The 221112-nt window shown below is 40.9% G+C and overlaps 9 protein-coding genes across 20 annotated transcripts; 4 read left to right on the forward strand and 5 right to left on the reverse strand.

The window, feature by feature from the left end:
* Positions 1-1318: 1318 nt before the first annotated feature.
* On the reverse strand, positions 1319-20265 carry LOC119726447. The gene is made up of 13 exons (XM_038198104.1): positions 20025-20265; positions 18216-18287; positions 16431-16532; positions 15668-15778; positions 14126-14284; positions 13541-13738; positions 12939-13034; positions 12588-12689; positions 6968-7093; positions 5825-5929; positions 4174-4278; positions 3285-3380; positions 1319-2624 (listed from the first exon to the last, which is right to left on the reverse strand). Exons 1-13 carry the CDS (start codon positions 20143-20145, stop codon positions 2467-2469), a joined length of 1551 nt encoding a protein of 516 aa, XP_038054032.1. The 5' UTR covers positions 20146-20265; the 3' UTR covers positions 1319-2466.
* Positions 20266-48976: 28711 nt separating this feature from the next.
* On the forward strand, positions 48977-66079 carry LOC119726314. Its single transcript, XM_038197970.1, has 17 exons — positions 48977-49538; positions 52845-53174; positions 53320-53592; positions 53892-54026; positions 54303-54560; positions 55769-55881; positions 56321-56537; positions 56957-57076; positions 57377-57510; positions 58855-59001; positions 59377-59743; positions 60675-60877; positions 61930-62082; positions 63182-63306; positions 64056-64339; positions 64583-64649; positions 64772-66079. Exons 1-17 carry the CDS (start codon positions 48977-48979, stop codon positions 65289-65291), a joined length of 4008 nt encoding a protein of 1335 aa, XP_038053898.1. The 3' UTR covers positions 65292-66079.
* Positions 66080-68944: 2865 nt separating this feature from the next.
* Positions 68945-78666, forward strand: LOC119726448 (lysine-specific demethylase RSBN1L-like). Of its 2 annotated transcripts, none has more exons than XM_038198105.1 (5): positions 68945-69420; positions 71315-72206; positions 72628-72801; positions 73815-73920; positions 75726-78666. In XM_038198105.1, exons 1-5 carry the CDS (start codon positions 68979-68981, stop codon positions 76071-76073), a joined length of 1962 nt encoding a protein of 653 aa, XP_038054033.1. In that variant the 5' UTR covers positions 68945-68978; the 3' UTR covers positions 76074-78666. The 2 variants fall into 2 exon arrangements, with proteins under 2 accessions (XP_038054033.1, XP_038054034.1); XM_038198106.1 differs by having other exon boundaries at positions 68945-69339.
* Positions 78667-83995: 5329 nt separating this feature from the next.
* On the forward strand, positions 83996-152425 carry LOC119726449 (acetyl-CoA carboxylase-like). 4 transcript variants are annotated; one of them, XM_038198107.1, is made up of 52 exons: positions 83996-84140; positions 87067-87456; positions 90248-90328; positions 91534-91693; positions 93242-93380; positions 94068-94259; positions 95526-95734; positions 96723-96886; positions 97523-97679; positions 99520-99693; positions 101111-101202; positions 101851-101920; positions 102642-102805; positions 105420-105570; positions 106582-106685; positions 107557-107784; positions 108691-108885; positions 109753-109843; positions 110599-110754; positions 116785-116973; positions 118703-118803; positions 119352-119565; positions 120257-120484; positions 121028-121117; positions 121477-121595; positions 123009-123032; positions 126595-126723; positions 127516-127597; positions 127701-127814; positions 128787-128885; positions 129548-129685; positions 130881-131048; positions 131420-131580; positions 132510-132618; positions 133052-133207; positions 134105-134170; positions 135996-136070; positions 136461-136592; positions 137816-137953; positions 139385-139505; positions 139755-139852; positions 140341-140595; positions 141643-141763; positions 142458-142554; positions 143267-143363; positions 144019-144154; positions 144669-144846; positions 145488-145633; positions 146669-146790; positions 150227-150397; positions 151451-151590; positions 152273-152425. In XM_038198107.1, exons 2-52 carry the CDS (start codon positions 87161-87163, stop codon positions 152397-152399), a joined length of 7164 nt encoding a protein of 2387 aa, XP_038054035.1. In that variant the 5' UTR covers positions 83996-84140; positions 87067-87160; the 3' UTR covers positions 152400-152425. The 4 variants fall into 4 exon arrangements, with proteins under 4 accessions (XP_038054035.1, XP_038054038.1, XP_038054036.1 ...); XM_038198108.1 differs by lacking the exon at positions 83996-84140 and adding an exon at positions 86895-86911; XM_038198110.1 differs by lacking the exon at positions 90248-90328.
* Positions 152426-153855: 1430 nt separating this feature from the next.
* Positions 153856-156532, reverse strand: LOC119726451 (histone-lysine N-methyltransferase SETMAR-like). Of its 5 annotated transcripts, none has more exons than XM_038198116.1 (2): positions 156320-156532; positions 153856-155397 (listed from the first exon to the last, which is right to left on the reverse strand). In XM_038198116.1, exons 1-2 carry the CDS (start codon positions 156383-156385, stop codon positions 154639-154641), a joined length of 825 nt encoding a protein of 274 aa, XP_038054044.1. In that variant the 5' UTR covers positions 156386-156532; the 3' UTR covers positions 153856-154638. The 5 variants fall into 5 exon arrangements, with proteins under 5 accessions (XP_038054044.1, XP_038054045.1, XP_038054047.1 ...); XM_038198117.1 differs by lacking the exon at positions 156320-156532 and adding an exon at positions 156000-156137; XM_038198119.1 differs by lacking the exon at positions 156320-156532 and adding an exon at positions 155952-156020.
* Positions 156038-168464, forward strand: LOC119726450 (protein SET-like). 4 transcript variants are annotated; one of them, XM_038198112.1, is made up of 7 exons: positions 156038-156193; positions 158681-159038; positions 159773-159962; positions 160549-160703; positions 162383-162486; positions 163216-163340; positions 164360-168104. In XM_038198112.1, the coding sequence occupies exons 2-7, from the start codon at positions 158721-158723 to the stop codon at positions 164452-164454; spliced, it is 987 nt and encodes a 328-aa protein (XP_038054040.1). In that variant the 5' UTR covers positions 156038-156193; positions 158681-158720; the 3' UTR covers positions 164455-168104. The 4 variants fall into 4 exon arrangements, with proteins under 4 accessions (XP_038054040.1, XP_038054043.1, XP_038054041.1 ...); XM_038198115.1 differs by having other exon boundaries at positions 156114-156193; positions 158699-159038; XM_038198113.1 differs by lacking the exon at positions 156038-156193 and adding an exon at positions 156574-156596 and having other exon boundaries at positions 164360-168464.
* Positions 168465-173563: 5099 nt separating this feature from the next.
* Positions 173564-192585, reverse strand: LOC119726315 (adhesion G-protein coupled receptor G4-like). Its single transcript, XM_038197971.1, has 18 exons — positions 192462-192585; positions 191548-191664; positions 190669-190791; positions 189960-190232; positions 188493-188627; positions 187412-187672; positions 186432-186544; positions 185695-185914; positions 184036-184155; positions 183251-183372; positions 182124-182270; positions 179925-180306; positions 179259-179461; positions 177466-177618; positions 176868-176992; positions 174750-175033; positions 174245-174311; positions 173564-174155 (listed from the first exon to the last, which is right to left on the reverse strand). Exons 1-18 carry the CDS (start codon positions 192583-192585, stop codon positions 173627-173629), a joined length of 3498 nt encoding a protein of 1165 aa, XP_038053899.1. The 3' UTR covers positions 173564-173626.
* A 230-nt stretch (positions 192586-192815) lies between these two features.
* Positions 192816-199258, reverse strand: LOC119726316 (hepatitis A virus cellular receptor 1-like; the record flags this gene model as incomplete). Its single annotated transcript, XM_038197972.1, has 5 exons — positions 192816-192823; positions 193690-194242; positions 196568-196636; positions 197855-197920; positions 198989-199258. Coding segments are annotated over 5 exons (966 nt in total), but the record flags the coding sequence as incomplete, so codon positions are not given.
* Positions 199259-206416: 7158 nt separating this feature from the next.
* Positions 206417-206986, reverse strand: LOC119726317 (soluble scavenger receptor cysteine-rich domain-containing protein SSC5D-like; the record flags this gene model as incomplete). The annotated part of the gene is made up of 2 exons (XM_038197974.1): positions 206417-206692; positions 206939-206986. Coding segments are annotated over 2 exons (324 nt in total), but the record flags the coding sequence as incomplete, so codon positions are not given.
* Between the last annotated feature and the right edge of the window lie 14126 nt (positions 206987-221112).

Raw genomic sequence — 221112 nt, forward strand, 5'->3', positions numbered from 1 at the left:
ATCCCCGGTGTCCTTTTGCTTGGATGCCGTTTGAGGAACTGAATTGACATACATTTCAGCTATTTTCGGTACAACTATTAGGTACCTAAACGCTCACTATTTCAGTTTCTGCAGAAAGTATGATTATGTACTGAAGATATAATTACTCATTACCCAATGACTTAACTTAGCACGTTCCCTCTAAAAACGAAATTGTTTGATCTCAAAGAAGATGTAACACCCACGCTTATGCACACGCTTGATGACATTGCTGTCTTCCCGTATATTTTATTAACGTAATGGAAATACCGTTACAATGGAGGACGATTTAAAGGGTATAAAAACAACTGAACACACAGGATAATACACAATTCCAATAGGAAATTTTAAAGACTATGGTGGCAGCAAACACACTGGTCTTTTTTTATTGGGTGCGTTCGTTTAGCTCACCCGGGTCGCCACGGGTTAGCCCCGTGTCGTACGTTCGATTAGCTCTGACATCATTTTCGGGGCTCATCTGGGTCAGCCATGCAGGGAGAACCTGCTTGTGAGCAGGCGCGGTTCTACGGGGGGGGGGGGGGGGGTAGGGGGGGCTGTAGCCCCCCCCCCCCCCAACATTTTGTCTAGCCCCCCCCCCAAATAAATTCCATAAAAAAAATTGCATTAGCAAAAAGAAAGATTGTGATGTACATGCGAACGGTCTCCCCCTAAAGAAGAAATAGCCGTGACAAGGGTGCATTAGTTAATATAGTGTGAATGATTTTAGGATTTTATTGGCGCTCCCCATTGAAAATATGGCATGAGCCCCCCCCCCCCCCCCCCCCCCCCCCCCTGTTGATTTTCGGAGGCCTAAGTGTCTGAAAAAAAATAACCAGTCAACATTTCAGCACGCCTCCCTGAAAAAAATTCTGGATCCACCGTGCTAGCCACCCAAAAATATTGGTTCTAGAACCGCGCCTGCTTGTGAGCAGAGTCACTGATGGAAGTACGTCACCCGCATGCGCTGTTCATCCCTAGAAACGGACAAATATGGCGGCCGGACGGCGGAAATGTCAAGTGGACAAAAAAAAATCAACTTTATTTGAAGTCTACAGGTAATCAATTATTAAGTTCATTGTGACTTGAGAGGCTATAATTCCAGCCTAACGTATTTGTTTTGAGTCCTGCAACTGACTAAAAAGTAAATCTCAAACAAAGACCCAGCACGAAACGGGCGTTTTGTCGGCGGGCGTTTTGTTCGCTCGTACCCCCCCCCCCCCCCCGCCCTGCAAAAAAGGACGCTGAGAAAGGCTGATGAGCTTCACAGAATCTTGTGAAGGAAGTGGGGGTGGCATTCTGGGTAATTTATCATGACCTATGTATAAAGACATCTGGCTGCAGCTGTTAAAGACCGCAGTTAGCCTATGCACGCAAATGCTATCCGAACATTTTCTCACAGAAATGCAAACATTCCATACCGGATGTGATTTATTTTTCATTGCGGACCATATGGACAAAGTTTGAGAGCCTGAGCACGTGACGGGAATGGAAAATTTACAAAACAGATAATTTTTACAGATTGTCCCACATTTATGCTTTTCAACGAAAAAAAACCCACATGAATTGGAATAAAAGGGTTATGATTCAGTCTTAACGGCCGTTTAACTTGCCTTGCAGGGTCGTGGCCATGATGACTTGCAGGTCACATGTCACGCAAAATCTATCCAATCAGAGCGTTAATTCATCAGCCTGTCCCAGCATCCTGTTTGCAGGGCGGGGCCGGGGGTACGAGCGAATGGTTACGGCGGTGGCTAATGGACATCTTGTGAGGATCGTGATGGCCCGCGGTTGAGCGTTCGATTAGCCCGGCTGTCGTGGCTAACCGTCTGCCTTTACCCATTGAGGAATGCTTTACCCGAGTCGATCCGGATGAGCTACGCGAACGCACACTTTGTTTGCGTCATTTTGAACATGCGCACATTAGCTTAAACGTGACCGATGTGTTTTCTGTGTTTGTTAATGGGCCAGTTTGAAGGCTTACTGTCCTAAAAAGTTGTTAGCAGATAACATATGCTGAAGGATGATTTTTATATATAGAATGATTCAGAAGATTTTGAATCGCTGATTAATAAATCTATTTTTGGTAAGCAGAAACATGAAAAAGTAACCTGCATTATATTCTTTCTTTGGGAGACCATCGATTTGCTTTGTTTAACATGATTTGAAAAGCAGATTTGAGCATGAAATTCGCTTTTCATGTTATTCACCAAAATTGATTCTTTAATCCCATTGTTTCTTTCGTGTTGTTTTTTATTGTTAAAATGATATGGAGACTGCGAAATATTTTTGTAATGATTGAGCACACACCATGCAAATTCTCAGAGGGCAAATCTCTTATAAAATAAATAAATTTAAAAAACATGCATTTTGACATCAGCATGACAGACAATTTTTTTTTTAAATAGCAAACATCATCTGATGAATTTTCAGTTAAAGCTGGGCAGCAAATTACGAATCCAACAATCGAGCCGAATTTTGGAGCGCGTAGCCTGGATAGACGTAGGACGAAGCGCGACCTTTGACCGTTGCTAAGGGTCCCGTGAAACGCCCTCTGCTGGTCTGACCTTTGGCTATGTCGTAGGAGTTGGGAGCTGGATGGGCTGTTTCTGAAGACAAAAAAACGTCTTCTGTAGTACTGAGATTTAATGTTGGCTCATTGGTATATTGGTCAGATTGCATGAAGAACTGATGTGTGTCCTAAGTTTGGCGGCAGAGTTCATTGAGGGCGCCATAATGGATCACCGTGGCTAGGAACACGGTAGCTTAGTGCACGCAACTGTTGGCCAGCGTTTATCTCCGGTTTCCTAGGCATGAAACGACTGAGAATATTTCTATCTCCCCTGGATGGGATACCAGTCCATCTCAGGTTGCTTCCCAGTTAATGCCGGTACCATTTATAGTCATGGGTGAAGACAGCCAAGTGAGGGTGAAGTGGTTTGCCTAAGGACACATATTTCCAGCAGCTGAATTCGAACCCCTGACCCTCTGATCGTGAGTCACAAACCCTAACCACTAAAGGCCACAAGCCCCTTAATGGTGGCCAAGTGATAAAACGACCGCAACACAAATCCTGGTTATTAGATCATTAGCTGTTTACAGAAAACACTGCCGACCAAACTGAAGTGTCTCAGCAAAAGTCAAGAGAACTGATCAGTGGTCCCCAGTTATAGGCCTATGCGTGATGTAGCATTTTGACTGGTAGCCTTTTCTTTCTCCAAGCAAAATAAATGTACTTATAGCATCTCCACAATGCGATCGGCGCTTACTTGAACGGGCGTCCCAGCGTTTACTCATGCTGTGCTTGGGCCCGTCATTGGTGTCTATCGGAGGATTGTACACGGTAGGGCCTGGATTTTCATTCTCTGGAAAAGATGAGATAAAAAATATCAGATAAGTATAATAAGTATTTTCAAATTTAAAAAAATGTAAAGGTTGGCGCAGTGGTTATACTTTCCTCACCTGCCACTGCCGTGAACAGGGTACGATTTCTGCCCAGACCACATGTGGATTGGGTTTTCACTCCTATGCCTGGTTCCGTGTGTTTTACCCAGAATATTCTTCTGGGGTTTTCATCCCACCTCAAAAAACTGTAATTTCTCATTGTCTTCTCTCTACAGTTTTCTTCGGGATTTCTATCTATAGAGTGCCTAGGGCACTTTTGAGGAATCATTGGTTTTATTACCAGAAAGAAATGAAATGAATCAAACTCGTCACACTTTCTGTAAAGCAACAATGATCAGTGCTCGCTTGTACCATAACGACAAAAAAATAAGCAGCCTACATCGCGAAGAATGTATGCAAAACCCATATGATAACTACAGCAGCATGTGATTCTGAGCAAAAGCTGTAGCATGTTTTCATACGTTGTCTGTTTTTTTCATTTTTTTTTCATGTTTGTCGATTTATTCTTAAAAAAAAAAGAAAACCTTCAAAATGGTCAAGAAACTGTCCACTGACTTGATCAAATACGTAGTTTGCGATGGATCTGCACTAAAGATTGGTTTTAGCAACCACCAACCAGGGATGTTCCTTAAGTTTATTCGAGGTCATTTCAATGCTTCAGACCCAACATCTTGAAGTTATTTACATCTGATTTGATTATAGGCGGCTAAATTACATTTTAATCTCGTATTTAGAAACACAAACTGCACTCACTGTGTGGCGGATAGCACCGCTTGGCCATGGAGAACTCTGGCGCCTTTTTACCGTCAGGCCGGTGACTGACCCGGATGTGGTAATGGTTCGCTCCCGGTACATCATCTGCGGAGTCAACGCGAGCATTATTTCCGGATTGGTTGAGGTCGTGTTAAAACTGTTATTAATGCAATATGCGTGACTCTCAGATTAAGCTGAGGAAATTTGCTAAAGAGATGACATTTTTGCATTTTTTTTAAAATTTGTGTTTAATAAGATGCACATTTGGTAAACTCATGGTTACCGGTATAGGCCTAAACAAAATTGAATTGGACATGATGCGTCTTAACGGTGATTTTGAAATTGACGTTTTGGAAGTATGCCGTCTGCATCTCTGAAAACTGTTCCGTGAGAAAAATACAGTTAATACCATCAGAAACTTTGTACGATGGTTTTAGTTTCTGAATATTCTACGTTTTTGGGGACATCACTGAAAAATTGCCTGGGTAAATTTAACCCAAGAAAGGGTGAAAACCAATTGTTTGGGTTAAGATTTCTGTTAAAATCAACTAAAAGTTGTAGTCATACAAGACCAAATTAAATTTGGTCCTGTATGACCACAAGTTTTGGTTGAATTTAACAGAAATTATAACCCAAACAATTGGGTATAGAACAACCCAAGTTTGGGTAGTTGCAGTTTTCACCCTTTCTTGGGTTAAATTAACCCAGGCAATTTGTCAGATACCAATTCGATGAAGTCCATGGAATAGCCGCTTCCACACAAGCGTCTATGTTATTCGCGCAGATTCGGCGATTAATTATGCAAAAGGAGGCTGCGTCTTGACCTCTAGATTTTGACCATTCAGCGGGCGTAGTCTATCGGGTCTTCAGTAAGTACCCGTTGTTGTATTACAAAAACATGGCAGCCAATTGACCAATCAACAGCTAAGGCCGAATTTCTGCTCGAGATGACGTCACAATATTTCTAAAATCGACTCCGATTGGTTGGCGCGAGGGGTGGCATAAAATGTGCATTCTTGGATATATCGGACGTTCACAGTGTGGCTCTGCACAACATCTGATCCTCAGATTTTAAAGGGAAAATACAACATTTGTAAACATCAAAAAATAAAACTACCAAATCATTTTGAACTGTTAGTGAATGACAGTGCAAAGCATCCTGTAAAATCATGGCACCTACTACACTGTCATTTTCAAGAAAAGTGGTATTTTTGTATCAATTTCCAACGCTGGTCGGCCGACCAGCGTTGGAAAAAAAACTGGCTTTTTTTTCAAATACTGGCCCCAATTGACCATCGCACTTGTTTGCAATCGATTACACACCTACGAACGGGTACAAGCCAGCTAGACTGGTTCCCTGACCTTACAATTCCCCAATGTATGTAAACTGCTCTGTTTCTTCTTATATGGAGTCAGGGAACCACACTACAGGAAAATGATTGTTTTTCTTGGTTTTTATAGCATTTTCGAACCCAAAACCTCAAAAAAGTCAGTGTAACTATATTTGCTATATATTTCCAACCCCCCAATTCCATCCATTTCTGAAAATTACAGCAAAAGCAAATGATGTATATTTCCTTTAATAGGGCACGATCGATAAATAATTTTACATAAATCTAAACATTAAAGGCAAATTATTTATGTTACTTACTTGTCTTTGGCTTGGGTCTTGACCCCATAGAGAATGCTGGGTAATCGTTGTCTGTGAACTTCCTGGGACTATGATAGGTTCCTGGACCAGGTGTAGTATCCGGTGCTACGAGTGAAACAAGGAATGCTGGGTAACTGTTGAATGTGAACCGAGGGCACCATATAGGTACACTAACCGAGTTAAAATTGCCGAGTCCGAATCGCTAAATTTTACGACTACTGATTCGGTTTTTGCAATGACAAGCTAGTGCGAATATGGCGTGCTGTGGTCCAATGGTTACGGTGTTCGATTTGTGTGCCGTGGTACTTGAGTTCGAATCCTGACCGTGGAACACGGTGCTTGTGCTCTTGAGCAAGGTACTTTACCATTACTGCTTTGTCCTTCGGATGGGACGTAAAGCCGTAGGTCCTGTGTGTTGTGTAATGCACGTTAAAGAACCCAGTAACACTTATCGCTAAGAGAAGGGGTTTGCGCCGGTGTTTTTAGGAGTGGCTGTAATATGCGCCGCAATACCTTGTCAATCCTTATAAGGTGCTATATAATGGGTCTCATATTCTCATATACTTTATTTACCCTTCTTTGAAAATAGACAAAATTTAAAGCTCCTTGAGTACCAAATTGTTGGTAGATACGTGCGCTATATAAGACTCCGTTATTGCGAATATCCATTGCCACTGCGTGGGCCAAAGGCCCGTTTCAGACACAGCCTGTATGCTTCTTTGGCACTAAATAAACGCAAAGAACGCTGGGTAATTATCTGTGAACGAATTTGCTTGGTGGCCGGTGCTGATGCCCGTGCACATAACACCGGACACTTAATATACTTTAAAACCTAGGTGTATAGGCCTACATTAATTGTCGACTGGGAATGATGATGGAGAAGTCCTGAAACTTTCTTGACGTATGAAAATGGGAAAGACACAAAACTCTACCATAATTATCAGTGCACGGCACTTGTTATAAGCAGACGATATCTATTGTTCTCTATCACTTCCCAAAAGAATGTTTCACTACAGGTGATTCGTATTCGTTATTTGGCACGTATAGTCGTCAACAATCAATAAACAGACTTTTCATATCCAAGCTGCTTCATCTAAAGTTTACAACAGAACTAGGCCGTTGGGTAGCTTTTTGGTTACTTACCGTGAGCTGGATATTTCAGGATATCCGGAAAGCACGGTTTGCAGAATTTCCTGCAGGAAAACGTGGACGATTTGGGCAGCGTGGCGTCAGTGGGCTTGTAGTGGGCCGGGCTCGGCCACGTCTTCACTTTGGACAGAACGAAACATGGTATGACAATAATGACCGGAACGCAGCGAATATAAATTCATAGACAACTCAGATTATTATTGATTGAATCGAAAGTTCAACTTAATTGTCATTTCAAACATTGCAATTCTTAGAGTATATAGTGATAGGCCTATATAAACTCGTACGTGTACTCAGCTGAATGTGTTGCTTTAGTTCATTTTAAAGAAAATAAACTCATGTCTTCTAACTTTATAGAGTTATGTCCCAGGAACAGTGTCGTGGATTCGAACTATAGCAAAACAGTAGTGGAGGTAGTCTTCTTAGTACGGTTTGACCTTGGGCATAGAAATATGTAAAGGTCACATAAATATGTAAATATGGAAATATGTAAATATAAATATGAATTAATGAAGTTATGAAATTCTGGGCACAGTTTGACCTAATGAATGGATGGGATGAATAGGGAATAGGTGTGGGTATAAGGAACCGGGTACAGTTTGACCAATTCTATGGGAAAGATTGCATAAGGTATGGAAAAAAAAATATATATATATTTTTATGGTACATTTGGATCTTAGCCCGAATATGAGTTTCATACGTTAGTCCCTGTGAACGACCAGCTGGTCGGATCTTTAATCCCCCAACAATAGACGGGAGAGGGCGCGTGCCAAGTCAGCGCACTAGTATTGTTACGAAGTTAATCCGATCGATACAAAAAGTAATTGGATTTCCGAACGCTCGACAGCAGAAAGCAGCGATAGATGGCAAAAATGAATGTTGCGTTGATCAGACTGAAACGAGTACGATTGTCTATTTGAAGACTTATTTTAAAGTCATTTTTATTGGGTTTATGGGTATTGTGCACGTTGCGTTTTCCAAGGTATAAACAAACACTCACCGCAGCATACTTGCAGGGTACAACCTGTGTCGGCCATGGGGGTATATGATAAATCCACGATCCATAATCCATGCGTCTGTACGGAGACCGGTGGTCGATCACCCCTCGATGATCGCACCGATCCTGGAGCAAATAAATAACTCCGTCCGTGCGCCTATATTCCTCTTGTTAATCGATACAATACCAATGGCACTCTTCTACACTGCCACCAGAATCATCCAAGTAAAAATATTTGTCTGTGCGCGGTGATCGTAGAAAAGGGAAGGTTTTGGCATCAGCCAGAGCAAATGCTAGTACACATGCACACTACTGTATACATTACGGCCATCCGATCAGATAGCGCTCAAGTTTTCTTAATCCGTGACGGCTAAATTATCGATTAGGCTCTATAGTCTGCAGATGCGCGTACAATAAGGAATGGATTCAGTGGTTTAAAGCCATAACAAAACGTGCGGGCATATGTGGTTTTTCAAGGAAACTATGGCCTGGACAGTGCCCGATTGAGCGTATCGGAATAACACAACCATCCTTGTGCATTTTGTAATATTTCGTACTAGAACGACCCCAAAACCAAGCAAAAGCCTATCCATAGTTAAAAATTCAATCGTAACGTGCTCGTCTTTTTGCGGACGTGTGAGAAACCACTCGGGGGGGGGGGGGGGTGTTGAGGGGGTGGGGGGATTGGCGTTCGACGGGAAAAATGGTGCCCCTTTAACGCTGTCTGTATAGGAATGCACCGAACCCTAGTTGTACCTCCGTGCCGGATTTGTTTACAAAATCGAGGATGACTGGGTTTTATCTACGACCATTTTACGGGGGTTATTTAGAGGGCGTGTTCAAGCAATAATTTTATGACTGAGGGTAGGCTTTTCCAATTGATAAGACAACACAAACAAAGAAAAATACAACTGCAGAAAGTACATACGATATGACATTATTGCTTTATTGACGTCATTTTTCAGTAAAACATCATTCTACTCTTTTCCGTGCTCATCCTGCTCTTTTCCCTGCTCATCCTGCTCTTTACCCTGCTCATCCTGCTCTTTTCCCTGCTCATCCTGCTCTTTACCCTGCTCATCCTGCTCTTTTCCCTGCTCATCCTGCTCTTTACCCTGCTCATCCTGCTCTTTTCCCTGCTCATCCTGCTCTTTTCCCTGCTCATCCTGCTCTTTTCCCTGCTCATCCTGCTCTTTACCATGCTCATCCTGCTCTTTACCCTGCTCATCCTGCTCTTTTCCCTGCTCATCCTGCTCTTTACCCTGCTCATCCTGCTCTTTACCCTACTCATCCTGCTCTTTTCCCTGCTCATCCTGCTCTTTACCCTGCTCATCCTGCTCTTTACCCTGCTCATCCTGCTCTTTACCCTGCTCATCCTGCTCTTTACCCTGCTCATCCTGCTCTTTACCCTGCTCATCCTGCTCTTTACCCTGCTCATCCTGCTCTTTTCCCTGCTCATCCTGCTCTTTACCCTGCTCATCCTGCTCTTTACCCTGCTCATCCTGCTCTTTTCCCTGCTCATCCTGCTCTTTTCCCTGCTCATCCTGCTCTTTACCCTGCTCATCCTGCTCTTTACCCTGCTCATCCTGCTCTTTACCCTGCTCATCCTGCTCTTTACCCTGCTCATCCTGCTCTTTTCCCTGCTCATCCTACTCTATAGGATGAGCAGGGAAAAGAGCAGGATGAGCAGGGTAAAGAGCAGGATGAGCAGGGTAAGAGCAGGATGAGCAGGGTAAAGAGCAGGATGAGCAGGGTAAAGAGCAGGATGAGCAGGGTAAAGAGCAGGATGAGCAGGGAAAAGAGCAGGATGAGCAGGGTAAAGAGCAGGATGAGCAGGGTAAAGAGCAGGATGAGCAGGGTAAAGAGCAGGATGAGCAGGGAAAAGAGCAGGATGAGCAGGGTAAAGAGCAGGATGAGCAGGGTAAAGAGCAGGATGAGCAGGGTAAAGAGCAGGATGAGCAGGGTAAAGAGCAGGATGAGCAGGGTAAAGAGCAGGATGAGCAGGGTAAAGAGCAGGATGAGCAGGGAAAAGAGCAGGATGAGTAGGGTAAAGAGCAGGATGAGCAGGGTAAAGAGCAGGATGAGCAGGGTAAAGAGCAGGATGAGCAGGGTAAAGAGCAGGATGAGCAGGGTAAAGAGCAGGATGAGCAGGGAAAAGAGCAGGATGAGCAGGGAAAAGAGCAGGATGAGCAGGGAAAAGAGCAGGATGAGCAAAGTAAAGAGCAGGATGAGCAGGGAAAAGAGCAGGATGAGCAGGGTAAAGAGCAGGATGAGCAGGGAAAAGAGCAGGATGAGCAGGGTAAAGAGCAGGATGAGCAGGGAAAAGAGCAGGATGAGCACAGAAAAGAGTAGAATGATGTTTTACTGAAAAATGACGTCAATAAAGCAATAATGTCATATCGTATGTACTTTCTGCAGTTGTATTTTTCTTTGTTTGTGTTGTCTTATCAATTGGAAAAGCCTACCCTCAGTCATAAAATTATTGCTTGAACACGCCCTCTAAATAACCCCCGTAAAATGGTCGTAGATAAAACCCAGTCATCCTCGATTTTGTAAACAAATCCGGCACGGAGGTACAACTAGGGTTCGGTGCATTCCTATACAGACAGCGTTAAAGGGGCACCATTTTTCCCGTCGAACGCCAATCCCCCCACCCCCTCAACACCCCCCCCCCCCGAGTGGTTTCTCACACGTCCGCAAAAAGACGAACACGTTACGATCGAATGTTTAACTATGGATAGGCTTTTGCTTGGTTTTGGGGTCGTTCTAGTACGAAATATTACAAAATGCACAAGGATGGTTGTGTTATTCCGATACGCTCAATCGGGCACTGTCCAGGCCATAGTTCCCTTGAAAAACCACATATGCCCGCACGTTTTGTTATGGCTTTAAACCACTGAATCCATTCCTTATTGTACGCGCATCTGCAGACTATAGAGCCTAATCGATAATTTAGCCGTCACGGATTAAGAAAACTTGAGCGCTATCTGATCGGATGGCCGTAATGTATACAGTAGTGTGCATGTGTACTAGCATTTGCTCTGGCTGATGCCAAAACCTTCCCTTTTCTACGATCACCGCGCACAGACAAATATTTTTACTTGGATGATTCTGGTGGCAGTGTAGAAGAGTGCCATTGGTATTGTATCGATTAACAAGAGGAATATAGGCGCACGGACGGAGTTATTTATTTGCTCCAGGATCGGTGCGATCATCGAGGGGTGATCGACCACCGGTCTCCGTACAGACGCATGGATTATGGATCGTGGATTTATCATATACCCCCATGGCCGACACAGGTTGTACCCTGCAAGTATGCTGCGGTGAGTGTTTGTTTATACCTTGGAAAACGCAACATGCACAATACCCATAAACCCAATAAAAATGACTTTAAAATAAGTCTTCAAATAGACAATCGTACTCGTTTCAGTCTGATCAACGCAACATTCATTTTTGCCATCTATCGCTGCTTTCTGCTGTCGAGCGTTCGGAAATCCAATTACTTTTTGTATCGATCGGATTAACTTCGTAACAATACTAGTGCGCTGACTTGGCACGCGCCCTCTCCCGTCTATTGTTGGGGGATTAAAGATCCGACCAGCTGGTCGTTCACAGGGACTAACGTATGAAACTCATATTCGGGCTAAGATCCAAATGTACCATAAAAATATATATATATATTTTTTTCCATACCTTATGCAATCTTTCCCATAGAATTGGTCAAACTGTACCCGGTTCCTTATACCCACACCTATTCCCTATTCATCCCATCCATTCATTAGGTCAAACTGTGCCCAGAATTTCATAACTTCATTAATTCATATTTATATTTACATATTTCCATATTTACATATTTATGTGACCTTTACATATTTCTATGCCCAAGGTCAAACCGTACTAAGAAGACTACCTCCACTACTCAAAACCACAATATTTACGTTTTTTACGATATTTAAATCGGTCAAAAAGCCTTCAAAATAAACTCATGTCTTCTAACTTTATAGAGACATGTCCCAAGAACGACCGTTTTTGTAATGAAGTTCTGCATGTAGCACTTTCAAAATCTAGGATATGAAATTCCAATTATTTTTTTTTTTAGTACAAGATTCATTCCAACCACTCATGTACTGTTCAAGTTACGGGATTTTAAAGTTTTGTCCACAGATAACAAAAAGTAAGTTCATTCAGCAAAACGAAAACGATTCACACGTATCCCTATGTGAATTGTTTTCGTTTTTGTGATCCGTGGACTGAACTTCAAAACAGTGTTTGTGTTTAAAATTTAAAAACTTGAAAAGTACATCAGTGATTTGAATGATTCTTGCACTAAAAGAAAGCTTAGTAATTTGGCTTTTATATCCTAGATTTTGAAATTGCTACATGCATAACTTCATTACAAAAATGGCCATGCTATTTGGGTTTCCTTGTTTTGGTTTTTTTATTACTCACCCTGTATTGTCTAATAATAAATGGGATTAAACAAAAATGCGAATGGTGATAATACATTGGTGTTCGTTTATTAAATAAAGGTGGATCGTGTGTTTAATTAATCAAGCATAGATTAATTTTAAGTCGAAGTTTATATGAGGGACAGCTTTGATAACTCAATTTACTCACACGTGGGTGAAAACGGTCGATAAGTCACAGAAGCAACGGGGGCGTCAGAGTATCGCAACGGGTCCCTGAGAATGTACGTGTTGGGACTGGGTACCCAATACTCTAGGTTAGAAAGAGAATCATTCAGATAATCAAACGGTTATTGTTACAAGGTAAAACAAAGTTTCATGTAAAGTAGTGAAGGTTTACGGTGACACCATGTGGAAAATCTCTTTTGAGAAGAAGTGTGGTTCTAAAAAGAACCGGTTGGTTGTAAAAACTCGAAGTTACATGACACATGCTCTGATCGTCCAATTACTCATTTTGAACTTCAAATATCTGCAAGACTAAATGACACAACATTGATCTTACTCTGTTGTAGGGGCTGGCGGCTTCTGATTCCCATGGCTACCCCTTTGCCCATTGTGGTGCCCACATCGTACACGTTTGGCGCTGGGTAGTCCGTCACTTGATATATGACAGAAAGCAGAAATAGCTTCAAGTAATTAGGGTCTACGTCCTTTTCTCAAACAAATCTTGCATTATTTCAAGATCCACAGTAATCGAAAGGGCATCAATAAGGTTGAGGAATTTTAAAATAAACTTAAATTGTTGTTTGTTCTCTCAAATGTAAGCCTTTGTTCTCTAAAATCAAGCCCTAACTAAGAACTAACAATTTAGGGCCTCGTTTTCTGACTTGGTTTCAAACACTACTTTGTCTTTCGGAAATTCGGAGCGGTAGGGCACTAAAGGTCACCGAACGAAAGGCCTGTCCCCGAGCCCCTTTTTTCGCCCAATGCGCTTCCCAACTCCCTTGATGCCACCGGTTCCAATGTGGGAGTCTTCGACACTTCACAACATTGTTTTGCGCCATACACCTCGTACCCAGGGTTTGCTTGCAATCTCGAGACAATAAGTAGCGTAGCGTACTACTCGACGCCATATGAGGACGAGGGTGCATGCGTACAACCCACCTTGCTGCCACTTCGCTGGCAGCCGCTTCGACAGCGAGTGCGCTGGTCCCTGCTGTCCCTCCTGTATGGTATATCCAGCGGGTCCGGGACCCAAAGTCTTATTGCATATTTTACGGTTGATGCCAAAGGATTTGTGAATCTGGTCGTTAAGGGCGTGTGACTCTGGGTGGTAGTGACTGGATCCTGGGGTCTGGACACCTGTCACACAATTGCAAAATATTAATGAGGCCATTTTTTTTAATGCAATGCATTTCGCGTTCACTTCAAAACGAAAACAATGTGGCTGCAGGTTCGCAGTGCTTGCGGTAATGCCAGCCTATCAAATCGTTTTTGTTTCAGCCCACTGAGGTTCACTGTCAGGTCACCTAGTCCATGAGATTCTCATGCGACAAAAGAGGGCGATATATAGCCTAGACACAACGACGTTCTTTGAACTGTCAAGTTGAAATTTTAATTTGTTTGACTGATGTCGACAGTCGACGTTTCCGAGTGTGCATAAAAAAACCTGAACAATTGGGTTTTTTGGGCGATATTTGGTGAGATGTATGTTAATTTTGTTTACTGGTTTGCACTTGTATAACTGACCGTGCGTGTCGACTGGTTGGACGAGGCTGTTGGGGTGTCCCACGTTGACACCGTCCAGATGACGAGACGCAACGCTGATACGTGGCGCGTGCTTGCCGGTGTCGGTGTGGGTGACTCGATAGCCGGCCGGACCGGGACTGCATGTCAGGTGGTGGGAGGCTACAAGACAATCCACGACATTAGGGACACACGACGAAGACAAGTTTATTAGGTCAGTGTGAGTACGGGTGCGACCGTAGCTCAATGTCATGGAGGTGCCAAACAGGCAAATAGTGCTCAGCAAATCTGATTAGTGGGTCGTTGATTACGTCATTGAATTTTTCGTCCCTACGACCCAGCCGCACCATCAAAATTGAAGTTCTTTTGCACTTCAAAATAGAAGTTCTATTCCACTATCAACGGTTATACGTTTGGTGGCTCTGACGAGGATTTTTTTCAGGTGTTGTATAAAACAAATAATGAATGTTTCACATTTGTGCAAATGTGTGCAATGGAAAGAATAACTTCATTCGGTGACAGATGGAATGGTCCATCCCATCTGTCACCTCATAAAATCATTCTTACCATTGCACTCATAAACATTCATTAATTGTATATTCATAAATACCTCAGACAGTTTAGCCATTCCTATTGGTCGAGAGCCCGTCACGTGGCCGGTATTAAACGGATGATAAAGACATGGCTAGCTGGTCTTAAACACTTTTCCAGTGTCACAATAAAATGTGGACTCCTAAAAATCCAGTGCCTCTTATCGTTTCATTGGTTGAACGTTCACAATCCTCACGTAGGCATGCGCAACACTACCAGGGAGTTAGAATTTTATAGTTCTAAATTCAAAACGCAACGCGCCAGGTGCGTTCTGCGCGACATCGCATAGAACATGATACGCGCGCGTCAATCTCCATAAAAGGGTTGTTTTCATCTTACTCGCCAGCTGAACACTCCATTATTTTGCAGGAGGGATGATTCAAAAAGCATAAAGTGAATTTGTTGAACAAAATCGGGATGTTTTGAACGAATTATATGATTTTTTTTTACCGAAAAGGTATTTATGAATGGGAATAAATATGTACTCCGTCGGTATTTATCACTCTGTTTAATACCACTTAGAGTCTGGGTGCTGATAATTACCCTCGCCTCCGGCTCGGGTAATTATCAGCACCCAGACTCTAAGTGGTATTAAACAGAGTGATAAAAACCTCCGGAGCACACATTTATTCCCTTATTAATCCACGTTTAGCAAATTTGCCTCTTGGAAGTGTTTTGATGACTTATTTGGTTGATGGTACTTGTGACGATGGCGTTGAGGTGTGCATATAGTGATAGCTTTGGTGATACTATGGTGACACAATGGAGGTCACAGTGGTGATACACGGTATTATGGTCATTTGGCCTGGAGAATTGTGATGATAATGATAATGGGTGAGTTCAGACCATGGTGATAAGGATTGTGAGTGGTGATGTTGAGTTAGTACGGTGGTGAATGCAACGTTATGATGGTGGTGAGGATGGGGTTGATGTGGGTGATCATGCGTGACTCACGTGTCGTGCCGTGAGGACAAGTCTTCCCTTTGTCTTTCAGAGTTTTCTTCTTGTCTTTCCAGATCAGGTCTCCCAGCGTATCATAGTCTGCCGCACCGGGTATGGGAGGAGCTAAGTACAAAACAAACACATAAGTTTCATGAATAATTCATATTGTTAACACACAAGCTGCTACATTACAAGATATCTGTAACGTAATGGCAAGTATTTAGCGTGACTCTCTTGGAATTTTTTTTTTTAGAATTAAGTACAACATTCAACTGACAATTTTGATATGGACCCATTGGTTCTGCTCGATGCAAGGAGGATAAGCATTTGGGCGTCGCCATCCCAATAAACCTTTATCATGGGGCAGCCATCTTGTATTTCTACCATTCAAAGCAATGTAACCAATCTGTAGCTGGAAGGTAAAATAGTCAGTCCCATTTATCAATATGTAAAGTTGTATTACTACTGTCAATGAGTCTACAGGGGACATGACAAAGACAGCGGCATCGTGATGAAGGTCTATAGAGAGAACTGCATAGTTTTTCACGGTATACCCGCCGCCGCGTGGAATCGAAGGAAAGGGGGCTGTTCATCATCTGACACATGGGGCGCTGTTCATCTCGAACGGGACTAGAATCAACATGATACTCAGTGTAACTACATATAACTACACGACTTTGCAGGAAAAAAATCGTCACGACTCATAGATAGGTGTGAAGGCAAAATTATGGTCGTACCTGTTTTACTTTAACGATTAATGAAAATCATCGCCCACCTTTCACTTGCTTGGTTCGTCCAACGATGGAGAATTGTGGTCTTGTCCTACGGGTCAGGTCGATCTTGGGATCATAATCAGCTGGACCCGGAAGAGGTATCGCTGGGTGAGAGGGAAAATTTATTTGATTTGATTTTAAAGAAGGAATGATTCAATTTAATGCTGATCAGGAAGTCATATAAGAAAAAATGTGCTCCCGTTAATAATGACAGGGGAGTCAGGTTGGCGTGGGGGTACTTTCCTTGCCTTCCACCGCTGTGACCCGGATTCGAATCCCGCCCGGGCCAATATGTGGATTGGGTTTTCGGTCCCTACCTGATTCCGTGGGTTTAACCTAGAATATCATTCTGGGTTTTTCCTCCCACCTCTAAAACTGTAATTTCTTTTCAATGCCTTCTCTCCACAGGTTTCTCAGGCTTTCGCACTACAGTGCCTAGGGCGCTTTGGAGGAATCCTTGATTTAATTACAACAATTAAAAGTTTAATGATAAATGTGACTCAGCATTAATTATCTATGAACACACTGTTCTGTTCCCTAAAATCCTTACTTTATTTGTTTATTTCTTTTTGCCTTATTTCGTGCCAATAAAACCATTAAGTTCGATCATTCAACTTATTGAATGGCTGCTAACAAACAAGAACACATCTGGAAAGCATTGAAATAAATCTTGGTATTGAAATCGAAATTGAAAACTTGTTCCAATGAAATTCGCAAGCCACATCAAGACACAAATGTCACTGCGGATAGTGTCTTACAGCAGGAAAAGGAAACGTGTGTAACCAACCGAATTCGCAAGCTGCGATTCATTTGATTACTTACAAAGTTTTAAATGGTTTTAAGTAACTTGTAAAGTCCTCTTAGAAATGTACGAATGCCTACTGCCCTTCCAGAAGCTCTCCTTATTTCGGAACAGGAATTTTTGTTGGCATTGTTAAGGCAAACAAGTGAAATGCCTGTGCTTAGTTGAGCGTTAGAGGGTGGTGCAACGCGAAATTCAAGACAGTCGTTCTGCACATGCCGTCCTGACAAACGGATCAATGTAGAGTGCTGTTCTTCATTTGTTCTCTGCGTTTCCTGAGTTCAGCCACATTGTTTTTCTTGCATTACATCTGTTGTTACTTTGCTACATTTACGAAGCCTCGCCTAGGTGTATCTGGCTTCGGAAGGCCCCTTTTCGTGCAGAAGTACCTTTTGGTGAGCTCAATTTCAAAACCCATTTTCTAATGTAATTTGGTATGTTTTAGTGAATATATTGACATTCCTGATTAATTGTAGCCAAAATTAGACATTATTTACTCCAGAAATTTCAAAATACCACGGTCAAAACCTATTCACGGTTTCACGTGTAAAGGGGACACAGAATTAATGTTCTGCTATTTGTGTGATAAGTCATGACCAGAACAGTGTGCATGTAGTGTGTTTTATTTAAAATGTATTTTTGGGGGTCTTACAAAGAATAAAACATAATTGTTTTATCATGAAAATAACTTGAAAAGACCTTAACAAACTATTCTGTGCATGATTGCATGTTGGGGACACCATTTGGTTCCCATATACGTAAAACCTAGTCAATGGCCAAAACTTTAAAATTTCCGATTTCGGTGTAACCCATGATATAAGAGACAATGAAAATCGGCAAGTTCAAAATTAGCTTCAACCGTGATAAAAGGACGAAAGTAGAAATCTAGCTAGGAGCTCGAAAGTAGACATTTCGAAGTAAGAAACTGGACGAACATGTCACCAATTAATACAAATTGCCAGTGTCGATTTTAATCTCTGCTTACCGAGTTGTGTCAGCGGCTTGCCGTCTTTGGGAACGATGTACTCCCCCATGGCTGTCCGGCGTGTAACGGGACCTGTATTATCGAAACACGGGGAAACATGCTACTGAATTTCAGTGCGAATTGAGTTTTAAAAGAAATTGAATTTCAAACATTTGAAAGGGAAGCATTAAGATTTTACTGTCGCACTGCCACTGTGCTGCATACACAAATGACATTTTGTGGTGCAGATCGTATACAAAATCTCATAGGCACGTATTCCGTTTTAGGGTCTGCGTGTAGTTTGAAGACGCGGCATATAAATGTTCCGTAAAATATCGACGACGGTTCTTGATGTTGAGCTTAATTATAATTCAATTCAATTCAATTCAACTAGACATTTATTTCCATGTACAGCTAATACACGATAGATAACGATTGATTATAATCATACAAAAATGCACTCCAACATGGAAAATTACATAAGAGACCTAAAAAAAGTAGAGGTGATGCTGATATGGAGGCATATTCAGAAGACCCAGGCCAATATCAAATCAGACTGTCGGCCTGTCGCAAAACCCCAATTTCATATATTGAGCGTTATATGCGAGTTTTCTACGTTTTGATCCCTTCCTATAAGATCGAGCGATGCAAGAAGTTGAGTACTTATACATGTAGTAAAATGAATTGGAGTTGTAGAGTGTAGGGCCCTGTTCCCTATAAGGGAACAAACACCCACGCTTAGGTTATTGGACTAACAAAACTAGTATAGCGACATTATAACCAAGACGTTTGCCGTAGGTAGAGGAAAAGCTGTTATTTTTTTTGGGGGGGAGGGAAATGTTTAGGTTAAGCGACGATGAAGACGACAAAGCGCAACACGAAAATAAAAGATGGCGATCACCTCGACGCATAGCAAACACGCAAATCCGCATTGATTCGCATGGCACCAAGCGTAAAAACGTGCGAAAATCGCATTTTCGCAAGATCTATTCAAAATAATGGGCTATGCTTGGTATTAAGAGCAGTCTACTTTAGGCTGAAAAAGTCATTTTGGAATGATAAAAACACCCTTGACTCTAATTTAATGTTTAACACTAACTTCAAACATCCATTCCTATAATAGTAATACCCACGGTACTAGAAAAAATCTTTGTTAATGATAGTAGAACCTCATTGTCCAAAAAAGTGTTGTCCAACGTGGCACTCAATATTGGAATAGTCTGGATGACTCTTCTAAAATCGTCATCCACTCTCTCTATTTTTGCTAGAAAACTGAAAACTCAATTTTTAATTGCATACAAAAGCAATGTAATAACGGCCTTGATTACTGTCTTACACCTGTGTCCTTTCATGTATGTATGTCTGTCAGTCTTGTCTGTCTGTCCATAGGCTGGGGAACAAAAGCTGATGCTTGACCCCAGACCTAGTTGTTGCCATTTAGTTAACGTTCACTATTTATAAATATATCTCTGTACATATATTGTCAATTTGATTATGTAACATTATAACATTATGTATCATCCTTTATGGCAGCATTGTAATAAATGTAGGCTAATTATACTAAAGGGGCCCTTTATCAAACTAAAGAGGGCCCTACACAGCGGCGACTGCACAATCCCCAACTGAATTTTCTATGAAATAAATAGTAACAGGTCTACTGTAATTGTGATAAACGGAAACCGACTCATGCATGGTTTTCAAAACCTTGGTTACTTTCCACTCCTTGTCTAGATTGATAAACTGTATAGTCTCCTGTGTTTTGGGGTAACTCACTTTACAAACAACTACCTAAGCATCTCCCTACACTTATCATGCTTATGAACATTTTACCTGCGTCATGAAGTCTGCTTCCGTCCTCCGTTTGTTCTTCCGTCCCCTCGTCATCTCTCTCTTCATTTGGTTGACCCCGCCCATCTCTACCTCGGAGAAATAATTCTTTTATCGTTTCCATTATACCTTGATAGAAAAAAAATCAAACTAAACAAGGCATTTTATTATATTTTTGGGGGGTTAAGTTTCACAAGTCACCCATACATATGCCTACATTTACTACTGTACCGTGGCTTTTAAATGTGTTATTTTCACTGTGCAGTGCGCCTAGTATTCGAGGTTTCCATTAAGCGCGTCGACGCCGCGCCGCCATTAGAAACGCGTGCGTTTGAAACAAATACAGGAATCTCAGACATTTCATGATCATCAATGATTTTTGGTAGACTAAACACGCCACACATGCATTTATACAGCCGTAGATGGTGTGCAGCCAACGTCTTTGTACATTTATTATACATTTGTTATACACCATTCTGCGGTTTGATACATTACTCATTCATAAAAACGACTGCACTCCTAAGTTGCTCTAGTGGCTTATTTCCAGACCACTGACTGCCCCACTCACAAATATTTCCTTGCCCCCCCCCCATTGCCCCCCCCCCATTTTTTTTTTTTTCAGAGTCCTGCTCATTATACATTTTACTAATAAAAACCATGGTAACGGTAAACGGTAAATGGTAACGGCTACGGGGTCTATATGGTATCGATTATGGCGGATATCTGTGGTTCAGTGTAGCATTGAGGGGCATATGAAATTATGCACTGAACAGTTTACACCATAGTAATATTCACCCCTGTCTGGAAATAGATACGTCGACTTTATCATGCACAAGTTAAAGATAGAGAGTGAGTCATCGGTTCTGTGGACATATTTCGGGCCAATGAAAGCATTGTAAACATTGGTACTTTGGTAAACAAAACACACCACACATGCATTGATTTTGTACAGCCGTAGGTAGTGTGCAGCCAACGTTTTGTATGTTGTCTGAGTATATGGAGATCAATGATTGCCACCTTTTCGCACTGCACGCAATTCACTGTTTGCTAAACGCGATATTCATAGTAACAAAAACCATGGTAACGGTAAACAGTTGCTACGGGATCTATATGGTATAGGGCATATGAAAGTATGCACTTAACAGTTTACATCATAGTTATTCACCCCTGTCTGGAAATAGAAACGCCCACTTTATTATGCGATGATACGCGTCCACAGTGCTACGCGTCCATATTTTCATTGTTATATCTGCAGTGTGGAATATAGACGATAATAAATTGGTGAACACAACAATAGATGTACTTCCTTATTGTTTTCCTCATCTTGCAAATACCGAACTACCATTCGACAGGGAAGGAGACATGGCAGACAGCAACAATTTTAGGCATGAGGGTAACTGGTATACCTCGGCGAATATCAAAGACTTTGAAGACAAAGTATGCTCGGGTGATAGGCTACAGTTTGACTGCCGCACATTACTAGGAAGAGGATACACACGCTGGGGTATATACGTCGGTGAATACAAAGGAATGAAACATGCTGTCATCTACTTCGATAGATTCTGGAAGATTGGGCCGAAGATACGAGCTGATACGATTGGGAAGATTCTTGGCGGTTCTGGCAAGGCGAGGATCAACAACTCAACAGACAAAGAAATACAACCTTTGGATCCTGACATTATCACTAAAAAAGCGAAGAAAATGCACCGTGGCGTAACGCCAATTGAGCGCGGGCTCTTCGTTAGTGATTTCGCGAATCATTGTCGATACAACAAACCCTGCAGTGACCAAGTTTTCGTAAAAAGTGGCCATTTTACGGTTGTTAGTGTGCGGTACACCTCTGCGAATATCGCAGACTTGGAATGCGACGTTCGCCTCGGTGATCGGCTTGAGTTTCTGCGCGCCGGCGGTGTGTACGCACACTGGGGTATATACGTAGGTGAATACGAAGGGATGAAACACGCTGTCATCCATTTCGGTATATTCGAGGGAGGGTCGGAATTCAGCGTAATGAAGACAGCAGGCAGTCCATCCCTCGCCAGTCAAAAGCCCGAGATTCTAGCTGACACGATTAAGGATATTCTCGGCGGTTCAGGCAAGGTGAGGATCAACAACTCAAGAGACAGTAGAGTAGAGCCTTTGGATTCCAACGTCATCATTGAAGTGGCCAAGAAAATGCACCAGGACAAAATGCAGATTGACTACAATCTTTTCAGGAATAACTGCGAGCATTTTGTGAATCTTTGTCGATATGACCGTCCCATCAGTGATCAACTTTTGGGAGCCACAGACGCTGCGAGCGTGGCACTGTTTGCCGTATTTTGCGGTGGGAACATGGTGTGCCCGCCTGTCGCGATTGCGGCTGCGTGGGGATTATGCATTGGTTAGTATATATATACAAAATATATTATGCAATATATTAAAAATATGAGGTAATCAAACTTTGGCATATTTCTTTTCTGGACAGACTGTTTCGTACCGTAAAAATGATTAATATGAAATGATTAATATGAATATATACCTAAAGAGGGGTTTCTTGTTTCTTTTCAAGGTGAATACAGTTTCATTTTTGGGGGGGTCAAAATTACCTTTCTTAGGACTATTTCCCGGGTTATTCGAGCTGAGACATACAGGGCCGGTGAGTCAAACGACAGTGACTTTGTTTTATGATTTTCTCATGTATAGGTTTCCCCAGTTATTTAAACGTATATCAGTATATATCAAATTGCCTCGGCAGATCCCGTAATTTCGTTCCAGTCAAGATCAATTCGCAACTTTAATCTGCATAATGGATGTTTTTTTAGGTCCAATAAAATTCAATGCAATTCTTGTAATTTGGTCAATTCGTCTCATGTGGCGATTGGCGTTGTATAGAAAAGGCAATTATGTTGTCATTCAGTGTTAGCGCTTTGGTCATTTAAACAGTGTATTTTTACATCTCTTAGCCCATGAGGGCTAAGCCCACACATTTCTGGGTATTTCTGCATTTTCTTGTCCCTCGTCTATGAGACTCGATCCTGCCAAAAAAAACACAATGTTATGCCTCAAGCTTTGCTGTAACTGGTACAATTATCTGGAGAAATTTACATGTGCAGTTGAGCCTGACTTCACTAGTCTCATTCAAATCTGAACTATGTAAAACGTTCAGTCACTAATAATATTTCTGCAAATAGTTATTTAGCTGTTTCAGTGTACACACCGAAACAGCTCTTGTTTTCGTTAAGATTTTTTAGCTGTTTCGGTGACACACCGAAACAGCTCTTGTTTTCGTTAACATTTTTTTTTTTTTTTTTGGCTTTTCCGCAAAAAGCGGAAAAGCCTTTCTTTTTTTTCTCATTTTTGGCTTTTCCGCAAAGTTGCGGAAAAGCCTTTGTTTTTGTTCTCATTTTTTTTTTTTTTTTTGGCTTTTTCGCAATTTTGCGAAAAAGCCTTTGTTTTTGTTCTCATTTTTTTTGGCTTTTCCGCAAAATGCGGAAAAGCCTTTGTTTTTGTTCTCATTTTTTTTAGCTGTTTCGGTGTACACACCGAAACAGCTCTTGTTTTCGTTAAGATTTTTTTTTTTTTTTTTTTTTTTTTTTCTTATTTGTCCACTTTTCTCCATAGGTTTTGTACACGCTTTTCTTCTACCAATCCACTTTGGCACTTTCGTAAACCCGATCGACTTCAGACTTGGTACATACTTAGACCACTACCCACAGATGGTCCTAGAAGAAAATTGTGATCATGACGTCATCAGGTGTCGGGTTACGTCACATTAAAGATGCATTTTTCCCCATATGTTTTGTACACGTTTTAAAACACTCCACTTTGGGCACTTTCGTAAATCTGATCAACTTCAGACTTGGTACATACTAAACTCACCACCAACAGATGCTCCTAGAAGAAATTCGTGATCATGACGTCATCAGGTGTCAAGTTACGTCACATTAAAGATGCATTTTTCCCCATATGTTTTGTACACATTTTAAAATACTCCACTTTGGGCACTTTCGTAAATCTGATTGACTTCAGACTTGGTACATACTTAATACACTACTCACAGATGGTCCTACAACAATGTTGTGATCATGGCGTTATCAGGTGTCAAGTTACGTCACATTAAAGATGCATTTTTCCTCATATGTTTTGTACACATTTTACAACACTCCACTTTGGGCCCTTTCGTAAATCTGATCGACTTCATACTTGGTACATACTAAAATCACCACCAACAGATGCTCCTAGAAGAAATTCGTGATCGTACAATCATCAGGTGTCAAGTTACATCACATTAAAGAAGCATTTTCCTTATTTGTTTTGTACATATTTTAAAATACTCCACGTTGGGTACTTTCGTAAATCTGATTGACTTCCGACTTGGTACATACCGGTACTTAGACCACCACCCACAGATGTAACTAGAAGAAATTCGTGATCGTACAGTCATCAGGTGTCAGGTTACGTCACATCAAAGATGCCTTTCAACAAAGGTTTTGTACATGTAAATGTTTTTCTTCAAACCACACACTTTGGCACTTTCATGTGTCTGATTGACTTTACACTTGGCAGACACTTAGACCAGCAGCCAAAGATGGTCCTGATGATTTTCGTAACATTGACGTCATCATGTGTCACGTGACATCATATTAAATGTGCATTTTTCAAATCGCTATAACTTCTGAAGTACAATTCCGATTGGGTGGAAACTTGGTATGCACATACACAGGAATGTGTTAGAGATGAAAGTTGAAGTGACGTCACCACATGTCATATAACGTCCATTAAAGGGGCATATTTTTTCTATTAAAGGTCTATATCTATATGTTCGATTTGGCTGTACGTAACTTGATAATGTCCTGTGTTATAGATAACATTTAAAGTGACGTCATCAAGTGTTCATCATATGCACAGAGTATTTCAAATATCCGAAACAGCTTGTGTTTGTCCACAAACACATTTCTAGTTTCTTCTTTTTTTTTTTTTTCTTCTCCTTTTTCAGACTTTTTCTCCATAGGTTTAACACACGTTTCTTCTACCAATCCACTTTGCCACTTTTTTTAAATCCGATTGATTTCAGACTTAGTACATACTTAGACCACCACCCACAGATGGTCCTAGAAGAAATTTGTGATTGTGACGTCATTAGGTGTCAGGTTACGTCACATTAAAGATGCATTTTTGCCCATATGTTTGTACACGTTTTAAAACACTCCAGTTTGGCATCTTCGTAAATCCGATCGACTTTAAACTGAATTCATACTTAGACCACCACCCACAGATGGTCCTAGATGAAATTCGTGATCGTGACGTCATCAAGAGTCAGGTTACGTCACATTAAAGATGCATTTTTCCCCATAGGGTTTGTACATGTTTTAAAACGCTCCATTTCGGCACTTTCGTAAATGTGATCGACTTTATACTTGGTACACACTTAGACCATCACCCGCAAATGGTCCTTGAAGATATTTGTGATCGTGACGTCATCAGGTGTCACGTTACTTCACATTAAAGATGCACATTTTCCCCATAGGTTTTGTACACGTTTTAAAACGCTCCACTTTGGCACTTTCGTAAATTTGATCGACTTTATACTTGGTACACACTGAGATTACTACCCATAGATGGTCCTAAAAGAAATTCGTCATCGTGGCGTCATGAGGTGTCAGGTTACATCACATTAAAGATGCATTGTTTTCCTACTGGTTTTATACACGTTTTTCTTCAAACTGAACTGCGGAAGTACAAGTCTGATTGGGTTAAAACTTGGTATGCATATTCACATGGATGTTTTATAAATGGAAATTGAAGTGGCATCATCATCAAATGTCATGTAAAGTCCCTTGAAGGGGCAATTTATTCTTTTATAGGTCTGTATCTACAGAACTAAAAAGTTCGATTTGGTTGTAACTTGACATGTACATAATAGATGACATTTATAGTGACGTCACTGATTGTTCATCACGTGCTCAGAGTATTTCGAATATTCGAAACAGCTTGTGTTTGTCCACAAACACATTTCTAGTTGTTGTTTTTTTCTCCTTTTTCAGACTTTTTCCCATAGGTTTAACACACGTTTCTTCTGGCAGTCCACTTTGCCACTTTTATAAATCCGATTGATTTCAGACTTGGTACATACTGAGACCACCACCCACAGATGGTCCTTGAAGAAATTTGTGATCGTGACGTCATCAGGTGTCAGGTTACGTCACATTAAAGATGCATTTTTCCCCATATGTTTGGTACACGTTTTAAAACACTCCAGTTTGGTATCTTCGTAAATCCGATCGACTTTAAACTTAATTTATAATTAGACTACCACCCACAAATGGTCCTAGAAGAAATTCGTGATCGTGACGTCATCAAGAGTCAGGTTACGTCACATTAAAGATGCTTATTTCCCCATAGGGTTTGTACATGTATTAAAACGCTCCATTTTGGCACTTTCGTAAATCTGATCGACGTTACACTTGGTACACACTTAGACCATCACCCACAAATGGTCCTTGAAGAAATTTGTGATCATGACGTCATCAGGTGTCACGTTACTTCACATTAAAGATGCACATTTTCCCCATAGGTTTTGTACACGTTTTAAAACGCTTCACTTTTTGGCACTTTCGTAAATTTGATCGACTTTATACTTAAGAAATTCGTGATCGTACCAATGCCGAGATGGGTTATAGATGAAAATTCATGTGATGTCATCATCAAATGTCACGTGACGTCCCTTAAAGGGGCATTTTGTTCTTTATAGGCCTCTATTTACAGACCTATACGTTCGATTTGGTTATAACTTGACATGTACGTATAATGTGCTGTTATATATGACAGTTTTAGTGACATCACTGATTGTTCATCACGTGCACAGATTATTTCGAATATCCGAAACAGCTTGGGTTTGTCCACAAACACATTTCTAGTTTCTTTTTAGCTGTTTCGGTAACACACCGAAACAGCTCTTGTTTTCGTTAAGATTTTTTTTTTTCTTTTTTCTTTTTTTTTTCTTTTTTTTTTTACCCCCCCCTCCTTTTTCAGACTTTTTCTCCATAGGTTTAACACACGTTTCTTCTACCACTCCACTTTGCCACTTTTTGAAATCCGATTGATTTCAAACTTGGTACATACTTAGACCACCACCCACAGATGGTCCTAGAAGAAATTTGTGATCGTGACGTCATCAGGTGTCAGGTTACATCACATTAAAGATGCATTTTTCCCCATATGTTTTGTACACGTTTTAAAACACTCCAGTTTGGCATCTTCGTAAATCCGATCGACTTTAAACTTAATTCATACTTAGACCACCACCCACAGATGGTTCTAGACGAAATTCGTGATCGTGACGTCATCAAGTGTCAGGTTACGTCACATTAAAGATGCATTTTTCCCCATAGGGTTTGTACATGTATTAAAACGCTCCATTTCGGCATCTTCGTAAATCCGATCGACGTTACACTTGGTACACACTTAGACCATCACCCACAGATGGTTCTTGAAGAAATTCGTGATCGTGACGTCATCAGGTGTCACGTTACTTCACATTATAGATGCACATTTTCCCTATATGTTTTGTACACGTTTTAAAACACTCCACCTAGGCACCTTCATAAATGCGATCGACCTCAGACTTAATACATACTTAGACCACCACCCACAGATGGTCCATTGTGATCATGGCGTCATCAGGTGTTGGGTTACGTCACATTAAAGATGCGTTTTTCCCCATATGTTTTGTACACATTTTAAAACACTCCACTTTGGCACCTTCGTAAATCCGATCGACCTCAGTCTTGATACATACTTCGACCACCACCCACAGATGGTCCTAGAAAAAATTCGTGATCGTGACGTCATCAGGTGTTTGGTTACATCACATTAAAGATGCATTTTTCCCCATAGGGTTTGTACACGTTTTTAAAACACTCTACTATGGCACTTTTGTAAATTATGCGATCGACGTTAGACCTGGTACACACTTAGACTACCACCCACAGATGGTCCTAGAAGAAATTTGTGATCGTACCAATGCCAAGATGGGTTATAGACAAATTCATGTGATGTCATCATCAAATGTCATGTGACGTCCCTTAAAGGGGCATTTTGTTCTTTATAGGCCTATATTTACAGACCTACATGTTCGATTTGGTTATAACTTGACATGTACATATAATGTGCTGTTATAGATGACATTTTTAGTGACGTCACTGATTGTTCATGACGTGCACAGAGTATTTCGAATATCCGAAACAGCTTGTGTTTGTCCACAAACTCATCTCTAGTTTTTTTTCTTCTCCTTTTTAAGACTTTTTCTCCATAGGTTTAACACACGTTTCTTCTACCAATCCACTTTGCCACTTTTTGAAATCCGATTGATTTCAGACTTGGTACATACTTAGACCACCACCCACAGATGGTCCTAGAAGAAATTTGTGATCGTGACGTCATCAGGTGTCAGGTTACGTCACATTAAAGATGCATTTTTCCCCATATGTTTTGTACACGTTTTAAAACACTCCAGTTTGGCATCTTCTTAAATCCGATCGACTTTAAACTTAATTCATAATTAGACCACCACCCACAGATGGTCCTAGAAGAAATTCGTGATCGTGACGTCATCAAGAGTCAGGTTACGTCACATTAAAGATGCATTTTTCCCCATAGGGTTTGTACATGTTTTAAAACGCTCCACTTTTTGGCACTTTCGTAAATCTGATCGACGTTACACTTGGTACACACTTAGACCATCACCCACAGATGGTCCAAGAGGAAATTCGTGATTGTGACGTCATCAGGTGTCACGTTACTTCACATTAAAGATGCACATTTTCCCCATAGGTTTTGTACACGTTTTAAAACGCTCCACTTTTTGGCACTTTCGTAAATTTGATCGACTTTATACTTGGTACACACTTAGACCACCACCCACAGATGTTCCAAGAAGAAATTTGTGATCGTGGCGTCATCAGGTGTTGGATTACGTCACATTTAAGATGCGTTTTTCCCCATATGTTTTGTACACGTTTTAAAACACTCCACTTTGGCACCTTCGTTAATCCGATTGACCTCATTCTTGATACATACTTAGACCACCACCCACAGATGGTCCTAGAAGAAATTCGTGATCGTGACGTCATCAGGTGTTTGGTTACATCACATTAAAGATGCATTTTTCCCCATAGGGTTTGTACACGTTTTATAACGCTCTACTTTGGCACTTTTGTAAATTATGCGATCGACGTTAGACCTGGTACACACTTAGACTACCACCCACAGATAATCCTAGAAGAAATTCGTTATCGTACCAATGCCGAGATGGGTTATAGATGAAAATTCATGTGATGTCATCATCAAATGTCATATGACGTCCCTTAAAGGGGCATTTTGTTCTTTATAGGCCTATATTTACAGACCTATACGTTCGATTTGGTTATAACTTGACATGTACGTATAATGTGCTGTTATAGATGACAGTTTTAGTGACGTCACTGATTGTTCATCACGTGCACAGAGTATTTCGAATATCCGAAACAGCTTGTGTTTGTCCACAAACACATTTCTAGTGAGCTGTTTCGGTAACACACCGAAACAGCTCTTGTTTTCGTTAAGATTTTTTTTTTTCTTTTTCTTTTTTTTTTTTTTTTTTTTTTACCCCCCCCCCTCCTTTTTCAGACTTTTTCTCCATAGGTTTAACACACGTTTCTTCTACCACTCCACTTTGCCACTTTTTGAAATCCGATTGATTTCAAACTTGGTACATACTTAGACCACCAAATTGGTGATCGTGACGTCATCAGGTGTCAGGTTACATCACATTAAAGATGCATTTTTCCCCATATGTTTTGTACACGTTTTAAAACACTCCAGTTTGGCATCTTCGTAAATCCGATCGACCTCAGTCTTGATACATACTTCGACCACCACCCACAGATGGTCCTAGAAGAAATTCGTGATCGTGACGTCATCAGGTGTTTGGTTACATCACATTTAAGATGCATTTTTCCCCATAGGGTTTGTACACGTTTTAAAAACACTCTACTATGGCACTTTTGTAAATTATGCGATCGACGTTAGACCTGGTACACACTTAGACTACCACCCACAGATGGTCCTAGAAGAAATTTGTGATCGTACCAATGCCAAGATGGGTTATAGACAAATTCATGTGATGTCATCATCAAATGTCATGTGACGTCCCTTAAAGGGGCATTTTGTTCTTTATAGGCCTATATTTACAGACCTACATGTTCGATTTGGTTATAACTTGACATGTACATATAATGTGCTGTTATAGATGACATTTTTAGTGACGTCACTGATTGTTCATGACGTGCACAGAGTATTTCGAATATCCGAAACAGCTTGTGTTTGTCCACAAACTCATCTCTAGTTTTTTTTCTTCTCCTTTTTAAGACTTTTTCTCCATAGGTTTAACACACGTTTCTTCTACCAATCCACTTTGCCACTTTTTGAAATCCGATTGATTTCAGACTTGGTACATACTTAGACCACCACCCACAGATGGTCCTAGAAGAAATTCGTGACCGTGACGTCATCAGGTGTCGGGTTACGTCACATTAAAGATGCATTTTCCCATATGTTTTGTACACGATTTAAAACACTCCACTTTGTCCTCTTCGTGAATCCGATCGACCTCAGACTTGATACATACTTAGATCACCACCCACAAATGGTTCTAGAAGAAATTCGTGACCGTGACGTCATCAGGTGTCGGGTTACGTCACATTAAAGATGCATTTTTCCCCATATGTTTTGTACACGTTTTAAAACACTCCACTTTGGCCTCTTCGTAAATTCGATCGACCTCAGACTTGATACATACTTAGACCACCACCCACAGATGGTCCTAGAAGAAATTCGTGACCGTGACATCATCAGGTGTTGGGTTACGTCACCTTAAAGATGCATTTTTCCCATAGGGTTTGTACACGTTTTAAAACACTCCACTTTGGCACTTTCGTAAATTCGATGTACTTTACACTTGGCACACACTTAGACCATCACCCACAGATAGTCGAAGAAGAAATTTCTGATCAAGACGTCATCAGGTGTTGGGTTACGTCACATTAAAGATGCATTTTTCCTCATAGGGTTTGTACACTTTTTAAAACATTCTACTTTGGCACTTTCGTAAATCTCATCGACGTCAGACTTCGTACACACTTAGACTACCACCCACAGATGGTCCTAGAAGAAATTCGTGATCGTGACATCATCAGGTCTAAGGTTACTTCACATTAAAGATGCATTTTTCCCCATAGGTTTTGTACACGTTTTTTTAATTCATACTTTGGCACAATATATATGTCTGATTGACGTTTCTCTCGGCAGATGACATTCGAAGTGACTTCATCAAGTGTTCATCACGTGCACAGAGTATTTCAAATATCCGAAACAGCTTGTGTTTGTCCACAAACACATTTCTAGTTGTCATATGTTTTGTACACGTTTTTCTTCTACCCATACACTTTGGCATTTTCGTAAATGCCATCGACTTCAGACTTGGCACACTCTTAGACCACCACCCACAGATGGTCCTAGAAGAAAGTCGTGATCGTGACGTCATCAGGTGTCGGGTTACGTCATATTAAAGATGCACTTTTCCCCATATGTTTTGTACACGTTTTAAAACACTCCACTTTGGGCTCTTTCGTAAATCAGATCAACTTCAGACTTGGCACATACTAAAATCACAACCAACAGATGCTCCTAGAAGAAATTCGTGATCGTACAGTCATCAGGTGTCAAGTTACATCACATTAAAGAAGCATTTGTCCCCATTTGTTTTGTACACATTTTAAAATACTCCACTTTGGGCACTTTCGTAAATCTGATTGACTTCAAACTTCATACATGTACTTAGACCACTACCCACAGATGGAACTAAAAGAAATTTGTGATCGTACAGTCATCAGGTGTCAGGCTACGTCACATCAAAGATGCATTTTCAACAAAGGTTTTGTACATGCACGTGTTTCTTCAAACCACTCACTTTGGCACTTTCATATGTCTGATTGACTTTACACTTGGCAGACACTTAGACCAGCAGCCAAAGATGGTCCTGATGATTTTCGTAACGATGACGTCATCATGTGTCACGTGACATCATATTAAACGTGCATTTTTCAAATCGCTATAACTTCTGAAGTACAATTCCGATTGGGTGGAAACTTGGTATGCACATACACAGGGATTTGTTACAGATGAAAATTGAAGTGACGTCACCACATGTCATGTCACGTCCATTAAAGGGGCATACTTTTTTCATAAAGGTCTATATCTATATGTTCAATTTGGCTGTACGTAACTTGATATGTACGTATAATGTGCTGTGTTATAGATAACATTTAAAGTGACGTCATCAAGTGTTCATCATATGCACAAGGTATTTCAAATATCCGAAACAGCTGTGTTTGTCCACAAACACATTTCTAGTTGTGTATTTGCCGCTGTCTTCTCTGATTATACAAATCTAGATATGTGCTGATCTACGGAGTTAACAAACTTGGTTGCCATAATAATAAGAAGATAATAAGGAGCCGGATGGGAATTTCCCCGTGTTTTCTCCCAAAAGGGTTTTCGCGGGGTTTTTGCCCCTCCCGTAATCAGTGAATATAGTTACAGCAATATATATTTTTTTCTTGTCTTGATGTTACAAGATAGATCCAAATTTTTCGTGTTCACTGAATCAACTTTATAGTAAAGCATTCACACTGTACATGTAGTTATAATAGTTTTAAAATACATTGTATTTATAATATTTGCTTAACACCTATGCATTATTCCAATAATGTTTTATCTCACTGTATTGAATGTTATTGTATTTGTAATGCATTGTATAGTTATACATGTTTGTAGTCATTATTTATTGTATGCAGGGCCCAATGGAAACCAGTTTTAAACTGTTTGGGCATACCCTGGGTAAAAAAATGGAATAAATAAATAAATAAAATAAATAGACTGTCTGTGCAGTGCTGGAGTTCAGAAGGGGTCTATATCCAATGTTCCCCAAAATCCTTAGGTTTAGGGTCAGGGTTGAGGAACATAGGTATTGGGGAACATAAGTGTTGGGTACGTAGGTATGTACCCGTTCACAGTGGCCTATATAATAATATAGTATCGAACGCGGCGGACAGTAACCGTCTCAGATGCTGTTATCGATAATGACTTTGGGTAAAGCTCTATAATGCGCCCAGTATCATCCTTACTTAACCTTCCCGAGAACAAAATAAATACATTACAAAGAGGAGGGATCGAGAAGTCGTTCAAAAACAGACCAAAAATAAAGCCCCCTATATACTCGATGAAAAACCTACAACAGCTCCCAGACGAAGACACATACTGCCAAAAGTACACATGTTCGTAGCACATGACAGGTTCTTAAAAAAAACTGAGGAAAATTACTGTTAAAGGAGTGGGTTTTTTTTCAATCGTAAAAAAATTCTGAAATTGGTGTTTTACTGAAAGTGCCCATGTCAATGAAACCAGAGCTTACACACATGCGTCCGAATGAGATTTTAATAGTTTGTGGCAAAACTGAAACATTATTCTTGCTGTCGGATTTTGTGTGCTGTGTATAAATTGAGAAGAAATTATTATTTCTAAAATGGTAATAGTGTTTTTGTCTGTTTTCCTTGGCAAGTTTATGTTCTTCCATGCAGGGAGGAACACCCTCCCCCCTATTTTTATTGTATTTCAAGGATATTCATCAATGCGTATCGGTAAATGCTCAGCCTGGTAGACTACTGATCATGTGAACTTTTTTTTATTAAAAAATAAATAACTTTGGAACAGAGAACGAAAGTTACATTAACATTTACACAGTTAATAACGTACTTTATTTTTCTATATTAGGCCCAAAAAATAATAGTTCTTCTTCCGGTTACTATACCTACCCTATTTTGACAGCCCCTACCTTAATAATTTTTTTTGGGGGGGGGGAATGAGGAAAGAAACCTGAAAGCCAAATGACATGTAATCGAAGCAGAAGTATTTTTTTGGCCATATTAGTTTGTGAAATGGACCGAGACACATACTTTAATTTTTATTTTGTCTCAGTCCCTTTCATTTTGACTCAACCTGTGTGACTGAGCAGGGAAATATGAAGAAGAATGCCCGAGATGGTGTCGGACTGTGTCTCTATGGTTTTAAGCAAACTATTCTGATGAAGTCATTAAAAACAAAACACTCTGGAGAAAAGCATATAAAACTTCGATGTCAGAATGAACCGGCACTCTGAGGTCCGTACTGAAACCTGATTTTCACATTTATCACATTCCTTTATTTTTCTTTTAACAGTGAACATCGCCTACTTGTGGGCCGCGTTTCCATCACACTTTTCTTAATGTCAGCTCAATCGAGGAATACAACATGGCGAACGACGATACTACTGATTGGTCAACAGCTCGAAAAAAATAATTTTGCTTGAGGTAAATTACAAACTAGGGATACATTTACAACAGTAGTGAAATATATAGACCAGCTCACTAATAAATTCAAATCCATGCACGCATGCGCATAAATGGGCCCGAATGCAAAAAGTGATAGTGGCCATTGAAAATGTACAGGGGTCCAAACAGTTTGGTAATTTGCTCTTGATTTGTCCCATTTGTCTTTGAAAAAGTCCCCGAAATCGTAAACGGTTATAAGTATTACTTTTTGGTTAAATGGTTTTTTGGGGGTACAAAGTAAAATCTTCTTAAAATGCTTTCGTCCCGTGCATACGAGGTCCAGGAAATCAGCAGGGCTCCTTTCCGCACAAGTGCCAAGAACTCAGGGTACCATCCACGCCGGCACAAAATGATTTCACCGGCTGTACAGATATTATATGTAAAAAAATCCAAACAAGATATAACGGAATGCCAGACGTACTGTAACCAATATATAATATAGGTATGGTTTGAAAGATACGCCCTTCCACTTTAAAATGAGACCTCAAACGTCCAAATTTGACGCCTTTTTGACAGAGTTATGAGTAATTTTCCAAGAGAGGTCGAATTGACCACCCGGGACCAAGTTTTCAACTTTATGCATTGGGACAAAGGTATCATAATTGCCTCTGTGTGCATATTTGCCTGACCTACAAAAATGTATTTAGCGAGTAAACACAGTTCTAAACATTTTTTTGTTATCACCTCATGCTAAATATATGTTAAGCATGTAAACTGCATTAATTGATTGTGCAATATTATCACGTTATTTTGCATTAGTAGTTCGTTATTTTACAAAATTATAACTATTTTCTCAATAAGTATTGCTTTTTCCGCAATATTACGAAAAAGCAATAGTAACCGTAATAATGTTGCAGAATAACTCGCGATAGTTCTGCTAACTATGCTACCTGAGGAATGAAAATAACTTTCACTTCACAATACTATACTGCTTTATTTCGCAAAATTATTGCATTATTTCGCAAAACTACTGTATTATTTCGTCAAACTATTGCGTTATTTAGTTAGTTTTTTTTTCGCTTTTAAACCCTAGCAGGGACTTTTCCCAAATCAAATGGGACAAAGCCTGGAGAAATTAAAAGAAAACTACAAAACTATTTAGACCCCTGCAGTGTACATTTTCAATGGCCGCTTTCGCTCGCGTATGCACATGCGTGCATTAATTTGAAGTTATACGTGAACTGAGTATAGCCTATAAACTCGTCGACAGTGCTAAAGGTCACGATCACAGCAAAACAATTTCTCTAACAAACACTCTTAGGCGAGATTTTTAAGCCTTATTTTGCTTTTAAAGTACAGGTAGATTTTAATTTTCCACGACCAGTAAAACTTGATTTGCTTACACATTTGTTGCTCTGATTTCATGATTTAGATATTAATTTTGTAAATAAGGACTGGTTGTTTCAATTAGAAAGTAGGCAGGATTAAACATGTAAAATCTATAAATTGTTTGATTAGGCCTATGCTATACATTTGTCGCTTTAATTTGTAAAAGTAAGCTGGATTCACCATGACAAATTCTTAAAATCAAAACCATTGGCGAATGCGACGGGGGAAATAATGTAACAAAATATTTCACAGAGCATAAATTGGCACGTGATTTGTATAAGACTATAGGTCACCTATGGTATTGTTATGCCCCAATTAAATGTTATACAGTATAAGGTAAATAACAGTCGCCTTTGTTAACCTTAGTTAAGACTTTAATAGTAGAGATTGCAGTCGCAATGTAGAGTTAGTTCTCTTAACTGATAGCTATAGAAATACAATAGTTAATCGTAGTGGACATAATTTGCAATCATGTCAAAACGAAACCGTCAAAACTTTATGAAATATCCTATGTGATTGTACTTAAAGGGGCACTAGGTCCTGAAATCCCCGAAAATTTTACGTTTTGGATTGTTTACTTTTGCCTATTTTAACCCTAAAAGGGCCGGGGGGGCGGAATCCGCCCCCCCCCTCAACATTTTCCGTGATAGCCTCTAAAAAAAAATTTTTCGCGACCCGAGCTGTTATGACTTTTTAGCCTCGAGCTTTGCGCATCTTTTGATCCCTAAAACATAAAAATCGGACCACGGGTTGCCGCGTAGCGAAAAATTTTGCGGCGCTACGCGCCGTGAAAACTGAATTTTCGCATATACGTCGTGTACACAGAGCAGAATTGCCATTCGTACATATGAATAATTAATTAGCCATAATTACAAAACCCTTTGACCTATAGTCATGAAATTTCTTGGGTATGTCAAGGAAGAGTTGCTCTATGCATGTATCGAGTTTCAAAATTTTTCGTCACTCGATGGCCGAGATCTTAGGGGGGGCCGAATCCGCCCCCCCCCCCCCCCCGGCTGAGAGATGGTCAAAATAACCCGGCCCCTTTAGGGTTAAACATCTGGTTGAAAGGAAACCAGCCCAATGTCTTACCGTTCCCGAGAAAAGACGAAAAAAAAAAGTTTTTCGTGTCGTTCTCAGTGTACGCAATACACGTTGTGTGTCTCGGGAACAGCCCGCGATGACCAATCACCAATGCAAAAAATTGTGGTTTCTTCAACGACCGCAAAAGGCGAACACTTTACGCTTACAAATGAAATCACAACTAGCATCCAAACAGCTCGAATTTCTGGGGTCGAAAAAGTGGACCCCGAACTTCATTCTCGCATGCATAATACAGGAATAACACCAAAAAACGCCTAGTTTTTAAGGGATAGTTGTGTGGATGTTTATATCCTACTTTTAAATGTTATTTCCGATTATCATCATCTCGTTCAAAGCGTGTTTTGTAGCCCAATTCGGCTGTTCCAGGACCTAGTGTCCCTTTAAAAAAATGTAAGCGTTCTGTGAAATCATCGCGGCTATATTATGTTGTAAATTCAAGAAAAGAAAGTACTATCATATCCTCGCGATTATTAAAACCTTGCAATCTAGAGAAAGAAGGTTTTGTTAAATATTTCTCCTTGCTGACCGAATTTTGTTAAGCTTGATATCCGTTACATATCCGTGAATGATAATTAATCATCCCAAGGGACAAACTGAGATCATACTACTCAGAGGGTGCAAGTGAACATTTTGGAAGGGAGGGCTTTTAACGGAATCATACTTTGCATCGAGAAGAATTTTAAGAAATATCGTGGCGATGTATAATAATTAAAGGAGCTGTGACATTAGGGAGACATTTAAATGTCTCTCTAATGACCAGTGTATCCCTAAGGTATAATTTATGACGACAAAATGTCTCCTTAATGTACCATTAACAGGTGTAATACAAGCATTTATAAAGCGAATTTTACAAAGGTTGCAATGTGTTTATTTATTCACATGCTGATATACTTTACTGATCATTGATGGGTGACATTGCAATCGCATGGTATGATTTTGATGCTTTTGGTTCTATATTCTATTTTCTCTATTTAATTTCTCGGGATACATCAACAAACACACTTTGTTTTCTGTGAGACATCTAACTTAACTGGGCAGTGTTTAACTTAACTGGGCAGTGTTTAATGAAAATGTTGTCTGCCCAACCACTCTGCGTTTTTAACTCACCAAAATCACAACAAATTCATAAAACGAAAGCCTCAGATACCAAAAACAAAGACAAGAACACAATACCATTCAGCTCCCAAAGGATTACCCAGAAGAAACATTGTTTCTGTCGAGGGTTTCTTCAAGCTAGTTGAAAACAGTTTTGCTCCTAAATATGTATGGACCATTAGCATAAAAAAAACAGGCATTCAAAAACCCTTGAAAATAGCAATAAGAAGAATAAAAGTAAAGTTCTCAGAGAAACGTTTTCAATCGTTTCAGTAATGTAAGTTTAGTTTTATTTCCTTATGAAATGATGTAAATACAATATTATTATTGATTTAGAAATCTACGATGTGGCGAAAAGGTGTGTTTGCTTAATGGATGACAATTCTGTCTTGCTGAAGAGTCTTGTGTCATCGTTATATTTGCTATGTACAATAAATGTGCAAGATATGTTTGTCATGGGATATTAATTAATAGCAATTATCAATAATATTGATAATTGTTGAAGGATGAATTTACTTTCGTTTAACTTGTCTACACAATATTATTTTCAATTTGTGTAACATGGATCTGGTGACCTTCCTAAGATGGCACCCAAAGTTATACTGCAGTTTTGGGTTTATGCCACTTGCTCCAAGGTTGCATTCTTATTGTAACTTTGTTCTACTCCTTTTATGTAACCCATGCACACACAGCAATTTTTATTGAAACTCTTTGTTTTAGAATTTATGTAACAATTATGTGAACTTTTACATAATACAAAATAAGGCTATATAAGTGAGAGCAAACTGAGTCTAAGGACCGATTTTGAGAACCTTGGCCGGAAAGGACTGAATCAAGATACCAGAATCTTCAATTCCTGCTGGCAAGATTGCCAGACAGTTTCTGCCAATGGACCAAGACATGGAGATCGACCATCGAACTCAAAACTCAGCTTCAATTTCTGTAGCTGAAGTTTTGGATCTTGGCATGCTAAAAGCCAAGACTCATCTGTGCACAAGGCAGTGTCATCGCTTCACTCAAGGCAAGCTGTCCAAGACAAGAGTTCACAGCCAAGTCAAGTCAAGAGCTATAGCAACGAGATAGCATCTTGAGGAGTCGTCTCTTCACCAGTTCAAGCAAGCAAGCAAGCAAGCAAGCAAGCAAGCTCAGCTAAGTGCATGTACATGAACATGAACTCAAATGAACAATCTAACGTCGGCTCTTGCTCTCAATTCAATGACAATGTTTCTACAATGCTTTGTAAACTGTAATCCTATTAATGTACAATTACTGTAAATATGTAGTTGAAAAGGTTAAAACAATATATAACCGATAGTAATAGCAAAGTACCTTTCTTTTGTTTATGTGTGATGATTTTGTTGTTGATTGCCAAGCGCAGTCGTTAGTATTCATACGTAACAATCTTCTACAATAATTTAGTACGGTGATGGTCTTCTTTGCAAAATAGACTTTATGTGTAACGGGCATCGAAGAGGGCATCTTTTTTAGTGGTCTTTTTTGAGTGGTCGGGCACAACCCGACGATTGATATCCTTTTTATAATTTTTTGTTTCTTTTCCCGGACAATAATTCTCCGTGGGTTTTCTCCTAGTAAATGGTTTATGGTGTAAATGTCAACATATATCTACCCTCGGCCTCATTCCGAGTGGTACATATTACTCTGACGTCATAATGACGTTATCAAGTATCAAATTACATTCGATTTTTTTTCTCTCTCAAAATGGGACATTTATTTGGTCATTTATAACTCATGAACAATATGAACGATCACGTTCATAATTTGTGATCTAGTGGACCATACCTTGATAAACATATTTGAAGTCTGACCTTTTCCTTCCGGGGCTACCTGAAAGTCAAAGTTAGGTGAATTCAAAATATAGAAATGAGCCTTAATAAAAAGAAAACAGGATTTCTTCCTAACGGTTGACGTGGTGATAATAAAACATAGTATGAACTTCGAACCCAGTACGAAGATGTAAACAATTTTTGTGACGTCATGATAAAAAAAATACGAGGGAGAGAGTATCGTGATGTTGTAGACGGTGCCTTGGGCAACATTTCTTATTCCCAGGCACAAAACCGCTTGACCTTCACATCCGGTATTACCGGAAGTGCAATAAAAATTAAATATAACTCCCAAGAGGAAGAAGTTACTATAGACAAATACAAAACACAAGTGTTGAGTGAGGAATGCCAGCGGCACATCAAAAAGAGTCTGCTTTATCATTTCGACAGCATTGTACAATATAGAAAGTATCATCCTTATTTAGGTATCTCTGCGTGCAGCAGCAACCGGGCATGATGGCCCAGTGTTTTATTTACAATCGTTCAATATTTTGAACCTAACAGACTTGATGTAAGCATACTTTACATAAGTATCGTTTAGGCGTAAGAGCCTTTCCAATGGTCCTTTTCAGTATTTGCGTAAGCAATTCGTTATTCAGTTTATTTAATTCATTAAAAGCATTTCGTTATACAGAGTATTAAAACATGAGATATCACTCTTCTTTACGGTTGTTATTAATAATCGTACAACGTTTGATGTTTCGCTTGATCACATTGCTGTGTTGACTGCCAATTACGAAAAACCACCAAAAAAACCCACATTTTTGGAAAAGTTGAAACGTTCACCTGAGCTTAGCCTTTCGCCAGGGCCATCGTGGCTTAACTTGTCGGCATTAGACAAAGCATATCACTGCTAAAGTAGATTTATTCTAATTCGCTCCAGTACTTAACCGAATAATCAATATTGAACAATCAACCATCCGTGCATATTTTACCAAATCGCCCCTTTATATTCTTTGATTAACCACAGATAAGTTTTAAAAATCATGACGTCGTCAAACCGGAAGTTACTGTAGGGAGAATTTGAAAATGATCTTTCTTTATTTAATTATATCATTTGATCCTTGTCTTATGACTATGTTCGTAGCCCAAATGTTGATGATATACGTTACAATGTTGACCTTTGGATCCCTAATGCTGCGACGTCATCAGACCGGAAGTTAGGTGCTATTAATACATACACTTATATTTTCCATATTTTCATACGTTATTTCTACTTCATAATAAACATGTATCCTCTCCGAACTAAATCAGCATTCACTTCCCCATTTTGTGACTGACAACTTGTTCATTTACATAAAATGTATACTAAATATTAATAATACCATAAAAAAAAATGCATTTTTTCTTTCAAAACAAAAAAAAATGTACTGGAAAGGTTCAATTTCGTGATCCTTGATTCTGACATAAAAATATTTATAACTTAATCTAATCTAATCTAATCTAATCTAATCTAATCTTGCACCATGTCCCGAAGGACGGTTGGCTCCACGAATTTTCGCTCTCCACTCCTGTCTATCTTGCGCTCTACGGTGCTCCAGGTAGAGGGCGCTGTCAACCATGATGTCATTTTCCCATCTCGTCCTTGGCCTACCCCGTCTATTTTTCCCAGTCACTGTTTCTAATAATGATGTGCAAAACCGAACCGAAACCGACCCGACCCGACCCGAAACCGACTTCGGGTCGGGTCGGGTCGGGTCGGTTTGTTCATCTTTTCAGTCGTGTCGAGTCGGTTTCGGTTTAGCATTTACATTTTCGGGTTGGGTCGGGTCGTTTTAGCCATCTTTTGAAAAACCGAAATAAACCGAAATAAACCGAAACAGTTGAGAAATTCAGGTGATGCAATATTATTGATAGTCACTGTGACCGTAGCCCTAGTGTGGTGTGGCCACCGAGCCCACTATCATGTTCCCACGGTATTAATTTCTCCAGTCGGATCGGGACTTACAGTGAAATGGATAGATTGTAACAGTTTTCATGATACCCACTGAGTATGACAGAGAGAGAGAGAGACGACGGTTTTGCAAAAGAATTCATGCCACGTGGGTGAGGGCAGGCACAAAAAAATGATCACTTTGTCAAGCCAGGTATTCGGGGGGTTTTTCGGGTTTTTTTTTACGGATTAGCCATCTTTGGAATATATATATATTTTTCGGTTTATTTCGACCTGACTGAAAAGATGGACGAACCGACCCGACCCGACCCGAAGTTGGTTTCGGGTCGGGTCGGTTTCGGTTTCGGGTCGGTTTTGCACATCATTAGTGTAAGGTGATTAACTCAAGTGGCATAATGAAAAGTTTGGGGCCCAAACGCGCTAAAGATCAATGTGTGTGAGACAGCTCCACAGCTTGCCCAATTGACCTTGCAGTTTGCACACCACATGCAACACGCTGGCCACGTGCACTCACACAACTTACCTCTGCAAGAAATCCAGTCATTGGGGGAAACTTTGACGAAAAAAATGAGCAGTGGTTTCTTAACCAATGAAATCGAATCTTATATGAATGGAAAGAAAACTTCATCCTTTTTACAAAACGCTACCCCCAGTGTTCTCTGACATTGGGTTCTCAATATACGTTGAGATAAACAACCAAAGGTCTGTCACAAACGGTCATTTTCTGTTCCACTCCATAGGCAATTGCCTCATACCCAACATTTTCAATAAAAAAACGATCAGGGTTTTTTTTGCCTTTCCAAATCAGACATAGATAGACTTAAAGCCAGAAGAATGAATTTTCATAATCTGCAACCCCCAAATATATGTACGACCGTCCGCTCTTAAGATGGGCCTACAAGGAATTTAGTGTACTGTGAGATATCTTTGTGGTCATTTCCCCACGTTATAAAGCTTGTGTGGACATTTCCGGTTGAGCAGATGCGGGCTACTTTTTATTATGTTGCCGTCAACCGAAATTCTCCTCCACACCTCGTCATTTCGTACCTTGTGCTCGGGGTTTTACGATAGCAGCACATCTGGAAAGCTTCTAATTCCTTTTCTTCGGCCTTCCTTATGGCCCAGGCTGCTGAGCCATATAGGAGAACAGAATACGAGTGCATTTACAAGACGCAGCTTTGTTTTCTGTGAGACATCTAACTTAACTGGGCAGTGTTTAACTTAACTGGGCAGTGTTTAATGAAATAGTTGTCTGCCCGACCACTCTGCGTTTTTAACTCAACAAATGCGAACCTCTTATTATTATTTGGTTTTTGTATTACATTGCACTTTATTTGTTTATTATGAGTTTTTTTTTATTAGCGCACGACAGCAATTGCCTAAGATGAGCTATACATTTTAAGATTATTTTTCACTTTGTGTAAACAATTACTGCTTATAGTTTTATTTACAGCCATGATTTTCCTATAATATAGGGTGGCAAGTAAAAAGCATGGTTGTTGAGAAAGATTTAGAAATAAAATAAAGAAAAACTAAATAAGTTGGGGAAATGTTTCTCGATACCTTTTAGTCTTTAGTTCGCGGGATTAACATTGGGATTTACTCTATTGCGAGTTTTCTTTGCGACATTCTTTCTTGTAACTCTAAAGGCCAAGTACGAATCACTTCGCACTACCAGTGGCGGATCTGGGAGGGGGTAGCACCCTCCCATCCCCCGTTCAGCCGCTGACTAATGTTATGATACTGATAAAATGGGGCCAAAATAATAAATGCAATGAATTTCAAATCTATTCCCAAATTGCCTTAGAATGCAGCAGAGAGCACCGTATAGATTTCAATGTTCTGTGGGTATGCCCTGGATGCGGCCGTCAGCCTTCACTGAGCCCCACATCTTCACTCCCGCCCCCCCCCCCCTTTATATCATCCCCGCCCCGTTTCCGGGACAGCTAGAATCACCCCGGACTACGTTTTTAAAACATGCCCTTCACCTAATTTTATAATTATTCGATACTAATTGTTTTTGACACTTCGGGAAAAGGACGTCAAGACCTTTTACAATGTAACCCTTTCACTTTCAGATATACCTTGAGCTTATGACGCTTTGTTTCTGCGACTCCATCCCCCGTTTTAGGTCAATACACGTTCAAACACTAATTTATACATTTGAAAAAGATCTGATCGGAATTTGTGTTTTTAAAAAAAAAATCGTCATTTCTTCAAAGTATTATTCTATCGCCAAGATAACATTCTGCCGCTGACATTACCTTCTTTTGTTGTTTTCTTCAAAATGACATCATGCCAGAAATAATAAGTTCACAATGAGTTTAGTGCCATTACTATCTTTAAACCAAGTAGGTATGCATTTCAACATCCATTTCGTAAGTTACTTATCGTTGCAGATGGTCTACTCTACCTTTCAGCCTTGGTGTAGAAACAGCTACACTTCTCGTTTAATATATCATGGCGACGTCAGGAAAGTTCACATCATTTGCGCATTCAGGGGCGGCGGAACCGGGGATTGCCCCCCCCCAATTTTCCCAAGTGCCCCTTTTGCGGCCATAAATGTGCCCCCTCGCGCATAAAAGTGCCCCTCAGAAAATGCCCTTAAAGTATCTTACTATTTCTTAGAAGTAACCAATAATGGTATAGATAGTTTTGATATAAACGAGGAATATGAAAACCAATCCCCAAAACCCATACAATACGCCCTGAAAATGGGCACATAATGTATAGTTAGCATATAGGCCCCTAATCACCAGTTTTGAAGAGCGCCCCCTACGTTTGAAGATGGTACCCCCCCCCCCTTTTTTTCGGAGGCCAAGTGTCCGGTGAAAAACACGTGTCGACCTTTCAGCACCGATGTGCAAAAAAAACCCAAAAGGCTGAGCAAGTGCCCCTTTTTGGTGATGCCCCCCCCCCCCAGTTTCAAACCTGTTCCGCCGCCGCTGTTTGCGATGACTGAAATAAATCTAGCCCTTTCCTAAAAAAAAAATAACCCAACACCTTATTTTTTTGTTCAGTTATATGTAGATTATATGTAGAAATCCGAGTTTTGTTCACTTTAAAGTTGCATTGGTATTCGCTGATGCATGCCGTGCTGCTAAAGCGCAGCCTGTTCAGGTCACCTATACTGTAGTAATAAAATCGAATAAATGTACAAAGACCCCGATTATCGTTTCTGGCGCTCAGTCATACGAAACGGCACGGTGTCTCATGCCGAATCTGAAACTATTGTGGACCTTTCAAAATACTTAAATATACATGTACCTGGTTGACGGTATACAGCTTAGTTGTGTACGGGTATTCTGACGGGTTTGCTGAATTCTTAGACGCCAACTTAGTTCCAATGACTGCAGAGAAATCGAAGCACTAGACTTGAGGGCAACAAAGTTGAAAGTGGTTTGATGGAATGCCGAGCTGACGATTCTTGATTATTAATGGGTCGGTGTTGATGTTAGGCCTACATGCGTTTGGAAATTGTTGAGTTCTTCCAAGTCGTCCATCGTGCTATGAGTGCATTGATATCAGGATGAAGAATGTATTGAAGGTAAGGTCTACAGCTGATCAGTGCCTGTTGTTAAATTATTTTGTATTTCAGCAAATTCAATGCATACTTTTTACGCCAAATAAATCTAAACGATATTTTGATCGTAACCTACAATAAGGCATCATTTTCAGCAAAGTTTTTGCATGACGTGTCATTGGCGGATCGGGGGTGCGTATAGGCGGTTTTAATCCCATCCGCACCCCTTAGGCTGCAAAAGGGAAAAACAGAAAGCTCATGTGGCCTAGTGGTTAGGGTTCCTGATATCAGAAGGTTAGAGTTCGAATACAACTGATGGCCATATGTTGTGTCTTTGGGCAAGCCACGTTACCCCACTTTCAACCTGTGAGTATAATGAGTACCGGCGTATAGTTGGAGAGTAACCCGCGATGGACTAGCATCCATAAACGCCGGCCTGATGGGCCAAGTCATGGCACATGACACACTGTCTTTACTTATATCATAGAAGTTTTGACAGTCTAATAATACAGCAAACATGCCTGTTAAGTCCTGTCAAAGCGCATGGTGAAAATGGCGCCTATAATGCACGATTACCTGAACTACAACGACCAGTCCAAGGTCGTTCTTTCACAACAAACAAGAGCTGCTTTTAATTTGATTACTCAACTTAACGGGGTTTTTTTCACCGACATTGTGATGGTGTAATCGTTCATCCCTGAATTTTAGTGACCAAACAAAATATTGAAAGCATGAAATTTGTGAATCGTTTGACCTTGATCTTAGAGTTTGTTGAGCGATTCCCGTGCTTTGAGTGTAGAGACTGTACTTTCTGCTGGGTTCGTTTTGACAATTTGGTTGAAATCAACAAACAAAATGGTTGGTTGGGCTAGAAAGTTTTTTTCTTTAAACAGTTTCAGAATAGTCTATGTGACAGGCGACGAGTAACGTAAAAGATGTCAACGTGATAAATTTCAGTTTCACATCGAGAACAGATTCTCATTATATTATTATCTTTTTAATTTTTTTTTTGAAGGGGGGGGGTTCTTGAAGTACAAAAGGCATTCGCTTTTGAATAAGAAATAAAAAAAAAATCATGTTTAGGCCCTAGTTATAGAATTTGGTCATTTTTCGAGTCATTTGCAGACTAGAAACCAGTCTTCTTACAGGTCGGATCTGTGCAAAAGCAGCCTGAAATACAAACTCTTTCTTTCAAAGGGTTCCAGACCCCGAAAAAAAAGAATAACAAAATGCATTTTCCCCTTAAAAATTGGAGGTTGAAGGTTTGTTAGTTGCAGATTTGTTAGGAGAACATTCGAATAAGATACAGACTGTCATCTTTAATTTCAGAAGTGTTGAGCCTATTTTTAAAACAAAAACACTCACTTTTAGACAGCGTCCTTGTGTGGAAAGTTTGGAAATAAAACAGCCTTAGCCCTACACCCGTCACCCATGGAATAATCTGCAAACAATACTTTCATTGATAATGGAACTTTATTTGTCGTCGATGAGCGTTCATTTTATCGTATTTCAGACAAAAATAATGACATTTATTTTAGTGGGAGGAAACCAACAGAATTTATTTTTTTAGGAAAAGCCACGCGGTCAAACACGGACAGACAATTAAATCCAACCGAACCAGGGCCCACCAGCCTGAAAGTTTCTTCGTTACGCCATTTTCAAGGCTACTGTATACGGTACCGGTGACCTCATATTTCTTTGAATTTTCGTCGAAAAGGTTTTTGAAAAGCAGTGTCCGAGGATCAATATAATACTCAAGCGTGCCAGCAACTGGTGCGCACGTTTAATATGTATCATTGGTATTTAGTTCTCCAGAATGCTTTGGGTGGGTTTCCTTAATCAATTTTCGTACAGGAGACTAGCGGTCAGTAGTAGGGCTCGGGTCCAGGACTCGGACTCGTCTCGAGTCACAATCTTGGTGACTTTGAATCGACTAGGGACCATCATGACTTGAACTTCAAGCTAATGACTCGTAGGTCACGTATTTCTTTTACCCAAAAAGCCCTTTCAAAACATAATTCGGAGCGAGATTACCTCACCACTCTCCAGTGGGTTTTGCAAACAAAGTGTTTGTTATTGAAACTCGAACCTCAATCAAAATATGACTCGTGACTTGAACTCGGACTCGACTCAAGTGACTCGACTACAAAACTGGCGCCGGTCACTATAGCGCCCTTTGATGGGTGCACCCTGTAAATAAGCCAAATCCGTCCGCCGCGCTCATGATTAAAAGTTTATATACAATCAATTTTTTTTTATATTAGAGAGTTCTGAGAGCCATGGGATTGCAATTGGGCTCGAAATTGGCGCTATTTAGCCATGAACGAGATCCGCATTTAAGATGGTACTTAATTTCCACTTTGGGAAATAGGCCTATCACTCGTTTTAGGAGTCGTCTTCTTTGGTTGATAACTTCTCCAAAAGACTCTGTCAACCCACCAAAATAGAAAAGGAAATGAAAGATAACATGTTGATCATCATTTTTCTGTGCAGCTTAAACACCTGTGACATTTTTGAGTATTTTAAAAGAAGTATGGACATTTATCACTGTTGTCTATGGGAATTTATTTAATTGGGTGCATCCTGATAGGGCAAGGCAAGACAACAGCATGGCAAGACAAACTAAGAACTACTAAGATGGAAGCAAATGCAATCTGCTGTAATCTAACTTATATGTGCGCATGCGCTTTGACAAGGTTATAATTTCACAGCACATCCTACTCGCATGCATACACATACAGCCCTGACGTTTTGTATGCCATTCTATAAGGGCACCCCTTTATATTCTATGGTTCTCGTATTTTTGTTTGCCTCTGAAGTAGGGTCGGTCGGTCGGGCGAAAAAAATCTGAAGAAAAACAAATTGCATTTGCAACCGTATAGGTTAGATGGCTAAAGGAAATGATGCCAAGTGCGTATTGCCTCTATTTTCGTCTTTTTGAGTTTATCACGAGTTTATATACTGAATTAAATAATAAAACCATATTTCAACAAGATGTAGTTGACTTTGACATTATATCTGCACCAAGCAGATCACTATCGGGCAATGTGTTGGCTTTAGTGGCAGCCATAACATACCAGTAAAGGTATATTGTACACACCTATAATAATGAGAGGCAACATCCTTTCCTTTTCAGTGTGATTTCACCGGTTGCTATACGCCGTACTTCGCGAAAGAAAAAAATACGTTAATTTTTAATAGCTTTTCCAATAACACATAGCAAGATAGCCTTAATTTGGTATTCATTTTTTTTTTTCATTTGTTATTTCTGTGTTTTTTTCATTTGTTAATGGGGTTCCAGATACGTCGGCGGCAATAAAAAAAAAAGTGTTTTTTTTCCTTGGATTGGGAGCTCGAAATAGGTTTTGGTCGGAAATGAGAACCAAAGAAATAAAAAGGACGCCCTAAATGTACAAAAGTGTGGCATTTTTCCTGTAGTGGTGCTTTGTTATTAACAATCAAATATCAATGAAAATGACTTCAAACATTTGTTTTTATTTGTTGGGTGGGTAGTTTGCCATTCATAATCACTCTTGGATGCCATTGTAGAGATCAGGTTCAGCAGGGACATGAAAGAAATCGAACCTAAATTTATAGGTTTACCCTTTTGTCAATCACATTTTGTTGAGCAATGTTGAGTAGCAAAGTTGATTAATCATGTATCATCGAATGTTTCTAATTCCACTCAACAGTCATGGAGGCAAAGGCCCTGTTCGGTTATGTTCATCGTTGTCATGGTGACATCTCAACTGTCACATGTTCGTGGATTCACAACCGATCCCCCCATTGATACTTATACCAGTGCCTCTGGTAATGTAGAAAGTGGCAGTGCCAGCGGAAATGACAGTGCCACTTGGAGTGGCAACGCCTCAGGAGATGTGGACAATGGCAGTGCCAGTGGAAGCGCATCTGGAGATGTGGACGATGGTGTTAGAAGTGAAAGCGCATCTGGAGACTTAAGTGGTAGTGGAAATGGAAGCGCATCTGGAGATTTGGACAGTGACAGTGGAAAAGGAAGCTCATCTGGAGATTTGGACGATGGTGTTAGAAGTGGAAGCGCATCTGGAGACTTAAGTGGTAGTGGAAATGGAAACCCATCTGGAGACTTAGGAGGTAGTGGAAGTGCACCTGGAGGCTTAAATGGTAGTGGAAGTGAAAGCACATCTGGAGACTTAAGTTGTAGTGGAAGTGGAAACGCATCTGGAGATTTAAGTGGAAATGGAAAAGCATCTGCAGATTACAGAGGTGGTGGAAGTGGAAGCACGTCTGGAGACATGAGTGGTAGTGGAAGTGGAAGTGGAAGCACATCTGGAGATTTGGACGGTGGTAGTGGAAGTGGAAGCGCATCAGGAGATTTGGACGGTGGTAGTGGTAGTGGAAGTGGAAGCACATCTGGAGATTTGGACGGTGGTAGTGGAAGTGGAAGCATATCTGGAGATTTGGACGGTGGTAGTGGAAGTGGAACCGCATCAGGAGATTTGGACGGTGGTAGTGGAAGTGGAAACACATCTGGAGATTTGGACGGTGGTAGTGGAAGTGGAAGTGCATCTGGAGATTTGGACGGTGGTAGTGGAAGTGGAAGCGCATCTGGAGATTTGGACGGTGGTAGTGGAAGTGGAAGCGTGTCAGGAGATTTGGACGGTGGTAGTGGAAGTGGAAGCATATCTGGAGATTTGGACGGTGGTAGTGGAAGTGGAAGCACATCTGGAGATTTGGACGGTGGTAGTGGAAGTGGAAGCGTGTCAGGAGATTTGGACGGTGGTAGTGGAAGTGGAAGCGTGTCAGGAGATTTGGACGGTGGTAGTGGAAGTGGAAGCATATCTGGAGATTTGGACGGTGGTAGTGGAAGTGGAAGCACATCTGGAGATTTGGACGGTGGTAGTGGAAGTGTAAGCGTGTCAGGAGATTTGGACGGTGGTAGTGGAAGTGGAAGCATATCTGGAGATTTGGACGGTGGTAGTGGAAGTGGAAGCACATCTGGAGATTTGGACGGTGGTAGTGGAAGTGGAAGCGTGTCAGGAGATTTGGACGGTGGTAGTGGAAGTGGAAGCTCATCAGGAGATTTGGACGGTGGTAGTGGAAGTGGAAGCGTGTCAGGAGATTTGGACGGTGGTAGTGGAAGTGGAAGCATATCTGGAGATTTGGACGGTGGTAGTGGAAGTGGAAGCGCATCAGGAGATTTGGACGGTGGTAGTGGAAGTGGAAGCACATCTGGAGATTTGGACGGTGGTAGTGGAAGTGGAAGCGCATCAGGAGATTTGGACGGTGGTAGTGGAAGTGGAAGCACATCTGGAGATTTGGACGGTGGAAGTGGAAGTGGAAGCGCATCTGGAGATTTGGACGGTGGTAGTGGAAGTGGAAGCGTGTCAGGAGATTTGGACGGTGGTAGTGGAAGTGGAAGCATATCTGGAGATTTGGACGGTGGTAGTGGAAGTGGAAGCACATCTGGAGATTTGGACGGTGGTAGTGGAAGTGGAAGCGTGTCAGGAGATTTGGACGGTGGTAGTGGAAGTGGAAGCGTGTCAGGAGATTTGGACGGTGGTAGTGGAAGTGGAAGCATATCTGGAGATTTGGACGGTGGTAGTGGAAGTGGAAGCACATCTGGAGATTTGGACGGTGGTAGTGGAAGTGTAAGCGTGTCAGGAGATTTGGACGGTGGTAGTGGAAGTGGAAGCATATCTGGAGATTTGGACGGTGGTAGTGGAAGTGGAAGCACATCTGGAGATTTGGACGGTGGTAGTGGAAGTGGAAGCGTGTCAGGAGATTTGGACGGTGGTAGTGGAAGTGGAAGCTCATCAGGAGATTTGGACGGTGGTAGTGGAAGTGGAAGCGTGTCAGGAGATTTGGACGGTGGTAGTGGAAGTGGAAGCATATCTGGAGATTTGGACGGTGGTAGTGGAAGTGGAAGCGCATCAGGAGATTTGGACGGTGGTAGTGGAAGTGGAAGCACATCTGGAGATTTGGACGGTGGTAGTGGAAGTGGAAGCGCATCAGGAGATTTGGACGGTGGTAGTGGAAGTGGAAGCACATCTGGAGATTTGGACGGTGGAAGTGGAAGTGGAAGCGCATCTGGAGATTTGGACGGTGGTAGTGGAAGTGGAAGCACATCTGGAGATTTGGACGGTGGTAGTGGAAGTGGAAGCGTGTCAGGAGATTTGGACGGTGGTAGTGGAAGTGGAAGCATATCTGGAGATTTGGACGGTGGTAGTGGAAGTGGAAGCGTGTCAGGAGATTTGGACGGCGGTAGTGGAAGCGCATCAGGAGATTTGGACGGTGGTAGTGGAAGTGGAAGCGCATCAGGAGATTTGGACGGTGGTAGTGGAAGTGGAACCGCATCAGGAGATTTGGACGGTGGTAGTGGAAGTGGAAGCGCATCTGGAGATTTGGACGGTGGTAGTGGAAGTGGAAGCACATCTGGAGATTTGGACGGTGGTAGTGGAAGTGGAAACACATCTGGAGATTTGGACGGTGGTAGTGGAAGTGGAAGTGCATCTGGAGATTTGGACGGTGGTAGTGGAAGTGGAAGCGTGTCAGGAGATTTGGACGGTGGTAGTGGAAGTGGAAGCATATCTGGAGATTTGGACGGTGGTAGTGGAAGTGGAAGCACATCTGGAGATTTGGCCGGTGGTAGTGGAAGTGGAAGCGTGTCAGGAGATTTGGACGGTGGTAGTGGAAGTGGAAGCGTGTCAGGAGATTTGGACGGTGGTAGTGGAAGTGGAAGCATATCTGGAGATTTGGACGGTGGTAGTGGAAGTGGAAGCACATCTGGAGATTTTGACGGTGGTAGTGGAAGTGTAAGCGTGTCAGGAGATTTGGACGGTGGTAGTGGAAGTGGAAGCATATCTGGAGATTTGGACGGTGGTAGTGGAAGTGGAAGCACATCTGGAGATTTGGACGGTGGTAGTGGAAGTGGAAGCGTGTCAGGAGATTTGGACGGTGGTAGTGGAAGTGGAAGCTCATCAGGAGATTTGGACGGTGGTAGTGGAAGTGGAAGCGTGTCAGGAGATTTGGACGGTGGTAGTGGAAGTGGAAGCATATCTGGAGATTTGGACGGTGGTAGTGGAAGTGGAAGCGCATCAGGAGATTTGGACGGTGGTAGTGGAAGTGGAAGCACATCTGGAGATTTGGACGGTGGTAGTGGAAGTGGAAGCGCATCAGGAGATTTGGACGGTGGTAGTGGAAGTGGAAGCACATCTGGAGATTTGGACGGTGGAAGTGGAAGTGGAAGCGCATCTGGAGATTTGGACGGTGGTAGTGGAAGTGGAAGCACATCTGGAGATTTGGACGGTGGTAGTGGAAGTGGAAGCGTGTCAGGAGATTTGGACGGTGGTAGTGGAAGTGGAAGCATATCTGGAGATTTGGACGGTGGTAGTGGAAGTGGAAGCGTGTCAGGAGATTTGGACGGTGGTAGTGGAAGTGGAAGCGCATCAGGAGATTTGGACGGTGGTAGTGGAAGTGGAAGCGCATCAGGAGATTTGGACGGTGGTAGTGGAAGTGGAACCGCATCAGGAGATTTGGACGGTGGTAGTGGAAGTGGAAGCGCATCTGGAGATTTGGACGGTGGTAGTGGAAGTGGAAGCACATCTGGAGATTTGGACGGTGGTAGTGGAAGTGGAAGCGCATCAGGAGATTTGGACAGTGGAAGTGGAAGTGGAAGTGCATCTGGAGATTTGGACGGCGGTAGTGGAATTGCATCTGGGAATTTGGACGGTGGTAGTGGAAGTGGAAGCATATCTGGAGATTTGGACGATGGTAGTGGAAGTGGAAGTGCATCTGGAGATTTGGACGGTGGAAGTGGAAGTGGAAGTGCATCTGGAGATTTGGATGGCGGTAGTGGAATTGCATCTGGAGATTTGGACGGTGGTAGTGGAAGCGGAAGCGCATCTGGCGATAGTGGAATTGGCAGCGGCACCGAAGGTGAGTTTAGGGAGAGCTTTAGCGCACGAATCTGTTTTCCTGCCATACGAAATATTTTCTGTGTCTCAGTTATATAGTTCCGTAGCTTGCTCTTTTGATGTGCCGTTTTAGGTTATTAAATTAATTGCATAAGTTGCTCTTACAGATGTGGATGAATGTCAGAGTTCTGAGTCGGTGTGCCCAGCAATGGCTTATTGTACGAACACTCACGGCTCGTTCCGATGCCATTGTCAAGATGGATACACACTCACCGGACAGCCTGAATCCAGTAAATTTTTCTGTATGGATATCGATGAGTGCCAGGATGAAGCATTGTACGATTGTCATAGCAACGCTACATGCATCAATGAGCCTGGCGCCTACCGTTGCATGTGCTCAGAGACACAAGGTTACCATGGCGATGGCAGAATTTGCACTCGTAAGTTGACGTATGATAAAAGTATGTGATGGCATTATCTGACGATAAATCTCTTGATAAAACTATAACATGCCTATAATTTTTTTGACGCAGAACCGATTTAACGTCGCATGGAATTGAAAAGTTGAAAAGTACATGAGTGTTTGAAATGATTTTTATACTAAAAAAAGCTTATTAATTGGGCTTTTATATCCTAGATTTTGAAAGTGATACGTGTAGAACTTCATTAAAAACGGTCCTGCCATGTGGGTTTTCTTTTGTTTTACTCACCCTGTACTAACGGATTATTTTTCCTCCAGCTCTTGATCTATGTGAGAGTGGACCTTGCTTGAATCAAGGCCAGTGCACCTCATCCGTAGGAAGTGGCAGCTATGAGTGTGTGTGTACAGAGGACTTTACAGGAGTCAACTGTGGCATCAGAGTGGTACCTCAAGGCAAGACATATATTTTACTATCCTTGGTCTAAAATTCTTGTTACGGTTAATACTTGCTAGATAATCCGTTGTCTCACTGACTTTTGGCACGATTATTGTTCATTTGTTTGACAACGGTCATAACCATGGCCATATGTTTGTTTTCCCTTATTTTGATTTAATTTGAAACGTTCTGAAGATTTGTTAATTTTTTACACAACTTAAAATTTGTTAATCCTCCATCTGAATTCGTGAATAAGTGAAGACCAGTTAGCCTTTTTATATTCTTTACATCAGGAGCGCCTGCAGTCACCGTGCATCCCACCCCAAGAGTGACAGTTCGAAAGTACCAAACGGTCACCCTTGAATGTGGCTTTGAGAACGTGGCAAGTTTCGCTTGGTACAAAAATGGGGAGATGCTGCCCGGTACAGCGGGGGTCTCGTTCCTTACACTCGCTGGAGTCAGTTTGACCGATCGAGGATACTACTGGTGCCAGGGACGTGGTTTCCAAGGAGTTACATTGCAGACAAACTCTTCTCTGGTTCTTATTCTAGGTAAAAGAAGCCTACTAAGACCATTCTCAGAGGAACACAATTCTATTCATTTTATTCAGAGTGGTTACTCATGTGGTATTTTCATGCGTCCCAAAATACCAACTTTTTTGCAAGGCTCTATAGCGTCGGCGCGGAAATATATACCGTTTTTGTTTTTATACAATTTAAAAGCTTGGGATTTTAACTTTATCCCTGGCGAGTATTGGTTTGTTACTTATAGAGTTTTGAAATTGTTTGTGTTCAAATAAGGCTTTTCGAAAACAAACTCAACCGATTTCAAGGAAAATCGATGATGCGGTACATCAGATGCAAACTCGAGTCAACAAGCTGATGCAGTAACAAAAAAACAACCAGTTGATTTATATTAAACACACATTGAACTTGAAACGATCAGCAATAGTGTAAATTTATTTAAGGTGTAGTCTACGTGCCTCGACAACAAAAGGAAACACAGAAAGTAAAAGGCAACGAGATCGTCATAGCATGAACATAAAACATTTCCACGCTAGAAAAAAAAGCGCATGATTGATTTTTCCTTGAAATCTTTTGCGTTTGTTTTTACATGCCTTTGTTTGAACACAGATATTTTCAAAACCCATTTGAAAATGAAACCAATACTTACCAGGGATAAAGTTTAGATTCCAAGCTTTAAAATGTTATAAAAATAATGTTGGTAAGTGTTTCCGCGGCGACGCTAGAGCCTCGCCAAAAATGTTGGGGGTATTTTGGGACGCGCTGTAGATAGTAAATGAATTGGAGTTGTATATAGTGTAGGGCCCCACGTTAAGGTTATTGGACTAACAAAACTAGTAAGCGACATAACAAACCAACACGTATGCCGTGCAAAGAGGGCGTGGTTTTATTTGGGGGCACATTTTGGGGTAAAGCGACGATGAAAACGACCGTTACGTCTACACCATGGGTCAGATTGAGCCCATTCATTGGCGTACGGTGAGATCCTATACGATAACACCGCCCGGTTCTTTTCACCAGTCTAAAACCAGTCTTTTAGTCACAAGTGACACGCGGTCAGTCATATAGATACACAAAGGACAAAACTTAGATTACTTGGTACTTTATGCAACATCAAAGTTGTCTTGATGACAATCTGCATAATTTGGTAGGCCTATGTTTTGTTTTTCTTTGGTTTCACTTAGTTCTAATTTACCCTTTTTCTGCTGATTGTGATTCCCATAAAAATTTCGCAGGTGTCTCATCCTTTACCGCACATACAAGATATCCAACTCTGACGTTTGTCGACAGCCTCAAGAACAAAAACTCAGAGGAATTCCAAAATACTTCTGCCCAAATTACATCATTTGTAAGTTAACCATTTACTGTAAGTTCAAACCCTAACTGTTCTGTTCAGTCGTTGCTTTAGGTATATTCTTTCAAAATCGGGCTCCCCGCCACTTTAAAAGTTTTGTTCCCACTTATAAATTTTGTGATCAGGAAGGTTCAATGCTTTAAGGGTGACGTCATGAACCACGCCCACAAAATAATAACAAGTGGAGATAAGGAGCCTATATGCCTCTATAGATGTTACGTTTACAAGAGTAATGCAGTTATAGCTTCTTGTTTGTGATGCAGTTATCAACAGGCATCATAGGACATAATGCATAGCTGGGTGACACCCGATGACAAGACCTGACCCCCTGACCTAAAAAAAAACGCCTTTTAATACGAATCATTGTAGAGTTGATCAAAAATCATCGTTTGATAACCAACCTGTCTGGTCCAATCTGCCCTGAACTAATTAGCTCACGGGAGGTTTGCTGTCTAGAGGGATTCCCGCGAGTGTTTTCACAAAGGAGCTGAGTAGCGGCAGTGTGCTTGCAACCACAGAGATCCTGATAGAGCAGGCCGATATGACCTCTGATCGCGAGAGGGTGCAATCGATCCATGGAACTCTCCAGGAGCTCGCGGCATCTTCAGATGGTTTCTTGGAGCTTTCCTCCATCTCTATCCAGAGCAGTGGTAAGAATCGCCATCAAAATGCAAAGCCTGTTGTGCTAATTATCATACCGTTTTGTAGAAGAGTACGCCAATTCTGCAGCTTAGACTTTGGTGGCAGCAAACTATACGGTAATCGATTTGATTCTCAGAGATCTAGGGATTGCTTTACTTATTTTTTTATTCATATAATCATGCTGAAACTAAGAATTCCTCAAATGCACCTTTTGCACCGAAGCTCATTTTAGACGTGAGGAAAAAAGTACATTATTATGCAGGCCAAATCCAAATGTCGGCTAGGGCAGGATTAAAACCCTGCCCACAGACATAAAAGGTGTGGAATTAAGCACTATATGTACCAGCTTGACTGTATATAGAGTCCCGTCAATATTTGATAAGTTTCCTGATTAAGTTTTACCACCTGATGTATATTTGGTTTGCAGGGAGCTGTGTTGAGTCCACCTGGCCGTCCATTTATGGACCGATCACTTTCCCAGCTGGATCTCTCGGTTTCTACTCAGAATCCAGCCCTGGTCGTCTCTGTCCTGATTATACCATCAACGGTAAAGTTTGATCGCATACCTATGTTCCCAAATACATATGTTCCCCGATAACTATGTTTCCTAACCCTAACCGTAACCATAATTTAATCCTTACCCTAACCATCTAACCCTAAAACCCTAACCCTTACCTTAACCATCTAGCCCTAAACCCCTCACCCTTACCCTAACCCTAAGGATTTTTGGGAACATAGGTATTGGGGAACATCTGGTAGACCCCGTAAAGTTGATGACTTTTTACCCAGTGTTGCATAAAAACAAAATCAATGGTGTCTTTGTAATTGATTTTGATTGATTCGACAGGTGGCCAGATTATTGCTAGAGCTGTTTGTCTCGGGGACGGTTTTTCAGTGGCCTACTGGTTCCCGGAGAACCAACCTGAGTTGATGTGTGGTCGTAATCTGACAATCGATGAAAAATTAGCCCTACTCAGCGAGGTAACGATTATTTGTGGATCTTTCATCGATTCATGCTTACAATTCTTTAGTAGCTGCTCTCAAATATGTAGAACATGCAGATGTTTGTCATTCTACATTTTGTTTAGATAATTTTAGAGGTTATGAGTTTGACAATAGATCCAACTAGATGATTATGATACAGGGTGTTTAAAAAAAAAGGAAACCCAACTTCAAAGAATGAGTATGGACAGACGATATGTTTACTGGCTTTAAAACTGGTATCATCTGAAAGCATAATCTCTGTGCTTTTTAATGAAACTGTGTTTAGGTTTTCTGAGTCATGCATCACTGAGCATCATTGTCTTGAAAACTGAATGCAAAAATGCAGTTGGTTCACTTTCATAAAAAAAACCTACTTGGCACAGTGGGCTTATTGTTACGGAAAGGTCTGTGAAATGGCTTGAATGTCAATCCTCGGGAAAATGGCAGATTGTTTTGAACGTGGCTTGATCCAAACGAGAATTGATGACAAACAATAAAATCCAGTTTTGAAACCAACCCGACTTGTTTTTGGTTTCTTCTTTATGCACCCGTGGTAATTCTTCTTGAATACTTATTCTCATGCACACCATGCCTATTGTGTTTGACATGAAAGTGAACCAACTGCAATTTCGCATCCAGTTTTCAAGAAAATGATGCCCAGTAATGCATGACCCTGGAAATGTAATCAAGGTATCATTGAAAAGCATAGAGATTACGCTTTCAGATGCTACCAGTTTTATAGCCAGTAAACATTTAGTCTGTCCATACTGGTTTTTCAAAGTTGGGTTTCCTTTTTATTGAAACACCCTATATATCCCCACAGATTTTTCTACCTATCAGACAAAAAAAGCCGATCGTGCATTACGTCCACTTAGTGCCCTCGCGGGTTTTTTTTTTATTCCTACATTCAGGAAAGTTTCAGAATTTTGTATCATCTCCATAATTACAAAGTCACCCTTTGTCTTGAATTATTTATTTTTGTTCTGCTAATGAAACCAAGGAAATGTTTGCAAGTGCACAATCTCTGAAGCTCGGATGCCCGGAGAAACATACAGGGAGAAGACGACAAAGAAATGCGAAATGTTCCGTTTTTAAGGTGGGGGGAAACCCTTACTTTCCTCAGAAAAAAAGGCTTTCCCTCCTACCTCTATTCCATGGAAAAGCCACAGTGACGGAGTCAGCTCGCGTAGGATTTGAACCCGGCACAGGTCACAGAGATAAAAAGGCCTTCACCTGACTCCCGTAACAGACCCATCTACCTGAAGTTTTCTAAGTGGCTTCCAAATCCCAATGCATCTCTGAATTCAAATAGATCATGCGTGAATACATTTTGTGGTATAGGTGCCTGTCACTGAGGAGAATGTGATGGTGGTGGCGTCTCGAGTTGTGTCTCTGACTGATAATGCTACAATGCTGGGTGAAGGAGGAGTTGACTCAACTGCTACCATCGTGGAAAATATCGCCAGTGTCAATGTCTCGAATACGCAGGTAACGTTACTGCTCGAAATTTGTTTAGGCACCCACCCCCCTCCTTTTTTAATTTTTCGGAGGCCGGGTGACCGGTGAAAATAACATGTGTACCTTTCAACACAGACGCAAACATTATTGCGCCCCTTCCCCCCCCCCCGCCACTGTAACATCACATCCAGCCCCCCCCCCCCCGCTTCCCTCCCCCCTTCACCCCTATCGTGAGAACGCCACTGTTCGTAGGCACAGCCTTTTTAGAAGTGTGTGTTCAATCTCATTTGCGTGTTATGACACGTTTATTCTGATTATAAGATGCTTGTCGTTATTTTCGAGATATGAGAATTTGATTTTATTGCGATACCGGTTGATCTTCTGAAAATCTTTTGGATTTTCTAGGTAACGATCTCTGTAGTTCAGACTGCGAGCAATCTCATCGACATTGATGACGAACTCTTGCGGGAGGTTCAGATGAAAACCCACGCTCCGACTCGAATCGCCCGAAGTTTGGAGCAACAACTTCAGACGGTTCCAGATTTCCGCGAAATTAGTCCGAACGTCGGGGTCGAGGTCCGCACGGTGCCCGAGGCCACCCTCCTGCGAGGTCTGAGCTTCACCAGCTTGAATTCCACCGAGTATCCTTTTGAAGAGTCCAGCTTGACGATAATGGACTCGGAGGATATCAGTCTAGGATACCAAGGTGGTGTCTCGGAGATGCCCCACGCCATACTCATGCTGCCTCCTGAAGTCAACATTCTGGCAAGACGTAGGCTAAGTTTCAAGTTGCTTGTATGGTTTGTAATTATTTTTTAAAAAAAATACTTTGAGCTACAAATAATAGATGGCGGGCAGGTCATACCCTGCGTCCCTGTTGGGTGTTGGGTTCTGGGTCTTGATCTCTATGTCCTCCCTGATCTTTCTGTTCCAGAAGCGTTCCTCTCGTGCTATGACTTGTACATTGTCCCAAGTGATGTTATGTTTCTGGTGAAGTAAATGTTCCCCCACAGCTGTGAGGGGGATTTTGATCTTGCATGCTCCTTCAATCTGGTCCCCAGAGATCTTCTGGTCTCCCAAATGTATGTATCCCTACCTCGCGGCAGTTAAATGTGTAAACAAAGAAAATACCTGATAGTATTAGCCGGCTTGTGGTAGGTGTTGACACCGTGGTCGCGGAATATGTTGGTCAGCTTTTCCGAAACCCTTTCGATGTACGGAAGGACGATGTTTACTTTCCTCGGTTAACCGTCACCGTTCTTAGATTCTTTTTCTTTGGATTTGGAGTTTTGAACATCCATGTTTTGTAACCGTTGGCTATGAGCGCAGATTTGGCATGGTTGACCTTCCTCCATGCTTTGTTCATGTCCATCATGCCGACGTACAAGTCTCAATCAACCCCTAAATATCGGGTGCAATCCAATTGACCACAGCTCTTGGCACCTTTTCGCGAATTGTTTGATAGCCTGTTCACATCTAAGACCAGCACAAGCCAGCATAGTTCTGGTCAACAAAGGAGGTACATGACTCGACTTAAGTAAGATTTGAGGCTTTGCATGGGTGGAGATACTAAATAATGAAAGGTTTGCGGACACACCATGTGGGAATAATTTCTCAACTAAGAGAATGGTTCTGAAAAGAACCTGAGGTATAAACTCTCGACTTGTTCCCGCAGATATGACGACCTCTTTTCTATTTTCCAGGTGATGATAGTGGCGGTGTGCGCGTGAGTTTTTCCGTCTTCAGGAAGGGAAGTCTCTTCCAGTCGCTGTCTCTGGCAGACTTTAACAAGGGAGAGGAACGATTCAATCGGACCATCAACACGCGTGTCATGTCGGCCACCGTGGGAAGCCAACCAATCACAAACCTGAATGAACCTGTAACGATACTACTCAGCAAACTTGATGTGAGTTTGTCATCATTTAGCCATGTGCTTTCTGGTTCTTGGTTCTTGGTTCTTCTCCTAAATACTCCGCGTGGAAGTTTAAACAGGAGGCCAGAAACACCGCGGCAAACCCCTTCTCTTAAGTGGCGCTTAACGAAGCAATAAATGATAAGTACCTTGCTTAAGGGCACAAGTGTCCACCCGGCGGGCTCGAACCCACGCCACTTGTTGCTTTTAATGCCACTGTTGCCATGCACTTAATACCATGGGCGACTTTTGTCGACAAGAACTACCCCCCTGCTGATTCCCATGGGCGACTTTAGTCGACCAGGAAACCACACACAAAGCACCATCAACACAGACATATTCACTACTTTTCAGAAAGGCGGCATGTTGATATGTTTGGCCGCCCATACATCAACTATATACCAGCTGAAAGAGTGTTTTCGGATCTTTTTATTGGTGTGGTTTATTCATAGTGTTACTATTACAAAAAAAGAGAGAAAAGTGCTTCAGAAGTATCCACGCACAATTTGAGGTATGGAGTGCCATTTGGTCATGTGGTGAAATGGCTTGCAGTTTGATAATTGGGACCAGATGAACAAAAAGGCATAACTTTCTTAAATTTGCACGTATGGACTTCATGTTTACATCACATGAAAGAGTAAGGTTCAAGAAACAAACATTACACACAACACCTATGATTTTAATCACTCCTTGGCAGTGAAAATCTGGGTTGAAAAAAAGTGAGTTTTTGACTCTTGCTCATTTTGTTCACGCTCTAGTGATTTCCGCATGACTGAGCAAACAAGTTGGTCCTGGGGAGAGCCAAGTCAATAAACAATGTGGGCATGAAAGGGTTTTAACCGCTAGGCCATGACACTCCACTTTAACTGATTGTGTACCTTGTGCCGACAACCCTCCATACAATAATAACTTTGAAAATACTCCAACCGCATATATACTTGGTGAATTTGTTTGTCGTCAATTTTTGTGCACGTTTGGTGAACGATGGCTTATTGTTTCAATACAACACGATTTTCTGTTAATTTGAATTGTTTGACTCTCGCCAGAATGCCTCGTTCAGTAACAACACGCGATGTGTTTTCTGGAACGCCGATGAGGAAAAATGGTCGAGTGAAGGCTGTCGTTTACGAGAAAATTACGTCACAGATCAGTATCTCGCTTGTCAGTGTGACCATTTGACAAACTTTGCAGCTCTGACGGTAGGGAAATGGATATTATTTCTTTGATTTCATTTTCTATTATGTTACATTTTCTTCTTCGTCACTCGTGATTCTTGATTAGTAGGTTCAACCAGTGCTCCAGTTAATTGTTCTGTCTTATATTGATTCATAATTCTATTAGGTTTCTGATATTTTATTATTTTTTATTGTATAGTCATATAGGTTGGGTAAAAAAAAGCGGAACCCAAACCCCTAAAAGTATATTTCATATTTAAAAAATACGTATCACAAAAAATAATAATGGCTGGAAAGCCAATTTCATAAGCTGCTTTTAGATGAACAAATTACTGGAATTACGCAATCTGTGCAAGGAATATGACCATTTAAACACAATAACCCTGAAACCTCTTTTGTCCAAAAATGCGATTTTAAGAATCGTTGTCACAATTGTCTTCTAACATCACCAGCGACAAAACCTCAGCTTTATTAAGTTAAAATATTCAACAAAGTCCTTTTGAAGGCCCATAATCTTTAAAAAAAAAAATGAATTTTATAAATCATACTGTTTGCCTAACCAGGGTTGTTAATAAATATAATATGACAGTTGTTGAAACACGTATTCTGTGTCGTTTTCTTTGTTGTTCCAAACAGTCAGAATACACAATAAATTGGGGGTTTTTTCTGGACGAAATAGGTTTAAGGGCCATTGCGTTTTAATGGTTATATTCTTTAAACGGATTGAGTAATTTCAGGTTTTTTCATCTAAAAGTAGCATATGAATTGGCTTTCCAGTCCTTATTATTTTTGGTGGCACATTTTCTTTTGAAATATGAAATATATTTGTGGGAGTTTGGGTTCTGCTTTTTTTGCTTACCCGGTATTTTCACAGGGTAGCCCTGTTTGAAAGCTCTGCTGTTTGTAAAGCAGCTGGGAAAATATTGCAAATTTAAAAAGAACTTTACGAGATCAGGGACTACAAGGGTCCGTAATCAAGAGGGATTTGGGTCACAACATCGGAAGAGACTTGAAATTAAGGAAGGCACAAAAACGCATAGAAGAGACACGGACACGAATTTAAAAAGATTACTCTAGATTGTGGTTTTGATCATTGGAAGTCCTCATTACATTTTGCTGACAGGACATCTACTCAGAGTCACCTTTGACCGAGACTCAGGAGTTCATCCTGAAGTTGTTGAGTCTGGTTGGATGCGGGATGTCAATTCTGGGACTGCTTATCATAATGGTGACCTACCTCAGTTACAGGTTTGTGTTGCGTTAAACCTCGTTTCCAGGGGTACGATCTTGCCACGGCATGTGGGTTCTTCCATGATTTAACCACTGGAATTGTGAAATTTATATCTCCCACTGTTCGTGAAGGAACGCGCATGTACGCGCCCATGGAGTCGAAGCTGGTTGCGTTTTATGCCTTGCTCATATAGATGTATTATTTTTTTTTTTAAATACTAACCAGTTTGCAACTAAAGCTTGCAAACAAAGTGGCCAGTATCCAAACATTTCTTCAGTCTGTTTACGGAAATGTCAGTGTGATGTTGGAGTTTAACACTTTAAGAAACATATAGGATCGTTTGCTTTTCATGCGTTTTGTTCGTTTTCAATAAGAACACCACTCAAAATCAAAAGACGAACGTTCATAACCTAACTTGTTTCAGCTAAGTGGATATTATACTTTTTGACAAAACAAAAGTGAAAAAGCATGCACAACCTTTTGATCCAAAACACGATTTCGTCGATAGCACTCTTTATTTCCAATAAAATCAGTAAATTGACTGATCGTTGGAAATTACCTACAATTCTTGTTTTCTTCTAAATGCCAGCAAGCCAGATGGACTAATTTCACGGGGTGTTTAGTACCATCTTTTAATCCCAGTAAACGTTTTGATAATAATTCGGTATGTTACTTTAAATGCAAATTATCCTCTATGCCTTTAAAAGAATAGCTGTTATGTCTGTGAAGAAATATTTTTCTGTATCGCTATTTATTTAATATGTAGACAACTTCGAAGCGGTCTTGCCAACAAGATTCTGCTGAGTCTGTGCGCCTCTTTGCTGTGTCTGTACATCACCTTTGTGGTTGCCACGGCTCTGGATTCAGAGCGAGGCGTTGCCGAGTTGGATGTGTTGCCGTGCTGCGTCCTGGCCGGCTTCCTGCATTACTTCACACTGACGTCGCTCTGTTGGATGGGCGTGGAGGGCCTCAACATGTATCTAATGTTTGTTAGAGTGGTCAATGTGTATGTGCCGAAATTCATGCTCAAAGCATCACTGGCTGCTTGGGGTACGTAACAGTTTCACTCTTTTTTGAAAATCTGACTTGGGAAATGTAGTATATAGGTCCACGGGCTTTACATGCCTTCGGCTCGACCACGTTGTAGCCGCGTCTTCGCGATTCAGCTTCTCAGCTGCGAGTAAGGATGCTTAGCCCATCCCCCCCCCCCCCCACAGATTACTAAAATTGTCCTTGATAGAGCTTTCTTAGTGATTAAAGAAAACATCATTTTTCTCTTTTTTGGTTTTTCAGGTATTCCTGTGTTTATTGTGGCAATCACAGCTGGGGCTACCAGGCAGAATTACGTTGGAACGGACTTGTAAGCTACTTCCAATTCGTTATTAGATTAAATTTTATCTTTATACCATTACATTTTTTTCTCTGTCAATATTATATGTAAACCATGCATGCTTTCATGGTGTTTGGTGTTTGTTTTTACAGTTGCTTTTTGCAGCAGATTCCACTGATAGCTGGTCTCCTAGCTCCAATCGGCCTCATCCTTCTCTTCAACATTGTCGTCTTTTCGCTGGTAATGCGGCAGTTCATCAAGACATCCAACAACGACCTCCGTAGGAACAGGGACGATATGTCCAAACGGAAGCTGCACAAGCAGCGTTTGCAGAACGCCCTGACTGTAATGACCCTGATGGGGCTAACGTGGTCCATCGGCTACCTGAATCTCGTCCAAGCAATATCATTCCCCGTTCAGCTAGTCTTCTGTCTGCTGAACACGCTGCAGGGCTATTTCATCTTCATGTTTTACGGTGTCAGAAGGGCTGAAGTGAGGAAGCAGTGGAGGAGTTTCTTCAGCTTTACCCTTCAGAGCGAGACCGCTCAGCATTCATCCTCGGAGGGTGCCCGTTCAAGCAGGGCACCTATGATCCAACCCCACTTTGATCCTCGAAGCGTGCCAAAGCCACCAACAGAGATATATCGCGCACGATCAAGCTTAATGCAATAACTTCAGAAATGTTCTTATAAAAGTATTACGTTAAATCAAGTCAGGCGCCACTTTTCGGAACGAGGTGTCATGTATAGCACATAATTCATCTAGGAATTGCGTTAGGATTTGTCAGCTTAAAGGAGACTTTCATCTGACTGGAATGCGACTTTTTTTGGCTCAATAACGCGTTCACAATGAAAATGATAATGGTTGGAAAAAAGTAGAATATAAACACGCACACAAAATACCTTGACATTGTTTTTCAACTTTTCACGTTATAATCGCGCAAGACCTTTTGTCCTCGAAAATCAAAAACCGTTGGGGTGCTTTTTTTTCCAGCTGAATTGCAGCTGAAAATAATTATAGTCTGCGGATCAGACATTCATGTGTGCAGAGCCACGGTCGAACGTCTGATATATCCTAACATGCAAATGGTATGTGGCCCCACACGTCAGCCAATGTGAGTCGACTTTTACAAACTGTGACGTCATTTTGATCAGAAATGTGGACTAAGCCGTTGATTGGTCAAATTGGATGTCAAGTTGTGTAATACAACAACGGGTTACCGAAGACCCGATATAGAAGGCGCCCGCTGAATGGTAAGAATCTCGAGGTCAAGACGCAGTCTCGTTTTGCATAAATAATCGCCGAATCTGCTCGCGTATCATAGACCTTTGTTTTGCAAAATGTTCCATAGACTACAGCAAACTTGGCGGACGCTGCAGATTTTTGGATGAAAATTATAGCACGCATCAGAATTCACTGTGATAGTTGAATGAAGCAGAATATTTTTACTGGGTGAGTAACACAAACGCCATTTATAGTCCTGTCTACGGATCACAAAAAAGTTAAGTGTTTTCAGCAAAACAAAAACAATTTACATACATCGCTATTTAATTAATTCCGTACCATGAAATGTACATGATTGATTTGAATAATTCTTATACTAAAAGAAAGCTTATTATTTGGGCTTAGTATCCTAGATTTTGCAAGAACAATATGCAGAACTTCATTAAAAAATTGGTCCTGCCATTTGGGTTTCCTTTATTTTGTCTAACCCTGTACCTGTAGAAAGCCGTTATGACGAACACAATGTGGTCCATAAAAAGATTCATTATAGCGGTCGTTCGCTATAGTGATTGTGCGTTATAAAAGAATTTATTATTCAGTGGGAGCCGGAGGGGATGTTCGTAATAGCCAAATGTTCGTTACAGCGGTGTTCATTATAACGGCGTTTCACTGGTGTATATACGGCCATGTTCGTACATTATGGCCATGTTTCTAAATGAACTGAATGTTTTCGAAACCTTTGTTACTTTATTCAACGTTTATTATTTTTATTCAAGGGAGCAAACTGTATAATAACGTTGTTGAGGTATTTCAGCTGTTCGTTCAGTTTTAAATAGATCGAACAAAGAACAACGAATCTTATATTTAATTTTGTTTTAAATAGTAATTGTTTAAATATGCAAAGGGTTATAGTGCGGGTGTGTTTTTTAATTGATAAACATTTACACAGAAATTATTAATGTTTGTATTTTAGCACTGAAACTGGAAATTGTATCCATTATTGAACACTATGTGAGCAATGTTCTCATGGTTATATATATTCGTGTATATAATTTAATATCAATTAAAATGGATGTATCTTATTATGTTTATAAGAGCAAACTTTGAATAGTGTCTAACTTTTATTTTTATTCCGCAAAAAAAAAAATTACACAGAGATGTATTATACCTTTCTATAAGTTTTGCACAATTTGTAACGGTGCCTAATAAACACATCAAGAATAAAAATCTCGAAGAAGAGTAAGATGCGCAGGCCTGCGTACAATCTGGTAGTCTGAGTTTCACCATGCAGATGTCCAACGGAGCTCTTTCTCCGTCTAACCTCTCTGTCGTATGCAAATTGTGCACATTTTATGTGACCCCGCACGCCAGTCGAAATTGAGACGTCATTTTGATCAGAAATGTGGACTGAGCTTCTGATTGGTCAATTTGAATGCCATGCGGCTTTTGTAATACAACAACGCGGGTTACCGAAAGACCTGAATAGAAGGCGCCTGCTGAATTGCCAGAATCTCGAGGTCAAGACGATATTGTTTTGCATAATTAATCGCACGGGCGGATCCAGCTTTCAATGGGGGGGGGGGGGGTCTGTCAAGTGGGAGTTTCCTGTTGTTTTTGCTGCCCAAGGGGAGGGGGTGAACCCCCCCCCCCCACCCCACCCCCTTTAGATCCGCCACTGAGACGGGCTAGTTTCATCTCACAATCTAACCATACTGCTGGGGCCTGCAAATGTGCTTGATAGTTATGTTAGACAAGCATAAAAGAGGGACGCCAAGCAGAATATACGGCATATGCCACAGAGAATGGCTGCACGTACAAGTTTGAATACAATGTAGTACATTTATTCAATGCTGTCCCTGGAAAAGGAAATGTACAGTTTTTATAATAAGTTGAAATACATGGTTAAGTTTAATATCAAATTTGTACACAAAGGTCAACATTTAGGTTTGGGTGAAGCAAAAATGCTTTTGAGCCCTAACCTAGGGACAGACAATGGGACAGGACAAAAAACTACAACAGCAATTGAGTGTGTATGCAGGTGCAAAGACATAACAATACCAAATAAATAAGACTGTTCCAGTAATTTACACCACGTTGAATAAGACTGTTTTTTTAAACAAGGACGTGAGACTGTAACATACATGGATATTTTTTTCTGGAAGCACTTCGAGTATTGTGTGAATGTAAGTTTGATGATAACGTAAAACATGAGCTAAAACAACATATGCCAAAAGACGGCGCTATTCTGCACGCCGGTGTGACAGGAAATTCTGTCCCCCCTGGTAAATGTGCCCCCCCCCCCCCCCCGACACATTTACTGGCTCGTGACCCGGTAAATGTGTCCGGGGGAACACTTTTACCTACTTTTAGGTAAATTTGTCCCCCTCCAGGTAAAAATATCCCCCTGCCCAACGGTGAAAGTGTCCCACTGGTAAATGTGTCCCCATGCAGTATGTACTGAGAGCAGCAGCGTGTCGCACGCGCCAGTACATGCTGCAAGATTTGAGGCAGTGATTATAACATGTGTTCACATGCGTCTCCCTCTACAATGGAAATTCGTCCAATAGGAAATTTCGTTACGCGCTATGATGGGCACACAGACCAACCCAAGGAGACGTTGTATCATACTATCAATGAGACGAGGGCCATCGCCATGCATCGCCGCTGTGTTGACCTATCGCGGTAGAATCGCGATAGACTTCACCGTACTGTACTCCGAATCGAAACAATGTGTTCACGTATCATCTAATAGACTAAATTAATTATTTTATATACACATGAAGGGCAGACTAAAAGTCCAAAATGTATAAAAATGCATACCTTGTAGAGTGAATTCATCAAAACAATAACTTTCCGGGTTTCAAAAGAGGGGGACAAAAAAACCTGGGGGACAGAATTACCTGGAGGGGACAGAATTACCTAGAGGGGGACAGAATTAACGGGCCAGGGAGGACACTTTTACCTAAGTAATTCTGTCCCCCCCCCCCCCCGGACACTTTTACCGGGGGACAGAATTACCTTCCACACCGGTACTCAACTTGACGTTCGGGATTCCAGCAATGTCCATTCGAGGCCACCGTATATTAATTAAAAGCCAACAACTTAACTCCACATCCGGGAAGTTTTCATATCAACATGGCTGCCATGAGCATGGCTGACGAAATTCAAACAACGCACGTTGTTGAGGACAAAAACGAGTCTGAATTGAACACTCTGCCGAGAATTCCCGTCGAAGGAACAGTCGTTCAAGAACCTCCAATAGGCTCTCCACCGACGAGTCCAGAAATTGGGAAGAGAAGGCGCGTGCATCATGACTATCGAAGGCTTTCGAGTTCGGGATATTTGGAAGAGATGTACAGCGGCTACAGGCAGCGTTATTCAAGCACGAGCGAGTCGGATGTGTCGCCCAGTCCGGGTTCGGTGAAGATTACCAGGCGAACGCGGTCCTACTCACCGGGCCGGGCCTCCGATGACATTGACAATCCGCCTATCAACGGTAACTCACCTGCAGCTGTTCCTGTTATAACACCATCATTAGGCCTATCAACAAATACGACAAACATGACAAACATGACAGGTAAAACAAATACGATCACGAAGATAGAAAAATGGAAATTGAAAAAAAAGAGACAAAACAAAAGAAACGAAGGAAAAAATGTTGCAACCTGACGCCTCTTTTTCTTCATAAATCATCTCAATGAAGGTCATTCATTGCAAAATGATGATAAGACATGAATCTGGGACTTAGAAACATTTCCAATTTTGTTAGGAAATACTTGAAAAAAATTCTTGACTCTCCATAGACTTTGTAGTGTGTGTACACAATCGAGGAAGTGGCGTCAGGTTGCAACATTTTTTCAAAAGCGAATGGTCAAACAAGCAGGCCACTCTCCTCATGTTACTTGTTAGACAGACAGTTCATAAAATTAGTAACAAAGATTAAAGGGATAAAAGGACTATTCTAATAATATTTTAAAGAAATAATGAACCTGACAAAAGAGGGTCTCCTAATGTCCAATTACTTTGGCATGGCATGCATGTTGAAAGGTGACAAATGTTTTTTACATAATTAAATAAGGCCCTGGAAAATAGTATTTTATCATGATCTGGTTGAAAACAATTTGATGGGTGCGAGTCGCTGTTTTGTTTTGGTTTGTTTTGTTTTGGCCCCAAGTCTAAATGCTTTGGTGTACAGTACATGTAACGTACATGTACATGTAACGTACATCTAAACATTGTACATGTACAAAAAATTACGTTAAGGAGAATACACGAGAAAGTGTGGATTCGTAATTTAAGAATTCACGAGGCGCGAAGCGCCGAGTGAATTCGTAAATAAGAATCCACACTTGCGAGTGTATTCTTCGACTCGAACCATTGCGTCAACAGAAGTGTTGGAAAGAATGTTGCAACCTGACGCCACTTTTTTCTTCATATATCATCGCAATGAAGGTCACTCCTTGCAAAAATGATGATAATACATGAATCAATCTGGGACTGCAAAATGTTTCCAGTTTTGTTAGGAAATACTTGAAATGACTCTCCATAGACTTTGTACACAAGCTCGAAAGTTGCGGCAGGTTGCAACATTTTTTTCCTGGCGTGTTTAGCATTTGTATCGCCACACCCGTACAACCAAGTCATTTTGTGTGTATAGGCTCCTTACGTGAATAATGGATAGTACAGACGACGATTTCTTTCTGACTAAAGTAGATTTTCCTGATAGCAGAGAATCTGACAGTGAAGATGCATTGGTAATTTTCGGAAAGCAAATTTTCACGCAGACGGTCCTATTCATGCTCATTATGGAGAACAATTGTCCGACGTGTTCAAAATGTGGATTCATAATTCCAAATCCACACTTTACTAAAGATTTGTCGTTCCGAATCCACACTTTGTGACCAGTGTAAGAGATTTGTAAATCCGAATCCACACTTTTAACAATATTGTGATGTCATAGCAATGGTTTAAGTGCAGTGATGTACATGTACCTACATGTACATCATATTTTTAAAAATTCTGACAAAGTCTGGAATTGGTACCAAGCAAGTTCCGTCCGCCGAGTAGCCTAGGCATTTAATTTGCATTACAGAATCGCCGCTCAAAAAAAATGTACATAAAATTTAAAATCATCGCCAAAAAATGCATTTTCATCAACAAATATTTAGGACTAAATAAAAGAAAAGAAAACATTACATTTATATGTAGCCAGTATACATGTACATGTACTCTTTTCTGCACATGTTTTTACTACATTGTATCTTAAGTTTTGGGACTCTCATACACATTATTGAGAGTCCCAAATTTCTGACTGTACCTAGGCCTGCCTATACTACAAATAATGTGCATGTATACAATGTATGAAGACCTCAATGGAGATTCCGAGTAATATACTGTCGTGATACAAATGAATGATCATTGATCACATTTGAGACACAATTAAAACCAGTGATAAATGTTTGTCCTTTCAGGCGATGGCCAACAAAATGGCAATATGTGCATCTCGCCGCGAATCGTCAAAAAGGTTGGCTGCCCAAAACTGAAATTGCACATCAAGAAAGTGGATTATGAGCGGAAGCCTAAAAAGCACAAGCGCCACCACCACCATCACCACCACCACCATCACCACCATCGCGAGAAGGCCAGCCATGTGCCAGTATCAGATGTTCACATTGATACCCCGCCAACCTTACGGAGAGTGTCCGACATCTCTGACAGAGACAGGCTACTGAAAAAATGCGGCTCAGGAGAAATTGAGAAAGAGGGCGAATTCAGCAGGTATATTCACGTCGAGCATCAACCCAATGGTGGTGCCTCGGTGCTGCATGTTTACTCAGAGGAAATCGCGCATCTCCACGACGAAGAAATGCAGCGCTTCGTCAAGGAGTTCTTTGACAATGTGTACGGCGAGAACAAACCTGGTGTTGCCAACCACGTCATGGGGATTGTCCATGGTGCCGCGGCGTACCTTCCGGATCTTATAGACTACTTCGCCATGAACCATCCCAACATGTCGGTCAAGAGCCAGCTCATGGGAAAGTCGGACCTTCTGACTACGACCATGCCCGAGTTTCGCAAAGACGTCCGGCGGACATATCGGTGCGGGACCTACCGGTCAGGTCCGCTACTCCAAGTGAGCCTGGTAGGAACTGTCAACGAAGAAGTCGGGGATTACTTTGAGGAGTTTGTGGACATGTTGGAGCAGGACCCGTTCTTGAAGTATGTCATGCCTTGGGGACCAATATCTGTCCTTAAGATGGAGAAACGGACAGAGAGCAATGACGGACCAATCTTGTGGATAAGGCCAGGAGAACAGATGGTTCCAACTGCTGACATGCCAAAATCTCCCATGAAGAAAAGAAGGTAAACATTTGAAAGGATGCAGAGAAATTTGTAAACACAATAAAAAAAATTTTTTTTAAATAGGTTTTTTTTTTAACTTGAGCAGTTCTGTTACATCTACATTCAAGTTACAGTTCTACAAAAATTCACTAGATGCTTGGCAGAAAGCTTTGTTTTGCTTCATGTATCGTCTAGAACGTATGCTTGAACATTTTTGGCAAACATCAGCTGATGTTACAAACCAAAACCAATATTTAAATGGGGACATCACATCATAGCATTTTACCTAACTTAGTTCAAATGTGTGCCTCATTCTACATGCCTCGGAATGGATCTAAAATGTTTGTGTGAGCATCCATCATGTTCATGGCCTTCTAATATGTGTCTCTTGACTCAATTTTTAATTAGATTTCATTTCTTTGCTGCGTTATTGTATACACAGAGCTGCTGTCAACGAGCTACGAAACCTACAGTACCTGCCCAGGGCGTCAGAACCACGAGAGATGTTGGTTGAAGACAGGACACGATGTCACGCTGATCACGTCGGTCAGGGATTTGATCGCATGACAACAGCTGCCGTGGGAGTGCTCAAAGCAGTGCATGCTGGGGATGAAGGGTAAAGTCTAGCACAAGCCATTTTGTCTCATTTGTTTTTCCTATTCTGAAACGAAACAAGTAGTTCACATCTCATCTCCAAGTCTCTATTAGAAAGAAGATGCCTGCTATGCCTCTTACTACATGTACTATAACCATGGTGTCCATTTATCTCCCTCCCCCCCCCACACTTTCCCCCCCCCCCACACTTCCCCCCCCCCACACTTCCCCCCCCCACACTCCCCCCCACCCCCCCCCCTCCACACTCCCCCCCCCCCCCCCCACACTCCCCCCACCCCCCACACTTCCCCACCCCCACCCCCATTACCCACTTGACCAAACCGCAATCTTGTGTCATCAGTTTCGTAGTGTCTCTGTTATAACAAATATTTGAAGCCTTGGGAATCTCAATAGATCTAAGGTTGGCCTCCGATTTACTTTCGCCATGACTGAACTAGCCTTAGGCGAGGCGTTCGTGGATAGTGTCCGTGATGGTATCTGGCTGCTAAAAACATAAACACTAGCCGAGCGGTATGCACTGTGCGAAGCGCGAACAGCGACCTCATGTGGCTACAATGTGCAAATCAGTTGGGGAAGAACAAATGTTTTATGATTTTAGCGGCCAGAGACCCTCACAGTAGGTAGTTCAGTCGCTGCATACACAAACCGCAGGTTGACCTGTGGCCGCCATAACAGTCGAACAGTGATGTTCCTGCACAGAACAACAAGCTCCAAAAGCTGCTGCTTGTCAATCAATGGGGTACAGTTAACCCAGACCTTCCCAACTCCACCCAAATCAATTCCTCATTTTAGGGATTTTGGAAGGCAAGCCATGAGTACCAAGTCCATCAAAATCCACCTATAGTACTGGTGGTCTTGTGGTGGATTTCAGCCGACTTGGTCCTAAAGCATTATGTGAAGCAGGGTCAGTGATGGATTTTGAGGGACTTGGTCCAGTACTTAGTAAAAGACAATAGGGAGTTAGGGTTAATATCAGACTACGTACATTTTTTAGTTTTTATTTATTTTTAACAGTGGTCCTGATCGGGAAGTGAAAGATGTAGTAGCGTTCTCTGCTGCGAACTTCTTTGATGTCGTCGAGGGTCTCCAACTTGACTTGCATGAGCCACCTGTCTCACAGGTTAGTTCAGTTAGATCCCTCCCCCCAACTCTCTGGACGTTTGTGCTAGGTACACCTGTGAATCCTCCCAAATCCTCCACTGTGCAGTTAATGGCACTTCCTTTGTACGTAAAACTTTCATGGGATATCCAGCCCCATGTAAAGTAACCCTAACTTTCCCAAATCCTCAAAAATCCTCTTTGCAAAATGGAGGATTTTGCAGGATTGAGGCTATATGGCAAAAATGTGCAGCTCATTTTGGAGGATGCACTGTGTCAAGGTCTTGGGCCGAACCGTGTGTTGTTTATGCTCAACCTTGCATAAATTTAGGCTTAGATTATACTTGAAATCCTCCGCACTGCTCCAGGATGTCGCTGGCTCTGCCTCAACGTATTGACAGTGATTGCTGGAGGATTTTGCAGGATTAGGGCAGTTGTCACCCCTTTAAGGACCACATTCAAGAAATAACAGAGGATTTCGTAGGATTGAGAAGCTGTATATGCAATTTTTACATGGAGGCAGTTGGAGGATTTTGCAGGATTGAGGTTGCATCCTGGCAAAAATGCCTAGGGAGTTGGGGTTAATTTTGGATGGGGCTCTACCTTCCAAATCCCTCATTCCTTCCAAATCCTTCGAAGCCTCCCGGGGGATTTGAGAGGACCTAGGAGAGTATTAAGGTTATTGTAGACGCAGACCGATATCATGGCAGTGCTTGAACAAGAGTTACAGGTATGAACTGACAGGCCTGTTCTGTCCTAATGATGATATGAGATCCGTTTGAAATTCAAATAGTGTTGTCAGTGAAGGGCCCCACAGAGGTAAAGGTACAGTTGACTCGCATTGTTAACCCTGACTCCCTAAGCTCTCTTGCCCAGAAGCAACCTGAGTACTCCAATATCCTCCAACGGCAGAGAGTAGAAAACTCTTCAGCACTTTAATCCTTCAAAAATTATCCAGCCTCTGTCTGGATCCTTTGAAATCCTCCATGGGGTGTGCTGGCATGTAATCGCGTAATCGCATTTCAATGCTCTTATGAGTTCGTTAAGCCTGTGTAACTTATTGAAATCCTCCATTGTTATCCTGTATTGTGGGTTGGCAATGCCAAGGCCTTAAATAATTGGAGTCAAGAGGCTCATGCTTGCCCAATGTATGCATAAATAACAAGTACAAATGTAACATCCTGAATCATGTTTTTGGCAAAACCAGGCTTCCTCCAATTTCTCCAGCCTCAGTTGGGGACTGCTAAACCTGGATCCTCCATTATCCTCCAGAGGCAAAATTGTGTTATGCCCTCAATCCTACAAAATCCTCCATTGCTTTGATTTTCAAAGGCCCTCGATTGGTTACAACAAAATCTGGTTATAGTGAACATAAACACCTCGGACCTGATCATGCATTTATGTGCAAAATTAATGGGACTGGTTTTACCAAGCAAAATCCAGATGAAACAAGTTATGTACAAATGGCGTCAACTGTACATTTGTACGTTGTGATTCTTGCTATGATTAAACTCGCGCACTTTTTAAAGTTGGTAATATAATAGAGGTGTTGGGAAATCAAATAACCTTACTCCTGTTAGGCACGTCCCCATCTTCCCTACTTCACACCGACTTCCAAAATGAACATCTTAGACAAGAGAAATGATTGTCAGACTGAACCGACTCTTTCAGTTTGTACATGTACAGAGCTTCATGGACAGTGTTGTCCACTTACCACTGTAACCACCCATGCATTCAGTTACAAGTAGATTTGAATTGAACACACGCAGAAACTCCGGACATCTGATTATTTGGGATGACAATGTACAACATTTGAATGTGTTACAGTGTATTCAGTGGATTGAGGATGCTAAGCTGAATCAGCTACGACGGGATGGCATCCGCTACGCCCGCATCAAACTCCGCGACAACGACCTCTACTTCATCCCGCGCAACGTCGTTCACCAGTTCAAGACCACGTCGGCCTGTGTGAGCATCGCTTGGCACATGAGGCACAAGATGTATTACCCAGATCAGGAGAAGAACACAGAGGACGTCAAGGAGGAGGAGGAAGCGGAAAAGGGGGAGGCGGAGACAGGAATAAAAGCGGAAACAGGAAAAGAGGCGGAACAGGAGACGGAGCCCAAAAGTCAGGAGGTGTTTGAACCTGAAGTTAAGATGGAGACAGAGTCGTAGTACACAGTAAGTCTGACATCAGTGGATGTCTTGCCTGTACTCACCATGCTGTCCAGGATGCTAGCGAAGATCAATCTCTTTCACAAGATGTTGTGAAGGAAATGGGAAGCATTGTGGGAAGCGTCCCTGTACACCCATCTTTCAAAATTTACTTTATGGTTTTGTTGTTATTTAAGAAATATTTAGACGGACACTTTTTGGGGGACATACCGTACATTTGGAATTTGTTCTCCCAATGCAGCTGCTCCCTGGTTAGGTCTAGGCTATAAATCAAATCAAGTCTGTGGAACTTTGGCACTTGGACCCTAGAAACTGTGCATACCTCCATTACGGCTGCATTGCCTGAATACGGGGCGTGTGAGGTATGCACTCTTGGGTCCGGATGCCAAAGTTCCCAAGACTGGGTTTGATTCATCTTGTTGATGGAGCCCTCTACCACCATGGCAGCTTGACTGCAGTGCCAGTCAGCGTCAGTGCCTGGGACTGGCTGAATAAGAGAAGGCAAAATACAAATCCAGTCTGAATAATGAAACAAGCGGTAACTTGAGGTTGAAACCCGAGGTACCCCGTAAAACCCTGTTAAACCTCATAAAACCTTGAAGTAGACCTTGAGTTCCCAGCTGTTTAATTGTGACTATGGATAATGAAACAAGCGGTAACTTGAGGTTGAAACCCGAGGTACCCCGTAAAACCATGTTCAACCTCATAAAACCTTGAGGTAAACCTTGAGTTCCCAGATGTTTAATTGTGACTATGGAAAATTAAACAACGGTAACTTGAGGTTGAAACCCGAGGTACCCCGTAAAACCCTGTTAAACCTCATAAAACCTTGAGGTAGACCTTGAGTTCCCAGCTATTTAATTGTGACTATGGAAAATTAAACAAGCGGTAACTTGAGGTTGAAACCCGAGGTACCCCGTAAAACCATGTTCAACCTCATAAACCTTGAGGTAAACCTTGAGTTCCCAGATGTTTAATTGTGACTATGGAAAATGAAACAAGCAGTAACTTGAGGTTGAAACCCGAGGTACCCCGTAAAACCATGTTCAACCTCATAAAACCTTGAGGTAAACCTTGAGTTCCCAGATGTTTAATTGTGACTATGGAAAATTAAACAAGCGGTAACTTGCGGTTGAAACCCGAGAACTTTAGGTTCATATCTTCAGTCATCTTCAGGCAGTCCTTTGTTGGTTTTTGTAGTTTCTATTTTCTGTGGTTTGGGTGAAAAGGTAAATTTGTCTCATGACAGTGAGGAAAGACTTCCATCATGTCTAAACCCTTACCTTACCAACTCCATCAAAATCAACCCCCTTCCCCCATGTTGGGGGACTTTGGCAGATAAGCCATGTGTACCAAGCCCATAAAAAAGTCCACCAGCACCAGAGGTGGATTTCAACGGATTTGGTCCTGAAGCAGTATGTTAAGCGTAGTGAGTGATGAATGTTCACCGACATGATCGAAAAACTTAGTAAAACTTAGTAGGGAGTTTATAGGGTTAACGAAAAAAGCAAATGCCAAAGCTTTATTGAACATCGTTCTTGGAACAAACTGTAACCGAGACTGGTCCTCAGCAAGTCCATACTCGTTTGGTAGTTTTAATGTGTACATATACACATCAAGTCAGGGTATCAGATAGTTTGGCATTATCGTGAACACATTCAGGTTGTACACATGCCTCATCCAATGACATGAAATTACACCCAAATTTAAAGTTCTCGCTGTTGTTGTCAGATGGCAATATTTGAGGTCCACATTTGAGACTACAGGTCACAGATGTATTATTTTAGCCATTTTCAGAAGATATTCAAGTTCAATTTTGAATGTACATTTTTCTAATTGTCATTCCACCTGTACATTGTAGAGATAGAATGTTTTTACCATCACAATGGCCTTTACTATTTATTGTAGACAAAATTTGTAAATAATGTCTTTTTCAGGAAAACTATTTATTACATGTAGATCTGTCATAATGCAAACATTGAGATTATTTTAATACATGTACGTTCACAATGTTGTCGATCATCATGTGGCTTGTATTAGTTTTGAGTTACATTGTAATACATGTGTAATGATTTTTTCCCAAGTCTATCTTGGATTCTTTTAGATAATAGAGTTTGAAAGAGCTAAATCTTGAAGTGTTTTCTTTTGTTTATGTGCACGATGCAATGAACAGTGACATTTTTACATGTAAAAGATTGTGGTTTAAAACAACCAAGTACGGTAGTTGAAGAATAAGAATAATGAAAAGCGAAGCCACCTCACACTTAAAAAATAATGCTGGATGAGATGTTGTATTCAAATTGGAAAGGGCGATAGTATAAATGTTATGTCACCATTAGGCTCCAAAACCACATCCGAACCCTAGTGGGATCGTACACAGATTGACTAGCAAGATTTTTTGTCACTGCATATAAAAACTTTGTAAAGTACATCCAGTTATTCGGGATGACAACGTACAAACTTTTAATGAGTTACAGTGAATTCAGTGGGTTGAGGATGCCAAGCATGAATCAGCTACGACTGGCTGGCATCCGCTACGCCCGCATCAACCATTTTGACTATGTAGTGTCCCCCTCAACCACCCAAGAGTGAATTACAACAATAATGTATGCACATGTGCTGTTGAATGAAGCAGTTTGCTTTGTTCAGGCGAAAGTCTGTGTCATGTACATGTACGGTACGTACATTGTGCATTGTACATGTACACTATGTACAATGTAACCTCAGCATACAGTTTTGTCAAAAATTGTGATGTTATAATCGCATACATTGTACATTCATGAACATGTACATGTATTTTATTCGGTTGTGATTTTTGGGAACCTGTACACTCTAAGGGCTTTCAGTTTCAAGTGTGAGAGGTAAATATCATGTTGTTACCGGTATATGACATGTGGATTCCTATCCGGTTCATTAGTAAAAATGTCATACACGCACGCGTACCACTGATTTCTAGCGCCCATTGGATAAACGCTCGAGGTGCGTTAACTTATGGTTCCATTCGTGCTGTGCTACACCGTGTGAAGTAAGCATGGTTGAATTGAGATGACGTCACACTAACGAACCGGATAGGCCTAATGTCTGATCTCGTTTACCTCACATACGTCAGTGCTAATTACATGTAATGAGGTATGCGCAATTCAACCAATACATCGTAGAGTCCAAATTTGACTCTACACTGTGACTACATGAATGTACCTAGGCAAGTACATGTAGGCAACTATTTACATGTATATTCCACATGTCAAATGAAAAAGCTTAACACACAACTGTTTGCATTCAAGTTGTGTGGTGGGTTCTATTTTAGACAAGCTCATTAAATCAGTTTCGTGTAGAGGTACTTCATACATGTACATGTAGGAAGGTGAGAGATTACAAAATGTACAGTGAATTGTAAATTGATGTTTCCGTGAATGTTTTTTTTTGGTTAATATTGTAGTATTGGAAGATTTAGGCCTAACGAATTTGTAGTGCTGTTTTCTTTTTGGAATTTGAGACCAATTTGGTTTAAGATTTGTTTGCAAAAGTGCACATTTTAATTCAATGAAATTAAATCAGGGATCATTTGTAATACTTTTAATGAATTAATAATAGGTAGAACTGATGTCTTGGATATGTAGATTTACCACAGAAGTTTAATGTAGGAGTATTCTTTGTTATTGTGAAAATCAGCTGCCACTGTCATGCGTACATGTACATGGAGGCTGCAGTGCAGGCGAATATTAAAGAGGTTGTGGAATGCTCGAAGACATTTCCGTCATTTTTCGGGTATATGTAGCCTAAGGTGTGATGAAATAAAAACCACTATTGTTTCTGTCATGAAATGAGTACAAAAGGTACTTTTGAGAGCTGTTTTTCAGGTCCAGTTTCGACCCGAACGTGCAACTGTGTAAAAGTCGTCGTTGCGGGCAGCAAACAAAACACAGTAAATCGTGACGTAATAAACAGGACTCGTGTATGCCACTGCGCATCGGGAGTCCTGTTTATTACGTCACGATTTACTGTGTTTTGTTTGCTGCCCGCAACGACGACTTTTACACAGTTGCACGTTCGGGTCGAAACTGGACCTGAAAAACAGCTCTCAAAAGTACCTTTTGTACTCATTTCATGACAGAAACAGTGGTTTTTATTTCATCACACCTTAGGCTACATATACCCGAAAAATGACGGAAATGTCTTCAAGCATTCCACAACCTCTTTAACTTGCCTATGGTTGGCAGTGACACACATGTACCCAAGCACATGTACCGGTAGTCCAGACGCAGATATTAACTCCACTAAACCACACCTGTCTCCATTTTGTGCACTGCATACACTTGCCATACAGTAATATCTCAGAGATGCCAAGATCACACAAAAGCTGGGAATGTGACAGTGCGAGCGGCCAAGGCCATCATCATGTCATTCTTGCATTTTAACATGTACATATGTAGATGACTTGAAAAAGGTGGGGGCTAATTCCTCATTATACTACTATGGCAATCACATGCATTGAATGGCAAAACTGTATTTCAAATGAGAATTTTATAATTTTTTTTCCAACTTTGTTTTCGATGTGAAACCTTTCTTTTACTCCCAGAGTAGCCACTCTCAAAGATTGAGTTCGTACATCAATTATCCAAAAAAGGAGTTACTTTTCTGCATGTGGTGACAGGCAGCTTGATAAATATGAATTGTGTAGTTCAGGTTGTTTCTTTTTGTCCAAAAAGATTTTATGAAATATTCTAAAAAGTATTGAGGAATCATTCGTTTATAAATATCATGTCTTTGTGCTTTGAAATATCTTGATTTCTTGTAGACAAATGACACTGTGCTCATTAATTTGTTTATTGATATACATGTATGTGTTGATTTATAGAAATCTCATTTGACATTTTAAATTAATATCATTCAATTTCTGTTTTGTTGCACCCAGATAACATGGTAGAATGTGGTACAAAATGCAATTATTTTTTGCTCATAAATAATATTGTCGACGTATCAGGGTGTGCTACCAACTGCAAGTGAAATGGTAAAACAAGTAAAAATGTGATACTACAAGCTCAAATTAGACCATTTTAATAAAACCTCTGCTTCAAGGGCAAGCAAATGACACAATAAGCTGTTTGCGAATAACCTATACCCTTTGCGAGTTAAATTTGAATAACATCTGGTACACTGACTTGCTCATAATGCTTGGCATGTTTTAACCTTGAGTTCTCCAGACCAAAAACACTGTTGCTATATCACGTGATTTGGAATGGTCTGGTGTCTTTGACCTATCGCGGTAGAATCTCGTCAAGGCAGCTTGTGAAATATTGTCCAATGACATGATACACGAATGGAACGCACACAATCTGAGACAAACAAAACTTAGTGTACAAAAACTCCATAGGGTTGTCTAAGGGGCGTGGCTAACTCGCAAACAATGTATTGATGCTGAGCGTCTCTTGCGTAACTATGCAAGAGCTTGCCCCGATTCATGTGATATAGCAAGTGTCTTTGGTCTGGAGAATTCAAAGTTTAAAACGTGCCAAGCATTATGAGCAAGTCAGTGTACTCAACTTTAACTCACAAAGGGTATCTACATGTAGGTTATACACAAATGGCTTATTGCATTGCAGGTAATACACCAAACTAGTCTCCCAAAAAAATATGGCAATACCATGAACCAAACAATACTTTCAGCATACAGTACATGTATTTTTATACAGGCATTTGTCTGCTGAAGTTGAATTTGTGTCAGAACAATAACCTTCCAAACACCAAGTGCTGCTGTTGCCACACCAAGAAAGATGAATGGGAGACTTGTGAGACGTTGGTGGCAGCTAACACACCGGTCCTTTTCAATTGTTTACAACATATTTGAGTTCAGTTGCCATGCTGAATGCGACTCAAACAATGGAAAAAGGACCAGTGTGTTTGCTGCCACCACCGTCCTAAATTCACCCATTGGGTAATTTCGTAGAGGCAAACGGAAAGATTTTTTATTGATTCTGTTTCCCTCGGTATTTGGGTTTTTTTCAGGTGGTTCCCCTTTCTTTTTAAGTGAAGACCCAGTTTGTTTTTTTAATTACAGAAACCTGGCAATGTTTGATAGTCGAATGCATGCATGGCCTTACATAGTCTGTCGGACATTAAAGGGAAAATACAACATTTGCAAACATCAAAAAATAAAACTACCAAATCATTTTGAAACACCTTGCTGGACTGTTGGTGAATGACAGTGTAAAGCATTTTGTAAAATCATGGCACCTGGTATACTGTCATTTTCAAGAAAAGTGGTATTTTTGTATCAATTTCCAACGCTGGTCGGCCGACCAGCGTTGGAAAAAACTGGGTGTTTTTTTTCCAAATACTGGCCCCAATTGACCATCGCACTTGTTTGCAATCGATTACACACCTATGAACGGGTACAAGCCAGCTAGACTGGTTCCCTGACCTTACAATTCCACAATGTATGTAAACTGCTCTGTTTCTTCTTATATGGAGTCAGGGAACCAGACTACAGGAAAATGATTGTTTTTCTTGGTTTTTATAGCATTTTCGAACCCAAAACCTCAAAAAAGTCAGTGTAACTATATTTGCTTTATATTTCCAACCCCCCAATTCCATCCATTTCTGAAAATTACAGCAAAAGCAAATGATGTATATTCCCTTTAATGGTTGAACGTCTGATATATCGTAGCACGTACATTTTATGCGACCCACGCGCCAGCCAATCGCAGTGGTCTTTAGGGACTGTGATGTCATTTTGATAAGAAATGTGGACTAAGCTGTGGATTGGCCAATTTGCATGGATGCAATGTTTTTGTAATAGAACGAAGGGTTTACAGAAGACCCGATAGAAGGCGCCGGCTGAATGGTCAGAATCTCGAGTCAAGACGCAGTCTTGTTCTGCATAATTAATCGCCAAATCTGTGCGCATATCATAGACCCTTGCTGTGCAAGGGGATACTCCATAGACTAGGCTTTGCATTGGATTGTGCCCAAACTATAAAGTAGGCTATGAATTCCCACATTACACGGGAAAAACTATAGGACTAGACTACAGATTTCCCATGCAGTATGGGACGGACTGTGAATTCCTGTGGTATATGGTAAAAACCATAAATTCTGATGTTGTACTGGCATGATATTTTTTGCCTGTAAAAAAAAATCACTCTTTCAAATATTTTGACAATTATTGTGATATATTTATGATTCTTAGTTTTGAGATCTTATTAAACATTGTAACATAAAGTCTACACTACCGTTTGATGTCTGTTGTCATTTTAAATATGTATGCCTCGGACTCTATATAGGTGTATTTTACTGCTGGGTTTTGAAAGATGTGCCTCTTAACAAAAAAGTAAAACGTGAAAAAGTTGATATCGTATTTTCAGATGAAAGTGTTCAGATTGTGGAGTTCCTTTCAGCAGACATGCAATGCACAATAAAGGAACAAAATAGGAAAATGATTGGGAAAAATATTATTTTTGAACACGGTAAAAAAAACCCGGGACAACTGGCATGGCTGATTGGTTTTATCTGAGAACTTAATTACATGTATTCCACAACAAACTCCTACTATAGCGCTACAGCACAGGTAAAAAAAAATGGATGGATATGCGAACGCAACTTTGTGGTTTTTATTTTACAATGCAACTTATTAAAACGATTCGTTTTCTCCGGTCACTGCATTCACGGCAACCACTGACACTTCGACCTCGACCACATGGGCTTTTCTATGCAAAGGGGTCTTCCCCAATAAACTCCTTTTTCCAAGCGTCCCGGATTCTTTAGTAATTATCTTTACTATTTCATGTCGCGAGTATAACACTATTTCACCTGTTAAAGCGTGCTAGCGAAACAAGTTTCTTACACGCACACAGTTATGGTGTACATAAAACAGTCGTCGGAGAGACCCGGATGCAAATGAGAGCTCGATCGAGTGACGTCACATCGTATGTTTTTGCTCGATGTGCCAGCTCCAGATCCATGCGTTGATCCCGTGCACAAAAACCTTAGTTTTCACTGAACAAGCAAAGCAGCAAGACAAGATTCGGTTTTGACCATTCCATATACATGTAATTTGCCTTATCAGAGGTAAGTCTGTGTTTGTATAATGTTTGCTGTATAATTTAAGAACAGAACTTGACGGAAAGTTTGTTGTTGTTCTTGCCCAATTTCCGGACATGAATAGTGATCAGTGTAGAGTGATTTATCAATACATAATCATGATCATGTAGGAATAAGAACACATGACATATTACCTTTTCAAGGAGGAATTTGCCTATGCTAGTGCAAGACTTCAACACATGACATACATGTACACATTGACATTTATTGCATAGTGCTGGAGTAGACAATGTCATGAATAGCACATATCGTTAAATATAGCCAAAGTTTATAAGAAATTGAAATTTGGCTGAGAAAGAATGCGGCTTTAATTCTAGCATGGTGTCTAGTGAAGTTTAGACCTCGCGGAGTCGCGGTTAAGTTCAAAGCTGCAACACTGTGACAGGCTTCACTAAAACAATTTTATCGTTTAAATTCATTCTGTACTGTAGTGTTAGTGTTACCTCAATCATGTCAATTATGTTGTAGCTGCGCTGTCATTGTAATTTTACCCCCAAATTTCCCTAAAAAAATCAAAACCCTGCCAGGCCCTCTATCTATGACCATGGAGCTATAAACACATACATGTACCTGCAGCTGTTTATTTGAGAATGTCGCCAACTAGTTTGGTCGGTCCAATAATTTTAAAGTGGATTTTGTTCCCGCTTAGCCTTAGGAACCGGGCCCTACACTACACGATCGCCAAGCAATCTTCTTTCCTCCAAGTTTTCAAGATTACCAACAGTTTTTGATAGAAAAATGCCATCTTGATTTTTTGTGAAATGTTTTCTTGTAAGTTGTTTGTACACTGTAACGTTATAACTCTGCATTCGCATGATTGCCATTAATTTGGTTGAAAGTTACCGCAACTGATTAACGTTCAATTGTGGCTGTTCACCTGTGCATCTGAACTTGGGTTAATTTCCTAGACCCCAATGGCAATAGGGTTAATGAAAACATGCAATACAAGAAAATAGGGGTCCTACCTGATGTTCCCCATATGTTCCCCAATACCGATGTTCTCTGAAATCCTTAGGGTTAGGGTAAGGGTTATACATGTATGGTATGGATTTCAGGGAACAGTGGTATTGGGGAATATCGGTATTGGGGAACATAGGTATGCACCCAAAAAAATAGACTGGCACCTGAAACATCCAGTCCAACAACCCTTCAGTGCTGCATCAATCAAGTGTGCCAAAGCCCAACATCTGGCATGTCTGGTTCTGGTCTCTCTTTCTACACATGTCTCAATAGTCAGCCTAGCTCCATAAATGTGGCCAATTTACTGGAGTTTCCTCCGTAAATAAAGGCCACACTTGGAACATGTACCCAAAAGTGTAGAACATTGTCAAGTTTTTATTTTCACATTTAGGCTTAGTTTATTTTTGCTTTAAAAGCACACTCACCCTCTTTAAAGCGATAGAAAATTAGTCCCCCCTTTTTCAGACGTCTATGTTTTTGTGTAATTTCCAGGTTCATTTTGCACACATTAGGCCTAGCGTATCTAAATTCTAACATGAAATTACACTATTAAAATATAAATGTCTGAAAAGGGGGGGGGGGGGGGACTAGTTTTCTATCGCTCTATAGAGGGTGTGTGTGCTTCTTACGCATATTATAAACTACAAACAGAGTCAAAATGTGAAAATAAAATCTTGACAAAGTTCTACATTTTCGGGCACATGTTCCAAGTGTGGGCTTTATTTACGGAGGTACATATGTAGTCCAGTATTGTTTTGACCACATTTAATGGGCTAGTGCCTATGTACATGTATTTCTGGTCTAGACCCTTTGGCCTCAAAGTGATATCTCTTGACATCCCTCTCAGGTGTAAAGTATTGAAGAAATGTCTCCTTTAAAAGTTGAATTGAGACTTCAAACTTGGTTGGTGAAATATCATGAATATTGAGGACTTTGTCTTTGCCTCATGAAAATTTTGGAGAATTTTGTCGGTCACAGAGTGAGTAAAGTTGGCCTGATTTCATTTTGCATGTTTGCAGCATGCACTCAAGGTCCCATTCTTGTATTGTACATGATATGAACTGGATGGATATGTGTGTGAAAACAATATTCATAATAATTATGATAATCACTGACTGTTTGAATAAAAAAAAAAGATAATCACAGTGATAAACAATGTGATCCTGGGTATTACACCTGTATGGACACTGCAGATTTACAATGTGCATTGGTGATGGATTGTTGAGTGTACATGTATACATATAGTACACAAATACTGAAATTTGTATCCTTGTGGAGACGTTTCTTTGTTCTCGTGTACGTGTAGTAAAGTTTTCGAGTTTGAAAGTGTAGTTTCAAAATGCTACAGGTTATTTTAACCAGAATTAATTTTCGTGGCTGAAATTGGGACTTATCGGTAATATCCCTTTTCTAAAACTCTTCCATTTGTGACAGAAGTGTTCTTATTCCTCCATGGACAGATCAACCCACCATGGAAATTCCTAGTTTTTGAGTAAAATCCATATACACTATTTCGTGAAAACCTTATGGAGATGTATTTATCTATAGAAATTGCCTTTGACGTATAGTAATCTTTTGTTCCCTATTGTGTGCATGTCTCTGGTGTATCAGATCATATTCTACCTCCAGGCTCCATGGTTTGATTGAGCCTGATAAACACCTTGCCTGACTGTGTATTTTGTGTATGAGGTGATGTTTATTATCAGATAAACCTTTACTGGTAGGGGCACAGTAAATGTACAGATTTTGCCCATACACACTTGAATATTATGTACAATGTAGGTACATGTAATATATTGTCAGACAAACAGGATAGAAATTGATCCTCGTTCAGGTGCTGACTCTGTAGGCTACATACATGTATTTAACAGTAGCAGCCTGTTCTCTAACACTAGTATAAAACAATAATCACTGTTTCAATATCGTGTTACAGAACATCAAGTGTTCACATCTTTATCATGTTTATGAGTGAAATGCGTGCAGCAGAAGCATTCTACTATTGACTGAGTAACCTGCAAGCAACCACGATGTCAACTGGTAAAAAAGAAACGGACGTTGATGCGAAAAAAGCATCAACAGCCACGGTGAGTAATGGGGACCGCCAAACCGACGAGACGTCAACCAGCGCCAACGGACGGCGGTCGTCCAAGTCCAGACGGGACAGCAACAAGCGCGTGGTGTTCCGTCTGTCGGAGGACTCCACAGCCGATGAGGGTTCCGTTGGTGGTCCGGAGGAGGAGGGTCAAGACGTGGCCGGCGAGATGGCGAACGGGGACGTCTTTATGAATCAAGCAGATGCTGCGAAGGAGTTGAAACGAGCGCGGTAAGAAAAACAAATGGAAAAACTGCAATTTTTATTTCATTATACAGCAAACATTAAACACAGAATGAAAGCACAAACGGGAGATTTACTTTGACGATAATCTGATCGAAAACTTTGATATTTCGATATGATTAAAAAATTGCTATCAGCAATATCGATATCAAAATAATAACGAATAATCAAGTAAAATTGCTGTATCGACGGTGCTTACCTTTAACCGTTTGCAGTGCCTTTACTGCACTCAGTGTAAATCAACCCAATAGATTCACAGTCTCACCTGATTGCAAAGAATCGAATGCACTATTTTTTCTAAAATACATGTACCTGGCAAAAAGTGTAACTTCTTAAATTACTTGGGAAAAGAAAGCTCCATCTTTTCAGTGTTTTCCTTTCAAAACAAGCAGAAATAAAGCTTAACACCTCTGTGTGACTTCTCTGTGAAATTACTGTTAATAATCCTAACCTCCTAGGGTGATTTACTAGAAACCTTCCTCACCCTTGCAAATTCCAACACCATATGGTAAACTGTGCACATAAACAGTTGGATTATGTTTATTTGTGGTTGCCAAACTCCATGTAAAGCACAATCATTTTACTAGTGCAGTACTCATCCTAACAGATTCCAACAAACTCTGGTGTTGGAGTTTGACTGGATGGGGATCGTTAGGATTAGCTTTTGCAGAAGTGGGTTGTGAGGAAAAGAACAAGTTAACACTTGCAGTGAATCCATTTCCTTTGTGTGCTATCAACCAATCACTTGTTTGATTTACTTGAAGAAAAACAAACCACCAAAAACATGTATTTTCAAATACTTTTAATTTGATCTTGTTTGATCTTGTGTTGTTTAAAAATAGTGTAACTGCATGAACAATCAGTAACCTTGGTGTTAGAGTGCCATTGGTGCGGCCTAGGTCTCCTGACTATTTTAGAAAGCATCACACCATTTTCCAACTTTTGTTTGTTTTCCCATTCATTTGCTTTTCTGACATGGTCCCAGCCAGGGGCTGATAACTTCAGGGTCATTGAACTATACACATTATTGCGTAACTCTATGTATTCACAATACATTGTACACTGGTACGCTGTACACTGTATTTTCAATGTCCAATTATTTTCTGCCTCAACATGCTCGATGAAAACAGTTTGAACTATTGAAACAAAATTCCTTTTTAACATTCACGCTTTTGAAGTGAAGGTCATGGTGAACCCAGAGAATGTTAAAGAGATAAAACACGCTAATTCCAAGCAATATGAAGCAAGCAGTGTAGCTGGTGATGGGTTTGTTATAATGTAAGTCATTTCGCAGAGATTGTTTGAAAAGAGCATTTGATCATGGAGCTAGGATTTGATCAACCATTTTCACTTGACTAGGCACTTGCATTAATGGAAACATACATTGTCAGCCTGGTTATTACTTGGGTCAATATTAGTCAAGACCCCCATTGGTTTGTACACAAATAGGTGAGATACAAACATTTTGACCATGGTGACCTCTTAAATAGAGCATGGAGCTAGTAACTCCATGAATAGAGGGAGGGTTAATTGCACAAATCATGAAGTGTGAAGTAGATTTTGTTACTGTTCTGTTGGGGAAAAGGGAATAAGAATGGAAAATTTTGAAAAAGAAAATCATCGGTCCCAACATCATAGTTGCCATGGTAACAATGAAGTCACTCACACAATCCTTTTTACATACTGTGATGGGCATACATTTGGTAATGGGAACCATTAAGGCCAAGTAAAAAAAAATATTTGTCGTCCCCGCCTGCACTTCCTTTTTCTGCCTGCCTCCTTTTTTCTTTTCTTTTTTAAATTCATACAAAGGCCCCTATTTGCAATATATTTTGCAAATATACTGTCAATTTGTAGGCATGGTAGAAAGGGTTACAGCTCCTTTGGACACAATTTTGTATCAGCAAAAGGGTCGAAAAAAATCTCCGATCTTGGAAAATCTGCCATATTGGGGGAAAAATAGGGAAAAAAGTGCCGCCTCCTTTCTCGTTTTAAAAAGCCAAGACCAGAAACTATTTTTTTTTTTTACTTGGCCTTATGTCCATTCCATTTTGCACTTAGAGAAAATCTAGCTTTTAATGCTCATACAGGGTACATTGTACATGTATCTATCAGGAAAATGGCACAGCAAGTATGCAGACAATTTTTATTTCTCCCCAAAAAACAAACATACCAACATGACCAAGAAAATTTACAATTGCTTCCAAAAGTGAGACTGGAAGTACATGTAGAACCATTGTGTCAACTTGGAAATTAAATAATGTTTTGTATGGGTATATTGGATTGACAATTTGCCATGTATGTATTAAAAAAAAAAAAAAAGCAAAGCAATCTGGTCATGTTGGTAGAAATGAAATAAAGTAATGTAATATATGTAGTTTCTATTTGAAGAGTTATGGCTTGACAGATTGCAATGAATTGCAATCCAATCAATACAGATCAAAAGGCCTGATATATATATATTCATTATTTTCACCTACCGGTATTCACCTTCCAATTGCTGTTGAAATCATTGATTTTTTGTGACCATGGTGGTGGTATTTCTATTGTGTGTTGGCGGTGTACACCGAGAACTCCCACTGAGGGCTCCCGGACCAAACGAACGGTCACATAATGGTGGCCTTGGCTCGGTACCTGACCGGAAAAAAGGAATCCAGGAAAACAGGATTTGGAAGCATTCAAGCGGGAAGTTCTCGGTGTACAGTACGTGCCTTGGTCATTGGGTGTGCCCTGTGTGTTTGTTGCATGGTGTGTTTTCCTTCTGTTTTCTACTCCGCAGTAATCAATCCCATGATTCCTCTGACCCTGTGCCCAGTCCTAGTGCTTCCATATTACGCCATAAACGATCCTCCTTTGACAAGTAAGTATCACCCACCATTCCAACTGTCCACTGTCATAATTGCACGGATCCTAAATGAAGTTTTTGACACTAATCGTTCGAAAAAAATAACAATCAGTACTCTAGAGTGATTTAAAGAAAGTCTTTGGCAGAGCACTCCCTTATTGTAATAATCATAATCATAGTAGTTAATTACTACATGTACCCTTTTTGAAGTGATACCGGTAATTCTAGTAAATGTCAACAATTTCTTTCCATTGAAAGCAAGAAATATAATGTGGCCTTGTAAAATTTTACAGTGGAACTTCGCTATGCCAAACACTGCTACATGTATAACGAACATTCGGCTATACCGAACAAAAGGAACATCGTCCTTGGCTCCCGATTTTGTGAACAGAATATACCAAACATTGTTGTTGAAACATGTCAACAGCAGAGCGATCGACAAGTGGCTATTATTTCCCCAAGGAATAGAAGGAGAAAGCCACCCATGCATTGCTGTAGGTAGTAAAGCTAAAAAACTGTGTTTTACATAATTCAGTAGTTGGCACCTGTTCAAAGTCATCTTTCAGTAACTACCAGGGCGTGCAGGGTGAAGTTCTGAAGGGTGCTAAAGTGAGTACAGGAATACCGGCAGCTTAAAATCGCTGTACCCAACGATTGATATACAATTTCTGTGGATCCTGCGATGTTCGTTATGTTCGTTATGGCGGCGTTCCACTGTACTAGTATTTTTAGGCTTATTTCAAGATCACATTTTGAAGTACATTTTCATTTTTTTGATGGGCACAAGGCACATTGAGAATAAATAACTTCCATTGCATACATACATGTACACACATACAATGTAGAGCTAACAATGGGACAAACTTGTATCAAGTGGTTGTCTTCTGTACATGCAGTATTGGTCTGCAATTATCTCGCAACATCTCTTGCAAAATTGTTTTTTCCCCAGTTATTATTTTAACCCTTCCTATTCTGAATTTGAGAATGTTTCTATTGTAGATGCATGGATATATAATTTTGTGGCTTTACTAACTTAAAAAAATATGTGCAGATTTCAATAGAGTACTGAAGTGTTCCTGCGTATTCTGTTTCACACACATAGCTTAAGTGTGTGTTGACAACAACGCGATAGCAATGGTGTGAACCACAACAAAGACAGATGACGTCACACTTCAGTACCCTATTATAATTTGAAGTTAAAACTTGCAATCTATTTTTAGCTTTCGCCACACCATGTCCGGCATGAACCTGGTGGAGCTTGGCAACCAGCCAATTAATAAGAGCGAGTGGCGACGCGGGAGGCGTGACAGTAAAGACATGTCTGTTGCCACGCCGACCGAGTTTGTCAAGAAATTCGGCGGTGACTACGTCATCAACAAGGTGAGTGGATTAACCTACCGGTACGACCTCTTGATGCAAGTAGTTTTTCAATTTATGTCAAAGTTGAAATCTTTCTACTTGGGTTAGCTACTCCTTTAACCCTCCCTACCTGGCTGGCAATTTTGACAAGGCCAGCCCAGCAGTCAAAATAAATCAAGTGACTGTTTTCAACAGTTGAGTGCTCTCTGCCTTCATAAAGCAGGATTCACTGGCTGTGATTATTATGAAACCTGATATAGCTGTGGTTTGACTGTAGGAGATTGATAAGCAAGCTGTGCCTACCAGTCATGATCACTTGCTATTGTCTGTTGATGGAATTTGACTGTCACAGTGCTTACAAGAAATATGATCTGACTGTTAGTGACTAGCCTGTGTAATAGGCATGGCAGGGGAACAGGATTGAATTTTTGACTGTCTGTGACAAAAGATAGTTAAGTGACATCTGAGCATTCATTAAACAGATTTTCTCAGATTTTATTAAGGATTTTCGCTATCCGAGGACCCACATTTTTGGGGGGAGCTACCAGTAAAGCAGAAAATATATCTCAGCCAAATTATGAGCCAAGCAAATATAAGCTCTGATCCAGTCATGAGCAGGAATACATACACTGCATGGTGTTTGGCTCAGCAATTTTTGGTACTTAATGTCTATATGAAATTTACCCAAAATGGTAGAGTACATTGTAACACTCTATGCTAATCAGCAGTATTGTACTCATGTCCTTTTCTAGGCCTTAAGTTTACAATAGTGTAGTATGTGGAGTGGGTACTTTGATCGGGTTGGAATATGAGTGTTCTGATCCACAGCTGACAGGGGTGTGCAAAAACTGTACACACACGTCATGCAACTTAGCACTTAGCCTTGAAGCTTAAAAGCTTTTTGTTGTCACATTGACATCCTTGATGACTGTCCAGTGAAAAAGAATTTACAAGCGTGTTTCACAGAAAACTACAATTGAAATTTATGAGAAGCACAAATTTTCATTACCATCTTGAATAATGAGGTCATGTTTGTTGGAGGTGAAATGTGTACAACTGTTACGAATTCCCACATATCTCAGCACGAAAATTTGACTTGACTTCATAAATTCGGGTTTGGAATTTGTGTACATGTATTATGCCAAGTATGAACGGGCCCTTAGACAGAACAACACACGAAAACAACCACACAGTTAAAAAAATTTGGCTGAATGAGAATCACGTCCCGAATGCAGATTTCGGGATTGTGTCAAATTGAAATTGAAATCTAGAATATTGTGTTATCTCAAAATACACAGCATTCACAGAGCTAACGCTTTACCCAGATTAGTTGTTAAACACCCGTCTTTAGATTTTGAGCACTTTTGTTGCTTCACACACAAAAAATGCAAGACAACGGGCCATTGTACCAGTAATGTTTTGTGCACTTTGTTGCAGATGTGTCTGCAGCAGTTAATAATAATAACTCTAGGTCTTATGTGTGACAATATGAATGCTGTTATAAGTTCATTTTTAAAATACTTTTGCATTAAGTGTGACACATTGAAACATAACTGAATTTCTGTCCAGATCCTTATTGCCAATAACGGCATTGCTGCAGTGAAGTGTATGCGCTCCATGCGACGCTGGGCATTTGAAGTATTCCGTAATGAGAAAGCCATCCGTTTTGTCGTCATGGTAACGCCGGAGGATTTGACAGCTAATGCTGGTGAGTGAGAAGTCATTAGAATATGTGAATATCCATGGAGACATTTTTACAGATTGAGAAATTGTACACCATTCGTGCCTTTAGAGAAAAAAAAATTCTGTTGGAATAATTATAGTACTTGATATTTCATTTTTACCATGTATCAAAGTGCTTATCAATTCGGGCGATTCACAATGCAGTGCACCACCAAGAGTTTGCCACGGAGAGTTATTTTTCCCAGTGCATTGTGGGAGATGGAAATTTTGACTGTCTGTGACTGTTTAAATAGCAGGAGGGTTAATAAAGTGGTGCTGCTACAGTATTTTATACATGTTCCAATGTCTCAAAGCACTTCACAATTTTCACCTCTGTTCATCAGGCCATGAGACCAGTTTTCTGTTTTTAATTAAGATCAGTACAATCTAGTCTTTGTCCTTACCGGTAACCATTTATACTCCAGGGTTGAGAGAGGCAATTATTGTAAAGTGTCTTGCCCAAGAACATAAACACCATGTTTCCCATCAGGGTTCAAACCCACGTACCATCACACATGTGTCGGACACTGTAACCATTGGACCACAGCATTCTACAACATAGAAATGGTTTAATGGGACTAAATGTTTGTTTTTAGTCAAATTGTTTGCATGGGAAAATAAAGTTGTTGATACCATTTCATTGTACATTGAAAATGTTCTTGTAACTTTTCAGAGTACATCAAGCATGCCGATCACTACGTCCCAGCCCCTGGTGGTTCCAACAATAACAACTACGCCAACGTGGAGCTGATTCTTGACATTGCCAAGAGGGTGCAGGTGGACGCGGTGTGGGCTGGGTGGGGGCATGCCTCGGAAAACCCCAAACTGCCCGAGATGCTTCATAAGAATGGAATTGCTTTCATTGGTGAGTCAATAAGGTTTCCAACCTGACAATAAAGAGTAAAATGGGTTAAGGTTTTTAGGAAGAGGGGGAGCCCTTAACCCATTACAGGGCTTGCATTGAACGACGGCCAGTGCAGTCGTTTCCTTCTTACTGGCCGAGGTGCCCCACGAAAAAATCCCCGTCTTCACGGCCAGTTTTGCCTTGCCCCATATTTACCTTGGCCGTCGTGCCCTTTTTGCAAAAACATCCCTCAGCCTATTAAAACCACTACAATCCTTGATTTCAATTGATTTTCCACACATTGACGTTGTAGTTCGATGTCATGCCAGCCCGATCGGTTGTCTTAAAATCTCGCTGAATCAATCACACACGCTGCCAGGTAAACCATCGCAAACACTGGCTTTGCGATTCCCCATGCACTGTACGTAGATGTACATGTACCACAACTGAATCTAGTCCAGTTCCGGAGTGTGCCGATATTTCAAGTAGCGAAACCTTAGCCGCAAAAATGTCTGTATTCGTACCCACATACCATATGGAGTACATATGACAGATCTTACGTGCAAAGTCAACCAACTTTCTTTTTCTCAGTGCTTGCACGGGCGGTACACAATACGCATTGATGTTCGTGTACGAGGCAAACAAGCTTGAGGATAGTCACAAAACGCATGCACACGGTGTTCTGATTGTCAAAAGATATACCGGTAATGGCGATTGTGTATTACAGGCCCGGTTCCCTATAGTAAGAGAACAAAATCCACTTTAAATTTATTTGACTTACCAATTTAGTTGGCGACATTAAGAACATGCAGGTAGGTCATAGATAGAGGGCAGGGTTTTGAATTTTGAGGGAAATTTGGGGGTAAAATGACGATGCGGACAGCTGGCTTTGTCTTATGTCTGATGTTGGCCCATTCTTTGTTGGTATTGTAACGTCTTGTATTTTTTTTTGGGGGGGGGGGTTTAAATAAAATAGTAATAATAATATTAATAATAATAATCTCATTGAATGCTATAATAGGGCGACTTTTCCATAGACTTGTGCACAACCTAAAATGTCACCTAACCCAAGTTTACTTTATCCTGCCTCAACAAGTTTTGGTATGCTTAAGTTTTGGACCACGAGGAATTGATCTAGACGGTGTGCGACGTTAGAATTCCTTCTCCTAAGGGTCGTTTTAACAAAAGGGCGACACCAATTTGTTGCCCCAATAAGGCGTGTCACCCTCTTATATCGCCATACGCAGTATTCAGTAGTTTAAGTGTATTTAATGACTCTCATCCTAGGTCCGTCCGAGAAGGCAATGTGGGCACTGGGGGACAAGATCGCCTCGTCCATTGTCGCTCAGAGCGCCAACGTTCCGACGTTACCGTGGAGCGGGGACAGTCTGCGTATCAACTGGACGGAGGAGGATGCTCGCAGCGGCAACTTCATCACCGTCCCTGATGATATCTACCAGAAGGGATGCGTGAAAGATGCTGAGGAGGCTTTGCAGGTATAATAGGAACAGTGGGTTTACAGTGTCAACTAAAGGGTTCTGTCACCCAAGCCAATTTGTGAGCACATTGTTTAACCCTTACCGAACTCAACCCATCAAAGTCCAACAGCAGGTGTTGTTGAAATCTGTTGGGATAGGTACAGTACCCCTAAACAGATGGTCTTTTACATTGGGTTTGGCATACCTCCAGAAACTCCAAGTCCAACAGTGTGTGTGTACGATTTCCCATGTGGGTGTTGGAATTTGCCTGGATGAGTACGGTTTCTAATAAATTATGCTGGGGAGTTAGGGTTAAAGAAGAAAATGGCAGGTTTCTGTTTTAACCCTAAACTCACCTAAAGCTACAAAATACTACTGAGTAGTAAGCTGTAGTATGCATTTCTTTAACCCTAACCGTCCTGAATCCTTCAAAATCCTCTTCAACTACTGGTAAGTGGAGGAATTTGGAGGATTGAGGTTACATGGCAAAAGTGCGTTACTGATTTCGTAGGATGCACTTTGTCAAGGTCTTGGGCCGGACCTTGTGTTGTTTTTGCTCAGCCATGCATAAATATAGGCCTGGATTATGCTTGAAATCCTCTGTACTGCTCCAGGATGTCACAGGCCAAGCCTCAACATATTGACAGTCACTGCCTGCTGCAGGATTTTGCAGGATTCAGGCAGTGGTCACCCCTCCACTGACCATGTTCAAGAAATAATGGAGGAATTTGCAGAATTGAGGCTATATGCTATTTTTCCATGAGGCCAGATGGAGGATTTTGCAGGATTGAGGCTACATCCTAGCAAAAAGGCCTAGGGAGTTAGGGTTAATTAAAGAAGAAAATGGCAAGTTTCTGATTTAACTCTAACCTCACCTAAAGCTATAAAAAAAAACTACTGAGTAGTAACCTGTAGGATGCATCCATGTTGTGCACAACACATGTATTATTCTGTGGTATTTGGTACTTACTATATTTGCTGATAAATATTTTGATCTTTTTAACAGCATGCTGAGCGCATTGGCTTCCCAGTAATGATCAAAGCGTCCGAGGGCGGTGGTGGCAAAGGCATTCGAAAAGTGGAGAACAAGGAGGACTTTGCCAGTCTATTTAGACAAGTTCAGAGTGAAGTTCCGGGATCACCAATCTTTGTCATGAAGCTAGCCAAAAGGTGAGTGAAAGTAGATTGCAGAGAGGACTTGTGGGACAAGTCTATCTTGATATATTTTCATGGGAATTTTTTTTTTTAGTTTTAGAATAGATCACAGGGAACTTGTAGGGCAAGTCTACCTTGATTTATTCATGAGAACAAATGTCTTTAGCTTAAAAATAGATCGCAGAAACTTGTGGGGCAAGTCTATCCAGATTTATGTTCATGAGAACAAATGTATTAAGTTTTGAAATAGACTGCATGGGACTTGTAGGGCAAGTCTATCTTGATTTCTGTTCATAGGAACAAATTGAATCTGACACCAATAAAAAAGAATAGAAAGGACTTTTTGCAAGTCTATTTAGACAAGCTCAAAAAGGAGTTTGTGGATCTCTTATTTTTTTTCATGTACCATTTTTCCAAAAGATTAATGAGAGTAGAACACAGAGGACATGGAAAGCTAGTCTATCTTGATTTTTGCTGATTGTTGAATCCCAAGCATTTTATTGATTCTGGTAACATAAATATGAGAACAGAAAGGACCGTACCAATCTATTTCGACAATTCAGATCGGCTATCACTTGGTCTGGAGAATTTAAAGGTAAGAGTAAAACAAATAGCCAACTTAAATTGTTGTTTAAACATTTCTTTTAACAGTGCAAGGCATTTGGAAGTGCAATTGATCGGCGACAAATATGGCAACGCCATCTCCTTATTTGGTCGGGACTGTTCCATCCAGCGTCGGCATCAGAAGATCATTGAGGAAGCCCCTGCCACAGTGGCTCAGTCCCACGTCTTCAGAGAAATGGAGAAGGTTCGAATCTCACTCAACCCTAAATATTGATTTTTGTCCTGTCATGTCAAGATTATGGGGAGGGTAGTGCACAACAAAGTCACAGTTGCATCTGTTAAGGGGACACTACGTACTGGAACAGCCCAATTGGGCTACAAAATACGCTTTGAACGAATTAATGTTTATCAGAAAGAACATTTAAAAGTAGGATCCACACAACTATCCTTTAAAAACTTGGCGTTTTTGTGTTATTCCTATATTATGCGTGTGAGAACGACTTTCGGGGTCCACTTTTGCGACCCCAAAAAAGGCCAAGCTATTTGGGTGCTAGTTGTGATTTCATCCATAAAGTTTCGCCTTTGCGGACGACGAAGAAACCACATTTTGTGCATTGATGATTGGTCACCGCTGTTCGCGAGCACAGTGCTGTACGTACGTTATGATAGACACGCACAACGTGCATATCATACATTGACTGAACGACAGGAAAACCATATTCGTTCTCTGTCATGTCCGATGTCAACAACCGTTTTTTTTTTTCGTCTTTCTCGGGAACGGTAAGACATAAGGTTGGTTTCCTTTCAACCAGATGTTTGAGATAGGATAAGTAAACAAAACAAAACATGACATTTTCGGGGATTTCAGGACCTAGTGCCCCTTTAACCTGCCTAGTGATTAGTGCTGGGCGAGCACTCGAGTAATCACGAGTAGTGTTTGCTACTCGTTCTTCTACTCATGATTTTTCATCTACTCGAGTACTCGTCCTGGCACGAGTTGAAGTAGGTACTCGAGAGTAACATTTTTTTTACAAGTGCTGACTTAGAAAAAAAAGTAACCACTTTGCGGTTTCTGTGCCAAACTTGTCTTTGTCTTTATATGTCCCCCGCAATAAAGGAATCACTGCATTGTACCTCCATCTGTTTTCTTGGGATTCCACAAGCACTCTCAACAAATAAAATTTACAAATAAAATGCCAAAATTTTGCATTGTAAGGATATCTCAGTGCTGAAGAATGTGGTGTGTCTTGGACGCTGTGAACCTTTTGGGCAATTCCGTAAAATCCAAGGTACGTCGGACCACATGATGTACATGTACAAGGTCGTTATAAGGTGGTGGTACCTTAGTTTGGTCTGTAGTTGTTTTCTACTCATTAGATGTTACATATTAGTGATGTATCACTTTCACTTTTATAACAGCAGCTCATTACAGTCTCCGACATGTACTTCCGTATTTACGGAATTGCCCTTTTGCGCCTTCCTGTTACTGAATTAAATTAATCATTGCCAAGCACTCAGCAATACTTAAACCCACCATGGCTATTACTGTCAGTCAAGGCATGGTACCTTCAGTTGACAATATAGGTCTGTCTCAAGTGACGTAATTTACTACAGACCAGCCACGTGCATCGGCATTTTGAGCGTGCATCGATGCGTCGTATTTCGGTCACATTTTGAGCAACAAGTGGGCATGTTTGGAACATTTTCAACACTGTGCAATGCTTGCTTGATTGCGTAAAATAGGCAAATGCAGTTCTCCTACAGAGATGGTCGTCTTTGAGAGAGACCTATTGCCACAGCCTGTCAATGGTACCCATATGAGCCCAATTTACAAAACTGTTAAAAACTGTCACTTGATAGATTTTGACAGATATGGTATCTCTCTCCTTTTTGATACTGAGAGAGGAAGGGTTTTAAAGTGAACAAACATTGTTTCAGTTCTTGGGGTGGTTTTCAGGTTTTGAAAAGGTGGAGTGAACAACAAATACAACCATGACCAATAGAAAGGTCAATCGATAAGGCTCATGTGGATTCTCTGGAAGTAACAGTAGTAATTTTATGTCTCTCTGACCTTTGACCTCCAGGCTGCAGTCAAACTAGCCAAGTTGGTTGGTTACTGCAGTGCAGGTACCGTGGAGTATCTATACAACGATCACGATGGTTCGTTCCATTTCTTGGAGCTGAACCCACGTCTTCAAGTGGAGCATCCTTGCACTGAGATGGTAGCTGGAGTCAACCTGCCTGCCCTACAGTTACAGGTGGGCTAAATTTCCTGTACAGTGTGAAGACTTTATTATTTTACAAAATGCGATAAACACTACTTTGTAACCCTTTTAGAATCTCGCACTCACCTGGCTGCCCACAGTTAGTTTCGACGTCTGTTATAAAGTCAAACACAATTTAACCAGTTCGCATCGGAGGCCGTGTTAACATGCACTGGCTGTTTTTATACACTGGCATGGCTGATGGGTTAAAATGTCAAGTGCGCCTCGACTCGCCTCCGGGTGACATCTAAGCATGCTAATCCCTTGTGCCTTTTGTGCACACACACAAAGTCTGTGAAGTCTGTTGATCTGATACATCATACCCTCTGCAGATGAGTGTACAATAGGGAACAAAGATTGTATACGTCTCCACAGGGCCATTTCTATAGATGAATACGTCTCCCCTGTTATCATGAAATAGATACATGTACATGTATATGGATTTTACTCAAAAACTAGGAATTTCCAAGCTGTGTTGATCCGTCGCAAATGGAAGAGTTTTAGAAAAGGGATATCCGAGTTTCAGCCAAGAAAATTAAATCTGGTTAAATTAAGAGCATTTTGAAACTACATTTCAAACTCGAAAACTTTAGTACACGAGAACAAAGCAATATCTCCACAAGGATACAAGTTCCAGTATCGGTGCAGTGGACCGTGTGTTGATCTTGAATTGGCCGCCGTGCACTGCCTATTGTTCAAGTTCTATAATTTACGCTCCGTTGAGCACCCCGGAGTTTTGAAACACATGAGGTTTCGGCAAGAAATATCGTACAAATAGAGTTGAAATGACTCTTGCGAATCAGTATCTGTGGCGTTTGGCTATATGTCAGAAGTTGGCTGCTATATTTTGCCTTCTTAAAAAATCGAAATTTTCGGCAAAAATAATCCCAGGGCGAACTAGTTAACAGTACAATAAAGAGACAAAGAAGTTTAGAAACAGATGTACTGTTTTTATGCTTTAAAGTTTCATAACTGTCCAAATGTATCACTTTCATTTAATGGATATATCGTGTCTTTGGAAATAAACTCCTTGTGTAAAGCTTTGTTTTGATCAAAATTTAAGTTGACAACCATAAAAAGGAGTGCTTCCCTGAAAGTTAACAAAGGTAGCAGGACTAATCAATTCATTTACCGTGGTCTTTACTTTCGCATGTTTCAAGATATCCTAGAGAAAAATCATTAAAAAAAAAACAATTGGTAATGACAAGGAGGATTTTACTTTGCATCAACACCGATTCTTCTCAAAACTACACGTAACTCACAAAGAGATTTATTGACGCACGATGGCAACGTAAACTTCCACTTTTCACTGACTTCACCGTGCAAATTTACCCTCAAGCACTATCAGATCTTACCTAATGTTTGTGTTAAATCCCCTGATGTGTTTTATATTTTCATTTGTATTTGACAGGTTGCAATGGGAATTCCATTACACAGAATCAAGGACATCCGAGTCCTGTATTCAGAGAATCCCTGGGAAGACACACCAATTGATTTTGACAAGTAAGTCATTGAAATCCAAACCCCCAGTTGTGTTTGTAGAATCAAGTCATGAATATTCATGTTTGTTCCATCCCTTAAGCTCGGTTCCTCCCTGAACCCAAAGGTCATGTTATCAACTGTAGAATCAACTCATGAATATTCATGTTGGCTTCTTCTCTACAGCCCATTGGTCCTTTCTGTTTCCAAAGGTGACGTCATTGCCTGTAAAATCAACTAATGAATATTCATCGTTCTTCCAAAGAGTCAGTAAGCCAGTTTGGTATTTCAACTGCGCATGCGCACAATGATGTGGGTCACGGGTCATTCGGGATAATCAAACTCTCATCGAAAGTACATGAATGCACACGGAGACGGACGCACGACGCTCCCGTGTTAATTACAAGCAGGACGGGCGTTCGCGTAACATCGCATCATCACATCAGCCATTTTATCCCGAATGACCTTTGACATGGACTACTTCATCGAGATTCCGAACTGGCTCATTATTTTGTCCTGAAACCAAAGGTCATGCCATCCCCTGTTGGATCACCTTATGAATATTCATGTTTGTTCCATCCTTAATCTCATTGCTCCTCCCTGAACCCAAAGATCATTTTGTCCATTGTAGCTTCAACTAATGAATATTCATGTTTGTTTTCTTCCCAACAGCCCATTGGTCCTTCCTGAACCCAAAGGTCACGTCATCGCCTGTAGAATCACCAGTGAGAACCCAGATGAGGTGAAACCCTGTCTTTTTGCTTGCAGCCATTCTATAAATTTGAGGTTCACTTTTTCCTGTCCCTGTCACATCTGACGACATCTGTGATTTTATAATTTTGACGCGCTCCTTAACCCTTCTGGTATTTAAACAATCACAGACAGTCAAAATTTACTTCCACTTCCCCTGCTATACTTTTAACAAAGGCTAGTCACCAGCAGTCAGATCATACATGTATGTCAAGCCAGCACTGTGACTAGTCAAATTCAGTCAACAGACCATGAATAGACAAAGCAGGCAAGATATGGGCACAGCTGTTTTATCACTCACCCAGAGTTGAAGCATAGTTGTATCAAGTTACTAAAAAGTCCCACCCAGTCAATCCTGCTTTATGCAGGCTGGGAATTCTTAACTGTTGAAAACAGTCACTTGTTTGATTTTGACTGAAAGGACTACCTGGCACAGAATTTATGTTTGCATAGGAAGGTTAATGCAGTCGTACCTACTCAACAAATAAACAGTCGTTTTGAAGACATTGTAAAATGATTTTTGAATGGCAAATTACAGAGGTCAGGGGTAACAGGGACTGGAAAAATATCACACTTTGGAATTGACACCAAATTTCTAGAATGTTCCATGTTGCAATGCCTCATTTCGTTTGATTTGTGTGATCAAAAATAACAGGTAGCTCCCGTTCATCGTTTTTTTGTTTATTTGGTTTTACATGTAATTTCTTGTGCAGGGTTTCAAGCCCAGCTCTGGTACCGTGACAGAGTTGAACTTCCAGAGCAACACCAATGTGTGGGGCTATTTCAGCGTGGCTGCCTCCGGTGGTCTGCACGAGTTTGCCGATTCTCAGTTTGGTCATTGTTTCTCATGGGGCGAAGAGAGAGAAGTTGCCAGAGAGTAAGTCCAGGGACTACTAATAGCTAAGCTATTCTGATGCATCTTCTGATGCTTCTTTGCTGGTTGTCCCTCACACGCACAAATCTTGGGGTGATCGATCATTTTCTTACGCAGGTCCTCATCTTTGGAACAAACTACCCCTCGCCATTCGCAATATCTCATCGCTTTCTGAATTTAAAGTTGCCCTAAAGACCTATTTGTTTCAGACCACTCAGAATATTCTTGTTTAGTTAAATTTAATTGTTTTGTTATTTCTGATTTGATATAATTTTTGTTTGCGCCATGAGCGTCATTTATGGCGGATAATGGCGCGGTATAAATTTCCGTTTTATTATGCCCCGCGGCGAAGCCGAAGGGGCATACTGTTTCCGCCTTGTCCTTCCGTGGGTGGGTGTGTGGGTGGGTGTGTGGGTGGGTGAGCTTGTCTTACATACGCAGTGTGGACTTCCGAACAAAAGACGTCCACATAATGTAGGTAGCACCGACGTTGTGTGGACTTACCCCACGTCCACACAGTGTTTCCCCATTTCTGGAAAACAGGTTTAGAGGCATTTTTGGGTTAGGTTTATCTGTAGCAGAATGAAGAGAAACACTAAAGGGAATCATAGAAAAAAAATTGGGTTGAAAGAGTTTTCACAGTTTGAGAAAAATGAGTTTTTTCACTGGTTTTTCTTAACTACACGAAAGCAATGGAAAGTCCACACTAGTCATGTGAAACAAGTATGGGTGTGTGGGTATATGTGTGGGTGGGTGAGTTTGTCTTACATACGCAGTGTGGACTTCCGAACAAAAGACGTCCACATAATGTAGGTAGCACCGACGTTGTGTGGACTTACCCCACGTCCACACAGTGTTTCCCCATTTCTGGAAAACAGGTTTAGAGGCATTTTTGGGTTAGGTTTATCTGTAGCAGAATGAAGAGAAACACTAAAGGGAATCATAGAAAAAAAATTGGGTTGAAAGAGTTTTCACAGTTTGAGAAAAATGAGTTTTTTCACTGGTTTTTCTTAACTACACGAAAGCAATGGAAAGTCCACACTAGTCATGTGAAACAAGTATGGGTGTGTGGGTGGGTGGGTGGGTGTGTGTGTCCGGACAAATCTTGTCAGCGCGATAACTTGAGAAATACTTAACATATGAACTTCAAATTTGGTTTGTGGATTGTTCTTGGTAATCCTTAGAAGCCTTTTGCATTTGGGGCCAAAAGGCCAAAGGTCAAGTTCACAGTGGCTAAAACAATAGAAATCTTGTCAGCGCGATAACTGGAGAAATACTTAACATATGAACTTCAAATTTGGTTTGTGGATTGTTCTTGGTAATCCTAAGAAGCCTTTTGCATTTGGGGCCTAAAGGCCAAAGGTCAAGTTCACAGTGGCTAAAACAATAGAAATCTTGTCAGCGCCATAACTTGAGAAATAATTAACATATGAACTTCAAATTTGGTTTGTGGATTGTTCTTGGTAATCCTAAGAAGCCTTTTGCATTTGGGGCCAAAAGGCCAAAGGTCAAGTTCACAGTGGCTAAAACAATAGAAATCTTGTCAGCGCGATAACTTGAGAAATACTTTACATGTGAACTTCAAATTTGGTTTGTGGATTGTTTTTGGCAATCCTAAGAAGCCTTTTGCATTTGGGGCCAAAAGGCCTAAGGTCAAGTTCACAGTGGCTAAAACAATAGAAATCTTGTCAGCGCGATAACTTGAGAAATACTTTACATGTGAACTTCAAATTTGGTTTGTGGATTGTTCTTGGCAATCCTAAGAAGCCTATTGCATTTGGGGCCAAAAGGTCAAGGGTCAAGTTCACAGTGGCTAAAACAATAGAAATCTTGTCAGCGCGATAACTTGAGAAATACTTAACATATGAACTTCAAATTTGGTTTGTGGATTGTTCTTGGTAATCCTAAGAAGCCTATTGAATTTGGGGCCAAAAGGTCAAGGGTCAAGTTCACAGTGGCTAAAACAATAGAAATCATGTATTTATTCTGAGATTATAGGGATTAGGGATTAATTCATATAAAACCTACAGAAGACACTAACGCTGTCAATGAATGTTCCATGTGACCAAGGTACATGTAAGTTGATGTTAAAAGAGTGGTGTTATGTCATGGGAACTGTCACCGTTGCGGGGCATTTGTGTTTGTAAACACACCTGACTTGTTATTATTATTATCGCGGCCGCAGGTTTTGGCGTATCAAACCATAACAACGTCTAGCCCTAGACTAGGGTTGAGTCCGAGTCTGAGTCTTTGAGTCATTTTTACCACACATCATGTGATGTCACATTGAATTTACATTTTTCTATGGCCTATATCTGCAGAACTATAGGTCTGATCCAGTTGTAACTTAGTATGCACCTAAGCTGGGATGTGTTATAAATGAAAACTGAAGTGATGTCATGATGACGTCATCACATGAAATGCAACGTCACATTAAAGGTGCTTTTTTATTAGCCAATAGCTACCGAACTATTGGCACTGATCACTATGTAACTTTCTACTGCACATCTCTGTCCGTTCAGTCTATAAGACGACATAAAAATACAACAACAAATTGCCGAAACAGCCATGTGTTTGTCCACAAACGTCTAGTTCCTTTCTTGTTTATATTAATCAGGAACATGGTGGTGGCGTTGAAGGAGTTATCGATCCGCGGTGATTTCAGGACGACCATCGAGTATTTGGTCATGTTGCTGGAGACCACTGCCTTCCAGCATAATGAGTTTGACACGGCCTGGCTGGATGTTCTCATTCGGGAAAAAGTCCAGGTAGGTTTCCTGTCGATGAATTTACTGTGCCTGGTGGACTCTGTGTATATGAACAAGAGAGGGCGCTGAATCACATGGCAACAATTTCTCGTGGGGATGACACTTGCACTTTCTGGTTTTTGCATGCTAGTTATCTTTATATAATATGTATACCAGGAGAGTTAGGTAGACTGGTTCCCTGTAAATCATTTATCACTTTGATTAATAATGATTATGGTGGCTGGAACCAGTCTAGAAAGTAGGTTTTAATTTATGCTTTAATGGCATATATGATCATTTGCAGTTATCCCAAAAGTAACCTACTGAATAAGTTACAAGCTTTATACTTGGATTAAAGAGCGTAGTGGTACTAAACACCCTGTGAACTTGTTCTGTCTGGCTTGCTGTCATTTAGAAAGAAATCAAGAAATGTAGGTGATTTCCAACAATCAGTCAATTGACTGAGTTTTGGAAAAAGAGTGCTATGAATTCGAATGAAATCGTGTTTCATGATCAAAAGGTTGTGTGTGGTTTTTCACTGTTTTTTCGTAAAGTGTAATATCCACTGAGCTGAAACTTCAACAGGTCAGGTTTTGAGCACTCTTCTTTGGATCGTTTTTTTTTTTTTGGTGCTATTGTTGGTAATGAACAAAATGCATGAATAGCAAATGTTTCTGTACCGGTATGCCATATGGAAACATGCATTGTCAGCCTGGTTATTACTTGGGTCAATATTGGTCAAGACCCCCATTGGTTTGTACACAGTATGCCAGGAGGTGAGATACAATCATTTTGACCGTTGGTGACCTCTTAAATAGTAGGAGGGTTAATGTTAAATTTTTATGAATTGAATTTTAACACATGCGCATGGATCAATCAGTGATCTTGCCCAGCCTGCCTATACATGTTTTGCAGGAAATACTTATGGTACGTAATTGAGTCTTTAGATGTGTTGTTCCTCTGCAACATTTATTTGCAACCACTTTCTTTTAAGGTTTGGACACAATTCCTTTTTGATGTCTGTATTTTTAGGTTGAGAAGCCCAACACCATCCTGGGAGTTATTTGTGCCTCTCTGCACATTGCTGATAGCTCCATTAGTGAAAACTTCACCAACTATCAGACATCTCTTGAGAGGTAATGCTGCTTTTTCGTCCGTTGGCCTTAATCAACCACATTTGTGAACTTTGAATCATCCTAGTGATAGATACATGTTCCTGCAGAGAATGAGCGCAGAGACCATTTCGTGAGCTAGTTTGCTAGGGGTTGTTTCACAAAACGTGTGGAAAAATTGTTGAACAACTCTTTGGAAATTGTAAATTATTGACTTGTTGTGACTTTTTGACCGAAAGGTATTTATGAATGTGAATAAAAATGTGCTTGGCCGGAATTCAACAAGTACGTTGGAAACCAGCTAGTGGCCTGGTCGCCGATGATGGCCCTCATCTTCGGCTTGGTCCATTATCCTCGTCCGGTTTTAAACGTACTATCCAGTTTTAAACTGCGTAAAACCGGCCAAGCACACATATTTATTTCCTTAGTATAGCAATCATAAGAGAATTGCATTTACCCTCCTAGTGGGAAGTCAAAATATTCAAAGCAATATGTAAAACCTATATGAAACACTGAAAGTCAGTATCAGGTGAAGGGATATGAAGTATTTAAGTAACTGCGTCACCCAGAGTCACTGCTCAAAAAAAAAAACAGCACTGAAACAGTGAAGCATGACTGAATCTGCCTGTTTGCTGTGACCTAATTAACCACACAAAAGATTTGTAAAGGGATTTGAAGTGTTATCCATGCTCCACTGAAGATTACTTCACAGTGTGGCTGCAAACTCTATGGGCAAAAGTGGTTTTGCAAAACTGGAAGGGTTGTGAAGTTTCAAGTAAATCACATAAGAAAATACATAATTCAGAAAGTTAGAAGAAGAGTAAACGCAAAGCAAAAATCATGTGTTACTTCTTCTGATGGAAATTGTTTACCTTCAATTGATTTTTGTTCACAGAGGCCAGGTCCTGCCAGCCAACATGCTGAGCAACACCCGAGAAGTGGAGATGATCTACGAGGGCTACAAGTACCTCATCAATGTGACCAGGCAAGGTCCCAGCAGCTACTTCCTGTGCCTGAACGGCTCCACCCTGGAGGTCGACGTCCATCGGATGTCAGACGGCGGTTTACTCGTCTCATTTGAGGGGAGCAGCTACACGTCATACTTCAAGGAGCAGATCGATAGGTCAGTCAGTGCTATAGAGCGTGCAAGTCTCCCTAGTCGATGTTTACTTTTTATGTGAACGTCTTGGTACAAAACACTGACTAGTGTAGTCACAGGCCCCATGTTTGAATTTTACCCACTTGTTATCTGCGTGATCAATTGAATTGAAGTTGAGGTCAACGTTTTTAAATTGATGAAAGTCACCAATTTGCAATATTTTCAATATGTTGTAAACTATAATGATTTCTTTTCTTTTGAAGTACCTATTTATTGTCCTTGATTGGATGGGCTCAGTCGAGACACAAAATACATGCAAAAATAGGACGTTACAATTGTTGTAGATCCAATGCATGGTGCCTGGATGTGTCGCTTTCTCGTAAAATCACGCAGTTTTTTTTAAGATCAACTTACACGCTCTATTATGGACGCAGTGCATGAACGGCACATGGCGCTAATTGACCACTTTTGAGAGCAGGTACTGGTTTGTCCCCATATTGTGCAAAGTACACGCAAATAATTTCATTCTGAATCTGTGAAAAACCAATAACGTTTTGGCGTGAGCGTCATGCGTCGTCAGTAATGTGTTCAAGATTCCAACTTTTTAAGAGATCAGTGAATAAACCTGAAAATGTGTTTTTCAAATCTTACACATCCATCATCTAGTAATGGTCAAGGAGATTACAGACTAGGAGTTTTGGATCATTTCTCTGAATCATTAATTAGATATCGTGGTTAATTGGCTCTGTCACGGACATTACACTTCCTTTCGTAACGCTGGAATTGCCCACTTATCATGAAGTGAAAGTAAGGCAAAGCTATATCATTAAACTATCTTTGTAAGTTCTTTTCAAGCTTGCAGAAGCTTTGCATTTGATGCAGCACCATTGAAAGTTATATCGCTAGCATCTCATCTTTTGTTAACCGTAGTTACCGCATCACCATCGGCAACCAGACCTGCGTCTTTGAGAAGGAGAACGATCCCAGTATCCTGAGGTCCTCCTCGGCCGGTAAACTGCTCCAGTACCTCATAGATGACGGAGGACACGTCTACGCCGATCAGGCGTACGCCGAGATTGAAGTCATGAAGATGGTCATGAGCCTGAGAGTGCCAGAGACTGGATGGTGGGTACTTGTCTTGCGTAATGCTGATTTGAAGCTATGGTGGAATGACTGTAGGGATGAGGGTTGGGAGTGACTCAAGGGATGCACTCGCGTGGTTCACTCTTGATACTCTTGAGAGACGGAAATGTTGCATGTGCATACATCGCTTGACTGGTTAATGTCGTCGTTAGCCAGGTGTAAAATAGCTACTGCAAGAGTGGATGGTAATTTGTCGGATAATAGAGCGTGGTTTTAACTTGAAACTAATAATTAAGTTCCCAGATTTTTCCTAATGTGTCATATTTTGACAATAAATAATGCAAAAATGAATTTCAGAAACAAGAATTAATGTAAAAAAAGCTATTAACTCTGGAAAAAAATTGCAAGGTTGCCTCTTCCACCATCTTGAAATCACCTGACTTGAACTGTGACTCTTCAGGTGCAAGAGTATGAGACGCCATCTTTAAAATGTTAAAAGTTGTGATTTTGAAGAATCAATCCTTTCAAACATAACGTTTGGACATTGCATTATCTAGCAAAGATTTGTATTAAATGTACGTACCCCTTTCGTCCCTTTAACCGAAGATACAGGGTTTTTTAGCGAAAAACGAGGCTGCCATAATCCATATTGTACGGGCATCGCGACTTTTGAATAACAAATTTTTTTCGTACGTGACATTACGTGCAAAGCACGCGAGCGCATTATGGGCGCGCCTGGCTGTGAATAGCCAATCAGCGTCATTTACATCATCATCACGGCCAGGGGTTAGTGTAAGGAACGCGCACGCGCCCATGGAGTCGAGGTGTGTGGATTTATTTTCTTTGTCATTTAAGTTAAACTGGAAATGTACTAATTGTGTTCATCCATCTTGTGATGATTGATAACAGTGTTCACTTTGTGAAGCGGCCGGGTGCTGTGCTGGACCAGGGCAGTGTAGTAGCCAAGCTGGACCTAGATGACCCAACGAGAGTACAGAAGGTATGTCACAACGTACTTCAGAATCTACTGAGGCTACTTGACCAGATATAAAGTGATGCGTAACTACATTAATTTCTGCATTGATAGAAGCATAGACTATTCATTCATCCATTCATCATAGATCATTCACCTCTTTGCGCCGGGATTATTTTTGCCGAAAATTTCAATTTGTGCAAAAAGGCACAATTTTCCAGCCAATTTCTGATAAACAGCCAAACGCCACAATTACTGATTCACAAGAGTCATTTCAACAGTATTTGTACAATATTTCTTGCCAAAACCTCATATGTTTCAATACTCAGAGGTGTGCACTGGAGCGTAAATTGTAGAACAATAGGCCAATTCAAGATCAACACATGGTCCGCGCCCACAGACTAGATGGACTTTGCGTGTGTGTACAAAAGACACGAGGGATTAATAGCGTGTTTAGACGTCACTTGGAGGCGGGGTGAGGCAATCTTGACGTTTTAATCCGTCAGCCGTGCCTGTGTATAAAAACAGCCAGTGCATGGTATCACCTCCTCTGACTCAAACTGGTTAAAGACAGTTTTCTTATTACTAATTTCTGATCAGGCATGCAACTTTTCCTCGGATCAGCTGATTTCCTCTTTTTTTACTTCCCATGTGTGCCATTGAAAATAGAAAAACACTGTACAAAGTCTGGGAAAAATGTGAATTTCCTCTTTTTTGGTGATTTCCCAGTTGCATGCCTGTCTGATACATGTTGTGATTTGAATTTTCTTGTCTCTGCCCAGGCTCAGCTGTACAAAGGCGAGCTACCGAACACAACCAAGACTCAAGGGACAGAGACCCACGGCTGGAAACTCAATATGATGTTTAAGAAAACCAGGGAAGCCTTGGAGAACATCATGAACGGATTCTGTCTGAATGAACCTCACTTCACCAAGAAGGTAATATACCGCACGGTTTACTCTCTGAGTTCAGTTTTTGCATTTGTCGTAATTTCTGGAAATGGACCAATTTAGAAGACACTGTTCCACTGAGCTGTTCCATGTTTTGTTTCCATTGGTGCTGGAAATACACCCCCTCAAAAAATGCTGCTCATTTTCAAACCTTTTAACTGCAGCTCGCAGAATCTGTCGTGCATAGAACCCATAGGTCACAGGGAGTGCCCAAGTGCCGGCTCCGTCGTGGAAAAATACTACATCCGTGTTTCTTATACCTCTGTCTTGAATACTCTATTTTCATTGGTGCCTAGAAAGATCACGTGTTAAGTTTGTAAAAAGTCATGGCACACTCCCTGTGGGATATCACGTACGTGATATCCCACAGGGAGCGTGCTATGACATTGTACGTACAGTACGCACGGTGTGAAATGCTTGTATCATTGGTACCCCTGCTATTTTTACCATGTTTTCCCACATGAGTGGGAGCAGTGAACTAGCAGACGATCAGCTGTTTCGAGCACGCGACATGCATGTGAGTTGACGTTCCATTGGCATAATTGTTGTGTAAACTGCCGTTTGTTTTTGTGATTTTTACATCACAATCCAAAGAATCCAAGACAGAGTTCGCCTCAGGTGCTATGCGCCCTTCGGTTGTTCAAAACGTCATATCCCACATCACAGCAGTCAACAATTGTTAATTATATACTTGAGCGTATGCGCCAAGTCAACAGCTAGCTCGCGGCCATTTAAGTATTTGAGGAAACTAACTTTTCTCAGCGATGGCTAGGTCCTAACCAAGTTAATTCTGATACAGAATTCCCCTTTTCCTGAGGGTGGGTTATTTCTTAATATTTTGGCGATTTCTTTTGAGTGTTTGCAAATGATCTTCATGCCTTTAAAGGTAATATACAATATTATTTGCAAACATCAAAAAACAAAACTACCAAATTATTATGAAATACCTTACTTGACTGAAATCATGGCACCTGGTGTGCGTGTTTTTTCAAGAAAAGTCAAATTTTTTGTATCAATTTCCAATGATGGTCGGCCACACACCACTACATCATTCTAAGGATGTGACATTTACACGTTTCACAAAGAAATGTTCTAAATCCGTAAGCAAGAACTTAACTTCACGCAATCTTCCTTTGAGTTTAAAACATAGCACACAGAGTTAAGTTTTAACTTTTTTTCATTGACTGCCTGTTATTTATTCTGTCAATCATTGTTGATTTTATAATGTCAGTCAAGCCAGTCTGCGGACATAATGGGCAGCCATCAGCCTTTGTCAAATGGCTAAATGTTTAAGAGTATGTCCACGAGAGGACCATGCAGACCGTGACAAGGTGGGGGTCGGCGGATTTGGTTAAAATTTGGGGGGTAGGTGGGTCATAGGTAGCCTTGAGGTTGTACAAAATATTTGGTCAATCTGACCTCCGTAGCAGAAAAAAGAGCCAAAAATGTGTTTTTATTAGTGAAAAATGGAGATTTTTATGATTTTGGGGTACAAACGTTTAAACGCTTGCTGCTCAACAGGGGAAAGCAGCAGAGAAATGAAATTTGCAGGGTGCTGAGGTTGTATCCTGACCTAAAACCAGGTACTCAAAATTTAGAAAAAAATTGCTCTTAGGAGGCAACGGCACTAAGGGTACCCCCAAAGTTGAGTCATAGAAATAGCAATCTTTAAGTCGCCGTAGCGTCATTAGTGCAGGTCTTTGAACAATGACACTCAGGTGAAAGAGAGTTCTTATCATGGTCCTTAAGTATCAAGAATAAAAACATTTTCAGCAGTTTTTAGTATAAATTGGCAGGAGTCTGTTTTACCCCTATTTTTCGCTAGTAAAGGGACGGGAGAGGGACATACAGTCCCCCCCCCCCCCCCTTTTCTGTATTTTCAAAAGTCGACAACCAATTTTCATGAAATTTGCTACCAAGTTTTATATTTCCAATTTGTAAATAATGACGTCAAAAATGTTTTTAAAAATCTTTAACAGAGGGCTTTTTTTGGCACCTTTTTGGTCAAAAAGTGTATTTTTCACATAATTTTTTTCTTTTTTGCTTGAATGTTATGAAAATTGGCAAACGTGTATATTTTTTTCATGATCAAAAAAATTAAAACATATTTTAATACTGGAGACGCCATAAGGGGTGCTATAATTCCTTAATTTATCCCATTTTTAGGGTAGGGGGGTTCACTTTAAATCAATATGGCCGCCACCTTTCAGAGTCCAGGATGGAATGTATACCCTGCCCGATTTGTGGCAGAGGGAGTCCCCACAAATGTTCCAATACTCAACACACACTTGTCTTTTTGTTAACAAAAGTATCCCCCAATATTCATCTAAAGAATTCCTGAGATTACCAGAACACAATGAAGACACAATGGGGGTGGGGGGGGGGGGGTTACACCCTGCCACATATCGCGCACCAAATGTGGGAATGATGAGGCTTGGATGACAATTCTGTTATTTTTTGGCATGTTAATGTAACCCGGAAAATTAATAAACTTGGAAAATAATAAATTGAATGAGAAAAACGCTAAATGTTGGGGTACTCGTTGTCAAAAATGAGATACACCTAGATGGGGTAGGAACAAGTAGAGAGGAATTTGAATAAATAGAAACAATGACAAACAAATTTTTAGAAAGACCAAAAAAAAATGATTTATTTTACCAACCAAAATTTGAAAAAAAACTTTCAAAAAACCAATAATCAAAAAGGATCCAAATTAAATTTATCCAAACCTTAAACCTGTTATCCACCCCACCAAATAAGTAAAATTGTAGTACTACAGTCGACTTTTGTTATAAAGAACACTTTTACAAAGATGTTCTACTGCTGCTTATATAGAGCACATTCTGAGGTCTCGAATCCCTAGTTCTCTTTGTGTCTCTTCGTTCCGCTGTCCTTTTAAAGCAACATTTCTGTTTAAAGAGGTAGTTTGGGCAGTCTCACCGACCTTGCTATAACGAGAGTCAACTGTACAAAACTAAATTGAACTTTAAACTTAAATGGAAGTTGAAAGAAGAAAACTGAACCAACACAGTATCAAATAGAATGACACATGGAACAACCTAACGATCAAACTCGAAAAAACAATTGAATATAAATCAAAAAATTGTTTTCCTTCTTAAATTAACATTAAAAAACAGGAACAGTCACTGTCTTCCAATAACAAACCATGATAACCCTTTGTTTAAACACAAAATACGTAAAGGAAGAGAACATGGAACCACTAATGCAAAAATGTTGGTAAAAAAGGATGCAATAAAAAAAATGAAAACGGGCACTAATATCAAAATTTTGACCACTTTGTGATGATTCAGCAGTTGTTTCACCGATTGTAATCTTCATGAGCCCATCTTCTTGACCTGGTGCTAAACAATGAAGAACTAAACCAAAGGCTTCCTTTGCCTTCCTTCTATAATAATGGATGGTGCTATCAGTCTCAGATGCTTATTCTAATGACAGATGAAGCTGCCCATCAACAGCAGACATTCCCCCCTGAGTAAGGAAAGTGTTCAGGGATTGCAGCTCCACATTCTTTGGTCGGGGGGTTGGAGCCCAAGAAGAGTCAAGTGCACCTACATCCTGTGTAATTTCTCCATCAGTTGATGAGGACTCAGATGTATGCTAAAAATAATCATGAGAAAATAAAAACAGTGAGATGCATGCTACATATAGGGTTGAAATACAAATTGATGTACTCAAAGAAGAGTGCTTACAATTCATCTGTGATAAATGAGGTGCAATAGGCCTATGTCAAGGTCCATTCTTAGTTCACTCTCTTTACCTCATGAACTGAAGTGCACTCTGTGTCGGTGGGTTGGAGAGATGGTACACCAGCCGGTGATGTGAAATCACTGATTGTACACTGCTGCTCTTCTTGTTCCTTAGAGAGCACATCGCTAGATGGTAATTGTTCCGCTGTCTGGTGCGTAACTGCTTGTTTGTGCTAAGATAGACAACCTCTACAGATACCTGAAAGTTATATGAACAGTGAGAATTAACAAAGTGTTAAGGCCGCAGCAGGCTTAATATTTTTTTAAAGTAAAAGATATAAAGCGGGGCGTATGTAGCCAACAATATTGAGCAATAGATGCCTTGAACAAAACCCATGTCATAAATTCTCCCCCCCAAAAAAAAAAATAAATAAAAAATAAGAAATCTTCTTTTATTATTTTATATTGCCTGTATTTAATTGCACTTATTACTTTTTCTTTTTCTGATGTGGCTGGCTCTGGAGGATTTGTATAAAAGGGGAAACAAATCTGAAATTGTTCTTTAAGTTGTAAATGGTCTGATGAGTCACATCTCGTGAATAAAAGTAAAAAAAAACAATGTAAGTGCAAAAAAAAAAAAATGTTTTATTCCCCAAACTGCGCATGTTCAGTGCAGTTCCAACTTTCTTTATATAAAAAAAAATAATTCAAAATCCAGCTCCGGCTAAATATCCACCATGTGTGTCCACTGCCGAAAACCATGTGTGTGGTCCAGAGCTGTGACAACCAGTATTAATTTTTCACACAATATTTCACACAATATTTCACACAAAATTTCACTGGTCCCAAGTCAACTGCATGATACTGGATTTAATTGATATAACCTACCCAGGAACAAAGTCAGTTGATCAGAAATGGACCTTGACCATGATTAATTCATTTCAATTTTCAAAAATGTATTTTTGTTTGATTTCTGTCTTCTTACCTGTTCCAAAAGTGATCATGGTACCCCATCGATCAAACATCTATGATCTCACGGCTAGTTGCTTTATTCACACCACGGAATGGTTTGCCTTTCCCTTTATGGAGTGGATGACAACATTTCCTTGATGATGTCCAACTCAACCCTAACTTGTATCTATGCGCTGGACGTATTGTCTTATCAGTGTATGCATCGACGTCGAACAAACCACATCGCAGGAGGATCAGTTTCCACTCGACATTCACATCATATGCAGCGACTTTCCACTTCTGCAAATGGCTCCGTATGTCTTTTGTGCATCGATTAAGTTGCACTGTATTTAGTTCGCGCAGATAAGAGGGATTTACACCACATTCGATGGCTTTGCTATACTCAAAATTAATAAAATCACATTGCAGCCGCACAGACGGCATGTCCATGGCTGCCATTTTGACGGTAATGTAATGCGAGGGCGCCCTCTTTCGATACCGCGCGCTAACTGGGTGGGCGGCAACAGGACGTTCCCCTCCTACCGGATCAGTGCGCACCACCAAAGGTAGCCCACTCACCCACCCACCCAATAGGTGAAGTCTGCAAAATGTACATTTTGTTATGCTCTTACAACAATTCCTGCAAAATGTCAATTAAGGGCAACCAATTGCACTCGGAACTGTCTAGGGGGCTATGTAGGTTTGGTCTTGAAAATTAGGAATTTTTCAACTTTGTTGACCGTGAGCAAACAAAAACAAGAAGAGCTGACAGTTTTTTTATTTTTTATTATCGTAGTCGGATATCTGAACTATATTTCCTCCAAGTTTGTTGACTCTCAGCCCTGCATTAATTAAGTTATGGTTTACCGCGTAAAGGACTTCATTTCGTAATAGAGCTGATACGTGTTTTTCTTACGCCTATATCTCCGCAGTAAATGCTTGCATATCAAAGATTTATATTTCATCGTTTAGAGGAGATTAAACCCTTTCTTTTGATATGTAGGTCGACAGTAAACGATTTAGTTTAAGGGTATAAACGAGGCTATAACTTTACACCAGAAACAACACAAATTTACTCCCCGGAAGTCACCCTTTTTGCTCAAAATTGTTGGTGCCCCGTACTCGGCCACCGTGTGATTATTTATCGAGCTACTCCACCGAGTGGTATCGTCTCAGGTGGGGATCAAATGGCCAAGATTTGAACTTAATTCGCTGACCCCCCACCTTGTCGATTTTTCAGGATTTTGCATGGTCTTCTCATAAACGCACACTTAAACGTTTATATGGTAATTAAAAATATTTGCTAAAAGCATACCAAATTAAACGCAAGTTAAATGCAAAATTCAACACTACATTGCAGATGACGGAAACAGTGAACCAACTGATAACGGCGATTCGAGACCCGGCCCTCCCTCTCCTGGAGATGAAGGAAATGATCGCGGCCGTCTCTGGACGCCTACCTCCGGCCGTGGAGAAAGAGATAAGGAAACAGCTCAATGCTTACGGCAGCAACATCACATCAGTCTTGTGTCAGTTCCCTAGCCAACAGGTGAGATCAGAATTACATAAAAAAAATATTTATACAAGTTTTCTTTTGATATCTTTCCAATGTTCACTTCGTTGTCCTCATTTCTGACTTCCACTCACTGGTTTTCCTTACATTTTGAATTATGTAGACTTTAAATGATTCTTGTTTTAAAGTGTTGTTGATAATTTAATGGAGTGTTATATATATTTCAACAGTAGGTTTTTTATCAATAACACTATTTCAAATTTGACCCAGTTGAAGCCCGAAACTTAAACCTCATCCAGACTCTCGTCCCTTGACTGTTCCTTCAACCCCATCTCAACAACACCCTAAGTCTAAAGCACAAAATCTAATTTATCTAAACCCAACCCAGCTCAACGCAACCCAACCCAACCCAACTCAACCCAACCCAACCCAACCCAACCCAGCCCAGCCCAACCCAACCCAGCTCAACCCAACCCAACCCAACTCAACTCAACCCAACCCAACCCAACCCAACCCAGCCCAGCCCAGCTCAACTCAACCCAACCCAACCCAACCCAACCCAACCCAACCCAACCCAGCCCAGCCCAACCCAACCCAGCTCAACCCAACCCAACTCAACCCAACTCAACTCAACCCAACCCAACCCAACCCAGCCCAGCCCAGCCCAACCCAACCCAGCTCAACCCAACCCAACTCAACCCAACTCAACTCAACCCAACCCAACCCAACCCAACCCAACTCAACCCAACCCAACCCAACTCAACTCAACCCAACCCAACCCAACCCAACCCAGCCCAGCCCAACCCAACCCAGCTCAACCCAACCCAACTCAACCCAACTCAACTCAACCCAACCCAACCCAACCCAACCCAACCCAGCCCAGCCCAACCCAACCCAACTCAACCCAACTCAACTCAACCCAACCCAACCCAACCCAACCCAGCCCAGCCCAACCCAGCTCAACCCAACCCAACTCAACCCAACCCTTGTAACCCTTAAAGGTGCTACATAATGGGTCTCATATTTCTCATATTGAGGGCCTCCATGGAAAGCAGTGCCCAGCACTGATCGGAGCTACCCTCACTCAAGATGATGTAAACCCTACCCAACTCAACTCATCCCAAGCCAGCCAAAGTCAACCCAACTCGCCCAAAATCCATCTCAACCCAGTGCAACTCATCTCAGCCCAACCCAACACAACACAACACAACACAACACAACACAACACAACTTAACCCAACTCGACTCAACTCAACTCAACTCAACTCAACCCAACCCAACACAAACCAACACAACCCAACCCAACACAACCCAACACAACCTAACCCAATGTAATCATCCCAACCCAAATAAACCAAACTCAACCCAACCCAACCCAGCCCAGGCCAACCCAACCTTGCCCAACTCAACCCAACTCAGTCAAAATCCATCTCAACCCAACCGAACCCAACCCAACTCAACACAACCCAACCCAACACAACATAATGAAGATCAGCCACACCCAACCTAACATAACCCAACTCAATCCAACCTAACTCAACCATGTCAACACAACACATCCAAGCCAACTCAACTCAACTCAACCAATATCAACCCAACTGAACCCAACCCAGCCTAATCATACCCACCCAAACCGAACTCAACCCAACTCAGCCTTATCTAAGTCATTTTCCTTCTTTCGCTATTAATTTCCACATCTGTGCATACATTAATAGGGTTCACCAACCATCACTTATTTCCAATTTTTTTTTTCATTTTCCCCCAGATTGCCAACGTTGTTGACCGCCATGCAGCTACACTGCAGAAGCGATCTGACAGAGATGCATTCTTTATGCACACACAAGGCATCGTACAGCTTGTACAGAGGTACGAAGAGTTGTTAGTGTAGGCAACTGAAAACTCAAAACCTATCCTCAGAAGATATTTCCCACAACACCTTTGAATAAAGACATTTGTCTGCTCTCTGTAATATGCAGTAGTAAGTGGGGGCAGTATTTGAATAAAAGGTAATAGTTTTTCCAGAGATGGTCAGCCGACCATCTTTGGAAATTGATACAAAACTTACATTTTTCTTAAAAATGTCAACACAACTGGTGCCATGATTTCATAGGATGCTTGAGACTATTATTCGCTTACAGTCTAGTGAGGTATTTCATAAAAATTTGGTAGTTTTGCTGTTTGATGTTTGCAAATATTGTATATTACCTTTAAAGGCAGATAGGATCATTTACTAACACTCAAAAAGAAACTGCCAAAATATTAAGAAATAACCCACCCTCAGCAAAAGGTTGGGTGATTTCTTAATGTTGTAAATTACCTTTAATTCTGTTGTAAAAGAGTTGCAACAGTGGACCACAAAAATGGACACTTGGAAAAAGGCCACTTGACCGAGGATATGATGGTTTTGATTTCAGGTATCGGAATGGCATTCGTGGCCACATGAAGTCGGTCATTCAGGATCTCCTGCGGATTTACCTACGTGTGGAGACCAAGTTCCAGCAGGGGCCCTACGACAAGTGCGTGATGAGCCTCCGCGACGAGTTTAAGACCGAGATGTCTAACGTAGTCTGGAGCATCTTCTCTCACGCTCAGGTTGCCAAGAAGAATCAGCTGGTTGTCCAAATCATTGTAAGAGCTGTTTTTGTGTCTTAAACCCTCCTGCTATTTAAGAGGTCACAAACGGTAAAAATGTCCTTCCTCACCCCCTGGAGTACTGTTAACAAACCAATGGGGGTCTTGACCAACATTGACCCAAGTAATAACATGGCTCAGAATGAATGTTTTCATTGGAGGGTTAAACTAATTCTAAAGAAAGATAAACATTAAAGGCAAATATGATCATTTGCTTTTTACATGTTTTATGCATGTTGTTTTTCAATAATAAGAAGAACATTCAGAACCTAGCCTGTTGAAGTTTCAGCTCAGTGGATTCTACACTTGTTGCGAAAACAGTGAAAAAGCATGTACATTCTTTTGATTATGAAATATGATTGCGTCATTATGACCCTCCATTCCAAAAATCAGTCATTTGAGTGATCGTTGGAAAACACCTACACTTCTTGATTTCTTTTAAATGACAGCCAGCCAGATGGAATAATTTCACAGTACCAGTAAAATCTTAACTCCAAGTAGGCATTTTGATAAAAATAAGGGTAGGTTACTGTTAGAGTAAATGTAAATGATCCTAATTGCCTTCAATGTAAGGGTACGTCCATATTACTTGGCCACTCCGACATTACGTCAGATGCTAAACCCAAGTTCTCCCCTATGCAGAAATTCCATCAAAGAAACTAGTGATGATGGTATTCTCTTGTTCTAGGAGCGTGTCAGCAATCGTGAGACCGGCCTAACGGAAGAACTGTCGGAGATTCTAGGTGAGCTGACCACACTCAGCAAGCAGGACCACTCCAAAGTGGCACTGCGGGCTCGGCAGGTGCTGATAGCGGCCCATCAACCCTCCTATGAGCTCAGACACAACCAGGTGGAGAGTATCTTCCTGTCCGCTATCGACATGTATGGTCATCAGTACTGCCCTGATAGTCTCAAGGTGGGTGAAGTTAGCAGCGATGTTAGAGAGATCTTTTCTGAGATCTTTTGAAACCTCTACTTTTGCCTCAATTGTTTTGATAATCAGATACAAAAAGGTCAAATGTGAGGTGTTGTGGCAGAATCAGACGGAACTGGGCACAAGCTGCAGTGGAGAATCATGCAAAAAATTGAATGGTGGTGATTTTTTCAATTTTCAGATTTATTGATATTTGTAATCTTTTATATGTCCACTAAACATATGTTAAAGATATAGTATAGAATATAACTTGTCAATGAAATGTCCAACTGAAGTGCAACAAACAGTATTGTGAGGAGAATTTTATTTGCTCGCTTTCCTAATACCTGCAAACCCTCATTTCAACCTCTGCCCAGTTCTGTCTCATTTTGCAAGAATGCCTCACAAATAACTATTCTATATGTTTATCGTGTGAATACTGATATTTGAGTCAACATCCAGAACTAGGTAAAAATATCGATTCCAGCCCAAATCTCACTGTGACCTTCTGATGTATTCTTTACTTTTTTTTCTTTTTTTTTGCAGAAACTGATCATGTCAGAAACCACCATCTTTGATGTGTTGCCAAGCTTTTTCTTCCATAGCAACCCGGTTGTCCGAAGAGCTGCCTTGGAGGTAATCTGTAACAAAATAACAAGCTAGCTGGTTTTCTAACTGCTCATGTTCACATGAAGATAAGACTGAATAGTAGCTACATGTACACAACTATTTGAGCTTTTTTGTACATGTTCATCAGAATGATATCTTATACTTAAGTATGTGTACCCCGCGAAGGAAGATCACGTGAACGTACATGTAGGTCCCTTTTTTATAATTCGGGATTTCGTTTAAACATTTTGGAAAAATCGTAATCAGATTTAGATTTTTTTTCATATAAACGGATAAGGGTCACATCCTTACATGGGTGGCACTGTTTTTGTCAAAAGAGTGTAAAACTGAATATTCAAGATTTTTTTTGATTTTATCATGCAAAGGTGTACGTGAGGAGAGCTTACATTGCCTATGAGCTGAACTGCCTGCACCACTCTGTACTCAAGAACTCCCTATGTGTGTTAGAATTCCAGTTCATGCTTCCGTCCTCCCATCCAAACAGGTATGGCCGTCATGTGATTGTGAACTAATAATCAGCATGCTAGGGGGTTAATAATCTCGTAAAATCTCATCTTTGCTGTGAAGCTTGTAGATGGATTTTAAATGTCATTTGTGAATTGACGAAGATTGAAAATAGTAGTAGAGCATAATTCAGATATATTACTTCATTTGACTTGTTTGGACTGCTGTATGGATGTTGATATCATAATTCATCAGGTTCCATGTGCAAATGAATCGGGCTGCTTTCTGGCTAATAAGGGCCTTTTCATGCTCGATGCGGACACTAATGCGAATTTGTGATTTAATATTAACTATGCGCCCTGCAATTTTGCAAAAGTTGAACACATTTTAACTTCTCGCAAATTTTGCTGCGATTTTTTTATGACGTCAAATTTGCTTAGAAAATGAATTTGGGTGAATAATGAGCCGGCCTTAATGAATATAACAAAAAGTTCTGATAATTTTCATGTACAGGTACGTTTCAGTTAATTCAGATTGAAATAAAAGTAGGTTTGCAGTGAAAAAGTTGACGTTTGATTAGTCAGATATCTGCGAAACTCTGTGGAATCTGTGGGTGAGGTGCAATATAGTAAATATCGACTGCTTTAAATTATGGAATAGTAAAACCATTCTCATGGAATAGTAAAACTATCTTCATGTACCGTAATAGTAAAACTATCCTCATGGAATAGTAAAACCATCCTCATGGAAGATTAAAACCATCCTCATGGAATAGTAAAACCATCCTCATGGAATAGTAAAACTATCCTCATGGAATAGTAAAACTGTCCTCATGGAATAGTAAAACTATCCTCATGGAAGAGTAAAACCATCCTCATGGAATAGTTAAATCATCCTCATGGAATAGTAAAACTATCCTCATGGAATAGTAAAACTATCCTCATGGAATAGTTTAACTATCCCCCTGAGCTGATCTATGGCGCATTATATTTTCCCAAGATGTAGCAGTGGCAGAACAAAATGTTCAATGGATCGCCTTGGGAGGTTAGTTTTTCTATACCAATCGAAGCAGTCAATATTTGTATACTATTTGCCCCCACTTTTCCTATGCACCTATTTTAGAGCAACCATCAACATAATGATGCTAAATTCATGGCGGCGCAATCAGCTACCGGTAGCTGTCAATAAAAACTCCTTTCCGTGGATTTATTATATTGCACATTCCTGCATCTCTTTAGATCAGCGCTTCAGAAATCTTTCGATGGTCTTTTTTTGGCATTCAGTCTATTTGTCATTTTGATATCCATCACATTTTCTCTCTCTCTCACAATCAAGTTTTGCAAGAAGTCTGATTTGGCACATTAACCCATTTGTGTGTCGTATGAATTGCCTCCTCACAATTTGTGTCTTTTCATTCCTTTTCCCGTCAAATTTCTTGATTGATTTTTCTCAGTACCATGACTTTCCCGAGGACCAGGTAATGAATTGCTGATTTTATTTAATTGCATGATGTCAGTGATGTAGTCATTTGCCTTGTAACAGCTTAGTTGTCAGATAAGCTAACACACTCTGCTTAGTCACATGCTCATTTACAATATTTCAAACTACCGTAATTTTCGGAATATAAGCCGCGGCTTATACGTTGAATTTGCCCATGAAAATGTTTACTGCGGCTTATACACAGGGCGGCTTATACGCCGAGACTTGAAGAATAAAAATGACATTTACATGTGTATTTAAATGTACTGGTACAAGAAGAGATGTGTTGCTGAAATAATTATCAATTAAGAAAGTCATTAACAAACCGAAAGCACGTCCCACAAAAAGGTAACGAGCGGTAAAAAGTACGGCTAGTGAAAGCTGTCCCTTGGACATCGACAACCGGCCGTACATGATGCTGCATATGCTGCATGCATGCTGCATGGATTTCCCATGGACCACACCATTTGTGGTAATAAAGGGGTGTACTTTTTTGGGAACAATAATTACCAATATTTCCCCTGTTTAAAAAAAGAAAAAAGACAACTAATACTTTTTAGGGAGTTTGAAACATATCTTTATTTGATAATCAGTTGTTCAACGTCACAATATAATTTTTTTTCTTGAAATGTATTCAAGAAACGATGTAAAACTCAAAACAGGGGTGAAATCACCCCTTACAAAATTAATGGATTCGTCCATAAAAATCTCAGCATCGTGTTGACTGTTTTCGAAGAAAGTTACGATCCAAACTTGAATTTTTGATGTTACTACTCGTTAGTATCACAACAATTTGATAAGTTTTGCTGTAAAAACGGACTTGTTTATCCTTTAGGACAAAACAACTCAGCGTTTGTTGCCACAAAGCAGGATTTGTAGCGCTCCAGTCAGAAAACACATGGTGGGTTGCATACTCTCTCAAGTGCTGGGGGAAAATAATGTCATTCCCCGGCACAGGCTCACTGATGAGCCAGCCGGCAGCAATTCCCGTTTTTTATTTCTCATCATCAATTTCCATATTTGTTTGTAAGAGTAATCGACTGTAAATGATTTGACATAACTTTTGTGGCCCTTTTATAGCTTTCGTAGTGTAAATGGAACTGGTTCAGAGCATTTTGACTAGAATTTGGAGGCCTTACAAAATTGAACCGCTGCGGTTGGTGCGGCTTATACGCCGGTGCGGCTTATACGCCGACTTCAAATCTTAATTTGCAGATTTTTGCATGCTGCGGCTTATACGCCGCGCGGCTTATATTCCGAAAATTACGGTACACGTGTTTGTTACGCGCCAATTGTGGCATCAACCCCGCTATAGTTTGGACAAGCCCAACTAAAGATTTAATTGTCTCAACTAGGGTTGGGACTATCTATGTTAGGACTGTAATGGACTACCCCAGCTATACATGTAGTTGGGGTCATTGCTACAGTTTGGGGCATAACATGAACACCAAGATTCGACACAAGTTGAAGGATAAAATCTCAAAGAAATGCTGAAGATTAGAATTTTTACTTCGGAAAAGATTTTTTTTCTTAAGTTTTGTGGATGCCCTCTATGATTTTTTTTACACAAAGACAAGTGGATTCTTGATTCTGATGATTTTATGTTAAAAATTCTCAATTTTGTTGTGTACACACGGTTGGAGTATTAAATAGTTATCCCACTCGCGCTTGTTGAACATGGAATTATGCAGTGCGTCTGTGCCCCATATGTTCGGCCTCGTGGCATATGGAACACAGACACACCATATTTTCCGTGTTCAGCAAGCGTGGGTGGGATAGCAGCTTTATCTTCAAGCAAACTTGACGCACAAAATTGACGCAACGCGCACGCTGTAGAAACTGTTTAACGGTTGCGCTATCCAATACACGTGCATGCAGCAGGAATAGCGAACGCATATCTTAGAATAGCGCAATACCAGGAATGCAACACGGAACATGGTATTACATGTAGGTATAATATCCCACTGTTGTTGCCATGAATCGACCAATCACGACCAAGGATTCAAGTTTGCTTAAAGATAATATTTATGGTTGCATAACTGTGAGACATACTCTCACAAGAAACTGATATAATACAGTTACACGCCAATGGCAAGAACCTAACCGTAGCCAGTTTTCAAGATATAGTGCATGCCTTGCGTGATCTTTTGTTAGTTCTTTTCAATGTATTGAGGTTTTTTCTTACTTTCATTTCTGTCTTTGTGATTTGTTCATACCTGGCCTGTGCTCTGGTGTTTTGTATTGTATTCCCTTGGACGTTTTATACATGTATGTATTTTATTGCATGCTTGTGCTTGCTTGCGTTACATTCCACTTTGCTTGAACTCCATATTATTTGTTGATTTGTAGTACATTTAGCCATCATTTCATGAAGCTTGCAAGAATCAGTACAGATATGACAATAATATCACAATAACATTCCTGCATGTTCAGTACAGAAGATATTAATACATGCACTAGCTGTTTTTGTGTTTTGGTTTTTTTTTTTAAACACAAATTTCAAGTTTCCTGTAAATTGAATTTACATTTTATTTGGGAATTAAATGAAAGATTTAAAAACAATGAAGGAAACATCTTTCTTACTACAACTAATTCTGTTATCTCAGATATCATTTTCCTCTGTTAATGTCTGGCAGTTTAGTGTTAACTCTTAACATTGTCCTTAAAGCATTTAAATTTGTTGTTTAAATCTTTGTTTTTGTTTGTAAACACAACATGTTACTTCACAGGTGCAACTTGCTCAGTTGTCTTAAAATACAGTGTTTTTTAAAGCACCCTCGGTCAAAGGTATTGACATATTTTGGAGTCTGCTAATATAGGGTGTCTTAATAAAATGTAGCAGTCGAACAACACTTATTTCTTACGAAATGAAATTATTATTATTTTTTTTTTTTTTTAAGTTTACCTTGAGATGCTATAGTGTTTCTTTACCCTTCACATGATTTTTGTCCTGTGTGATTTAGACCTTTTTGTTTAAAAGCCATGGCAAAGCTTGAGAAGACTGTTTGTGAAAATCTGTTCGGGCCAATTTTCAGATTATGTGGTATCTTATGAAAGGCATGCACACACCTTCTTGGTATGTGAATGCCTTTCATTAGATACCAGATATCTGAAAAGTGGCCCAACTTGGAATTCAAGTCCTTTCATTTAATGAAATGTATCTCTGGACTGGAGTGTCCAAATGTGATGGGATAAAGACCATTGTGTAGAGTATTTACAACACTGTCAGACTCTAAAGATTAGTTTTGCAGAAAGAGAGTGCTAGTATTTTTAATATTAATGGATTGACTGCTACATTTTTATTGACACACGCTGTATATGGCTGGATAGCTCAGCTGGTAGAGTGCTGGTACGATGATCCGAAGGTCGCAGGTTCAATTCTACAGTACTTTAAAATGCACTTTTAAGAAAAAGTATTATTTAGAGTGGCTTTCTTTCTCTAATCTTACTTGTACAAAGCTTTTAGTTATCAAGTTACATGAAACAAACATGAAAGGACCTTGACTTGATGTTTCAAATCGATACTTTCAGATTGATGATTTCGTTTGTTGATATTTCAGGATCTTACCAGATATGTCTGTTCAGGCACGGTCAGCCAGCTTTGGTGAGGAACAGATAGGGGCCATGGTGCCCCCATGTCAGCGCATGGGTATCATCTGTGCCTTCTCATCCATGGAAGAATTCAAGAGGTCAGTGAGATGGTTAATTTATTGGTCGACTGAATGATTGGTAAATCGATTGATCGATCCATCAGTTGATCAATGGATTGATGAATTTGTTGACTAATTTGTTGATAAGTTGATTGATTGATAGATTGATCAATTGATTGATTGATCAATTGATTGATCAGTTATTCAATTGATTGATATATCATTTAGTCAATTGTTGATTGATCAATAAGTTAATTAATCGATTAATCAATAAGTCAGTTGATTGATTGATCAATAATTCAATTGATTGATTGATCAGTTAGTCAATTGATTGATTGATCTAGTCGATTGATTGATTGTGATCAATTGATTAATTGAATGATCAATTGAATTATCAGTCGACTACGTACTTGACCATGCATGACAGACCAGCTACAACGAGGATCTCACCTTTCCTGTAATACATGAGGATCGTTCGTGCTGTCTTGTTTCTTTAGGAATGAAGAAGCTCAAGGATACTTGATTTATGCATCGAACTGATAAATTGATTTATTTAGTGACGACTTGCAATGTATATGAGCCTGAAGAGAAAGGTTTGTCCATAGGTATCATCTGTACTGATGATATTAATTGATAAAGTGACTGATTGACCGATGACTGACCATACAGAAATGTAATAAATTGATTAGGCCTATTTAATAAATTGATGAGGTGACTGATCTAGTAATGATCAACTGACAGGTCCATCCCATCTTCACATGATCACAGAGAAAATTAACTACAAAGAAACTTCAGCTATAGTTACTTTTGTGGGTTATTGTTTGTTTCTAGTTACTTTGATGATGTGATTGATCAGTTTGCTGACGTGCGCTTCAAGTTCTCAAGTTTCAGCGAGTCGGATCACAAGGAGAACGTAAGTCCATTCTTCAGATTCCTTGAAATAATAAAATTAAGACGCAGCTAGTTAAATTATGTTTACTGTTCTAATATTTGGATAAATATTCCATTGCTTCCAGGTATGTCCACCTGGAGAACCTATCCACATCGTCAACATTGCCATTCATCTTGAGAAGAACACGAAAACCGACAACGAACTTGTGGATATGTTCCGGGGTTTCTGCCAAGAGAAGGTAAACATTTCTTGTTTAATATTTCAGTGGAATTTGTTTTGGTTTTTGCAAACCTCTTTTTACTTTTTAGGGCGTCCTCTAGAACCACAGGATATTAAATGATAGGATATTAGAAAAAATACACTCAAATGGGCATCCTATGTGAAATTTTACTCAAAGTATTTGGAAACTGTATAGAATGCGACCATTCAGAGTGTGAAATTTCAATCATCTGTCTTATTATTTTCTGCTTTAAAAAGGCATACACCATTTTTAAATCTACAGTCCATCATTTGCAGCTATCCAAAATTAACCAGAGCTTAATGCTTGTTTCTTTTTAATTCAATATGCTAGGAAAGTTTTACCAGACTTTTTAACAAACAAAAAACAGAACAAAACTTTTTGAAAGTTTGCCAATGTATTGTACATTAAATATTAATTTAATTTAATAGCACATGACATAAATGTCAGGTCAGATAAAACACAAAGGGAAAATAATTAGGTGCATATATATTATTAATACATTGAACAAAGAAATTGTAACTATTCATAAGATGGAATTTTGGCGTTGGGCTGATGTAAATCAAATTTAGGTTTTGCCCTTCACCGACGTACATGTATATACACTGTATACTCAGTGTGTTACCTCCGGAGTGAAAGTTGGAAAAAAAACAAATTGTATGAACCTGCGACCTCCAGAATACTGTACCGGTGCTCTACCAACTGAGCTATCCAGCCCTATGTTGGCAGTTCTCCAGTTTGTCAATGTTTTTGTTAAGTGACAAAAGTCAAGGGCTTCAGACTAGCACCCTTGAACCAAGAAACATAAACTGGGGAACGGCCAACATAGGGGCTTGATAGCTCAGTTGGTAGAGCACCAGAATGGAAATCCAGAGATCGCAGGCTCAAACCCTGCTCCATTCAATTTCCTTGTTTAATTTTACAATAACCTAACCCAACAAATTATAAGCATTAAACACTTCCTGTCAACAGAAACAGCAGTTGCTGAGCAGAGACATCCGCAGAATCACCATTCTGTTCTGGAGTAGGAAGGACTTCCCCAAGTACTTCACCTTCAGAGCTCGACAGGATGTAAGTTTGCATATATTTCTTTATATCTGGCAATGCAAAACTTAAGCCTTAAATGTTATCTGAAGTTAGGCGTCACTGTTGTGTTTTGCTATGATTTTGGGCTGTTTAATTTGTGGATTCCTTTCAAAGATTTTGTGTTAATTTTGTGAGACGTTCTGGCAAAATGAGACAGAACTTGGCACAGGCCATAGTGGAGAAACATGCAAAAAAGTGAATGGGGTTGATTTTTTTCCATCTTTCAGATATATTAATATTTGTAATATTTGATATGTCTATAACATTTGATGTCTACTACGTTTGATGTCTCATTCAGAAGTGCATAACTTTTACAGAATATAGTAATCAGCGAGGTGAAACTCAAACATAGCACAGGGAATGCATTTTTTTAAGGTTTGACTTAATAAGAAAAAGTTGGGATGCACTAGTCATCTGGAGATCAACCGCAATACAAATTCTGTGTCAGAAACCAAAATCTACTTGGGTCGATTCCAGTTGCTGCCGGTGCTTTTGGTTCAGCGGGAATGAATGCCATCCCGAACCAGTGATGAAATACTCAAGATTCTAATACATTCTTGAAAGTTGCTGTTATTTTTTTCCCCTTTGGTGGAAACTAAATAGAGGAAAATTGATTTTGCTTTCTTTACTATTGCTTACTTCCGTAGTTCCAAGAGGATCGGATCTATCGTCACTTGGAGCCAGCCTTGGCCTTCCAGCTGGAGATCAACAGGATGAGTAACTTTGATCTCCAGTTGATGGATCGCGCTAACTACAGAATGCACCTGTACCTGGGATCCGCCAAGGTTTGTACATGTTCATGCAAAATATTTGAACCCTCCTGCTGCCTGAACAGTCACAGACAGTCAAAAAATCAATCCTGTTCCCCTGCCTAGAGACCAGCAGTCAGATCATCAACAAGCTAGTCACCAACAGTCAGATCAGATTTCCCGTAAACATTGTGACTATTCAAATTCCATCAACAGACAAAAGCAGTAAACTCATAGGTTACAGCTGGCTTGTCAATTCTCCACAGCTGTATCAAGTTACGTGAACAGTCACAGCCAGTCAGTTGTGCTTTGTTTTAAAAAAAAAGAAGCTCTTTAAAAACCATCAAAAAAAGGTACTTTATTGATTTTGACTGTTGGAAAGGCTTTGTTGAATTTGCCAGCCAGAGAGGGTAGGTTGAAGATATACTGTCTGTACTTATTGTACAGAGTCAATTTTTTTAAGCTCTGGCAGGAGCTTCTACATGTCACATTGGGGTCGGTCGGTCGGTGGGTCTGTCTGTCTGTCTGTCTGTCTGTCCCTGAAAATTAACCAAAAACATTTGACCAAAAAATGACCAAATGCCATGCCATCATCAGTAAATGCACTCTTGACGAAAGTTATCAGAAAATGGGCTTGGTCTCGATCGATGTGCATGCGCGTCTGTTTTGCATATGTCTGTCCCTGGGAAAATTGACCAAAAAATGAACCCCCTAAGTTTCCAAAAAAATATAACAACCAAATTTTAATTTAAAGAAAAAACAGAGAATAGAAATGAAATACTTAAAAAAATTGTTTTTAACAATTCGTAAAGTTGTTTAGGAAAATTGTGTAAATGGAGGCAAGATAATGTGCAGTTATGTTTTAGTCATGTGGTATACATGTATAGCGCGCTATTTTTATGGGAAACTTTAGGGGCTTATTTTGGTCAATTTTCAGTGCGTGATTTTCGCTTGGGATGGCGGCCCGGGCTTGTACACACAATCATTTCATGCAAGACTTACATGCAAGGCGGCCAGAGCTTATTGTGTACTCGCACTTGTTTGTCCTATTGACAAAAAGGGGTACCGGTACTTGTTTGCAGTGTCCTTAACAACCTACGGCTGAAATAGTTAACAAAACATGACATCAACATTGTGTTTCGTGTAGTTCGATTTCCTGGAGGTTATTGAGAGGGAAAAATAGAACCCAGAAAATTAATTTCACATTATTTTTGTGTGTGAATATGTTTAGGTTCAGAAGGGTCAGGAGGTGACGGACTATCGGTTCTTCGTCCGTGCCATCATCCGTCATTCAGATCTCATCACCAAGGAGGCTTCATTTGAGTACCTACACAACGAGGCTGAGAGGATGCTACTAGAAGCACTGGACGAACTGGAACTGGCCTTCAATCACCCAGATGTAAGTACTTATTTTGCGAATCTTTAAAAAAATGGATTGTAATTGTTGGTCCGTTTTTTTAACGAGCAATACGAGCAAGGTGTGAATATTTCTAATTTTACAAGTTTGGAAATATAACAAACTGCGTGACAACTTCTTGTGAATCATTAATTATATATCAAACACAAATTTCATTTTTTACTTATGAAATTGGTCCTAACTTCTTGATACTTATGTTACTGGAATGACCAAATTTATACCATTAATTGGAAAAGTTGCTACTAAGTTTTTTCATGACTGTCTTTATAATTTAGGAAATTTCGTACAATTTTTTGATTTTCCAATTTCATATTATATATTTTATGTAATTTTATTTGTTTCCATGGCAACAGTCTAAGCGGACGGACTGCAATCACATCTTTCTGAACTTTGTGCCGACGGTTGTCATGGATCCTATGAAGGTTGTGGATAGCCTGAGGTCCATGGTGCTGAGGTATGGCCATAGGCTGTGGAAGCTACGAGTCCTCCAGGCGGAACTCAAAATGACAGTCAAGTAAGTTTTGCTAAACAAAAATATATCGCCAAACCTGGGGCCAGTTCAGTGGCAATACTGAGAACATGGTTTTCTGCTGAGAAATCTTCTCTCTACTTCATGGAGATAGTATTATGGCAAAGAGCACGCTATTACTGCTTAACGCCAGTCCATACTTCACGCGAAGGCGAAAGCGAAACAAATTGCATAGTGTCAATAATCATTGTTTTATTGTGACGCACACTGTTACGTTGCACCCCAACAAATTCACTTCCCTCTCAAATTAGCATGAAGTATGAATCAGGCTTTAGGCAAAATCTCCAAATACTGAAATTGTATGAGATTCGAAGATTAACACGTTTCTATGTAATTAAGCGTAAGTTTTTCACTTATGACCACCATTATGTGTTTATGGTACTAGCTCAGATATTCAATGTTAAGCACCTAAGCACATATGTATATAATCTTAGCTATCAGGGCCCAATTTCGCATTTTGCGCTTACGATGACCATTCCATCTTAACAGCACTAGCAGAACAACTCTGCGCTAACCCTGTAAGCACAAAATCCTTAGCATAAGGCAAAATTCCTAACTTCCCCGTGAAATACGCTTACTGAAGTGTAGAATTTTCTTCTGCAGTAAGAAGGGATTTTTGGCTAACGATGAGTAGAGCCATGAAATGAGGCCCTGATGTACGCATGTGCAAAAGCCAAAATTTCTGGCTACTTTTTGAAACACTCTCACGGGTTGATATCAATAGTTGGTTATATTAAGAAGTGCCATGACAGGCCAAAAGAGGACTCATTTTATTGGAAAAGAAGTACAGAATCATGCTTAGCAACCAGAAAAAGCAAAATGTTTAACCAAAATCAGGTTTGGGAATGAATATTTCACCATGTAACATAGCTAGCAAGCTGTTAAGCGGTGTTTGTTTTCTTTGACTTGATTAGGTTACCAGCAGGGAAGTCTATTCCAATCCGTATCTTCATCACGAATGAGTCTGGCTACAACCTGGCCATCACACTGTACAAGGAAGAGACTGACCCCACCACTGGACAGGTAACGAAGCTGGTAACACCCATGTGACAATCACATGCCAGTCACATGGCTATCACATGTTTTGTTTTTGTGTTGTTCCTTTTGTTTGTTTTGTTTATTAATTCACATTTTTCGTTTTATATCAGTGCTGTACACATTTAAAAGCCTACTATTCGTAATGCAATGGCAATATAAAAAAACACTTGACACAGTACAGCCCAGTTAATACTCGACGCAACAGCGCACGCCATCGCAAGTATGTGCAGTGACGGAAGTATTTGCGCTGCGAAGTTGAAACTCCAGTGACTGTTGCCCTGAATGTCTCATGACGTCAAACATATTCGTGCAAAGTATAAACCAGCTTTACGTAAGGGGCTTATCAGAAAGACTTTGAGTAAATTGATTTGAAGAAGCTTTCAAGTTTTGACAAAAATTCTGTTGTGAAACATTGCAGGTGAAATTCATCTCTTTCACTGAGAAGCAAGGCAGTCTTCATGGCCGGCTGGTCAACACTCCCTACGTGACCAAGGACCATCTACAACTCAAGCGGTACCAAGCACAGACATTGGGTACAACGTATGTCTACGACTTCCCAGACATGTTCAAGCAGGTATAGTTACCTCAAGAAAATGTTTTTTAAATAAAACTGCTTTTTTTTCGCAGTTTTGCAACATTGCTAATTTTGCTAGTGTCGTGACTTTTGGCATGATCCCTGGCTACATGGCATATACAGGTTTACGGCTTTTGACTAGCGCCCCTTGAACAAAGAAATTGACAAACAGGGGAACCGCCAACAGGGCTGGTTAGCTCAGTTGGTAGAGCACAGGAACGGCAATCTGGCGGTCGCAGGTTCAAACCCAGCTTCAGTCAATTTCTTTGTTCAATTTTATAATCAAGAACATTTCATTAACTTTACTCTTTCATTCTGTACTAGGGATTTTTTCTAAACCGTAACTTCATCTGTGGCGACATGTCCTGTCCACAGTATAAAATGGATATACTCTGCACTTTCAGATAGTCCTCAAGAGTGTGATTCAGTGCCATACATGTAGAACAGGGACCTATCCGCTCCGTTTACAAGTACCCCCTCACTGGCAAAGAAAGTACAGTTGCAGTTGACCGAACGATGCCATCTTGCCTGACTGCAATATTTTGCTGCAAAGCGCGGCCACTGCGTGTACATAGTACAAATCCCCTGGTGTACGTCTGTCACACACAAGGAACGATGCGCGTCAACCAGCGAAATGTATGTGTCCCGCCCATGGGATGTCGTTGATAGGTAAAAGGGCGCCCTCTTTTCTTAGTGCACGAAGCCCATATGATCCCATATGTCTCCATACTGCCCCAAAGCGCCCTGCCACTTAAAGTTGACATAAAACCTCTTTGGCATTATGCATGTTATATGTTGTGAAAATTGTGTACTTTTATCCCATTCCTTAATCCGAGTCTGTATATTTATACTATCGCAATATTTTATTCAATTTTTATTTTTTTATTTTTTTTTTAGAAACTGAGACGTATCTGGGAGGAACATAAAGCAGTGCACAAGGATACAGTCATCCCAGAGGAACTGGTAAACAATACTTGAATATGTGCAAAAATATAAATAAAATTGTCATGCCCTCTTTTCAAAACTTGCTTTTCTCAAATTTAAAAGAAATGCGGCTGTGTAAGTTAAAGTGATGCATGTTCTGAAAAAAAAAAGCTCTTCCTCAACAGAAGTGCCTCACAAGTCAACCAGTCCCATGTCAAGTCACAAGCTTCTCAAATAAACTGAGACAAAGAAATTCCTGTGTTAAGACCGGTTCATACTCTGCGCGACTGCGAATTTGTGACATCGTGGCAAGTATTTATGCTGCGAATTCGTAAAAGTTGAACACATTTCAACTCAGGCGAATTTCGCAGCGAATGCTTCATGGTGTCTAATTCGCTTCACATTCGCATTTGCTTCATTATGAAGTATTTACCCAGGCTTTATTGTTCATGCCCTGTTTTGTGAAGGATCGTGTCAATTGACTTGTGAATTAATGAGGATGGACTCGACTACAGCACTGTTCAACAGAATGCAGTAACACAAAATTCAATATATTTATTAATATATTTTGACTTTATCATTACGTGTAGGTTATGTTCTTCTTCATTTGTCCTATAAATGTTGAGAGTGTGAGATTTGTCAGAATTTTCCCTAATTTCAGGAATTTTTCGTCAGGATTTTTCGTCAGGATTTTTCATCAGGATTTTTCATCAGGATTTTTCGTCAGGATTTTTTTCATCAGGATTTTTCGTCAGGATATTTGGTCAGGATGTTTGGTCAGGATTTTTGGTCAGGATTTTTGTCAGGATTTTTCGTCAGGATTTTTCGTAAGGATTTTTGTCATCAGGATTTTTGGTCAGGATTTTTGGTCAGGATTTTTGTCAGGATTTTTCGTCAGGATTTTTCGTCAGGATTTTTCGTCAGGATTTTTCATCAAGATTTTTCATCAGGATATTTGGTCAGGATTTTTTTCATCAGGATATTTGGTCAGGATTTTTTTCATCAGGATATTTGGTCAGGATTTTTTTCATCAGGATATTTGGTCAGGATTATTGGTCAGGATTTTTGGTCAGGATTTTCGTCAGGATTTTTCGTCAGGATTTTTCGTCAGGATTTTTCGTCAGGATTTTTTTCATCAGGATTTTTCGTCAGGATATTTGGTCAGGATGTTTGGTCGGGATTTTTGGTCAGGATTTTTGTCAGGATTTTTCGTCAGGATTTTTCGTAAGGATTTTTGTCATCAGGATTTTTGGTCAGGATTTTTGGTCAGGATTTTTGTCAGGATTTTTCGTCAGGATTTTTCGTCAGGATTTTTCGTCAGGATTTTTCATCAAGATTTTTCATCAGGATATTTGGTCAGGATTTTTTTCATCAGGATATTTGGTCAGGATTTTTTTCATCAGGATATTTGGTCAGGATTTTTTTCATCAGGATATTTGGTCAGGATTATTGGTCAGGATTTTTGGTCAGGATTTTCGTCAGGATTTTTCGTCAGGATTTTTCGTCAGGATTTTTCGTCAGGATTTTTCATCAAGATTTTTCATCAGGATTTTTTGTCAGGATTTTTCATCAGGATTTTTCATCAGGATTCTTTGTCAGGATTTTTTATCAGGATTTTTCCTAATTTCGGGATTTTTTAAACTACCCCTTTTGAAATCTGGAATTCCTAAGGTTCTACCTTAAAGGTGTTAAATGGAACAAAAGAATAGGTAATTAAAAAGTGCTTTTAGGCAAATACAAACTCTACGCGCCCTCGGTGATCTTGTGGATTTTACATTTTCCTCAATATCTCCCCTGATGTTGTTATTGTTTAACCAATAATTTGTACTCCGTATCTGTAATTTGATTGGCTGTTTCTTGCCAGGTGAGCGGGAGTGAGCTAGTTCTGGATAGTCAGGGAACCTTGACCTCAGTCAACAGAATGCATGGAGAAAACAGGGTGAGCAATTCCATTCTTCCAAAATAGTTTATCCCTGTTTCATGCAAGTGGAAATTGTTTGACTTCTCCAGCAAAGGATTCTGTAATTGATAGATTTGCGCCATGGATTATCTCTTCAGTGAAGAAGTGTAGTTCTGAAAAGGTCAGTCAGTTGACTGATCGTTGGAAATAAAGAGTTCTATTGTTGAAATCATATTTTGTGATCAAGGGGTTGTGCGTGTGTTTTCATGGTTTTCTCAAAGAGTGATTCCACTAAGCTGAAGCTTCAACAGGTTAGGTTTTGAACATTTTTCTTTGGATTTTGAGTGATGTTATTAAAAATGCATAAAAAGCAAACATCTTGCATGCCTTTAAGATGCATGTAACGGTATTGTCTGTGTTTGGTAACAGGTCGGCATGGTGGCTTGGAAGTTCACCTTCTTGACCCCAGAGTACCCCGAAGGTCGCGATGTCATCATCATAGCAAACGACATCACCTTCAAGATCGGTTCATTTGGACCCGATGAGGACATGCTGTTTGAGGTTGGTGGAGCGGTTTTCTGAATCACTTTTGTGTGGGAGGCAAAATATTCTAATGTGCCAGCTTGTTGAAAAGCACTAAGAGTATCTGTTGTGAGGGTGTTCTGTAAATGGTTCACAGGTGCTTGTCGACAAAAAACACTTGTGGACAATTCCTCAATTTTAAACCTCAATGAAAATAAACTTTAAAAAAATCCAGGTGCCACAATGGAAACATGTATCGTTTTGAAGCTTATTATCTGTATTTTATCATGTTTATAATTTATTTCTAACAATGTTCACCAGCTCAGCAAGTACTTTTAACTGAAAAATTAAATGAGTATGCAAAAAAAATCAATTTGTCCGAGTATGCTCGACACCATGGTGTTACGAGCCGTTTTCTACTACATCAACAGAGTTTGATGAATAATTTCTTTTGTGAATCAGTGTAGTGACTGATTTGTTTTATCATATTAATTGTTATAACACCTCACCCACAGATTCTGTATCTTGATTGGTGAGAGCGAGTCACATGGCATTCGCTATTTTTGCTATCTTGCAATGAACGGCTAAAAGTACTACACCTGTAGCAACCAAAGTACTAGACGCATAGCAACCAAAGCACTATGCGATGAGAACCAGTATTGTGTGCAAATGCATACGGGTGTGCATGTGCGCGTTGCGCGTATTGGTCCTAAGTGCTAGCGCTACAGATCTGGGTTCAAACATTCGTGGAGGGGAAGTTTGGAAAAGTACAAGTAAACTTTCACCTATTTTTGTATTCAAATTTGAAGTACATTTGTATTGTATTTAGATTAAATTAATCAGTTATCGCTTAAAATCAAGCAGAATCTGTGGAAGAGGTGTTATAAAACAATTATTGACTGCTTTATCTCGTGGTGTAGTAAAACTAGCCTCCCTCGGTGATCCATGGAGCGTTCCATTTCCCTCGGCTTCGCCTCAGGAAAAATAGAACGCTTCATGGATCACCTCGGGAGGCTAGTTGTACTACACCACTCAAAGCAGTCAATATTTGTATAAAATCCACTTTATTATTATAACTTTTGTTATGCTCATTGTTGAATTGTCCAAAATATACGTCCGACACAGTGGAACTGCATAGTGGAACTGCTCCTGATCCTATGGTGAGCAGCAGGGGTTCAGTGTCTTATTGACTAAGTCGCCCAGTTAAAAGATTAGTGTTAAATTGTGAACCTTTTCTTGTTTTCTTTAAATGTTATCAACAGAAAGCATCGGAGCTCTCTCGTTCCCTGGGAATTCCTCGCATCTACCTGTCAGCCAATAGCGGGGCCAGGATTGGACTAGCAGAGGAGGTCAAGCAACGGTTCAAGGTGGCCTGGGTTGACCCTGCCAAACCAGACAAGGTATCATAGGTCATAGGTTAAACGGTTAAGGCAAAGGATATTTTCCAAATCTTGGTTTGGTACCCAGATTTGCCTTCTTTTCTAGCTCTGGATTCATTTAGAAGTTGTCATAGGTCAAACAGTTAAGATTAAGGATATTTTTCAAACCATGATTTGGTATCCAGCTTTGCCTCCTTCTCTAGCTCTGGATTCATTTAGAAGGTGTCATAGGTCAGAGAGTTAAGGCTAAAGATATTTTTCAAACAATGGTTTGGTATCCAGCTTTGCCTTCTCTGGCTCCAGATTCATTTAGAAGGTGTCCTTGGTCAAAGGTCAGAGAGTTAAGGCGAAGGATATTTTCCAAATCTTGGTTTGGTACCCAGCTTTGCCTTTTCTGGTTCTGGATTCGTTTAGAAGGTGTCATTGGTCAAAGGTAAGAGAGTTAAGGCTAAGGATATTTTTCAAACCATGGTTTGGTATCCAGCTTTGCCTTCTTCTCTAGCTCTGGATTCATTTAGAAGGTGTCAAAGGTCATAGATCAAACAGTTAAAGCTAAGGATATTTTTCAAACCATGGTTTGGTAGCCAGCTTTGTCTTCTCTGGCTCCGGATTCATTTAGAAAGTGCCATAGGTCAAAGGTCAAACAGTTAAGGCTCAGGATATTTTCCAAACCCTGGTTTAGTAACCAAGGTTAATTATTCGGAAGATTACGTGCGGGATAAATGCCTCTAACATTCATGAAGCAAAACAAACACCTATATAAAGTCAGAATCCCCTGAGTCAGGGGCCTTAAATCTCCTCAGTGAAGCCCAGTGTTGTCGAGTCACTTGAGTCGAGTCCGAGTCTGGGTCTGGAGTCACTCGAGTTCATTAAAATCTGAGTCTTGAGTTACTTGAGTCAAGTCTGAGTCTGGAGTCATTTAGTTCAAGTTTGAGTCCGAGTCACAAGTTATTTGATTGAAGTCCAAGTCCAAGTCACAGTTGTGCTAAAGGGATGTGCATTATTAAACATGGACACAGTTACATCTCCGAGCTTCTCCGTCCATACATTCCGTCAAGATCTCTGCGGTCATCTTCTCAAGGCCTCCTCACAACAACCACAGCCAGGACCAAGTCATACGGCTCCAGGGCGTTTTCTCATGCTGCACCCGAGATGTGGAACGCCTTACCATCCTCACTTCGAGCAGTAGACACTCTCGACCGGTTCAAAACCAGCCTAAAATCCCACCTATTCCAACTAGCCTATCCACACACATTGTAGAACATTATGTTTTCAGTCAGCTTGTAACTTTGTATAAATTTGTATCTATGTTTATTGTTAAGCGCATTGAGATTTCTTTCGGTTATGTTATGCGCTCTATAAGAATGATTTATTATTATTATTAAGGTATATGTTGGCAATTAAATGCGCAATTGCAAGCATTCATAACTTGATGTCAACTTTGTTTTTCAGGGTTTCAAGTATCTATACCTGACTCCATCAGACTACAAACAGCTGCTGGCGCTCAACTCACTACGCGCCGAGCACATAGAAGAAGATGGGGAGTCAAGGTACAAGATCACTTACATCATTGGTGAGTCACATTTCTCAATCAATTAAATTAAATCAATCACAGTATTAACCGACAAGTAATTAGTGATAAAGTGTCTTGCCCAAGGACACGGGCATGTCAACTGACGGCTGGACTTGCCACATCCTGAAGAACTACTTACAGATCGTAAGTTTGGATGCTCCAGACCATGAGGCCACGTCACTCCACGTTACACTTGGTGGTTGAACATTGTGCATTAATCGGTGTTGTTTGCTTTTTCTTTTTGTCTAGGTCAAGAGGAAGGCCTCGGTGTGGAGAATCTGAGTGGGAGTGGCATGATTGCTGGCGGGTCATCAAGGGCGTATGAAGAGATTATCACTCTGAATCTGGTGAGATATAGTACTTTGTTCATGATACTATCCTGTCAAGAAAACTTGATTTACCCTACTAACTGAAGAAGAAATTGACAAAGTAATTCTTGGGAAAGATTTGCCAAAAAAAATATACAGACGTGGTTAATTAATATTAATTAAAAGTGTTCAATTATAAAACCCTGGAAAGTTTCTTTTCTCATTTTATGTTTTGGACAGAGGTGTGTTATAAAACACATATGGACTGGCATAACTCGGTCACAAGTGTATATCTATGCCCCCCTCGGGCCTGTGAGTGACCAGAAAGAGGGTCATATTTTCTTGAGGCCAAAGGAACTGAGACTGTCTTGTGGTCACTCGCATAGACGTGCACTAGTGACCGAATTATGCCAGTCTATATTGGTGATAGGGGAGGGACTTTTTTAAGAACAGACTGCATGGTAGCTCAGGGTCACATCTGGTGTTGACATGATCATTATCTTTAAAACCCAAACATTGTCTATTAGGTCACATGTCGAGCCATCGGTATTGGTTCCTACGTTGTGCGTCTCGGTCAACGCATCGTTCAAGTGGACAACTCTCACATCATCCTGACCGGCGCAGGGGCACTCAACAAGGTTCTCGGACGGGAAGTGTACACCTCCAATAACCAGCTAGGGGGTATCCAGATCATGCACAACAACGGAGTGACTCACGCCGTGGCTCAGGACGACTTCGAAGGAGTCCTCACCATCCTGAAGTGGTTGTCCTACATGCCCAAGGTAGGCAAAGGGCTCCCTCTTGTGGTAGAGTGTACATATTACTTAAACAGGGTTCCCAGCCTCTCTGGAAATAAAGGAAAATTTTGAAAATGAGTTTCCATTTTTTTTTTCAGTCAGGAAAAACTCAGAGAATTTAGGGAAAACACCAGAAATCAGGGAAAACTCGGGGAATTTGAGAGTGACCCTGAAGGGAAAGGTTTTTGCCAGTTTGGCGTATGTTCATTTTGTGCCATGTTGTGTTCAAGTCGTGGCCATTGACTGACTGGTTGTGATGGCTTCTCAGTGTTTATGCAGTGTGAATATCACACACCTCTCCAGACAATAACAATATAATGTCAGTTTAGTAACTACAATGATCTTAAATAGAAATTATTCATCCAACTATTGTGATGTAATAGAAATCAGCTCAAAACACCATGATGTGGCATGTACTCAGACAAATCAATTTTTTTCTGTGTGTGTGTACTCATTACTTAATTTTTCAGTTAAAAGTAACAGCTGAACTTGTTAAAATTAAAATTATTTTGTAATAAAATACAGATAATAAGCTTCAAAATGATATACATGTGGGCAATTCCACGGTTACTCACGTTACATTTTTGATGTACTTTTGAGTTTCCTTGGGCTGTAATTACCTTACTGAAAAGGTTTAATAACTGTTATCCCCATGGTAGATAGAGTAGACCTAGGCCTACCTAAGCACCAAAGATGACATCCAGAAAAATGTGTTATGTATGATAAACAAGACGCACAAAATCGGTTACTCACGTTACAAAAATGTAACGTGAGTAACCGTGGAATTGCCCATGTTCATTTGTGGCATTTGGATTTTTTGAAGTTTTGGCATTGAAGTTTATAATTTCATGAATTGTCCATGTATCAAATTAAAAGGTTTGTATGTACATTAGGTATTGGTCTAGTTGCAATTGACGTGCACACGTGCCCATCAATTCACATTGTCAGCACTCAACCTTTCAGACTAACTAGCATGCGTAATGTGATCGGTAAATTTATTAAGTATTTTTGTTTGACAATGTGGCATTGCAGTGTCGTGACGCGGGAGTTCCCATCATCCTAAGCGTGGATCCCATCGACCGTGAGATTGAATTCCTGCCAACAAAGGCTCCCTACGATCCTAGGCACATGCTGGCTGGAAGACCTAACCCAGGTATGATAATGGGGACAATTAACAGATTTGATAAGTCGATCTGCTCATATTTGAGTATTCTAACAGATTTGCTCATTGACTAAGGGAATAAACATGTGCTCAGCCGGTTTTCAACAAGTACATTTGAAACTGGCGTTAAAAGCCTCGACCTTTTAATTCCCAAACGTGACGTCTATAAATTGCTCCATTTCATCTGAAGTGGGGTCTGGAAACCAGACTCCAGGAACATGAATGTTTTTCTTGGTTTTTCCAGTATCTACGAACACAAAACTTAAAACAAGTCAGTGTAACAATATTTTCTATAAAATGCTTACCCCCCAAATCCATCCATTTCTGAAAATTGCAGCAAAACTAAATTTTGTATCTTCCCTTTAATATGTTGGCTTTATTACAAGTTTGACACCAAGCTTGATGGTGATGGTATTTTTAAAAAGTGACAATTTCATCCTACGCTCTCATCATACAGTGTAACAGACCTTGTGCACAGTAGCCAGCTCAGACATGTCAGAGAATAGTGCTTTGTTAAATATATTGCAAAATAGAAACAAAATCGAATAAAATTTTGTAATTGCTAATTGCAGCAAAAAAAAAAAAAAACACCAGACAAGTTTTCACAGTAATGCGACGTCTCATGTGAACCTGTATGTGTTTCTGCGCAATATTTCTGACATATTACTGTCTGTTGTTTTTACAGAGAATCCCCAAGAGTGGCAGTCAGGTTTCTTTGATAAAGGCTCCTTCATGGAGATCATGGAAGCCTGGGCTCAAACCGTCGTAGTCGGCCGAGCAAAGTAAGTCAATAAGACCTGTTTCATATTGCTGTTGTAGAGTCACACTGAACCAAAAGAAATATGTTCTTGACCCTGGTCAACTACTAAAGAGTTGTTTATCAGGCAAGCATTGACTGGACTTAGTCTATGGAATGGGCTCCGTACACAAGTACCCCTTCAATGACCAGAAAAGGAGGGTTGGGGGAGACCTAGGCTGGTTCCTGGTCCATCCATTGCGGACTTCTAATGTATCCATACTGCTGTGTGGGCAGGGATTAGCCTGGGAGACCATCAAAAGAGAAATTTGAATGCACTCACACTCCGTTGACGCCTGACGCTCACGGGATAGAGCGCTATGCATTAGTTTTGTGCACATTAAAGTTAACTCTTCCGTACTTCACGTGTGAACCATCACAGTACGCACACGCGGAGTGTCCCGTCCACAGGGCTCTCAGAATGGCAAAAAAGCGCCCTCTGTTGTTGGGGCACGAAGCCCATTTCCCCTTGTACAGCAAGGGTTTATGACATGCGAGCAGATTCGGCTATTAATTACGCAAAATAAGACTGTGGCCTTACGCACCATAAAACTTTCGTGAAATTGTCATAACTGAAATGTTGTGGAACTTTAATACGCAATGAATTGTGGTGCAAGTGGACTTAAGCAATTGCGTAAAGTTTCGTGAAATTGGCTGCAGGACTCACTGTAACATTGTGTTTTGTTGACTTGACATAGGCTGGGTGGAATACCCGTTGGTGTGGTTGCCGTGGAAACGCGTACTGTCAACGTGGATATCCCAGCTGACCCTGGCAACCCAGACTCAGAAGCAAAGGTAAGATGGTGTCATCTGATAGACCTGTAGATTAACCCTAGCCCCATGGGCATATTAGTTGGAAAAACTTCAGGAATCCTCCAAAAGGTTTTTGACATTTTACTTTACAAACGGTTAATTACTTGATAATTATCCTCGCCTTCAGCTGGGTACTTATTAGCATCCAGACTCCAACCAGTCTTAAACATAGTATTTAAAATCTCGGAAGCAAATTTTATATTCCCTTATTAAGAATGACTTCAAACAATTGTTTTATTAGTTGGGCAGGTAGTTTGCTATTCATAATCACTCTTAGAGGACAACGTCATTAAGGAGCATATCCAGAAATATAAAATCGTAGATGTAAGATGTAACAGGGACAGGAAAGAGTGGACCCCAAATTTGTAGAATGACCTATCTAAAAAAATATGAATTTTCGTAATATTGGTTGAGATCTTTTAGATCTCTTTTTCTTTTGATAGTCGTTTGGGACAGCCCCAAACCAGAAGCAGAAAAGCATTGGTTAAAGCAACAGAATTTGTGTTAGAATTTAAATGGTAACAAATGTTGATTAACTAACAGTCCAAATTATATTAACCCTAAAACAATGTAATAATTTATCACCTCCAACTGCAATGGAAAAAAAAATGAAATTTCTACCCTATTTCAATCACAGTCAATAGCCCAAGCAGGCACAGTCTGGTTCCCAGACTCGGCTTTCAAGACTGCACAGGCAATCAAGGACTTTGGTCGGGAGCAACTGCCTCTCATCGTCTTTGCCAACTGGAGAGGTTTCTCTGGTGGAATGAAAGGTGAGGCTGTGTGTCATTATTGGGCGGGGCACTTGGGTGTGGCTCATTAGGGCGTGGCTCATGGCTCATAAGGGTGTGGCTTGAATAAAGGATTCATTGTTGATTATCATCTTTGCCAACTGGAGAGGTTTTATCCAGTGGAATGAAAGGTGAGGCCGTGTGTCACAATTGGGCGGGGCACTTGGGTGTGGCTCATTAGGGTGTGGCTCACAAAGGTGGGGCTCATAAAGGTATGGCGTAGACATATTCTCTGTTGATTGTATTGCCATTGTGTTAACTGTAGTGATTATTTGCAATGCATATTGTAGAGGTTTCTCTGGCAGAAGATTTTTCATGGTAAAGAGGTGTGGTGTATCGTGAACGGTGTACCATTGTAGCAGTATTATAATTAGTACCCCACATACCGGTTAATATAGTTTACAGTGTTCATACATTCCTTCAACAAGATCTGCTAGTTGGCAGATTGAAAGGGTTTCAGGAGTAACATTGTTCATGTTTTTTATCACCCTTCTAGACATGTACGAGCAGGTTCTCAAGTTTGGTTCGTACATTGTGGATGCACTGTGTGAATACAAGCAACCTGTCATGGTGTACATACCGCCTAACGGTGAGCTGAGAGGTGGATCTTGGGTGGTGATTGATTCCACCATCAATCCTCAGTTTATGGAGATGTATGCTGATCAGGAGAGCAGGTCAGTTAACAACCCCACCCTGCCCCAGCCCTCAACCCCACCCCCACCCCAGTCCCAGACCTCACCCACCCCCAGTTCTCACCCCCATCCGCAGCTGTCACCACAAACTCCTAGCAGTTAAACCCCCGCACCCAGCCCTCACCACTGACCCCCTGCCCTCGCCCCGACCCCCTGCCCTCACCACTACTCCCAGCCCTCTCCCCACTCCCATCCCTACCCCAGCTTCATTCCAACAGCCAACCCCCCCCCCCCCCAGCCCTTACCTCCAACCTAGCCCTCAACCAACCTCGGACCACTTACTCCACGCCCCCCCCCCCCCCCCCCCCCCCCATTTATGAACTCAAAATTTTCAAAATTTGTGATAAGCATAAACAGGTATTTTGTTGGTATTATTTTACACTGGAAATAACTGAGCTGTTACAAACATATATTCAGTAAACTTCAGACTTTTTTGGAAACAGGCATGTTTATTCACAGCCGTGATGGGTATGTGACCTGAAATTTGTCAGCGCATTGTCAGAATCTTTTAGAACAAGACTAATGTTTTCAGCTGATATTTGCTTAAATTAGGAAAGCAATCATATTGCTTCCCAGTACTTGAAAGTTTCAATTTTTTTTATTTGTAATTTTTGTATTTTTAGAGGTGGAGTGTTGGAGCCGGAAGGGACAGTAGAGATCAAGTTCCGTAAGAAGGATCAAGTGAAGCTGATGCGGCGGATTGACGACACGTGCATCTCGTTACTGAGTGAGATTGCTGCTACGGGAATCAATCGAGAGGAGAAGGCTGGTGAGTGAATGCAAGTAGTGTCGTAGTCAAATCCATCACAAGTCCTCCAGTCTCAAGCCAAGTCACAAGCTATTCAAATGAACTGTGACAAAAGCATTCCTTTGTTATTGTTTGTCCCTTGTGACTGGACTTGTGAAAGGACTTGTGATTTACTTCAAAGGTACAGTCCATCATTTGTAATTTGTGCATTATGTTTGTTTGAAGCAACCAAGGTGCTGAAATCTGAAGAAGGGTGCTTCACAACTAACCTGATGAAGTTTCAGCTCAGTGAATGCTGTATATTCAAAAAAAAATTCTTGGACCTCGATTTCAATTCAAAAGTTGCCGAGTCATGTTTTGAATTGGACCTGAATTCAGCGTCTGAGACACGTTCTCACTGAGCCGATTGCAGCTACGCGATGTCACGCACTGAACTGATGAATTATAGCAACCGCACGCACGTGTGCGCGCGCTTCGTTAAATAAAAACGAACTAGTAACCGAAATTTCAAATGATGCGTCTTTTGTTTTCTTCAAAATGACAGCTTGCCAGAAGGAATAATTTCACAGAGAGTCTTGTCCCATTATTATCTTCAAAACAAGTATGCTTTTCAACAAAAATATCTCAGTTACTTTTTGGATAGCTGCAAATGATGGACAGTAGCTTTAAGCCATACTTGTGATGGACTAGTGATGGAACACGACTTGCGGTCTGGACCAGAAAATTTGATACATAAGGATTTCTATTTCCAGTGTACTGTTTGCATTGAATAAGCCTTTTCGGAGTTCCAACTGTGCGCATTCGTAACCTGTGACAACGCACATTGTTTGTCTCAAATGCCCTTTGACAGTACCCACAATGCACAAACAGCCTTTTTGTAAAGTCAGTGGCGCGATGATGTCAAAGGCCATTTGAGACAAACAATGCGCGTTGTCACAGGTTATGAATGCGCAGTTGAAACTCCGAAAAGGCTCATACTCAGAGCTTTGTCAGAAATTACTTCAATTTCCCCCTTGTTGCCATTGAGTATTTGCCATATCACTTTTTGCCTGCCAGCCATTGAGAAGAAGTTGAAGGATCGTGAGGACTACCTGCTGCCAATCTACCACACCGTGGCAGTCAATTTTGCTGATCTTCACGACCGTGCCGGCAGGATGCAGGAGAAACAAGTCATTTCTGTAAGTACTGCTATGTCATCATATTAAAAAAGTAGCCCCATAAATGTGGCCAATTTACTGGACTACATCCGTAAATAAAGGCCACACCTGTGCCATCTACCAAAACAAAGAGGACTTTGAAATGTTTTAATTTTCACATTCCCACTTTGCTTGTACTTTATTTACTAGCAATGGAAAAGAAGTATCGCCTTTTTGAGACGTCTACTTTTCGTGTAATTCCAGGTTCGCTTGCACACGTTTGTGTATCTAAATAAAACATAGAAAAGATCACGAGCAATTAGCACACAAAAAAAGACCATGTGATTGGCGGAGCTTGTGGCTTTATTTTCCTCCGCCACTCGTGTGGCCTTTTTTCGTGCTAGCATCCAGGGCCCCACATGTTCAGGTTGCCACACTCACCTTGATTAATAGCCTTGACCAAGGCTATCAGCTTGTTCCCATACGAGCTTGTTCCCGCTACCGCACACCGCGCGCACCGCGACACAATCACTATAGTTGTACTATACCGTTAGCCTCAACGACCCTTGCGTGTGCTTTGTGTGCATGTACGTACGCCCCACACACACTTCCGCAAACAGCCGTACAATAAGTCGAAGCGCAAGATAGCCTTGACGCAACCGTGGCGAATTCCTTATGTGTTTCTTTATAGTTTCGACCGAAATCGGCCGAAAATTTCTGAGGCGCATATATTACACGATATCCAATCAAAGCCCGTAAACTTTGACCCGCGACATACATATTCATGACCCACAAATTACTGTATACACCACGTACATGCACCATGCTCAAACCATGGTATGTCCAGGTGTTTCAATCCCATTTTAACCATTTCTCCAGTTTTATTACAAACAAATGAAACATGCTGCTATATGAGTGAACAATTGTTCAAAATGATACTATTTCCAATGTATTCTGAATTGGACAGTTCAGGACAGTCCGCCGACGTTTTGTCGGTGCAACAGCGTACATTATCACGCCGCTACCTGCCCGTGCTATTCTGACAGCGAATGTAGGGAACAGGTCAACTCGGACCCAGGTCAAATCATACCCATTTAATCGAATGCAGGTTAACTCGTATCTATAAGCACCCGTATGAATTAACTGCAAGAAACGAGCTATTGACTTTGGGATGGAAATATACGAAACTGTCAGGTACATGGTGAAAAAAAAACTCTCCCTGAATTCGTACCATGTGCAAATTACATCTCATACGTACGACACATGTATTTTAACGCGTACATATGAATCCTATATGTCGTACCTATGACATACGTACGACATGTAAGTCGTAGATGTAAATCGCACGAGATACAAGTCGTTCTCACAAGATATGTTGTATGTACGACATAATCGACAAACAAGTCAAACATACGAGTTACAATTCATATTTTGTACACACGAGATATTAAGTCGTACTTATATACGACTTTGTCGTATGCGACATATATCGTACCCTGTCGACTCGACTTATGCACGACATATATGTCGTACCGGCACCTGTCAACATTATGTCATATGATTGATATGTCATACTCTGTCGACATATATGTCGTACCCTGTCGATGATATTAGTCGTACCCTGTCGAAATATGTCGTACCCTGTCGATATATTAGTCGTTGCATACGACATATAACTTATAAGTTGTTCATACAAGTTAAAATCAGTCTTACAGAATAAGTTTGCTGAAGGAGAGATATTTTTTCCCATATCCCCTTGACAGCTTAGAAGAAATACCCCCCCCCCCCCAAAAAGTCAGCGGTAGATATACTCAATAGTGTGAGCGCTTTTTTTTGCCGCTGAACGTGAAAGCGCAGCGTGTCTTACTGCATGGCGCCAGCCGGGCCGGTGCCTACAGTGGACGGCCCCAACGTGGCCTCTGTGCATGGTGACATCGTATTTGCCGGCGTGCGGTTTTGTACCGTTTGCCGTTTTTTGAAGGTCTAATTTTTCATCTTTTTCATTTCATTTTCGACCCAAACTATGTGTAACTTTATAAATATTATTCTACTATTATTTAAGATTTTAAGGGGGTGTTTTACAATAATTATTGTTACCACAGGCCGTCTGGTTTATAAACCTTTGGTCGTATTATGCAATGCAATAAATATTCATTTTTTTGTCAGCCGTTATCCAATGAGAGAAGACTATTTACCATAGCGCGTACTAATTATCATATTCGGCATACACGGTTGCGTCAAGGCTATCTTCCGCCTCGACTTACTGTACGGCTGTTTGCGGAAGTGTGTGTGGGGCGTAAGTACAACATGTACATGCACACAAACCACACGCAAGGGTCGTTGGGGCTAACGGTATAGTACAACATTGTGTCGCTGCGCGCGCGGTGTGCGGTAGCGGGAACAAGCTCATATGGGAACAAGCTGATAGCCTTGGTCAAGGCTACTTGATTAATGGCTACGTGACTGACAGCTAAATGATCCACCATGCATTGCATGTATCCAGCATGCATTGCGCGTGATCTTTTCTATGTCGGAATTTAAATACACAAACGTGTGCAAGCGAACCTGGAAATTACACGAAAAGTAGACGTCTGAGAAAGGCGATACTTCATTTCCATTGCTAGTAACAAGTACAGGCAAGTTGGGGTGAAGGGGCTTGCCCCAGGACACAACATGTAGCCGATTGGCTGGATTCTGATCCCCGACCCTCTGGTCGTGAGTCACACACCTGAACCACCAAGCCACAATTCTCCACTATTTTCATGACCCCAGATTTACAGTGTCTCAACTCAAGAGCTCTTACAATCTTGAAATTGTGATATCCCAAGTATGTCACAGACCATAATTGGGAGTTCCTTGGTTGTATCATAAACCATCATGGGACGTCACCTATAAAACCCCTTTGTACAAGATATCGTTAAGGTACCCTCTGCTTCATCAGATTCATTCCAGACTGCTGACCAAGCAAACACGGCTTCCGCACTAGGTCATTTTGGTTCAAGTCCCACATTATCGATACTATCGATATGCGAGAATTGTAATTATTGTCTAGCAGCCAATTATTGGAAAATGTAAAGCAATAATTTCACAACTGAACCGATTGTTTTCAGTCGATATCTCATTCAAGAGTGAATAATATTTGTGATGCGATCAAGCTAAATGAGTCGTTTGTCGACCCTGGTCAATATTTTTTTTTACAGATTTGAAAAAGCACAATCTCAGCATTATTGATGTGATAACTGCATGCTGAAACCATCTTTAGTTCAAAAACAAGTCGGAACACCAAGAGATGTGATGAATGATGTGATGAAGTGGCCCTATTTTGGCCTAAATCTCTAAATGAAAATTCCCGACAAACGACTCATTTAGCTTGATCGCATCACATTTGTTTTCAGGAGGAAGCTGAAAAAAGCATGGGGAACACATTTTCAATGTTGTCATCACCAAATAATTTCAGTCTCTATCTGTCTTATCTCAGGATGTCATTCAGTGGTCCACATCCCGCGCTTTCTTCTACTGGCGTCTGCGTCGCCTTCTCCTGGAGCACAAGATTTGCGGTCGCATCCAGCAAGTCAACCAGAAGCTGTCCAGAGGAGAAGTCTTTGCAATGCTGAGACGAGTCTTCATGGAGGACAAGGGAACTGTCAACGTAAGCATTCTGGTCCATTACTTGGTACTTGGTTGGTGGTCCTCCAAAATCTTGAACTAACACATAATTTTATTAAAAACCTTACTTTAAAGGCATAAGAACACTTGCATTTGTCCCAAAAGTAAGCTACCGAATGTTGAAAGCTTACTGGGAATAATAACGATCGTACTGGTTCTATGAAATTACTCCGTCTGGCTTGCTGTAATTTATAGAAGAACTCAAGAAATGTAGGTGATTTCTAACGATCAGTCAATTGATTTTTTTTTTGAAACAGGAGTGCAATTGACAAAATCGTGTTTCCTGTTCAAAAGGTGGTGCATGGTTACCGTTTTTCACCATTTTCATAAATATTGTAGTACAAGGGGGGATCGGGGGCCTTGAGACCCCCCTCCCCCCCCCCCCCCAAGAGGTCAATTTTTTGTTTTGTTTTGTTTTTTTAGTCCCACAATTAACCTTGATGATATGTACATATGTGGCCCATTTTCGAATAGTATAATAGGGGGCAAGTGGCGCCACCAACGTCAAACGCCAAAAAAAAACCCAAGTTTTTTTCTGCGGCTGAAAATTTCGGGCAACATTTTTGGAAAAAAAATTGTGAGCCCCCCCCCCCAACCAAATCCTGGGTGCGCCACTGTTGTAGTATTCAGTAAGGTGGAACTTCAACAGGTTGGGTTTGAACATTCTTTGGATTTTGAGTGGTGTTATTATTGGAAACAAACAAAACGCATGAAAAGAAAATGATCATATGTGCCATTAATTAAAAGATAGTAATGATACTGAACATCATGTAAGCTAAACTTGCTGTCATTTTGAAGACAGAAGATGATGGTCTTTTCCACAGGAGTGTCAAGTGTCTCATCAGATAAGATGTGTCTGATTTTACAAATAAATGACTGTGACTGATTTTTTTGTTTTTTGTTGCCAAATAAACAATTTCGAACTCTTTTTCATTTGTTTGCAATCATACCTCTGTGTACAATCCCTAAACCTACTGTAGTCTAACACTCTAAAGCTGATTACCAATCACACTGATTCTTCTTTATTTATGAACAGTCGTATCTATGGGAGGACAATAAAGCCGTTGCTGATTGGCTGTTGGAACAAGAGAGACAGGAGAAAGAAGAGGGCCAGTCGGCCATCTTGGATAACATCAAAGCCGTCAAGAGAGACCGAGTCATCCACCAGATTCGAAGGTGGGTCTAATTATAAACTAGAGAAACTATGTCATGTTCGCATTAAGCTTATTTATTAGTTACATTTTGTCATTGTGGTCTTGATTTGTACAATGTACCAAGTTTGAAATTAATCTGGTGGAAAGGAAGTGTGTGCAATTTTGGAAGCAGAATAAAATTTTAAATATTAAAAACATCATAGAAAAATCAACTGATGATGTCATCGTGACGTCACTTCAGACTTTTCATACCAGTACCATTGTCTACCTACCAACCAAGTTTCATGACAATCGGAGCTCCCTTTTATGTGTTTTAAAAAATCGCAATTTTGATGACATCATAATGACGTCACACATTTTTCCAAACTGTGCGCATGTACCTTTTACCTATAAACAAACATATAAACACAAAAAGAATTAAGAATTTTGCATGTTGCGTTTGTGAGATATGGCTTAAAGGTCCAGTACCCACTTCGTAGACCATTCAAATCTGAGTGAAGTTATCATTACCAGTTTAATCAGACATGCCAATACCCTCCACATGGAGTATATGGTATGATTCTATTTGGAATTATCTGTCAATTTCTCTAGGAATGTTTTTAGAATTTTCAATAAAATCAACAAAAGGATTACGAACTTGCATCAAGGTCATTCTTGTGTCAGCATGCACACGTGCATAACTGTACTGTTGCTTGATTCCACAGGATCATTCAAGATAATCCAGAGGTTGCCATGGATTCCATCGTGCACATCAGCCAACAACTCAACCCCAATCAGCGGACCGAGGTCACCAGAGTGTTGTCCACAATGGGGTCACATGACTCCAGCTAAAGAGAAGTCGGTCAATAGCAAACGACCAGAGAAGTCACAGGACTACACAACTCCACAACCTAATCAGTGGACATCATCAGTACTATCCACAACAGTATCACATGACTCAGGCTAAAGGCTCTCACAGCATATCATTGAACAAGTCACAGGACTACAGCTAGTTGACACTCAACAACCTAATCAGTGGACATCATCAGTACTATCCACAACGGTATCACACGACTCAGGCTTAAGACTCTCACAGCATATCAGTGAACAAGTCACTAGTTGACACTCAACAACCGAACCAGTAGCCATGGGTATGATCCACTACAGGGTCACATGGCTCCAGCTAAACGACTCTTGAAGTATATCACTGAACAAGTCACAGGACTACAGCTAGTTGACACTTAACAACCTGACCAGTAGCCGTGATCCACTACAGGGTCACATGACTCCAGCTGAAAGACTCTCGAAGTACATCACTGAACAAGTCACAGGACGACAGCTACATGTAGTTGACACTCAACAAACTAATCAGTTGACACAAGTACTATCCACACCAGGATCACACGACCAACTAAAGATTCTCACAGCATATCATAATTTCACAGGGTAGTTAATACCAGTTCTGTCTTCACTCTGAACAAGATTTCTGTCTTAAATTTGGTAGGTAGGCCTACTTTTGCATATGATTCTACGTAGCTTTATCATTTGTGCCCAATTTCATGTCCACTTTATTATTGTAAGTGACATTCTAACATACTGCCAAATTTGTTCTTTTGAAAAGTGATCAACTTAAACTTGATCATGAAATCTTTAAATGGAATATACAACATTTGCAAACATCAAAACGCAAAACTACCAAATAAGTATGAAATACCTGAATGGACTGTTAGTGAACGACAGTCTTAAGCATCCTGTGAAATCGTGACACCTGGTGTACTATAATTTTCAAGAATAGTGGTATTTTTGTATCAATTTCCAACACTGGTCGGCCGACCAGCGTTGGAAAAAAAACGGCTATTTTTCAAACTCTGCCCCACATTTACCATATTTGTAGTCGACATTTTGTTTGCAATCGATTACACGCCTATAAACGGGTAAAAGCCAGCTAGACAGGTTTCCTTCCCTAACAATTCTACGATGTCTAAAAATTGTTCCGGTTCATCTGAAGTGGGGTCAGGGAACCAGACTACAAGAACAGGAATGTTTTTCTTGCTTTTTCCAGCATCTTCAAACTCAAAACTTCAAACAAGTCAATGTAACAATATTTGCTATATAATACTACCCCCCCCCCCCCCCCCATCCATCCTTGTCTGAAAATTACAGAAAATCAAGTGTTGTATATTCCCTTTAATGCAGTCTAAAATCTTTATCTTTCATTGCATAAGTTTTCTTTTGTGGTTAATGTGATGTGAATTATGCAATTTCAGTTTTATTTGAACACAGGGTTTTTCATGTGATTCCAGTTTTGTAAAACGCTGACCAAAAAAAGCAGAGAGTAAAATAAACCAGTCAAAAAAGAAAATCCCCATCAAAGTATTACATTCAGCATAGTTTTTAAACAAGTTCACAAAGTGTAAATATATTTGATTTATACATAAATTATATTAAATTTGATTTTGAGATACTAAGCTGATAATATATGCACCTACTTAGCTTGGGAACAAAATCTTTTGTTATGCAAATTTAAAATAGGCTCAACTTTGTTGTTTTACTATTAGTAGAAAGTTTGATGTCCATGACAAAAGTACACTATCTGCAAACCATTGGTTAAAAACTGTTATCACCGTAGTATTGGACATATTGAAATGAATTTTGATACACCGATCAATTAAGCCCTGCGCATGTGGACAAGTTCATGTGCAAGTCTTCAGTGACTACATGTCAAGCATTCGGACCTTTGTCCAAGCATGTCCGACAAATCGTCAAGGCGCAGAGCGGCCTATTAGTTATTAATTCTCCTGTGCAAATGCCCACAGAATATACCTTAAATGCACAATTTAAACATGCACAGTCTGTAAACTTTTTTTTGTAATTTTTCAGTGTTGATAAATTCTATTTTGCAAGTCCGTTGTTATTAATACAGAGAATGTAGAAGATTGCAGAGCAAATGCGATTGTAATAAAAATAAAAGAAATGTGATTTTTTTTTTGTGAAACATATTGTTCCCAGTTGTCAACACTGTGTAAAAAAAGTGGAGTTTTAATACCAATCATTCCAAATTTGCAGGAATATGTTTGGCGTAGATTTGGCGTTATGTCCCAGGTTCATACAAATCTTCACTGCACGGTAGCAATCCTTGACAAGTTTTGCTCTCGCAGAAGCACTTTGACCTTCGACCTTTATCATCACTTGCAGCGGCTTGCTGAGGCGTGTGGTCTCCCCAATAGCTGTATGCCAATTCCTCCCCGGCATCGATATTCCTCCCTGCAAACATGGCCACTCTGGGTATATCATTGTCGACTCGGACAGTGATAAGATAGAGATTGGGTTGGCACGAATGGTTGATAAACCGACCGACGTTGCCAATGTGCGTCAGGTCAATCGGAGTTGTAATCACATTGCCATTGGCTAACGACTCCCTGACTACCATAATGTAGTTCAAATCATGCAGTTTCATTTCGCGCGTTCTTTTCTTCACCTCTTCAAGCGTCAAAACCTCTCCCGCGTACTCGCACACAAATCTGTCCTTGGGAACAGGTACCGATGACCTCAACCCGTACCCTTTCCTTCTCGTTGCGAAGACCTCGAGGGGGAATTGCGGGCCATTTTGTACCACCCTGTTGACGCATTCCGGGCCACATTTACAGCTCGCGTTGCACTCGAACACCGGCTGCGAGTCTGCGATACTGGGACCCTTGAGGAAGTGTCCAGCGTTGTCATAGTTGGCGCCATATCGAAGGATGCACGGGCATTGTGGGTTGCAGGATGCCATGCCGCAATCGCAACCCTCGTACATGATTTCATTTGGGTGTCTGTTCAGACCGGGTCCAGCTACATGTGTTGATGTGTACTGTATAGTGACAAATTCAACAAAAGAAATAAATTAATGAACAAATAATGTCAAATAATGCAAACAATTCCCACCAACAAAAAAATAGAAATCTTACCAACCCTTTATAATGTGATTCAAGTTTATGGGCCTATAATATCGGTATATCATGTAGCCATATTGTCAGCATAAAAATGTCAAGATTTAGGGAGAGAAATTAGTATCAAGATGTACGCTACTTCTTTGGTTCTGTACGCAGTCTCTGGCGAGTCGAGAGCATTTTTGAAGTATTTTCTAACAATGTTGAAATATTGATACGCAAACTAACGTGTGCAAACAAATCTGGAAATGTCACAAAGTAGGCCTATAGACATCTGAAAAAGGCAGCACTTTCTGATTAGCCTATAAAGAGGGTGAGTATGCTTCTTTTTCTAAAGCAAAAATAAACTACAAACTAAGCCTAAATGTGAAAATCAAAATTTGACAAAGTTCTAGTTCTACATGTTTCTGTAAATGTAAAAGTGTGGCCTTTATACGGAGGTAGTCCAGTAAATTGGCCACATAATGGGGTTAACTCATTCCAGGGCAGTGGAACATCTTGGCAATAGAGGGCGCCCTTGCACCTTCTGTGACAGCTCGCAGCACACGTTGATTGTCCACACCATGGTCCACACCAAATCACTGGAAGTTTTCGTGGTTTATCGGTAATTGACTGGCTTAATGAGCTCCTATTCCTAATCATCGATTATCTGAAGGAATCAAGGCGTCGAAGATCAAGTTTTGAATCAACACTAGTATAATTTGAGAGGTGCATGAGGTAAGTCACATTTTGCAGATTACTTTTCTAAATTCTAGCGTGTCAATCAAGCCGCCTCGAACAACTGAATTCATAATGCACATTAAAAACTTAAACATAAAGGCTTAAGCACACCCCCTTCTTTACCTGAAAACTTATTTCTGCTGGCAAGATGACATTATCAGCATTTTGCAGAGACATTGCACCATCCATGCTCGAAAAACGTAGCTAGAATTGTGAGCAGAACTCTGTCAAAATGTACTTTCAATTCACTAAAGTTTTCTGCTCACTGACAGTGACACTGGCATTCTGTCAAGCTCGACTGTCATGTGTGAATAGTCGGGTGCCTTTTCCTCATGCACCCTCTTTCTGTTATTACGCGAAGTCTGGGTACCGTATAGCCATGTGAGAGTCAGATCAATTGGTAAAAAAAACAGCTCTCAATGTGTGCAATTTCGGGAACATTTCTTGAAAATGTCAGGATTATTATTAATGAAACTCTATGGTTTACAATAATCTATACATCTTGTGTAAATGTTGGACTTAACTTCGTGCAGTTGGATATTTTTGGGCAAAAAAAACTAGTGTTTTTGATGACCGATGGTATGGAATTTTGTTTTAGATTTGGGCCATTTTGGTTAAAAAACTGAAATGTTTGTTTTCTCCCTGGATCCTGACTGTAGTGAGCTGAAATCTCTTGGAGATTCATTTCTGGCATCTACTCACCCTGTGTGAATATTTGAAGTTGGATTTTTGGGCCAAAAATTAGTATTTTTGATGACCGCAGATACAGAAAATGTTTCAGATTTGGGCCATTTTTGGGAAAAAAATGAAATGTTTTTTTCCTCCCTTGATCCTGACTGTAGTGAGCTGAAGTTTCTTGGGGATTCATTTATAGGGCCTACCCACCTTGTGTGAACTTTTGACTTAATTTTGTGAAGTTGGATTTTCGGGGCAAAGATTAGTGTTTTTGATGACCCCGGCCATCAAAAACGTTGAAGTTTCTGGGGCATATTTTTTTTTTAAATCATAAAATTTTCTTCTTTCACTGGATACAGAATGTATTGAGTTGAATGCTTCAGGGAATTCAATTCTGGCCTCAAGTTGGATTTTTGGGTCAAAAAGTGACTTTTTTTATGTTGCCGGCTATGAAAAACTTTGAAGTTTCTGGGGCATTTTGTAAAAACTCATGAAGTTTTCTTTTCTAACTGAATACTGAATTTACAGAGTTGAATCCTTCACGGAATTTAATCTGGCCTCTGGGCATCTCGTGTGAAAGTTTGAGCAAATTTGGTCAAGTTGGATTTTTGGGTAAAAAACTGACTTCTTCGATGATAATGCCGGCTATGGAAAACGTTGAAGTTTTGGAGGTATTTTGTAAAAAAATCAAAAAGGTTTCTTTTCTCACTGGATACGAAATGTATTGAGTTGAACTCTTCAGGGATTTCAATTCTGGCCTGTAGGCTCCTTGTGTGAACTTTTGAGCAAATTTGGTCAAGTTGGATTTTTGGGTCAAAAACTTTCTTTTTTGATGATTAGGACCATGTTGGTTAAAAAAATGAAATGTTTCTTTCCTCCCTTGATCCTGACTCTAGTGAGCTGAAATCTCTTGGGGATTCATTTCTAGTATCTACCTACCTTGTGTGAACATTTGGCTAATTTCGTGACGTTGGATTTTGGGCCAAAAATAGGTATTTTTGATGACCACTGATATGGAAAACCTTTTAGATTTGGGCCATTTTGGGTAAAAAACTGAAATCTTTGTTTCCTCCCTGGAACCTGACCGTAGTGACCTGAAATCTCTTGGGGGATTCATTTCCGGCCTCTATCCACCTTGTGTGAACATTTGACTTACCGGTAGTTTCGTGAAGTTGGATTTTTGGGCCCAAAATCAGTATTTTTGATGACCGCGGAATCCCGCGGATATGGAAAACTTTTCTGATTTGGGCCATCTGGCAAAAAAAATTCAATATTTTTGGTTTATTACCTGGATTGTGACTGTAGTGAGCTGAAATCTTCAGGGGATTCATTTGGCTTATTTTCGTGAGGTTTGGTTTGTGGGCCAATAAATGATATTTTGATGACGGTGGATATTAAAAACATGTTATATTTGGGACATTTGGTTATATCCTAACAGTAGTGAGCTGAAATCTTTAGGGGAATCATTTCTGGCCTGAAGGCACATTGTGTGAACATAATTTGAGCAAATGTAGTGAAATTAGATTTTTTGTTTTTGATGATGCCAGATATGAAAAATGTTTTGTAAATTTGGGCGCGTTCAGTTAAAAGTCTATACCTTTCATTATCCCACTTGCTACTGGTTGTATAGTGAGCTGAGATCCTCAGGGAATTCATTTCTTGGTTCTTGACACCTTGTGTGAATATCTAAACCAATTTGGCAAACCTGAATTTTTGGGTCAAAAGTTGATGATAGTATAATTGTTACCACTGTGACCTTGCATAAAGGATTCAATTACGGAAAACCACTGATCGCTTTTTCTTTTACAGCCATTCTTAAAACTACAGATGACCCTTTAAGAGTTCCACCATGGAAGGTCCAACGCCCTCCAAGCAAGTCAAACTCACCGATTCTTCCGCGAACAAGGAACACGACCCACCTGCGTGTCTCGCCTCCGCCTCGTCTTCGCAACCAAGCTCCTCCTCAAAGACGGACTCGTTGGAGCAAGAATCCACTCTGGAGGTTCTGGAACAGATTGACATCTGTCAGGGAGAGTTGGAAAACTTGAACGAAGAGGCCAGCGAGGAAATCATCCAAATTGAGGAGAAGTTCAACCGGTTGCGGCAGCCTCACATCGACAAACGCAACGAGTTCATCAAGCAGATTCCTAATTTCTGGATTTGCACTGTATCCTTGTACTTTCTACTAAAAGTATCTGTCCTGTTTTTTCTAGGCACCCAGCTGAATGTAGAACGGTCCGTACCCATAACCATCCCAGATCTGTTCAAAACCTTGATGAGGTTTTTGGAGGATTTTGTAGGATTTTTGAGAGATTGTAGAGCATATTCACTGTTACTGAATAATCATGAGCGAGAACTGAAAACTGGTCCATATACCAGTCCCTAGTCTTAGTTCAAGACTGGATCTTTATTCCCCTTTATTGCAGCCAGCCCCATGACAAACACTGTTAAGTTGTCGCGGTGATAGAGGTCTCTATCAACAAGATGAATAGAATTCAGTCTTGGCAATATTGGCAGCGCTACCCGGGAAATTCTGAGTATACCTCAAGCGCATGCATTAGCTTTAATACAGTGAGCGCGTGTTAGGTATATGCTTGGAAATTTCCTTGGTAGTGCTGCCAATATTTCCAAAACTGGTTTGATTCATCTCGTTGATAGCAATCTCGTTTGTGATGGACCAGCTGTATAAAGGGGAATAAAATATAAATCCAGTCTGCGATCAAGACTAGTTACGCGAGGATTCACGCCAGGGTGCTATTTTTTGATGCACTGTGTAGAATGCTGTTGTCCTTTCTATGCTCTGATGATCCCACTATAAGTTGAAAGAATTCTATTGGCTATCACGGCCGACTGATAAATAATTATAGCGTTTGTTTTCCTGAATCTTGGCGCATCCACCAGTTTGTAAACCATCCGCAGATTGCTCCGCGACTCAGTGAGGAAGATGAGGAGTGTCTGCACTATCTGCGACAGCTGGTCGTCCGTAACTACGACGACCTCAAGACAGGCTACAGCATCACATTCCACTTTGCCAAGAATCCCTTCTTTGAGAATGAAACCATCAGCAAGGAATTCAGTCTGACAGAGGACGGTAAGCTTTGAAAATAAGTTTTTGCATTGGGACCTCCTAAAGGGTCCGATCTTATGACGTCAAAGTACCACGTGATCATCCAGTTCCCAGTGGCCGGTCATCATTGCAGTAGGCAATGGTTTATATTGTTAACTAGACAGAAGGGTTTATTTGCACGTTAAAAAGTTGCAAATTCTTTATCAAATGGCACAATGGTCACTACCAGTTCAAGCCAGGTTTATTTTGACAGTGACCAGACCAAGGTGCAGGATTATTTTTCACGAACCTCGATGGCAGACGGACTCAGGCCATGATCTGCGGGTAGCACACCCTGATCTTTCCGGCCTTGCTCGCTACCCTGAGTGGGTTGCTTTCCAGCCTTACTCCTTGTGGGTTTATGAGTCATGCGATCTGAATACTCCCTGGTGCAAAAACCTCATCACACAAATTGTGCCACAAAATTGGGCTCCAGCATGTTGCTGGATTTTAGAGGATCCTGAAAGATCCAAGAAAATTCCAAGCGAGAATTTCTACGGGGATCAGGGTGAGGTTTTCTGATTCAGTTTACATTTCAAATCTGTATAACTTGTGTATGATTTATTTTCAGGAGAACCTACGAGCAAATCCAGCGAGATTCACTGGAAGCCTGGCATGGATATTACCAAGAAGCTGAGATCCAAAGGCAAGATGGACGTGCCCTGTGCTAGCTTCTTTGGCTGGTTCAGCGATCATCTAGACGCAGGCAACGATGAAATCGCAGACGTAAGTCAGCATCTAGGCCGTGTTGCAGTCAGCGTACTTGTGATGGGTCACGAGTCACCACAAGTCCGTCGTAGTTGCAGGCCAGTGTTGTTGTCGAGTCCATCACAAGTCCTTTCACAAGTCCAGTCACAAGTAACGGGATGAACAATGACAAAGGAATGCTTTTGTAACAGTTTGTTTGAATTGCTTTGGACTTGACTTGAGACACAAGACTTGTGGTGGATTTGTGATGGACTTGCAGGGAAAGTTGTGGGGACTTGTGATGGGATCGACTACAACACTGGTTGCAGGATTCTGAGCAACGCCAACATTAGAATCTTCCTGCTATCCAGTTATCAGTTTGTAAACAGAATCCTGCATCTGATAAGGGAATAAATATGTCCTTGGCCATATTATAAAAAACACTATGTTTAAGACCGCGGTTTGGATTCTGGACGCATGATATTGACCCAAGCCGAAGGCGAGGGTCACTATCATCGTCCAGGCTCCAAATCGGTCTTAAACATAGCATTTAATACCAGCCAAGCACATATTAATATCAAATTTTGTCAAAAAGTCCAAACGTTTTAGTCGAAAAGTCAAAACAGGTAAAAATTTATAATTTTCCAACAATTTGTTCAATAATTTTACTTCATATTTTTGGAAGCACCCCGCTGTCCATTTTATGGTGTTTCTCGCAAGTAATCATAAACAACTCCTTAAATGGAGATTGGCGCACGTGTGGCGCGTACTGTGCAAATTGGGGGCGGAATGGGGCAGTGCCGGTGTAGTGTGAATTTAGGACTCTGGCCATATGGACTCATAGGTAGTATTGCACATATGCCTAAATGAAGATTGTGAATGTTCAACCAATTCAAGGGTAAAAGGGACCAGACTTCATAGGAGTCCAAATTTCATGTGACAGCCAGCCGGTGTTTTATCAACCGTTTAAAAATGGCCACGAGACGTGCTCTCGACCAATAGGAATGGGTAAACTTTCCTAGGTACTCATAAATACCCAACACAACAGGCTGGATAAACTCGTCTGCAAGTTATCCCAGATATGTAATGACATGACTCCTTACCCCTAACCAACCCACAATCTGCTCAAAATTGATGTATATTCTTTTCCAGAAAGGCAGATTATTTGCTTTGGTAATGTCACATGATTCTAATTACTCAGGCTTGAGATTTTTTTCAGAGTTTGTTTGAAGTCAGACCTTTTCAATTTGAGAGAAAATCATTACCAGTGTTAAAAGAAATGCATCTTTCATCCAGACATTTTCATCCAAGTTTTAGACTTTAAAAAAAAAATGACAATGCCATCCTTAACAGGGGGATGACTTCGATCAAAAAATTGCCCAGACGTGGTAAGGGGGGGGGGGGGGGACTGGCTTGTTCAACACCACAGGACACTAGAGAGTGCTGTTCATGGTACAGATGTACATGTACAAAAAAAAACCCGGCACATTTAAAGCTTTTGTACTTTGTTACCTTTTTCAGTAATATTGACATGATTGAATACATTTTGGTGGTTGGGAAGTTAAAAAAAAAAAACCTAAAAATCGGCCAAAAAAAAGTGTGAGGGGATGATCCAATAGCCCATTCCCCCTGGTCAAAAAGTGGGTGGGATGTATTTATACCCCCCCCCCCCCCCCCGGATTTACGCTCCTGACCCTTAAATGTTATGTCTGCCGTAGGTTCTGAGAGATGACCTGTGGAGCAATCCCTTACAATACTACCTAATCCCTGATGTGGATGACTCACTGGACAAATCAGCGCTCATGGACTCTCTTATGTACAGGTATGGCTCCAGTTTTCTTTGCTTAATAGGCAATGACCATTAGACTACATGCACATTGCAAGTACCCCCTCAACAGTAAGAAATGGTGAGTTGGGGAGACCACTGGGAGAGACATTGGAACGCATTGCCGACAACACCTGAATCTCACTGGATTCTGCTTTACTGGTACCTGAAAAACAGGTTTTACTTTTCTTCCTTTTGCTGGCTGGCAATAAATGGACATCTGCTTTTTTTCTTGCTTGAGTAGTATGAAATTAGATTAAAAGTTTTCAACCTTGCCATAAGCTGCTTTTCGGCTACCCGAAAAGCAGATTTTACTCGGGCGGCCAAAAGTGGCCATCTGCTTTTCTCATTCCAAAAAAAGTGGAAAAGTCAATCGAATATACATTTTGACAACTGTGTATTCTACATTTCTGCTTTTCAGACCCTGGAAAATCAGTAAAAGTAAAACCTTCTTTTCAGGTACCAGAAAAATAGAAAAATTTATTTTATTGAAAAGTAAACTCTGCTTTTCTGATAGCAGGAAGACAGAAAAGTAGAAAAAGGGATGTTTCAAAAATGTTCAATCTGCTTTTCGGATATTCTGATAGCAAAAATGATGTCTACTTTTTGTCCTCCATACCACGCGGTGACGTCCGTCGGCTGATCACTTGTTTGCGCATTGAGCTCATACAAGCAGCCCTATATTCTGATATTGTACCAGAATTTTTTTTATCTTTAAACTTACAGTGATGACGAGAGTAACAATGTTGAGGTGACCCCTGTAATTGACCCAGAATCCCGTCCAATCACAGCCAAGAAGGATGCCAACGATGACTCAGAGACTGCAGAGAACCATCCAGCATTGATTAAGAGTAAGTCTGACACCTAATGCCAGTTCAAACTACACACGAAAGAAAAGGTGAAGCGAAGTTGATAATACAAAACTTTCGCTACGAAATTTGCCTGATAACTTGCCATGATTGTCAGAAATTCATATTTGCATTCGCTTTTGTTGTGTATGAACTGGTCCCTAGTCTCAGATGAGCAGTCATTTATTGTTAGCTACAAAGTTTTTGGGGACACTTGCCAGTCCTAAATTCTGTATGATCGTATCCCCATATGATCGTACACACCAGAGCTACCTGTGGAGTACTCGTACAAAGGCAATGGGTACCCCACAAGTGAAATCTTTAGAAAAAGGGATAAATGGACAACAATGCTCCTACCCCACAAGTCCTCCCCGTGATGTCGTCCGTACTTGTAATGTTAAAGTTTAGGTTAATGCGCCTATCAATTGTTTCCCCCACTCCTCAGCTATCCAGCCCTACCCGGTATGTGGGGGGTTCCCCTTTTTATTAATGTCTTTGTTGAAGGGGCGCTAGTCAGAAGTCATAAACCCGTATATAAAAAGCTTTATTCTCCCTGAGTGATCCCGTTTGACATTTCCCAAGTTTGCAGCATTGCTATTAAATGTTGCTAGCGTTGTGACCTTGGGCCTGATCCCTGGCTACAGTGGCATAGCCAGGAATTTTTCAGTGGGGGGGGGGGGGGGGGACTGGGGGGCCTGGAACATTTCATGGGAGGGCGTCATGTAGATCAATGATAATTATTTTAGAAACTCAAAATCTCAGTGGGGGGGGGGGACAAGGTTTCATGGGGGGGCTGTCGCCCCCCCACGCCCCTCCGTGGCTACGCCACTGCCTGGCTACATGGCATATTCAGGTTTATGGCTTCTGACTTGTGCTCCCTGAACAAAGTCATTAACAAAATGCGGAACCACAAACATAAGGCTGGATAGCTCAGTTGGTAGGGCAATCCGGGGGTCGCAGTTTCAAACCCCGCTCCAGTCAGTTTCTTTGCTCAACTTTGCAACTTTTTTTCTTTGGTACAGGTAATGATAAGATTCAAGGGACAGAGGACAAGTTGGTGGAGAACAATGTTAGCACAGACGATAGTAAAGAAACAGTCAGAGACGATGGATCCTGAGCATATCTACATGTATAATGTGTAGTAGATTTTTTATCAAATATCTGGCCAGAGCTGATATATGGTCCAACTGACTGGTGAGTATTGGTAGTTTCCTTCGCACAAAATTGGTTGAAATGTTTTTTTTCTAGGTTCCGTCGATGCCTGCGTGTGCAGTGCAAGACACTGCTCAGCTGGCCTGTACCATTCAAACGCTTACTCTTCGCTGGAAAAAAGTTGATGCCAGAGCAAAGCCTAGGTGTTTTTTTGACACACTTTAAGCAACATTTTTGTATTCAACTTAAAACACATTGGATGCTCTGTTTTTCAATTTAAGGCAAAATTCAACGCCAAAGTTGTGAATGCTGACTAAAACCCTGTGGGTAGAGAAGGCATGTTATGGTAAAGTCTCATGCTCAAGGACATCAGACAAGGCCAATAACTGGATTTGATCCTGCCAATCGATTCTTGAGCTGTTCTTCCTTTAACGCACAACATTTCCAAAAAAACTTTTATTATTATTGAGCACTGAATAAATTACATTGTGATTCAATGTAGTACAGGGTGCTGATGGTTGTATGTTGGTATGGGACAGCATAAATAACGATGATAAGCTTTAAATTTTTAGCGTAAAAGGCCTAAATGCTTGACGCATTGAGACCAATCTTCCAAATGAGTTAGTGGATAGAAGTAGTAGATATTTGCCGTATTCAAATTCCTATTACTGATCAGTATTAATTGTTTAATGTACAGTTAAAACTATGAGTTGGAAATACTGCCATCGAAAAATTGTTGTTTGATCAAGGGAAGATTTGATCGTTTGATCAAGTAGACTACGCACTGTGTGCGAGAAATATAGGTGGTGGTGTGTATGCACAAGTGATTTTTAATGACGGTACAGCCAAGATTTGGCATGAGCGAAAAGTGTTCAAGCAAGAACGCACAATGAAAACTGTCCCAAAACATCTGTAAACCGTAATGTGGTGTGTTTTAGCCTGAAGCCATAGACGTGCACAGAGTCCATAGACCCATAGACCCTTTGCAGTGCATCCATCTTGGAGGTTTGTCCTTTGGTTCCACAGGTATGAGAAGACTTCTGATGCCACGTTCGCATTGTACTTACATATTTTTTCCAAGTTACCAAGATTGTTAACATTCCAATGTGGTCATTCTACCATGCTTCTGCACTCGGGATTAACTTCTGGCCAAGGAAAGTTGTTCTTTGCGTAAATACTTTTACCGTACCGTACCGTGCTCTCTAGGAATTTTATGAGGACGTCCTACTATTGATCTTTTAACCTATAACGCCAGATGTGGTTGTGGAAAAAAATGTTCCACATAATATCGCACAGCACAGCAGAAATGCGGTAGAATCTCATGTACAGAACGTTGGCCTACGCGTGAGAATTACATAGGTTACCGACACGGAAGTCACGTGATTATTATGCTAGTTTTACATAGCAGCGGTCTTTCGCACAGGACTTTTCAATGATGTAGAACAATGTTATTCTTCCACGACCCAGTTGGCCCTGTAAAATTTAATGCTGTGGACCATTAAGCTAACATTCAACTATCGCCAATTAATGATTTGGGTAGTTTACGCACTGGACTTAATATGGTCAAGTTGACAAGTCTCCTTAAATTTGACAATAGTCCCTGTTATTTTAACCTAAAATTCCAATGTAAACAGTGCTTTATTGATACAGAAATAAGCCTCACAAATGGCTGTTGAATGCACGGGATCTTTAGGCCAACCAAAGTGTGTTTGTATCGATCATGGGGCTCAGATATTGAGCTTTTAAAACATTTTGTACATGGTAGTTATATTTTAAGATGTAGTTGTTAGTACATGTACCAAATTGTACCAGTAGAAGTGAGAATATCATTATTTTAATTTACTGTTCCGGATTTGAGCGTAAGCCCCACCCACTTTCGCAGTCCAGCAACAACACATACAACACCCCCAATGCCGCACTATAGATGTTAAGTTGTATAAAACGCTCTTTTTAACCAGTTCACGCCGGGATTATTTTGAAAACTTGAAAACTTTTGCGTGTATACATGTCATCTGGCGCAAACTGGTTAAGAGAAAACCCGAGTACACTGCTTACATGGCTTTATATTCGGGTATTTGCATGAGCCCGTACAAGGATTTCAAATCTCTCTTTTCTCAACATCCCCCTGGGGGAGTTTATTGAACGGCCACAACCAGCAGGACACCATTATTATTATCACTTGACTGAATGACATGCTACTTTTGCCTAAATCCTTTTTGAGTGGCCTAAAACACCCGCAATTTTTTTTCAATAAAATATAATATCCAGTGCCATATTTGTTCATGTCCAGTAATAAAACCATCTATTATTTCTTTTGATTGTTGAAACTGGTGCACAAACAATGGAAATCCTAAATTATAGGTACATTGTGTATGCATGGTGTGTGTGTGTGGGTGTCCAGAGAGGATGGACTGCCCACCTGCTATTGGTCAAATTGCCTGAAGACATTAACCAGATACAATGTTACAGTGATGAGCTGTGTAAATGATAAACAATGACATCCTGGTATGGAAGAGACCCTGGATTTTAAAAGGGAAAATCACCTTATTGTTATTGAACACAGTGTCACATGTTTTAATTATAGTAACAATACAAAAAAAGTGCTTTATAGACGGATGGTAAAGCTCTAGAGAAATCATGCGCAACTGGGCACCTGTCTGACTTATGTGGGACATATGTACGTGAAACGGGTTTCAGAGTCATAGCTGTGATTGGTCGAAACATCATGAGGCGGGGCTCAACAGATCGGTCCATTGTGAGAATTGTTCTGTTTCAAATCCCACCAGTATATCTCTTTTTGTATAGTGTTTTTAGTATCACATAATTTTATGCAGTGTATAATTTATCAAAATAGCTTGCATTGTAAATATCTGTACATGTACATTGTGTGCTCAAAACCAAAGCAACGTCTGCGGAGAGAAGCCAGCCTTGCCGTATTTGTGTTTGAAATCTAGGCATAATGCAAGAAAATTGGTTCGTGCTTGTATGTGAGTAGTGACATGACTGTAGATGATAGTGCTGTCATGTAACTGTACTTGTGTCAGCAAGTTTTAGAAAAGTTTATTGCACATTTGTAAAATACGAACCTCTACAACAGGGTCTGCAAAAAAAAGGACTTTTCAAGTTTTGGGGTGTGTTCTACTTAAGTGAACAATCTTAAAGGTTGGCAATGTTTATGCAAGCATGGTGCAAGCAAGCGGAACTTTTGAGTGTTTACCAGCGGACAATATGCCGATGGCACCAAAAAAGGGCATGACTTTTCTTTAAGGGCACTTGTTTAGAAGAAAAGAGCAATTGTTAACAAAAGAAGGGCACTCCTTACAAATGTTTTTTTTTGGGGGGGGGGGGTAAAGCGCTGTTTAAAAAAGGGTATTTCAATGGAAAAGGGCAGTTTTTATAAAATATTGGGGGGTTCCCCTTAACCCCCCCCCCCCGAAAAAAATGGTGATGGAATTGGGCTTCAACATTTCCACAAGTGTTCTTTGTTGTTTTAAACAAAGTTGGTATTTCCAAAATAAGAATCTGTGTAGTATGCGGTCAATAACTAGTATGCGAGATGTGTGTTCTGTCCTGGTTAAATAAAACATTTAATATGAAATTTTTATCAAAACATTACTACTGTCTTTTAGATACAACTTTGTGTGGCTTATACATATGAACAAAAATCTTACAAAATCTTGTAAATGTTAGGTGGATTTTGATAGAAATCACAATTACAAAATCGGTGTAGACCTACATGTGAACCAGCCATCTAAGACGGCATCTTTAGTTTTTTTAATTCAGTAAATAGCAAGTTGTTATTAACTTTTACAACTTCAAACAAAATCCACCTTTCACTTCACAGTTATACTTTTTTTTCATATTAAAAATAGAACCATCAACATTTATTTTATAATTTTACAGAGGTGAGTTTAATTTCGTTTTTTTTTTTACAATAGATTAAAGCCTTTTGAGAAAAAGTCTGCTCTAAAAATACTTCAGCTGTACCAACCATTTAATATTTCTTGTTTAATATATGCCCTGTCAAAAAAGAAAAATGTAAATACACCTTTTTAATACATACATGTAACGACTGTTATTAAAGCGCGCAAACGTCAAGGGCAAAATTAATCCCAAACATTTCCACCAGCTTACTAGACCATGGAACAAATTTCCTGGAAATGTTACTCATAGAAATTTGCTAAGTTGCACAGAAAATATTACGTCAGTAAAAGAATATGTCAGTGAAATGCATTTCAATGTATACTGGCTGTGACTGGTTCTAAACTTATAGCGGTTCGGTTTGAAAAAAAATTGCATTGCACCAATCTTTACTTATTCTGATTATCATCCGATGTTCAACGGAGCCTGCAAGCTCAGCAACAACGTCTGATATATGTGAGCAATTTTATGCGACGCCACACGCCAGCCAATCGGAGTCTACTTTAGAAATTGTGAATTTCCGGCAGAAAGGTGGCCAAAGCTGTTAATTGGTCAATTGGCTGCCACGTTTTTGTAATTTAGCAATGGGTTACCGAAAGACCGGATAGAAGGCGCCTGTTGATGGTCAGAATCTGGAGGTCAAGACGCAGTCTTTTTTGCATAATCGCCGAATTTGTGTCCATAAAAAAGGTGCTTGCTTTGCAAGGCTATTCCATTGACTAATCTTTGTTTGCAGCTGATCCTGAACTTTGACCCATGACCTCATTGTTTACAAGTGCAGGCATTAGAGGCTTGGACTATTTCAATAACATTTCTGGATACCGAACAATACCGAATAAGGATGATGTAAAACCAGTCTCGTCCAAAAAAAATGCGATTTCAAGAATTGTTGTCGTAATTGTCTTCAAACATCACCAGTGATAAAATCACAGTTAAACGTTCAAAATATTCAACAGAATATTACCGATTACCAAGAAAGCCCAGCAGACAACTCACAAACGTCCCATTAAAAACACTCTGAAAATAACATTTAGTACATTTTGTCATAATGCAACATAATGAAGTCTTTAAAGGGTCCATGAAATGAATTTTTCTTACATATTTTTGAACATATTTTCTGCAACTTTTCACTCTCTTCAATGTATAAAAAAAAATATTTGACATCCTTTTTGGTTAATTTTGTTGACAAGTAGATATTTTTCCGGACAACTGAGGCGCTGTTGCTGTGACGTCATCTCAGGAAGACACTTCAGTTTAGGGGTTTCTGTTAAAATTGTGAACCCGAAATTTACTCATTAAAAAAAAATCGAGAAAGGTTTCTTCATTAGCTTACTGCAGTGAACTGACACAACGAATCACCAACAGAGAAGAACATTTACGACAGCAAAATATCGTAAATTCAGGCAACTTCTGGTGCTGACTTATAACTGTAACATTGAGGTTTCTGCCTGAAATGACATCACACTTTTACTCATGAATATGGAAATTTGCATTACCATAAAAACCAAAACGGCACCAAAATACCCTTGAAAATGGCAAACAAAAACTTATAAATAGGTGCATTTTCAAGGATTGCAATAAAATAATTACATTGCATGGGCCCTTTTAGAGATTAAAGCACTAAAATTAAGTCTTTGCAACCTTTTGACAGTTGACGCATTCAAATTAGCGAACATCTGTGCGCTTATAACGTATAACCGTGCTTTTCGTTTCTTATTCGTTTAAAATGGTGTACATTATTGCATATTCGCCCTGGACTAGGCTAAAAGCCACTCAAGGTACAGGACTACAAGAGGAATAAAAAGAAGAGCATGTTGTCAGTAATACTCAAGGTATGGATTGATGTTGTAGCGAAATTAAAGTCATAAGTTAGGACACCCTCTTTTAGATAAGCTAATCCATGCTGTGACGCATGCGTGCTGCTATGTGGCTACTGGACTTCTTTCGCTGTTGAAGACTCGGGCGTGCTGCACGTCTCCAGTCCAGACCACGTGGCTGCAAAAGCAGCGTGAGGCGGCGGCGGGAAACCAGTTCAACCCTCACCTGCAGGGGCCACAAAACTCGCCACCGTAAATCGTGATTTGGCCAGCGTAAAAAGGTCCATTGTACACACATAATTATATGAATACATTGTGCCTTTCAAGATAGAAGCATGCAATTTGGCAAATTTGGAAATTCAGTGTTTTTAGCTATTTGTTCAAATGTTACAACTTCAAAAAGAAATCCACCTTTTCAAAGTTAGACTTTGTTTTACTATTTATGTTAAAATACCACTGTGAATATTTATTTTAGAATTTTACATAGGTGATTTTTACTATTTTTTCACAATAAATTTGCAGCCTGTTGAGAAAACTTGTAATCTAAAAATACTTCAGCTGTACCAACCTTCTTGTTTAATATATTTCCTGTTAAAGAAATATGTGAATACATGTACACCTTGGTAACACTGACATGTAACGGCTGCTATTAAAGTGCTAAAACGTCAAAGACAAAAAAACCACAAAGATTTCCACTTGCTCATCACTCTTACAGGGAACAACTTTCAAAGACAAAATTAATAATACTCATGGACATTTGCTGATATTATGTCAGCAAATAAAGTCTGTCAGTCAAAATGCATTTTAGTGTGGAATGCAAGTGACTGCAACGGTTGCCAGCGCTTTGACTGAAATAAGACAATAAATATTGAACCGATTGGAAAGATTTGTCTGTTGTTGAAAAGCTAACGGACTATACTCTCTAAATATGTATAGTTATTCGCGTTGTACTTTTAAAAGCTGCAAAAAAAGGACGTTTGAGGGTTCGGTTTTGTTTTAGACACCCTGTATTTTAGTGGTCGCAGTACCTAGATTAGTGAAAAATGTGGTTATGCTAGTCATCCAGCGAGGCCTTTGCAGTTCTGCCCATGCTGTCTGTTTGCAGTTTCCATAACACCACGTGCCTTGTCCTATTTAGTAAATATAATATAGGTTTTCCCGGCCAATTTCGTGAAATGTCCGTTCACTTCTGAAAATCGGTCATTCGTGTTCGTGTGAATTTGAATGCACGTCTTGAATCCATTTCAATTCAACGAACGTACAATCGTGTACATTGTCTGTGCATCTGGTTTTGAGAAACAGACGGCCAATTACGTTACCTGTGCATTCACTTACGCAAGCATACCTTTTCTAAATTGATTTCAGGTACAGCTAATTTGAATGACGGTTTATGAAGGAAAAAAACCACTAATTGTATCTGGTGCCGATGGCATTAAACTAAAGTGAAATAGAATGGTGAATGTTTGAAATCGCCCTCTAAAAGCGAAAAAGAAGTCTTGTAAACGAATCTGAATGGACATAAACGAAAGGTGCTGCTCAATCACTAAATGGATTGAACTGAAATGGAATCGAATGCTCTGGTAGCGAAAATGAAACGCGTATTCAGAGCGATTCTCAAATTCAGACGAAAATGAATGACCGATTTTCAGAAGTGAATGAACATTTTAGGAAATTGGCCGGGAAAACCTATAGTTACTTTTGTGGCGGTATACTGTGGATTGTCGAAATCAAATACCGCACAAAGCCAGACATCTCACATACAACATATATTCTCTGTCAAAAATCTCTGATTATCACTAACATTTAATACATTTTGTGATTATGCAAAATAATCAAGTCTATTAAAGTTTAAAACACTGGAGCAATACATAGGCATCAAGAAAAAGTTAATGTACATCTAAAGCAGCCATTTTCTTTAAAATTGCACTCAAGTCTATTACATAGCCACTATACCTTTTTTTATTAAACAAAAATATTTCAAACATGACCGAGTATACGTACATTATGAATTAACCAACCACATATCCCTATAATAGCCAATATACCTTTTTTTTTAAACAAACATATTTCAAATATGACTGAGTATACATTACAAAATACCAGCCACATATACCCTATAACAATATTACTATTTCCTATTATATTCCTGATGGATTGTATAAAAATCCCGATGTTCGACCTATCTGAAAGCGATCTTTGTGAAAGATTCATTTTAAGCGTAATGCCGTTTAAAAACTAAAGACCCACAATCCATAGCAAATCATTATTCCATAAAGGATGCATCCATCATTACAACGTACCTGTTTACCTTTTTTTAATTAAAAACAATCTCTTAATTTGGCTAATGTGCACAGAGGTATTTCATTTACAAGTCAAACTAGAGGTTGTAGGAACAACCACACGATGTTGGGCCATGGATAACCGCAAGGTTTGCCACACACATCAACTAAAAATGCATGTTTAAATCCATGTTTGACTTTTTCAACATGCCGCCAGAGGGCGCTCTAACGTTTGATGACGTCACCTCTAAATATTTTGTACCTTACTGCCTAGGCAGACACTCACATCGTTGAAAGCAAGTTCGCATCTTCTGCCAATTTCAAATAGTAAGGCACTTCCGGTTTTGACCAGAAGGAAGGGTCACGTGATTTTGCACTTAATACCAAAAATGAAGACCCTGCAATATTGTATCGATTGCCATAAAAACAAAATCAAATCTGTAGCAGTTGATTTTATATTGATTTTCAAAGATTGAATGTAGGAATCTTTGATTACGTCATTGTGACGTTATCACCAAAAAGTTCAAGAGCTATGTCAACTGTGCTATATATAGCCAAATCTTGATTCTATCTATCACTGTTGATTTTTTAGCAATTTTTGAAGGTTTAAAGGTCTATTTGCCCCCCCCCCCCCTCCCCTTCCAGTTTTTCCAAACAATTTATCAACAAATAGATTAATTATGGTCATTTTCTTCGCTGATAAGATTCATAAAAATTGGACACATATTGGGCCAATGACAGCATTATAAACATTGGAACTTCAGACAAAACATGTCACACATGCATTTATACAGCCGTAGATAGTGTGCAGCCAATGTCTTTGTACATTTGTTATACATTTGTTACACACCATTCTGCGGTTTGATACATTTCTCATTCATAAAAACGACTACACTTATAAGTTGCTCTATAGTGGCTTATTTCCGGCCCATTGAAAATTGGCCTGCACGCGCTTACACAATGGGCTTAAGATCTTATTTGACTCCCCTAAAAATATTTCCTTGCACCCCCCCCCATCCCCCCCCCCCCCCCCCCAAAGATACAAATTAGAGTCTGGCGTTGCCACTGAACATGCGAGAGGAATCTTAACCATAACTTGGGTCAAATTAAACTCTAAATGTTACATTGAGGGCATCATCGAATCAGGTCGATGGCGATAGATCTGTGATGGAGGTCTGGGGATCATGTTAGGATTGAATGGCGTCCGTACCTGTGGTTTATTTGTCCAGCTCTGGGTCTGGGAGGATGTCCGCACTGAAGAAAAAGTTGCTCTTTGGAAGACGCAGCAGCGTCTCCAATGCTGCCTGACCTCGGCCCGACGAACACCATAAAACATGAAGATAAAGTATCCTTGAAGCGTATTCAGCAGACAGAAGACTAGCTGGACGGGGAATGATATTGCTTGGACGAGATTCAGGTAGCCGATGGACCACGTTAGCCCCATCAGGGTCATGACAGTCAGGGCGTTCTGCAGACGCTGCTTGTGCAGCTTCCGTTTGGATATATCGTCCCTGTTCCTTCGGAGGTCGTTGTTGGATGTCTTGATGAATTGATGGATTACCAGCGAAAAGACGACAATGTTGAAGAGTAGGATGAGGCTGATTGGAGCTAGGAGACCAGCTATCAGTGGAATCTGCTTCAAGAAACAACTGTAACGAAAAACAAACAAAAGTCATCATATGAGCATCAACCAAACGTCAATATAACTCTCTCTATAAATTGGAGGTAATTAACTTACAAGTCTGTTCCAACGTAATCCTCCCTGGTAGCCCCAGCAGTTATTGCAACAATCAATGCAGGTATTCCTAAAAAAACAAATATAAAAAGGAGCCATCATGAAGCTATCTGAACGACTCAAAATGGTTCACAAGCTTGCTTTGTCACGACCGTAGAGCTTGCCAACTTGAAAACGAAAACCACAGATAAAATGAGAAAGTATAAGTAGTTAGGACAAATGGCGAGTCTGTCATATCCAAGGCAAGAGTTCCAGGACAGGATAAACTCAGGAGAAATTGTGGAAGAAAGAAAAGACATGCACTGCAAAAAAGTTCTCTCTGTTTACAAAGAAAAGAAGAGCCCACTATAAACAACAAGATGAATCATATCAAGTCTTGGGAATATTGGCACTGGCCCCTGGGAAATCCCCAGCATGCCTCACTATGAAGTAATCGAAAGACCGTGGTACAACATAGAGTTCTTCAGTAAGATATTTTCATTTAATAAAGGACCTATGATACACTCACCCCAAGCAACCAGCAATGCTTTCAGCATGAATTTCGGCACGTACACATTGACCACTCTAACAAACAGCAGATACATGTTGAAGCCCTCCACGCCCATCCAACAGAGCGACGTCAGCGTGAAGTAATGCAGGAAGCCGGCCAGGACGCAGCACGGCAACACATCCAACTCGGCAACGCCTCGCTCTGAATCCAGAGCCGTGGCAACCACAAAGGTGATGTACAGACACAGCAAAGAGGCGCACAGACTCAGCAGGATGCGGTTTGGACGGATCTTGCGAAGTTTCCTGGGCGAAAAAAATGGAAAACAGAGCATTTCAACTTTGTTTAAAATACTGTCCCTGTCCCTGTCAGAGGGATGCATTGCATGTGCGCACACATGTTTACTTTACATACCAAGTGTGGACATCCCTTTGTTTTGGTGTAGTTTAAGAAAACCTGGAGAAAAAATATTTTACTCGCGCTGTGAACACTCTTTCAGCCCAAATATATCATGATTACCTTGAGCTTTCTTCTTCATTTTGCAACGAATAAACCTTAAGCCTGAAATTTCTCTAAAACTGTTTTTCAGAGAGATGGAAACTGTTGGCCTATGTGGACGTGAGCAAGTGCACACGTCGTCTTCACTACCTGCAGTGTATGGACATCTTTTGTTCAGAGGTCCCCATGCACAGTGACTGCACTGCCTGTCCACTGGTTCATGCCCATATGGTGACAACTACACACAATTTTATTCGGCATGCTAACAAACCATAACTGTCTTTGCCTGAGCACCAGGCAGATGGTGGTAATGCATTAGTCCGTCTGAACTCACTGCAACTGAGTGAGGGGAATACTTTGTGTACAGAGATAATGGGCTCATCCGGCAATGGCCATAACTGCGAATGCCTGTTTGTAGGCCTACATGCCACTTGTTGGAAATTGGAAAACTTTATTGTTTGAAGGGGCACTTAGTTGCAGGGTAGCATCTGCACACGAGCACGGTGCCAACTCGGTAATCAGGAGTGGAATGAGCTTTTGCTAAAGGTCGGGGGGGGGGGGGTAGCTGTCAAGGGGGGTTTAACAGGCATATGTCACTTATTTCTGCATGATTTTCCTATTTGTTTGTGGGCCAAGGGGTTACATCATCCCCGTTCCCCCCCCCCCCCCCCCCGTAGATCCATCACTGGTAATTTGGCTTCTAATTTCTATCTTTGGATAAGTCTGTACAGCTCATTGTCCTTGAACAATAATTTGTTTCTCAGATATCATCTGGAAGCAAATTTGACCGGGGACCATTAGTCAACTAGTGGTGGATTTGTGACATAATTCATGTCTGCGCTTAATAATGATAGCAACGTGCAAATGTGTCAGGTCAAAAGATGGTCAACACTGCATCACAAAACGTCTTGGTCCTGGCTCCCTGCTGTGCATTATGATTGCCGCAGCTATTGGTAACCAGTGATGGTTGGGGTTACGTCTCGATAGTCAAAAGTACCATTGGTCCGAAGTCCCATTGGTCCGAAGTTCCATTGGTCCGACGTCCTAATGGTACTTCGGACCAATGGGACTTTGGACCAATGGTACTTCGACCAATGGGACGTTCATACCAATGGAACTTATAGAGCAAAGGGCTGTCGGACCAATGGGACGTCGGACCAATGGGACGTCGGACCAATGGGACGTCGGACCAATGGGACGTCGGACGAATGGGACGTCGGACCAATGGTACTTCAGACAATAGAGACGTCCCTGCTTCGGTTCGCACTAATTTCTAACCATCCTGCATTCGAGTGAAGTTAGTCCAGCTTTAATGGTCAAATTTGCTCTGAGACATGCACATGCTTTACTTTTACTACTACTTTTGCTTCTGCTTGTATACTGTACACAACACCCTGTTGTTCTATCTTGGTACAGTGGTCAAATGTGGCACGCAAGCTTAAATTTTGAAGCGAGCGCGGCTAACTAAATTCCTAATGGATGCCGTCCAAAGCTGACTTGAAGACATTCTGGTCTGGTGTGGAGCGCATATCTTCTGGAATTTGATTCCACTCTTGGATAAATCTTGAGTGTACAGTGAAAACTTCAGCCATCTTTATTGAAGCTATCTGGGTGTTCTATATAAGAACTGTCAATGCATACTCGTGACTGAGGTAGGTAACCATGGTAACGGCCAGTCCTAGGATAGACATCCCGCATCCAACCAGACTCAGCAACTTGAGGATGAACTCCTGAGTCTCGGTCAAAGGTGACTCTGGATAAATGTCCTAGTCAGAAAAAAAAATGTACATTAATACAAGGTTTGAATATGCAACCCTTTAGCGGAACTCTCCCAAATGAGTGGTCCTGCCCTATACATTTAACAGTGGTAACCCAATTGTCAATCTCTTTGTTCAAGGGCACTCGTCGGAAGCCATAAACTCGTCTGTGACATGTAGCCTTGGATCCCGTCCAAAGGTCACGGTGCCAGCAATATAAGTAATGCTGCAAACGCGGGAAATAGCAAACGGGAATCACTCAGAGTAGGTGGTGTTTTTAGTCATCAAATGAACCACAAAGCACCTGACTCGTTTCACTTTTGATGGAGAACAGACTGAACCCTACAGTTAAACAAAGAAATTGACAAAGTGGGATTTTTTTTTTTTTGAAAAAAATTATATTAAAGTGGAAAAATTGTTCATGAAAAAAATTCAGACTGGTTTCCACTGACACCAAGCCAACACATCTGAATTTTACTCACCATTAGAGCTGCAAAGTTGGTCAGATGATCACACTGACAAGCGATGTACTGATCAGTGACATACTCTTCACGTAAACGACACCCTTCGCTTGACCAGCTTGCATTGTCAAATTCCCAAAACACACAACTCGTGTTGTCCACATAGGAATCATTCTATAACAGAAAAAAAATGGTAAGTCCGATATTTGCTTGACTCGTGCCCACGCACCCTCGCCCCAGTTGCAAAGAGAGAGATTTGGGGGACCACTGAAAGGTACTGCCACCATATTTATGATCACGTACATAAAATTGTGTAAACTTAGAATGTGAACGTTGCAGTGTTGTAGTCCAGTCCATTCACAAGTCCAGTCACAAGTCCAGTCACAAGTCCAGTCACAAGCCCAGTCACAAGTCCAGTCACAATTCCAGTCACAAGTCCTGTCACAAGTCCAGTCACAAGTCCAGTCACAAGTCCAGTCACAAGTCGTCAAAAGCCCAGTCACAAGCCCTTTCCCAAGTCCAGTCACAAGTCCAGTCAGCAGACCAGTCAGCAGTCCAGTCACAAGTCCAGTCACAAGTTCTGTCACAAGTCCAGTCACAAGTCCAGTCACAAGTCCAGTCACAATTCCAGTCACAAGTCCTGTCACAAGTCCAGTCACAAGTCCAGTCACAAGTCCAGTCACAAGTCGTCAAAAGCCCAGTCACAAGCCCTTTCCCAAGTCCAGTCACAAGTCCAGTCAGCAGTCCAGTCAGCAGTCCAGTCACAAGTCCAGTCAAAAGTCCAGTCAGCAGTCCAGGCACAAGTCCTTTCGCAAGTCCAGTCACAAGTCCTTTCGCAAGCCCAGTCACAATCCAGTCACAAGTGCAGTCAAAAGCCCAGTCACAAGTCCAGTCACAAGTCCAGTCACAAGCCCAGTCACAAGTCCAGTCACAAGTCCAGTCACAAGTCCTTTCACAAGCCCAGTCACAAGTCCAGTCACAAGTCCTTTCGCAAGCCCAGTCACAATCCAGTCACAAGTCCAGTCAAAAGCCCAGTCACAAGTCCAGTCACAAGTCCAGTCACAAGCCCAGTCACAAGTTCAGTCACAAGTCCAGTCACAAGTCCTTTCACAAGCCCAGTCACAAGTCCAGTCACAAGTCCAGTCACAAGTAACGGGATGAACAATGACAAAAGAATGCTTTTGTAACAGTTTATTTGAATAGCTAGTGACTTGACTTGAGACTGAAGGACGTATGGTCATGGGCGTCGCCAGGATTTGTTTGTAGAGGAGAGGGGGGCAAAGCTCTCAAAGTCCTTTTCCATCTCAAGCATATTCTCAATTTATTATTTTTTTCGAGGGTGCTAAGGGATGACATTTGCCCACCCCATCCCCCATGCCACCCTGCGGACGTCCATGTTGTTAAATATGCATTTAACTAAAAGCAATATGACTTCGAACCTCGTCTTCTTCTTTGTTTTTGCCCCCCCCCCCCCCCGATAATAGGTGTCAGTAGCGGTAGAGCACATGATTCATGATTGTATTGTGAGATTGTGGGTTCGAGCCCTGCCGTTGTGCCCTTGAGTAAGGCGCTTTACCTCAACTACTCCTCTCAACCCAGGTGTTAAATGGGTACCGGTATTATTCACTGCTCGGAAGGTAACATACTTGCTGTTGAGGAGGTTTAGCAATCCCTCCACAGCAGCATTTCATGGACTCAAGTCTGGCCTCATCGCTTTGAAAGAGAGATGGGCACTCCGTTCCTGTGAACACAGGTTCGTCCTCCCTGTACCTTTAACCTTCAGTGCACAGAAATTCCAAAATAAACAGACTCACGTCAATTCTGCTGAGTAGTATCGTTACAGGCTCATTCAGGTTTGTGATTGGTTGGCTTCCCACGGTGGCCGACATGACACGCGTGTTGATGGTCCGGTTGAATCGGTCCTCTCCCTTGTTAAAGTCTGCCAGCGATGGCGACTGGAAGAGATTCTGTTTTCTGAAGACGGAGAAACTCACGCGGATGCCACCGCCGACTTCTCCTGATAACAAATGTCATCAAAAAATATTCAAAGTCATCATGCTCAATTTTGAAGGTTGCATGTTCAAATCTTGCTGCAGTCTATTCCTTAGAGAATCAGACAATTCTGATCAATTTTGTGGAGGTTTCTGGCAAAATGAGACAATTTCCGATGTATTGATATTTGTAATATTTGATATGTCTACTACACATAGGCCTGTTTAAAGGAAATAGTATAAAGATTGTGAAATAAAGAGTGTTTTTATAATAAAAAAAAAACAATTGGCATCTTTCATTTTCATGACTACAACACAGCCCAAAATTTACGGGCCCTTTTTTTTTTACATAAATTGTCAACGGAATATCAGATCGGAGTGCAACAAACAGTATCGTAGGAGAATTTTGTTCTCTTTCCTAATACAAGCAAACCCTCATTTCGACCTCTGCTCGCATTTGCCAGAACGCCTCACATATATGATACATACGTCTTGCAAGGATGTTGACTTCCGGAGGCAGCATAAGTACAGCACTAGGCATCTCACTCTCTGAAGCTCCTTGGAACAGCTCGTCTTCTCCTTCCATCACCATCAGGCTGGACTCTCCAAATAACCCCGACGACGAGGAATTAGCAGACGCAAACCCCAACCCATTCAAGAGGGTGGATTCGGTCACTCCGCGGACCTCCACGGCAATGTTAGGGTGGACTTCCCGAAACGACACATTTCCTGCCAGTGAGACCTCGCCAAGTTGTCGCTCTAATACTCTGACAATTCTGCTTGGAGCGTGCTCTCGGACTTCGGCTTCTCGCAAGACTTCATCGCTGATAAACATCATGTTGCCGACAGTGTCTACCACGGTCTCTGTTACCTAGAAAACAATGTTTTCAAGACGAAAAGGCTACCATTATAACCTGCCGAGTCTTATTGTTACTATTGGAAGCTTTAAAAACACCCCTGGCACTGATGTGGCTCACAAGCCTGAAGGAAGATACCTGTCTAGTGAACATAATGAAGAAATGATATGGTTTAGAAGTGAAGTTATATAACCCAAAAAAAGCATTCTGGCGAAAACCCACAGAACTAGGGACTGAAAAACCCAATCCACGTGTGGACCATGGCAGGAATCGAACCCGGACCATAGAGGTGGATTAAGGCAAGGAAAGGACCACTGCACAAACCTGACTTTTAACACATAACTTAATTAATTGATTAAGACAACAAATGTTGCCAGAACAAATTGAAACGAGTTCGTGGTCAAACTTGCTGACAGATCACTCTGGGCAGTAGTGTGGCCAGAACTATTTGCCCTGCTACCGGGCCATCGCAGAACGAAAAGCAGTCAGGGAGGGGGCTGCACGGACATCATCTTAGACCCCGTCCAAATTACTTGTGTCATTCCAATGGCTAGCAATGACACATGTGCATATATGGGAAGCAGCTGAAGCCATGGGTAGCCAAGACCCTTTTCAAAGTGAATGATGGACTGTCACCAATAACCAGGCAATTTTTGTGTGTGTGTTGTTGTTGTTTTTGTTTTGTTTCTTGCAAACAAGAGTCAAGTTTGTAAAGCGGTCCTTCCCACCTTGCCAAGTCTTCCACCTCTATGGCCCGGTCTCAAATCCCTCCTTGGCCCACATGTGAGTTAGGTTTTCAGTCTCAAACTGACTCAATGTTGTTGTTTTTAAAATTATTTTTCCAGGGTTCCTCCCACCGTTGAAACTGCGCAGTTTTTTTTAATTGTCTTCTTCCAAATGCATCTTATGGCTTCAAGGGTAAACAGTGCAGTGCCCATGCACTTTTTAAATTAAATCCTTGGTTTATTACCAGGAATAATTAAAACCAAGGATTTGCCCACAAAACAACTACTATTGTCCACTACAATGCGTATGCGGTTTGGAAAAAGTTGCTTGTTAAATTACCGTGTTGCATGTTTTTTTTTTTTTTATTTCATCTGGCACGCTTATTGGCAATGTGCAATTCGCATCAAATTTTGAAGATTTATGTATGTGAATCTGGTCAAGTAACCACACATAATGGTGACAAAACAAGATTTTCTGAGCCGCAAACATGTCATATGTGTATCATTTCTAATACAGGGTGAGTCAAAAGTAACGAAACCCAAATGTTGGGACCATTGTTTTAGAGAAGTTCTGCATGTAGCACTTTTAAAATCAAGGATATGAAAGCCCAATTCATGAGCTTTCTTTTAGTACAAGAATCACTCAAATCACGTATGTACTTTTCAAGTTACGGAATTTTAAACACAATCACCAGTTTAAGGTTCTGTCCACGGATCACAAAAAAGTTCAGTGTTCTTTCAGCAAAACGAAATCACATAGGGATGTGTGTGAATTGTTTTCCTTTTGCTCAAAGAACGCACACCTTTTTTTTGGTGACACCTGGACAGAACCTTAAAACGGTGGTTGTGTTTAAAATTATGTAACTTAAAAAGTGCATGAGTGATTTGAGTGATTCTTAAACTAAAAGAAAGCTTATGAGTTGGTCTTTTATATCCTAGATTTTGAAAGTGCTACATGCAGAACTTCAATAAAACAATAGTCCCAACATCTGGGTTTCGTTTTTCTTTAATCAGGCATTTTCGCTGGGGTGACATAGCCCCAACCGAACCCCACTCCCCAGCAGTGCATCGCCTAATAAGACACAAACAACCAAGACATTTTGTACCTGTGAACTAGATGAGTTTAAGTTAGCAATTTTCGTCATAATGTCGGCGGTTGATGCGACCCCTGCATCAGTGAGCATCTCGGCATCTTCAGTCAGGGCCATGACTTGCAACGCCACCACCATCACATTCTCATCGTTAACTTCCACCTATGCAATGAAGTTGAGGGATATATTTCAAAAATTAGGATATTTTCTCTAAAAATCCATTATTTTTGTCCGAATCTGCAAAATATTGGGTGTGTGAAGGTTGATTGATGCTCCTCTTACCTCTAAAGGAATTTCTGCATCGTTTGGAAAAAAATCATTTTTTTGGGGGCCAAATTTCACCAAAAAAGTAAGGCTAACCCCTTGCATTTTTTTCAAATTTTGGCCAAAAAATCAAATTGCTTCAAACTTGCTGGAAAGATGCCTAAAGGATCCTAGAACACATTTCAATTCGATTTCTGGACAGATGTACTTTTCAAAATAGCACACTGTACAATTTATGTGGTTGAAACACAGCTGTCTGCAGGGGCGTCAATCGCTTCTCAAAAGTGGGGGGACATACCTTGATCAGAACTAATGCGAGCGCAAAGCGCAATCGAAGCCCTTAGGATTCAGATTCTAGATGCTCTGTGGTGTAAACTAAGGCAATTTCTGAACACTTTAACCTATATTTTCTTTAACCAATATTTTCTTAGCAAAAAATAATAATTTAAACATCGTTTTCGAGGGTGGAGTCATTGAATCAGCTATTCTCAGCTATAGGCGTGGGGTTCGGGGCCCTTAGGGGCCCCGAAAAAAAAATCAGATTCTAGATGCTCTGTGGTGTAATCTAAGGCAATTTCTGACCACCTTTACCAATATTTACGTAGCAAAAAATACATTGTAGTACATAATAGCTAGGGCCCTGTAAATGAGACGCGAGTTCAAAAATCTGGGGGGGGGGGCATTTGATTTTGTGTTCCCATCCTTCAAAAAGTGGGGGGGGGCCATGTCCCCCTGTTCTCCCCCCCCCCCCCCCCCCCCCCCCCTAGGATTGACGCCCATGGCTGTCTGGCATATCAAAATATCAGGGAAAATTTTCGGTACCCCCCCCCCCCCCACCATGAAAATGTTTTCACTACGCTACTGGCCGATGGCCTCACCCTGTTCAAGAGAGCCAGCTTTTCATCAACTGTCAGGTTTCGGCCGCATTGCAACTCAACCAGCCAATGTGCCGGAGAGAAGCCATCTCCAACACAAACAGCATAGGCTATGGGCTGACCACCTTGGATTGAGTGAAGAATGGAGTGTACATATTAATTTGCTGTAATTGGAAGTTGCAATGGGCAAACATAGATGATTAGTAAAAGATTAGGAAAAGTTCACGAGTTTAACTGTTCGTGAGAGCATGTTCCCAAAAAGCATATACTGATATGGAATGTGAGTAAATGTGCAGATTCAAGTTGTTTTTCTTTATATATAATGAAATTGCTGGTCAAAAAAAAAATGTTGGTTTTTGTTTTTGAAAATAATGGCTATAATAGTGGGTATTTGTAAAGCGCACGTATCCACCAGGACTGGTGCTCAAGGCACTACATTATTATTATTGCCCCTGCTCATTAGGTCCATGAAACATTCCCAACACCATCTCAGCTCCTTGGGGAGTGTACAGCTCCATGCGACCGTTTCGGCGCAAGGAAGCTTTTAACCATCTCTGTCCTCACAGGTACCCATTTACTCCTGGGTGGACAGAAGCAATTTGTGACAAAGTGCCTTGCCCAAGGGCACACGCATAATGACTCCAGGCTGGACCCGAACCCACAATCTGCAGCTTTACCCGCAGACTACGAATCCAATGCCCTTAACCACGCTGCCACATCACTGCATATATGTAAAATAGCTATACAATGTGAATATTAATTGTAGTATTCAAAGGTCAGGAACTTACTATTGATGGTATAATCAGGGCACACACGATCCGAGTTGGATACTGTGTCCTCACCGAGAGGAACAGCTGGGAGAGTAATGGTGCCATAGATGGTTGGCCACCTAGTCTCAACACAGCTACCTGCAAATGATATTATGATGAAAATTAACTGTCAGAAGTTGATGTGATATTTTATCGCCAAAAAAGTAATTGTAAACTCCACAACAGTTGCTGGTTTCGTATTCGTATGGTGCAAAGTACGCAAGATTCATTCCATGCTGAAATACAGAATGCCCCCCCCCCAAAAAAAGATGAACCCTAAAAGTGTCCTCTTCTTCATGGCTTTTTAAATACATCGCAATCATCGATACATATTTGAAGAGTATACTTCATTACATTACTTCAGGACATGTTGTTAATGATTGATGTAAGTTTTATATATTTATATTTACTTGACCTGTAATTTACTAAGTGTTTTTAATGAGCTGTCCAACCATATGTAATTGCCTTTTTTAAGGATAAATAAAGTATTTTGAATAGAATTGAATTGAATTGGCTTTTCACATAGGAACAATCTTCCCAATCGGGTAAATATTCAATTATTCATTGAGTTATGGGCAATGAAAAAAGTACCCAATTTTTCATTTCATCCACAGTCTTAATTGTCATTTATTAGGAATGTAATGGATTTGCAGTGACGTAGATTTGCTTTTTTTACATTTTAATCTTTCTTTCATGTTTTGGTTCTTTTTATCCTTCTTTTCTGCAACAATGGTAATTTTTCTCTTTTGGAAGAAATAGTAATCCTGAAAAGGACTGTTTGGTGAACTTCTTAGATGTTTACTGTGCTGCTCTGCTTCTGCCCTGGACTCGGAATCTCCAGTTTCGGCCCATGGGCAGTCAAATATCAGTCGCCGTGGACGAAATGGAAAAAACGGCACTTGATTTCAATTGGTCATAACTCAATACAATATCTAGATGATTGAAAAAGTTTTTTCCATTGTTGAAGAGCTAATGAACTATACTCTCTAAATATGTCTCTATATTTGCGATTTAGATTTGTTTTTAAAACTGTGAAAGAGAGTCTTCAAATATCACCTATTTGCCGCCTCCTGATCAAAAACCTGCATAGGCCACTGGTATATGCTGGAGTTATAGAATGAAATCCTAAAACGGCAAAACGAATATTTCATTTTCGTCTCACCAATGTACTAGTCTATGGAATATCCCCTTGCACAAGAAGGGTCTATGGTATGCGAGCAGATTCAGTGATTAAGTATGCGTCTTGACCTCAACATTCTGACCGTCAGCAGGCGCCTTCTATCGGGTCTTTGGTAACCCATTAGTGTTATACAAAAACATGGCAGCCAAATAATTGACCAATCAACAGCGTAGTCCTCATTTCTGATTGAAACGACGTCACAACTTTTAAAGTCGACTGCGATTGGCTGGCGAGCCGGCTCGCATAAAATTTGCATTGCTCAAATATATCGGACTTTAATTACGGAGACAGCTCCTTTGGACAATGGGTAATACTCAGACTACCGATGTAAAATTTCACAAGAACAATTTTTGATCGTACAATGTAAGAAAATCAATTATATGTGATATAAATTTATTACAAGAAAAAAAATCGCATCAGATACCATCCTGTGATTTCAGTGTTCCACGGTTTCTTACCGCTGCTCTCAAGTATGATAGAAGATGGATCCATGTAGCCATCTGAGGCGGTTGCTATGCCAACCAGGGCATCCTGGACAATGCTCAATAACTCGGAGTCATCACTGTTTGTCCCTCCGGCAATGGTTAGGATTTCGGTCGTTGCCACTACACTTCCACTGTTCAGCTCTTTGACAGCAATGTTTGCTTGAACCCCCTCAGATTGTAAACCCTCCGAGAGCTTTGGAAAGAGGAAACCAATCTGTTTAGTTTTTACATGCTGGAAAAAACTGTTTTCCTTTTTTTTTGTCTAGAATGCTTGGTAAATTGTCTTTAAGGAGAGGATTTACGAGTACATTAAAGAAATAAGCTAGCCAAAAAGTCGAATTACACGTCCTCAAGGGGTTAAATTAAACTGAATTAACTTCAACAGAACGTACATTTTTTTTATTATAGGCCTAAAGACATTTACACTGTGAGATAAAGATGGCATTTTTTCATGCTGAAAAAAGTGTAAATGAAGTTATGCATCCAATAGTCGTGAGGTGCGTCTATGGGGATTTGGGTTGGCACTATTTTTATGTATTTAAAAAAAAACAATTGTTTTAAGTTTTCTGGGTACAGTTCACGGACATTAAAGAATTCATTTTGTGTTCCTTATGCAAAATATGGTTTGGGGTGGCTTTCTTTTATGCTGTCTGCAAATGAAACGGTAGATTTGTATTTCTTGCATAGTGGAACAATGTTATGATACTTACAAAGGTTATTATTTCAGCCGATATTTGTTTAAAGATTGGCGAGCTTTTATTTCTCAACTCATCGACAAATGTCAATGTTGGAAACCTGGCCTCAGTGGTAAAGGCAAACACACCTACATTTCAAGATCAATCAGAAAATCTAATACAAGAATTACGGAAAACAAATAAGCAAACAGTCAAAGTCATTACTAGCCCTACACCAATCTTGCTTAAACTCAGGCACATTTATAGGATCATTTACTTTTCTTACATTTACAATTATAACACCACTCAAACTTCAAAGAAGAAGGTTCAAAACTTAATTATTAAACTTGTTAAACTTTCAGTTCAGTGGATATTACACTTTTTGAGAACACTTGGAAAATGCACACATTTCTATAGTGCCGTATCGTAAGTAAGACGCCTCATAGGTCCGACACCTCATGAGGCGTTGGACTCATGTGGCATAAATTACGCCTCATAGGTCCAACGTCTTATGAGTCAGACAATGGACAAACGCTGTTTCGGACTTGTGAGGCGTCGGAGCTATGAGGCGTCGGACTTATGCGGCGTCGGACCTATGAGGCGGAATAAATCAATTTTATGCCTCATAATTCCGACGTCTCATAAGTCTGACGCCTCAAAAGTCCGAAATTTTGGACTTTTGAGGCGTCGGACCTATGAGGCGTCAAACTTATGAGCAGACCCCCTTTCTAATGACAGTGCGCTTTCTCTATGGCTCTAGGGGAACTATCACGGGGAAATGATTATTATTTTTCTATTCTCGAAAATGATATCATACTCGGCGAAACAATTTCACTGGATCTTGATCGTATTACTTACAATCAAGCAGTATGATTTCCATATATTTGGGCAGCTTCATTTTTGACTATTTGCAAATGAACCTAGAGAACTTTAAGTGCAACGGCATGACAAAAAATATTGACGCTTGATAAACTTCGCAAGTTTACATAATATGCTAATTTTATGCAAATTGTTACCATCAATCAGCAGCAAGGAAGCATTTGTCTGTAGTGTAACTCCCTGCAAGCCACTCCCCTCACACCAGTAGTACCCTCGGTCAGTCGAAGTGACTCCAGCGATCGTAAGAAATGATACGTCTCGTGTACCGGGCAGCATCGCTCCGTTTTTGTACCAAGCAAACCTGTTGGCATTCTCAAACTGACACTCTAACGTGACTGTGTAGTACAGCGATGCTGTGATGAGGCTAGGCTCAGGGTGCTTCAGGACAGAGATTGGACCTGTTCCAGAACACAAAAGCAACAAAAGAACAATTGGAAATATAATTTGAGTCTTTGGATGGCTGAGAATACAATGTTGAAAAAAGTTTGCCAAAACAGCACGTGAAGTGATTTTTTAAATAGAAAATGGTTAAACAGCCAATTTTACGAAATGTAACACCACATTTTCATGCCAGAGTGGTGCAATAAAACATTTTGCGTAGCATTTCAATTACGATTTGTTACACGAAAGTTTCACAGTGTCTATTAGGCAATAATAATTATAATAGCATTTAACTTACAGTCATTTTAGGGGGCGTAAATTATATCTTGAATAATTGACTATTTTGCATACTTCTCATGATCTTTTTAAGACCTGTTATAGCCAAACTTATGGTCAAAGAAGCCCAACCCCAACATTTAGATCTCAGAAGTTGCTGTTTAGATTGTTGTAAAGGTCCGCCAGTTCATACTACCACATCGGTGCACTATGCAGCAAGAGACAAGTGTGTGCACCGAGCTCTTATAGCTCTACGGTATAAATTGCATTTTTGCAAGCATCCTAAAGGTAAATTTCTTTTGTTCTTCCATGTAGACTGGTTTTTGACTTGAATATTTCCCAAATTGTAAATCCTTCTTCTGAATGATATTGGAATTTCTAGTCGGTGTAATTCTTTGTACCTTCCAAAACATCTCCATCCTCCCTTGATCCTACGGTTCAGATACCCTGCCCTAGAATCACACTCATGCACAAGATGTTTGTGTTGAAACACTTCCCCCCCCCCCCAAAAAAAAAAAGTAGGATAGCAAATGTACTTTACATCCCTAACTAAGCACATACCTTGAGGTACCACTCTGATGCCACAGTTGACTCCTGTGAAATCCTCTGTACACACACACTCATAGCTGCCACTTCCTACAGATGAGGTGCACTGGCCTTGATTCAAGCAAGGTCCGCTCTCACACAGATCAAATGCTGCAAAAGAGAATAATATAATATGCAAAGTCCATTACATGGGCAAGTGTGGTCTAGCGGTTGAGCACAGGATTCATGATCGCGAGTTTATGGATTCGAACCCCGCCGTGGCCATGCGTGTTGTGCCCTTGAGTAAGGCGTTTTACCTCAATTACTCCTCTCAACCCAGGTGTTGAATGGGTACCGGCATTATTCAATGCTTGGAAGGTAACAGACTCGCTGTGGAGGAGGTGTGGCGATCCCCCCGCAGCAGCATATGAGTCTAAGCCAATCGCTATAAGAAAGAGAGATGGGCACTCCGTTCCCTGTTAACACAGGTTGGACATCTTTAACTTTTTTTTTTTACAATTACGCTGCTTTAGAAAGTTATACTTGAAAGTAATATATCCTCATGGGCTTTTGCTGATCCTAGAGAGCCAGCATACTATCCGCTTTGTATCTATCTCACTGACTGACAGATTGACTCACAGACTGACTGACTCTCACTTGTAACTTAGACTGGTTGTATACTGGTGAAGATTGCCGGGCAGTGCCATTGTATAGGATCGCCCAGTAACCCAATGACTGGGCAGGTCCACTGCGTATACACTAGATGCATGAAAAGATTTGAATAGCCATCAATTGAAACAAATTTTGTGGATTTTGGGACTGTTTTTACTGGGCTTGACTATCCGGTTCGTTAGTAAAAAAAACGTCATACGTGCGCGCACCACTGATAACTAGCGCCCATTGGATAAACAGTCAAGTTACGTTAACTTCCGGTTCCAATGGTTCCAATGCTACTTAATGGCAAGTGGGAGTGGTTTAAAACGAATTGATATCACACTAACAAACTGGATAATCTTTCTTTTGGGAGGGGGATATGATGTTCTCATCTGATTGTCAAGCATTTGAAACAAAATGGATGGAAAATCCCTGTTGGAGATTCGCTAACACCCTATGGGCTCCATGCACAAGTAGGGGGGGGGACTACTCCTTCAATGGTCAGAAAAGGAAAGTTGGGGAGACCTAGACTGGTTCCAGTTTCACTGCGTATTTTGAATGATCCAAAGTTCTTGGGGGCGGGGAGTAGTCTGGGAAACCATCGCAAGTTAAATTTTAACATATTCACGCGACGCCGATGCCTGACATTCACGCGAAGATGCTGTGGCTAATAGCTTTGGGAAATTCAGGAAGACTTCGTGCGGAGTACTGTGCCCACACGCCTTGTGTCCCGTCGACGGGGTTCTCAAAAGTGGTAAAAAATGTCCTTTTGTTGGTGCGTGGAGTGCACAGGATCTCCAATCTAACATCTTGCTCTTAAGATGGTCTGCAAAAAGGAAAACAACTTACGAGTGCAGACTGTCCCATCGCCACGGTAACCTTGCATCTCTGAGCACATGCAACGGTAGGCACCAGGCTCATTGGTGCATGTAGCGTTGCTATGGCAATCGTACAACGCCTCATCCTGGCACTCATCAATATCCATGCAGAAGAACAAACTGGATCCCAGCTGTCCGGTGAGTGTGTATCCATCTTGACAATGGCATCTGAACGAGCCCTGAATGTTGGTACAAGAAGCCAATGACGGGCACACTGGCTCAGAACTCTGGCACTCATCTACATCTGCAAAACCAAACAAAAAATAATATGAAGAATCAACATTCTAACAGCATCATCATCATCATTGTCAGTTTTGAGTCCGTTGTCCATTCTGTTCTGGGTTGGTCTGCGTTCTCCCTATGGCTCCTCTCAACTTGGCCCTGTCCGTTGCATCCCTCGCATTGACTTCAAGCAGTCGCATGTCATCTGTCACAGAGCTCTGCCACGTCTTGCGTGGTCGGCCAACGGGTGTGGGCCAAACCGCGCCACCTCTTGACCAAGCTGGCATCATCCTTTCTCACCATGTGACCATATGTATACCCCCTCAGCATATGCCTCCTCAACACGATACTGATCTGCTCACTCCAACTCTCCTCCTCAACTCCTCTCTTAACAGCGTTGCTAATAAAATGTTAACATTGTATAGAGGTACAATATATATTTATATAGGCCTATATACCTGTACACCGAGTCCCATTCCATCCATAGCCTTCAGTGCAGATACAAGTATAGCTCCCCATCGTATTCTGACAAGGCGACGTGGATGGACAGACCGAGCTCTCCTGTTCACACTCGTCCATATCTTCAAAATAATTGAAACAAAATGACAATCAATGAAGCGTATCAATGTTTTCATCAAATTTGCATAAATTCAGGATTTTCTTTGGCATCCATCAAACATTTACCTGAAGACCCCCTGCATATTTTGTAACGAGCCCACGGCAAAAGTTTAATAGGATCATTTACTTTTCAGTATTTTGTTTGGTTGCAATAATACACCACGCATAATCCAAAGAAATGTGTTCAAAACTTAACTTGTTTCAGCTTAGGGGTTATGACTGTATTGTACAAAAAAATGAGAAAACAAACACAATCTTTTGATCACCAAACCTAATAATGACTCTTTATTAAAAAATATATTTGTCAATTGTCCGAACATTGGAAATCACCAGCATTTCTTGATTTCTTCTAAATGACAGCAAGCCAGATGCAGTAAGTTCACAGGGTGTTTTGTACAGGTACACCCTTTAATCTAAGTACATGTATCATTAAAAAAAAAAATCAAATTAAGTTTTGCCCTTCACCGACGTATAAAAACCTAATTTGAATTACATCACCCCGACGCCGAATTCCATCTTATTAATGTTAATTTTTAAGGTTTCTATTGGGATAAATGCAAACAATCCTTTAATCCTTCACTCTCTCTCATAACAGCTCAGGGGATACGTGAACATACCCGTGCCCATTCCCCCTCCCCCATAATGCAAATGGTTTTGGGCACACTGTAATAAAATTGAGAACAACTGTCTTCAGGATGTTAAGTTTAAATTTTTTTTACCGTCACAAGATGTTCCATTCCAGAGATATCCAGCAGGGCACACACAGCTATAACCACCAGGCTGATTGACACAGGTTGCGGTATCTGAACATGGAGTTTCTAAACACTCATCCACATCTAAACAAATCAATAAACAAAACAAAGTCCTTGATCAGAATTAGCTTGGCCAGTAATTAATGGTCAAAATGTGTCTAAAACTGACTGCTTGACTTGAACAGCGCCTCCGATATTTAAATGGTGCCCATTCCCCCTCCCCCTGAAAATTTGGTAGTCCTTTTTTATGACGGTAGTCCCTTTTCCAACGTCACTCGATTGTCATCTTTTATTGGGCCACCATGAAAATGAAGTGCTGCCTATTGTCAGCAATAGCCACCGCTATAAGGGCATCTCATAGGAAGATTGTGTTAAGTCCTCCCCCGCCCGCCAAGCCCCCAACTTTTGGATTTTACGGAGAGTGAGTGACCGCGGTAAAAAAAAAAAGCTGAGTGACATTAGGCACTATAGACGTTTAAGAGTGAAATCCCTCTCATTTTAGATTGAAATAGTTTGAAAAAAAAAGAAGAACCACTTCAGTCAAAGCTCCAGTGAAAACTCGATCACTACAGTGAAAGGAATTTCATTCTAAAACTTGTGGTCCCTAGTTTCCGACTGTGGGAGTAAATTATTCACTCGAATGGAGAGAAGTTTCACTTTTTGGAATTTAGAGATACCTTTGAGCTTTTATACTTCAAAATGAACTCAACTCTCCATAGACTTTGTACACAACCAAAGAAGTGTCGTCTGAATACAACATTCTTTCAAAAGTAACAACATTTATAGAATTACCATAACAGAAACATATTCCATTTTTCGACACTACAAATCACAGGTCTAACTTATATGAATCGAAGGAAATTGTGATTTTGTGCTTTTACCAGAGGAACAGCGACTATCTGTGTACCCTGGTGCACATGTGCAAGTGTAGCTATCGACGCCATCAGAACACGTTCCTCCATTCAGACAAGGGTCGGGTTCACAATCATCGATATCTGAATGCATTTAATAACAAACAAAAGTTATAGGCCTATCATTAGTTTACAATTAGCCATCAGCTGTAACAATCTAATTCCAACTCAAAATTAGCAGGAAAAGTATTTAAAGATAATGACGATAAAATCTGCAATTTCTGAAGCCCTGCTTGATGAGGTTATTGTGGGACCAAGTACAATTAAAAATTATAAAAAAATCTCCGCCCCCCCCCAAAAAAAGAAATTGATAACACACTGAACCTAGTACCCTGCAGGTGGAATTGGAAAAGACAAAAAAATGCAAATTCCATCTCTGGAGAGTTTTGTGAAGTTCCTTTCAGGTTTGCTTGACCCACCCCGTCGTGTTATCTTATACCCATATGAGGACCTCATATTCTTCCCTTCTTTTATTCCCATTGTTTGTATTCTTTTCTCAACATAACGTTGTACACAAAAACCTCCTGATGATTTGGCTCATTTCATGGGGGTTATTGTTATCACAAATCCCCCATTGTTCCAAGTTCTCAGTCGTAAAGGATAACAATATCACGCAGAGATGCATATGCATGTACAGTTTACTGCATTTTACTTTTGGAATTGCATTGCATGTGTGGTGAAAAAAAATAACGTTTATTTTATTATTTTTAAAACAGGGAAATGATCAGGCGATTTGGAGAGTAAATAAGTCTGATATTTATATTAAAATACATGTACTTTTAAAAACAAGGATCACTCCATTAAAAATTCCGAGTGAAACGGGACCTTTTTAATTGAATGAATTTCAGTCTGAAATGTCTTGGCCTCGCACATTATGCGCTTTCTTCAGTCTTTAACGGGTCCGCATGGGGTACATAGCGTTATGATAAGTAGCTACAACAGTTGATTAAAATGAATCTCAAATAGTCATTCTTATTTTCACACATTGCTCCAAGATGAGTAAGAGGGCAGACACACTCACAATACTCTACATCAAACGAGCCACCATTTAATAGCAGCTTGAACTCTAGAACAGAATCAAATAAAGGACTTTTTTACAGAAAAAAACGACATGCAATGTGCCTTCGTCAGTTTTTGGACACTCTGAGTCGCGAGAAATGATGGACAGGTCAGAAAGGTTCAAGAAAACAAGTGTTACCGATATCCATGGTGGTGGTAAGTAGCCCCGTGGTAGTTAGTCGCTCAATGGTGGTTAGTAGCTCCGTGGTGGTTGGTAACACGATGGTTGTTGGTAGCTCCGTGGTTGTTGGTAGCTCCGTGGTGGTTGGTAGTACCGTGGTGGTTGTTAGCTCCGTGGTGGTTGTTAGCTCCATGGTGGTTGGTAGCTCCGTGGTGGTTGGTAGCTCCGTGGTGGTTGGTAGCTCCATGGTGGTTGGTAGCACCGTGGTGGTTGGTAGCTCCGTGAAGGTTGGTATCACCGTTGTGGTTGGTCCTGCCGTGGTGGTTGGTAGCACCGTGGTGGTTGGTGGCACCGTGGTCATCGGTAGCTCCATGGTGGTTGGTAGGTCTGTGGTGATTGATAGCTCCATGGTGGTTGGAAGCTCCGTGGTGGTTGGTAGCTCTGTGGTGGTTGGAAGCTCCGTGGTGGTTGGTAGCTCCGTGGTGGTTGGTAGCTCCGTGGTGGTTGGTAGCTCCGTGGTGGTTGGTAGCTCTGTGGTGGTTGGATCACCAGTGGTTGTTGGTTCAGGTGTGGTTGTTGGTTCAGGTGTGGTTGTTGGTTCAGGTGTGGTTGTTGGTTCAAGTGTGGTTGTTGGTTCGAGTGTGGTTGTTGGTTCGAGTGTGGTTGTTGATTCAACAGTGGTTGTGGGTTCAGGTGTGGTTGTTGGTTCAGATGTGGTTGTTGGTTCGGGAGTGGTTGTTGGTTCAGATGTGGTTGCTGGTTCGGGAGTGGTTGTTCGTTCAGGTGTGGTTGTTGGTTCAACAGTGGTTGTTCGTTCAGGTGTGGTTGTTGGTTCAACAGTGGTTGTTGGTTCAACAGTGGTTGTAGGTTCAACAGTGGTTGTATGTTCAGGTGTGGTTGTTGGTTCAGGTGTGGTTGTTGATTCAAAAGTGGTTGTTGGTTCAACAGTGGTTGTGGGTTCAGCTATGGTTGTTGGTTCAGGTGTGGTTGTTGGATCAACAGTGGTTGTTTGTTCAACGGTGGTTGTTGGATCAGCAGTGGTTGTTGGTTCAACAGTGGTTGTTGGTTCATCAGTGGTTGTTGGTTCAACAGCGGTTGTTGGTTCAACAGTGGTTGTTGGCTCAACATTGGTTGTTGGATCAACAGTGGTTGTTGGTTCAAAACTGGTTGTTGGCTCAACAGTGGTTGTTGGTTCAACAGTGGTTGTTGGTTCAACAGTGGTTGTTGGTTCAACAGTGGTTGTGGGTTCAGGTGTGGTTGTTGGTTCAGGTGTGGTTGTTGGTTCAACAGTGGTTGTTGGTTCAGGTGTGGTTGTTGGTTCAACAGTGGTTGTTTGATCAACAGTGGTTGTTGGTTCAACAGTGGTTGTTGGTTCAGGTGTGGTTGTTGGTTCGGGAGTGGTTGTTGGTTCAGGTGTGGTTGTTAGTTCAACAGTGGTTGTTGGATCAACTGTGGTTGTTGGTTCAACAGTGGTTGTTGGTTCAACAGTGGTTATTGGTTCAACAGTGGTTGTTGGTTCCGGTGTGGTTGTTGTTTCCGGAGGGGTTGTTGGTTCAACAGTGGTTGTGGGTTCAGGTGTGGTTGTTGGTCCAACAGTGGTTGTTGGTTCAACAGTGGTTGTTGGTCCAACAGTGGTTGTTGGTTCAACAGTGGTTGTTTGTTTAACAGTGGTTGTTGGTTCTGGTGGGGTTGTTGGTTCAGGTGTGGTTGTTGGTTGAAGAGTGGTTGATGGTTCAGGTGTGGTTGTTGGTTCAGGTGTGGTTGTTGGTTCAGGTGTGGTTGTTGGTTCAGGTGTGGTTGTTGGTTCAACAGTGGTTGTTCTTTCAACTGTGGTTGTTGGTTCCGGTGTGGTTGTTGTTTCAGGTGTGGTTGTTGGTCTGACAGTGGTTGTTGGTTCAACAGTGGTTGTTGGTTCAACAGTGGTTGTTGGTTCAACAGTGGTTGTTGGTTCTGGTGTGGTTGTAGGTTCAGGTGTGGTTGTCGGTTGAAGAGTGGTGGTTGGTTCAGGTGTGGTTGTTGGTTCAACAGTGGTTGTTGGTTCATGTGTGGTTGTTGGTTCAACAGTGGTTGTGGGTTCAGGTGTGGTTGTTGGTTCAAAAGTGGTTGTTGGTTCAACAGTGGTTGTTGGTTCAGGTGTGGTTGTTGGTTCAACAGTGGTTGTGGGTTCAGGTGTGGTTGTTGGTTCAGGTGTGGTTGTTGGTTCAACAGTGGTTGTTGGTTCAACAGTGGTTGTTGGTTCAACAGTGGTTGTTGGTTTAACAGTGGTTGTTTGATCAACTGTGGTTGTTGGTTCAACAGTGGTTGTTGGTTCAACAGTGGTTGTTGGTTCAGGTGTGGTTGTTGGTTCAACAGTGGTTGTGGGTTCAGGTGTGGTTGTTGGTTCAGGTGTGGTTGTTGGTTCAACAGTGGTTGTTGGTTCAACAGTGGTTATTGGTTCAGGTGTGGTCGTTGGTTCAGGTGTGGTTGTTGGTTCAGGTGTGGTTGGTGGTTCAACGGTGGTTGTTGGTGCAACAGTGGTTGTGGGTTCAGGTGTGGTCGTTGGTTCAGGTGTGGTTGTTGGTTCAGGTGTTGTTGTTAATTCAACAGTGGTTGTTGGTTCAACAGTGGTTGTTTGATCAACAGTGGTTGTTGGTTCAACAGTGGTTGTTGGTTTAACAGTGGTTGTTTGATCAACTGTGGTTGTTGGTTCAACAGTTGTTGTTGGTTCAACAGTGGTTGTTGGTTCAGCAGTGGTTGTTGGTTCAACAGTGGTTGTTCGATCAACAGTGGTTGTTGGTTCAACAGGGGTTGTTGGGCCAACAGTGGTTGTTGGTCCAACAGTGGTTGTTGGTTCAACAGTGGTTGTTGGTTCACCAGTGGTTGTTGGTTCAACAGTGGCTGTTGGTTCAACAGTGGTTGCTTGATCAACAGTGGTTGTTGGTTCAGGTGTGGTTGTTGGTTCAGGTGTGGTTGTTGGTTCAACAGTGGTTGTCTGATCAACAGTGGTTGTTGGTTCAACAGTGGTTGTTGGTTCAACAGTGGTTGTTGGTTCAGGTGTGGTTGTTGGATGAACAGTGGTTGTTGGTCCAACAGTGGTTGTTGGTTCAACAGTGGTTGTTGGTTCAACAGTGGTTGTTGGTTCAACAGTGGTTGTTGGTTCAACAGTGGTTGTTGGTTCAACAGTGGTTGTTGGTTCAACAGTGGCTGTTGGTTCAACAATGGTTGTTTGATCAACAGTGGTTGTTGGTTCAGGTGTGGTTGTTGGTTCAACAGTGGTTGTTTGATCAACAGTGGTTGTTGGTTCAACAGTGGTTGTTGGTTCAACAGTGGTTGTTGGTTCAACAGTGGTTGTTGGTTCAACAGTGGTTATTGGTTCAACAGTGGTTGTTGGTTCAACAGTAGTTGTTGGTTCAAGAGTGGTTGTTGGTTCAACAGTGGTTGTTGGTTCAACAGTGGTTGTTGGTTCAACAGTGGGTGTGTGTTCAACAGTGGTTGTGGGTTCAGGTGTGGTTGTTGGTTCAGGTGTGGTTGTTGGTTCAACAGTGGTTGTTGGTTCAGGTGTGGTTGTTGGTTCAACAGTGGTTGTTGGTTCAACAGTGGTTGTTGGTTCAACAGTGGTTGTTGGTTCAACAGTGGTTGTTGGTTCAACAGTGGTTGTGGGTTCAGGTGTGGTTGTTGGTTCAGGTGTGGTTGTTGGTTCAACAGTGGTTGTTGGTTCAACAGTGGTTGTTGGTTCAACAGTGGCTGTTGGTTCAACAGTGGTTGTTTGATCAACAGTGGTTGTTGGTTCAGGTGTGGTTGTTGGTTCAGGTGTGGTTGTTGGTTCAACAGTGGTTGTTTGATCAACAGTGGTTGTTGGTTCAACAGTGGCTGTTGGTTCAACAGTGGTTGCTGGTTCAACAGTGGTTGTTGGTTGAACAGGTGTTGTTGGTTCAACAGTGGTTGTTGGTTTAACAGTGGCTGTTGGTTCAACAGTGGTTGTTTGATCAACAGTGGTTGTTGTTTCAACAGTGGTTGTTGGTTCAACAGTGGTGGTTGGTTCAACAATGGTTGTAGGTTCAACAGTGGTTGTTGGTTCAGGTGTTGTTGGTTCAACAGTGGTTGTTGGTTCAAGAGTGGTTGTTGGTTGAACAGTGGTTGTTGGTTCAACAGTGGTTGTTGGTTTAACAGTGGTTGTTTGATCAACTGTGGTTGTTGGTTCAACAGTGGTTGTTTGATCAACTGTGGTTGTTTGTTCAACAGTGGTTGTTTGATCAACTGTGGTTGTTGGTTCAACAGTGGTTGTTGGTTCAGGTGTGGTTGTTGGTTCAACAGTGGTTGTTGGTTCAACAGTGGTTGTTGGTTCAAGAGTGGTTGTTGGTTCAACAGTGGTTGTTGATTCAACAACGGTTGTTGGTTCAGGTGTGGTTGTTGGTTCAACAGTGGTTGTTGGATCAACAGTGGTTGTTGGTTCAACAGTGGTTGTGTGTTCAATATTGGTTGTGGGTTCAGGTGTGGTTGTTGGTTCAGGTGTGGTTGTTGGTTCAACAGTGGTTGTTGGTTCAACAGTGGTTGTTGGTTCAACAGTGGTTGTTGGTTCAACAGTGGTTGTGGGTTCAGGTGTGGTCGTTGGTTCAGTTGTTGTTGTTGGTTCAACAGTGGTTGTTGTTTCAACAGTGGTTGTTGGTTCAACAGTGGTGGTTGGTTCAACAATGGTTGTAGGTTCAACAGTGGTTGTTGGTTCAGGTGTTGTTGGTTCAACAGTGGTTGTTGGTTCAACAGTGGTTGTTGGTTTAACAGTGGTTGTTTGATCAACTGTGGTTGTTGGTTCAACAGTGGTTGTTTGATCTACTGTGGTTGTTTGTTCAACAGTGGTTGTTTGATCAACTGTGGTTGTTGGTTCAACAGTGGTTGTTGGTTCAGGTGTGGTTGTTGGTTCAACAGTGGTTGTTGGTTCAACAGTGGTTGTTGGTTCAACAGTGGTTGTGGGTTCAGGTGTGGTTTTTGGTTCAACAGTGGTTGTTGGATCAACAGTGGTTGTTGGTTCAACAGTGGTTGTTGGTTCAACAGTGGTTGTTGGTTCAACAGTGGTTGTTTGATCAACTGTGGTTGTTGGTTCAACAGTGGTTGTTGGCTCAACAGTGGTTGTTGGTTCAACAGTGGTTGTTGGATCAACAGTGGTTGTTGGTTCAACAGTGGTTGTTGGTTCAACAGTGGTTGTTGGTTCAACGGTGGTTGTTGGTTCAACGGTGGTTGTTGGTTCAACAGTGGTTGTGGGTTCAGGTGTGGTTGTTGGTTCAGGTGTGGTTGTTGGTTCAACAGTGGTTGTTGGTTCAAGAGTGGTTGTTGGTTCAAGAGTGGTTGTTGGTTCAACAGTGGTTGTTGATTCAACAGTGGTTGTTGGTTCAACAGTGGTTGTTGGTTCAACAGTGGTTGTGGGTTCAGGTGTGGTTGTTGGTTCAACAGTGGTTGTTGGATCAACAGTGGTTGTTGGTTCAACAGTGGTTGTTGGTTCAACAGTGGTTGTTGGTTCAACAGTGGTTGTTGGTTCAACAGTGGTTGTTGGTTCAACAGTGGTTGTTTGATCAACTGTGGTTGTTTGTTCAACAGTGGTTGTTTGATCAACTGTGGTTGTTGGTTCAACAGTGGTTGTTGGTTCAGGTGTGGTTGTTGGTTCAACAGTGGTTGTTGGTTCAACAGTGGTTGTTGGTTCAAGAGTGGTTGTTGGTTCAACAGTGGTTGTTGATTCAACAACGGTTGTTGGTTCAGGTGTGGTTGTTGGTTCAACAGTGGTTGTTGGATCAACAGTGGTTGTTGGTTCAACAGTGGTTGTGTGTTCAATATTGGTTGTGGGTTCAGGTGTGGTTGTTGGTTCAGGTGTGGTTGTTGGTTCAACAGTGGTTGTTGGTTCAACAGTGGTTGTTGGTTCAACAGTGGTTGTTGGTTCAACAGTGGTTGTGGGTTCAGGTGTGGTCGTTGGTTCAGTTGTTGTTGTTGGTTCAACAGTGGTTGTTGTTTCAACAGTGGTTGTTGGTTCAACAGTGGTGGTTGGTTCAACAATGGTTGTAGGTTCAACAGTGGTTGTTGGTTCAGGTGTTGTTGGTTCAACAGTGGTTGTTGGTTCAACAGTGGTTGTTGGTTCAAATGTGGTTGTTTGATCTACTGTGGTTGTTTGTTCAACAGTGGTTGTTTGATCAACTGTGGTTGTTGGTTCAACAGTGGTTGTTGGTTCAGGTGTGGTTGTTGGTTCAACAGTGGTTGTTGGTTCAACAGTGGTTGTTGGTTCAACAGTGGTTGTGGGTTCAGGTGTGGTTTTTGGTTCAACAGTGGTTGTTGGATCAACAGTGGTTGTTGGTTCAACAGTGGTTGTTGGTTCAACAGTGGTTGTTGGTTCAACAGTGGTTGTTTGATCAACTGTGGTTGTTGGTTCAACAGTGGTTGTTGGCTCAACAGTGGTTGTTGGTTCAACAGTGGTTGTTGGATCAACAGTGGTTGTTGGTTCAACAGTGGTTGTTGGTTCAACGGTGGTTGTTGGTTCAACGGTGGTTGTTGGTTCAACGGTGGTTGTTGGTTCAACAGTGGTTGTGGGTTCAGGTGTGGTTGTTGGTTCAGGTGTGGTTGTTGGTTCAACAGTGGTTGTTGGTTCAAGAGTGGTTGTTGGTTCAAGAGTGGTTGTTGGTTCAACAGTGGTTGTTGATTCAACAGTGGTTGTTGGTTCAACAGTGGTTGTTGGTTCAACAGTGGTTGTGGGTTCAGGTGTGGTTGTTGGTTCACCAGTGGTTGTTGGATCAACAGTGGTTGTTGGTTCAACAGTGGTTGTTGGTTCAACAGTGGTTGTTGGTTCAACAGTGGTTGTTGGTTCAACAGTGGTTGTTGGTTCAACAGTGGTTGTTGGTTCAACAGTGGTTGTTGGTTCAACAGTGGTTGTTGGTTCAACAGTGGTTGTTGGTTCAACAGTGGTTGTGTGTTCAAGAGTGGTTGTGGGTTCAGGTGTGGTTGTCGGTTCAGGTGTGGTTGTTGGTTCAACAGTGGTTGTTGGTTCAACAGTGGTTGTTGGTTCAACAGTGGTTGTTGGTTCAACAGTAGTTGTGGGTTCAGGTGTGGTTGTTGGTTCAGGTGTGGTTGTTGATTCAACAGTGGTTGTTGGTTCAACAGTGGTTGTGGGTTCAGGTGTGGTTTTTGGTTCAGGTTTGGTTGTTGGTTCAGGTGTTGTTGTTGGTTCAACAGTGGTTGTTGGTTCAACAGTGGTTGTTGCTTCAACAGTGGTTGTTGGTTCAACAGTGGTTGTTGGTTCAACAGTGGTTGTTGGTTCAACAGTGGTTGTTGGATCAACAGTGGTTGTTGGTTCAACAGTGGTTGTTGGTTCAACAGTGGTTGTTGGTTCAACAGTGGTTGTTTGATCAACTGTGGTTGTTGGTTCAACAGTGGTTGTTGGTTCAACAGTGGTTGTGGGTTCAGGTGTGGTTGTTGGTTCAACAGTGGTTGTTGGATCAACAGTGGTTGTTGGTTCAACAGTGGTTGTTGGTTCAACGGTGGTTGTTGGTTCAACAGTGGTTGTTGGTTCAACAGTGGTTGTTTGATCAACAGTGGTTGTTGGTTCAACAGTGGTTGTTGGTTCAACAGTGGTTGTTGGTTCAACAGTGGTTGTTGGTTCAACAGTGGTTGTTGGTTCAACAGTGGTTGTTGGTTCAACAGTGGTTGTTGGTTCAACAGTGGTTGTTGGTTCAACAGTGGTTGTTGGTTCAACAGTGGTTGTTTGATCAACAGTGGTTGTTGGTTCAACAGTGGTTGTTGGTTCAACAGTGGTTGTTGGTTCAACAGTGGTTGTTGGATCAACAGTGGTTGTTGGTCCAACAGTGGTTGTTGGTTCAACTGTGGTTGTTGGTTCAACAGTGGTTGTGTGTTCAATAGTGGTTGTGGGTTCAGGTGTGGTTGTTGGTTCAGGTGTGGTTGTTGGTTCAACAGTGGTTGTTGGTTCAACAGTGGTTGTTGGTTCAACAGTGGTTGTTGGTTCATCAGTGGTTGTTGGTTCAACAGTGGTTGTGGGTTCAGGTGTGGTTGTTGGTTCAAGTGTGGTTGTTGATTCAACAGTGGTTGTTGGTTCAACAGTGGTTGTGGGTTCAGGTGTGGTTGTTGGTTCAGGTGTGGTTGTTGGTTCAGGTGTTGTTGGTTCAACAGTGGTTGTTGGTTCAACAGTGGTTGTTGGTTCAACAGTGGTTGTTGGTTCAACAGTGGTTGTTGGATCAACAGTGGTTGTTGGTCCAACAGTGGTTGTTGGTCCAACAGTGGTTGTTGGTTCAACAGTGGTTGTTGGTTCAACAGTCGTTGTTGGTTCAACAGTGGTTGTTGGATCAGTAGTGGTTGTTGGTTCAACAGTGGTTGTTGGTTCAACAGTGGTTGTTAGTTCAACAGTGGTTGTTTGATCAACAGTGGTTGTTGGTTCAACAGTGGTTGGTGGTTCAACAGTGGTTGGTGGTTCAACAGTGGTTGTTGGTTCAACAGTGGTTGTGGGTTCAACAGTGGTTGTTGGTTCAGGTGTGGTTGTTGGTTCAACAGTGGTTGTTGGTTCAACAGTGGTTGTTGGATCAACAGTGGTTGTTGGTTCAACAGTGGTTGTTGGTTCAACAGTGGTTGTTGGTTCAACAGTGGTTGTTTGATCAACAGTGGTTGTTGGTTCAACAGTGGTTGTTGGTTCAACAGTGGTTGTTGGTTCAACAGTGGTTGTTGGTTCAACAGTGGTTGTTTGATCAACAGTGGTTGTTGGTTCAACAGTGGTTGTAGGTTCAACAGTGGTTGTTGGTTCAACAGTGGTTGTTGGTTCAACAGTGGTTGTTGGTTCAACAGTGGTTGTTGTTTCAACAGTGGTTGTTGGTTCAACAGTGGTTGTTGGTTCAACAGTGGTTGTTGGTTCAACAGTGGTTGTTGGTTCAACAGTGGTTGTTGGTTCAACAGTGGTAGTTGGTTCAACAGTGGTTGTTTGATCAACTGTGGTTGTTGGTTCAACAGTGGTTGTTGGTTCAACAGTGGTTGTTGGTTCAACAGTGGTTGTTGGTTCAACAGTGGTTGTTGGCTCAACAGTGGTTGTTGGTTCAACAGTGGTTGTTGGCTCTACAGTGGTTGTTGGTTCAGGTGTTGTTGTTGGTTCAACAGTGGTTGTTGGTTCCACAGTGGTTGTGGGTTCAGGTGTGGTCGTTGGTTCAGGTGTGGTTGTTGGTTCAGGTGTTGTTGTTGGTTCATCAGTGGTTGTTGGTTCAACAGTGGTTGTTGGATCAACAGTGGTTGTTGGTTCAACAGTGGTTGTTGGTTCAACAGTGGTTGTTGGTTCAACAGTGGTTGTTGGTTCAACAGTGGTTGTTGGTTCAACAGTGGTTGTTGGATCAACAGTGGTTGTTGGTTCAACAGTGGTTGTTGGTTCAACAGTGGTTGTTGGTTCAACAGTGGTTGTTGGTTCAACAGTGGTTGTTGGATCAACAGTGGTTGTTGGTTCAACAGTGGTTGTTGGTTCAACAGTGGTTGTTGGTTCAACAGTGGTTGTTAGTTCAACAGTGGTTGTTGGTTCAACAGTGGTTGTTGGTTCAACAGTGGTTGGTGGTTCAACAGTGGTTGGTGGTTCAACAGTGGTTGTTGGTTCAACAGTGGTTGTGGGTTCAACAGTGGTTGTTGGTTCAGGTGTGGTTGTTGGTTCAACAGTGGTTGTTGGTTCAACAGTGGTTGTTGGATCAACAGTGGTTGTTGGTTCAACAGTGGTTGTTGGTTCAACAGTGGTTGTTGGTTCAACAGTGGTTGTTGGTTCAACAGTGGTTGTTGGTTCAACAGTGGTTGTTGGATCAACAGTGGTTGTTGGTTCAACAGTGGTTGTTGGTTCAACGGTGGTTGTTGGTTCAACAGTGGTTGTTGGTTCAACAGTGGTTGTTTGATCAACAGTGGTTGTTGGTTCAACAGTGGTTGTTGGTTCAACAGTGGTTGTTGGTTCAACAGTGGTTGTTGGTTCAACAGTGGTTGTTGGTTCAACAGTGGTTGTTGGTTCAACAGTGGTTGTTGGTTCAACAGTGGTTGTTGGTTCAACAGTGGTTGTTTGATCAACAGTGGTTGTTGGTTCAACAGTGGTTGTTGGTTCAACAGTGGTTGTTGGTTCAACAGTGGTTGTTGGATCAACAGTGGTTGTTGGTCCAACAGTGGTTGTTGGTTCAACTGTGGTTGTTGGTTCAACAGTGGTTGTGTGTTCAATAGTGGTTGTGGGTTCAGGTGTGGTTGTTGGTTCAGGTGTGGTTGTTGGTTCAACAGTGGTTGTTGGTTCAACAGTGGTTGTTGGTTCAACAGTGGTTGTTGGTTCATCAGTGGTTGTTGGTTCAACAGTGGTTGTGGGTTCAGGTGTGGTTGTTGGTTCAAGTGTGGTTGTTGATTCAACAGTGGTTGTTGGTTCAACAGTGGTTGTGGGTTCAGGTGTGGTTGTTGGTTCAGGTGTGGTTGTTGGTTCAGGTGTTGTTGGTTCAACAGTGGTTGTTGGTTCAACAGTGGTTGTTGGTTCAACAGTGGTTGTTGGTTCAACAGTGGTTGTTGGATCAACAGTGGTTGTTGGTCCAACAGTGGTTGTTGGTCCAACAGTGGTTGTTGGTTCAACAGTGGTTGTTGGTTCAACAGTCGTTGTTGGTTCAACAGTGGTTGTTGGATCAGTAGTGGTTGTTGGTTCAACAGTGGTTGTTGGTTCAACAGTGGTTGTTAGTTCAACAGTGGTTGTTTGATCAACAGTGGTTGTTGGTTCAACAGTGGTTGGTGGTTCAACAGTGGTTGGTGGTTCAACAGTGGTTGTTGGTTCAACAGTGGTTGTGGGTTCAACAGTGGTTGTTGGTTCAGGTGTGGTTGTTGGTTCAACAGTGGTTGTTGGTTCAACAGTGGTTGTTGGATCAACAGTGGTTGTTGGTTCAACAGTGGTTGTTGGTTCAACAGTGGTTGTTGGTTCAACAGTGGTTGTTTGATCAACAGTGGTTGTTGGTTCAACAGTGGTTGTTGGTTCAACAGTTGTTGTTGGTTCAACAGTGGTTGTTGGTTCAACAGTGGTTGTTTGATCAACAGTGGTTGTTGGTTCAACAGTGGTTGTAGGTTCAACAGTGGTTGTTGGTTCAACAGTGGTTGTTGGTTCAACAGTGGTTGTTGGTTCAACAGTGGTTGTTGTTTCAACAGTGGTTGTTGGTTCAACAGTGGTTGTTGGTTCAACAGTGGTTGTTGGTTCAACAGTGGTTGTTGGTTCAACAGTGGTTGTTGGTTCAACAGTGGTAGTTGGTTCAACAGTGGTTGTTTGATCAACTGTGGTTGTTGGTTCAACAGTGGTTGTTGGTTCAACAGTGGTTGTTGGTTCAACAGTGGTTGTTGGTTCAACAGTGGTTGTTGGCTCAACAGTGGTTGTTGGTTCAACAGTGGTTGTTGGCTCTACAGTGGTTGTTGGTTCAGGTGTTGTTGTTGGTTCAACAGTGGTTGTTGGTTCCACAGTGGTTGTGGGTTCAGGTGTGGTCGTTGGTTCAGGTGTGGTTGTTGGTTCAGGTGTTGTTGTTGGTTCATCAGTGGTTGTTGGTTCAACAGTGGTTGTTGGATCAACAGTGGTTGTTGGTTCAACAGTGGTTGTTGGTTCAACAGTGGTTGTTGGTTCAACAGTGGTTGTTGGTTCAACAGTGGTTGTTGGTTCAACAGTGGTAGTTGGTTCAACAGTGGTTGTTTGATCAACTGTGGTTGTTGGTTCAACAGTGGTTGTTGGTTCAACAGTGGTTGTTGGTTCAACAGTGGTTGTTGGTTCAACAGTGGTTGTTGGCTCAACAGTGGTTGTTGGTTCAACAGTGGTTGTTGGCTCTACAGTGGTTGTTGGTTCAGGTGTTGTTGTTGGTTCAACAGTGGTTGTTGGTTCCACAGTGGTTGTGGGTTCAGGTGTGGTCGTTGGTTCAGGTGTGGTTGTTGGCTCAACAGTGGTTGTTGGTTCAACAGTGGTTGTTGGCTCTACAGTGGTTGTTGGTTCAACAGTGGTAGTTGGTTCAACAGTGGTTGTTTGATCAACTGTGGTTGTTGGTTCAACAGTGGTTGTTGGTTCAACAGTGGTTGTTGGTTCAACAGTGGTTGTTGGTTCAACAGTGGTTGTTGGCTCAACAGTGGTTGTTGGTTCAACAGTGGTTGTTGGCTCTACAGTGGTTGTTGGTTCAGGTGTTGTTGTTGGTTCAACAGTGGTTGTTGGTTCCACAGTGGTTGTGGGTTCAGGTGTGGTCGTTGGTTCAGGTGTGGTTGTTGGCTCAACAGTGGTTGTTGGTTCAACAGTGGTTGTTGGCTCTACAGTGGTTGTTGGTTCAGGTGTTGTTGTTGGTTCAACAGTGGTTGTTGGTTCCACAGTGGTTGTGGGTTCAGGTGTGGTCGTTGGTTCAGGTGTGGTTGTTGGTTCAGGTGTTGTTGTTGGTTCATCAGTGGTTGTTGGTTCAACAGTGGTTGTTGGATCAACAGTGGTTGTTGGTTCAACAGTGGTTGTTGGTTCAACAGTGGTTGTTGGTTCAACAGTGGTTGTTGGTTCAACAGTGGTTGTTGGATCAACAGTGGTTGTTGGTTCAACAGTGGTTGTTGGTTCAACAGTGGTTGTTGGTTCAACAGTGGTTGTTAGTTCAACAGTGGTTGTTGGTTCAACAGTGGTTGTTGGTTCAACAGTGGTTGGTGGTTCAACAGTGGTTGGTGGTTCAACAGTGGTTGTTGGTTCAACAGTGGTTGTGGGTTCAACAGTGGTTGTTGGTTCAGGTGTGGTTGTTGGTTCAACAGTGGTTGTTGGTTCAACAGTGGTTGTTGGATCAACAGTGGTTGTTGGTTCAACAGTGGTTGTTGGTTCAACAGTGGTTGTTGGTTCAACAGTGGTTGTTTGATCAACAGTGGTTGTTGGTTCAACTGTGGTTGTTGGTTCAACAGTGGTTGTTGGTTCAACAGTGGTTGTTGGTTCAACAGTGGTTGTTTGATCAACAGTGGTTGTTGGTTCAACAGTGGTTGTAGGTTCAACAGTGGTTGTTGGTTCAACAGTGGTTGTTGGTTCAACAGTGGTTGTTGGTTCAACAGTGGTTGTTGGTTCAACAGTGGTTGTTGGTTCAACAGTGGTTGTTGGTTCAACAGTGGTTGTTGGTTCAACAGTGGTTGTTGGTTCAACAGTGGTTGTTGGTTCAACAGTGGTAGTTGGTTCAACAGTGGTTGTTTGATCAACTGTGGTTGTTGGTTCAACAGTGGTTGTTGGTTCAACAGTGGTTGTTGGTTCAACAGTGGTTGTTGGTTCAACAGTGGTTGTTGGTTCAACAGTGGTAGTTGGTTCAACAGTGGTTGTTTGATCAACTGTGGTTGTTGGTTCAACAGTGGTTGTTGGTTCAACAGTGGTTGTTGGTTCAACAGTGGTTGTTGGTTCAACAGTGGTTGTTGGCTCAACAGTGGTTGTTGGTTCAACAGTGGTTGTTGGCTCTACAGTGGTTGTTGGTTCAGGTGTTGTTGTTGGTTCAACAGTGGTTGTTGGTTCCACAGTGGTTGTGGGTTCAGGTGTGGTCGTTGGTTCAGGTGTGGTTGTTGGTTCAGGTGTTGTTGTTGGTTCATCAGTGGTTGTTGGTTCAACAGTGGTTGTTGGATCAACAGTGGTTGTTGGTTCAACAGTGGTTGTTGGTTCAACAGTGGTTGTTGGTTCAACAGTGGTTGTTGGTTCAACAGTGGTTGTTGGTTCAACAGTGGTTGTTGGATCAACAGTGGTTGTTGGTTCAACAGTGGTTGTTGGTTCAACAGTGGTTGTTGGTTCAACAGTGGTTGTTGGTTCAACAGTGGTTGTTGGATCAACAGTGGTTGTTGGTTCAACAGTGGTTGTTGGTTCAACAGTGGTTGTGGGTTCAGGTGTGGTTGTTGGTTCAACAGTGGTTGTTGGTTCAACAGTGGTTGTTGGTTCAACAGTTGTTGTTGGTTCAACGGTGGTTGTGGGTTCAGGTGTGGTTGTTGGTTCAGGTGTGGTTGTTGGTTCAACAGTGGTTGTTGGTGCAACAGTGGTTGTGGGTTCAGGTGTGGTCGTTGGTTCAGGTGTGGTTGTTGGTTCAGGTGTTGTTGTTGGTTCAACAGTGGTTGTTGGTTCAACAGTGGTTGTTGGTTCAACAGTGGTTGTTGGATCAACAGTGGTTGTTGGTTCAACAGTGGTTGTTGGTTCAACAGTGGTTGTGGGTTCAGGTGTGGTTGTTGGTTCAACAGTGGTTGTTGGTCCAACAGTGGTTGTTGGTTCAACAGTGGTTGTTGGTTCAACAGTGGTTGTGGGTTCAGGTGTGGTTGTTGGTTCAGTTGTGGTTGTTGGTTCAACAGTGGTTGTTGGTGCAACAGTGGTTGTTGGTTCAACAGTGGTTGTTGGTTCAACAGTGGTTGTTGGTTCAGGTGTTGTTGTTGGTTCAACAGTGGTTGTTGGTTCAACAGTGGTTGTTGGTTCAACAGTGGTTGTTGGATCAACAGTGGTTGTTGGTTCAACAGTGGTTGTTGGTTCAACAGTGGTTGTGGGTTCAGGTGTGGTTGTTGGTTCAACAGTGGTTGTTGGTTCAACAGTGGTTGTTGGTTCAACAGTGGTTGTTGGTTCAACAGTGGTTGTGGGTTCAGGTGTGGTTGTTGGTTCAGGTGTGGTTGTTGGTTCAACAGTGGTTGTTGGTCCAACAGTGGTTGTGGGTTCAGGTGTGGTTGTTGGATGAACAGTGGTTGTTGGTTCAACAGTGGTTGTGGGTTCAGGTGTGGTTGTTGGTTCAGGTGTGGTTGTTGGTTCAAGAGTGGTTGTTGGTTCAAGAGTGGTTGTTGGTTCAAGAGTGGTTGTTGGTTCAACAGTGGTTGTTGATTCAACAGTGGTTGTTGGTTCAACAGTGGTTGTTGGTTCAACAGTGGTTGTGGGTTCAGGTGTGGTTGTTGGTTCAACAGTGGTTGTTGGATCAACAGTGGTTGTTGGTTCAACAGTGGTTGTTGGTTCAACAGTGGTTGTTGGTTCAACAGTGGTTGTTGGTTCAACAGTGGTTGTTGGATCAACAGTGGTTGTTGGTTCAACAGTGGTTGTTGGTTCAACAGTGGTTGTTGGTTCAACAGTGGTTGTTGGATCAACAGTGGTTGTTGGTTCAACAGTGGTTGTTGGTTCAACAGTGGTTGTTGGTTCAACAGTGGTTGTTGGTTCAACAGTGGTTGTTGGTTCAACAGTGGTTGTGGGTTCAACAGTGGTTGTTGGTTCAACAGTGGTTGTGGGTTCAACAGTGGTTGTGGGTTCAACAGTGGTTGTTGGTTCAACAGTGGTTGTTGGTTCAACAGTGGTTGATGGTTCAGGTGTGGTTGTTGGTTCAACAGTGGTTGTTGGTTCAACAGTGGTTGTTGTTTCAACAGTGGTTGTTGGTTCAACAGTGGTTGTTGGATCAACAGTGGTTGTTGGTTCAACAGTGGTTGTTGGTTCAACAGTGGTTGTTTGATCAACTGTGGTTGTTGGTTCAACAGTGGTTGTTGGTTCAACAGTGGTTGTTGGTTCAACAGTGGTTGTTGGTTCAACAGTGGTTGTTGGTTCAACAGTGGTTGTTTGATCAACTGTGGTCGTTGGTTCAGGTGTGGTTGTTGGTTCAGGTGTGGTTGTTGGTTCAACAGTGGTTGTTGGTTCAACAGTGGTTGTTGGTTCAACAGTGGTTGTTGGTTCAACAGTGGTTGTTTGATCAACTGTGGTCGTTGGTTCAGGTGTGGTTGTTGGTTCAGGTGTGGTTGTTGGTTCAACAGTGGTTGTTGGTTCAACAGTGGTTGTTGGTTCAACAGTGGTTGTTGGTTCAACAGTGGTTGTTTGATCAACTGTGGTTGTTGGTTCAACAGTGGTTGTTGGTTCAACAGTGGTTGTTGGTTCAACAGTGGTTGTTGGATCAACAGTGGTTGTTGGTTCAACAGTGGTTGTTGGTTCAACAGTGGTTGTTGGTTCAACAGTGGTTGTTGGATCAACAGTGGTTGTTGGTTCAACAGTGGTTGTTGGTTCAACAGTGGTTGTTGGTTCAACAGTGGTTGTTGGTTCAACAGTGGTTGTGGGTTCAACAGTGGTTGTGGGTTCAACAGTGGTTGTTGGTTCAACAGTGGTTGTTGGATCAACAGTGGTTGTTGGTTCAACAGTGGTTGTTGGCTCAACAGTGGTTGTTGGATCAACAGTGGTTGTTGGCTCTACAGTGGTTGTTGGTTCAGGTGTTGTTGTTGGTTCAACAGTGGTTGTTGGTTCAACAGTGGTTGTGGGTTCAGGTGTGGTCGTTGGTTCAGGTGTGGTTGTTGGTTCAGGTGTTGTTGTTGGTTCATCAGTGGTTGTTGGTTCAACAGTGGTTGTTGGATCAACAGTGGTTGTTGGTTCAACAGTGGTTGTTGGTTCAACAGTGGTTGTAGGTTCAACAGTGGTTGTTGGTTCAACAGTGGTTGTTGGTTCAACAGTGGTTGATGGTTCAGGTGTGGTTGTTGGTCCAACAGTGGTTGGTGGTTCAACAGTGGTTGTTGGTTCAACAGTGGTTGTTGGTTCAACAGTGGTTGTTGGATCAACAGTGGTTGTTGGTTCAACAGTGGTTGTGGGTTCAGGTGTGGTTGTTGGTTCAGGTGTGGTTGTTGGTTCAACAGTGGTTGTTGGTTCAACAGTGGTTGATGGTTCAGGTGTGGTCGTTCGTTCAGGTGTGGTTGTTGGTTCAGGTGTTGTTGTTGGTTCAACAGTGGTTGTTGGTTCGGGAGTAGTTGTTGGTTCAACAGTGGTTGTTGGTTCAACAGTGGTTGTTGGTTCGGGAGTAGTTGTTGGTTCAACAGTGGTTGTTGGTTCAACAGTGGTTGTGGGTTCAGGTGTGGTTGTTTGATCAGATGTGGTTGTTGGTTCAGGTGTTGTTGTTGGTTCAACAGTGGTTGTTGGTTCAACAGTGGTTGTTGGATCAACAGTGGTTGTTGGTTCAGCAGTGGTTGTTGGTTCAACAGTGGTTGTTGGTTCAACAGTGTTTGTTGGTTCAACAGTGGTTGTTGGTTCAACAGTGGTTGTTGGTTCAACAGTGGTTGTTGGTTCAACAGTGGTTGTTGGTTCGGGTGTGGTTGTTGGTTCGGGAGTGGTTGTTGGTTTAGGTGTGGTTGTTGGTTCTGGTGTGGTTGTTTGGTCTGGTGCAGTTGTTGGTTCTGGTGTGGTTGTTGGTTTTGGTGTTGTTGTGGGTTCTGGTGTCGTTGTTGGTTCAACAGTGGGTGTTGGTTCTGGTGTGTTTGTTGGTTCAGTTGTTGTGGGTTCGGGTGTGGTTGTTGGTTCAGCAGTGGTTGTTGGTTCTACTGTGGTTGTTGGTTCAGGTGTGGTTGTTTGTTTAACAGTGGTTGGTGGCTCAGGTGTTGTTGTGGGTTCGGGTGTGGTTGTTGGTTCAGCAATGGTTGTTGGTTCAGTAGTGGTTGTTAGCTGAGCAGTGGTTGTAAGTTCTGCTGTGGTTGTTGATGCTAAAATGGTTAAATAGAAAACATTGGTCAAATGATCGTGGACATCTCGTACGCAGTGATAGATCCGGTACGAGGTTGATGTTGAACGAGTGATTGTAGCCCATGGGTACGAAGTTGCTGCCAGCTGATCAACAACAATGGCGGCTAGTCAACTACACACGTATAGACACGATGACATGCGATGTGAGCAATTGTGATTGTGAATTAAATCGTGTCTAAATACATGAAACATGCCGCTTATTTCCATCTCCGTTGTTTGTGGAGTGAACATTCTTAGACCGTTCGGTATTGTGTAATGTGTCGGCTGTACAATCCAAGCATGAAAAAAAGCAAAAAAATAAATAAATAAATAAAAAATACGCATATCGCCGTATCAATTCTGGAACCAGAGACCGACTATTAATTTGTTTATGGCCTGATATTGTATTGTAAATTACCAATGTACAGGTTTTGCCAGATTGCTTGTTAATTCGCAATATCTGCTTGTTTTTTATGGGGCTCTAGCTTAAAATTGCCGTTTTAATCGGTCGAAGCGCCTTCTATTGTACATGAGCAAACTGTATCACGTGTGGTTTTGTTGTTGTTGAATATTTATCCTTATGAATCATTTTGTTTGATGCCGTTTATTCCCCATCCTTTGATTTATTCATGAGCTATCGTTGTATTAATTTGGCAGACTGAACCTTCCTCGGTCTTGCATTCTCCACATTTCACTTCACTTCCTGTTTTAACTGTATTTTTATATACAAGTCGTACGTTTAAGTCATTTTATTGTGGAGAGAAATACAATAACAATAGGGGCCAAATTATAATTATAACGTGAACATAGACGGTTGCCTTCTTTACGGGAGACCTATCTGTAAACAAATAGTAATTCGTTAGTGCTCACCGCCGTACTAATGAGCGCCTGTTTCGTCAACTTACTTGAATTCTTGGGGCCATGAAATCGGGAACAAAACCCCGCATGCTTTGAGAAGTCTTTGCTTTCGTCATAAAAAGCAGTCAAAAGCACCTTCAAAGCTTCTTAGGGCAGTGAAATTAAAATCAAAATTTGAACTTGAGACTGAACTTTGAAAGTATCTCACCTTGTTTGCAGATTATAAGAGTAGCCTAAGAATGAAATTTTGAATTTAATATTAGTATGGTCTTTTATTCAACGTTTCAATACTTTTATTCGACACTCGTCTTGGGTACTACTTGAGTACTGGTTGAATTTTTTTTCTTTTTGACAGATTGGCATTCGGCATTTGAGCTGTGGAAATATTCGACTGTTACAAAGCCAATCATACTACAAGGAAACCAACCAAATTGTATCGGGTGCGAGTCGTTTTGCCAGTGTCAATGACCGAGAATTTGTGTAAATGAGCAAAGGTTTAGAAGGGGGCTCCCGCATAAATTTGCGGGGGTGGGAACATACTAGGTCTAATCTAGTTAAAATTTGTCAGTATACCAAATATAGGCATCAATTTCTAACCGTTTTGTTTATGAATCAGTAAACTTATCAAGTAAGATTCGCCAAATAACCGTTCGTTCTTAACTTTTTTGTTCACTAACTAGCCAGCCGGGCTACTGTAACAGACTCTTAACTAGCCCGCGGGCATTTTCACTAGCCCACCTTTCTTTTTTTGGCTCAAATACAAAATGGCGTATTTCCAGGCTAAATTCCGAGGCAATTTTGTCAGTGTTTTTAATAAACAGATCTAACAATTTTAACCATAAAATTAGACACAAATTGATGAGGCTTTCTTTCTGAATTTCATAATTTGTTTCTTCCTGTCCGTTCATCTTTGCTGTATCCCAATAATTTTTTGATTTGCCAGCCGGGCTACTTTAATAAGGAATAGTGTGACTAGCCCGCCGCTCAAAACAAAATGGCGTATTTCCAGGCTAAATTCCGAGGCAATTTTGTCAGTGTTTTTAATAAACAGATCTAACAATTTAACCATAAAATTAGACACAAATTGATGAGGCTTTCTTTCTGAATTTCATAATTTGTTTCTTCCTGTCCGTTCATCTTTGCTGTATCCCAATAATTTTTTGACTCGCCAGCCGGGCTACTTTAATAAGGAATAGTGTGACTAGCCCGCCGCTGTTTTAAAAACGGAAGCATTTCACTACAATAAAACAAATAATTGAAATGTTCAGTGAGGGATGCCAAACACAAAAAGAGCATGATGACGTCAACACACGCACTAGGCAGAGCAGACATACAGAAAATCGTAGTGACAGCTGTAAAGGTTACAAAATCAAGGTTCGGGAGAACTTAACAAAAGCAAAGTCTGTTTTTCCCCTGGGTTATTTGGCCATGGAGTTTCTCTAAAAATACCTAAGCCCTAATAGGCCTACATGTCCCTCTCTTTGATTAAATGTTTCAGTGGGTGTCCCCAGTTACACCTTCTTCGCGGTTCAAGGAAATAAGGATTTAAAGGTCTCTGACACAAATTATGTTTTTAACAGAATAATTTACATCCGGGTTGGGAATGAGCCCGTATTCAAGGGAATAATACTGTCATTCCAACGGGGTTAGGTTAACTGATAATTTATTAACCAGGTCAATTATAACACAATTGCAACCAATGTGTGATCAAGTAAAGGCACTTTGCTTGATCAACCTAACGCGCATGCGTTGGTAATCATGATGTTCTCTCAGACTTCATTTTACAAATCTCTCAAAAACCCTTAGTTCCGAAAAAAAAGGCAAAAAAGGACACTCTTGACAAATATTGGGGGGTAAGCGCTGGTGACAAAGGGCATTTGAATGGAAAAGGGCAGTCTTTTAAAAATATTGCGTGGTAAATACCCCCATCCCCCCGCTGGCTACGCCTATGGACTGATTGATTAAAGACGAGCAAATTTGATTTAAAGAGTCAGAAGAAAGTGGCCGGGAAATACCGCGAATAGCAATTTTTGAGAAAATCGTGGAATGGTTCTTGGCTGCCTCGGGATGATTCTGTTAGTTCAGTGAAAGATCGTTAACGATCGGTAAGCACCCCAACAATTTTGGACATGTTCATAATTGTCGGGGTACTTCGAGAACCAATTTCGATTCTTCGTTTATTCATGTCGTATTCTTAACTAATTCTGGGTATTCTTACAGCATTCTTACAAGTTTCGTAGAGTTATTCTTTGTATTAACAGTGCGGTGCGGTTGTATAAGTATGGAGTTATAATATGCATGTGATGACTGTTTTATGTGCGACATATCGGCAACTTTTGGTCTCTGTATTACTTAAGGCACGTGTTCGTCCTGTTGGACGAATTTAAGTAAAAACGGTGTAACATTATTCGCTTACTCAAAATGAGTATATTTTTTACGAATTTCAAAACCTACAAACTTCGAAGAATACATTTTCGAAAGCAGGAATTTACTGTCCTGATTCAGGAGCCACCCTTATCACTGGCCGGTTTTAAACACTTTTCATCGATGTTAAACAGATGTTTAAAACCATGTCGGGCTCTCGATCAAACAGAATAAGGTAAACTGTCTCACGTAGTTTTGATTAGGCCTAACTCCTAAATGACGTATTGTCATTCTTCGATGATTATTTCCCGTATATTTGCTAAGGCGAGCCCTCAAATTAGAATCCCTCCCCGGACCGTTCGGGGTTGAGCCCGCCCAGTATGTTGAAGGGATTGGTACCTTGCATGGAACCGATCGGCCTGGATTAACTCCACCAGGCTTCTGCACCATGGCTCTGGCTCATCACAAAGGAACCAATTTGCGACGCGCTAATCCTCCAGTAGGCAACAATGACTGTGATGAGCTTCATAGACTTTGCCGCTGGTAATCCCAGCGGGCCGAATAGTCCTCCAACAATGGCTAGACTTCAATTTATGTTGCCTATTGTGAAACCCTGAGTCACCAGTTTGGGCCGATAGGGGCGTCACGCTTCAGTGACCGGGTGGCTTCTGGCTTCGTACCGATTGGGGTGAAAGAAATTAGCATACTGGACCCGGCACCCGAACGGTCTGTTATCTGATGGCTCGCCTAATTTAGTCTAAGTAAGAAATCAACACAAGCCGGAGCCCCAGCCCAACATCGGTGTCATAGACCTCTGGACCCCACAGGTAGGATCATTTCATTGTCAACAATTAAAGGGTTGTTTTCGTTATAAGCGTCAATATTACATTGGCCTACGTTACATTTCTATTCATGTTCAAGGGCCATTTCGTAGAGCTTCTAAGCAGAATGCTTGGCATATTGATTTGCACAGCCAAGACATCAACAAGCCGCACACACATGCATGAATTGCCGGCTGGTAATCAGACGTTGTGTGCTCCCCGTGCAATTTTCGAGTTTCACCTCGGAAAGTTGATTTGTATTATCAATTGCTGTTTTCTTAGCAATATGAAAGTTATTTACTCTTTGAATGAGACATCCAACGAAAACAAATCCGCCGACGTTTTGTTACTGGATTTCTTCACAATAGTTCGGCTCTCACATGGCAGGTTCGTTTTGTGCGCAAAACGAAAGCCATTTTTCAGAGGATTGCAGACGCCCAAAATCGGAATAAAGTAGTTTTCCCTTTAAAACAAAACATACAAATTGAAAATTCGGTGAGAGAAAGAAATATAATATTGTTAACTTTTTTTTGTTTTTTTGTAAATTCAAGCGAATGTGTAATGTGCTATTAAAGCAAACTTTGTATGACATGTCAATGAAAAGGCTAAAATCAAACATTGCGGCAGACAATATTTTAAATAAAAGTTCTCCAACCGCGCACCTTTTCGAGTGAGGATTTATCGATCATGGGTAATTGTTCCATACGCAATACACTTTGTGAACATTCAGTACATCTTTTCACGCACAAATTAAAAAAATTTCAACTTGTCAAACTACCACCTTGGAAATGTCTTAATAAAACTACGTAAGGAGCTAGTAAGGCCAAGACAACATTGATGGAAAAGCTGTTAGGTATGTGTGTAAACTTCTTTCGGAATTGATCAATAATTATAAAAATGAAAGGAAACAATTAATGTGAGAGCAAGTATTTTGTTCACTGTGTATAATTTCCCTTAACCAAAAGATTGTTCATTTTCTAAACTAGTGCCCCATTTAAGAAACTTTTATTAATTCGAAGATTTGGGGGGGGGGAAGAAAAAAAATATTTCCATTTTCCCTTGGAAAAATATAATAGGTTAACAACTTTCAAGACGTTTGTGGTCCGGATCATTTGTCTTTCTTGTGGACAGAATTTACAACTTACCGATAAGATTGACCGCTATTAAGACGAAGAACACCAGAGGGGCCGGACAGGGGCTCAGCTGTTCTCGCCACATTTTGATATCCGATGAACATCAACTTTATCTTGAAATAATTTCAAATCGTCAAAATCCGTCAGAGAAAATTTACAAAGTCTTTGCATTCGAGAGAATTCTCCAAGCTCCTTGGTTCCTCATTAGATTGCGCCTTAATAAATAATTACTACAGTATGATGAGTGCGCCTGAAAACTACCTCTGTTCAACTTGATCTTCGACGACTGATTTGGCCTCATTTTTTCCCAGCACACGCCCAGTGGGGCGAACGGACATAACAATAACAAGCGCTTACAACAACGTACACCAAAGCGAACCACAAAAGCAATCTGTGTTGCAATAATATTTATGCTTTCTGTGCAAATTCATGAGCAGCTCGTCATTTCTTTTGTCACAACAGCTCTTGTGTCCTTCACATCCAAAACTGAAGTGAAGAGTTGAATATTGGCATCTGTCACTGAACGCTTTACTGAACATTAACACACAAAGCAACACATGCACTCGCATTGTACGAGGGCGAGCTTTGCTGCTTCGTACTATTTCGAATCAGACCACGGTTACTTAGGGGTATCCAAAACTCGGCGTCATCTCCATTCGGCTTCGCCTTCCATTTGGGTCCCTAACTTTGAAGATTCCAGCTTAACATTAGTCAATGCTTTCTTAAAGAAATATCGAACTGTATGATATATGAAGCACAGGATTTTTTTTGTTTGATCGGAACAGCAAAAGCTTTAAACTAGAGGTCTATACTTCTTACAGAAATATCAAACTGTATGATATAATGAGCAAAGGATTTTTTTTATTTGATCGGAACAGCAAAAGCTTTAAGCTAGAGGTCTATGTCTGTTTGCAACAGAACATTGGGCTTTTCCGCAATATGATTTTTATCAATAACATATCAATGACTGTGCATGTACAACGTTTCAATCGAATCGGGCCTATGGTTCTTTAGATATATTTTTAAATGTGCACCTCTAAGAGTACGTCACAAGACCCGTTATCACCTGCCAACAGACTGACATCGTTGAAAGCAAGCTCACTTCTTTTTCCAATTTAAAAATATAAGGCACTTCCGGTTTGGACAGGACGGAAGGGTCAAGTGATTTTGCCTGTAATATCAAAAAATGAAGATGCTGGATTATTCTGTCCATTCCCGTCAAAAGCTAAATAAGATCTCTCACAGTTGATTTTATATTGATTTTCAAAGAAAAAATCAAAAAAATCTTTGATCGCTTGTAATCCGATACTTGATGACGTCATCGTAACGTCATTCACAGAAAGCTCGAGTGTTATGTTAACTGCGCTATTAGAAGCAGAAATCTGGATTATATTTGTGGTGGTTGATTTTTCAGCAATTTTTCAATGTTAAAAGGTCTTTTTATTGTAACTTCCAGTCTGGTGACGTCATCAATCTTTCTCCCCCTCAACTTTTTCTTAGCATAAAGCTGATTATATGCATCACTTGTAAAGTGATTTCAGCAAACTCCGCCACACATATCAACTGATTATTCATTTTGAAAATTTTTCAACCTGCCGCTGATGACCTAACTTTTGATGACGTCACTAGAATTTGTTTGTGAAGTACAACCTAGCCACAGACTAACATTATTGGAAGCAAGTTCACACCTTTTTCCATTTCTAAATTATAAGGCACTTCCGGTTTGGACCGGAAGGAAGGGTCAAGTGATTTTACTCAAACGAGATAAAATGAAGACGCTAGATAATTCATTGACAAGCAATTCCCGCAAAAATCAAGTTCACTGGTCACCTTTATACGTTTGATTTTATATTGATTTTTAAAGATTAAATCTAGAAATCTTTGATGTGACGTCACTCTTTGGAACACATCATTGTTATAGGGACTATGCCTATGGTAACTTTGAAGGATGTATGACAAGGATGAATGGCAAAAGTGAAGGACGGAAAAGACGTGTACAAAATCTGTGGGATTCTTTCCGACAAAAAGAAGAGGAAGAAAAAAAGAAAAAAAAATAGAACAAAAAGAAAAGCTTTTCCGCACTATGCGGAAAAGCCAATGATAATGCCAAACTGGAAACGAAGCCGAGCATTAAAAAAGGGGCTAAGTGTATCATTTTCATTGTTAGCCCGTAGGCGGCTACCTGGCCGACAATATGGACGTTAGGGCGTCGGGGAATTGTCAGTTCAGGGAACCAGACTACGTCCTCATACACACATGACGAACGCAATTTTATTTATTTTATTTGGTGCCCAAGAAATCTACCTTGGCCAGAAAGTAATGCCTATGACGATTTTAGGGGCTCACTATAGAAAAAAATGAAGAAAAAAAATCCTGGAGAAATTGAAAGAAAATGACCGGCATGTTTGTGCCCTTGTACATTTTCATTTGTTGGTGAAAAGCTAAACGTCCGAAGAAGTCGTAGCCAGGGGTCATTTATTTACCAGAAATAACCAAGTGTCTGGTAGGTATGTATTGATGGAAAGGTTATACCTTGGGGTATTCGAATTTGCTAGTCTTACAGTTATACCTTGCTGTGGACCTGGATACCAGGAACAGTGACGTCGCACAAGAAAATGAAAATCACGGCCGATGTGCAGCACTGAGAACATAAGTCATGTTAAAATTTCGTTTTAAATGAGTTCATATCAACTGATGAAAATTAACAAGATGTTTCAGAGTACATTTTTTGATTTAAGGCAACAAAGACAGAAAACATATCATACATCACTAGGGCGCGTTTGTAAATATCCGTTTGTAAAAATCTTGATTAAAGTATTGAAGAACAACTGAAAGTAAAAGAGTTACCAGACCTCCATAAATGCAGACCTACTGTTTCTCTATCTTCTTTGTTGTTCATTTATCAATATAATCTCTTTCAAATTGTTTTTCCCGTTTCCTTTTGAAATTCATCGTTTAACCTTTCACTAACGCGGATGCACACAAGCCCCATACCTTAAGAGGTGACTATTTCATGATCAGGAAATATATTGTGATAAAAATGGTGCTCATTATTGCATATTCGCCCTGGACTAGACTAAAAGCCACTCAAGATACAGGACTACAAGAGGAATAAAAAGAAGAGCATGTTCTCAGTAACACTCACGGTATGGATTGATACTGTAGCGAAATTATAGTCATAAGTTAGGACGCCCTCTTGTAGATTCATAATTCATTCATTTATGCTGTGACGCATGCTTGCTGCTGTGTGGCTACTGGACGTCTTCCGCTGTTGAAGACTCGGGCGTGCTGCACGTCTCCAGTCCAGACCACGCGGCTACAAAAGCAGCGTGAGGCGGCGGGAAATCCAGTTCTCCCAACCCTCACCTGCAGGGGCAACAAAACTCGCCACCGTAAATCGTGATTTGGCCAGCGTAAAGGTACATTTATCTGCTGTACTGTACAGCAGATAATTATTATATGAATACATTGTGCCTTTCAAGATAGAAGCATGCACTTTGGCAAAGTTGGAAATTCAGTGTTTTTAGCTATTTGTTCAAATGTTATACCTTTTTTTTTATTAAACAAAAATATTTCAAACATGACCGAGTATATGTATACATTATAAATTAACCAACCACATATATCCCCATAATAGCCAATATACCTTTTTTTTTAACAAACATATTTCAAATATGACTGAGTATGCATTACAAAATAACCAGCCACATATACCCTATATCAATTTTACTATTCCCTGTTTCTGATGGATTGTATAAAAATCCGATTTTCGACTCACCTGAAAGCGATCTTTGTGAAAGATTCATTTTAAGCGCAATGCCGTGTAAAAAAATAAAGACCCACAACCCTAGCAAATCTTTATTCCATAAAGGATTGCATCCATCATCACAACGTACCTGCTTACACTTTTTTTAATTAAAAAAAAACTCTTAATTTGGCTAATGTGCACAGAGGTATTTCATTTACAAGTCAAACAATGCAATTTGATATCGCGTCTACTGTGTGGATTTTTGGCCTAGAACGGCCACGTGTCCAGTCCATGAAAACAATGCTTCATATACACTGCGTTGCAATAACCTCATGTACACTTGCATATAATTTACCTCATATACACTGCGTTGCATATTACCTTTGGATTGGCGTGCATGTATGGCACCTGCCTGCAAGCCTTGCGACTGCCATGTCTGGCAGGAAAGCTTGCAGACTGTATCTATTTCCAGCAGTAGGGCGTAAGTCTATATCTTTTTTGATTGGCACGATATAACAAAAAATTGAACTACTGTGATGTGGGAGTTGTCGTTTTTATCCCCCTTGGAGCGCATAGTAGACTTGGCTTTGCCTCGGGTGCTATGCGTCCCTTGGTTGCTAAAAATGCCATTACCCATAATCCTACATTACATGCAGCATTCAACAATTTTGTTAATAAATGTATCTGTTAAACTTTAAAAATAGGAAAAGTTACTGCGGCAACTTCGGCATTCATTTCAAAAACATTGCAAATCTGTTGGCACTTTCACATCCTCCGGGATTATGCAACACTAAAATGTAAATACATACAGGGTCTTATAACTGACTAATATAGTAACCAAGGGATAAGGCCCAAAAAAAGTTCTCCGGTTTCTGGTAGGCGCGCGCGTCGCCGTAGCCATGCGCGTCGGCAAAATGAAAAAGTTATTCTTAAATGAAAGATGATGTCTCAAAACCGCCAAACTCACTGGTTTGACTGCTGCTGCACAATTTTAACGTGTTTTATATGGGGTTACGATCGATAATAAGTATTATGTGGCCTCTCTGGACTAGCTCCCATATTTGCACTAAGTTTAGTCGGGCACCA

The sequence above is a fragment of the Patiria miniata genome, unplaced genomic scaffold (genome assembly GCF_015706575.1).
Source record: "Patiria miniata isolate m_02_andy unplaced genomic scaffold, ASM1570657v1 HiC_scaffold_2, whole genome shotgun sequence".
Classification (NCBI taxonomy): domain Eukaryota; kingdom Metazoa; phylum Echinodermata; class Asteroidea; order Valvatida; family Asterinidae; genus Patiria; species Patiria miniata.

Excerpts from the sequence above, each read along its gene's own strand:
- LOC119726447 (XM_038198104.1), bottom strand. The coding sequence starts at position 20,145 with ATGGAAACGATAAAAGAATTATTTCTCCGAGGTAGAGATGGGCGGGGT. Across the intron at positions 4,279-5,824 it reads AAGACCCAAGCCAAAGACAA|ATGATGTACCGGGAGCGAAC; the intron begins GTAAGTAACATA and ends TTGACTCCGCAG. Across the intron at positions 3,381-4,173 it reads GCGGTGCTATCCGCCACACA|AGAATGAAAATCCAGGCCCT; the intron begins GTGAGTGCAGTT and ends CATCTTTTCCAG.
- LOC119726314 (XM_038197970.1), top strand. The coding sequence starts at position 48,977 with ATGTTCATCGTTGTCATGGTGACATCTCAACTGTCACATGTTCGTGGA. Across the intron at positions 53,593-53,891 it reads CGATGGCAGAATTTGCACTC|CTCTTGATCTATGTGAGAGT; the intron begins GTAAGTTGACGT and ends TTTTTCCTCCAG. Across the intron at positions 60,878-61,929 it reads TACTACTCAGCAAACTTGAT|AATGCCTCGTTCAGTAACAA; the intron begins GTGAGTTTGTCA and ends GACTCTCGCCAG.
- LOC119726448 (XM_038198105.1), top strand. The coding sequence starts at position 68,979 with ATGGCTGCCATGAGCATGGCTGACGAAATTCAAACAACGCACGTTGTT. Across the intron at positions 69,421-71,314 it reads AAACATGACAAACATGACAG|GCGATGGCCAACAAAATGGC; the intron begins GTAAAACAAATA and ends TTGTCCTTTCAG. Across the intron at positions 72,802-73,814 it reads GTGCATGCTGGGGATGAAGG|TGGTCCTGATCGGGAAGTGA; the intron begins GTAAAGTCTAGC and ends TATTTTTAACAG.
- LOC119726449 (XM_038198107.1), top strand. The coding sequence starts at position 87,161 with ATGTCAACTGGTAAAAAAGAAACGGACGTTGATGCGAAAAAAGCATCA. Across the intron at positions 127,598-127,700 it reads AGTCGGATCACAAGGAGAAC|GTATGTCCACCTGGAGAACC; the intron begins GTAAGTCCATTC and ends CATTGCTTCCAG. Across the intron at positions 151,591-152,272 it reads GTCATCCACCAGATTCGAAG|GATCATTCAAGATAATCCAG; the intron begins GTGGGTCTAATT and ends TTGATTCCACAG.
- LOC119726451 (XM_038198116.1), bottom strand. The coding sequence starts at position 156,385 with ATGGATGGTGCAATGTCTCTGCAAAATGCTGATAATGTCATCTTGCCA. Across the intron at positions 155,398-156,319 it reads CAGCAGAAATAAGTTTTCAG|TACACATCAACACATGTAGC; the intron begins GTAAAGAAGGGG and ends GTCACTATACAG.
- LOC119726450 (XM_038198112.1), top strand. The coding sequence starts at position 158,721 with ATGGAAGGTCCAACGCCCTCCAAGCAAGTCAAACTCACCGATTCTTCC. Across the intron at positions 159,039-159,772 it reads CTAATTTCTGGATTTGCACT|TTTGTAAACCATCCGCAGAT; the intron begins GTATCCTTGTAC and ends CGCATCCACCAG. Across the intron at positions 163,341-164,359 it reads CCATCCAGCATTGATTAAGA|GTAATGATAAGATTCAAGGG; the intron begins GTAAGTCTGACA and ends TCTTTGGTACAG.
- LOC119726315 (XM_038197971.1), bottom strand. The coding sequence starts at position 192,585 with ATGCATTCAGATATCGATGATTGTGAACCCGACCCTTGTCTGAATGGA. Across the intron at positions 180,307-182,123 it reads TAAACTCATCTAGTTCACAG|GTAACAGAGACCGTGGTAGA; the intron begins GTACAAAATGTC and ends ATTGTTTTCTAG. Across the intron at positions 174,312-174,749 it reads AGCATTGCTGGTTGCTTGGG|GAATACCTGCATTGATTGTT; the intron begins GTGAGTGTATCA and ends TTGTTTTTTTAG.